The sequence below is a fragment of the Rhopalosiphum padi genome, chromosome 2 (genome assembly GCF_020882245.1).
Source record: "Rhopalosiphum padi isolate XX-2018 chromosome 2, ASM2088224v1, whole genome shotgun sequence".
NCBI classification, from domain to species: Eukaryota; Metazoa; Arthropoda; class Insecta; order Hemiptera; family Aphididae; genus Rhopalosiphum; species Rhopalosiphum padi.
This window is the reverse complement of record NC_083598.1, coordinates 37,354,933-37,631,210: the sequence shown is the minus strand read 5'-3', so window position 1 is coordinate 37,631,210 and position 276,278 is coordinate 37,354,933. Positions and strand designations below refer to the sequence as shown.

Here is a 276,278-nt window from a genome sequence, read left to right as displayed (position 1 = left end):
GACAAAAATATCACAACTAGGTCCTTTTGGCTGAAATTACAACGATACTATCCAAACAATATTGATTCGTATAGTCTGTTTAATGAACGTGATATTTTTATTTTATCTTAAACGCACTCGAATACGGACTGCTTCGTTCCGTTCAACTGTTACTTTAAGGAGCGGACCAACAACTACTGATAGAATCGTTGAGATGGACATGAAATATATGTATTTATAGATGTCACGAATAAGGTATTCGATGCTTTAAACAGTGATAAATTGTCAACGTATTATAAAGTATTTTAATCGCTGTTAATGGATTGCGTTATGTTGGATATGTCACGTCCATAAAGATAAATACTGTGTTTATCGGTACAGATACTCGCATTTAAATGTCACGTGGTTGGTTTTAATTTTTAAAGGCCTATACAGAGTTATCTGGGAAGCAAAATAAATATTTCTCCAACATTTTCACTTTTGAGTTCCAGCGTGTATGTTTACGCCCATTTATAAATCATGCACAAAACATCCCGATTTCACGCTGTGACTCTCACGGTTGTACATTTGTTACGCGTGTGTTCGTCGTTGAATGATAAGTACATAAATATGGGATTTGATCACTCGTTAGTCGTTATACGGTTAAGAGCAGTTTAATTGAATGATGCGTTACATTACTATTGTATACATTAAATATACATATACAGGTATATGTATTATATTATACTTATACATGATTGGTGTGCTCAGATATTGGTTTGGTGAATTTTGTTTGTTTTTGGAATACGAAATTGGTTTTTTTTTTTTAATTACTCATGTGATATTACTTTTATATAAGTATTTAGCAGAAATACCATAACCGCTTTTTTTAATAGTTTTAGCAACTTTTAAATTGAGATAAAATAATAACTATAATTAAAACAGTTTTCATACTTATAATATAACGTAAGTGAGTTATATTATTTAGTTTGGTTTAGTATAATATTACTAAACAACATTTTATAAATTACCGTGAAAACTAAAATTCACTAGGTCTTAAAACGTTTATAATACCGAGTATGATAGTTGTTATACATGATATTTTAACAAGCAATTCGTCATCTGTACTAATTAAAATTTTTTAACAAAATTAAAAGTAAATACTTAATTCTTTAATCAATTTGGCCTTTTTCAGAGCAATTTTAGGTGATTAATTCGTGAAATCTATTTAAAATTAAATTAAATTAATTAAAAAATCAAAATATTATTAAAGTTACTTTAATTTTAAATACAATAAAATAAATGTAAATTAATAGTATTCACATAATATATAATAAAAAAATATGTACAATTATATTATGTCTTAACAATTGTCATATTTGTAATTACTTAAAAGTATTTTAACGGGATATGAATCATAGTGCTGTATAACATAATACAATAATATTAATGGTTTAAAAAGTAACTGAAATTTGATTTTATTATTATAGTATTTTACATTATTTTAATAATTTATTTTATTTTAAATTATTTTAACATTACATGTTGTTTAGATGACTAAACTAGGGAAACTGTATGTATATATAAAAAAATGTATATAAGTTTCCACTAAATGCAGATAAATCATCAACATTGAAAATATTAAATTTACTAGCACTATAAATATGATAATTTATATACAATATAATTTAGTTATAGGCTTTAAGAATAGAAATGTATAATATACTATAAAAATGGAACTTATATTTTATAATAACTGAAATTAAAATTAAATATAAATTTTAGTTTTGTTAAGAGGCTAAATTATACATTTCAAATACATAATTAATTTTCTTATTTAGGTCGTTGTTATTGTTTATAAAGAAAAAAAAAGAAATAATTTAAATGTTTAGAAGATATAGATACGAGTTTAATTGAATTGTGATGAATAAAATATGGTATTACAAAGCAATAAAAAAAAAAAAAAATTGAGTAACAGAACTGTAGAGTGTTTCTTATAATATCGCATAGTTAATTTTATGTAAATATAATGGTATAATGCGTTGATCATTAATTTTTATCTGATTATATTTTTGTTTAATAATAATTTATATTTTAATTATTTAAAAAAAAAAAAACGTAAATACATTTTTTATATTGCTTTCTAACGTTTTCATGAATATTTAATTTAAACTACAGTATACCTATATAATATTATATTGTATTTAATACAATTACTATAAATTTTATATTTTTGAAGATTGATAATAATTATTGTTTTAATGATATTTCTTCAATTATATTTTCTTTTGAATATTATAAATTTATGTTTTAGGTTAATTGGAAAATATTTAACTACGTACAAAAACAGTACACGTAACGCTGGATCTAGTGTATTAGACTCGGAGGAGAGTACTGTGAAGGCATGGGTGCATAAATCATTGTAAATACTAAATAAATGTTTTAAAATTAAAAATTCTCGTTATTTAATTGCCACAGCTCGTATCTACCAGTTATAGGAAGATCAAAATTGTATGTATCAATCTGTCCAACGAGTATTTGTAAATATATAGTTAATAAAATAATATTAGGATAAATCTGAAAAATATAGTTTTTAACTCACCTTTAGTCAAACTGTTATGAATATTGTATGACAACATTTTATTAATATTTTATAAATGTAGAAATATAATATTTGATTTGATTTATTGTTATATTTTCTACCTATCAAATTACTTGTTTAGAATTGAGGTGACAAGGAAACTGTCATAATTTATTATTATGTATAATTTTAAAAATCATTTTATATGTTAATATATAAGTTATAACTGCCGGCAATTTCCCTACCACTGACGTTCATTTTAATAAAACAAAAGATCAATTTGAATATAGTCCTCTTGCTAAAGAGCGAAATGCATATTGTATTAAGATGACTACACAAAGAACAATAACCGGAAAGCTGACATTTTTGGCACTTTTTAGTTAAATATAATCATGTAGATAAAGCGAATTTACATAATTTAATTTCTAAGTATTATGAAAATATTATTTACGAGTCTATCAACTTCGGAACTTAAAAACTCGATGTTAATGAACTAAATAAATACCTAAATCTTAATTTTGAATACATATAAAATCATAAATTAATATATTTTCACGGCGATATGCCGATATTACATTATATTGTTATTTTATAATACAAAATAATTTGATTGAGTTTATTACATGGATATATTATCTGTTAAATGTTTAGATGTACACAAACAAAATATAAATACAATATAAATATTATATTATTTACCTCACAACTGCATTGTTATACCATTTTAACAATCTCAACAATCTCTTTTACAATCTTTATAACCGAGGTATAACATTTTAGATTTATTATCATTTATCGTTATAGGGTCTATTATTACTTTAAAATTAATAGTACGACTTTTTTTTATCGTGTTTTAAAAATATCATGTTGATTTTAAGTGTGAAAAATGTTATGGTGCTTATTAAAATATATCGGTGGATAAATAATACCGCCCCAGATCAAATCTTTATATAGTTTACGTATTTTAATAATCAGAAAATGTATTATATATTATAAGTGTGTTGTTTATACATAAAAAAAAATGTAAGGGCTGATTTACAAAATAAGTGCAGGAAACATAAACATATTTTTTAAATAATTTCTAAACAGGGGTATTAGTATGTACATTATTCTTAAACTGAATTAATAAAGAATAATTTTATGAGTTTGTTGCTGTATTTAATAAATTACTACCATATGCATTATTAACTTCTCGGAACAATAAAGTTGACCAAAATTTTGTTACTGAACTTTTGAATGTATGTTGGATTATTTGAGAATTCTTCCAACGTTTCAAACGGAATGATGTTGTACTTATAACTTAAATAAATCTCCGCGGGATTTGCTAGACAGTTTACTTACAGTCTCGTGTGTGTGTGTGTGTGTGTGTGTGTGTATGTTTTTTTTTCATCAAAAAATTTAATATTTTACAGCAGCTTTTTTACTTGCAGTTGCTGTCATTCCTGAAGGACATACATTTTAAATTCAAAAAGAAATTAAAAAATAACCTTTCCACTGCACGTTTACACTCATTAATATTCTTAAGTCATAATGGTTAAAGTTTTGTAGAACCTTAAGAAATTTTATCTTGTGAATCTATGTGATATTGGTCTATATTATATAATTTAGCCAGTTACCAGTTTATTATTTCTATAGTAGAAATATACGCCACCTAGAAATAAGTATTGTAGAAACATGTAGTTCTGTATATGAATATCTGTCTATCCCTATAATTAATCTGGGATTAATTAAAATACAGGAAAGAAAAGAAGAATGGTTCGTCTGACGAAATATGAAATTTATACTCAATATTTTTATTTTTATTATTTTTGATATATTTTTAATATCAAATAACTTAAAATTTAAATACAATTCCAAAAAATTAGGAAATTCGCCTCACCATGCAATACGCACTGTTGTGATTTACATTATTTCAATAATAATAAACACGTTATTATATTATTATCATTATTATCGTTTTTTACTGTCGCTGTTTAGTTGTTGATACCAATTAGCAATTATACTATAATTATCCCGTATAGTAGACTAAATAATGCTGGTCGTCGATTAGCGGTAACGATTTTGTGTCGTTAATCCGAACGCGTGACGAGCAAATTCGAGTCTAACAAAAACTCAACGTTTGATTACTTCGATCATCGCGAAAAAATAATTTCGCCCGATGTGTTTTCATCGTTTGGCACTTCGTAGTCTAAGTATCACGTTTTGAAATGATAACTATACTATAATATTATTATATCGTCACACGTACTCGCGTTGACAACCAAAGTACACTCGGCGCACGCTCTTTACGTGACTTTTCCAGTGCTTGGTAATCATTGTGGGTCAATTTTGTGTCATCTCGTAACGTTGTTTACTATACGTTGTTTATTTTTAAATACATTTCAACCGTAAAATATCGAACGATATTGCAATCAAAATACTAAAATATACGCTTCAGGAAACGTCTATGATGGTTTGATTCGATTTATAGTTGTTAAGCATCGTAAATTCAGCCCCTATTAAGTGGTACAGTATAGATATTTTTACAATTCGTTTATAATTGTATCCCTTTGGTATCTTCTAACTGCTGCAGGATTGACGAATATAATATTATAGATAAGTCGTATTGACTATTACAGATTAAATACGTTATTAATGTTTTTATAAATTTATTAGGGATTGAATGCGTACAATAAATTAAATAGTAATCACTGTGGAAAACCATTGTGTAATGAATATCATTAAAACAAGAGTAATTACAATCAGGTACGCATTTAATAATATTATTGACTTTGTTTTTGAACACTCAAAGTGTATCCGTGTGTTGTTAACCATTTTTTTTTCGAGCAGTACCTGCCATACCGTTATTTACTCTGAGCATATACAATAATAATAGCCCACCGGGATACCGAGAGTCTCTCAGCAGGCCTTACTTACATTACCTGCATAACACACAGACTTTTGCCGCTAAGTTTCGTTGGATAATATCAATATAGGCTTTCATTTACTTGCCGTAATAAAAGATATCAATAATAAATGGGATCGTTCCGAAGTAACTATTGTCCAAACTCCACGGGTATCTATACTTTTTATTGAAAAAAAAAAACACTCGACGAAATTTCCACACAATCTGAAATCAATAATTAAGTAATGGACTATTTGCTTATATCGCTTATATCGCTTTATTCACTTTTATCAACGCAATACATGATGGACATCGGATGCATAATATTATAATAAATTTTGATTTTTTTTCATCGATATATTATCGATTGAATTAATATCATCGATATTATTACACAAAAACAATTATACCCCATAGCCACACAGATTCTCCGAATAAATAACGAATGTATACGAATTAATTTGACTGTTGTTTTATTATTTTAATATGTTATTTATTGTTCTTTCGGATTACTCCGGAACTGTAGAGTAACAATAACATATCAATATAGGACCATTAAAAAGTCGACTGTTTAAATAATGCGAGTAGCCATTTTTCTTACGAAAAACATAATTTGGGGACTAATTATTGTCGGATAGTTAAATCCAAGTATTTAAACTCACTAATCAAGTAATAGAATACGATATATAGAATTTGTTTTATTATGACCTGATTGTGACCTATTAGTAAACATATACATAATATAGATAATTATGATTTATAAATAGTATGTGTCTCGTTTTTAAAATATTCGTCTGGTAAGTTCGAACGACTGATTGGATTTTAAAATTATATTAAAAAAATGACTTAATATATGATTTGTTTTAGTTAGGTAATACGCAGTTAAATAATAATAATAATAAATTTAATAATATTACAATTATTGCATAATCTTTAAAAATATTTACATGCGTATATGTTTAATTTTTAAGAAAACATCACATTCGTAACATATGTTGCCTGCGTCTACTAACGTATATAAATATCAAACTAAAAGGTCAAAATATTATCTATAGGGCATTCGTAGACTTTTAAATTTTAAGTTATAAGTCATATAACTGTAAATTATTGCAATTTTTAAATTCTCATAACTAGCATTTAAATTAAAATGTCTAATATTCAAAGTTTAATATTGGCCGTAAATAATAGTCTTACCTTTAAATTTGATACTTGTCTATGTATTATTCACTGTACTCTAGCTAATATTGAAAAATTAAAAATGTTGAATAAATGTTAAATATAAAACAATAGCAAGATTGACGAAAAGTTATAGATGATAAATAATTTATTTACATCACGATTCCTGATGAATAGATTACGATTAACTGTCACATAATAAATTTGATACGATAAATTGACAGGTTAGTTATAACGTGTGATTAATTATTGCGCACTATACATAGTTTATACATTAGCGTTAACTATATTATTAATTATTAATTAATTTATGTTTAAAGTAACATCCACATAGGAAGAGAATAAGATGAAATATACATAGTACATACTATAGAATATTACAAAGAAATATAATTAAAAAACATGTTACAAACTCTATAATTTAAAAATAAATGTATTAATTATTGAAATATTTGAAACGTAAAAATTGTATTAATGTGGACTAGTTAGAATAATATATTACGATTACTTAATATAGTAAACATAAGTGATTTGGTGTTAAGTAGAACATCAAAATCGATATCACTCAAAATCTCAGGAAATTTGATAAATCCATTTAATAATTTATATAAATATAAATATTCGATATGATTGTGCCTTATACTAGAAGGGTATATTATAAAATGGTTCTAAATATCATAAATGGGTAGACCAAACATAATATGTACTAAAAACTATAATTATCAATAAAATAATTAATTATGTATAAATGAGGTTATAATATGTTCGTATTCTTACGACTGTAGGCCAGAAGTGACTAAAAATAAAATTCACATCATATTATTTAATATTGAGTTAAATAAAACACAGTTTGAAAAAAAATGTTTTACTTAGCCAAGATGCCAAAAGACTTAAAAGCTCTTATAAACTGAAATTTCCCTACGGGCTTTGACTAAAAACTTGAAGTAATTGAAAATAACTTTCGCTCACACGATTTAACAATATTGGTGAACTTATGTATTTGAAATAATTTTTATTTGATGTGTTAACGAAAGTCCGTACGTTATACGTGCTATGAGTTTACGATAACGATTAATGATTTATAATTTTATAGCAAATTGACGCTGAAAAATACTAATGACGCCTGCCACTTAAAACACCGATTAAAAAAGTTAGTAATCACTTTTGGATTAACTGCTAAGAATTTGATACTGATTTTTGTGAAAACTGGTATATATAGTAATATAATTATAATATATTATATCTTAAATACAAAATACAATTATTATACTGTATCTAATCTTGTAGTTGTATATTATATAGGTTTCAACCTTCTTCAATGTTTTGGAAAAATGCAATGACATTTTATATACTAAACAATTATTCAACTCTAAGTTTTTAAATTTAAAACTTGACGTGGTATAAAACCAAAATAAATGAATTGGTCAAAAATGTATATATATATATATATATATATATTTTAATTTGCTAAGTTAAAATAATAAAATAACTGATCGACTGAAATTACGCTTAAAATATATTACTATTAAAAACTTTGAAATTGTGAACGACGAAAATTGAGTTGTTTAATTTGCCATAAAGTCTTAGAAACAAATTGAATAATTTGCAAAAGAAAGTTTATACTTGAGTGCGATATCTACATTTTTTTTAACGATATAAAATCTCTTTAACTTCTCGAATATAATATTGTTAATTATGGCATACTTATTAGTTATTATACTCTCAGTGAAAATGAATGTATTCGCTAACCAACCAGTTGTGTGCAGTGTGATTTATTTAAGACTGCATTATAATAGAAAACGGTACGTAGATTAATGTGTACGATGGAAGCTGTAACTGATTTTGTATTGGGATTTAGAAGATTCTAAAAATGCCAATCAATTATTCAGAATGGCTATAAATCTGTTGTGTAATGTAGCCACACGACCACATTTTCCTTGCTGCCATTTTCCTAGGAATACCCAATAGTACATATTATTATGTTTTCATCCTGTTCTGCCAGCCATTACTGTTTCCATAGAGATTGAAAATAGCGTTATAAAATTCAAATTGCTTGATTAACATCGTGAGCACCGGTGATAGAGTGATCTTTTAACCATTCTGTAACCTAAGTTGACCTACGGATTCTACGATGGAAAATATCAATACCGGAAATGCCAACTTCAGATTTGTAAAGTATAGAACATAATCTGACAACGACTACTACCATCATCACGGTGATGGACATATTTATTACAGCACCTGCTCTAACTTTGATATAGAATTAATTAGACGCCATACGTCTAATAATAATACGTCGTATTATATATTATATAATAGTCCATTGGTGCTCGAAGATTGGATAGGAGGTTGATTTGGTATTTATAAGGTAGGCGTTGGCGGTGATGGCGAAGGAATATTTGACGTTTAAGTAATGATATTTTTTTTTTTTATTACGATATTTTATTTTTCAGACATACTATTAACATAATTTTGAAGATACAATCATTATAGTTTATATATTTAATTTATACAATACATTTTACGTAAAATTTTTTTAATCAGCAATTTTCCCTATCATTTGTTACATCTCAGCGCACGTGGAATTCTTTTTTATTCATTTTAATTATGAATATGAATAAAACATAAATGTGTTACAATGATATAAATTACGAATACATAAGTTTTAAAACTATATAGGTGTTATGTGTTAAGATGGAAGATTTTAAAAATTATTACAATATAATTTAGATAAAACAATTAAGCCTTCAATTTTTCCCAATCAGCTCTCGTTGTAAGGTCGTCTTTACTTCGATATATTTATGGTATGAAAAATACTGTAAGTTTTTTCCTTAGTTCATCTAAAAATGAGAATAGAATTTAGTAAATTCTAGTAATAGTAATGTTTATAAAAAATATAAAATAGCTATGTTTGAATTTTATATTAACATTGATTAGTTTTTCATTTGGATAATGTTTAAAATGTTAAAAAATATAATATTAAAAATGCACAAATATTATATAATTATAAGTGTGTCTCCGATCGGTGCAAGTGATTAGTGTTTTTTTTTACGCTAGTAAAGTTTATCAATCGACCATCTCCTACAACTTCGCGAGTCTTGAATACTAAATTTTTTGAGGTCGAATCTAGAATAATTGACCAGTGCATAAGGAAAGTTGATACAGTCAATAGATTTTGGTAATCATTTTCTCATAGAATCCGATAATCTTATAGATCTCCTAGATCAGTGTAAGTGGTTAGCGAAGGAATGTTAAAAAATATTTTCACAATAATCAAGAAAATAAACTAAAATATTTTGTTGTTCAATGTATGCTTACTTAGCTTTTCGTATGTACAATAACTGACAAAGGGTTGTACATATTTGTTAAGCCTGTTAGCGAAGTAACTAAAATATAAAACTGTATGTTGCAATATAGTATATTTGTTTGTAGTATTTTTAATGTTTCACCTTTGTATTATAACAGTATAACACACAGTTCATATATAACCCGGGATGTTTATTGTAGTTGAATGTGTTTTCTCTTTTAATTTAATTATTTATAATTTATTGACCTTATTTATTTTCATAAACCTTTACTAAAAAATTGTCTTGGTTCATTCAGATTTATTTGTACCTAATATCAAGTTTTAGAATATCATATTGGTTTACTTTTTCATCATGATTCATGAATTTAATCTTTAACTTGCTATATTAATAAGTATTGTGTGTTATGGTTACACTAAAAATATTTTAATACATAGATAACTATTTTCCTATTTTGTTCAAATGAACTAAAATTCAATCATTTGAACGATTATCTGTAAGATTACAATCCAAGAATAAAAAAACATAAAATATCATACTTCGGTACCACTGTGTCGTTGGTTACTTATACATTGATGACAATAACATAGTATAATACTATAATACAATAGCATAATAATAATTAGCTATATAATAAATTAGATGTTTTAAATAAACTAAATCACTGTAATAAATAATAATAATATAAATAATTATCAAATATGCTTATAACTAAAGGCTGCTAGTGATTCTCTTCAATGATTAATAATTAAATTCGACTCTAAACCATCATCCTATAATATTCCTTGCTCAAAAACATTACTATAAAACTATAATAAAATCTATTACATTAAATAACATAGATAGGTATCACAAATTCACAATATAATAATTATATCTCCTTCCCCAAACAGTAATTATACCACTGAAACATTTTTCTGTATTGCTATAGTTATTGAATAAATATAAAATAATTATTTATAGATACAAATTTCTATTTTTTGTATATTATTTATTAATCATAATATTACTTTTAATGGATAATTTTTTAGTTGGTGTAGAAATTAAAATAATATTAATTTAGGGATTAAACTATTTTAATTAAAAATTATTTTCAAATCAAAATTGAAATGTTGTGACAATCGGATAAAAAAATATGATGATGTCTATACACTAAACGTGTATTTCGGTTGCTACTAAAAAAAAATATTCATTTTAAAATGTTTTGTTATTAAATAATATTTGTAAATATTTGAAGAGGAAAAGTCTCTCATGATTTTTGTGTCATATATTTATACATATTACTAAAAATACAATATTTTACCCTTCGTCTTACTCATCACCGTAAAAAATAAAAATGAAAAGGTACATGGTTATATAATTTAGGAGAGGGAAACACAGTTTGCAAAACTAAAAAAACACAAAAGTATGTATTAACAATATACTGTTGAATGTGGAGTAATGAGTTCAGATTTTATACAAATGTATTTATAGATGCATCATATTATGATTTATACACATTTTTTACATGTCACGTAAACATATGTGATCTATAAAACTTTATTGTTCTATATTATAATCAAAATATTGAATTGTTTTAAACACACACACACACATACTAGTACTCGGCGTAGTACTACGGTGGTGAATAATATAGTAGAGTTTTAAACGGTCTTAACTGCTGCCGATTATTTAAAATAGCATACGCTACATTGAAGATGCCGTAGGTACAACACCCATTATCATATTAAGCTAGAAATAATACATGATTATATAACAATATTGTAATATAAAATATGAATAATATAATGAGTCAAAAGTTCCAATAATGATATATTTTGTATAAATTAATTGATACTCAATTATCAAGTCTATTATTGTATCGTAAATAGTATTGCATGATGATTACCAATTATTGTAATCATTACATCTCTAAACAATATATAATAATAATAATAATACATCTTGGCCAAAACAATATTTTCCCTAAATTGTACGATGTATTGAACATATTTAGACATTCGGATACACACGTATTATAAGCCGTTTATTTTGCATCGACTTTACTATGTATCAGATATTTATTGGAAACTATAGAAAGCACGTAAGACCGTACTTATATATACCAAGTTTATGATGGTTATTGGTCAATCTCTGTTCGATTGGTTCTAGAAATAAAAAAAATAACAATATATTAACTTTTGGGAAATTTTCATAAAATAAGTGCTTATGATTCTAATTATTACTATGTCCGGTGAACATTCTATTATTCATCCATCACATTAATTATTCATCGTTCCGCAAAGGCGCAAACTAAAAACTCATTGTCAGGATATTGTGTAGTGATTTACGAAGATGGAACGGACGTGTGTAGAATAATGAATGTCGGTTAATTTCATTTAATTATTTATACTCATTAACACACTTTTATTTTGTAGATAGACATTTAAATCGAATACATAATAATATGTATATTAATATTTTATATATTAATATTTACATTATATATATTATAAATACTAGAAATTTAATTGTATGCTTCTTATTTGATTGCAATTTTATTGATTTATCGAACTGGCAGTTAAATTTTTATTGAACTTTAATATTATACCAAAACAGCGTATTTTAGAATAAACTATACTAAAAAAAAAACATACTCACGCATATATTATATAGGTATATACACCCAGGTAAGTGGAATTGCTATTGCGACCGTACTCGAATCGCAAATTTATTTTTATCGGTTCGTACATGATTGGCTATACATTATTATGCCTCTCATCTATCGCACAAATGAGGTATATTATATATTATTGGTGTGTAATAATATAATATATAGGTATATATTGTATTGACTTATATATTTTATACATAGAGGTTTTTTTATACAATATCAAAAAGCTAATATGGCGTAAAATTCCTATTCAAAACTAGTACTTATGTAGAAGTATGAGGTTTGCTGGTTAATTTAAAACTATATGGTTGTTGTTTTTTATTATTATTATTATTATTATAAGGAAATCAAAAAGTTTGATGGATTTTTTTTTTCAATCGAATCAATATTATTTATTTTATTGTTCTTTGTTCGTTGTTAGGGTGCCTTAAAGAAATTCTGAATAGCCGTTTGATATTATTATATCCATGTATAATATAGCACATATATTTTATATCATGGCTTCGTGCCAGTGGTTTATGGCTCAAACTGACACCTATTACCTATTACCTATTGGCTTGGCGGTTCCCTACCATGTCCCCAGAGCATCCACTATCTATGTTATATGTAGGTATACTATAATTATTGATTTTTAAATGTATATATGTACGGTGTTATTACATAAATATTGATTATATTAAAATTTGAATATTTTAAATGTTTAAATAGGTATTTTAGCTAATAAAGGTTACACAATATTTTCCTCGCTGTATAATATTATATAAATTATAAATAGTTATATTTTTAAGATAGCACCCAAAGATTTTTCTAATTTTTAATAAAAATTTATTTGTTTGTTTCTAATATTTTATGTGGTAATTCCAAGTTTTTTAAAATTGGAAATTATCTAATCAACAATACTTATTTATTTAAAGAGAAGAGCCAGATAAGTGTCTTTTGAACATATGCTCAACACCATGTGTCTGGTTTCGATACATTCTTATAGATTATATAATATTTTTTTAACTCTGGGTATTGCAAAAAATATCGATTTTCGCCCATTAAAATGAATGGTCGTTGTAAATTTCTCATCAAATGAATATTGTAGCTATAACACTACAGTAACGTTCTTGTAATAGTATATATTCCATTAAGGTGTTTCTAAGAGAATTCTCGGTAATCTTCTGAGTTCGTGTACAGCAGTACATATACATTTCAAAACGTATTGAAGTTTTTACTTATAAATAATAAACTAGCAATTCAAAAACATATCCACGATTACACAAAGATTGTGTAAGTGTCTGTGGCGATGCACATTTTATAAATCTAAAATTATTATCATTAAATTGAAAACGTGACAATTATGCGCATCGATATCTAATCAAAATTTTTTTAATTGATGTGAATAACAAACTGTATTTACTATTTAATTATCGGTAATAATATAAATTTTCATTAAACTCATAATTTTGCGTATTTTTTAAAGCTAAAAAAATTCTGAACGCGTAGAGCTCTTGAAACTGTGTTCTGACCAGAGTTCCGTCGTCTTCTTTAAGTCTTTTTGATCATTGTTACACTCGGGAAGATAAAAATGTCGTAATTAAGAGTTAGGAGTAGTCAATATTCACACCATTGTTACATTAAATTCAGGATGGAATGTTTCCAAGAATTATTAAATAATTTTACTAAATATTCCAAACAATATAATATATAACTTTCTGTGTATAACTACTATCCTATTATAAACTCAGACATTTTTTTATTAATCCAATTTACTGAATCAGCTAATATGTCTTATAAGTTATAATATTATTATTATAATTATCTGATAATACATTTTAGTTGTTAATAGTTTATTTATACATATAATATAAATCAGGAATTGTTTAGAAATAATATTAATGAAATATATATCTTAGTAAATATTATTCTTAATTGTAATGATATTCAACAAATATATTTTTGAGCATATATTGTTATATGTAAATGGATTCATATCTATAATATTTATAGTTAACTTTTGATTTCAGATTTGGCCATAGTTTTTATAATTTAAATTTATATGATTTGTAGCAAAAGCGCAGATAAAAATAAAATATGAATATTATTAAAATTTATCTATTAAAATTCTATTGAAATTGAACTTAATGAAATAATATTTAAATAAAAGCTTTACGTTTTAACGATTTTAGTACTTTTCTTGTTTAATTGATGTCCCTCGATAATTGATTAAAATGTATTATCATTATTCGTATTTTTGTTAAATTATAATAGAAAAAAATCATAAAATATAATATTTAAAACGGTTTCAAAATTTAATTTTACAATCAATTTAAAACTTATTGAAAAAAATAAAATACTGTAATAATGTGAATTTATTATCAGACTTATATTATTCATCGTTTTGGGTATTTGATGAAAATATGTATTTAGCAGTTTTCATTATTTTTGATAAAATATATTTGGTCATAATAAATTAGATTTAATATATGAATACCACAACATTAATATTGAATTTGAATAATTAAGAAAAGACGTTATTTTAGATGAATATTTTTCAAATTATATTTAATTATTGACGACAAAATACATGTGAATCAAAAATAGCACATTTATAACGTTTTTTTGATATTTAAACACAAAACTTAAGGGCTGATATAATTTTAAAGAAATTAAATTGATTTTTAATAGAGTAGTTTTTAGAGTACTAAATTTAATTAAAATATGTATTCGATTTAAGATCATGTTATTTATATATTTTTTATTAATATTTAATTTTGAATCAGTTGTAGATTTAAACAAGCGAAATTAAACAGTTTTTCTTGTTTAATTATTGTAAAAGATAAAGAAACTACCCATACGAACTCCTTATTAAATCATCAAAAGTAATATATACTTGATGTGTTGCATAGGTAGGCAAATTTATTCAAAATACATTATTTTATACATTTACTGTATTAATTATATTAATATATTTATTTATTTTATGGGTAAGGTCCAAAAATATATTACACATGAACCATGTATATATTACTCGAGTAATGTAAACCTTATCCATATCAATTAAGGTAATGTGTACAAGCCACTGTACAATATCCACTTTAAATATGTACTTTATACTATATGTATCCAGGTAATTTATATGTTAACCGATGTACTGCTGTAGATAGAGTATTCCGTCTTATTAATTTAGACACTTAGATACTCTGTCAAACGTGAAGATACTAAGGTACTGTAATTGAAAATTGTTTATGTTTATACATTGATCAACATGCCAAACACTTCAACTGGTTCAATTATACAGTCATTCAGAATATTTGTTCGTTGGAATTTTTACAATATTTCAATTTGCAAGTTATAAACTTATAAATATGTAAATTATTTACTACAATATAAAAATGCTCAAACTTTAATATTCAAATTTCATATAGAAAGCTTGAACTACAGATACAGATAATGTTCTTAACTTTAAGTTTGGTAATATAATATATCAAATCACTCTAATATTAAAGCTAGATCACAATAAAAGGCTGATACTGTTGAACGCAAATTCGCTTTGTTTCTCGTGGGTCGGAGAAAAAACAAAAAGTGCACTGATACCCTCATATTCCTCAGCTTTCCAATATCGAATTGTTCAACAGAAAGGTTTTTTCGGTTTTAAAAAGAAGTATAATCCAAAAAAACTAAAGAATGTTTTATTATTTTAGTGGAAAAAACCAAATCCTACTTTGTAAATAAAAAGCCATTTTTATTAAATTATAAGGTAATATTAAAGTTATTCATTAGGAGATTATTTAATTATCAATCTTTGTTTCACCTATTTAAAAATTAAAAAAAAATAGTTTATCCAATGGATATTATGGATAGTGTTTTAGGAAGAGATGACTTATACAAATTTAATTTGAACATAAAAAATTCACACGATATTTTGACATGGTCAAAAACTTGGAAATGACAAAACAAACAGATATCGCAGAAATTAACTACGACTTCGCTGAGTACTCCTTATAAGAAAACATTTATTTGAAGGTTAAGACATGGGTTATAAATTTAGATTTTTTGGTTACAACTTATTATAAATTGGTTAATAATTTTCAATAAAACATACCTCTTTAATTGAGCGAATAGTTATATACCTTCTAGGCGTGTACCACCAACAATTGATTTTAGTTGAATAATTAAAAATATAGGTTTATAGATAAATACATTTATATATTATATTATACATTTTTATAATATTAATTATATAATACAAATAATTAATAACAATCACATACAATATTATGTATATAACTATAGTAATTTACTTTAAAATTATATTGGTTATAATATAGTAATATTTTAATATATTAATAATGATAATGTGATTAAAAATTAAAATTAAATTGCATACATATCAATGTCCATATCGCTCACGCAGGTAAAAATAATTATTTTATTCACCTAAATGATATACACTTTAATCATTCAAACAACTACCGCCCCTTTATTTATTATACTTTAATTTTAATATATTATGTCATACTTTAGCAAATTGTCATATTTGACTATTACAACACAATATCATTACACCATTTTAATGGACATCGACCAATTTCTATTGGTTTTAGAATTTTAGACTTAAGCATTTATTTTTATGATTTTGGGTTTTGTAGTAATTGTTTTAAATTGTGTGTATAATGGTTGGGCTATGCAAATTAAGTTATAATAATTTAATGGTAAAATGCATTTGCCGTATTATAATGTTATACTCAGGCTTAATAAGAACATTAAGATAAACGCATTGACTTAACTTTTGACAAAAATGTAATGTGCCTACTTACAAATGCTAAGGACCTATACATATTCATTATTCATTATAATACATATTTAGTACGTATATTATGTAAAATACAGCTATAACTTAACTTGGCATATTTTTAGATTAGAATGTGGTGCACTTAAATTCAATTTATAAAATACACATACAACAAATAAAATATCATTGTGAAAATTGAAATATTTGCATCTTTTGTACATATATACCTTCATAAAGAAATAATATAATACATTCGTTAAAATGTGTAAATACATTTTCATAACAATCCGTATGTTTAAGTTATTCGAAATCCTCAATTACAAATTTAAATACTATTTAGACATTTTTGTAATCAATTTTAACTAAATTTAATTGAATTCAACCAAATGATTATAAACTATAATACGATAATATATTTATTAGTATAACAAATAAATCTTCAAAAATAAAATCATAATTTACAAGCTAGACGTTTCTAAATGGTTAGACGTACTATACGTATATACATTAATTAATACAACAATTGTGTCATTTTATTGTACTATACCAGTATACCTACCGCATTACCGCCATTGTTTTAGTAAGTGCCTGCTGTGTGATTATAATACTTCTAAGTGAAATACTGTCAACAGTTTTTTAGTTTTATGGATTCATATTTGCTTTGAGTTGAAGTATTTCTGTATTCTCTGTTAACTTAGTTCTTTCACATAATTCTTGGTTCGTTTCATTTTATTCTTGCGACTAATGTGGATACTTGACACTTACATAAATATTCTGAGATACTGTTAATTATTTTATCTGACCAACCTGTGAACTTAGATAATTTATCTTTATCGTCTAGGGACAGACACCAGATTCCTAACAATAAGTCACTGCAATAATTATCTGGGACAATGAGACAATTATAATAGACACGTACCGTATTTATTATACATTTTGAAAATGTTTATATTATAACGACTCTAAACAATGTTTTAATTAACTAAATAAGTAAAACAATAATTATTAATTATTAGTTGTTTCTTAAAATTATAAAGTTTTACCTATCACTTTCAATACGCACATCAATGGGTACATCACACTATGAATAAACTCCAAAAGCAAAATGTTTTATTCCACGTACAGTCAAGTTTGGAAATGTTATATTTCATAATATAAATATCGATGATATTTAATTGGGAACTAAATAATTGTGAAAATCACCAACGGTTATATTTACTCAAAACAGTTATGGCAATATAAATATTATCTTACTTATGATTAGATTATTTCAATAAATATATAAAAGATTTATATCATTACCATCGTGTGCATAGCTTTTTAAATCTAATTATATTGTTATAATATTTAAATGTTTAGTGATCAGGACTTTTAATCACGACCTCAGATAGATATGATATATACATAGTTAAATAGCCAAGTATTCCATAAGTATATTATAAGTAAGACCATATAATACTCAGATCTTAATCTGTGTAGATGTTTATTCATTAGACATATATATATATATATATATATATATATATATATATGATTATATATGTTACCTACCTATTTTTTTTTATTTATTTAAATAATACACGTGTAAAGAAAATAGTCATATATGTTTCATTTATGGTCAATACAACAAGTATTGATTATATGCAATAACAAGTTTTTAGATGATCATTGATTACATAAAGCTATAATATACTATAGATAAATATACATTCCCACTGAATAGAATTTGCGATGTAAGTGATTAATGCGTTTTGATTCATTTTGCGATTTTGCGATTAATCACAGAAAAATAATATATTTTGATTATATTTGTGATAAAGATGATTTATAAATGCAAAATGGTGTGCTCTACAGGATCACCTCATATTTATTTGTCCATAATATAGTTTTGATAAAATCGTGAAATCGAAAAACGCTATCAGAAAATAAAAAATCACAAATCAATTCACGCTATAGTTTTTTGATTTAATTTTAAATTTTAAAATTAAAATGTATTTTTTGCTTGTTTTTTTTACTATACGAAGATGAGTAGAGTAAGTTGTCATTTTTTTTATGACAGACCTAACTTATGGGAACTATTTTTATAGTTATTACTAATTACATGATAATAATACAATTAATAATAGTATTCACATTTAATAATTGTTTTATATAAGATAATATTATATGTTGTTTCTTAAATTATAATACGCGAAATAAATATATTGTTGTCATATTATAATTTAATGTTTGTGTAAAATAAAAAATCTGTCGATACTATATTATCATTGGTACAAAAATAACATTTGTCCCGTTTCATGACACGAAGTACATTAAATTGTAGTGGGTGTAAGAAATCTAATCTTATTTCACATTTATATATACTGACGATGATATTCGATATTCCGTACGTTTTGTATGAACTACAACAACAAAGATATATCGTGAGACCCAATATTTTACAATACGATATATTTCTATCAAAAGGACGTACGTGAGTTGCCATTTTTTTGATAGTTATAATAAAGATGTCTGATATTGTGGAAAACTTTTTAAATATTCTTATACTAACGCATATGATAATAACTGACACACACGCGCAAAAACAAATTAGTAATATTTTATTATAAAATTAATTAAAGAACCTTCTATTTAAATTTTTGAATATATATTAATTAACTTTAGACAAAAATCCAAACTTTTAATTTATAAGATGTTTTTAAAATGGTTATTAATATGATGGACATAAAACTATAAAAGATGCAACTATGGGAGTCGACTAAAAACTTGAACTTATAAAATCTAAGTATTATAAAACATCATACTTCAGAACATAACAAAAGCTTTATCTTACACAATTACTTTGGTATTAAATCCATTAAAATGAAGCTGCATTTTTTTATTAAACAGTTTTTACCTAGAACAGAGAACAATCACAATGCATTTATGAATGACCTACATACCATTTAACTTCCTGAAAATCCTTATCACAGACTTAAAAAGAAAGTGGTGTCGTGGCCTTTCGACTTATTTTATTTTTAACCTTTTAATCCGAAGCTAAAAAGCTAGTGTTACTAATGGGTGGACTCCCATAATAATTCCCATTTATATTTTTCTTTACGCTTATCACAATATATATATATATTATACTATGCTTATTATGTATAAACTAAATAAACTCGTAAGTATATATATATGTATATAAATTTATAATAAATTTAAATATATAATTATGGTTTAGGCGTTATTTGATACGTTTTATGAATAAAGACATAATCTAACTTCAATATATATTAAAAAAAGTAATTTCACAAATTTTTATGCATAAATATTAAATATATACAATTGATAATTGTAGTTGAATTCTCCTAAAATAATTTTTGAAAACCAATTAGTTTTAATAGAAAGAGGTACCGAATCAAATACTTCTCAAATTAAATAATAATTATAAACAATACAAATATGTCCCCGTAGTTTTATAAATGTTATAAAAGTTGTAAAATTGTACTTAATTTATATAAAACATGATATGAATATTTGATTAAATTTATTTATTTGATAATAACGATAGTATTTTGTTGCCATGCGGAAGTAAGTTCATATTCGAGTGCTTCCGTTTGAATCATCTGTGAAAAACATTCATACAAATGAACAAATTCTTAGATAAGTTTCAAGAAAAAAAAAATTTCAAGAGAATAAACCTACATTTTGAAAACTCATGTGAAAACATCAATTTCCGCATGCGGATGCCGTTCGTACGATTTCTAGAAAACTCCCGTCTCTGTTATGTACTGTGGAAAAATAGCATACTTTATATAGGTAACTGGCACTTTTGACTGGACCAATGTAATAGACCACCGAGACTTAATGGTGGTGGGAAGTCTTTTGATCTATAGTCAGTATTTGACGTACACATATGCATAGCATAAAAACATTTACTATATATAAATATAGGGTTTCTACTCAACTATTATTTTTTCGTAGTACACAAAAGGTTACGTTAAATGTTTTTCTTCGACGAATTACCGTCTACGATATTTTAAGTTTTATAGTTTATTTAACTACGTATTATAAATATTAAATTGAACTACCTTTATAGCTACGTTTATATGGATTAACATATTATTAAGACATCCATGAAAATTATCACAGAGCCCTTTGACTTATTTACATAGTCGTATTTATTTTTTTCATACTTATGAACCGATGACAAAGCAACTAAACTAAATAATATTGTATATTAGGTAATTAAGATTGTATTAAATTATAGTTGATTGTTTTTGTTGAGGGGACGAGAATTTAATTTAAAGTTTCTGGAATTCAGATGTGTATGTTTTAATTTGGTATATACTGTCGGTATTTAAGATAAGTATGCGTAAGATGGGTGTATCTTAGTTCAGGTCATGTGGATCTTCTTTAGTCATCATAAGCGGTAAAGCACGATTGAGCATAAAACGATTAGGCATATACCTTTTATAGCAACATGATTGATTGAGCACGGGACGGAATTCGGTACCAGCCGCTCAATCGTGTTGCAAAAAAGGTGTTTTATGCTCAATCGTATTTCAACCATCATATTAAGGTAGGTATCCGCATGTAATGCAAGTGTGGCATATTCTAAGAAAGTTCTATGGCGTTATATCGTATTTAGGTAGTTAGGTTTATTACCTATGTATACATGACATAAATTATGCATGATACAATTAATATAAAATTTGAAGTGCTCTACGTATATATATTTATACCTATGTATAAATAATAATAATAATATCAATTGGATTTTTAACTAAAAAATAGTTTTAAGTATGTATAATGACATCCATAGAATTTTACAAATACTTTAAAGTTAAAATAAACCACTAAATTTAAATCAAAAAAATGTTCCTATATTATAATAGATACAATTTAGTACATCCTTTTAAAAATATTTACTATATTTTCAAGTTAAAACCTACTATGTTTTTTAACTATTCAAATGATAGGTAGTTTTTTTAATTTCTACACAATGTTAAATAATAGTTTATATTGGTTTTAAACACATTTTTAATTTGTCAAATTAAGAATATTTTAAGCATGTTGTATATACTAATAATATGTTACTTATAAATTTAATGGTAATTATATATTTTCATATCGTCAATAGAAAATTAAATTTTATTTTATCATCTTTGCACCATAATTTTGTGCTTATCTTAAAATTTTACAAAATTAGATTATTTTCAATATAAATAATACAATTGTTACTGAATATATTTATTTTCATAAGATTTTAACAATTATTTTGATTCAACAGCACATAGTACTAAGGTATATACTTATTACAAACATAAAGGACGAATGACGAACCAGTTAGTGTTATGATTAAATCAATAGTTAAAGTCAATACATAATAATGTATTGTTTTCTTAATTTTTATACATATTTTTAAAGCAATTAATTTTTCCTCGAAATACAATGTTTATTATTATAAAAAATTATTTTCTTATGCCAATTGATATCAATTACGTTCGTTTCGATCTTAAATATTGATGAAAACACTTTTATTTCATTAATTCTAGATTAGATTAGGACAGACTAGAAAATAACACCCGTTTCCCGTTGGTCTTATGTATTTTATCAGGGCGTGTCAGTACGACTATGGTACAATCTATAATTACGTGAACTTTAAACAGTTTGATTTCAGACGAATCGATGACCGATGGGTCCACAAGGGCACGAGCATTGATTTAAACGGTCAAGTCACATAGTTCATTATAATGATATTACAATACACAATACATTTTATAATAGTATAACAATAGTTGTATATTGTTGTACCTATAATACTTGTATTCAATTTAGATTGATTCAAACGATTTGTCATTCGTTTAAATATTTAAATGAATACAGCTAAATGTTATTACATTTCTTATTTATTTGTTATTTACACAAGTTCATACTAATCACAATAACGGTTTATTAAACATTAATTATTTTGTAAATAATTTTTTTTTGATTCATAGTTAAAAATTATACTAGCAATTAATAAATGTGATTTTATAACAATACGGTATAAAGAAGCTGTTAAATTTTACAATTGTTTGCGTGTTCAAAATAAAAGGATTACGCAGCACGAAGTTAGTAGACTGATTTTATAGTCTGTTGAAGACTTATTAATCTCTTTTCGTATTTACAGGCTGTAAATAAATATGAGTTCCTATAATTTTAAATGCCAACTGACCTTGGATATAACCATTTAATGAGAAATAGTAGTAATATACCTATATCTTCTAATATACAGGGACACGTACAAAAGTTTTAAGGGAGATACGTGTCTGAAACTTTTCACGCACAATATCGACCTAAGGATTATCATGAGATAATCTCTCTGATTCCAAAGAGCAAATGATATAATTCGGCTTAAATATTATAATATGCTTTTAAATTTTTATGGTTTTAACTTGTTTGTTTCGTGAATACACTTGTTATTAAGAAACTAGTAAGATAATATTAATTTAAACTTCATATAATTTATGGGGTGGACTATAATACATAATTTATTTTAGTTTTAATTTGAGGTCCAATGAAATTAAAATAAATATTTCATCTAAATTTAGTTTGTAACAATTTTTAAATGAATATTGTATTTACGCGTAATATTGATTATTGTGTAATACGAAAATCTATATTTTTATTTTACTAACAGGATCACATTTAATGATGTTATGTATTATTTTTGAGAAAGGCTTAACGTTGCTAGGTTGGTATCAATCTTTAAATTATCACAAAACTTTTCCGACTAATAATAAATAGTTTTACTCCCAGAATATTTTATCTCATTCTCATAGGTACCCCTATAAAAGAGACTAGTCGGTTGTCGGATTACTATTTACGGTTGAGATTTGCCAATCAACATCCGGATATCTTTGAGATTGTTCAGGAAGTTTTTCGGTTCATAGATTCTCCATATAAAATTTATTAGGTACAATCTAGTTTGAACTCATCTAGTTGGATATATATATATATTTAAATCTTTTTGGGGCTTGTAAATGTTATAAAAAAATGTATACTTGGAAAAAAATGTTTAAAATCGGAAATGAAAATGTGTATTATTTATTTATTATAAACGAAATATAACGTTAAAAGAAATATTAAAAACAACATTAAATGAAACATAACTTCAACTTAAAAATATGTTCAAATGTTTATTATGAACCATACAAATTCGTTATATTTTATTAAAGTATGTATATTATTTAATATTATTGTTTCCGGAAAAGGTGATATTCTTCATCGCACAATATCGAGCTCTCTCTATATGCTAAATATTCGGAGCTCACTAAAACCTAATAGTTTGATATTTCACCGCAAGATGGCTCAGATGTTATTATTTAAAATGTTGGATTTTTTCTAAGCTTCTAGGATAATAATTAAATACTATGGCATATAATTTTATTTTTTCACGTAATTTATTAAATACCTACTATTTTATAGTTAATAAATAGTTTCAATCAATGAATAAAATATGCACCTTACTTAGACTTTCAATACTTTTGGTAATACAATATATTATAACATATATGGTAGGTACCTTTTTTAATGTTTTACCTACAGTATGTTACGTTTTATTTTAAATAATATATATTGTCTTAGATGTAACCTATTTTACAAGTCGATGAAAGTTAACAATATAGTTACATTAATTCCTGAATAATATGTTTTAGTATAAAGTTTCATTTTGTTAGAAAGTTGTGTCGTAAAAATCTACGAAAATTTTTTTTTAAAAATATTTTATACTATCATAATTTTTGTGAAATAATTTGTGAACCACTTATACAATACAAATCATTCTAACTTAACATAACCTTATAATAAGTCATGTAAATAATATTTTTATGTTTACTGTCTTATTGTATTGTGTACCTACCTAGTGACTACCAAGTCGATTGTGTCAGTAACCATGGTAAACTATGTACCGTAAAATTGACTGTTTCATTGATATAATATTCTTAAAGAGATTAATACACATTACTTATTTTATTGTGGTTTAAAAGTTTGTTTATATCGCACAATCATTATTATCATAAGAAGATTAAAATGGCGTACCGGACAAAAATTTGCAATCAAGGTGGAATCTTTAATGCATCTAGACCATCCGAATACAGCTCGGAAACTCGGAAATTTTTGAACGGTATGATATCATAAATTATTAGTAAATAGTATATTAAACTTAATAAATGGTGATCAATAGCCTAAAATTGAGTATAATGCGATAAAAAAGCTACCTTTTTGCTATAACTGTATAGATAATTGTATTAATTTCATAAAATGTCGATTTTGTTTATTATTATAAAAGTATTGAATCATAATATATTATATAAAAATGGCTATATTCCTTTTGTAAAATTGAAAGAACTTTTTACTTAAACATAGTTACGTGTATTGTATTTTTGTTTCACATACTTAGTGAATAGGTAATAATATTATATAGTTGCTTCTGGTATATCGTAATTTTAAATTTTAACCTGGCAAATTCAATTTATTATTGTAACAATTATATAGTGAATTAAGAATAGAAAAAAAATCATACTATTAAAAATGCTTTTACAGTTACAAATAGAAACATTTTATTAAAAATATAATTTATATAATATTATAATTTATTTCAGGTGAGAAATTTTAAATACAATTTCATAATTTTTTTTTTTATAAACAACTTATAAACGAATAAAACATTTAACATTTGGAAAAATTCTAAAGAATTGTTTAGGGTTGACTTTTTGAATGAATCTAACGTGCAATTTAAAATTAACGGGCAACGTTTTCTTATTGTAAAAAATCTGTTTGGTCTTCAAGAGGAAACAATATACAAGGTCGTATAAAATCAACATCTAACGTAAAATAATTATTTTACTTTCGATATATTTGTTTAGTTGTTTTTCTTGTAGGTATACCAAGCTACTGTGTATATCTAACGAATAAAGGTTCAATAGACCAGAAAGGGTCGTTCCTACAAAAATAAAAATGTGTAGGTTACTTCCTATACTATTGCGGAAATTATCGTCTAATCAGATTTTCTGTGTTACACTATTTGTATATAATAAATAAAAATGTATAGATTATAATATTATAGATTTGTACATAATAATAATTATAATTTATCTAGTACATTTATTTTAATAATAAAAAAAAATATATTATAATAAGTAGTGTGGACTGAAATTCACAAAATTTTATATTCAAAAATAACATATTTATTAATATTGAACAAAATATTTATAATATAGATGGTATACTTTTATGAAACGTTTGCAAGGTTCTAATTTTATACTACTCGTATATCATTACTCATTACTTTATAAATACCTTTAATATACCCTTATAATTACCTTTTACCTTTATAAATCTAAAAGTTAAATAAATAAGGCAGATAGGTACTAACTGTACTTATATGCAGAATGCCCTATTTTCTTTCTTTAGGAAAATAAACTTTGTTAGCTTACAATACTATTAATCAATATTCAATATTGTTTATATTAAACAAAGGATTTTAAAAAGAATAGTGCAAAAACGTGATTAGGATTCTTATTACGTAGAAAAATTTAGTTCAAACAAATATTACAAAATAATATATACATTTTATGTGTGATATATACACTTAAATAACATTTACATTTGTATATTATACGTTTTTTACCTGTTTATCTAGGTATATAAAATAATAAAACATGGGATAAAAAGTGCGTAATTATAAAATTTGTAACATATATTAAAATATAAAATTCGTCCAAGTGAGTAACAGCTATTATGATATATAGTTGTAGACGTTGAATATACCTTGTCATTTAGTAGGTCACTATAATAGGTGAGTTAATTTTAATTTCAATGATAAATTATTTTATGCGATTAAAACAATTCTGAACGAAAACAGTTTAACTTTTTGTATCTTGTATGAAATTTAATATTTATGACTATTTTGATAAGTACATGGTATTTTTATACTCTCAACCATTCCCTCCAAAAGTATTAACTAGATCCAAATTGATACCAGAAACCACCCTTAAAATCAAAGCATTTTTTATACTATAAAAAAAGTTTTTTGCACGTAAGAGACATATCTTTTGAACATTTTACTATACATTCTATATCGAAAGCAAATAATTATAAGTGTGCTTTTACACCTATAGGTACGTATTGAACCGTCAGTGACTTCAACATTATATCTTCTTCAATATAAAATTTTTATAACATAATCTAAGTCCATAATATACATTTTTATTGTTTAAATAGTTGACTACCTAGTACCAGATAATTTGTATACATATTATTTATAAATTTATAATAAAACTACATAAATTATATTACAGTATATGAAAAATGTATTACTTTAATAATTGCTGAACTCCCAAATTAGGCTTTGATTTTTTGAAATTCTGGATTGCCATAATAATAATTTTTCAAAGCACATTATTTTTTTGGACCAAGATCATCAGATTTGACCTATTTTATAAAACCACATAGCATTTTATTAAACACTTCACAGTAACAATAGTAATAATATATAATTAAAATTATTCCGTTTAACGCTGTTTGCAGAGTTGATAAAGGAGAGCCGCTTAACGACATTACAAAGAAAATCTTTACAGGGTTGGCTAAGATCCGGCGGTGATTCGCCGTCAACGATATCTAACCGTCCAGTGTCCGCAGTGTCTGCAAATCCCATCAAGCGGTATCGGTCGACCAGACCGCGAACGTTGAAGAATATCATCGAGTCAGGAGCGTATGAACCAGAAGCCTACAAACCGAGCTCAAAACAAAGTAAACGCAAAATATCTATACAAAAATAGTACGCCATATATGGTTGTACTACTAAATTGTAATCAAATTACAAGTTTTAGGTATTATAAATAATTAAGTATAAACATTATTGCTAGAAAATTACAACGGAGAAAAAGAAAAACTGCAGAGTATTATGGCTTACGGCAAAGTGACTAAATTGGATCCGGTAGCTGTAGTTAAAGTTCCCAATACCCCGAAAACTACTAATGAATGTACCGATGAAGAACTTATTAACTCAGGTAAAATAGTTTAATAATTTAAGGTTTATTAAAATAAATACATATAGTATTAAGTTAAAATTCAATAATAAGGTGCCTATAAAAATTATATCCATAGAATTGAATTTATAATATAATATATCAAATTAATTTTCCTTTTTCTTTGTACTCTATGCCAGATGATAATAGATACTTATATTTAACTTGATTATTGTTGTCATAGTCAATTGTACAGATCAAACATTTATATGGTTTCAGTAACATTCAGATTTTTAATATTTATATACAATATATAATACCTTTAATATTTAAACCCCGTGCACTTCGTTGCCTGTACAAAATTCAACTGTATTAAATTTAGTTGCCTAATGCTAACATTTAGTGTAAGGATAAATAATATTTTTGGTGTTTGAATGATATTTCCGACATATCGTCTTTATATAACTTTCCCGCCCAGCGTTGCATTTTTCAATCGATTAACCGCGATTATTTATCATTCGTTAAAAATAATCAAACAGCGCTAAACATAATAAAAAGGTAGAAATATGAGGTTATTAATCGGACAAAAATTATCCTATCTTATGATGGAGACCAAATCACACGCATTGATCATAATTTACTCGAAATCGGTTAAGTAGTTTCGGAGTGCATTGTGGACATACCTACCGTACACGAAGTTTTTATTATTTCAAATAGTATATTATATCAGTTTTTATTTAATTGTTTTAATTTTTAACCATCGTAAATTCACACTTTCATTTTACAAAAAATCATAAATATTAACTAATTTATAAGAAGTACATTGAATGTTAAATAAATTGGTAGAACATTCACCATCAAGTCGTACTTGCTTTTCCACAAAAAAAAAAAAAGTACTGAAAACAACACACGTAAAATAAAAATTGTATTTATGGTTCCATTAAAACTAAACCTCCTTAGCAGTACAATTGAGTATGATTACTATATCGAAATATACATAACTAAAAAGACGGTATTTGAATTAGTGTATAAGTGAGTTTGCATGTTTACTTACTCGAAAAATATGAAAACCATCTATTGTTCTTCAATGTTACAAAGTTTTTATTTTGATTAATATTTATTGTTTTAATACCTAAAAAAACAAAGTTTGAGTTAAAGATAAATAATAACTATCACAACAGATGTATTAGAAGGTTTCGTTATTGAGATTAAGGGTTTTAAAAATTCCGTGTTTAAAATCTGTTATTTTTAAATTTGTCCATTGATAGTATAATACTAAAATACTTAAATGCATCATATAAATAAATAAATATACATATTTTTTTATGCATAATAAATTAGTGTACCTATGCCAGATTTGGGTTAAATAAAACACAAAATATATTTTATTATACATATGGTGTTCTAAAAAGATATTCTTGTTTCGTCAATATACTTATGATCGAAAATGTACTATTTTCAAAGAAAATTAAAAAATAATTATAAATAACAGATATTTATTATTAATACGTGTAATAATTAGAGTAATATAAATTAAATAAATTAGATTTTTTATTGTTCAAGAGACCCATTGTTAATTTCATTAATAGAAATTATAATTTTTAAAACCACTTTGACAGTAATTGCATTAATTCCTTATTTTATACATTAACTATACAGTAACCCAGTAACCTGTGTCAAACAAACACGCAAGACACAAGACGTTAAAATAATTTTTATCGAAGAGATTTCCGCAAAATATTGCGGAATAATAATTACGAAATAATAAATGCGGATATAATTTTAGATTATATACAATTGTATTGTACAACATATTGTATATGATCTAAGATTATAATATATTTTTCTGATCGTTTCAATATTCTATTTTAAGTATTAAGATAATACGTATGAAGACAAAAAAAAAATTGTACGTAAAGTAATGATATTAACTTTTGAGCTCTACTGCACTTTATGCAGTAAGCTTTTTGTTTCTCGAGAACCAACGATTAGGTACCTATTCATGTATTTGTTTTACTTCACATCAATACATTGTAATGACTTATATGATATATATAAACGGGAAATTAACGAACTCAACAAATATTAATTAATTTAAATACAATTAATATAAAAAAAAAAGAAAATCCTAGAAGATAATAAGAATCATCTACCTCTTCTAGTGCGTAATGCTAAATAATTAAATATAAAGATAGTATACAAAGTCTGAAAATTAGGATTTCGTTTACATATTACATGTTTATTGCCTGAAAAATTTAGAATGAGTAGAAGTATACAATTTACTGTAACTAAAAAGAGTCAATGCTTTATTTAAAACTTCCTTTCTTATTACTTGACATTTAACCTCAGTTGTCAGTGATGTAATTGTGCATTTGTTTCCTTGAGGCTAGATTAAGTTTTATTTTTTTTAGATAAAATATGCTAACAGTAGAAAAATTCAAACCTTATAAAATAAAAATAAAACAATACATTTAACATAAATTAATAACTTAATAAGATTTGAAGATTGAATAATACGTTGACGTATTGTGTTACAAGTATAAATAACATTTTTAAATTTTACTATATGAACTATTTTATGATCACTGAATATTATTATCACATTAATTTTCTGAGACAAGTTATGGCACCTTATTTTTAATGCACCTTCAGTTATATAATATTATTTAACGATATGAGAAACTACGATTTGTTTCTAGGCTTTAAAATGAGTTTGAAGACTTGTGAAAAAGTAACAAATTAGGTTATGGATTCAATTTTTTTGAAAATATTCGTAAATTATTTTGTTTTCTCTTATTTTGTATCCAGTCATGCCACTAACCGGCCAATTTTACAAACACAAAACATATAAATATTTTCAATAGTATATTGTTTACATTATCGCCTTTTCGCGAGTATGTTTCGAAGATTATCGCCAATGAGCCAAATAAATGATTGAAACATAAAAGAAAAATATGTTTTTCAAATTTTAATTTTATGAAATAGTTATGGGATAGGATTTCACACAAATACAAATTATTAATTTAATCATAATTTTTAATTTATTGGTACCAACGAATTGTATAATATGTTTTTGCAAATGTTCTGTGAATAAAATATTATAATTTTAAGTTTATAATATGTCGTGTAAAAAAATTTCTTAGAAATTAGAGTGATTGTAAACAGTGTTTGGGATTAAAGAGTTCTACTTTAGTTTTAATGTGTAAAAATAAACAAATAATACATATTTTAAGATACATTATGTTTTCATTATAATATAGAATACATAATATAGTTTTTATTATATTTTACTGAATACCGAATTTTGTATTCATGAAAAGAAAATTATACATCATATGTTTGTATAGGTACAAAAATAAATCGTAAGGTGCAAAATGTGAATACACACGTGGTTGCATCTCATAAAGTATTTGAGTGGAAACAAACCTTAAATAAATATGACAACTATGTCAGTATGAAAATATATATTTTTTCTTTGATTTTCAGATTAAAATTAAATGTTTAGAAACTAGTTTTAGTTAGAACTTAGTTCTAGTTTATAAAAGAATGAATATATTATAAATCTGGCTATATATAATATATATTATATATTAAGTAAAACTATCGATTATAAAATTAATATGTCTAATGCTTTATACCATTGTCAGTTACTATTAATGAACAATAGTAACTGACGATAGACCTACAGTTTGTTCAATAAATCATAAGAATTTCATTTCAAATCCAAGTTAAAATGTAAACAGTGTTTATTTTTAAAATTAACTTTACATGTTCAAAGGCAACTAATTTATACGTTGGCAATTATTTTACCGTGCGATCACCTTTAGATGTACGTATTGCACCTAATAAATTTACACAATTCGTGTGTATATGTCAACGAAAACATATCGAAATACGTGAATTTATTTTATTTTTTATTTAGAAAAGTGTATACATTTTAAATAGTTTTTGTTTTTTTAATCACATTCAGATAGAAGGTAATCTAGGTGCTATTATAAAAATAAATTTAAAACTTAAGTTTATAATTGAGAAATAAAAAAAAGCGATTAAAACAATTAAGTATTAATTAGTAGCATTTTTAATATAACTCAATTTAATTATAAGTTAATTAATGGCTTTTGGAATTTAGCAGTTTAAAGTTCGTTATCCCAAAATATTGAAATATATTTTCAAGTTTTATACGTAACAATAGTAAATTGTAAATAGTAATAATAAATTTAAAATTTTAATTTTAATTTTAAGATGTATTATAGTAATATTGTGTTTTTATGAGTGTTCAAATTTGAACTATTATTAAAATCAATAAAATTTAATTGTAAGATTTTTTGAACGCAAATAATGAGATTAATTTTTGTTTATCATATTATATTTATGACTATATCGCGTATTTCAGAAAAATTTCATACCAGTTGGCTAAAATATTGAGCATTTAATCTTTTAACTTAAATTATTTATACACTAATATATATATATCTATATATATATTGATGATCCAATACATTTTTAATTTATATTCTACTATCTTATGGTGATAATATTTGCAAATATTATTAGACGAGAGTTTTTATTTTTATAACAATTATAATAGATTCTCAATTACTTATATAATAAACATAAATATAAATATATATTTATTTAATATTATTATACTATTCTCATCGATTTTATTTATTTTGTCAACACCATATAAGACGTGTCAATCAATGTATTTGAAAAGGTAATTCACATAAAAGTATTTGCCTACCTTTTGGTACAGAAATATCGTATATAATAATAATAAAAATTTTCTTTTATTATTTTTTATATACGAATATACTTAGAATAAATCATTTCAGGTACATTCAGTAGTGGGTGAGACCTTTATTGACAAAAAATTTACCCTTCCCTTTTCGGCCAAAACATAAAGTTTAATAGTAATAATATTATATAATTTATATTACTTTAAGTTTTTATGTTATACATACAGAAAATTATTAAAAATTTGAGTTGTCTAAAATGTTGTAAAATAACTACAACTATATTATAAGTAAATTATTTAAAATATAATTAATTATAATAGGTTAAGTATATATTACAATTTTTATTTGGGCCGAAAAGGGAAGAGTATCTACGATTTTAGTCGAAAACGGCCATGCCCTAAGACCTAAGTAGTATCGTTTGTTAATGTCTGTGATAGGATCTATAAAATAACACAATAATATTAAAATACTACTTTATTAAAGGTCAAAGTCCGTTTGAATTATACTTACTATAAATTATAATACATTTATAATAACTAATCATCAACAGTAATCCGCTTACCATATAGTGAACGAATATCGTTTATAAAATATTGCGTTTGTTTTTAATAAAATACAATAGTAGGTATATTCTATTCAAAAAACTCATGTTGTACACCCTTAATCGGTTTATTTTTATCGTATTTGAACTCAAAAACGCATTAATTTCTATCTGCTTAGACATATGAGTACAATACGAGTATACTCTTATTCTCATAATTTCGTGATATAGTATGTGGATCATGCATGACGTAATATGTCAATCAATCGGGAATAGTAAAATAAAATAAAAAACGACGTTAAATGGAAAATCAATGTATTGTGTTTTTATTGTCCATATTTAATTCAAAATCTCAAATAGTTGATAAATAGTCACATTCGAAAAGTCCGTAGTTTTGGTTTAAATAGTGTTGATTTTTAAACGTTTGTTTTTTTATAACGTAGTTTTTACTCTCATCATAAAATAATGTAAACCTTTTAAAATGACTTATTGGCTATTCAAAAGTACCAAATAGATTACATTTAAATCGATAGTATTAAGTCTACTTGAAACTTTTTGAGTACTATTCCTATTCAAAAACGCAGTATTCAAAGAAAAATATTTAAAAAAAAAGAATCTCTGCATGTATGAGTAAGACCAATACAAATATAAAATATATTATAGATATAATAAACTTTTCCCGTTGTCTACGGATTTTGTTGAAAGGTTACGTTGGATTATCGACTGAATACTAAAGAATAACCTACGCAAAGTGATTTTTTTAGATTTTTCATTTTTATTGTTAACTCATAACTGAGTGGGGTGATATAATATATGTTATTAACTTCATATTATTCCATTGCGCAATATTAGTGTAAATGATAATATTTTGTACACATAAATAAATAGGTACTGAATTCAGCTTATAATTTATAGTCATTTTAAGTTTATGCATTAATAGCGGAGTGAAGTGGCAAAGGATATTATCCTCCAAAATATTTGTTTCCCATCACTAAATATTATCTATTAATTTTAATTGCGGATGAATAATATTTACCTATCCATAATAACATTCAATATATTTTAAACATCAATATTTTCAATTAAAGCATTTTACGTTACATAATTAAAAGTATATTTTATTATTTTTATACTGATGTATAATGTTATTAAGTTTTTAAAAAATACACAAAATCGACGCCTATGATAAAAGTCAATAGAAAATTTCAAAACTGAGTAAAAATTAAAAGATAAAAGTATGATTCATATTCTATATAATAAAGTCCGAAATACTTAAACTTCAAATTTGAACATAATATTTAAACTCTTCGCACACTTAATGAACTACGGCTAATTTTATGATCCAATAATTTTGGAACCAAACTTTGGCTTACATTTTTTTTCTTTCATTGATTTAACACGATGGGGATGATATCAATTTATCGTTGACGACAATCTGTACCGTGATCATTGCCATACTGATTAATGTCTTTTTGAAAATTTTGATTTTAAAAATTCGTTTAACTATATATTATAATATGTAAGGACTATATTTTTAGTTGTTTAGATTTTTATACTGTTCAATAAATGTCAAACGACGATACAAACTCCTTTTATTTAAATTAAAATTATTTTCTTTTTACTGTGAAACTAATGAATTTTTAGAAAATATTTATGTATCAAAATCAAACTTAAAAATTATTATTGTTTTTATATTATTTAACTACATGCTAAAATTATAATAGAATTATAATAGGTTCAAGATAATAAATGGTTAAAATTTGAAGGATACGAGGCAATGTTGATTTGAATATTTTAGTAGTTTTATATCAATCTATCTTTATTTTATAATTTGTAAAAATTTCCCAAGTATAAAATTATATATTCTTGGTTTTTATTTAAATATATTCTTGTCAAAACCATTTATAATTCGGAATCTACTCATTCGAATTTTGATTTAGATATATCAATATTTTTTAAAAATAATTATATGATTAATAATTTACAGTCAATAAGGTTGGTTCTCATTTGAAAAATAGAAGTTTGTATCGTTATAAAACATAAAAATCTACATAATTCAAAATTTGACTTAATTCATTATCAAAGTAAAAAAATAGGAGTAAGCATATTCAATGTTTTGATATAATACAGAGTAAAAAGCGATGAATGTATTGATTTTACTATGATGTGTGTTTTTTTTTTGTCTGTATTCATTACATTTTAGGACAATAAAAAGCTTCAATTTTTAACTTTGGGGATAGTTTTTGGTAGTACATTTGATTAGTATAGTTTATACTTTTGAAGAGGAGGTGTATACAAATAAAGGAAACATAAATCGAAAAAAAAATAAGAAAAAACGTAAATTTTCACTCTAAACTAGTATTTTGTTAAAATTGATTTTTTTATTTTGTCAAAATTAAAAAATGAATAACAGTAAAAACTTGAAATTTTCATCAAATTTTAAATTTTATAATTTTTAAAATATTTTAACTCTTTTTGGTCTATTTATAAACAATTGCAATTTTAGATTTATTTTTTTTTAATTTAAACATTTTCATTCGGGCAAAAAGCTTAAAAATGTATACAACTGGGTTCTTTTTAAATCGTTATTAATAATAAAAAAAAAGTCGAGAGTAAAGTCAGAATATTTTTATGATAATAACCAGCTTACAATGCATAGGCTTACAATATAATTGTCATACAATTATTTTTGTAGATTTGTATGTTATTATTTATAGTTTAAAATATTATTAAGACAGTGAGTAAAGTAAAATGACAGAATTGTTGAAGTTTAAAAATATATTGTTATCGCTAAGCCATTTATCAATGTGTTACAAGTCATCCTCAGTATTACTAACTATTTAATTCAAAGAACGACCAATAAATATTAAGACAGTATCATCAGCGTAACGTATTATATGGATTTTTAGGTCAAGTAATTTAATATCGTTTTATTTTATAATGAAAAATATTAGAGATAGCGTTGTACCTTGTAGAACACTGTAATTAGTTATTTGTTCACAAGAAATTATATCATTTGTTTTGATCATTTGTTTCTTTATTTTATAAATAAGAAGATTCGAAAAGAAACAAAGCTGACCCAGATATTTCTATTGTATATGTGACTATGTACTACATTTTATAAACAATAATGTATCTTGACCATTGTACATTGTGTATATTGTCGAAAGCCTTAGTCATATCTAAATATATTGCTGTACACTTTTTTCCTTTGTTTAAAGCAGTGTAGGTAGATAAGTTGTATTGCGTTAATAGTAAACATAAGTTATACTGACTTGGTTAGTAGTTTTATTCGGTCTAAATTCAAAATATTTTTTAAAAAGTAAATTGTTTGATTATACAAAAATAATAATAAAACAAACGAAATTGATAAAATTATGCCGACGAAAGCTACTATACAGTTTTATGATAATAATTAATAAGTAATATATATATATCGGGAACCAATTGGAAATTTGTATACTTTATTTTAAACAGGAAACAATTCCGTATCAACCAAAATATAATCAGAACATTGTTAAAATAATATGATAAAGTGCTATTGTGGTATCGTTCGAATGGAATAGTATCGGTAATGATGGCGTATATAATATTATATATAGACGCGAATGTTGGTGAGAGATTAATGAGACGATTTACCCTAAATTTTATTTAGTAGATAACGAGTAACTAGTTACTAAATATATCGTGGTCTTTTGTATAATACAACGATTCAGGTTAGAGTAGATTTAAATAATCTTGTCGTAAAACATACGCTCTTCGCGGAAGGCTTAAATCAAATTTATTTTGTTCTTCTGTCGTACTTAAGCAATTGTTAGTCAATGTTAGAATATATAATTTATCAAATATACCTACAATATATATTATAATGGCATATACGTGTGACATTGTTTTCTGAAAATAAAATAAATCTTAAGCTTTTAAAAAATACAACTTGCGAATAACATGTCGAAAACACTGTAATACAAACGCGTACAAAATCGGTTTGTACAAAATATATTATGTCTGTTATATAATGTAATAGTGTATAGTATTGTACTTTGAGCGTACCTATCACAATACTTGCGAACGCAAAGTGTTGCTTATTATTAGGTGTGGGTCGTGGGTAAATAGTATACTATTACAGCATATAATGTATAGGTAACCGTTGCTCCAAAATAATATAATACACGCCTGATTCGGTTGTCGTTTTTGCCTGCAGACGTGGTGTATCGTTCGTTTTCGATTTAAAATTATTGTTGGATTTTCAATTTTTCTCACTTTAAAACTAGGTGTATAATATCACATACGTATATATATTATATACGCGTATGTTGTACATACGCACGTTCACACGTTCAGTGTGTATAGGTCATTAGTAAAATAAATGTATTATTCCGTATTCGATTCCAGTATAGTAATGAATTTCAAACGATTTTGGACGTGTTCCAATCACGGTTTTCCTTCTAATATCAAGTAGTTAATTAAATAAATGCATCGGATACTTTTAAGAGAATTTGTTCTTCTAACGTATTATAATTTTATCCGTCTGTTTAACCAATAATTAAGTAAAAATAAAAAAAAACCATAAACGACTAATTATTATAGTACTTGTGACCAATAGATCAATGAGGTTCATCATTGAGATGTGTACATTAATAAAAAAGTAGAGCAAAAAAATGTATATACCTCTTATGATCTAACCGTCGGCTATAAAATAATAATAATAATGTGAACTTATCAGTAAATTTATACAAAATTTGATAAAAAATATTATTTTGGTTTAATATGCATTTATTGTTATTTTTGTAAAATAAATTACAACATTTTATCATAGCCAGTTTTTAAAAATATATTTTGTACGCTATGTACATTGTACGTACTCATATAAATAGTTTGGGAAATCGTAAGTTCCTATATACAAGAATAATAGGTAAAAAATTACATACCTTAATTTCTACATACATCACGTGTAAGTTCCTACACAGTAAAAAAAGGTACTTATGTTAGTTCCTACTCGGCAAGGCAGGTACGTATTGTGAAAAGAATAAACTTTATTTTATATAATATAAGTAAGTTATCAAACTGATGATACTATCGTAAAAAAATAAAAATATAATACACTTCATTTACATTTTTCAAGTAAAGATACATAAAAATAAGAATTACAAATACCAAGTCACACAAAAACAAAAATAAGCCAAATATATGTCAAAAAAGAAAATTTTATAAATGAAAAACATTGTAAAGTACTTAACAAAAAAATTAACCAATACGATTATATTAAATATTTATAAGTTTCCAAAATAAACCACATACGATATAATTTTATTTTTATTTTTTTATCATATTAAAATGTATGACAATATCATCAGATTGATAACTTATAAATTATAGTATTTATACAATTATTGAATAATTATAAATCATAATATATATATTGTAAGAACTGACATAATATATACCTTATTTTATCGTGTAGGAACTAACATATGTATTTTTTTTTACCTGCTAGGTCACACAATGAGTTTCCTTATTTTTAATACTTTTCCAGTTTCCTTAAATGTTTTTCGTAAGAGACCTTTTAATCAACTGAAAATTATGGAAACTTTTAAATGTATGTAATAATAAATACTTCTATCTAAATATAAAACTACTTATGTATAAATCACTATTAAAATCTATCTGGCTAACTCTGGGAAAATTCAAAAACGCAAATTTAATTAAAATCCAAACCTTTCAAAATGAATGTAATTTCTTTAAAGAAACAAATGTCTACCATAATTATAAAATTATACACTTCATAAAGATCTAAATCTAAAAAGCATAAAATGAAGAAGCTGAGCATTGTTATAAAAGATTTCATGATAGGCTAACTTCTCGTAAAAACTTTATTAAAAATTTAGCTAATACTGTTCACCCAGTAATCTTTCAAGGCGACTAAAGTGTAGGTAGTGTTAAAATCTTTTGTGTAATTAACATGCGTATTTAAGTAAGTTGAAAGTGTCACTATGGATGGTTTCTTTCATAAAAATTCATGTTTTTCTACTCTTAATATAGTTTATATTGTTATTGTTTAAATTGATATTATTATGCATTTAAAATCACTTTTAAAAAAGAAGAATTTTCATACATTTATAAATGTGTGTTAGTCGTACAGTATAAATATAGAGATAGTACCAAATTATCATTTATTGTATGGTAATAGAAATATTTAGAATTAGGATTTCAATAGTTTTAAAACGTTTTTTTGTTAATAAATAAACATCTGTGTAAATAAACGTGAACTATTCAAACTAATAGCATTCAGATGTATATTATATGATTTAAAAATCTGAAATCTAATAATTGCATCCGTAACACTTCATAGAATCCAGTTTCTGATACATATTATTTGAACAGATAAAGATAAATCGTTTTGAAATGTAATAAAATTTAATTTTGGAAAACGTTGTGATGCACTATACTATTTTTATGATGAAGAAATAAATACGACATAAAGCGTGTATTGGTATATAGTTTTTTTGTCATTTACTAAAGACATTTCAAGACATTTTACTTACTATTATGTATTTTGTTAAAATATTAAAATCATTTTTAATCGGTAAAACCCGTTGATCATATAATACTATTTTAGCAACAAGATTAAGTATGAAATATTTTATGTGATGTTGCTAAATTCAAACCGAAAATTTGAATAGAAATGTTGACTTGTCGACTAATTAAATTAAGCATAATTTTATAAAATTACAAACTATTAAAAAAGTTTAAAATATATAATTAAGTATAATTTTTTTTCAATCAATATTAAAATTGCTAATATACTGCATCTTTACAATTGTATTGAAGATAAATTGGAAACAGGATACTAGGTTCAAGGCATAACCGTTTTAGTGCATATTACCATTACATTGAATTATTTTTTAATCTTATTCTATGCACTTTGTATTATTTTAATTATTTAAATTAATGTTTATTACATAAAATAATTCAGAATTCTTTAACATGGAAAATGACAACATCATAATATAATGTTTTATACTCATAAGTGAGAAAGTTTTCTTTTTAATTCTTGTATATAAATTATGTAATGTGCCAATAAATTTGGTAATCGTATTGTAAACAACAAGGAGTTTTATGCTAAATTGTATTATATCCTATATAATGCTGGAACGGCAAATATTTCACATGAAAATGATGCACTGCTATAGTGCTATAATGCATGCTTGATAATTTCATAAAATGTTGATATTATATTATTATATTATTTTTTTTTACTGTTTTCTGATATTTATTTAATTTATAATAATAATATTATACAAATGTATATAGTTATATATAAAATTTAATAAAATTTGAAAAATTATGATTTTGCAGTGATATTAGAAATTGAAGATCGTGAAAAGTTTCTATCAGACATGGAGGATTTGGGACAAGGGTCCAAGTACAATGCCTCTATAATTCATGAGATTTGTGACCGAATCAAAAAACTGGAAGTGTTTGTCAGTAAAAATGCCTGTAGTTATAGGCAAGCAGACGTGCAGGGCATTGCGAATAAATATCGAATACCATTGGGATTACCAAAAACACTACCGGGATCGTTATCTATCATTTAAATTATGTATGAATTTAATTCTCTATTTCTAAACAAAAAAAGTTTTAATAAAATTATATCATTTAATTCAATAAATTTTCCAGCATCGAGCTAGAAACTAACAATAATATGACATTGTCCGTATAGTATACGTCTGTAAAAATTTTAAATTTAAATATAAATTGAAAGAGTGCACAAAAATGTAAATCTATTTCGTTGCGTTCATTTTAACATGTATGTAAATTTTGACCTGAAATAAACATATACTTTTACACACACACACACACACACACACACACACACACACAAACACACACACACACACACACACACACACACACACACACACACACACACACACACACATATAAATATATATATATATATATATATATACAAACACATAGGTCTTTATAACTACCGCACTAAATAGAATATTGCATATTATTATGATATCTCCACGACAAATTAATTACTTTTAATATAATTTTTGAGGTAGCAATTAATGGTAAAATAATGTATTTTAATTATCTATCGATCTGAATTTAATCATTATGTTTTCTAGTATTCTCGGTGAAACTTCATAAATCACGTATTTCTTATTGCACACCTAATTATATCACTAAATACGTAGTATAATTACTTTAGATGCAAATAATATTAAGTAAATAATACATGTTTACAACAATTTTAATATTGTTTTATATTCTCAAAGCACCTAGGTTTTATAAAGTATTTTATTTATTTGAATTTTAATTCCTATGAATTATAAAGATTACCCCTGTTAAACAGTACACAACTCAATGTAGATAATACATACATTTTTTGAATTTGCAGAATAATAAATTACCTAAATAACTAGGTACTGTAAATTACATGACAATACATATTTTTAAGTTTCAAAGTGTACTTTTAATGTAAACAATGACATTAAATATACAATAATTCTTTTTTCAAAGAAAAATCATAGGTAATATTGTTATAACAACGCCATTTTATTTACTTTTATTTTTTACTTCATAACAAAATATTATTAAATTTAAATATATTGTAACAATAGAAATGTATTAATAATTAAGTACTTAATTTATGCATTTAATAAATGTTGTATAGGTACTTACATACAATTGTAATACCATGGTGTTTTATATAGAACTAGAATTTTATCGTCCACTTTGTTTTTAAATTAAATAGATTAAAAATTAATTTAACATGAATGTAATTTATGATTATACCTATAGTTTCTTAGTTATATCATATTCTGTTTATAGTACTTAATACTACTTATACACACAGTCATATTTTTATTATTACTATTATGCTTTATTTATTATAATATATGTAATCCGTCACTAATTGATCAGATTAGGTACCCTATTGATGTACCTATAAATCATATTATGTGGTTTTAATTCTTAGTTTTAAGTGAATTAAAAAAATATATATATACATACGTACATATTAATATAAAATCAAATTAAAGTAAGGTATTTATATTTATATTTAAAAATAGATTGTATGTAAATTAAAAAAATATTTATATTATGTATTATTCTAAAAAAAAAAACAAATTAAAATTGTTTTATGGAGATTTTATAAGATATGACACAAGTACTTAAAACACTCACTTTTTTATATTATAGTTATAAACTGTATTAAAGTCACTAATATTAATTAGATATTAAAAAACTTGCACAAAACTGAGTGGTCTTATTCTATATATTTATGAATGTATAAATACGACAATATTGTTTATTGGAATAATAACTGATACTTTTATGTACCTATACTTGTTTTTAATAATTTAATTATACATTAATTAAACATTGAACCTAAGTATAGTCTGCAATTTTAATGTAATTATAATACACCTTTTATAATGGAATTGTGTAAATATTATTATATATTAATAACAAGTAATAAAAATTTTATCTTTAGTTATATAACAATACACGTCTCAAGATAATGTAATGATAAATATTTAAAAAAATATCCTAAGAAATTTTATTACTAACAAGCACAGTGCCTTTTTTAAATTATCAGAAAACCTAGTATAACCTTAATTTATGTTTAAAAAATAAAATAAATATATTGTATACATTTTACCATTTTATAGCTTTTAATAATTACTCCACTTAAAATACGAATAACTTTTTTATGTACCTATTTTCATAAACTATTTTAAAACTATAACAGAAAAAAGTATCAAGCTTATGCCAAGTATGCTATGTTAAAAATAATATTGAAACAATTGAATTATAACAATTCTTCTTAGACATTCAGACAATATGTTGTATGATATTTATTGTAATAAATGTTAATGATATGTATAATATAATAAATCGTGTTATTATACATAATTATGAAAAAAAAATATTCGTATAAAGTTATTGTATACACGCTAACATAGTTAACCGATGATTGAAGTATGCATATTACAGTATTTTATTAATTTTTAATGTCGTCTGTTATATAATCCTGTACACTATATAGCTAGGTGATTATAATCATGGATTTTACTATAGAATCGTCCGACTCATATTTTTTTCTTATGATATTAAAAAGACAAACACGGTGAAACTACGTTATTGTTTTTTAATAAAAAAATGCAATTTCACTTTACGTAAATAATTTTCTATGTAACATCGTTTTTATTCATATAATCATATCCACGGTGATGATTATAGGTAGAAGTACTATATTTTTCGCAACAGTCTAATCACTTCTTCTATACCCCCTCTCCCACCCAGCCATTAAACAGTAGCGGATATATAATTTTTTTTCTACCTTTTCCGTTCCTCATAACCGCTGGATAATACCATCTCGAGTCTTAACGGTCACAATAATAACTAGACAGCAGCAATATAATAATACTTGAATAACTTTAATAACGACGACGATGATGATAATACAATAGCAATAATAATAATAATAATAACTTTTATAATAAATATTATACCGTTGATTAATGCGTGTGTCTTACATCTGGCGGGAGCATATTTTATATATATAAACAGTGGTGGCGTATCAACAAAAGGGTTTGCGGCTGCGGCGTGGTGGCGGCGGTCACGCCCAAGCCCGTTCATTCATAATCGCGGTCGGGTCGTCGGATAGGTGTGCGGCTGTGATCCAATTCCCGTCGCCCCCACCAGGAGCCAAGATGAGCGGCGGAAAAGGATTATACTACCGTTGTGAATACAGACGTTATATATAAGCACAAAAGGACGATAATATATATAAGTAGTATATATATATATATATATACGACAGCAGTGGTGATGTTAATGACAAGGACGAACCTGCAGTGACGCGACGTAATTATTGCGAGCGCGCGCGGTTTAATTGGTCAGCGAGCCAGTAGCCGTATAGGTCAGGTAGGTGCTTACATACATAATGTTAAGCGAGTATATAGGATAGGTCTCGTTTAATGGTCTATCATGTAATATAAAGTGTAGCTGGGTAGGTGGGAGTTGCAGCCGGACAAGCAATACGGTCCATACTATGCAGGTACAGGGTGTCCCGTAAAGAATAGCCTGATTTAAAAACGATAAATGTAATAAAATTCATAATACACTTAATCAATAATCAGAACAGGTGCCAATCGTCAGAATTAAAGATCACCGAATCGTCGAGTATTATCTCCCTTTACGCCCGAACGGCGGTTTCATAACGATCACAACCATAATAGCCATAATAATATACTCGTCCCAAACCCTGAATAACGTGCGCCTACAGCTGTTACTAAATTGTAGGCCTTTTTCGATTCTTTCTCTCGGCATTTCCAATAATTGTTGTCTACAGAGGTGGAAAAACTATAGAGACTCACTTGCAGATTCGTTTCACGACTGATAAACCACGACCAAGACCAAGACCTGCGAAGTGGTGATTTTTAGAAACCAAGGCTTATTAATCCATGGTTTTATAGAACACCCTGTATACAATATACGGTGCGATATATTTCTAGTGACAGGAACGGGGACGAACGGCGAAAGTGACCGCACCGCGCCCTTGACGAAAAACCGCACCTACGCCGTTACGCGCGATAATTCGAGCGGACGCATTAAACGGGAGACCGTTTGTCAAAACTGCCGTACACGTGCGCCAGCTAATTTGCAACGTCGTATACTACACTGTGTAAATCCCTCGGAAATCCTTTCGGGGCAAAAACGTCGACCCGAGGCCAACGCTCGATGCATATTATATATTTTAATATAATATAGGAATAGCTATAATAAGACATAGATGGGCTTCATTTCTGATTCGGCCGTTTTTCTTAGGGTCACTGCAAGACATTTCCATCCCGGCGGTGGTGGGATGATTCGATCCTTCCCAGACGTAAATCCATCTAGTGCCGTAAAGGAGTAGAATTCATAAGTACGTCAATACAAATACACCGAGAAAGCGTAGGCATATAATACGATAATACTATTAAGTAGTTATCTATATAATTATCAACGACATGTTCATCCGTTATTGTAATATAATATTATCAGTATTTATTTTAAACCAATTAATTTAAAAAAAATCAAAATAATAATTAGGTACTGGATTAGTTGATTATGATAATATGATATGGATGGTAGCTTACCTATACGTCAAAAGCATTCTGACGGTATCGTATCAAAATATGACACAAGTTAATGATTTTGGATTGATACATTTATAATATTATAGGTACCTACATAATGCCATGTCTGTCATGATGTTGACATTTAATTATCTAGTGCTATTACAGCTATTATAATAACTTATAAACATTTTTTTATATATATATATATATAATTATATTTTAGATTAAATTAATTTTCGAGAAATAATTAATCTCTATTTAATAAAATAATTCTTGTCACGTCTATATTGTAATATTATGTTTATATTACATCGTTTATACAACATTACTCAAATTTAGAACTGAAAAATGAAACTGAAACTACGGTTGGTTAAATCTCGTTTGGTTACCGTTTATGACAACACAAGTTCTTTCCCACTTCATACATACTTAGGAATGTATCAAAAGGGGTGTGAATAAGTATTAGGTATGAGACAATTTATATTCTCTACAGCGAACGCATGTTTAAAGTAAAAAAATAAAAACGTTCGAGTAGATCAAAATGTCCCGGAGGATCAATATATATTCGTCTCTGAGTGACATTTTGATCCACCCACGACATTTTGATACTTTGGTGAAAATGTAATACCCAGATCAAAATGTATTGAATTGTACCTACATGTGTAATAAATACGTGTTTATGACAGTATAATAATATTATAAGCAACTCCTACTATAGCAGAGCGTAGGATTCTTAAAATGTAAATGTATACAAGTGATCGTTAAAATAATCTTTTTTACATCATAAGTCGTTCGTTATTGTTTGATTTTGATTACCACCTAAAATAGTGGAAATATAATATATCAAAGGCGTTTGAGGTAGGAACATTGCGTCATCTAAGAGCATTTTATTATACACCAGTCAATTATATTATGAAAGAATGACACTCGACCGTAAAATCCAAATGTATTCACTTGAATATTATTTTTATTTTTTAAAATTTAATTTGGCAGGTTTAATAAATTGAATAAGAAAAATGTATATATAAATATAGATAATTTTTATGACGTTATCGTAAGATAAAAATAAAATAATGATTGTAATAATCAATTCTCTGTACTTATACTTAAGGGTTTTGTAGATCGGTTTCAGTATTTTATTTTATTCGTTTTCACAATAACTGTAGTAATTATTTGATAATTTTGTAATTGACTTCGAATGTCATATTTTCTTTGTAAAGTGGTCGTAGTTATTGTAAAAAGATAATGTAGATACTATTATACACCTAATAAATTTCTTCGTGCTTATCGGTCTAAAGTAAAATTTATAATGTGTCAAATTTTAACTATTGAGAGGTCTTTTCGTGCTGTAAAAGTTTTCGAATCATGATGAATTTTAAATAGGTAGATATATGATCGTGATATTATAACAAAACTTCGATTCACTTTATTATGATTTAGGGTTTATAATAAAGCGTAATTAATTATCCTAAGTTTTCAGCTTTATTATTTTATTTTGACGAATTCTCGGTTGCTAAGTAAAATTGTTAACTACTTTAAATATACAATTTTGTGATTTTACTATGTTCAAATAAATAAAATAAGGATTTTAAGATGACACGTCATCGTCAGCGCAATGAAATGAAATTAAATAAGGACAATCATTTAGACCTCAGAATTAATTTGTGTACTTGGTTATAATATTATATCATACATGTAAATAAGTATTTTTATTTTTATTCAATTACAGATCAATTTTAAATATATTTTTTATAATTTCTTGTGTGTTACCAAATGGATTTTGTTTTTGTATTTTAGATTCTGAGCGGAGCGATGAAGTGTTAGGTATTGTTTTTACTATCATTAGTTATTTTTTTTCTTTATTTGTGAACACCTTTTTGATTACTACAAATAAAAATAAATATATTTTTAACTTAGAGCATAATTTATAGTGACCTTTGATGATACCCTTTGAAGGTAATTATATTTTTCTAGTACTTACAAATCTAATTATAGAAAAAACCAAAAATTATAATGATATAAAGTTATAATAATAAAAATTATTAAACATGCACTTTATGGTTATAAATACTTGTAAAAAGTACTGCAATAATTTAAAATATTACGTGTAACGAGCTGAAGACGAAATATAAAGTAGGTAGTTTACAAGATTCTATTCACATTATTAAAGTATTTAATTTTAATTATAGGTTATGAAATTGAAAATGTGAAATAATTATGTAAAATATAATTAAATTGTGCACTAAAGCGCGTACATATATTATTAAAACACTAAAAGAGAGGAAAAGTAGTTTGTAAATATTTTGAAAGTACAAGTCGATATCAATAATGGTATACCTAATATTGAGTATTACGTACGATTATATTTTCATGTCAAATGATCTGTTTTTTTTTTATTTTAGTTATTCTATTTGTATTTACAACAATTATAAAACAAAATGCATCATAATAGTCAATAAAATCTACAGCAGATTATATATTGAAGGAGAAATCAAATTTTAGATTAGGTAATCTCTAGGAGATACTCTACCGGGCGTCATCAGAACTCATAGATTTTTTTAAGATAAAAAAAAAACAATATTATTTACCTACGTATTTTTGTAATATACCATAAATATATTCATTTGTATAAAAAATAAAAAATACATTATAGTAGTTGATAGTTAGTCAAACGTAGTATCCATTTATTGCACAGCCAGCTTACATAATGTCTATAGTATAGACTCTATGCTTTTATAAATTGACTGTTCACTATCGTATTAATGAAATATTATAAAAGTTTCTGAATCTCATTTGAACATTAGTTGTTAATAAAACAGTTTTAGAAATATCTACTGAATATTGGAACTATTGCAACACTATTATATTATACATAGGTTATCACTTTTCCATTTACATAATATGTAACAAAACTTTGCAGTTGCGATTTTGTTGTAGCGATTTAATGAAAACTGTTGATGCTTGATAGCAGTCTGTCTGTTCAAACTTTAAAATTTACTTATTTAAAATACTTTTAACATCAGCCGTGATCTGTTGACTGTTGTGATTTTTATTTCATACAATTTACTTATTATTTAGAAATTATTTTTATGTTATTTAATATAAATTCACGATTTATATTACATAAATTAACTGGTACATATAGAAGAAAATTTAAATTAACGTATAAACGTGAAATAAATAGAAATTAAACAAATAATAATTAATTTTGAAGAAATAATAATAAATATATTTTCTATAGCAGACTTATAATAGATAAAAGGGTCACTAGTTTGTTTGACTTAACCTAATCTTCTTATACCTACTTATTGTATTTTTTGTTTGTTTTGTTTATTTAATAAATGTTTTTTTGCATATTTAACTACCTAAAGTTTAGTTAATCTGATTAATGATTTAAAATAATAGGTAAGGGGAGGCATAAAACATTTTAAATTGTATTAATATTTTTTTATTGTCATACAAATTACAAATGATGCAATAATTATTAATATTATAATTATTTTCAATAGTATCATTGTGTATATGGGTAAAAACTATTGTTGAATAATGAAAATAAAAATGTGCTCCTTTGAATTATACCATCATTAAAATCTAAAGGAAACAACACAGTTTATTTTTATCTGATTAAATATTTTTCCCAATTTTCCGCGTATGTAAGCACATGTTTCAAATTTTAAATAACATTTTTATATAGGCTAATTCAATCATTATATATTTATAACAAGAATAAATTTCTACATAATTGATTAAAATTTTAAAATTTTATAAAATGCATTTAAATATAGAATACTTTTTACCAATACAGTAATAATAAAAATAAAAAAGGTAATTCACTAAAAGCTTAATATCTTAGATTTAAACAAAATGTCACATACAAAGAATAATACATATTATGTGTTTTATTTATGTCAAAAAATAATTCTAAATGTTATACTTCTTATAAATTATATTATAATAGTTTTTAATATTATAAAAATATTTATTTAAAACTATATTTTTAAACTAATAATTGTTTAACATTTCTTGTTTTAAATTTAGTAAAATTTATTTTTGATTCATTATAATATTATATAGTACGTATTTAAATACAATACATAATAAATAGTGATCATTTAAATAAGTTATTTGTAATAACAAACAATAAACAATATCTTACGAGTTTCTAACACATACATTTTTATAAACTGTATAAATAAATATTGAAATAATGTTTTTATAATTAAAATAATGGAAAAAAATCTACTAAAAAAAATGTTACTTTTCATATTAATAAACTTAAATTTGAAAACTAAATTGTATAAAATACATAGTCCTTAAATGCTTTAATTTGGTACGGATTTGTGAAATTAACTGAATTAATTTTTAATATAATAATGCCAAAATTAATTTCAAAATGTTAACAAAGTTCGATAACTTTTATGAATATTTTGTTGCTTAAAAATAAAAAATGGTAGGCTATAAGAATTTGAATATAAGCCGTCTGCTTTTTTTTATTATAAAAATTAAACTTCATAGGAATTGTTTATTTTCTTTTATACGTTTTAGCCACAGGTATAATTAATATAACCGATTGTAATATTAATATATCAAGTTAATCTAAGAAATAATATCACCAAAACAGAAATTTGTATTATTGAACTCTTAATAATTATTAATAAAAATAAATACAAAACTATATTAACGTCTTGTAGAAAACAAATCACAAGAACCAACGTTTTGAATTAGGTACCTATATTGTTTTCAAAATTGTCAAAGAAAATATAAATTAAATATTTTCATTCATGGGTGGTGAGTTTCACCTTCGTATATGTTTTTCCGGAATTGTCAAACTACTTAGAAACAATCCAGGTTTGCCGTTAGCTTTGCACGTTATTAGGTCTGCAAAATAACTTTTAAATTGAATAATACACTCGCAGTATTCGCAAAAGAGTCAGAATGAAATTGCAATAATGTTAAATCTTTTTGTGTTTTAGCGGGCTTACACCCTTATTATTATTATCGTCGTCGTCGTCTGCGTGGTGGCAGACGTTTGATGTAGTGGGTGGCCCTCGACTACCACTTCAAAACTGACAACCAGTTTAAAAAGAAACAAAAGAAACATAAAAATATCGATACATATTATTTGTATTTTGTTATATACCAATTTAATTGTGTTTGAAAATTTGCTATAAATTAAAAAAAATAAATCTTCAACACTCAAAGAACATAATATAACTACACGTCAAAACCGTCTTACCAGGGTTAGAGTGTTCCGCACTCGAGTATTATATTTTATTATAATCATCTTTTCGTTGAGTGGTTTTACTCGACGTATTGGAATCGACTGTGTGAATGAGAGAGACGTTTTTACGGAAGATACGGCAGGTACGTGAATTGATGCTCCAAATCTCAAATAATATGTTTTTCAGTTTTATATGTAGGTAGTGATGTATACTATTAGTTGTTTTATTATTTATTTGTTTTTGTTTTTTTTTTTTATATATATTTTATTAAAACGAAGAAAATCTATACTTATACACTGTACGAAATTAAATTATAAAACATGTAACATTTAATATTTATAATGGTAGACGATGAGACTGAAAAAAACTTTAATTCTTTTCGCGAAAAATTATTATTGCAATATTATAATATTATATTCGTATTAGATTTACTATTTTACACTATATATGAATATGTTAAGTCTGAACAATTTCACAAACATAGTAATATAACTAAAACGTCATTAATCGTCGACAAATGCAGAAGTACTAGGTAATAACTAATTAATATTTTTTATAATAATAGTTGTATAAAATGTCAATATGATTAAATCAAATTAGAGCTAATAAAGTAATACATCTTGTAATTTCTTATGTAAATAGATATATTTAAAATAATACTTTTATGAATTATGTTGTGCATCATCTAGAGTATATAGGTACTTATTTGATATGAATATATTAATTGCAGTGATTACAGTAGTGAATTTACTTTTATATTTTAAATATCTTAAATAAGTATTTAATTTATATTTTATAAATAACATAAATATCAGATTTTGTAAAACTCATTATTTTAACATAATATATTACATTTTGCGGGGTTCAATAATAAATTATTCACATAACTTCTATAACTTATTACAACCTTAGTATGTGTAGGTTTTCTATGGACATTTGTTTTATTCATAATTTATAACATAGATACCTAGTGTAGTATAGTTCTCATATATTTGTATTTTTTTTATTTCATAGCCTCGCAGAAACTGTTATCTGTTACAATACTTTCGTACTAATCGTACTATATGTATACTGGATGATCAATTTAACTATTAACGGTTTTTAAATAGGATAAGCGACTATATAGTGTTAAATATGACAATTTATTATTCATCACGGTGTTCAATTAGTATCTAAAAACAGTAGTTGATTAATTACATATTATCCGCACCGGAATCAAGTTGCCGTTGTTATTTTAGGTAATTCGTTGATTTAGTTTCTGACTCGTAGATAAATAGTTGACTGTACTTGAACTTTGTAGTGAAGTCCCTTAAAGTTATGGGTCAGTTAATTAGTTTTAGCAACAAAAAAAATCGACCTTTAGTTCAATCGTGCAACTGCAGTTTATTTCACACACACTGTTCTCAGAATAATAATAAGCATAATTATTATTATTTAGGGTTTACCTAATACTAGAAATAAAATAATTTCATCGTTTATCGGATTACATTAATCACTCAGTAGAGTAATGACCGTTATATATTTATATTATATAGTATTGCGTTGTAAAAATTGTTACCTTAGAAAAATCTATCTGTTTGTCATCAAAAGATCAGAAGAAGTTTATGGCACAGTGTTAATAATATTCTATTATATCGCAAATATATTGTTTCGTAGTCATCGTTAGTAGAATTTTTGTAGTGTCGTATCCGAAACGAACTTTTATTTTTACACACAGCCGTTAAATTGTGAACTCAATGTAAAATGTATGACTTTGTCGAGCCTGTGGTGTTAAACAACATCGATATTTCGTAATCATCAACGTTACAAAACAATACATAATACATTTATATCTAGTATATTATTATTACGGACAAACGTTAAATGAATACGTAACGTGACCATTTCACAGCAGGCATATAGCACACAGATAATAAAATATAATAAATCATGTGTAAAATGGGTTAAATACGCGCGTTCGATAAATTAAACTGGAAATCCGTTTTGTTATATTCTATTGAACTGTAGTGGAATATTCTCGGCTTATCGGACGTAATATTGTAACGTGATCCAAAAGCGCGAAACGAAATCTTATGTTATCGTATTATACTGTGTACATTATATGGATAGAATAATATAATAAAGACAGGTATAATAATGTTTGCAGAGAAAGGGCTGAAGGCCCGTAATAGAAAACAATAATGATAGACACGTATATTATGCATTAGGGATTAGGGATCGAAAATGACGATCGGATTGGGTATGCACAATTCGTGTTGTAACGCACATAGCTAGTCACAATAAATTAAATCTATAACTTAGTGGACATTTTGTTTTATGTTTACACGTATACGTCGTACCATGTTCATAGTTGACATGTATATCACATATAGACTTTTTAGAATTCATCTCAAACATCGTGTGCAACGTCATTCGACCTAATAAATCACATTCTCTCATTCGATTTCCAACGAAAGTCATCTTTCAGCCGCAATACTGGAGCACTTCAATAAAATATTTCAATTTTTCTACCTATATTTGTTTATTATATTCTATCGTGGGCGGGTCTAGATAGACGAATGTTACTAAAAATGTAAATACGAATTTTTTTTTTCAATCGAGTATGCTTTCAGAACAACGAATCTCGTTCGACATTTTTTTCAATCTAAAACAGTAAATTGAAATGCATAATAATTAATTACACATGACTGGTTTTAAATCTATAAAACGCGTTTGTATAATATGTACCTACTACACTAATACTAATACATATTATATTATATGAGTAGAAGTGGTAAATTGAAAATAGTGATAATCGTTTTAAGATCGAATTAGCATTTTATCCAAAATAATCTCGTACTAAAATTAATTCATTTATACACACACGCAGGTTGTAATTATATATTATTATTATTATTATGTTTTAGTTTTTTTTTTTTTTTTTTTTTTTTTAATTCGATAGTTTTCTTTTTTAAGACACACTACATCCGTCGTAGAGTCGTGTAGGTTCAAATAATTTGTAATAAAATAAAAAAAGTATCTATACACATACAATATATGATTTCCCAATGGATAACTATTTCATTAATTTTATATGTATTAATATATTATAAGTTTAATATAATATTTGAAGGACACGATTAAATAATATTTTTCTTGAATCGAGTTAAAATAGAGGTGAATAGAAATTTTCATATAAAAAATAAAAACACTCTACATTAAATGCAAATATTATAAAATTAATACTTTCGATTTTGTTATTAATATACTCGTAATATATACATCTATTTTTACACTTCGTAATATTATATGAAAAAATACGTAAAAACGATTTTAAAGAATTGTTATTTTATAAAAATGATTTTTTAATATCCAAAATTTTCTTTAATATGCATGCATCTTTACAACTAGTCAAAACAAGGTTTTAGACAAAGGTGTATTGAAATGTTTGTTAAACATCGCACATCATCGATTAAAGTTCAGCATTGAAATATTATTATTATTAACTAAATACAGTAAATTATATTAACATAAACAATATTAACGGTTATGACTTATGAACATTTTATATTCGAAACCGGTATGCATGTTCTAGAAAATAATGCCATTGCAATATTGAATGTTATTTTGCTATAAAAAAAAATTATTAATCCAGTTAAAAAGCCAAATATAATATATATATAGTGTATATTATTTTATAAAAATTACAATAATATATAGTACGGCCTCTAATAAAAAATTCCAAGCATGTTAATTACTATTGGCAAAGGTCGATGTTGAAAAAAAATTCGGCAACACTGTTACAAGTTCAGCGCTAATAAAGTTTTATATTGGAATTCTCAACTAAACAATTTATTAAAAAACGAATACATTTTATTTTATGATATAATTAAATTAAGTACCGATGTCGTTCGATTACCAATGATAATTAAAGATTAATGATTATGTCTCATTGGTACTGTTTCATAATTTATAATTTATAATTTTATACATTATAAGTTTTTAACTGTGTAATACACATAATTGTAAATAAATTACACCGTAATAATTTTATTGAAAAAATTAATAAATTTGACTTTAATTTAATCAAGATAAAATCATATCGACACAATGCAAACCGATGTAAACAATAAAAAATATTTTTTACAAAAATACATTTTTATGGAATTTCATATTTTATTATTCAAATTAGTAATAATTATAGATATTAATTGTTAATATTATAGTTCTGTATTTAAAAAGATGTTTAAAGTTTTAATATATCTTTAAGAACAATTATTAATATGATACGATGGCTGATGATTTAACAAATATTTAAAAACTGTAGATTTAAAATTAACAAAAATCGAAATAATCAATTCTTATGTTTAAATTTTGGAATTTTTTTCGTTAAGATAAATAATTAAATAAGATATTGGAGTTATTTTAACAATTTTTTGAATAATTTTGTTTCTAGCTAGGCAATTGTTTTAATAATATTACTGTATTAGTAAGTATACAGTAATACAATTAACTAGCCATCGATAAAATCTTTATTTTAATAGAAAAAAAGTATAGACTAGGTTAGTATAAGACTAAATCCAATTATTAATTTCTTAAACTATTTTTACTATTCATTTATGAAATTTTATAGTACAAACTTATTGTTACAATCGCATATCAATAAAATTTGTTCAAAGACATTGAAATTACCATATACATACGAGATAAACCAATAGGTATATTGGTCCAGTAAAATAAGTTTGGAATATATTGGCTCTTTAATGATACTAAACTTGAATAACCGATATTAATCTATCAACGTTTTACAATTTCTTAGAATGTCCGACCATAATAAATATACGATCCAATATTTTATCTGTTTAATATATTTGAAACCATTTTTCAGGACTACTATATCCTTAGTACCTATATACAAACTATTAACTCAGAAACTACTCGTTCAAATTTCGATATAGATACATAAAAGTTTACAAAAAAGTCATCTGCTTAATAATTTACCGTAAAAAGGATTGGATGTCACTTGAAAAAAAGAAGTTTTTTATTGACACTGGAGTACATAATTAAATGAACAAAAAAGTGTAAATAATTGGAAATATGATTCTTAGTAAGTATACTTAAATATTCCAAAAATCGGAACTTTAATAAATATGTTATTAAAAAAAAAAAATAGAGATGAGTATCCTTGTAATCACTCGGTACATTCAATAAATATACAAATCCTATGAGTAAATATAATTTATATTTGTTATACATATCTTTAAAAAGAAGCACTTACAATTTGTAAAACTTAAAACACCGTGGTTAACCGATGTAACTACGAGTGAGTTTTTGAATTAGATTATTAATTATCATTCGTATGATTATAATATATTTTTAATTTTCGTTGTAAAATGTGCCTTACATAATTGTACTTAAAACCACTGAAACGTACAGCATTTTAATTTACAAACGTTTTTGCAAACATTGTTATGAGGCTAATACTTGTTTGAGAAACGACCCATTTCTTAAATTACGGTCCTAATCTATATTATTAGATATATTGTGTATTGAGTATTGGAAGTATAAAATATAAATACAGCAAAATAAAATCATTATTTTTAACAGAATAAGCAAAGCAACTATAGAATGACATGAGACCATTTCGGATGATGTACGGATATAGACGATGGATTTTAATGGACTAAAAATAGACTGATGGATATTGATGTTAGGGAACGCATATTATAATAATATCGGGTTGGCGTTTTGCGGTTATTATTATACAGTATACACATCGTATATAGTATGCTTTAAATCTTGTAACTATTTGTTCACACTATACGTTTACTTACGATTGAAAATTGAAACCCAATAAAATTGGGGTTCTTAAATGTTTTGTTTAACTTTACATTTATAATTTAAAAGATATATATATATATATATTTTTTTAAAGATAATAATGTTTGAATTATTTTTAAATATTAATTATTATCCTCGATGCAAACTTGAAAAAAAAAGGTGAGCAAGTGGATACGCTGATATACAGTGAGGGTCGAATAGGTTACTGTGAGTGATGTGTTAAATTTGAATTCAATGATATATCACTGTTTAGGAAAAACTATTCTGAACGAAGAAGTTCTATTAGCCTATACATCAATAAGAACATATCAAGTTATATTTTTTATATTACTATTAAAGTTATTTATTTTACTTATAGTAATACAGTAGGTTGAATTAATTGTTTATGAAAACATTGCATTTGAAAAATTCATTGCGTGTATAAAATATTTATTTAACGCACGAGCGCAATAAAGTGTACAGGATTTCTTATAAGTTAATTAACTTAAAGTTTATAATATAATTTAACAATATTAATAAAGGTAAAGATTTTAATAAAATGAGACAAGTATTTATTGAATGAGATAATAAATATAAAGAATAGAATTAAATACGAATAATACGATTAATTATATTTAAAAAATCAATCATGGTTGCCGAAGTTAAGATTCATAATCATGATTGAAGTCATAGGTTATTACAAAAACAATGCATACGGATTACAATTTCATTAACACTGTATGATTGAGCATGTAATGGTTCATAAAAAGTGGCTCTTGGCTCGATGTATACAGTTGATATGAGCCAGCCTATTTCTTCAAGTACTTCAGAAAAGTGTATATTACACTTTTTAAATTTTAAAAATAAAGGGAAGATCATTAAATTTACGTTTAGAAGGTAGTGTGTGTAAGACTAATTTCATAAATTTTAATTTTAATTTTTTTTTTTTTTTAATCAAAATTATAGATTTATATAATATTAGATTCAAACCTCCCAGAGAATAATTAATGTTTTTAGGCATTGTATCTTTTTAAAATCATAGCAATGAAATCTAATCAAACTTTCTATGAGAATCGCTTTGTTGTAAATAAATGAAATATATTCCGAGAAAGAGAAACTCAGCAGACAGAATAATAATACCTAAATCTTTAAAGGAAGACACTGACTTAATGGGTATTGGTTATTAATAGAATACTTGTCCATAATAGGAATTTTACGTTTAGTGAATGATACATGAAACGTTTAGACGTGATTTCTTCCTAATTTGAATTAAAAAAAAATTTAAAAATGTCTATTAAAAATAACTTATTATGTGAGATCTTCTATATAATTTTTAAAAATTTTTCCAAGGGAAATATTATAACATTTAGAGACATAAAATTAAAAAAAAAATTAAAAAGTTTAGAAAAATATATAATAAATTGTATCATATATAATTATTATTACGTATTTTGTAATAAATAAATAATAACTTAAAAACAGTCAAAATATTTTGAAAATTATCTCTTTTACAGAAAGTTATTAGGTAAACATTTTACGAAAATATCATGTATCTATCTATCATTATATGTTTTTAAGTTACAACAACATATTAATAAACGTTTTGAAAAGAAAAAAATATTTTACGTTTTATGGACTCATAATAAATTAATGAGACTTAAACTAAACTTTATTTTTATAATGTGTAGAAAAACATATACGGAATCTTATACTAAATTTTCAAAACTTGGATATAAAAGGAAAACTTTTTATGAATTTGTAACTAGAAACTAATTTTCGAATTTCTCGACTTTCGTTAAACTAAAATATATAAATGCGTATGAAAAATATTATAACTATCTATTTTTGAAATTTTGAAATTATTAATTCAAAATATGTATGAAACCTCTTGTTACATTTTTAACTTTTCATGGGGCATTCAATTGTTTATCAACATTTATAAAAAAAAAAATATATTTTTTTTAATGTTTATTAATTGCATAAAACGAGTCAAAATAATAAATATTTTGAAAATTTTAAATTGTAGAAAATACTAACCTAATAATTTGATAAAAATTTAAAATAGTTACGGTTATACGTTTTTTACTAAAAAGTTATTTTTACATAAAGAATTCCATTTTTCTTAAAGTTTTGATTGTTTTTCCCAGTTATATTGAAAAATATTGGGAATTTTATTTTTGACTTTTAAGAATAAACTAGATTTAATTAAATATTACATAGAATTCATTTTCAAAGTAGAAGAATTTTTTTAAACTATTTATCGTTTTTATTAAACACAAAAAAATAATTTTAAAATCTATACATCCATCACTCTACCCAGAATCTAAAATATAAATTTATTAATATATATTTACAGATTAATATTAAATTTTATTTTATTAAAAATATCTCAGTACTTGTAATATTTGTTCGTATAATTAAAATATAATGCTTCAGATTGGCGCCACAATAGAAGTTTATCGGAAACCATTGGGTGTTTCTGTTTTCGATATGCAATACAATTTATTACAAGAAAATAACGACTATAATTAATTTTGAGGATTTGGGTTGGTCTGTGAAGTCAAAATTTGCTGCCAAAAACGTGTACGAACGGAAATACAATTTTGGTATAATTTTGGAGTCAATTACTTAAAAGCAGTGGGAGGAGGTCTGATGCAACATTAAATTAGTGGTAACTATTAGAATAATTTAATTTAATCGATCCGAGGTGGTGAATACAAATGTATAGTTTATTACTATAAACGTGGACAAATAGTAAGACAATTATTTGTATAGTTTATTTCGAGAATCTCAAATTGGAGAACCTTTGTGGCTGACCTTATAGTGCAAACATACAATTGAACGTACTTTGTTATCTCAATCTAATTAAAAATGCTGCAACATAGTTTTTACTAAATACCGTAACTAAACTTAATTTTTAAATTTATTTTTTAAATTTTGAGTGAAACGATAAATGTATTGATTTTACAATAATATAATATGTGTGTGCCTTTTCTATTTGCCATCAACTTTCGTGGTAGTAAAAATGCTTCAATTTTCAACTTATGAGATGGTTTCTAGTGGTAAATTGAATCTAGTTGGTACTTTAGAGTTTAGGGAGTCAAAATTAATTTTTTTTTATAATAGAGATAAACAAACAAAAAAAACCAAGGAAAAATAGGAATTTTTACACTTCACAGGTTTTTGACAAAATTGACTTCTTTATTTTGTTATAATTTAAAAAATAACCGTAGAAACTTTATTGTCTATTTTTGAATTATTTATAGATTATTTAAATTTTAAAATTTTTTTTTTTTTAATGTTGATAAAAATATTCAATTGATCAAAATTCTTGAAAATGTATTACAAGAATTCAAATGTGTTAATTTATATAATTATTCAAAATACATAGGTGCAACTTTTCTTTACATTTAAAGTTCAATTTTTTAAAAAATAACAACAATAACTTACAAATCACAAGTATTTTGTAGAAAAAAAAATGTAGAAAATCTTTAAATTGTATAGATACGTGTGGTCATAATGAAAGTTTTACGCATATAATACATTTTACTATATAGAATGAAATTTCTAAAATATTTAGATTAATTTTTAAGATATTATCTATTTTTATTATGGGCCTATTCACTGTTTTGTGGTATCTATAACATGGTATTATTAACTTATAAGTTAATAAAAATAATGCAATATTATTAAAATATAATTAAATGATAATAATAAAATAAATGCGATGTTTACAGTAAAAATTAAATCAACTTAGTAATTATAGTGTAAAGTAAATTAATTTAATAGCTTTATCAAAAACACATCATAAATATACTTAGTGATATAGGGGATAGGCATAGGTACCACTGTCTCTGTTCAGTATTGTTTTTTGTATACAATGATACCTATTACATTTAATTCAAATTTAACACGTCCATTACTGTGACCTACTGAACACCTAATGTACAGTAAATCAGTATCCAATTAAATACTTTATTATTTTTAATATGTATTTTAATATTAGTAAAAGAAATATTGTATTTTTAAATATTTATTTTACAGCAATTTGTCGTTATAACAATATTCTACGTATTACTTAATTTAGTGTGTAATTGAAAATTAAAATTATTCCTGTTATAAAACATTATAATATAAGTAATATAACATAGTGCATTATATTATTGAGCATATACTTACGTCAAGTAACAGGAAACTGTAGTGGAAGTTATTTTGAAGTAGCTATTTCTTTTCAATCAAATTTTGTTTTATCAACATATAAACATATATAATGCTATAATAACAAACAAGTCACTTACCATTAAGGACATTTTATTTATATGGCATAATATGCAATATAATACTTCAATACTAAATACTTCAGACAACAATTAGGTGTACAACGGAAAAATATATCTTTGCCAAAAATATGCCTTCAAAACGCTCGGTGCTGTGTTGTCTTATTGTTATACCTTAATGCTTAAATTCTAAATTGTATATTTTATTAATTCAGCATTTCATTAGGATATATGTGTTATTGTGCATTTTCAATAAAAAAATATTGATGTAATATATAAACTAATCGTTTATTAACATGTTACAATAATGTAATAATTACAATTTTCAGTCTTAAATAAATGTAATTTACAAAATATTGAAAATATTTTATGTAAAAGGAAAAAAAAAACAATTACCACATTATTTAATTTACTCAAAATAATCTTAACAAAACGAAAAAAAAATCAACGCTTATTTATATAATAACTTATAATATTTTACAAACGAATTTTGTTTTTTTTTCGCAAAAAAATAATTAATAAATCTATTGTTATATAATTTGAAATTAAATATTGCATCACATTTTTTTATAATTTTCAAATTTCAAAAACAAGTAGTGGTTAAAGAATCATAAAACGATAAAACTCATAGTGTATGAACTACGTTCAATACTGCAGTATATTAGTTTTGTAAGAATTTATGTTCCGGGCGACCCGAGGAAAATCCCTAACAATATAGTAGGTATAAAATGCATCGTAACTTGCAAGTTTTGTTGTCCGAATTATTAATATATACTATTACAATATAGATTAAATTTATTTATTTTTTTTTTGCAGCACATTGATATCCATACGACGGTCCATTCCCGTTTTGTATAAACAATATAAAATAAAATATAAAACGAGTGTGATCGTTTTGGTAAAATATGATAATGTAGCAAAAACTCTAAAAACTGTACAGGTATAATGCGACTACATTCACACATATAAAATATTTTATTAAATCAGAGTTTCATAAAGTAATGTGACATTTTTTAAACGGGTCGGCCAGGGATTTAAAAAAGTACCTACATCATGATTTTTTTTTTTTAATATAAGTAAAGATTATATTAATATAATACGACGAGAACAAGTAATAAGCGGTCATCAATGATGAATCTTATCGGCGAACAGTCGACAAAAAACGGGTTCTCGTCGTAATTAACTTTTGGGGTAAAACAGATATTGCATATTATTGTTCATACATACGTAAATAATTGAAATGTACAACACGGCGGAGTGTAAACGCGTCAAAAAGTATTAAACACGAGGAAAAAAATAAATAATGACATCCCGGTGCGTTTTGCTCAACAAATAATTAAGCATACTAAAATGATTATGAAAAAGTATGTTGGCCGTAAAATTACAACATTAATTATAAGGTGTAATACATTCGTGAAAAATCGACGACCATAACCCGCATGGGCGCAATTTCGAGGGGCTTCTGTGCGATAATCGCCCACAGTTTTGAAAATAGCACCCTCATAATTTACGAAATTTTTAGTCTGACTTTTTAGTCCTGTCCAAAAAAAAAAAAAAAAATGATACAAGCAGCTTTGACACCTCCAGTTTTTAAGTTGAAATTGCGCCAATAACGGTGGCCCGTAACGTACTACCACCGTCGTCTACTGCTGTTCCGGTGGCCACAGCAGCGGCACGCCACAATCAGCGTAATACGTGGGCACGACCGCCGTGGACGGCTTCGTCGCTGGAGGTTTCGTAGTGTTCGGACTGCCGCTGGCCACCGATGGCGTTCCGCCGAGCTGTTCGTGCAAGGCCACGATGTACGTCAGCGCCATCTGAAGCGTTTCGTATTTGGACAGCTTGCGCTCGTCGTCGGCGGCGGGTACGACGCCCCGGAGCCGGTCGAACGCTTTGTTCAAGCCGTTCATGCGGCGCCTCTCGCGCGCGTTTGCCGCTAACCGCCGGCGCTTTCTGCTACCCGCCGCGTCAGCGTTTGCACCGCCGCCGCCGTCGCCGAAACTCCTATCGCTACCGCCGCTGGCCGACGCCGTCGACCGACGATCGGCCGAATGTTCCTCCGCGGCGACGTAACCGTAACCACTGTCGTCGTACCACTGCAGACTCGCGGTGGTTCCGCCGAAAGGGTCGTCGAACGCGTCGCAATAGTGTTGCAACTGATGCGCCGTGTCTACGGTCCTCAACATGACGTCCAAACGAATCGCACTGTTTTCACGCCGTCGCGACGATTACGAGCAACAACAACAATAATAATAACAATATGATACTGACGATGATATCGCGATGCGCACGCCGCGACCTACTCGAACCGTATACCCTTAAATCGTTGCACCGTCCCCGTTATATATGTGGGTAACCACGCGTTTATAGCGATAATCGTCGACCGCCCTGTCGGAGGAGGGAGAGAGGGCGGATCTCGCGATGGCTCGATAGGAGCAACCGGATCGCGCGGCTACAACGGATATTGCTATATTATTATATAGTTACAATAATAATAATAATATACAGGGTGAATTGCCGAACATGGTCATTCATTTGCCTATATTTGATATGACAATAAAATCGGTCAAATTCTGATTTTTCGATTAGGTATTATGCTTAAAGACTTGCATTGTTTCAAATTCTTAATATTTGTGATTAGAGGGCTGACTTGAGCTGATACAAGCAAATTTATGTTTTACCATATAAAAAAAATACACAAAAATGGTTTGATAAAAACATAAAATAGTTATTAAGTCAGATTTAGTATTTTCATTATACTTGGACCATTTTTATAAAAAATAAATATCGATATAGATCAGGGGTGGCCAACGAGAAGAGACTCGTGAGCCACCACAAATATATTAATAAATATAGAAGAGCCAAAATGTAAAAAAAAAAAAAAAATGTCATACATAAATTCATATTAAAATTTTTTTTGTAAGAATGTTACGATAAGATGCGACTTGGCCACCCCTGAATTATAGATTAATATTACTAAAATGTTCAAATAATCATACAAAATCTAGTAAAGCCCAATGATTGACCCATTACCTTCAATATACAAAATTAAATAACTCAAAAACTGCTCTTTCGAATTTCGATTTTGATTATTTGGTATAATATGTATATTATATTACAAGAGAGATTTATCATTTAAAAAATCAGACACTCCTTAAGCAGTACAAAAAAAAACTCAAATATTTGAAAATATGCTCTCTAATAAGTATATTTAAAAACTCCAAAATCAGATTTTGTATTATCGAAGAAAAAAAATAATGAACACGGTTGTTGAATCATTCTGTATAACAGGTGCGTGTTGAGCGCGCGCGCGTCCGATAGCTATAGCAGTTGTCTTTACACGAGGGATGGTGATCCGCGGGGTAGTGGTGGGAGGTGCCGTTTTAGGTAAAGGTAGTGGCGGTGAAGGCAATATTTGCAGCGGCGCCCAACGTATTCTCGCCATAAACTTGTTGTACCCATACTGCCTACCTGTACATTATTATGATATATATCAATCTATGTGTATACGCCCGACTCTGCCCCTCGATATACATAATAGCAATTATAATTATATATATATATATATATATATAATATATTATTATTTAACACTTGTAAGTGTGAGATGAACATATTTTAATCGTTTCATTTTCATTCGTTTCACCCGGCCAATTTGCGTCTTCTTTATTACACCCGCCTTACCTATACCTATTTCGTTTCATATTTTTTTTCGCTCTATTCTTGCTGTATTCAATAAAATATCAGGTAATTTACGTCCGCGGACCATCATAAAGTACAATAAACGGTTTTCATAGGTGCATAACATTATATTATAATAAATAGCGACGTCGAATTCGGCGAAACATCCTACTGCAGGCTAGTAGCATTGATCGATTGACTACTATTATATATGCGTTCATTTTACATCAACTTTTACGATTTTCATTTTTGGTTTAATCCGTGTAAATGGACATACATTTTCGACCATTATTGTCACTGCAGACGCGTAATACTTGAAATCGGAAATGGTTATCATATCACATATTTTCGACGGTTATTATGATAATAAAATAGAATAGAACGATTTTAGTGAATTTTATGATCATGTTGTTTTAACGGTAACAACAATTTAGATATATGATTATTTGTTGATGAAAATCGTATATATTCACGACTTGGACAGACATATATTGTTATTAAGTATGTACATTTTGAAAAAAAGTTTATATCTGTTATAGCATATTTTTTAGTCCATATATGCAGTACGCAGTCGATTTAAACTTTAATGATATTCTTACGATAAACATTTATAAGGATTTTTGTGTATCGCAAGTTTGTCCGCCACGCAGACTCAAACTTCACCAAATAACCACATCACATACCATGTTCAAAAGATATCCGAAATTAATAAGAAAAAAAAATTGTATTTATTATATGTGTTATTAAAATTGTGCCCGTGTGTAAGAAGTGTTCGGAAAGTTGACATGAAAATTGAATTAGTTCACGTTTACGTCGTTAACCTTCTTAAAAAAATTAACACGCTCATCTGGTCGTCCATTTATATTGTTTATCTATACATGTTTAAATTAAACATTGAGAAGGTAGATATAATTTTTTAAAATGTTATTTTACATTTTGAGCGGATCGATGATTGTATTCATTTTATATGGTTTATTTTTATTTTTGCACATGCATAATATTCATTACGAGTACATGATAAAATCTTTAAATTCTTTGATTTTCCACTTTGAGCATAGTTTTATGGTTTCGGATAGAAAATTGGATCTAGTTTATACTTTAAATAGGTAAAAATAAATTTGTTTATAATCGAGAAACACAAATAAAAAATTAAGAAAAAAAGGAAATTTTTATGTTAAGCCAGTTTTTGTACTTTTTTCAGTGGTACTTTTTTACAATTAGATGATATATTCTAATAAATAAATTATAAAATAAAATTATTTTACTTATATATCCATTATCCAATATGATTACAGAAATGGTAGTGGAATAAAACATTCATTGAAATCAAAGTCAACTCGTACATTTCTAAACAGTAATAGCTCATATATTATTTAAACTTTTGTTTTCACAAGTTCAATTATGACGAGGGAAATATTGTGTAATATTATTTTGTCTAAACGGGTCCCCAAAATTGATCCAAATAGATTGCTAAATGTATTTTATAAATGCTGTAATGGCAACATACAAGTATTAAATAATAACTTATAATATGATGTGAAAGTTATAATTTAGAAATAATTTACGTATTTACGTAGTCGATGATTAAGTTTACCAATTTTGAATTGTAATTTAACTACCAAGAATATAAAGAAAAATGTAAATAATTAAGCAAATTCCAACGAAAATAATAAAAAAAATGTCTTACGTAGTATAGGTAGGTATTAGATAATATATTTTGAATGTGGCATATTTTTTATTTTATTTCATTCTTGACATATTTTTAAGTGTTATTGTAATTTTACAGACATTTTTGTTACATATATATATCTTTATATCCCCAGGGATTTTAGTATCATTTTTGGTTCTCCGAAGGCAACATTTAACAGTGTATTATTAGTTATTAATACTGACACAAAGGGTCGACAATGACCCACTGACCTCGAAACCCAATGATCTATCCTAAAGTTTAGTCATTTGCTTATCAAATGCACCTGATCATTATTCTCTAAGGAAATTTAAATAAATATAAAAAATATTTAGTCAAATTATACATTTTTAATAGTTAAATATTTAATAATACTATATGTCTTATAATGTAACAGATCAATATTAAATTGTATCTTAAATATTATATAATATTCACTTAAAAAGTAAAATTTGTCAAAAAATAAAAAAAATATTAAATAGACACAAAGTAAACCTATTTTACATATTACAAACTTCAAACATTATGTATAATGTTATTCTATGAACAATTTATTCTAAGTTCTAACTATTTTAGAATTTTAAAACGTTAAGCCATTTGGCCTTCTATACACTTATTTTTAAATTTTTAATTATTTAGTTTAGTATCAGGTCATAGTATTAACAACCAACTTTAAAGTTGATGTGCCGGTTTCATCTTTATTAAATATTTAAGGAATGGTATCCTTTGCTAACCTCAGTCTGACTGGTTTAGGAAAAACTATCATCTTCTGCATACGCTTGTGTAAAGTCTTTAGCGAGAAAATGTTTTTACATACAAACTTAATTTTCGTTACTCATCCATTAAGTTTATCTATAATATTTTACTATGATTTTAAAGACTTTTTGAAAACAACAAAAGAAAAAACATCCAACCAATCAAAACTTTTACAGTTTTTTTTATAATAATATACTTTTTAGACATTAAAAAAAAAAAATAATAATAAATAAATAGATAAATGTTGCAATGTGAAACAATTAAGAAAAGTGATACACATACAAAGAACGAAATCACAATGTATAATAAATAAGTATATTAATATGTTTATTTTGAAAGTATCTACATTAATATGGTAACATTGTTATAATAGTTTTAAACCCACAAATATTTGTATTTTTATTGATTAATAAAATAACTCTTAACTTAAAAATATTAGAGTATTATTACAATTGGCGCATACAATTTTTTTAAAGTTAAAACCAAATAAGATAATTGCTAAAATATTATTTATATATTTTTATAACTTAAATATTATTTAGTAAATAAAGGGTTGTAGTATCTGAAATATTCATCGATACGATTGTAGGTTCTCAACTTAAATAATAGGCATTTGCAAGTAATATTTATTTTATACTTAATTCATTTTAATTGGGATGAAGACCTTTAATTAGAACGTTTAATATTTTACTCAGGATCAAAAGGCATTATGTAGGTTGACGTCATAGAAATTTGCTTAGATCCCTTTGCATATATGTAGATAATTATATAGAATTTTCGTAGTTAAAACAATTGACATGGATTACCTGCCATATTATGTATATTATTATACTATTTGAGTATACTCGATGGGATTGATCAACGATATTTTTTGTACCCTGCACAAATCCTATATGTCTCTCACACGTAGAACATAGTTAAAACTACTCGTTTTGTGCCCAGCACGATTGATTTTAGCAATACAATACATATTATAAACATGGATTTAAATTTAGCTTTAAGTTTGTATGAAATTTATTGTACCATATTTTTCAATTTAATTTAAGGTATTTTTTAAAAAATAAACACAATTTATTGGGAAACACAAAAATGTAGCCTGATCTGTACGATAGAATGAAGTGCACATTTATACTGAATTTAAATCGGTTTGAATAATATTTATCGCTTCACTGTATCGATCATTCTGATAGACTCAAAATGGCTAGTTTTTTTACTATATTTCACTTTTAAAAGACAGATACATCCAATATGGATACCCAAATCCCTTAAAAGAATTCTGATTAATGAATACTGTAATATGATTCATCTGCCGTTGAATACTACATATACTTATATACCTAACATTATAAAATATACTAATAAAATTTAAACGACTTTTAGCTTTGATTATTATGAACATTCATTGTCAGTGTAAAAGATTTTTTTACTAAATCAATATATTATTCGAAATTTAGAATGATCTATTTTATAATGAATGTAAAAAACCTATACAAAGAAGCGTATGATGACCATACAAATCTTCTGATACTCATTTTTTTTATTAAATATAATTTAAATTACAATATTTGAAAATACAATTAGTAGAAGGATTGTGGACTTTAATACATTTTTGCATATATTATATTATAAATTATTAAGTAAATTTAGTTCTATAAGCTGTAAGGTATAAATGTTCAAAAATAATCAAAATATTTTAATATGAACACAAGATTAAGGCAAAGGTTCCCAACAAAGATGCTACAAACTTAAATTGAAAGTGCCATGAAATCAAGCAATTACAATTTAAACAAAAACTTTGATGTGTTCTTAATGATTTGAATTTGATGTTCTTAATAGTCTGTGAAAGGACTATTTTTAAACAATTTTAATTTTTAAACTAGTTTATTCGTTATTGTCTCGACACGGGCTATTATAAAATTATTACACCACCATTCATTTTTTAATAAAATCAACTAAGTACCTGAGACTTTATCTTATTTTCAGTTTTATAAAACATGCACCTATCACAGTTCTACAAAATAAAAATAATCTTTAACTTCACTGCATTGTATAATATTAGTCTGGTTTGCCACTACGATCTATGTTATTTGACGCAGTCTTCACTTGTTTATTTAATTTTAATTTTAATAATTGATAAATTTATTGCCATAAAACGAAAGTTAGAAGAAGAAGATTCTGGAGAATAAAATAAAACTTAACCGAAATACAAAAAGTTAAAATACGTTTGTATAATATCAGTTACTTAGGTATGAGATTTATTTGGTATGGAAATGAAAATTGTCCCCAACTAGAACGTATTGTATATAGAATGAAATCGTCCAATGAGGATATGGTTCCAAATAAGTTGGAAGGAATATTATGGAGGAATATTATTGGATTAAAGAAAACCGAAATCATTAAATACAAATATACAATATATACCTTTGGCTATGGTAACTATGGTACCTTTAGCTTTTTAGAAAATATCTTAGAGTAACGAGTGTCAAAAAAGGTTGAAAACCTCTGGGTTAAGGTTATCTCATTAAATCAGTTACTAAGAACATTAATTCTCAGATGAAATATTTAAATATCTAATCAAAGAAAAAGTGTCAACATATTCAACGATTCGCTGAAAAAAATATGGGACGCATGAGTCCTATCTGTAAGTGTATTGCGAATACATAACTTCCGGCACACATGCAAATTAAATATAGAACATTAAATTGCACACATTTTATGTAGTTTAATCTAAAAAACAATGTTTAGATATATTTTTAAATCTAATTATTAGTAAAATAAATGTGAGAGTATTTTTTTTTTTTACTAAACATAGTTAACCACGTTTAATTATGCAGTCACAGTATTCATTATAATTTGTACCTATATTAAGAAAAAAACATTTAAACGTTATAGTATTTTAATATTCCTCTATTGTTAATGTTAATTAATATTATTTTAGATATTTTTTTTTTCGTGTTAAATTAGCGTGAATAATTCCAAACAGTTTTTGTAACATTTGTTACATATCAAAATTATATTTTTAATGAAAACCGGTAAAGTGTTAGTTTCTTAAATAATGATACGATCGATAAATGATTTGCATGCAAATTGAAAACCTCATGGCTTTTGAAATACGTTTAAAAACTTTAAAATAGTCTAAACAAAACTTAAAGTAGATGTCATCTATTATTGTTTTAACAGTTTGTTTTAGATTTATTTTTCAAATACATGTGAACGTGTTTTATTATGTTTTCTTGTACACACACACACACACACACACACACACACACACACATATATATATATATATATATATATATATATATTAGGTATTAGCGTTTACTGACATAATATTATATATATTTTGTTGTGTATATTATTACCCAAAATTCGTTCCATATAGGGAAATAACAAAGAGTTGAGGCTAATGTTTAATAACAAGTATTGTTTGTATACCTACATATAAAATCGCTTTTTCTCTGAAGTGTTTGACGTATCTGGAGAGTATTATACTCCAATTTATATTTTATAGACGATGTACACTGAGCCGTCTTAAAATGGTTTGCTACGTTTGATATAGTATTTTCGGAGATCCGTAATAACACAAATTGAATTTTTGTTATTATGTAAACAGCAATTTTCACGCTTCCCTTGCCTACCTGTGTGAAATATTACAACGGTTTGTATAAAACCTATCAACATCTGAGCTTCAAACCATTAACCGCTAATCGTCTCGCATCGTTGTCTAAAACAAATATCAATATTTAATATATTATTATGTACTGCTAATAACGTAAAATAAAATATTAATTATTTTATGGTATATTACATGTATTTAAGTATACACAGGGTTAGAAATGTTATAAAATGAGATAATCATACTATTACAACAGATCGATAGACGATAATACATAGACAAGAAGAAACTGTCAATTTGGTAACTTAATTTGATAGTTTGATCTTGAGTTGAATTTAAATTATTTAAATTTATTACAAACGGTTTTAAGATGATAAAGATATATTTTAATAATACAATTAATGATAATTTTGAATATGATATTATTATATTAATAGATAATACTGTTATAATTTAGAATTAGTTCGTATTTTAATAATACATTTTTGTTTGAATAAAATTAAGTACCTATATAAGATTATTAGTGTGGTTCATAATAATATCTAAAATCCGACCTCGAAGCTCGTGTCTCTATATTATCAATAATAAACGAAAACTATTAAAAATGTTTTGATTTTTTGGGTAATTATTATCGTCCGTCGCATCCCTCTTTTCAAAAACTATTATAAACGTGAATAACGACGCGAAACAGTCCAGAAAAAGGCAAACCGCTAATGGATTTTTGTCTTTCGATATTTTACCGTTTTTTTTTTTTTTAATATTCTCGTTATTTTTTCCTTTTCTCCCGCTCGCAATGTTTAAATAAATGGATATATTTATGTACCCGCAATTTAGGTGTGTGTGTGTGTGTATAATACGTCTGCATCGAGGAATTTATGACTTTGTCGGGTCCATAAACCACCGGAGCACAAGTGGTCACCACCTATTCGCGCACACCCCACGGACGACTGCACCGGTGGCGGTCGTCCCTTAAACGGTTATACTGTTATACTGTATATATATATATTATAATAATATTTATAGCCACATATATATATATATAATATATATATGATATAAAAACAAAACAACTGCAATCATCGATCTGTACACGTCGAACGAGGCCTTTAATTATTATCGACAGACCGCGCGCGCACGAGCGAGCCGGTATGCAGGCACCGGGGCACCTCTAATATAATAATAATCGGTGGCACACGATCGAGAGTATATACACCGATCGCCGGGATCTCTCATACACCACTTCGCCAACACCCGAGACGTCACTATAAATAATGCCTTCGTTCGGCCCTTTACTCACACTCACTCTAATGGACCCTCTGCTGATGTGATGTATATATATGATACAACGTTATATTAGTAATAATAATAATAATAATAATAATAACATAATACGATGACGGTCGATGACTGCGACGGCGGTCTGGCCAAAAATTGGCTCGTGTTTACGACCACCCCTGCCGACACGAACCCGGGCGATCGGTTGACGGGAGGCGGACGTGCGCGGTGCGTCGTAAAAAACACTCGGTTTAGGAAAACACACCAAAACGCCATTATAGTAATATTATTATCATTATTGCGTCGGTCCCTGCGAGTCACCTGCAGGATCGAATTTATAACTGTCCGCGTGACCTTCAGTAATATACATAATAATATATAATACATAATACGAATAAAATATCATTATTTTTATGTTACGGTTATAATATTACAATCGCACCAAATTCCGTGGCATAACTTCAAATTTTCATCAGATATGAAATGTTCAGCGGGTGTCTTACATTATACTTTATAGGTTGCGTCGGTCTGTAAGTTTTTTTTGAATTTTGTACTGCTTTTACTACACGTATTTTAGTTATTTAAATAATAACAAATTGGTATCCTTTTTTTATTTTTACACTAAGATTGTACTTTTCACTTCTCCGTCGATGCACTTTTCTACTAACAATATATCTACTAAAGTACAATAACTACAATATACTAACTAAAATATGGGATATCCTGAAATATTTTAACTAGAAATAACTAAGAATGTATGAATAATTTTACAAACACCAGCGTACGCTTTGCAGATATTTTTCAAAATTAAGCCTAGAAGCCTAGAACAATATTAAAACAATGATTTAAAAAGAATAATAATAATAAATATGAAAAGAAATCAATGGCATAGCTTTTTTTTTAATGATCTATACAATATAAAAAGGCGTGTTAATTGTCTATAGTAGAAAAAATAATGTAAATGTATAAGTGCCTACTCTTGTTTAGCGTTCAGGTGTATAACTAGTTCATAATAATTTTGACGAGTGATGATTTTGTGACACAAACCAACAGATTGTATAAAAAAACTTAACTGTTAGTTGTTCGTGATCTTATATTACTGAGTTCTACTTCTATTAACTATGAACTTAAAACTTTGAAATTTGAACGTTGTAATAAAACATAGTTAAGTCTACAATAATTATAAAGGGTGAACTTCTAGGAAGGTAATTTAAAAAATAACAAAACATTCTGGGTACCGTCAAATAAATAAACTAAGTATAATATATTCAGTATTCAAGACATTTTTTATTAAATGACTTATTTATAAATTAACTAATTTAAAAGTCACGCAAACTAAGCAATATGGCTATAAGCAGTTAATATTAATATTCTTGGTTTATAATTCACTGTTCATATGGACATAAAGTTGATTTGTTATATTTTTGGTGTTCCTAGTGTAATACTATAATATATTATAATAAATAGTAAAACACGACAAAAAAGTATGAAATAAAAATATTGTATCTGTATATTAATGTATATTATTAAAATTATGGTCGAAGAAAGAATAAAAGTTGTATAATATTTTAATATTTAAATTTTAAATTAAAAATAAATACTTAATAAATATATTTATTTTTCCACTATTATTTTTCAATTTAGGTATCTTAGGTTAGGTTAAAATAATATATATCTAAAATCTTAAATTAAATAAAAAATATAATATATCGTTGTTTATTATGAAGTATCACTATATTAATTGTGATGTAATAATGGGTAAAGTAACACAATAAGTAGTGATATTTAATGTCATCAAAAATCAGTTAGAATTAGAAAATTAAAATGTCTATACCCAGTCCAAAAACGTATATGTATACATTTAAAAAAATCAAATTGTACAATTAATAAGGTATTATAGTATAACTATTTTTATCATAAATTTTAAAAATCAATAACTTGGACATTTTAATTTAAATAAATGCATATTAACATTATCATGTAAACGATTTTAATTTTTCAATGCATATTAAGATTTCCGTGTAAACATCATAATATTGCATTATTATAAGAAAGTAATACAAATAACAGACGGTACTAATGGGCAAAACCATACATCTGGGTTTTCAAGCATCAAAAAATAATACTATATCATTTACTTTACAGCGAAAAAAAAAATAAAACATATGAATTTAGTGACCATAGAAAATTGTTATTTTCAGTCATTTTTTACATTAATTTGCAATTTATAGTTTAATTATAAAATCTAAATTATATATTAAATTTGTAATAGGTATGTATAAATATATAAATTATTTTTTTGAGTAAATAACACTGTTAATTAATATCTATTTTACCCTAAGGTATTCAATATAGAATACCTGTTATTATGCTTTGGGACATAACTAGACTAAAAAATGGTTTTTGGGATCCAACTAGTTGAAGTTTTAAGCGCCGGATGAGACGCTTCACTAGTTTTATGAGGATTATAATGCGGGTGGGCTGTTAAGATAAAACGTATCACATCAGTCACCTATTATATAATTTACTGGTACCTTGGTCCTTGAGGGATAGATCACAGTCCCATCTAATACGCCTCTATAGCCGTAATTCAGAATATATTGTATCTACTAATTACATAATTTTGTTATGTATTAATATAAAGTAATTTTTATTATGTATACAATATAATACCATAAATATTAAATATGATGTATTCCTGTATAAATTTGTAAAATCTAAATAAATAAGATTTAGGAGATTGGTTAAAAAACGTTTTGATAATAATTTGTGTTATATTAATGGTAGGTAGAGTGTCTACATCATTTAATATTGTTTAATATATTTTGTTATAAAGTGGTCTATTTAGTCACTGTCATTAATTATATACACTACAATTTTAATTATTTTAATTGCTTTCTTCTATATCGGATAAAACTTGTTTTTCAATAGAGAAAGTAGTATATTATGCAATTTTAATTTCATTATTTATTGAAATTACAATATTTTGATTTTAATGATACATATAATATCCAATATTCTAGAATACACAATGAACGGCAGGTGTATAATATGCCTAACCATACATTAAATCAATAAATTCACTCCCGTTAGTTCTTTTACAATGGTTCTGTGTACTGTGAAGGCGATTTTATCGTGTGAACTGTTATATAGACACATCTAATTTTGAGTTTCATACATCATAAACTGTAAATACCTTATAATTTTATTTTTTAAATTAAAATAATTTTATCCACCGTGGGTTATTTTTTTGTGATCATGAAAAAAAATTCACTAATTCATATACTATTTACTACGTAAATAAGATAAAAAAAAAATACAAAATAACATTAACCTTTTGTAAATCGTAGCACAATGACTATCCCAGAGGATTCGTTCTAAGGTGAAGTACATTGTAATATTAATCTAAATATTCTGTTTCAAAGCAATCAACAAGGAAAACATCCTTTTTACATCAACAGTACAATATAAATATTAAACATGTTTTAATATACCAACAATTAAATTACTTTTATATACGATTAATAATAATTGAATGTACATACATATATTATGTAACTATAATATCCGCTACAATACAGCTATTACGTATATACGTATTACGAATATGTCATATTTTTATTTTTTATTTTTAGTACGAAGTATCCACTATTATAATACGAATGTGGAGTTTACCAAAAGTTTTTTTATTGAATCGATATAGGTACTACAACTAAAATCAAACGGTATAATCATTAATATTTAAGGGTATTATTTAATATTCATTGTAACTTGTCAGTAACTATAACTATGTATATATAAACTCTGTAATACAATTATAATATAATTGTTTAAAGTCTTTTTGATCTTTACGGTTTTCACAAAGAAACATCTTATGAGTTTTATATATATATGTCATAACTACTTTTATAAAAAATTAAAAAACACAAATAAATGTGTGAAATTTAATAAAAGTTACTTTTAAATGTTCGAGCGGTTAGAAATATCGTTTGTTACATGGTCTGAAATATTACACTACAATTGACTGAAAAAATTAGCATTATATAAAATATTATAGATATTTTTATGTAAATTATAAAGTCGAAGTAGGTAAGTTAGGTAAAAAAAAAATATTGAACACTAATAATTTAAATAATAGATACCTATACTCATTATTTATAACTTATAATTTCCAGAATATCTCATTTTTATTAATAAAAACTAGAGCTATGGTCTTTAAAATATTAAATTGAAAAATACATTTTTATCAAAGATCATTAATTATACTCTTTATAGTAATAAACATTAAATTAAGAAAAATAATGGTTTTTGTAAAATGTATTTATTTTCTTGACTATAATACATTAAAAAGACACAACACGCTTTATATAAATTGCATTTGTATACTATCAATCTAATACTTAAAATATATTTTACATTTTGGTTTATATAAATTTAATTTAATTTTTACAGTTGGTAGTTTTTATATTTTTAATAGAAGGATTATTAAATAGTCCATGAAAAGTAGTCATATTCCAAAAGGTTTATTGAATTCAATAAAAAATATTTAAAAAAAATATCTGGAAATCGAAGGTCAGATATCAAAAAAGCAAAATGTTTGTTTTATATTATATGTATTATATGTATTATATGTATTTCTATACTGAATGATTTGATAGTCGAGAAAGATATTTATTGAAATTACGAACGTGACTACTTACGTTTTATAATACTATACCTATATAAAATAAATAAAACAGAATACTAACCTAACAATATATTATTTTAGTGCTGTAGAGTGTGAAATTGAATAATGTAATTCGATTATCTATAACTATGTATTTTAGTGAGTACTATTAAAATATAATCAATGATATTTTAAATATCAGAGTGGTTATAGGATAGAGTGAGTGGTCCAAATTCAAAGCACTTAACAAAATATTATATTGTATATAAATATACCTAACGTATAATATATTTTGTTTTTATATGCGTTTTCAGAATCATTATGATAAGTATATAAATTTATTTGAACTACTTATGTACTCCAATGAAGATTTCAAATTATATTATATTTTAATTAATAATGTTGAAGAAAATTATTTTAATGTGTAATAATAATTTTGGTTCTCTTTAATAGCGATTAATAGATTGTGATAATTAAAATATAAGCACTGTTATCTGATATTTACATTTCTAATACAACTGCAACTAAAACAATAATGTAAAGAAAAGATAAAATAATTTTAAATGCGTACATTTTTTCAAAGGGCCTCTATTTCTTTTATACTAAAAATGTACCAAGCAAAGACTAAGTGAAGAAAAACGCTTCTATAAATGGATTTATAATTTATTCTGTTTTGTTTTTCTAACCATATTTTTTGTTAAACGATAGAATACATTTATTTAATTATTTATGAATCATGTACGGTTTCTTAATTTTAACAATATCAAGTTTAAAAAATATACGAGTAAATTGTATCATGAACTACAAAGTATTTACCTGTTATTTTATGGATGGTCTAAAGCTAATAGTTGTGAGTTTTTGAGATGGGTAAATGGTATGAGGAAAATATTTTTTAGAGTTATTAAAATCAAGTGACTCCTTCATTTTAAATGTTTATCTTAGCGTAATACATTTTATTTAGGTAGTAATGCACTATTTAGTTCCTACAACTATGATACAAAATGTATTATTTACACATTTTATTTAAGTTTTCTTATAAATTATTTTAGAAATAGATAAATAGTACAAATTAATAAAAGAATATTCATATTATAATATGATTATAAACACATTTAATTTTTTAGTTAAGAATTTTGAAAATGAAAGATATTATTATATTCAAATTATTTAAAAATTTGGAATATATTACATCTTTACAATTTTCAATCTACAAATTATTACTAAAAAAATTTCATCATAACTATAATAGTTTGCATACACGTTGGTGTTGACTTATAAATGAATAACATCAAACAATAGTTTATGAAATAATGTTATAATTTATATTACATATTATTGCGATTTATTTTTGAAAAAAATTGCTATAGGTTCAGCTAATCGTTTTTCTAATAGAAAAATAAATTTAACATCTTTCATATATAAAATCTTTAGAAATATACGCTAGCAAATAGTTTCCACTCAAAATCATTGACAAGGGTACCTAAATCATTCGATTAAAATATTTAACAGATCTATTAATCTATACCTACTGAGTACTGAGTATTACACTCGGGATGTATAATACTGTATAGCAGAGAAACTACTCCGTTTTTTATATTTGTATTTAATAACCATTGAAGTTAAACATTCTTTGCAATGATTGTTCGTTATGTATAGTCATTGGTTATACATTTAATACAATTATATACTATAATGAAATTGTGAATACAATCCATTAGCGTATTCGAATTACCTACCTATCCACGAAGGCTTAATGAATACAATACATTTAAGTACTTAAACTAATACTTTTCTATACAAGCAGTGTATTTGTTTAGAAATAAATTAAAGTACATTGTATTTGTTATAAACTATTTGTGTAGAATTAAGCGAGTTGCCACTAAAATGACTCAGTTAAATTTACTTATAATTTGTTTATTTAAGAAAAATTATTTTTGAATAGAATGATATTGTTTTAATTAATTTTTTAAAATTTTGAATTAATATACACTAATTAAACATATAGTTATTATAGTATAATAAATAACTTGTAATTATTTTTTAGGTAATAACATAACAGAATTACAGAATCAATAAAATCCAATGAAATATATATATATAGATATATGTATATATTTAATAGTATTATATATAAAGTAACTATTTTTTTTCTTTTTATTTATTTAATTATTTAAAATACAATTATTGTGTATTATTCATTTTTGTAATATGCATTTAAATGTTTCCTCATTTGTACTTCAAAAAAATTAAAGAAATTATTAAAATTGTTGTTTGTAATGCACGTAGGTTGGGTACTAACAAGAACGATAATAATAATATAAACATGATATTATGCGAAATCTACAGCTTCACATGAGTACACACCTACATGTCTAAAGCATAATATAATTGTTATGAAAATCGTTTATACAGCTGAATTCTACACTATGAGCATCGTATTATTCATTTTGTGTACTGCATAATATAATACATGTTCTAGGTATGTACCAATCTCTTCTATTTCTGCTATTTCTGTGCTCTGTGTTATATCAACTTAACCTAGCCTGGATGAATGTCCTAAATAATTTAAATTTCAAGATGATACATGATCATATGATTTACTGAGTACCTACATCAACTTAGTATTAAATTATATGTGTCCTACATAGATGGATGGTCATAGTAAATTATGCGTTCATTCAAATTTAAAGTTAAGTTGACAAATGCATTAAGGCCAATCTCAATTTTAATTAACTTATCACATAATTATATATACTAAGTATATTAAAAGTCAACCATTTTAGTAGACTTATACTATTATAAATAGTTTACGGCAATGTTTCTCTAGAATTTATGAAAATTATGGTTATGTTAATATTACTGTACATATTTAGTGGGGTTCATCTACGGCTGCTTTACTTTGCATCAAACCATATTACCTTAGTCTAATTAATATTATATGTGCCCTTTTTAGTTTTTTCGTAGTTTCTGTTAAAATCTTGAAATTGGAGAGACATCGCAGATTAAATCTAGTAATATATTATTTAATATTACTTTTTTTTTATCGCTTTTTTTTCATTTTGTATTTTCGATTTAATATTTCCCACTGGTATTTAAAATGTACAAGAAATGTATGTTTTATTGAATCAACCGGTTAATAGAATCAAAATGATCTGACCCAATGTGATCACATTAAGTGGAACTCACTGTAATATGATTCAAATGCCGTGGTCAATTCTCTTCAAAATTAATTCAAAATATTTAAAATATAATATATAATTTTCATAAATATATGTGATTTATATATTATATTAATTCAGGTATAATCAAAAAAATTAATTATAACTTAAACCAAGGTTTATTAGTAAGGAGCAATTATTTTTCTAACCTAACCTATTTATACCATTCTACGATACTCCAATATCGATATTAATGCTACCTCCTACCTAATACCTATAATATGGAAAACATTCATGAATAATAAATTAAGATAAAATAAAAAATGTATTATATTTGTCAAAAATTAATAAATGTAATACTGCGTGAAAACTCGATTACGATTGATTAAACGTCAAACTTTGTCATGATTAGTGATTATTAGATAAGGCGGTAGGTAGTTAGAAATCCAAAAAAATTATTATTGTCATTCGAGTCCGTCGAGTCTTGACGTCGACGAGGGTACCGACAAAATAATCGAATACATAAATATTCATTTTGGTGAAAATTATAAACACTTTTTTCAGCAACCTGTGGTGGAAAAAATAACAAATCCTTATTTTGGTGCAAATTACAAACTTTCTATCTAAATATATCAAATAGGTTAATACTGTATACTCTTAAAAAATAGACAAAAGTTTCTACTTTCATTTTATTTTAAATGCAATATCTACAGAAATCATCATTCCTATTCACACCACTAGATCGATTTCCTTTAATCTTGAAACTCAAGTAACAAATGGAATGAGTTGATTTATATACTTTTTGAAGTAGAAACTTTTAGCCAGTGTTGCACATTGCACTGATTTCTTGAGTTGACTCTTCTAAAACTTCAACTCTTCCGTAAATTATTGTATACAAGATCAAATAATTTATCTTATCTACTCGTACAAATTACAATTATTACGTATTATTACAGAAACAACTTTATCAGTATATGAACAAAGTTTTTAAATGAAATCTTCTAGTTTATCTCACCTAACTGTTGTTATTTTTAAAACATACCATATTTTATTATAACTATAATTCATGCATATGAATGTAATAAAACCTAAATTCAATAATAAATTGCTGTGTCCATTTAAGACGAATTTGCTAGTGAGTTAGTTATTGTGAATATTTACTAATTACGTTTTCCGGCGTCAAACCTACATTTTATGAATTTCGAGACCTCACACTTTTATTAATGTCTCATTGAAATTGATTTTTTTTAACGATTGTGTACATTTATTGACGACGAGCGCCTGAGTGGACATTTGTTGTTTTAGTGAACGAGTGGATTATGGAAATGAATGATGTTATCTTTTATTACTAGATGGAAAAAAATGTGTCGAGTGTTCAATAGAACCGTCAATGATTTTTACGACGGCCACACGATATGGCATGATCATATTATTGATAAACCCTATTAATTATCAATAGTCTTTTGGGTCTACAGGCGTGTGTGTGTGTGTGTGTGACACGTATATAAGATTATATATATTTAATAACGGGAAGAGGAGGTGTTGATCTAACCTAACCCGGTTATAAATTACACAATAAACCTGTTAACATGCATTTGTTTGTTTTGTTGTATCGTATAAAAAAAGGATTCATTGATTCTTGCTCATCGTTGCCGGCAGCGGCTGCAACGGTGACGGTACCATACCCCCGGAGCGCAGATAATCGATAAAAGTGCTTAATCATGCGGTTCAACGAAGCCGCTACCAAGCGCCATGCAACCCATTGAATAGACCTATATTAATATCGACCGGTAATCAATTTCATTACGATTAAAGGTTAACCATAATCAATTGTAAGTGCGCACTTGTTCACATAGTTAGAATTAAATTACTCATTGTACTCGATAGAAATAATATAATAACTTGGTTTAGGTAAACACTAATAAACCCACACACATACTTACATGCACCTATTTATTGATTTTTGTTAGAAAAAAATATAAAATATTAGTGTGTACCCACTTCGTATATTTCAGACATTCAGTGGTTTATTTTATACAGTCTTACATTAATATCAGCGGTTTCCATGAACATATTATAATGTAGGTATTCAAAAAAGATTTCTCAAAGAATCTGAATAATGTGTTTCAGCTATCGCGGAGAAAATGCCAATAGAATTCTGTGGATGAGTATTTATATGTATATATATATAAACATATATTAGAAATATTCTTCTTGAAAATTAAAGAAATAATGCGTAAAAAATAAATGTATTGAAAAGTCCGAAAGGAAATCAAAACAATACACATACCAGTTGTCTAGGAATTTGCCAATAAGTTTCTTTGTAAACTAATGTTTTATTCATCTGGCTGAATAAAACTTTATAAACACTTTTTAATACTCTAAATATATTAGTAGGTGTTCAAAAATCCACTGTAAAGTCTTTGAGTCCAGAAAATGTGCAATGTACAAAGTATGTAATACTGGCTAAAATGTTCAATTTATTTTTCGTTTGTTTCTATCAAGCAATTATCTAAATTATGCAATAATAATAGATATGGTGTTAAAAAAATGTATTATTGCATAGAGAACGTTGCCATTTATTACACTGTTTTAACTTATGTGTTTTAATAATAAACTAATTAAAATTAAAAAATGGAATGAGAAGTTAAAAAAAAAATATGTTAATATTAATACAATCTTTTACTATTCTTTTTATTATAGAAAACAAATTTAATAATTTATATGATTTAAATTAACAGTAAAAGATTAAATAGATAATGTCCATAATAACAAATATATTTTAACAAACAATAAACAATATAATTATATAAACAATTGTCCATATTTTTAAACCATTATTAAATTCTACGTTATTTTTTTAATAAGAATTAATTTTAAAAATTTATAAAAATATAACATTTTCCTTTTTTAATAAATTCTAGAATTCATTGATCTGTATTAGTTACGTTAGTTATGATTATAATATTAAATTGAATGGCAGTAAATAAAAATAAATTGGTATGAACCAACATTCATAATCATATAATATTATTGTTTAATTTTTTTTTAGCAACGCTTTACATATAAATTTATTTAAAAGAGGATTTTAAATAAAGATTTGCTATTACTCCTATAGGAATATCGATTTTAAAATTAATTAGATTGTATTACTCCTTCATGGAATCTTTATAAAATATTCAAAATTAAATAGTTTCACGAACTATTAAAATGATTTCTTGGTTATTATCAAAGTGGTTTCTTTTAAAATTGTCAATTACTGTTTTTCGTAATTCATGAACAAAATATACGTATTATGCATTTCTGTACATAAAATATATGTCTATCTATTTCTTTATACAAATATCATATACCTACGTACATATTATCTATATTAATATATCATTATATACTTTATAATTTAAATAGTTTAGTTATGAAATATTTCCTTGATTATAATAATATATTTTTACTTTATAATAATTTCTTGTGATTAAAAATAGCGACTCTCAACTCATATATTATAATTTTAATACAATATTAATTTATCTTTATGAACCAGTTAATAAAAAAATAAGCAGTTTGTTAAGTGTATTGTAAATATTATAAACTTTATATTATATAGTTTAATCATGATTTAAAATAGTATCTTAAATCGTGATAAATACATATACTTAAATTAATTTAATTATTAGATTATGGATAAACCTAAAATTAGTTGAAAATATAATACAATAATAATACATCATGATAATGATAATATAATACATTATAATTCTATAATTCTTTGCAGTTTGATAAACTAATTAAAAACATTTTCTCAATTGTTTAAAAAAATGATAGTATTAAATTAGTTTAATGACAGTTAATAATCTAAATTATTTGTTTATAAAATATAATACAATATTAAAAGGCAGGTAAATAAGTACCGCTCTACTGTACATTAAGTATCGTGTGGGTCACTATTATAAGTTTATTAAATTTGAATTCAATGATAATATATCATTGTATACGAAAAATGATTCTAAGCAAAAAACGTCTATCAGCCTATATCATCAAGTGATAATATTTTTTGATATAGCTACTAAAGTTATTTATTTAACTTTTAGTATTATAGTAAGTTAATACATTTTTTTCTAAAAATATTTCGTTTATTATTTAATTAAAATTGTGTTATTATACTTATATATACTTATACCATATTACGTTTCTATAAACGTAGAACAATTCAAATAGATACATAGTACTTATAAACAGACAATATTTTAAAATAAATCAAAAATTTTATCGTGTATAATACAAATAAAATAACATATAAAATACATAAAAATGTAAGTTCCCAAAAATACAATTTTTAAATTATAACAAAATAATTAACAAATAGTAATTTATCTATTGTTCAAAAAGGTAATTTTTCCTTGTATATATTTTTTAGATTTTATGGTAACCTAACCTATGGTTTTAATCAAATGTTATTATTTATCATTCCGGCCAATTTTGTGGCGAACCTAAAAAACGCGTGCCGAAGGTGGCACATTGGTAAAATTTAAATAGCACGTGAATAAATTAAAATTATTAAAAATTATGCTATTTATAAAATTTTGGTTATAAGAAATTTAAAGAAACCATTTATGTGTATACATTTAAAAAAATCCTAAAAATATTTTAAACCACTATTATATTATACAATCCATCAACTATATTATTATGTACATTTTGTTGATGATGGAACCAATCTTCTGCTTTTCGGTGCAATTGTACTTATCTATTGGTTCAAGTTATTTTTCTACGACCTATTCCACTCTCCGCGGTCCAAATACCAGATCGATATTTCCACGGCATTACATTTAGTTTACATTTAGCCTTAGTGTAATTCAAGAATCAGAAATCGGAATTCTCTATCACTGTTCAATGTTCATAAAATGCCGTAGTCACTTAAGGATGACGATATTTCTACAGAAATAGAGAATTGGTAGAGGAATTAGGAAAATCAAAAAATAAATTTCACCGTGATTTGTTCATATTAAAAAAAAACAATGTACCTATACGTACTAATATGCATAGGTATTATTGTTTTGGAACCAGGAAACGATATAAATAAGATACAATATTTTATATAAAGAGTAATAACATATACATTTAATTATAAAATTAGTTACTATAATGCATACTTAAGTTATTACTTTATAAGTACAAAAATTATCCAGCTCAAACTATAATATTATGAATATTTTTAGATTGCAATTATAAATAGAGATTCTAAATAATAAAAGCTGATCAAAAATATAAAGAATATAATATATTGATTTTATTTATAATAGTAAAAATTGTTGTTATTCAAAACAAAATATTTGAATAGTCACTAAGTTGGTTAATAAAACTATGGAAGTATACAACAATATCGTCTAAATTTTTAGACGATAATTTTTTATTTGATATAGTAAAAATATTAAACGAATTCATGGAAAATAAACATAATGGTAACACACAAAACCAATAATATAATAATATGATAAATAAATAAATAATGTGACTGTATTTAATAATACGACTAAGATTTTCCATGAAATCATAAAAATAAACAAATACAAATATAAATCACTAAAATTCTATTGGCACTAGAAAATTGCAATGAAAATTATTAAAATAATACTTAAAATTAAAATCTTATTGCTAGAGATCCAGTGATTTTTTTCTTGGAAATTTGCTTGGTACAACATCAATACTATTAAGTAACTAATTTATAATATTATTATTTTTGAAGCACCACTATAAATCTACGGATCGGATTAATATTTATTATTTATGAACCAAATATTTGCAAACCTTGGATGGAAATAACCCAAATGAACTAATCAATGCGGTTTTCTCTAAAATGTATGATATTAAATATCAATTAGTTAATTCAACACTTATGAAAATCAAATCAAAATTATTTGAATTTGTTTAAAATCGGTAAATATTTTATTGAAATGTACTTATTTATATAACAGATTGAAGCACAAGATATACAAGAATACACTTATCAATACACAACTTTAAGTATCAAAGAGCTTAATCTCAAAGACAGAAATATTTAAATAAACCTAGAGGGGTGTTCATTGCAGTAGGACGCATCATACGATGGATTGAATGGTTACGGGCGGTTATGGAATTGCAAATTGAGCGTTTTTCAGTGATTTAGATTCATTTTAAATGTATATTTTATACTCTGTAAAATACTATTTTTGAACACTTTGTCTAGAATAACCCTCGAGTTATATTATATAATAAAATATTTTTATGATTTATTTTAAGTTTTAAGTAGGAACTTTTATTTTATATTCTAATGGATTGAATAAAAGAGAAATATTAGTAACAATAACAGATATTTTTCCTATATCCAGTATTTCTGTATATTATGTACTAAATATTTCTAAAAAACCCTCTTTAAAGTACCATATTATTATATATATGTGTCTTTAGTTCTTATACATATATAAGCTACATGAAACCTTGGATTCTAGTGCCTAAAAAAGTGTTTTACGAAGAAAAAAAATACAATATATCAATGTAGTAAAACCAATAATACAGCCCCCAGTCCAGCGACCAGCCCATCGTTCAAAATCTAAAAGCAAAAATGTCATTAAATAACGTTATATGAACTGCTGGTTAAAAAAAAAACTGTGGATATTAAAAAGGAATTTCAGTCATTGTCTGATAGTGTTTGGCAAAACACATTTTAAAGTAAATTAATATTTGTTTATCCTTTAAAAGTTACAATAACACATCGTAACTATGGAATATTAAATATATATACACACATATATATATATATATATATATTATATTCAACTTCATTATTCATTAAAATGTTATTTATAATAATTTGAAATTATATATATATATAATATATATATCATATTATTATTGTTAATCGTATATTTTACTAAATTATATAATTAATATCCTTTAATTTTCAATGTGTTATGGACATTACAAAAAGTAGGTCTATGCAGTTAATATTTAATCGATTATTTGACGATTGGTGGATTTGACGTTGAATATATTTGAAATTATTGAAACTAAAAATTTAGTTTAACAAAATATACAATACAAAATTATTATTATTACCCTTAAAACTAAAAAAAAAATATCATATTATTATAATCTAGTTTACAAATATTCTACCATATAGTTATGATATATTATATGCTTTTAGATATATTTCAAATATTTTTACAAACAAAATAGTTTTATTTTGTACTAATTATAGTAAAGTTGTAATAAATCATTATTGTCGATTTGACAAAATAGTTTTCCACTGTCAAAACTTTATTTTCCCTCCATATTTAGGGTTTTTTCATTGTAATTAGTTTATTTACTAATTTACTCAACAACAAATGCATATATATATATTATTAGTCACGTGTTTATTACATTTATACCTACTAGATAGATAATTTGTGTACTTAAATGTTAAAACCATTGTTTAACAAAAAAGTTTTATGGCAAAAACACTAGTTTCCCTATGTACAACTCTAATAATATATTTATAAAATTATATCAAATATATATTCTATTGGCCCCATACTATGTCACATATATTTGATAAATCTCAAGTCTGAAATGATCCACTAAACCATTTTTATAATACCGTTACGTTATCACCACAAAATGGCCCTATAAAATACTACAACCAAACTCCATTTCGCTTTTATGGTAATCTATTCAAAGTTTAAACAAGTTAAACTGAAGTTGATTATAGTGTACAGATATACATGTATTGTAAATCAAACCATTTTAAATATCAAAATGTTTTTAGTAATGAAATAAATAATAAAAAATTATAAAACCAATTTTTTTTATTATTAATATTCAGGATAAGCCTTGGAACCATAAATCCAAATTTTAAGTTCAAAATTCTGAATATAACTAAAAAGTACATAATAATAATATAATCATTTAAAAATTTGTTCTTTAATATATTACTAAATTTAAACTTTAAATTTTAAAAAGTAATATATGTATAGTATATATTGTATACTCAAAAACCGTAGGAACCCCTTTTCATGAATATTTTGTTTTTCAACTTTACTCATATATCATGTAATAGAATAGAATATCTACGTGTTATCCATTCACATCATTAGCATTATATAAATAATAATTATATTGTATAGATGACACAACTGATAAACATATAAATGTAGGTACTAGGTACATATACTTATCTAACTTGATCGTTATTTTATACAAAATAAAATTTATGAAATAATACCACAGTTTTTACATATTTTTAACATATATTGATCATTGGTTTTTTTTAGTTTTGAAAAACTTTGACCCAAATCGATGTTATCTACATTTTATTTGTGATACCTTTCATAATATCACGAATAAAAACTTGTAGCAACAACTTGTAATCACAACTAATTTATTTTCACTGAAAAAAAAAATATATATATTTTACACTTTATAATAATTTTTCAAAAATATTAGGTAAATTTGATAAAATTGAATCTACTGTCAAGTACTTGATTATAATTGCAGCATATCCACGTAAGTATAAACAATTTAATCGAACTTATTATATTATTTTACTTAAACGATACGAGTTTCTAAACAATGACGCGTGTATATTTATCACGCATTAACTATTATTTATAGTATCCACCATTCTATATTATCAATAGAATCTGTGTTAATCAGAATTCCTTTTGGTTGTTGCTTGTCATCCCAGGTAGGTATAGATTTAGTGTTTCTAAACTTTCCATACCATATAGTCTGTAGTACATTACCTATTGTAGTAATAAGTGATAACGGCGACATCTTTTATTATTACTATTATTATTATTCTTTTGTTATTAGTATTAACCGACGCTCCGTCGCGTACGCGTCTACGCGTCACAACGCCGTTCTCGGAATATATTTATATTTTACGTTTTGTTATATATTATATATTATTTGTTATTGAATTATATTAATAAAGTGTATGTATGCATCGTAATTATACTGTAGTTGTATAGAACGCCCTACACTATTGACATGCTTCAGAATATATTTTTTAATAAAACCTCAAATACCATAACAAGGTAGTACTATTTCAAAGTATTTTATTGATCTTTGATTTCAGAAAACTGTAAAATCCAATATTTCTGTGGAGAAAAATTAGTATTAACAATCCGTATGTTTCCATAGATACCGTACTATTTCAACATCGAAAATTTTATTAACGCATAAGTGATGATAAGTGGCATTTCTTAAAAAAAAAAAGTGTCTACATTTTGTTGTTAAATATAAGCTACCTGACATAGATTGCCGCCCATGCTGTAAAGACTTAGGAGGATATTTTGTTTTCTTTTTGAAATTGTGTATTTTCCCATTTACTGAACGCAAGCTGCCATTACATTTCATCAAAAAAATCGTCATTCCCAAGATTGTTTGAAACAAAACGTAACTAAAATTATGCTCCATCATATTCACGACGATGAATGTATTTCTATCACACCACATAATGATATCAGTAAACAATGAAGATCATTATAGTGATATAATATACCAATATTATATATATATATAATTTAACATTTTAACAGATGTACAATATTTCACAAACAATAAATTATCATTAATAGGCACGAAAAATATATTCAAACGATGATCAACCTCATAATGCACTACATAGTACACACATTTGCAGTGATCGAAATAACCATCGAAATTCGTTAAAAATGAATAATCACAATGATTTAAGATTCCATCACTATCTACATTTAATAGCATAATGCCTAATACTACGAAATTATTATTGTCATTACTATAGATATCCTTTTTCAATCTAACCTTCAACTATACGTTCTGTGATCATAATTTATATTGTGAATGAAAACTTTGGAACATCGGTTTACGATGAAAATACTGTTGAGACCTCAATAATTAATAATATTAAATCCTTGTCACGTTTCTTGAAACCGAAATTTATACATTTATACATAAGTACTGATAACGATGGATTTTTATTTTCTTCAGTGTTTTATAATAACACTTAATATTTTAAATATTTTTTGTCTAATGCATCACTTTAGTATTTTTTATACTTCATATCACTATAATTCATGTACATAATATATATATATATATAAATTATCGATTATTTTATAAGCTATATAACAAAAAAATATTTGTACTTGTATATTTTTTTTACCCTGAATGAAATACTACTTGAATTGTTTGGAATATTTAATGCAATTTAATTGGTGAATCAAAATTATAAGTAAACAAATAATAACAATAATAATAATATATTATATAATACTAGTAAAATAATAATATTTATCAATATTATAAATATTTTATATATTTAATTAAAAATAATGGTATTAACGTTAAATGTAAGTACTTAGACAGGTATAAAAAGTAAGAACCATACTGAAAACTGGATTATATCATAAAAATATACTCAATAAAAGTAAATTCATAGTAATAGTTTAATAAACAAATGTAAAACAAATACCACTACCGTTCAATAATAATAATAACAGTCTGTTTATGGAAAAATAGTAACTTGGTAAAATAGTTACTCAATTAGAATAAATAAACTCTGAATACCTACATCACCTATTTATTTTTAAAAAGAAATTCATAATTTACCTTCAAAAAAATTCACAATTTTTATGAAAGAAAGTATTATAATATAATATAAGAAATTTTTAAAGCATAATTTTACGGTCGACTTATTTATTGTTAAATATAACTATCTTAAATATAAACCACGAAGCCTCGGGACCTACGTACGATATTATATTTTTAAGCAAACAAGAACTAGTGATGAGTCGTTCAACGAATAGTGATGAAGGTCTACATTTTACTAACATACATTAATATTGTCTTGAATATTATTGACGACACTTCATTCAGTCTTAGTTGAATTTAGTCTGTTTTTGACGGAAGTGCTTTAATAATTTGAGGTGGGTATGTTTTGGAATTTTAAACAGGTAGTAAACATTTAATTTTTTAGGGCAGTAAAGTTCAATCAATTAATATGTATTTAAAATATTAAAAACTAAGTATCAAAAAAATAAAATAAACTTGTTATTAACATGAAGTATATTATAATATTGCATGACATAATTTGATTTAAACAAACTTTATGTACACCTAGTTACGTCATTGAAACTAATGTCTTGAAACATATAACCTTAGGGTTAGAGTATTAAGCTTCACGAGCATGTATGAAACAATTTATTATGATATCCTACGAATTTATAACGAAGTAATAAATCTATCAATCAATGGAATCAGTTAAAAACGAATTTCTATTACACTAAAATTCGTTTAATCGTAATGCCTAACTTTTTTTTATTACGAAGTGTCGTTAAAAATATTATAAAATCTTAAAAATTGACTTACAATAAAATTAGCTTAAATATAATGTATCCAAGCTTAAATTTATTTTTGTAAAATTTGCATTTATATTAAGCGTTCAAACATGAATAATTTTATTTTAAATTTTTAATCATTAAAAAATACTTCCTATCGTATGTGAATTGAATTTACCACAAAAATGTCATGCATTGTCGGTTTTACGACGTTGTTTATGAAAAAAGTTTTATAAATTATATTGTTATTAGTTAAAAACTTATAAGCAATTACTAAACTTATGTTTATAGGAAAACCGATTTCAGTAGATAATTGCTAAATTAATATAAACCATAGAATTGTCAATTTTAATATTAATATTAGGTATACTAGGTATAATTACTTTTAGAAAGTGTATTTCTTAAGGTTAGGTATTAAGTACTTCAAAAAAGACCCTTCATAGGTTATAGACTTTAGATATAAAATAGGATCCTATGTGTTACTTTTCAAAAAAGGTGTTCATAAAAAATATAAAGAAAACTTCATTGTAAAATCAATACATTTGTCTCCTTACTCAGAAAATATAAAAATAGTTTTATAAGACAATGTGGTATTTTCCTCGCAAATGTAGACTAATATTTCAAATATTTACAATTACTAAAAAACAGTATAACAGCCAAAATGTATAATATAATATTTATATTATATTTTCTAAGAAGTGGATTTATAACATTATTAATTGTTAGTCGTACAGTGATGACGAAAATAGCTATTTTGTAAACCGATCGCTTCATGTAAAAGTGTTGGTAGGTATTTTGATGATTCCCAGTATCATTTATAATTTAATGATTTATATACTTTTATTATGAATCGGGGTTGTGTCAGTTTAGCCTTCCATATTAACATGAAAACAATTAGTGAGTGGGTTCTATTTTAAGTTGTTGACTCATTAAAAAAAAAAATTCACACTGCCATTGGCCATATAAGTGGTATAACTGGAAAATCGTATACACATTATCAGCGATTTAAAATTGTTGAAAAATGTATATTATAATTATTAATTATATCAAACAAAAATCAAATAAATAATTTTATTGATATAGTTTTGATAATGGTCTAGAATTTTTACGTGCTCAGTCATTTAATATAAAACACAATACGTTATTTGTGAACATTGTATGAGGTGTACTCGGTAATAGTTTTAACGGTAAACCCCCATTACCTCAAAAATATATTAACCTTATAAAATATTTTTTTTATAAATAATTTGAAATAATTACAAAACATCATAAAATATATATATTTCATATTATTTTCTAGTTAAATTTTTATTACTTTTTACTTTTTTGAATGACAGAATACATTTTTAATTTAATGTTTAAAGTTTTGATGAACTAACGTTTGTAGTGGACTAACGTTTTGCGGGTTTCTCCATTACCACTTCACTTCGCTTTTCCAAACTTTAAATACTTATAATTTTACTACTTGAACAAAATCCTAATTGTATACATCAAAATTCTTTGTAAAATATATTACTTTCATTTAAATATTTAATATTAAATATTGCAAGAATTAAAAAAAAAAAACTTAAATAACGATAATTGTAAAAATAGGGAAAAGTAAATATTTGTTTTTATAATGACATTAAGTTATGTCAAAAAATACTTTCAATGATGTTTATCTGTTAAATCTTTTCAACTTTTTACTGTTAGAAGAATCACTCTGTATAATATATGCATCAAGTTTATTAAATTGGGTGTGTACAGAAACGTTAAATATTAAACTTTAAAGTGGTCACAAATCGACAAAAGACACAAATTTATGTGTTCTAACTTTTGAGGTATAATAAGCTACCAATTATTATAAATTATTTTAGAAACACGAATATAAAAACAAGATAATTGTATAGCACATGCAACTCCTTTACTTTACGAAATTGAAATTCCCATTATTCCGATGGTTTACACATTAACGTAAAAGCGTGAAGCATGTGTACACAATTTATTAATTATTATATTAATATATATATATATATATATATATATGAAATTCTCTAATTTAATTGCTGGAGTAGAAGGGAACTTTAAAGCCTTCAGCTAAGTCCAATGTTACTTGTTTGCCCAAGATTAATTTTTCATATATATATATATATATATATATATAAGGAAGAAAATTATGTTTAGTTTTCTACCAAAACTTACATTGTATTATTGATATTTAATTTCCACATAATATAAACAATTATAACATTAAAAAAAATATCTAGATAAGTAATTAGTTACTTTGAAATAATATTGTAAACTATCCAACTGAAACTTAAAAAATATTTAATTTCATAAAAATCGGTAAGTATTACATACATTTGAATGTAAATAAATGTTAATTAAATTATATTTATATATATGATCTATTTAATATATATATATATTAGATAATTTGACATAAAGTATATTAAAAATCATAAATTTATTTATGTATCATAATAATTTAATATCACCTTTTTTTTTAAAGTATCCTGATAGTTTAGTATTATGTATCAATAACTCAAGTTTAAATAAATTTAATAATTTTAACTTCAAATAAATAACTTAAAAATGTATTCAATCACATTTTATTATTTATATAAATAAAAATATATTTTCGATTGATGTCAAAAGAAAAACATTTTAAAAGTATTTAAAAAACAAATTGATAATGATGTACTACAACAACTATAGACGACCATAAAAATCAAATTAAAAAAAAAAAAATGTCTAAGTGTCCTAAACAGTCGTCTGGCTTCATTTTCTTCGTCGTACAGGTCCATTGTATTATTTTAGAAGTTTGAAAGCATTAATAATAAATCATCGCATTTGAAATATGATTCCATCTCAAGACAAAATTGTCACTTCGAGAAGGCTACGCTGACATGTCCTAGACTTAAGACCTTAATAAATAAGAACCTATCAAGTAATCTTAGTGGATCAAGTATAGCCATTTATTCTAAATTGAAAAATCAATACCTATGCAACTAGGATTCAAGTCAGCCAAAGTCATTATTTTTTTTATATTTCCTGTTATAAATTATTTATGTTAAATACATATTCTAAATAAAGATTATTGTTATTTGTTATTGTTACTTTATACTTGTATTATTTGAAGTCAGTATTTATAAATAATTTTAAATCAAATAACCGGTATGCATTCTTCCACAAAAATTGAAATATTGTTAGAAACAATAAAATTATTCTTCAATATTAATAGCTTGATAGGTATCTATATTTTAGTTAAAACTGTGACGCGTCATCATAGATTATTCAGACACTGGAATGATATTATAGTACCTATATTATATATTATTAACAACAATAGTATAATTATCAATTCAAACCACAATTTGCGGTAAAATTTACTCATCGTATTATTATATAATAGCTTTCAAGCTAAAATTAGCTAAAACTCCTCATATTACAATTCGTTACTTATTTGTCTAAATATTGAATCCCCGGAGCAACATTGATTCAGGCCTGATTTATAAATTATGAAATGGCTATATGGTTGTTCTAACTTCTTAAACTTTCTAATATCTCAAGCTATTTAAATTAGCGCCCGATCGACGAACGAATTTTATTTAAAATATTAAATTTCTAATAAGTATGCTAATAACATCCGTTAGAACTATAAACATTGCGTATCATAAATGTTTATAAAACTTATCAGTTCTGATCAATTTTTTTCATTCATTTAAAAATCATGATTCTATACTAATCTAGTTTCACTTTTTTATATACCTATAATATCATATATTTTTGTTTGTAAATTAATTATTTATAATATTATTAAACATATTTTATGAATTCTACGTATATAAATATATTGAAGTATGTAATTAGGTCCACTATAATATTTCAACAAATAAATAATATTGATTTATTATTAATACAATTTTAAATGTTATTTTCAAAATTCTTATTCGTTCTTATCAATACTTTTACTTCGCTAACTATAGTTTTTCTATTTTATCGTAAAGAATCTCTGCTGAAGATGGTTTTGTCTTCGTTGTACAAACAAACATTGCATCATGCCGTGATCTTCCAATACCTACTATAAACAAAATATTTTAAATTAATGACAATTTTTTTATTTTTTATTAAAAAATACAATTTTTATTAGTTAATAAACAATAGTCTACCTGATTTTTTCAAATTGTAATGCTATTGGCCAGTTATATTTAATTTATTATCAGCTATTCAAGAAACCAATATTTCTTCAACGTCTATATTTGCCCGTTCAATGATCGTTGGGTCTGACAGTGACAAGGCTTGCCATGCACAATTTTAATGTCATCCCACATTTTATTTAAATTTGTAACTGTAGAATATACTGTCAAATGTACCACCGGGTAAATAACTTTAAAAAATTAGTCTACTGTGACGTAATATCAAACTTCAAGTAATTTTCAACTATAAATTTAATTCATTTTTCTTTTCTACTTAATACTTATTATTGCAATATCATATTTTATGAATAATAAACCTATTATTCGTTACTGTTTTTTTGTATGTTCCAATTTTAAACGTCTTTACTTCTTGAATTTTATTATTAAATTTTCAGAACTAAAATAAAAATTTACTGTCACGTCTCTTTGTATTGCTTATAATTTTTTCAATTGCTGTTTAAAATTGTTTTTGGTTCTTCATACTTAAATACTATGATTAAATAATGCTACAATGTAATAATTTAATTAAGCTTTTATTTAAATAATTCACGAATAACACGAGTACACGACTAACAACAAATGATTATAAGATATGTGCTCGTTACACACACAACTAGCCTAAATATAAGCAAATATAGGTACTATAACTAATAAACTTAAAAATCATTTCATATTATTACTTGCAGGATTATCATTAACCGCGTTAACCGTGATATTTTTAACAAACGAAGTATTGTCGCCTATTCACTTATAATTGGACGTTTTTTGATTGTACTTCATACCGACATAAATTAATTAAACATCATTCTCCAACTAAACTGGTAAATAACGGGGAATATTTACATTTACAACATTTACCAATTTTTAGGAAAATGACAAAATTTAACGCGGTTATATCATTCACCGAAAAATATGTATACATATTATTATGTTAGTTTAAAGATACTAAAGTCCCATTTATTATTAATAAATAGTATTGTACTGAAAAAAAGTCTGCGTGTTTACAATCTAATCTATTTGTTAAAATATAAAAGAAAAAATTAATATAATAGTTCAGTAAAATATATAGAAATCACATTTAGAAACATAGATACCTATTTATATCATACTACGTATTTTTTTTTATATACATATGTATGTAATACATATTTTATATATTATATATATATATATTAAACATAGATTCTAAAAATATTTATATTTACTTCATTAAATTTTTATCATTATTTTTATTCTTTCGGGCTGAAAGTTACTTAGATCGTATTTAAGGAGAGATGCTGGCAGAAAATCAAATCATAACTTAAATTAAACCATTTGGAGTATTCGGAGTATTCGGACCTTTACTTTTTAAGTTCAGATCCATTTATCTAAAATAAAGTTATTTCCTGGAACCATTTGGATAACTATAATGATTATTATTATATTGAATGCGACTTGCTATAACCACTTTGGGACATTAGTTTTAAAGTAATAAAAAATTATTGTTTAAATAGATATAAATAAAGATTATATACCAACATAATATACAGACTTTAACGATGTTAACGATAAAGTATTATTTAAACTCATGAATAAAGGTTCGATAAATATTTGCATTGTTGTAATGGAAACGGTGATGAAAAGTATAGTGTAGTAAAGTATAAGTACGATTTCAATACATCCAAACTAAAAAGAGTCAAGCGAGGGTAAAGAAAAAGTAACCCAACATATTCAAACATCTTACATTCTTGCCTACACATGTATTTGATGATTAGAAAAGTTGTGGTAGCATTACCAGTACTTTGTTATGTACCGGAACTTATGAAGGTATAGGTAAGTATGCATATTATACATTTTTATATATTTATTTATTTATCAATAAACTCTTTATTTGTTGTATTACTTGTATTTCATATTTAATGATATAATGCATAGGCAATAGATACGCAGAAAATTATGTTGACATATTTCTTATACTTAGAGTGATTTTCAAAATATATTAAACGTAAATTATATACCTACGTAATTGTAATCTTTAACAAACTATAAACAATAATAATATTTAAAAAAACATGTCAAAATTATTATAATACAGTTAATATATTCCATTTTTTTGAGTAGGTCTTTAGAAATAAAAATTGTTATCATAACCTCTTCTGCCCTATTTTTTTATATTGATTTATAATCATTCTGTGTATAATAGCACATTTTACGTAAAACAAATATGTCAATATATATTAGGAATATAAGATTTACTCAAATTTGAACCTATTGTTGTTTAATAGTCAGGGCTTTAAAGTTACCTAGTACAAACTAAAAAAAAAAAAATTAAAAAAAAAATATTAAAGGAAATACAAACGATTGGTTATAAATATATTATTATGTATAAAATTTAGATTTTAGATAGCGGAAATATATCTAGCAATTGAATACAGATAATTCTTAAAGTATTTTCTATGTTAAAAAATGGTGTTTCTTATGATGATACTATTAAAGTTTTATGGAATGCAATAAATGGTTTATTATTTTCAACAGAAATATTTGCCATTATACTTTTAAATTGTATTAATTCTTCTCTCGTGTCACTTTCTAGATCTATATTATAAAATTCAACTAGGTTGTTACTTTCTGTTCGAGTGTTATCTAATTATTCGTTTTCAATTTAATAAAAATTCAAATTTAACGATATTTAGTTTAGTGTAACTATATATTCTCCTATTTAATTCAAAAATTGATTTTTAAATAATTACTAAAAATGATTCATTTTTCAACTGTGATTATCACCACTACAATCATGGTTATACTATACGTTAGTCCATCTTAATAATGTTATAGATACATTATTCAGTGCTATGGCTTAAACTTTTATATTTTAAAATATAATATTACTCGATTTAACATTGAAAAAACATGTGCAAAATATTTAATATTTGTATTACAAAAGTTATATGCCACCCCCAAAAATTTTCCACCCTAGAGCAAAAACTCCTTTTGCACCTATGTTAATCCGGATCTGATCAAAAGGCTTTTTAAAGTTTAAACTATATAATATGATTTAATGAATTTATGTTCAACATTTCATTTCACTTTTTTTTTGTTATAATATTTTACTCAGAGCGAAACTCCTTTGAAATGTATAGCCTCGCTAAATTTATAACTTGAGATCCATTTTTCCACCAGAAATTAATTTTTAAACTAAATTTAATATTACAGGTTTTAAAACCCTGTAGATATGCCAAACCATTCAGCACTTGTAAAATTTAAGTTTTCTAGTCAATTAACTTCAAAAGGTAAACTGAATACATCTGAAATTACAGTTTATTATTTTCCATGCAATTTCAAACAGTTGAAAATCTTAACATTTAAACAATCAAAACAATTAATTTATTTAGTACCTTATTATTCTTGACTATGCTTCGGTTTTGTATCTACTAATACACACTCTTTGATATGGATTTTATCGAACAGTCGTATTTTAATTATTCAAATTAAATAAATATAAAATACGAATTGGCGTAGGTATTAAATAATAATATTCTGCGAATAATATGTATTGTTATGTCGTAAAATATCATCATGAAAGTAGGTAACAGATTTTTTTAATTAAATAAAATATAATGTAATAATTAACCTTTTTAATTACTGCCAGGGTTAATTTTAACGACAATTCACAAAAAACGTAGAAATTCTTCTGTATTAAATAATATACATTTTCCTTTAGCGACATTAATCGAAATTTATGTTTCACAAAGAAATATGTTCAGAGTAAATGAGTCACTCCTCGATTAAATAATATATTTTTTTCTATTTGGAAAACACATCGCATCAATATACTTCATAGTTAATCAATACGTTTTTATTTTTTATATGCGTTTGATTTTTGCTATTACAATATTATGTTTACAAATTGATTATTCTGACAACCAAAATTTAACAATAAACAATTGACGATAATTATTAGCAACAATAATTTTACTGATTAGGGTAAGGTATCTTACACTTAATTTCATTTTTATATCATTTTTTTGAATATTTTTTTCTTCAACCTAATTTAATAAATTATACGTAAATAAGTTATATTTATAAAAAAAGTCACAGAATAATGATCACAGAAGAAAGCATATTAAAATTCATAGTTATGAAAACGCAAGAAGAATTAAAATATTATAACAGTCAACTTTGTGTTCAGTTAACAATATAAGAATAAATATTCGAATGTGAAACGATCCTATTTGGTGCACCGAAAATTTCATACTACAGTTGCGCACTGAAGGATGTAGACTCCAGGTTCACACTCCATCGACTCTCGTACTTAGTAATAATTAATATTATTATATATAAATGAACGTAAAAAACAATAAAAGCAACATAATGAAAAGAAATTTAGTAATTTACACAGGCATACACACAAATGCACACAAACAAACAAAAAAAATTCATTGTAGGTAGTTTATTTGTCAGTTCATATTATTCAGAAATCCACTTCTCGAAACTTTACAAGTTAAAAGATTATAATAATCTATAACTTTACTGAATGTCTGAATGACGTTAATTTGTCACAAGGTGACAACAAAAAGCTATCGATACTAGTTTTCACGTGCATCACAAAATGAAACTTTACCACCATTTCGGATTTTAAATATATACAAGCATAATATTATGATCGGTTAATAATAATTAAGGTTAATTTTAATTACCATGATATTATTATTAAAAACAAATACACAGGAAAGAAAAACGACATTAATTGAAAAATGTTTAAATGAGTAATGGGTCTAGTCATTATGGCAGAACATAAAAACTTATATTATGGGGTCCGAAATCTTTCAGACAACGTACAGTGAATTTAAAACTTACAAGAACATCATATACGTCGTACACGCGTATACATATGGTGAAACGAACAAAGTTTCGGGAAGATTAAATAGCCCCCAGGCGATCCCCGTATAATTGCAACACCATTTCGATTTATGGTCATTATATAATGATATAATACATATAAAACTCTTCGGAAAACCGAATCTTCGTAACCCGTGCTAAACGATACGGACGTAGGTAAAAGTTGGAGCATGATGTCTACACTGTATATGTATATATATCTTACCTATCTACCTACCACAGGGTATAGTGGCGAATAACACGAGTATAAAAAGTAATATAACTTCAACAAACGTATTATTATTATTATCCGTAATGGTAACCACCGTACTTGCGCTGGCAACGTTAAATCTTGAATGTTTGTAATCGTCGAGGAAATACAAAATCGGGCAATATAAATATATATATAGTTACGAACGAATGACGATCGGAGGCATCCTTTTGGTTTTAAAATAGACGTGCGATGGATACGAGATTATCGATAAGATATATTATATAGTAAATTATTATTAATAACGTAAGTACATTGAATCGTTGATATATGGAATAGTGAATGTTTAAATTACCACTCTCGTAAATCATGTCACTAATAACGCTGTTAACGGAAGTGTTACATTTTAATAATACTCTCACTTGTTCGATAAACATAGGCTTTACCATGGCCGGGGTGTAAGAGTGCAGTATGTGCGGTTGTGCACCCTACGTCTATATTGAATCTATATTAATAGCTACTGTGGTTATTAAGGTTACTACTATCCTCAAGGTGTACAATTAATAGTCAGCTATTAAACTTCTAATCTGTGATTGGTCGATGGTTAACTAGTAAGTTATATTAAAAAATTGTTTCATTAAAGAAATTACTTGTTTTCGTTTTTTTTTTTTTTTTTACGTATATAAAGAGGAAGATTTAATCTCTTAAAATCTTTTGCACCACCTGGACAGTAGGGTTATTGGTACCATCTATGTCGGTAAATATAATTAATTAACGAGACGGCAAGGTAATTAAACTTTTATTGAAATGTTTAAATACGTATAAGTAGTTCAAAGACACTCTTTATAAAACAACTCTATCGGCCATCATAGTATACCCTACATGCAACGCACAGTCCAGGAGCGTGAATGCACGATAAGGTTATCGAGCATCGGTACGACGGTTAAACATGGATTGGTTTCATCAAACGCATACCCCATGGAAATATTTATATTTATATTCTACGTCACGTGTCAATTTACTACTTTTCGTGTTAAATTGGCTTAAGGGGGTAATAGGTAATAGGTGAGACGGGCAATCGTCCGCGGCAGCTGTTACCTCCGTTTGTATAGTATGTGTGTGTGTGTGTGTGTGTGTGTGTATAGAATAAAATTGAAACAAAATATTATGTAAGTTACCGGCATCACGAGAAAAATTTATCGTTTGGGTCTGTAATCGGTGTGCGCTACAACGCTCGGGCAGCGGACCTTTGCACAAGTTGCGTTGACGGTGGCGGCGGCGTTTTTTGCGCAAGTATTCGAATTCTAGTGCATAACGGCGGCGCGGCGGGTAATACTAACACGAGCGTGGAGAGAGACGAAAACCGTTTAAATGTCGGTCGGCCCTCTTAGGCGTCAGTCGTCAGTCGTCGAACATAATATCGCAACTTTTGCCGGTCCGTTTGGCTAGATAGGTCCACGTGAATAATATCTTTATAATAATATTATAACGTAACCCTGGTCGGTGTCCGCAGCGATCGTGTGTGGCGATATTGTACATTTTCTTCGAGGATTTCTATAATGGTGAGTTACCACGATATGTTACGATATTATATTATTATTCCGATAACGGATCCGTAAGACAGGACTGAAAGTATTCCCCCCTCCTCCTTTCATATTATACCAATTATAATCGTTTTCGTACTAATAAGCGACACAAATTAATTGAAAAACTTCGGGAAAGCCATGAACATTTTGCAAATGTGAATTTTTTCTTTTTTATTTCCAAATATTGTTTTAATTTATTAGTATCTTATCTACTTATATGCTTTTCGACTTCTACTCGTCTTATTAAACTGAATAAACTATTATTATTAATATTCTTACTATTCGCGAACATGGACTGAAAAATATTTTGTACTTAAAACAATATACTTGGAGTTCAATTGTATGCGGTACTATATAATTTAAAGAAAAAATAAAACCATGGACGGCTGTCAAATTCTGAACGATATTTTTACGATCTCAAATACGGTTCGTGTTTTGATTATGTAATGCCTTTTTATCGGAAGCGCCGGTGATAATTGATCAAATATGTCGAAACAACTGTTTTATTAGTCATCATTAAAATATTACGTCAATTTAAACGCAAATATTTTTAGTAGGATTCAATCGGATTATTTACTTTTTTTATACAACATAAAAACAATATTTTATCAATTGTGCTTGAATAAAATACACATTTTTCTTTAGATAAATAAATACAAATTACATACATTATATTATTATAATACACTTTGAATACAAATTTATTAAAATATAAATTAAAATGCAGGGTTTTTTTTATTGATATAGGTATACTATGAACTGAGTTGTTATTTTGAACGAACGTAGTTAAAAAAAAAAAAAATATTCGTATTTAAGTAGATATTATATAGAACAATTATTTTTAGGTACAAAATAAAAATCCATTATATACGTTTCACATAATCATATTATAATATACAACACTAAATGAAATGTTAACAATTCTAAAATTAATTTTAGCATATAAACAGAAAAATGTAATTTTTGTTTTTTTAATACGTACCTAGTTTTAAAAGTCGCATGAAAAAAATATGTGAATACAAATATAGCTTTTAATTAAAGACTTACCATTGTGTACTGAAAGTTTTGTTAATGTTTTTAAGAGAAAAAATGTTGCATAATTATTAATTATAATATACATATAGGTATAAATGTATAATTTATTTTAATTTTTAATATTTATTAATTCTATTTTGGTAAGATGAAAATAAATATAAATATATTCACAGAAACATAACTAAACGAAAACCTTTTTTATCGATATATCAAAAATAGAATAATGTATTTTAATCCCGCTTACTTATGCCATAATTATTTTGTTAGGACTCAACTTTCCTTTTCAATCGTCATATCATTTCAAATCTCAATAATTACACGATATTGAGTTCACGACTGAAATCCCATTTTCAAATTGTTTTTTAATTTTAAACAATACTAGTCTCAACAACAATACTTCGTTATTAATACTTATAATGCGCAACTACCTGCGTATTTAAATAAGTAATATTTTGTTCTTGTTTTTATTATACGCCGTTAAAGGGCTGTTTAACATATTAACGTTGAAAGTTTCTAAGCTTTAATGTACTTAATGTAAACAAATCAATTAATTTGTCTAAAATATATGTATGTACATAAATAAAATGTATAATTATGATAATCTTAACGTTAGCAATTTCTAAATAGTTGTTTTTTACAAAAATACCATATCTTTAAATTGTTCTTTACGCGATGTACGCGATGATATTCTTCTTTCCAGATAGATAATTATTATTTTTAACAAAAGAAGAAAATAAACACAAATTCATATTTTAAAATATAATTCATTTTAACTGAGTTAAAACTTGACTGTCTTCCTTTGTCGCTTGCTTTTCTTACATGATGAATACAAGAGATTCAAACTAAGTGGTCACACAAAAATGATGTTTTTTAACGAGAAGTTCATACCAAAGTCTTTGCAGAGTCTTTTGTAAGAGAATACTTAGTTATAAGACTAAACTTTAAGTCACAAATAATTAAGTTTTGAAAATAGATGATATTTAATTTTTAATTTTTAATGTATATCAGATTGTATATGAATAATAAATAATAATAACTATTATAATTTTTGTATTTATAACGAGACATATTTATAATAATTTATATTCAACCAGATTTCTAAGTTTTTATTTTAAAATATGTACCTACTTAAAAATGTTTTCATTAAATGTGTTTCGACAACAATTGGCAGTCAGAAATTAAAATCACGATACATTGTTAAATAGCAATGCATTTAAACAATTGTAATTAATGTATTTCAAAATTGTAAAATACATAGGTAATAATAATAATCATAATATAATAATAGTAATAATTTAATTTAAATAAAATATGTTACATAATGGACATGTTTCCGAGGTTAACTTCTACAATAATAATAATAATTTAATGATTGTCCCGTATTATTGTTGAATTTAGGTTATTACAGTATTTTTATTTTTTTCAACAATTCTACGATTTTGATTTAATGACGTTTGAATCAATTACTAGTCTGTTAGACATTAAAGTTGTTGTGCGTAACTTCTAATTGACTTGACATTATAACAAAAGCCACTTTTTTATAAATCCGAGTATGTAAGTAAGTAGTTTAGATTATAGTAATAGTCCAGTATCATAACACTGTTTTTCCAATTAGCAATTTGTATGCAAAATATATATTTAATATTAACATACATGGATAGGCCTACCGGGAAACCGGGCATTTCCCGGCCCCCCCTTCGTATTACGGTAATGGGGCCCTTTTTAGACTTTTTTTTTCATGTGGGGGCCCCTTTTTAAAATTTCCCGGTAGGCCAAAAATGGCCATGTTAACATATTATGTTTTGAATATCTATACAAATATGGTTATTATGGTTCTATTACATAGTTGACAATATAATTATAAATAAATATTACTAGAACGATTAGTGTTTAATGTTTATGAACCCTCCAAAATACCGTTACTACGCTTATTACTACTAATAGCAATATTCAATAAATTTTTACTGGACACAGCGATTGTAAAATTCAGAAAACTATTAACATGCACGGAGATAAAACAATTTTCTTACTTCACGGTATCATTTAGTGACATTTTACCTACAATTTTTAAATGGTTTGAATTATTTGGTTGGTAAATTATATTTATTCCATACATTGAATATTCGGATGTTGACGTCTTCAGGCTATCAGAGTCAGAATAAGTAATGATAAAAGGAGAGCCAAATGTGGATTTTTGAATGTATAAAGTATTTATCCATTCAACTTATAAAAATCAAATTAAGTATATTATACAGAAATAATTAATGACTGCGCAATCTGAATTGTTGTTCAAAATTTTAAACATCACTAAGTAGGTATGAGAAACTAATGAAATATTTGAGTAGAATGGAAACTATAAATTAATCAATATGAAATGTATACGTTTTTTGGTATTATTATATTATTATTTATTAATCGTTTAAAATTGTAATAAATAACATAACTGATCGCTGTTCGATTCTATAAGTGAAGGATGGTTTTTTGTCTTATAATTTTTTTAATTATATTTTAAGGCGGAGAGATTGTTCCATGTATTTTATTCACCTATTATCACTATACAGTTTATATGGCGTGAAATCAAATTTAAACAATTATTTTTTTTTAATTCAGAAAATAACCATACGGGTAGAACTGTTACACATAATTTATTATTGAATTGCAGGTTCATGACAATTGTAGGGATAGTAACTTTTAGCAATATCTGATAAAGTACCTAACCTGCATATTATATTATAAAGCTATAAAGGTCTAAAATAAAGTTACACAAATAATACATTGACCACGATTAAAATATAAATCTATGTATATTTTTTAATATTTTAACAATGGGCTATAAGTTCACTAGTTGAAATAATAAAACATATGATAATAATAATAAATATCAATAGTGTATATAATGTATTCTTTTATTATTTATCGAACAATAGATAATATTTTTAGTAAGCATAATATGGGATTATAAAAATGTATTAACACATGGTTTGTATTTTTTAATTGTTTTAAAATGATAAAACCTTAGTTATAATTAATATTCATAATTTATTATAATAAAAAAAATACGTTATATTTTAAACTTTTGTGACCATTCATTTACAACACACTGCTACGTCATTTATTATTTTACACAAGGGTTTTCATTTTATGGACTACTTAATTCTAAAACAATATTATGCATATTTTATAAACATCATATAATAAAGTATCCTTTATCGTTAAAAAATATTTGTAAAAAAAAATGTCAACTACCTTATGTACCCACCCTATGTACCCTATGGTACGTACATTTATTTTTAATGTTTAGAACTATTTCATGTTGTGTTTTGTTTTTTTTTTTGGTTTCATAAATATGTTAATTTTATTTTTATCCGGTAATGTATTTGTCAATACTTTATCATTTTTAAATAAATGTTTGAAAAAAAAAATAATCAATATGAAGGTATTCACTGTTCAAATATAATATGAAGTGTAAATTGGTACACAATAAATTATATTTTCTTTATAATATAAACAGCCGTTCATGAACAACAGATGTATGCACATTATACATATCAATACTACTATATTCATTATAACTAATGCATGTCGTCGAAATACAATAATTAATATTAATACTTACATAATATTAATTATTTTATTTATAAAAAATATATTTAGACGTATTTTATACTTCAATGTTATAAACTAACAACTATAATAATATAAGATGTAGACTTACAAAAACATTTATTCATTAAATATCATTTGCATAAATTTATTATTTCAAGGAATTAATTAAATTAAAATAATTATGCTAACACTGCATAATAAGGCGATGTGTCCTAAATTTTCCAAAGTTAAAATTTTGAAAATAGTTAATAATATTTAGTTTCCGCTAATCATATAATGAAAAAAATATGTCATACGAAATACACATATTTTATTGCTCTTCGTTTAAATTAAGTGGACCTTCATTATTGTGCAGTTGGCTAAAACCTTTGGTCACTGTCCAACATTCAATAGGCACCCAACCGAAAAATGTAAGTTTAGAGGTAGAATTAAACAACAGAATATGAATTATGCCTTATGTATGAAGGGCCCTTATGGCGTTGCGTATTTTTTTTTAATTTATATTTATTACAGCATTAATTTATTGCAAATAGTTAATAAGGGTATTTTTAAATATATAACTTGAAGAACAAGTCTTTGTTAAAATAAAGCTGTTTATAAAGAAACTTGAAACGTCTCTATTTAGACATTTAGACTAGAACTAATTATAATTAATTATCTAATAAGTACAATACATAGTTTTCTTCATCGTTGATAATCGGCAAATCGTCGTCGGTGTACCAATAAGGATAACTCTTCTGAATCATAAATAATATTATTATATTTAAAAACAATGTAGTTATCTATAGTAGTTGTACACTTGTATTTTGTACAGCGTATTATTTTAAGTGAATAATGTTTTGCGTATATAATTACTTTCCATTGATGAATATATTTTTTTTAATACCTCCGAAGAATATACATTTAAAATGATCGTCTGAAAAACACTAGAAGTTTGATTTTAAACTAATTATTTGTAAATAATTTACATAATATAGTCTGTTAAAATTATTTATCGTCGACTGGAACTAAATGAAAAATACTTGTCAGGTATAGAGAATTTGAGATAAATGGAATTTTGGTATGTTAAATTAAATTTATTTATTTTTTTTTTTTTTAATGTATATTATAGCTGACGTTTTTAACAAATTAAAAAAAATCGTTGTTCAATTTGATTAAAGAGTGCATAAATTATAGAAGAACTTAAAATTGGATCCAAGACTACTTAAATTATTACAACTACAGAGACCTGTCACCCGTATAACTAAGTTTGACAGGTTATTAGTTAATGGTTAGAATATGACAAATGTATGATAGTTTAACTAATAAAATAAATTGTAAACTCATATGCATGTTGTACACACACAGCGTAGATATAATATAGATCAGGGGCATCAAATGGATCAAACATTTGTAAACAAAAAAAAGCAATCTCAAAAATGGTAGCTTCATTTAAACTCCAAAATAAATAGAAATCTCTGCTTAGTATATTTTTATAAGACTACAAAAACCATTTAGTGTTTATTGGTGGCCACCACCTGTCGTATTAAAGCAATAAATAATAAACAATACGAATAAAAAAAATACAATAATTTTAAAAAAAAAAATCACTTATATAAGTAATTTGTTATACGGTCTTTCAAATTTCATATAATTTGAGTAACATAATAAAAAATAACATATTAATTTCTATTGTGCAATATTCTGCTATATTGTATGTGACATGCCAAAAAATAAAATAATCAAATGATTAAGACTTGAAGGATACTGTCTTATTAATAAATGGATCAATAAGTACGCGTTTTAGATTATTAGTTTCAAAACATATATTTTGATAGAATTGAAAACGGTTTATTCATGTATACGATTCAAGATTCAAGGATTGTCATAAGACTTATTTGGGTTAAGAAATATATATCTAGATGTTATAGATAATTTCTATTGTATTAATCTGAACTTTTCGTAAAATATGTGTGAGATATGGATGGTAATTGTATTTGGATGAGGAAGTTTGTAAGTTACTTAAGCGGTAATTATAGATCGTAACCCAGAGATTCACCAAATGGGAAATTACAGATGAGAGACTTAGCTTAGTGCCTTTCAGGAGAGAATTTTGTAGGGTTTTGTCAATTTTGTCACCTATCGTCCTACTGAAGAAATATTCAAATATATAATAAGAATAATATTATATTGTGATTGAAATGCTCGTGATAATAGTTGACCGGGACGCATAAACTTCATCATCGCCATAAAATAGCCCATCTGCTATTCAGATTTATTTAATAGTCATATCTACCAGTCGTTTTGTATGAACATAAGGTTATAGGTTAATAAGAAAATAAGTACTTTATGTATAGTTGTTATTTTTCAAATGAATAATGATTTTTAATATCCATAATAATTTATAATTATAATTTAATGTTAGTACTTACCACTTGTATTCAATTTTCGTTTAATTCTAATGGACAAAAGGTAAACATAAATAAGAAATAGTTTACAATTGTATAATTTTTTATTTATTATTATTTATTTATATATTTAAATCCTGTAAATTTTATTAAATTTACGAATCACGACGATATAATTGATTATTATTGTTTCTATTTTTTAATATAATATTATTATATGTGTCATATTCAATTTGTTATTTTTTTAGAATTTTAAATTATGATAAACGATCTGTTTTATTATACCTACCATAATTTTTTTTAAATTTGCCGTGGCTTTTGTTTATTTATTTAAAATTTGAATTTACTTTTGTGCTTTCCAGGAAAAATGGTTTGAAAAAAATATTTACTTAAATATTTAATAGAATATTACTAATATTATTAAGTATTTAAATACTAGTGAAATTATATTTTACCAATATAAATTAACTCTAATATACCTATTACCTACTCAACATTTGCAACTGACAACCAAGAAGGCGTCTGATATTGTTTATGAACGTGACAGATTTGGCATAGTGACTTTAATTATGCAACAGAAGTTGAACTGACTGTTTCTATTGACTTAATAATATTGGATCATGAAACACGATTAGTGAAAATGTTAATGTTAAATAGAACTAAAATAAGATAATACAGTAAACTATGTTATGCTATTTGAATATAGCTAGTGAAATAATGATAATTTGTTTTACTTAAATATTACACAAATGTAAATAGGTAATATAATAATTAATAACGATCAAATAATCCCTGGCCAGAGTATTATTATAGTGAATATATTTTAATATATACGGGTCAAGTGTTATTATATTTTACATTTATAATATTATATATTAATAGACGACTGGTATAAATATTTCATTAATCTTAAAATATTGTAAAAATACAATACTTAATACGAAAAAAAAATTGGAAAAACATTCTACTTTAATATTCTATAATTTTTCACATTACCAAATGTTTACTCGCTTTGAGATTCTGAGCGAAATGAGGAACCCATTGGTGTTACAACAATATGCGTCTTATATTTATTTATTTATTTATTTAGGTCAGAATAGTGTTGCCTTTTTACAGCTAAGAATAGTGAATCATCACATTAAAAAATGTTTTTATCTGAAAATCATTTATTGATATATATATATACTAAAATACAAAAAAATATATCTAATAAAAACCATGTATGAAAAAAAAATTGTCACAATTTTAAAAATTTGTTATAATATAATAAATTATAATTATTGTGGCTTCGAGATAATTTTAAATTTAGAATCCTGTACTCACCTACTATAAATTTTAAAATTACATTGTTGTTTAAAAATTAGTCTAATTATATACATTTTAATTTATTTAATTAACTGCGTCTGATGTTAAATAATTATAGGTAATTTTAAATACTACTACTGTAGGTACTATATTGTAGTTATTATTATAATAAAATACAACAAATAAGTTAAAAAGTAAAAAGTAAACAGCAATATAATTTTTATAAAGCAATTAAAAAAGCAAAACTTTAAAACATTTTTTTTTTGTTCCATATTTTTTTATTATTGATATGACTTTTGGTTAACTAATCAAATTATTAATTTATTTCTAGACTAAAGTTTTTATACTATAAAATTGTTTAGCCATCTTCTAATTACTAGAGAGTAGAATAAAAAATTTAATTAGTGAAAAAAAATTATTTTATACATTAAAATATTATATAAAATTAAATCATCAAACCGTAGAGAATTTCCATTAAAAACAGATTTTCATTTAATTTGACTAAATTAAAATATAATATCTCATGAAAAAAAAAATATTTTTTAATTTAAAAACACATAGGTAGTATAAATTATAATTGTTGGTAAAATGTTTTTTATTTTAGTTTAAAAAAAAAGAAACAATTAATAGTTTAAGTTGATTTCTAAAATTTGAAATGTGTATAATTAAATTTACCAACGACAACGACTAGAAAACAAAATTAGATTTGAATTTTGATGTGTAAATATAATTGGTTAGTAAATACAGCTGTTGTAAATCAAATTTAAACTAGTAATAGAAGTGTTACGGGTGACCAGTGTGCAGCTATGTGCTATATCTACATAAATTACACATCACTTAAATAATAATAAATTCCCATAGTAAATATATAGCTAATTTTTTAAACATGAAAGAAATGTGTATTTAAAAATTTTCCTTACTAAATGTTTTCTATGCTAATGATGTTTATAATGGTAAAATTATTTAAAAACAATTACAAATAAAACATTGAGTTAACATTCATTTTTTTTAAATCAACATATTAATTGATTTCTCAGTAAACAATTACAATTAACTTATAACAATGTTTAATATAATATATAATAATAGTCACTGCACATCTGTCTGTACGTTAAACCATATACAAACTTTCAACAACAGAGTGTACACAGTGAATTATCCCAATTTTTCAAATTCGCTTTAAAAATACAATCAAAAATTGATTTTGGTAATTAAGGTATATTTATTGCAATCAATATATGGGCAATTTGATTGAGACATTGGGCACTTTGGCCCATGAAATATCACAGGGCGTGCCTGGGCACACCCTGCGCGTCCTGCGCGCATGCTTATGGGTATTTACTATTTTTAGTTTGGAAGCTTTAATTGGGAACAACAAAAAATGTGAAAATATATTAAGCATTTATTGTGCAAAAATTAAAATTGAATATTTATTAATATATATTTATATTTTTTTAATGTGGAATTGTCGTTTTAATTATTATTATAATGATACGGTTTAAATACTTAATTGAGAATGTTTTTATTGTTATAAATTAACAATAGAAAGTTTAGAGACGTCAATATTTGACATCATATTATTGATAAATTCAATTTCAAATCATCTAACTGATCATCATACGCATGTTTATTGACTTAATAAATAGTATATTGAAATGTTAATATTAATTCTAATTTTTTTTCATCAAACCGAGATTTGTTCACTTATCACCTATATGCTTAATCGAAAACTACTGAGTCCACCACATAAAATACTGTATTTGAAGTCCAAAAAATATTTTTATTTTTAATATTTATGTGTATTTTAAAAATATTGAACATTTATTTATTTATAAACGTACAAAGTTTTTTTTAAAGTGAGACATATAGAAGTTATATAAACGAGTATATTTCAAAAGAAAATAAAATATTTATTTCCATTTTCTATATATGTATCACAATACCAATATATAGTATAAACTTTTAATGAGTATAAAGCCTGAACTACAAACGTATAAAATATGTTTGATATTGGATATTCACATAGTATAAACTAATATCTAAATGTGGTTTGAAAACCATATAGAAAATAATTTCAGTAGTAAATTACATAAAAAAGTGGATATAATATGTCAAATATATATCTTGTTTAGTGTACTTACTCGTACATTTTTTATTCAAATATTTTATTTTTAAACTGTGACTTTCGTGTTTATCAAAATATTGTATTAAAATGAATTAAATAAATATTTACTAACTATGAAAATGTATTTAGAACCTAAGATAAACGTAAATTTTCAAACGTTTTTGTCATTATTAGATCAAAATATTTTAATAGTAAAATATTTTGATATGCCACAAAATTTTGCGTATACCTAAATTTATTTTGTATATATATATATATAAATACAGGAACTAATAAATTCGTATTTACAAGACATTTAAGACCGTGTTTATAATTTGAAATTAGAACGACGTTGTTTACTGTGAAAAATTAAAACTTAAAATTAGCATTTTGGATAATCTCAGATATCATAGAGTATCCAAAATTCAAAAAATATTACTTTATCAAGGCTATTATTGTGTGTTTTTAGTTAAAATTCATCTTTGATAAAAATAAAAAACTTTTCAGTAAGACGAATTACACAGAGTTAATAATTGTTTGTTGTACAGAGGGTTACTAACTTTCAAAATCCGTAGCGACGAAACACTTTTTTGTTCTTCCTGAAAAGTTTGGAAAACTAAAATTGGCCAAGAACGGTTGTTAAGTGACAATATATAATATCTATACATTATACGGATATATCATACAATTCCATTTATATTTTTATCAAACACCAATAACAGTAGAAAATAATACGCGTACGTAATGCAACTTAGTCAAGTTTGAGTAGAATCTGACAACCATTAGTTTCATGTTCGATAACCATTAGGCGTCTTTTCGATTATCGCATATAGTTGATATTCACAGTACTATATTGAGGTATGTGCCTATATATAGGTATAATAGGAAAAATATACTTCGTGTTTATTTAAATGTCAACTACATTCAGACACAAAAAGGCCAATTTTTTTTTTTTTTTTTAGGTGTTGAGCAAGAGGAATACAGATACAAAATATTATTTACATAATATTTACATTCAATCTCTATTTTGTTACTATACATAGTACATATTAAGAAACTGAGTAAAATTCACAGCTGACAAATACACATAATATATATCAAATAAAATATTACACGGCCTTCTAGTCACATTATTCTCCTACCATATTTTCTATGGAAATTACAATTTCTTATGTCTATACCTAGCATAAATATTGTACCACGAAAACAAAATTATAAATAATTGCTTTTTTCAATTATAAATATAATTAGGTTTAAAATAAAAATCGAACAAAAAAAAAATGTTATTTTCTTGGTAAGGACATTATTTTAGGTTAGGGACTAAGCACCCTTCCTATTTATTTCAATGACTGTATACATACAGTTCATTTTATGAATAATTAAATACGTAGGTAATTATATTATTATATTACACAATATACATAAGCAAAATATAGAACTATAAAACAATAATTTTAAAAACAACCATATTATTTGTCATAAGTCAAAGCTAATCAGTTTTTATTTCATTATATCGTTCTAAAAACCAAAATCCAAAATAATAAATTCATTCAACCAAAATTATAATTTATACCAGGTGTTCCAAAACCAAAGCTAATACCAATAAGTTATTGGTGATGATGAAACTTTTTTAATCTGCTTTTTTTTAAATTTATTGCATGCCTAAATGTCACATTTTTATTAAAAATTAAATCTGTTCGGTAAACCAAACAAAAAAAAAAGAATAATAACTATATTTATGCTATGGTCCTATGGGAAAACGTTATTTTTGATTTGATAAAAAGTATGAACAATATTCGAATTATAAATAGGTAAAATAATAATTGGGTACAAAAAATAATCTGCATAAAATGTTTTGGAAATTATAGCTAAAATACCTACGTTTATCATAATTCAATAAATATTTAAGTACTAATAAATTGTATTTTTATTTAAGAAGCAACCTTTAATTTTCTTTATTGTAAACTAAACGTGTATTAGTTGATAAGCATTGTATTTTGGTTTGTACATATTATATCTTATAACATCATAAAACCATTGCAAGTTTTATAGCTAAACTAGTGAAGTTAAAAATCATCGAAATAACTGTTTGACTTCACAGTCACGCTGTACCAAGCCACCAATTCTTAATAAATCATTTATTAATTATTTTTTGACTTAAGTTTAGAAACCATTAGATTGCCTTTGCCTAAATGAAATAGATTACATTATTTTTATAGATTAATTATTTATTTACTTATATAAATAAATAAATATTTTTAACTATCGCTCTAATATAATTAAGAGACACTTTTACACACCACACATATACCTACACTCATATTTTGTGTGGCAATACTAAATACATCAAATTATATAAAACTGTGTACTATAAAAAATATTTTTTATATTATGAAACAAACCAAGTTTTAGGAATAAAAATAAAAAAAGCAATAATTATAATGAAAATAATTTATAAAAAAATGTTATAATAAAACTTTATACAAAAATAAATTAAAATGATAAATTAGACGAGAAATATTCTTATTATTCACTCAGCTCATTCAGATTTAGCAATATAATATAATATTAATTAGTTATATACCTTAATATATTATAAAAAAAATATATAATATGTTTTTTTTAAATGTACATTTTAATTACAAACGCCAGAAATTTACCAATAACATTGTTTATAGAAATAAAAGCTCCACTTATAGTATGATAATTATTATGTTCGATTAAAATCATTAAATACGTATCACTTATTAGTATATTATGTTGATGATATAAATGGTAAACAATAAATCCATTTGATTTCTGAATGTATAATATTTAATGAACTTTTTATTCTTTTACATACAATAATATAATATATTAATCGTATTTGTATTCATTCAATGGTTATTAACAAAACTAATTATTTAATGTTGATTTAATTACTGTTTAAATTATAACAGTGAATTTCATTTGTTGACAAAATAAGTCTTTAGGGCACTATATAATTATTATCAAACTTTCATAATATTAACAAGAATATTATTAACATGAGCTATGAATAAAACAACAAATATGTAAATTATGAATCGACCATATAATTATTTTAAAACGTAAATTATAATATATTATATAAAATTATACTAAAGATGTTACATAGACTTAATTTTAAATAATACACAAAATACTAATTTACGAAATTAGTTTCTCTGATTTAAAACGAAGTTATAATGAAAAAAATATAAAAGAATATCTTGATTTTTCATATAACTGAAAATGTCAAAAATGTACTTAAATGCATATTTTATTACCAAACAAATAAAAAATTGTCTAAGTTTCAATAAAATCAAAAATTTAAGAAAAAATAATTATAGTTTAAACTTAATTCGATTTTATTGGAAATATGTATACATTGAGTTACTGCATTATCCATGGCGCATGCCTAAATAATATAGTATATTCAATCTTCAATGAATGTTCTGTATGAATTTTTGTGTTTATTTTGTATTAATAGTTTGTTTTACCTTAAAATTGAATCCTGGTCAAATGCAGGGAACTTGTCTTTAAGATACTTTACGACTCCACTTATTTGTTTTAAAACAAATATATAATAATAATGACAGAATAGGTAAAAATGGGTTTTTTTGGTTTTTCAGAAGTTTGTGATTCTATGATGGTTAGAAATTAAAATAAAAAAAATCATAGGATTTGCAATATTTCTTCTAGATTGTTTTTTTTTCTTTTTTAAGGAAGATAAACTTATTAAATGTAAATCATGAGAAAATGAGCACTATTTAAATTGTTGTAACGACATCTGTCCAAAAACTTTCAGTATGGTGTCATGAATATTGACAACTGAAAGTTTTTTGTATTGTTATTAATCTGAATGGCTGATTTTATTTTTGGCAGTTTTGTCTTTTACGAAAATAAAATATAATCGTTTCGAACTTCAGTCGTTTAGAATATATTATAATGAAAAAACCATAACTGTGACGCACCAATCGCCGTTATTTTAAAAAATAGCACCGTAACTGCATGTAAGACATTTTTTTGACACATTAATACCGCAAGATATTTATTTTTATTTTGTAGGTACGTTATCTTTGATCTATTTTTTAAAACAACTAAAAATACTAAATAAGTTAATATAATATAACAATAAAATAAATAATATAAACATTTTTAAAAATCCGTCTTTAATAATATTAAGTACACGTCTGCATTACTAGTAAATATTCCGCAACAATTAAAGACTACATATAAAATCTCAAGGTTAATTTCTTTAGCCAACTTAAAAATGCAAAAAGCGCGAAATATTTTAAACTCGGTGATAAGCCTACCCTCCGACGACTCAAGCATAGACGTTCTCACGATGTCCTGTCCCAACACCAGTAATACACCTCCTATATAATTTATTTTTATTTTTATGTTTCTATACAATTTTTTTATATATCATATTATAATATAGGCACTTATATAGTCATATGTTATAAATAATTTGTATAATTATGCATTATCAATTGTTAAACTGCTAAAATGTAAAATAATATTACCAATAAGATGATGACTCTGTCAGGTACACTTAAAAATAAAAAAAAACTAGTAAATCTTAACATGGTGCACTGCACTCTTACGCGGTCACTACCACGACCGTTTTCTTGTCATTGCGCGCGCATTACGCCGACGACAATGTATACCTCCAACCAACATGCTGCGATCGAATAGGCGTGGGGCGATGTTGTATGAGACGACCGGCTATCAGCGGCCTGTCACACTGTCTCATTTCTACCGCGCAATCGTTCGGCCCACTCGCTCCATCTGCTGTCACGTTTCCCGTCCCATCTTAAAAAAAACGTTCGACGATCACATATACCATAAGGTTGTTGCCACACGCATCCGAACGGATTATGGTGTATATAACGCGGCTCAGCGCCATATTGTATTTTTATTTCATTATACAAGCTAACTTTATGTCACCTTAATACACCATACTTTTAGTGTGTTCATACCAACAAGCGTATTTTTCTTTTGTACTGAGCCAACCAGTAAGACAGATAAACTATTATTTTAAAAATTATGAATATTAAAATTAGGCTTTTTAAAAATATTTTATTTCTTCTTAATTTAATGTTATATAATATTTACAAAGTGTCAGTTATGGAATATAAATTATATTAATTTTACTATTATTTACCGTTATCGATCTTTCAAGTTTTTTTATTTTTGAATAACAATAACATTCATTTTTATTTTTTATTCCGAAGTAGATCATTTTACAGTATTTAGATATTGAATTTCAAACAATTGTATTTAATTATTTATAATCTTACAATATTATAAATATTTAAAGATAAAATGACAATACATTCAATTTAATTTTATAATTTAAAAACCTACATAATATATCTCAAAAATCTAATAAACATGAATAATATGCAATATAAAATTACAGATTTGGATTTATTTTCAATAACATGAAATACATTTTTTTTCTAGTTAATAGAACTGAGTTATACTCTTGTATTTTTTACAATTGCGCCAGACAAATATGCAAATGCTTGAAATCTTTTTCCTAATTATTACCTATAGTTATTTCTATTAAAATGTAACATAAAAAAAATACAATATGTAATAGTAATAGAATCTCGGTTTGGAGTGGTTTAATGATATCACTGTTCATAAATTTAAAATAATTATAATGAAATTGATCTGTACAAATTGTTCTAAAATACTCAACTACTAATACATATTATTATTACTACCTAAATAAATCTGAGAATAGTTATTCGGAAAATAATTTTGACTTGACAGATATTGTTATTTTGATGTGAAGTTTATCTATTAAATACATTTATTCACCGATAAATAAACTCGATATTTTAAAACTGAGAAAAAGTATAAGAAAATAGATCGTCTGCGTTAAGATTAATTTTGTTGTGTTTGATACTATAATCATAGAAATTCAATTTAATGTATTCATTACTACTCATCCCTCATGGTTATAAAAAAATATAATGTAGTTCTGGAAACAACTTCTAACTTTTAAGACTGAAGCATGAATACTGCTCCAAAAGGTAAAAGTTAAGGAAGAGCACACATTGTTGTAAAGCCAATATTATCGGATCAGAATATAAAATTGAACACACGAAACAACGTTTTATATTTATTATTTATTACATTTATCATACCTATAGTAAAATATCATCATTTGCCGTCACATACACATGTGAGTAAGATTAAGATATGTCCTATAACTTTTTTTTCGTTTTTAAACCGTTGGCGCCGCGGGAATTCTTTTGCGATACTTCTTTCGCAAAATACTTCCTATAACTAACTTATATTATTAATCTGGCAAGACTTCCGGTTATCGATCAAATATAGTTTACAGTAATATAAGCATCTAATATAAGATTTCATCATACATCGAACCACGTCGTGACATTTTTCGACAAGCTTACAAAACATCGGCTTCTGATGCGGAGCTTGTTCATCTTCAGGTATCATGACTTTACGTCCATATTGTATGCAACCACCAGTAATACGTGTAGGTGAAACTACGATGGTGAAACTCGTATTTACAAATTGCATGCCACGTACATCACGTGGTTTCTCTTCTGTGTACATCTGTGACTCATCAGATTACTATTAATTACGAACAACTTGTCGTACACATCGCACTAATAAATTTTCTCGCCCACATGCGTCCCGTAGTTATCAAATGAGCACTAAATATACTACCACATACAAACGTCGTCGCTTGCATTATTTTATTTTGTTAATATACGCTTGAATATTGGGAGACTAATATCGTATATTATTTTAAATAATATTGATCAATAACGAATCTATTATTTTGATATGTTGTTTTTAGTTTAATGTACCAGATTCAGGTCGGGGTCCGAGTTGCGATCATACTTTAGCAACTACCCATCCAGATTAGGGACCGAGTCTGCTACTAAAAACGCGAATAGTAAAATTATTTTCACGAGTTAGTAATGGAATACGAATTTATTTATTGGTTGCATAATATTGTATAAAATAAATCACATAACATTGTAAGTAGTAACTGCCTAGTTAAATTTAGAATTTAATATTATTGGTTATTAATAGTTCTGGAGTAGCATAACTGCAGAACATGGTTATAGAAACAATTTTTTTTCACATTTTATGAAAGGGTACATTGTTTTTTTTTGGTTAAATAAAAATTTCACAAAATGTTTTGTTCAGTAGGTACTGAATAATGTTGAGATTTTTTTTATAGCATTTTTGGATTAACGCAGTTTATAATGTATTACATTTTATTGCACAGATTGTGTGTAGGTATGTATACGAAAAAACTAAGAAAGTAGCAAACATTTATCGAACGATGCTAGTAAAATAAGTAATTCAAATCTAAGTGGCAAGCACATGCTACTAGTAGGTTATGAGTGCGTTCAATTTGTTCTAAAGGTGTAAAATAAATTATTTGTTTAAAACGTGTGTACAGAAGTTTGATAATATAAAAGGTAAAGACATATTTATCGTTTTAATAAGAAACATTTTAATAAATCATCAGTTCTATAAATGGCTTAACAATTTAATACCTGGAGCAATTTTATTATGAAACAGTGATAATTTGTATTCCGTTTAATAACATAATATAAAGTAAAGTATATATATTTTGTAATTAATAGCTGACAGCTGTAGGTGTGGTGTTTAAAATCACAGCTGTAAAAAAATATTTATTAAACTATTTTTGACGATTTACATTACTTTAGATTTAGAACAAAACGTACCATTCAAATTCTGAATGATCATTAGCATAAAATTTACAGTTGAATTAGCTTACTGAAAGGCGAGTATACTATGTATGTTCTTATATTTATAAGATTAGAGGAATGCGAATTACTTAGATTAACTGTAGTTACGTTCATCCGATGTGATGTGGTATAAGCATTGAATAGCCAATAGCTGAATAAGTCTTTTCGATTACAGATGGAAGAGCTAATAGAAAATAAATTATGTTCCTTAAATTATATAACAAAAATATACTGTAAATAATATGGAAAATCGTATATTGGATAAAATATTCCTTGAGCTCTACAGATAACGAAGACTCGTAACATAATATAATGTGAAATCGACCCGACCCGAGTTAGAGCCACAAAGAAATAGGATGAATCGTTTTGGTTAAAACAGACCATCATGACGTCTGCCTGTAAAGATATCTAACAAACCCATGATGATTTATATTATCACTGATAAATGGTGATAGGATAGGGAAAGGACTCTGATAAAAAATCTCGACTCCCGGGTGTGCTACACGGGCACCCGGAGAATAACGATTGATAGTAGGTAATATTTATCACGAACTTGGGTTATCTGAGAAAATCGCGATCAAATGAACGTGAAATTAGCTTTGCAAACATATTATTATGTTTTCCGTATTGATAGCCAAAGTAAATCGGTCTGGCTACACGAGGAATTATTGAGACACCCAAGTATTATATATATTCTGTATATAAATGTCTGGCACGGTCAGTGGAATTATTCATGACATAATCCCGAGTATCACAGAACCATATGCACATCAATAACATTCTTGTCGTCGATTAAACGTCAAATTTAGCATTTATATATAACGTGTTTTGTTAATTGGTATTATATTTAGTAATTAATATACAGATTGTCCCAAATTTTCCATGAGTCATTTTATGTATAACTGTGGAAAATCAATAACTAAATCTTAATGAAAGTTTCTTGAACAAAAAGCTATAGGAAAATTTTAGTTTAATTGAAATATATTTAAAAACTAAAATAAATTAAATATTAAAAATATTTGTAATTTTTAAAATAACCATTTTTTTTTTTAATTTTAGTTTCCAAAAATTGAAAAATATATCAAAATGTATTAAAAATTCACAAACTAAGTTATTTTCTATGTCTATGAAAATAACAAATAATTTTATGATACCAATCATATTTTATCACTTAAATGTAGAGCTTATTAAATACATAATAACTAACATACAATTAATGTTTAAACGGATGCGATAAATTTTAAATTTTTACCAACAACTATTATTCTAAGTTCTATTAGATATAAAAACTTAACCTGTTCTAATTGTAGTAAAATACAAATAAACTTTAATACATTCAACAGACTTATATTAAACTATTGTAAAGTACCTATTTATATAAATATATATATATCAATCAAAAATGTTGACATTTTTATTATAGCTATAATTTTGTAATTAAAAATCTATAAAATGTTTAATGTTTAGGTATAGCTAAAGTTTAAAAATGTAATGCAAGATTTCTCATAATTAGTTCATACTGTAACCAAAAAAATATATGAACACGGTTTTTATTTATAGATATATTGAGTTAAAATTTAGAAGAAATTAAAAATATAAACGAAGAATAACGATTTTAGTTATTTTGTTTTAATTTGAAAATAGTGTTCGTTGGTACTTAAAACTTTTACGTATATTATATTTTTATACACAATCACATTTTAATGCAATGTTTTCGCCAAAACAATAATTCAACCTACCGTTATTTTTCCGCTCAGAATTATAATAATTAAATTTAAATTTAACAAATACGTTACTTTTTAATAATGAGGTACACTTATCACCTACTATACAGCAGAGCGATTAACTATACTTTACCCAATTTAGGCAATGTTTTTGTGGCTATTATTTAAAATAACATTGCATTTACATACTTCAATACCTAATTATTATAGTCCCTAGTTAAATAATGATGTTATTTATTAATTTATTATAAACGTAAATTTTCCCAAATTGACTGTTTTTAGTTATATTTAAAAAATGTAAAAAAAAAATATGTTTAATATTCACAACATTCGTGATAATTTATTATATATTTACTGGATACAAGAATACATACGAAACCGTTATTAAGTAAAATGTCAATTATGAAAATATAAATAAATCATCAATAATTGAAGTATAATAGCGGCTATTTCAAAATTTAAACATTTTTCATTTTATACATAAAAATATAAATACACACAGTATAATTTATTATATATTATTATTTTATACAAACGATAATATTCTAAAGAAAAAATATAAACGATCTGGAATTGAACAGACAAGACTGACATGTGGTTTAATGATAGTATAATAAGTAACCCTCTTAAATGTCATACTTGTGTTACCGATTTAACAAGCAAACATTTCTTTAACAAACGTAGACAATTTTAAGAACAAAAATTTGAAATTAAAATAATTTAACACCTTTCATAGCACAACTACTAATTAATCCATAAAAATGTAATTTAACGGTTTGCAATGCAGGCGAATGCTTGAATGCACATCGAGAAACATTTTTTTTATTTCTCTTTATTCTCGGAGAATATAGAAAAATTGTAAAAATTAATAGTAATTACCTACTAAGTTTTACCTAAAATATTTTTAAACTAGTTTCTGTGGGAATTAAAATAAAATATTTATCTATTTGTTTGCATATTAATATATTGCATGGTGTATTACAATGGTCTGACACATTGAAATGTAAATTTGAATGTGACATTGTTATATGATACAATATTTTTACTTTCAAAAAATATACAAAACGTAGTTTTTTTTGTAGATATTTTTATTCTACCCTATACATCGTATAATATATATAAGACCTTCTATAAAACGTCTTTCAGTTTATTCAATTAATAGTGAGGATGATATTATTAATTATTATCAATTGTCTGCAGTTTTCTATTATTTAAATTTTGTTATTTTTTTTTTTGTTATCATTTTATATTGTATATAATGATAATAATACGGAGACACATTATTATAGGTGCCTATTGTTTAAGAGGCAGTTAATATTGAAATTCTAACCATATTAGAAGGGCTAGCAGAATATTCCGATTCGTCCCCTGTTCTTGGAAATTGTATACAACCGTCACTGCTGTCACCATCACTATAACTTTATAATGGCGTTGTTAGGACCATCACTCATTTTATCCAGAAATAAACATGTATTGTCTTATATCGCGACACTGTCAACTCCGGGGCATAGATTCAGGGTATATTATAATAATATGTACGCGGTTTACGGCCGAAATAATCAGCAACTACATATTCACGGGGATCCACGTAATGCGTGTTTGCGAAGAACTCCGGAGATTATTATTCACGCAAGCGAAGTGTCGCGCGCGCGTGTTTTATCAACATTTCATAGACGAGATGGCGTTTCCATAAAATACTTTTAATGACATATTATAACGTATTATTTCTACTGTGATCATAAGATTATTCGTTTGTACATATATATATATATATATATATATATATGCTTGCACGGGCTTCACAATAGTCAGAATTCTAAGGTAGAAAAAAAACTTGTCTACAAAAACATTACGATTTGTATACTTTTGAAAGTTAAAAGAAATTGTTGTTCGCTAATATCTGTAATCGTATACTTGACGATTTATATTATTTAATTACATCTAATTCTACACCGTTATAATATTATCAATATTTAAACTATGTACATTTTTAAATTTTTAAATATAAATAAAAACTACGCATTTTGTGTAGGTATAACTGCATGTTACATGTCAAACGTAAATAATTATCAATTGGACTTGAAATATTAAATAAAATACAAAAATAAAACGTCTTATAAAAATCTATAACGATTGTCGCTAATAGGAGAGTATTTACATCTACATTATACATAATATTTCTCTTTGTTTTCAATTAATTTTCTAATGATCCTAGTGGTCGCAGTCCGTCAAAAAAGAGTCTATGTTCACACGTATCTCGTGAACGCCTAGTTTAACATGCTTGCTTGAATACTTATTGCACTCTTGTAAGAAAATAATTCAAGCTGTTAAAAGTTAACGAATAATTTTATCTTATTATTTGTAATTTGGTCGAATATTTCAATTCCATTTAGTTAGTATTATTTTCTAATTTAATATTTTTTTTTGTGGTAGGAAAACGATAGGCAGGTACCCTTGTTATCTCAAAAAAAATATGGTATTCATCTCGATATCCATTATAGTGATTAGTGACGCCTATGTACATGGCATATATATAGATTTTATATATCTTGAGTAAGTATGTACTCATATTATTGTATACCTAATATATTACACATTTTAACTATAAAAACGCGAAGAAATGACGGCCTATGGTATATTTATATTAAAGTAGTATAAACAGTTATAGATATTACGTACTAATAAATTATATAAATCTTTAACTTTAATTTCACAAAATCAGTGATTTAGCTTAGATACCTACACAAAAATAACTTGTTTTCATCTCTTTCAAAATTATGAAATAGGTCTTTATCTTTCACTTAATTTAATAGTTTGGAAATTATTGGGGTAAATTTATTATACATTTGATTAAATTGTTATTGCATGTATAAGCATATTATTCTAAACAGAAATAATTCACGTTTTATTATTTCATATTACATGGATAAATGCTAGATTTAGTTATTGTCAATATATTTCATACTTTCTCCAAACGAAAAAAAATGCATTATACCAACGACACTTTTTATTTAATTTTACAACTCTATTACCGCCACTTGCAACGAATATTATTTACAATACAAATAGGATCGTGTATTTTATTCTGTGCGTGTATATTTGTTATATGATCCGTATTTAGATTATTATATAATTTATATCTGTGATAATTTAATAGCAAAAATATTTTTTTAAATGACAACTATCGACTATGTCCATAATATAAGTTTAGACTTACCTATAGGCTATAACTATTTAGAAGTTATTCGAAAAATATTGTCTGCAATTTTTTTTTTTTTTTTTAATCGATTGACGTTTTATGTGTTGCAGTTATTTCATTTATATTTATCTTTCGATTTTCTATCTACAAATACATTCTGAATTCAACTCGATTTTCAATACCCAACCCCGTCTCTTTTTATGGTGTATTTATACTATCTAACGTATATTCTATTCTTTATACTATAATAAATCGATAAAGACGTATTCTGGACTATGGTTCAATAATATAAGAAACATGCGTTATTCTACTTATTTAGAAACATTTTATAAAATCATTTTTTCAGCTCTGTTTTTTATTTAAGTCACTGTATACAATGTTGAAATAATATTTTAAGTTGAGTAATGTAGATATTTTAAAGTAAATGTCCTGTAACAAATTCTACCGCTTCCAGTGACGTTAATTATAATTACTGTGAGGTATAGATACCTACTATTATTTTTTTCCTCAATATCACCTGCTTTTTTAAACGAAACCTCTACAGTCTTTTAGTTTGTTTTATAAAATGTAATTTTATGGTTATATAATTGATATTGCAAGTATATTTTATCTTAATTAATTTAACTATAACAATACAACTTCATACAACTTTTATTAACCACATCCTTTTTGAGTTATCTAAATTAGGTACCGTATGTTTGGGATGTCATATTTTATTCATATTTATTTAATGAGACTTATGTTACACTTTTTTGAACTATTCTTAACAAATAAACTAAATGGAAATTTAAAATAGTTTTCCAACACTTAATCGAATACAATGAACAAATTGTTATTTTATTATATCTGAGTGAATTTTAAGTCTAATTCAAATATTCAATAACACTGTTATAATATAAAACACGATATCGTATTTATTTATTGAAATATAAACAACACAGTGAAATTTAATTTAATTTTTAATCAAATTCAATTGAAATGCATATATCACAGTATTAATATTTGTTTTTTCGTAAATTATTAAGTCAATTATATAAAGTATAGTCGATTAGCCCAATATTGTTACAACTGTTTACCAATGTAATATTAACAAATATATATATTATTCCATAATTGAATTAGAATAATGTATCTATAACGTATTATTATAAATTTATATAGTATTTATTTAATGACTATAACTCAAACTATAGTTAATATCAAAATTAAAATAAATATATATTACATAAAATTTAAAATATATTAATTTTAATGTTACCTATGCATTTATATTTTAGTTTTTAATGCTTGGATTACACAAATACTGAAATACACTAAATCATATTACAACGAAACTACGAGAGCGTTATTTGTTACATACCTACACTTGTAATCAAAACCTATTTCAGTAATGAGACATATTCAACAGTCATTACACATATTATTAAGATACATTACACCTTAACGTATTACAGCTTACAATTATACATATTATACAATATTTTTAGCGTAGATGATATATAATTTTAAATTATATCGTTTACCACAAGACCTTCTTCTGTCAGACGTCAATGAAGATGAAGATCAAACTTAAAGCTACCACAAACACACCAAATTTGTAATTAATTAAATATGTAAATACACTTGTAATAGCATGTATATTCTAAAACTTTTTAAGATTTAATAAATAAAAAATAAAAAAAATAAATAATATTATTCCAGTAAACATATTTTATAAAAAAGGCTTTTTAATCAGTTCAATAGCTTACTTGAAAATGTGAAACAATATCCAGAATTGTTTAATTGGAAAAGGTTGTTTAGAAAAGTGTTATGACTAAGATAGATTCACATTGCATAATGAATATGTATATAAACACTCATTGTGACGAAACGATTTAATGAATACTTAAAATTAACATTATTTTTCATCTGATTATATTTTTTTTTATTAGTCAAATTGATAAAAACCTTTAGTCTCTATAATCTCAACAATTATTAAATAGTGTCTTGATTGATTAACTATAAATCGTTAAAATATATTTACATTAATCGTTGATGATATTGGTAATATTATATTATCTACTACATTTTATTTCTTCGTTTTGTATTAAATATTTTATCATAATTTCAACCTATAATATAATTGAATTGTATCAGTTATATTATTAATAATAATTTGTTATTACACTGAGTGTATTTCGATTAACATATCCATAGATTCATATACCTATGTAGTATGTATTTTTTCCAATAAGTAGTTTTATTTATTATTCTTATTGAACTTAAGTTCGCCGAAACTATGAGTTGCATTAGTGCATTACCTTGGCTTTGGCTTATAGTCTATGGTTACATTCTATTTTCACAAATATATACCTAATATTACTTTCATTCGTGAATTCAAGTATAAAACTTGTGTACTATCGTGTTATAAGTATTTTATTAAATTATCAACGCGATCAAAGAAATTTCGTTATTAAATGTATAGAATATGCCAAAAACACGATGTGTAAAAAAAAATGAGTTTTTGTGAAACCGCTAAATATTGTAATTCGTATTCGTATAATCTACGATGAATCTGTTATAAATGTACAGTATACAGTGAGTATATAGTATATTGTACCAAAAACATTGACATTTATAAAGATGTTTATCGCAAGGCTTAAATTATAATGATAAATCAAACAATACTACGTTTCAAAATCGCACAGTCGATAATTTATATCATAGCGGTTAACTGTTTAGACGGAATAATGGTTTTATCTAACCCTGATAATATGCTGAAGGACAAACAATAAACGATAATATGCAGAGAAATATTCGCACAAGAAAATATTATAGAACCATAAAGAATTGTTAATGGACCATTTCTGTTTGACGCCCGTTGAAAAACTTGAATCAATCAGCTGTCGGATATTCGAATAACTATGATATAATATATGTACTAGACTTATACTTATAAAAGCTGTTTGTTATGTAGTACTTAGGAACCGGAAATGTATGTATTTGCATATTAATGCTCAACATATGCACCATAGCTTATAAAATGTAGGCATTTCCTATCGAACTGATTTCATAAACCATATTTTGACTTTGCATATTTAAGAGGTTCAAGCGTAATATCTCGTTCTTAAGACATGTAATTTGCATAAGCTGTGTACATCTTTAATACTCCACTAACGTCCTATACTCGGAAACCAATTATAATTATTGTCAAAATATTTAGTTCTAACTAAAATTAGAAATGGTAGATATGGACGTTTGGTGTATGTAATGATTATTAATAACACTACGTAATTATTTATCTTTTATTCCCGATGAGGCATAAAATATTTGGTAATATATTTCAATAACAAACCAATTTCATCTTGGTTATAAAAAAATGTCTTTACATCAGAAAACTTTTAACTAACAATTTCTTTTATTCCTTTTATTGATATTGAAATAATATTTATTACTTTTATGATTTTTAATTTACTTAGATTTCGCTTTATATTTAATCTTATCAAGTCATATAGAAACAAGGTGTTTTTTAGATAATTATTTACCATTTTTTGAGATTAGAAATAAGTGATAAGCCAGTTTGATTTATATTTTTCAAGCATCAACATCTTTTCATATAAAATATATTTATACTCATAAATATTTTTTTAATCTAAAATATTAATTCTTTACTTCGGTATACATAAATTATAATATTTTGTCAGAATATTATTCAAAGTTTAATACATTTTACATTTATTTGAGTTTTATGATGAATTAAGTCTATATATTGTGTTTGCATGAATATTATATGTTTTTGCATAAGTTATGTTAAATAACAGTATATTATAATTTTAATATATTTTGTAAAACATTACTCATAAAAGCATTAGAAATGAAGATTAGGCGGAAAACCTTAATGCCATTTCTTTGTACAGTTAATGTTTTCATGGTAGAATAAAATGAAAATCATGATACTGTTGGATAACATATCTTTATGACTGCATTATAGAAATATGGATGTAGGAAGGAATTACATTTTTAATGATCCGGCACTCGTGTCCTCTTTCGTCCAGCAATATATAATCTTAACATATATGTGTACGCTTTTGTTCAACATATTTACGAACCAATTTTATAACAACAAAATAATTTATAAATTTAATCAGAGAAAATTATAGTGAATTAAATCGTGGGGAATTACTGAAAAACAATTCAGAAGTATCAGGTGCCAAGAAATATCAAAATGTATAATACAAATGTAATCTCCAAAAATTAAAAATAACTCAAAACAATTATGTCAGATTTATTTGCAAGACTAAACTAAAGTTTCTTATAGGAGTGATATAATATTAACGACAAGAATTATTAATTTGCTTCGAAATTAATATTCCAATCGTATTTATTTTTTGTTGTCGAAAAGCCGTCGTTAGAAACGGAGTTATTGTTGCCTCTTTACGTTATTTTATTGTATTTATTTTTCGAGTAGGTATATTCAAAAATATTTTTTAAATATTACATTAATCTGATTTTCTATTATTATTTATTAAATTATGTTATTACTCAGATTATGAATATAGATGAAAAAATGTATCTCTTGAATAGTGTTTGTAGTGTTTACTTTAATATACATAACAAATGAGTCAAATTTGCTAACGCTTCAAATCTCAAATAATAACTGTAATAACATTTATTTTTCCACTACATTATCCCTTTCTTAAATTTACAAATTATTTATATATGTTTAGCTTTAACGTAAACAAAACAATGCATTAAAATTCATTGCGGATAAAACCTCATACCACCACGAAACAAACTAAGACTTTTTTATCGTCCGATTTATAAACAAAAAAAAAATTAAATGTTTAGATGTTGAATATTTATAAGAACTAAAAACCGTTAGCTAGATTCATAAACATCTGTTTTGTATTTTAAAATCGCCATATATTAATATTTTAAAAAACATTTTCGTATCGTTAATATCCTAATTCTCGATTCTTCAATCAATAAGCTGCTTATATGCATACAATACAAGTGAATATGTCCAATTAAAATAATTATTTTATTAACTAGATGTTTAGAAGCGTGAATAAATACCTATAGTAATTAATAAACATAATATTCTTTTATATTAATACTACAGAGACCATTATTTTATTATTTCAACGAACTATCTATAATATAGTTTCTATACTATAAAATTAACTCGATTGTAAGACGTCTTTAGTTTTTTTCTTTTTATCATCTAATAACGATAAGGTAGACACCTTGAATATTCCTTTGTATGATTTTCTCTGTACGTTTATTTTTATAAAAATATTATTATATACAATCTGTTTGCATGACAAAGAAAAAAATCTATAACTCAACAGAACTGTGTTATTGTGTTATTATTGAAATATTTTGTATATTTATTTATTATTATGAACATGTGTATAAGTATAATGAATTATTGAAACCTAAGTTTATAGTTCTAAAAATGTGTTGCAAAATTTATATGATGATATTGGAAAAACACAAATTATTATTATTATTATTCTTTATTAATATCTACATGTTTTTTAATAAAATCATATGTCCACGTCGTATTATATTAGGATATTAGGAATTAGAAAGACAATTTATGAACATGAAATATTTTTACTTAAGTGTTTCATTATTAATTAAGTTCTAAAAGGCTTGTAAGTTGAACGCAATTATGAGAATAACACTCATAGAATGAATAAAAATAATATATTTTATTATTTATGTATAATGTTTATACAGTTTTAAATTAACAATGATACAATTAATGTTTAATTATATAAAAAGTATAATATAATTATAAATAATAATAATAATAGTAGTCATGTCTAATTGAGTAAAAACGTTTCAAATTATTTAATGTACTTGAAACGAAAAATTAAAAAATAGCAACTCCTCTTATATAGTTTCAATGTTTTTATTAATTATATAATTAAAAGTTAAAATTGTATGTGCATACAAATTTGTAGTTGTAAAATTCATGAAAACCCTAAATATATATTATTTATTTAAAAAAAATTCAAATAATTAATAAATGTAGTTTTGTTAAGTATTATTTTGTGTTAAATTAATTGTTAATCATTTGAAACCAAAAATAACCAAAATATTGATATTACTGTATTTTTATTTTTTAATTTATTTAAGGCAATTTTAAAATACATTATTATTATATTAATTATGATTTTAAAAATATTTTAGTAATTTCAAAAAAAAAAAAAACAATATCTAGAAGAAATAAATATTTCAATTAAAAACATATTAAAATAAATATACAACACAAACTAGATATATTATTTTTATAAGCCCCATTGTCTTAAAAGAAAAGAGGCTTTAGGAAAGAATATAGGACATGGTGTAGTTTAAAATATACTCGTAATAACGATAAATCTTGAGGACGATTTTCATACGTAGATGGTTATTATTATTTGAATTATAACAAATATGAACACGAAAATGATTATACCATAAATTTTACGGTTATCTGTAGTGTTTTTATTTATGATATTTTTCATAACGACGTGATGAACGTTGCGATATCGACGAACACTCAAAGTGTAATAATATACTTAAGTATATACAATATACATATTATATAATATAGAAACAACTCTCAGCAATTTCTGACTACTAAATAGCGTGTTTAAGCGTCTAAAAAAACCAAAAGAATAGTACTTCTTGCATAGTTACTAGCTGTATTACCTAACTTATTTCACCCGGTAATAATCTTTTTATCGTTTTCCATTTTGCTACTGCTGAAATATATTATACAAACAAAATTACAATGATTCATTCTATAATTTTCCACTTCTTAATGCTGGAAATATTTGTTATGGTAACACAAAAAACTAAAAACCGATTCAATAAAAACCAGACTTAAATTTAATATCGTTAAGATTAGTATTAGCCTTTCTTTTATGTGTTTACATAAAAAGATATGTCTAAAATTAAGTAAGCAAATCACGATTGTAAATCATATAATCTTAAAAGTTATTATTATAGTTATTTTCATAAGTTTTTATTTTTATTTTTTAAATATATTTGTAAAGAAATGTAAATGTCATTTTTCTACTAATAACAAAAATAATAATAATTAACTAATGGCTAACATTTAAATAAAAATTATTGGATTTTCATGAGCCAAAACTAAATTCATATATGACCTTCCATTTAACAACCTATAGGGGTTAAATCCTTCAAGTCTCAAAGAATTGATTTATATATAATTTTTATTGTAAATAGTATAGTATTAGACTGAGTCAATGTTGGAAAACAAACAAAGAAAAATTAACTTGTAAACGTATAATAGCTAATAAACAGTACGCATTTAAAAAATCGTAAAACCATACATTTTAAAGAATATGCAACAACAAAAATGAACAGACAAATACATACATAATCGTGTTCTCAAAAATATAGTCCTCAAATAGGTATACTTAAAATCAACATTTTAACATATGCGTTGTTAAATTGGGGCGAATGGTGAATTCGTGAAATCGCGCAGTTAAGGTAAAAAACAATATGATCTATAACTACCACTATTGATCTACAGTCCGATTGGAATGCAAACGGTATCCGCGACGACAGCGGTGATCAATATGAGTGCATATCACACGTGTCATCGAACAACGACGCGCAAATCGTCGACCATTTACATCGCCACCGTCAGATATTTTACGCGTCACCCTTCGGTTGACCGCGCCATACTCGCAATGATGAAACCGACTATATACAGATGCCGACTACCCTTTTGTCTAAACGCCACGTGTACAATTCGTTGCCAGTATTATAGTGTATGTAGATAAAGTTATTTTCGACGGTTTCGAAATGTTTAATGCATTGAGACTACCGCCTGATGCTTACTGGCTTGTATGGTTAGGTATACGTAACATTGACACCTATCCAAAATGATTGCCTCTCCGGAAAAAATAATATAAAATGCACCTTTTACAAAAAAATCGTCGACTTAACAATTTTTAGGGGAAAAAAATAATTCTAATTTTGAAAAAATAACTAGTATCGTCTCATAGACCATTCCTTAAATTGTATGCACAAAACGAATTGTTTTAAAATATGATCCTTAAGAGTAAAATACTTCGACGTTGCAACTCGGAATTTAAATAATTTCATCATAAAAGAAAAAATTGAGATAAGAATCCCCTGGATATATGACATGTATAATAATAATATTTAGTTTGATTACATATAATTTCAATATAATTTTATTCTGTTATTAAAATAGAATTATTGAAAGATACATGTATTATTTTATGGTTGATTTTCTAAAATGGTTGATCGTTTGCCGCTGCATATACCTATTATAACTTAACGCGACAATAATTTCACAAATAAATGATATTATATGAAAAAAAAAAAATAATAGCTAAATTGTATATTTTAAAGATGAAATTTCAAAAATATTTATTTGAAAAATAAATGTATTGACGAGGACAAATATTACAGAACACTTTATGTCTATATTAAATTGTAATATGTACTATATATTTTTATTCTCTAAAAAAATATCTTTTTAAAAAGAATATAATAAAAGAATCTGATATTCCTATGTATCATGAAATACTCAAAATACTCAATATGGTTTCTTATTCCAAATTATTATTAACTCGACCGTTGTGATGATATTATTTGATTTCAAAACCTTGAAGATTTCTTATTGTAAGTAAAAATGTTGGGTCAGTCAATAGTGTAATTTAAATTTTTACTTAAGTATAATATATGGACAACCATAAAATGTTATTTCTAAAAATTCAAATATCGATTATCGTTTTAAGTTTATATTGAATCCGATGAATAGCTAACATCCCCTAATTATTATCATTTTCTTCATGGAAATTGTCATGTTTAAGTGACATTCGTATTTCAACTAACCCTATTGTCTAATTAAAAGCGTCAATAATTACGAATTTATTCTAAAGTTCCTTATATACATTACAGTCATTGAGTTTGTATTGTTGCGTTAGAGTAAGTTCTACTAATAAACTAATCCTCAATAGCATACTGTAATTCAAAGAGAACAATACTTAATATAATAAAATTACTTTTGTGCGAAGTTCTCGATAAATATGAAAATTAACTATTATATCAATTATAAGTAGTTCTTTGTTTGTAGGTATTCACGATTATTTAGAAGTATTATTTCCATAGCTATGGATATAAAAATAATTAATAATAATTATATTTAATATCACGTTTTTTAGGTAATAGTTTAATTTTCCGGAAATAAAGACGGGTACGATTACGAATCATACGAAGGAAAATTATTAATACACGTGACATTCCCATGCAGTGGTGATGTCAACGTTATTGTTGAAATACGTATTTTCAGTAAGTAGTTTATATTTAGTTCATGTTTTTGAAGTTTTATTATTTAAAACAATAAAAGATAAATTAAATTATTAATTCTTATTAATTAATATTATGTAGCACGTCGGACGAGTAGGTACTTCTTCTTTTCATAAAATATTTCAGAGTACCTCTTTTTATTTTTTCTAAATGACATTTAATATTGACCAAGTTTCTGGAAACTCGTGTTTTTTTCTTCTGCACAAAATAGTTTATACACATATATATATATATTTGAATAAGATACCTTTGCATTAATTATTTTATATAGATAGGACAGTCTGTTTTAATAATTAAATACCACTAAATACATTTCAATTATTTACATTCATCATTCATTTTGATAAAATATTCTACACATTTTTTAGTTAATAATTTTATGTTTTTAAAATAAAAATTACTTTAAAAAAAATAATATATACTTGTGATTTCACTATAAACTTATAATTTAAATGCATAAGGAGTTATTCAATATTGACTTTATAAATGCAATAAGTTAAAAATAAAAATTTATTATTATTTTAAATATAATATATTTGAACCTAAACTATTGTTATATTATACTGTGCAATAATACTCATTGATTACCTATTTATAAAATAATATGTTCTAATAAAATATCTAGTAAAATGTTAATAAATTTATATTAATAATTCCAATTTTCAAATCATCGTAGCCATTTCCCAAATCTATTGGTCATTAATTTATACGTGTTGTCTTTAGTATAAAATTTAAATTAATCAAAAATGTCCAAAATTACTTTTTAGATTTAATAAATCAACATTTTCAACAAAAAAAGTGTTCTGCGTAATAATTTCACAGGAAAAAGGATAATTTTTATAACATAAAATTAATGAAACTTTAAATTATTTTATATAAAAATAATCAATAAACGAACATGCAATTTGTTTATTTTTTTTATGGCTAAAATAAATAAAATAAATCGACAGTACGTATATTCTACGTACATACGTATACTTTTGTGTAGGTAGTTCTCTAACCAGCCAGAGAACACGCCGATTCTGCGCAGGGTGTCACTTGGAGATGCGTAGAAGAACCTATTTCCGTCGGACCACGGTCTGTCCTCTCACTGGACAAAGTTTAGTAAAATACATTAATTTAAATAAAATGAAACCTAAGATTAAAACTGTTATAAGTAATATAATAAAATTAATTATACATTAAAAGTTTAAAACATTGTTATACTTTGTAAATTGGTATCAAATTACATCTTAAAGACATTACTAAATGCCAGGTTTTGTATAATAAATAATAACATTAAAAATGTTATTGTATCAATTATATCATGTTATTATGTTTTAATACGCACTTTTAGTAATTATATCCTTTCAAACCGCTCGACATTGAGTGACATTTTCTTTCTGACATTTTGAGGTTATAGTATCTCATGCAAGTGTGTATAACAATCAATCATGTATTGGTATACAAAAAAAATGAACAAGCAATGAGCCATAGTACGTATACTGTTTTTGTGACAGATTTTTTTTTTCAAAACTCTTGAAATGGTTAATGGTTTTAATTTTAACTACACTCAAATAAAAAGTAATAGTGTCAGTGTAATATTATATTATTATGAAACATATGCTAAAGTTAAAAATAAAACGTGTAAAAAAAATTATACAAGTAATAAAAAAGTATTTTATGAGTTTATGACAATCAATTGAACCTAATATCAGTTTTTGAAGAAATTTAGAGAATAAAAATATACGATGGTCAGAGAGTAGAAAAATATCAAGAAAATTTAAAACATTATTATAATGAGACATGGGAGGACTGTTAATATTGAATTTAAGGCTCGAAACACATGAACATATTTTCAACAGGAAATTTCTTATCGCACGCTATTTTTAATGTGTGGTAAAGTCACGGTGCACGCAACAATTATCGAAATGTCACACGTTAATATTGCGATGCGACACTCATATGTTGTGCTTTATTCATTTTAACGTATTTTCAACAAAACGTTAAACGACGGTGTGATACAAATGCCCCGTGGTAAAACAACCATCATGTGTTTCAATCCTAAAAGATATAAAACGTAAGAAATTATTTTCAATTGATTCTAGCATAAGATTTTGTTTTAACGTATTATTTACCTGTATGAGAAGGCAACACTTTAGATTGATAAGAGGGCAATAGAGGATTTTTAAGGGAATAGGATCTATGAATGAACCACTAGTGTGTTTAATAAATACCAAGTTACGAGAAGCGTATTCTTGATCGTTTCAGAATGAGAAGAAAAATTTAATTTAGAATCAAAAATTGTATCTAAATCTTTAAGTTGAGGAACAAGCTCGGTATTAAAATCAGAAAAAGAGGATTAAAGGTTAATACAATTTTTGATTAAGTACAATTTCATAAATTTACATTTTTAAATTATTTATATTACACCATATAAGTAGGTTATTAATATCTAACTGTAAATTAATAAGCACTAAATCTTGTTAAAATTTTATAGTTTTTACTGGTTTGGCGTGGTCGGCAAAGAGAAAGATATTAGAAATATTGATAACATTAAGAAGATCATTTATAAATATATTAAAAAGTAGAGTTGACAGGTGTCTCCTTGAAATATATTTGATTGTATATAAAACTATTTAGAGCTAAACTTAAGATTTTTAATCTTGTAACGTCTAGATAGAAATGATTGAAACCAATTTAGTAAAGAATCAAAAACTCCAAACAACTCTTATTTTTTAATAAGAATTATATGATTATAACTTAGTCAAATGACTGAAAATTCAGTATAGAGAATATCGGTTTGTGCATTGGCTTCAAAAACTGAAGGATTATATTTTTTATAATAATTAAATTATTACAGACAGATCGTTTGGGGATAAATCCATATTAGTTATTTGAAGATTGAAAAACAAACGTTTGATAATTTAACACCGAATTGAAGTCAATTTTTATCATCACTGCGTTGTGAATAATTCGCTCTTTGTTATTTCCATTTGGGTACATGACATCTAAAATATAGGTGCCGGAAATTTAAAATAATAAGCAGGTATAACTGCCAGAGGAAATCAAAGCAATAGAGTAATTCATCCTAGGATGTTTATAACGACTCGGTAAAATGATGTAGGAAAAAATGTCTATAAAAAAGAAAAATAACCACTATTGTAGTGGGGGGTAAAAATAAAAATATATAACTACATTTTTCTTGTTGTACAAAATATAATATCATAATATACTGAATTTACCCACAGTTCATCCGAGAGAAAATAAGTTGTATTGAATTCGACTGGTGTATAGGTATCGACTATTCGCACTGTTACAATATTATTTGCTTACTCGTGATATTTTATATTGTTGTTTTTGTTACGTTATAACATGGACAGCAGCGTATTGCGTCTCGTACGATTGTGATTGAGCGTATTGTCCGTGCAGAGCCGTAAAGCTATTTGATGTCGTCTGTGGGCAAAAATGTACAAGAGTCTGTCTCTCCTACACCTCAATATGGATGGAATCATCAGATTAACTCTCTTCGTCCAAATCGGAAAAGGTGACTCTATATCGGAATGCATATTGTACGAAAACATTGCGTATTATAACTATCCGCCCCACACTTGTTGTTCTTACCCCTCCAAAACACTCTTTACGGATTAATATAATATTTTAGCGTCATAGCTCATATAAGACGTAAGCTTAGGGTTTTAAATTTGAAATGTTTCAATTGAAATATTTCAATGAAATATTGAAAAATACTTTTTCTTTTTTTAAATGTATTCGGTTATAGTTGATTAGAAATAATATATTGATTATAAACAGAAAATATTAATAGTAAATATGCAAAAATATGCACTATACATTTTTGATATTTATCACTTGTATTATTAATTGGGTCCTTATTGGTTATTATTATTATTATTATTTATTATACATATTTTCTTTGTTTCACACAATAAACCAACTTTTGAAAATTATCACTTGCAAGTTGACGTGATTATAAACTTTAAGATATAATAATTTATATTTTATTTTTCATTGCAATGAAATATTTCAAGAAAATAAATGTCATGCAATTTTAAAACCCTACGTAAGCTACTTTAATAGCTACTAATTCGTCGATAATATTGAAAAAGAACTGATTGTAGCGCGGTGTCTCAACCATGGTCAGCAAATTTAGGACCATGCGTTGCTTCTATAGCTAAGTACTTATTGCCATAGACTTTTTTCCATAAATATTATGATAATATTGTTCTTATGAAACTATGGGTTGCATTTTACCAAGCCAAGGCGTTTGTATAATTCCTTCTCAACTTGTATGTATTTAACGTTTATATGGCTTTGTTTTGTTTTATGTAAATCTCAATGAATTAAACCGAGCACGATTTACTGGCGTTATGGTTAAAATGTGTTAAATAATGATTTTTTTTCTTTATAATTTTGCGGATTTAATTACAGTCTTTATTCGAGTGTTTTAAGTAAAATTTAAATGCAGTTTAATTTGCCTAAATAAGACTACACTGCAGGAATACCTTTATAGTTTCAGAAATGTTCAATCATGCAATTCTTATTAGTTATTTAATGATCATTTATATAAATGTAAATAGTCTATAGACATATAAATAAAAAAAGCTATAACAATTAAAAATTTCAAGTTATTATAATAGTTCATACTATAAATGATTCATTTTCGTATTTAGCTATAAAAATAAAAAAAAGTAAAGAAAAATTGTTATTTAAAAAATGTATTTTCATAATAGGTACTGTTTTTATTTTATATAACAAGATATATTTACGTGTTTTATAAATTATAATAATATTATGCAATTATTCCACATTAATTTTAAGTCATTTAATGAATAGATACTTATAAATATTTTTCACAAGAAAGGTTAATAATTATTATATATTTAAATTTTTTTAATTGTGAAAATTATGAAAACTGTTATTATTTATAATTATACCGTTTTAATATGAATTTAATAATAATCAATAATATCATTTTTTCGTCATGCCTTTATAGAGCTGTATGCACTGCATATTTTTCATTCTAATTTTTTTTAATTCAAGCTTCGATGACCTTAAATTTTCTGTAAAGTCTTTTTTTTTATTTTATGTTTATTTTAAAAAACTATAATCAATAATATTAAGTTTTCATATTATATATAATAATATAATATTATAATAAACTAAATATTTGTTGTTTTATTAATCAAGATTATTTTAAATGAGAATAACGGATTTAATTCACTATTTCAGCGGTTATGGTTTTTAAAAATTACTATTGAATTTCTGTCTATTTGCTTTTTGAAGGGATGCTCCAATAATAAAAATGTTCATATAATTGTACAAGGTTTGCGGTGAAGTATAATATAATAAATAGCAAGTATTAATTAAAGTATCGACTATTCACATAACCCACGGTTATATAAAATAATCAAAATAAAATAAATTCCTACTTATTATTCAAACACTTGATAAATGTGAAAAGTTTTTACATTATTACTCTAGTTAACATATTTTTTATTTTACACATCACAAAATTTACAATTTTTTATATTTCATTATACTATCTTCAATTTTAATTGTTTTCAAATGTATACTTACATATTTAATGAATAGTGAAAATTTAATGACTTAACGTAATTTATTAATTTCATTATTAATTGATTTATATATAAAAAAAAAAGTATCAACTATTGCTTTGGTTATATTATAAAATATATGTAAGATTAGGTAGTAGGTTCAAATAAGCTAATTATTTTATTCAGTATAATGTTTTTGTGTCACTACTCCTAAGTGTTTTATTGTTATATGCTGTTCTTGCGAAGAAATCCTTGTTGAAATTAATTTAATTAATTGTTACCTATTATTGATCATATTTTAGAAACAGATTTAGATAAAATAAAGGTTCGGTTTTTATAATAGAAACAACAAATATCAATAAATAACGCAATTAAATATTTAAGTTACAAGTTTACAACTCAAATAACAATAAACGTATACGACCTAATGGGAGGGTTACTAATTTTTACGGACGTATGTTGTATATTTGATGTACCTACTTCGTAAAATATAATACATTACTTAATACTGTTTTTGAATGAATAATATACAATTTTAAATAGATAATATAGGCACTTATCGATTCGGTAAATTATAAGGTTGCCTATTTATAGAATTTTGGACATTTTTATAATATTGCGAACAAAACTAATCATACATTACAGATATAAATATTAATGTACCATGAGAGTAGAGTGAGGCTACTGTTAACTTGATATTAGTTGTGTAAATGTTAAGATGTATTTATCTATACATATATATTTTTACAGAGAGAGGATTACCAGTTCGAATAAGGTCTGTCCAAAGGTCATGTGTTCGAATGTAAACTAATCAAATACTCTTATGTTAGAAATGTTTTATGTACTAAAGATCAAAGTGTTTGAACATATCATGAAGTAATATATTTTAAGATATTAATTGCAATGATATTGATGATGTTGAAGGGTATCTCCCATAATAAATCTAATAATCGTTGATTATCATCGAATCTACTCAGACCACAATAATGTTGTTGATAGCATAGTTGTATTTTAGTTTATTCTATATGTTCTAAATGTGTCACTAATTAATTAATTTATCCATATAATTTATTGTATCAAATTAGTTTAATTAAATTTAATATGAGTGGAAAAAATATTCAAATTATACTTATTAGTATTCACGGAGGTATAACTATTATAAGTTTAAACAATTTCGTAAATACGTATAAAAGATAAAAATGTAATTAGAAAAACTGATTCTAAAAATATGTTTTTATTGGACGTGTACATTTAAGTGTGATGCTAAAATTAAAACTATCGAGTCTCGTGAATGTAAACATATTTTTGAAGAAAACTACTCAATACCTGAACATCTGCATGTGTTTGATCTTGTATTTATTTAGGTGAAAAAAAATTAAACAAAAATCAAAAATTGTCACACGTAATTCCAATGAAAAAAAGCTATTAAAATTTACCAACCAATAACCAGAAATTGCTGGCACTTCAAAAACAGTATCTAGTTCAATTAGTAAAAAGTCAGTTAAAAACAAATATTTAAGCGATAAAGAAAACCTATTTTATAATTAAAAAAATTACTGTTTCTTAAAAAATGAATCCCCCTTTATCATTTATGTAATATACTATACAATGATAATTTTTTAGTAAAATAAAACAAAGATAATTTATTGTAATAACGATTGAGAAATTGTAAGATTTTACAAAAATTAAAATGCTAGTTGGCGATGTAACTTTTAAAGTATGTCCAAAACTCTTTTATTAATTTTATGTTTTTAATCCTTTGATTAAAAAAAAGTACAGATGACAATTTACTCATCAGTCATCGCTCTAGCATTTTCCTTGATTACCGAGAAAAATTAAGAACTTTATACGCTATAATGGACTACTAAATTACAATAAATGCTAAGAGCTATTAGGAAATATGTTGTTTCACAATAACTACGAATTCTTGGACTCGACATTACGAATCATGATGTGCAAGAATATAATCCGAATCATTTGTACTAAACTGTAATGTACGAATAACCGGGATGACCTATGCAGCATAATATATATTATAAATTATAATGATAAGACATTAAAATCGGACTGGTCCACATAATTGCACTTACGAAAAAATCTTTCGAAGGGCGCAACAATGAGACCGCGAAAAAATTATAAACTTCGTATCCAGGAGAAGAAGAACGAGGACACCACATATGAGGAAGTCATCAGCACAGCATACTTAAATGTACCAGAGTCCACAGCATCTTTATCCTTCAGGCTTTTAAACATATATGTGTTATACTTACTTGAGTTATTAAAACAAATAAATCAACTATTTTCAATTATAATTGGCTTAACAATCATTTCGATTTGGAGAGATAAAAAGTAGGTACACGACAACATAAATGTTTTCTCTAATAATAATTAAACAGTGTACAGAAAATAATGTAAATGTAGTTTGAATGCGAATTCGAAAATAGTGACCGATATTGAAAAGGTAGCTATTAATTCCATAAATGAAACATTTCTATTTTCAATTATTCAACATGTTATTTTTTTACTTTTCTCAAAACATCTTTCGAAAAATTCAAGAACTTGACCTTTCAACAATATATGCAAACGATTTACTTTCCAGATATTTACCATCTGTTATTTCTTCTCATTAATATGGTATGTATGTAAGTATATTATAGAAATAAAAAAAATATTATAGAAAATAAGACATATATTATTAATTAATTATTAATGATTATTTTATTTTAATCTGTTGGTGAAGTACAATAAAGTTGGATAATTGAAAACACTAATGAAGAACAACATTTGTTAAAATATTTTTAAAAAACATATGTGAAAGGAAAAAGTGAAATCCGATTGAGAGGAAAACCTAGACGATACAATTACAATTACAATTTCTAATTGTTTTTGTTTTTAGTTTTATATAAATTCATATAATAATTACAAAAAGTTCAAAATGGAACTAAAGTGACTATAAAGATGTTAGTTAATGGACGACTAACGAAAGAACCAATTAAGTTATAAATCACGTATTATTTTAAATAAAAATTGCAATGAACTAAAATATTTAAATTTGTGAATACCTAATGTATAATTTTTAAGGTTGACAAAATATTTTATATTTTTATATTTAAATTTGTAAATTTAAATTTGTAAATCACTTTTGTAATATATTTATATTAATTCAAACAATCCAACTTTTGTAATCAAAACATTTCTAACATTCATCTGGCTTACATTTGAACACATGATCTTCAGATAAATTATATTCGAACTGAAAACCTTCACCCTTTTTTATAGACTACAGAATCGTTCATTTTGTAAAACTTTCAGAACTATAATCCAGTTATGTTGATGCCGCGATTATTTTTGACTAATTTAAATTGAAAACTAAACTTGAACATTTTGAGGTAACGTAAAATGATTTTGTACATTCATCTATCTGGTAAAATTTGTTTTATTATACAGATAGCTTTTGTTTGATTTTTAGATAAGTTATTTATAACATTTTAAAATTAATTTAAAAATTTAACCGACGATATAAAGCGAATTCATCGAGTGATTCTTTAAACGTTAGACGTTCACTATACGAAAATTATATTAAAGTTTTTGATGATATTTTTTTTTTTTGCATAAATTAAAAAAACAATGTAATAACATTAAAGATAAAATTAAATCACATAGTAAAGATAAAATGTTGTTTTGTAATTACTATAGTTCATGTACAAAAAGTATTCGTAAACATTAATAGTTATAAAAATAATGAGTGTCGTACGAGTGGTTAAAAGAAGTATATAGTATTATCGGAAAAATTTCAACGTGGTGGCATGGTGAAGGACTGAGAAGCTGTTAACTGTTAAGTACACACACGTTTCAAACACATTATCATCACTAAATCGAAAACGTTCTATTCATCTAATAAATTAAATGCCTCTATACCACACGCTTCACCTGTTTCATTGGACAATTTTAGTAAATACTTATATATAGTGTATTTACCTTATATTATGTTCCTTCTCGTAAAACGGTTTTTTCCAAATGATCGACTGACTTAGTTGACGTTTATTCTAGGAAAATTTTACTATCCCACTATAAAATCTATGTCAAGCAAACATACTATTATTATAGTCTGATTTCTTTTACTATACTTTTCCTTTAACTTCATCTCATTCGACGAATATGGTTTTTATTCAATTCTAAAAGTGTTTAAATCGTCCGTTTCAAATGTAGTTGCAAAAATATACAGAGTATATGTCTTTTTAATGTTATTTCTGAAAATTACATAAAAGCTAGATTATATTTATGATATATTTTTCCAACACCATTGTCATTCAAAAAAATTATAAATTAATTATTGCTTTTTGGTTTTGAAAAAAAAATATATAATTAAAATTGTTATTTTAAAAGAAGTGTAATAATAAAATCATAAAATTAATTTAAGGTAATCTAACTATAATCGAAATAACATTAATTTACACCCACTTACACTTATTTTACAACACTGAATAATTCAATAAATATTTTTTGTTATTTATAAGCGTGCGAAATAAATTTAAAAAATATATTTATCTTTAAACATATCATTAATTGGACATAACATAAAATGTATAATAAAGAGCCATATTCTTTCGGAATTTAGAACTCAAATATTCCTTAAAATATGATGGATTGACTAGAATTTAAAATTATTTTTAACATTTTTACAAAAGGTACTAATTATACTTTTGCCTATGTTCGTTATTATTATAATAACAACGTTACATATTCTTATTTTTAAATTACTATAACGCACATATTTTAATTAAGTATTTTATTAATTCAATTTGGTATTTAACGAAATATTCTTTTGGGAATAAATGTCGTATACATTTTAAATCATCTAATATTCGTAATTTAAGAATAATAGACTAATTTATTGTTTTTAGTCATAAAAAATAATAGATTTTATATGTGAAAAATAACCTACATAATATTATTATTTACTTTATGGAACTTAAAACTAGCTTGAAAAAATGTTTCATTATTTTTTTTTTTTTAATTTTGAAGGCAGTGCGTACTAAATATTTATACCCACCATCGCCAATAAAACAATATAAAAAATTAAAATTTACATTATTCGGTAATATAGTTTCACATGTTGAATAGTTAAGAAAATATAAAGATAGAAAATAAAATAAGATTATCTACAAATAGCTTTGTATACGTCAGATTAAATTAAAAATAATAAGAAGCTTATCTGCATGTTATAGTAAATCTTATAGATTTATATTAAAAGAACATCTTGGCTGTTTATTGTACAAAATATTAACATGTTACTCTATATTGATTATTATTTTATTTTTTATTTTTTATGGAATATAATCCATGTTATCTGTTATATTATTTTATTTAATAAAAAATGTCTATACTCCTTTATTAAAAGATTTAGATACGTTCATTGCTTTAGTAATTTTACGATTACCTATATAGATTCTAAGTAGGTACACATAAAAGTTTACAACTATACTTTTATAAAACCTTATCGGTTTTTTTCATAGTTTAATATTTAAATATGATGATATTATTAATATATTTCAATACACGCGATGATAATTTAAAAAAAAAAACTACAGTAGTTCTATTTATATTAATATTGTAAAAATACAAATATTTAATTTATAAGTATTTTTAAGCAAAAATTAAAAAAATATTAAAAATCATTAATCTTCTAAATAACATACTTTTAAAAAAGCATTCAAATACCACACTGTAGTAGAGTGTCTAAATAACTACATACTTATATTTCAGTACCCTATACTAGACTGTAACTAACACACGATATTTAATTAAATATTACTATTATATAGTCTCGAATACTTACTTGATACATGAATGTGATAAGTAGTCAAGTAGCATATTATGTCTCTAATCTCTATAGTCTATATAATATGTATCAATTTATTATGTACATGTATATCCCTAATAAATTTCATACTTTTTCCACTAATCTAGATTACAATTTAGTATTAGATTCCGAGCGTAGCAATGGACGTATTTTTATTTTAACACAGTAACATTAACTACGGTCTACAAGTCCACAATCGTGCCCATACTTACAAAATAATAAATATTCCTTGTTAATCAATTGTACATAAAATATAGGCAAAAATAATTTTTTTGCGATAAATATAATTGATACAATTATTATCATACCGCTATATTGACACTATAGTGATATGCGTATACTACAATAATAATTTTGAATTAAAGATAAATTGTATGACCATTGTGAAAGAATAAAAATATTCAATCGAATAAAGTATTTTAATATACAGAGTATAATATATCCCCTATAGGCATTATATAAATTCAACCTTATTTTATTGTAAAATATATAATAGCCAGTTATTACATCCTGTTTGAAAACTTTTAGACTTTATATAGATATTCATGTATACATCAACGTAATCCATTGACATAATATTGTCATCACCATTATTATAAGTTATACATTCAGACTAAAATCCGAAAAAAACGCATTACTTCTTATACTACTTTTTTTCACAAATATCCCAAAAGTAATTATGTGGATTAAACTTTAAATGTAAACCTGTATCTTTAATTAAAACTAAGCCAATCCAATGAAGAATAAACGAAATAGACTAGTCCACATCACATACAAAAATTCTAAACAATTCACCTAAGACAATTGTAATTTAACTGTTTTGCGTATTTTTTTTTTACACAATTCAGCTTTTATAGTTGTTAGTTGCGTATTATATTTGTTCGTACGCTCGTGGTGTTTAAACTTAAAACGTCGAATTGTGTTTAAAAAAAAATAGTTTATGGACCTCAAAAATTACCGTTGCAATATACGTTAAAATATTCGTGGTCTTCAAATTTTTATGATCTATATCGAAAATAATATTATCTTCTAGGTTTATTTACAACTTTTTTTTTTATGACACATTACTCAGTTTACGTTTTTCACCTAGAATAATTAGATATTTGAAATTATCCAATGATATTCTAATAGAATTAACTGCCGTGATTCGCGAATTATGCGTTAATACTATCAAGTATAGGTAATAGAACTATACATAAATTCTATTACCTTACCACTTGAAAATTTAGTAGCATAAATCGTAACATTCACACTATATTCACGGCAAAAAGTAATAATGCACCTGACAAACATTCATTTCTAGTCGGAACAACTTTTACGTTGAGAATAAAAATAATTGCCCGTAAAAATTGTACGCTCTACAAAATAATAATTCTACATTAAATTTTTATTATTATTTCAATTTTTCATATTCACTATGTACGAATCAATGCTGAAACAAATACATTGTATAACCACGAATTTTCTAACACTCATAAAAAGTGTTGCTATAAATAATAATTAAGCTAACCTTGAGTCTAATAGAAGCTTTGAAGATTAAATGTCTAATACTTAATAATTTTACGCCTATAAATAGAAATATCTTACATATTTTAATTTTTAATGTAATACAAATATGAAATACGTATGATAATCATTTTTAGACGAAACGATAAACTATATAAATTTATATTGAAAAAATTATTCCACTTTAACTACGTATTTTTTTATTATGTACGTAATAATACATACGTATAATTATTACTTTATATACATATAACTTGGACACTTGGTGTATTTCAATATTGCAACTAAATTTCTGAGGTCTGAGTTAAGTCACTTGCACATGTGACTATGAGATTAACATAAAAATATAAATTTAATTTCAAAAATGTTTTTGTAGAACTTGTCTTTGTAGCTACCACTGCTACCAGTATCGTACACCTAATAAATAAACATTGTTGAAAAAAATATGACCATAGGATTTTGAGATGGCTGCGGGTAAATTTGAATTTATTGTTCGGAAAGTCAAAAGTTTGAAAAAAAATATATCAAAAATAACTTTTATTCTGTGTTTGTATGAACTATGGTTTAAAGTATACTATTTAAATGTAGTAATAGTAATAAGAACAGACTATCACTTAAAATAAGAAAAATCAAAACTACCCCTTTATTCATTATTGTTATTGACACGAACAATATTGTCATATTATATTACAACCAAATTTTCAAGAAGCACAAAAATACCTTTAAATAAAACAAATTTCTAATGAACAACAGAAAAAAATTAAAAATGTTTTTAGCTTAATCAATTATGTATAATACATACTAAATAGTAATGGAAATAATATGTAAGTGCTTATTAATATTATTTAAGGCCTTTGCCAAATTTTCATAGGTTTTTAAACGTCACATGAGAGATTTTTTTTTGAATGGTAAGTAAAATCTTCGGTATGATTTTTTTTCTAACACAACAGTAAACTACTGCTACATTTCAATATCTCCAATGTAATTTCGAATCACATAGATATTTATCGCAAACTATTTACTGTATAGGTAATACACCGGAAGCATTATTTGTTATTTATGTTTCATAATTCTACAATGCAGTTGTCAAAAAAGATATATTATCGTAATATATAGCTTAATATCCTGATTCCAAAGGTACCAAAATCTCAAAATCGTAAATTTGTTAGATTGGAGTTTTTTTCGTGTCAACGGCGTTATTAAAAATAAATTATCATTGTACGGTGTACAATGAACCTACATAATATCATTATATTGTTATTTATTTCCAGTGTTTATTTTTAATCTATTTTTATTATGTCTATCACAAGTAAAAAATGTTATATTGTATGAACAAAACATTACTTGTTCAAAAACAAGACAAATTATAATATAATATAATAATAAGTCTAATACTGTGTACGATGTGAGAAAAAATTAAAGAATATAGATACAATAGCAATCATATAAAACATTATCTTTTTTTATTCAATGAACATGAATAAAAAATTGTCAAATATACAATGTCACGCTTCTGACCCAATAAAAAAATCAGTAAAAATAACATATAAAATAAAATAACATTTGTAGCTCCCGTGATAAAAAAATTCACCAAATGTAATATTTCAATACCAAATAGCGGAGTAAAATCCAATTATAAAGGTAGTTTCTAAAATAACAGAAAACTCTTCCAGACAATAATTAAAAGACAAAGACAGCTATTGAACCCAAATCGTACATTTTTTCCTCTTTTTTTTTTACAAGTAATAAACAATCTGTATCAATAGCTAGACACAGTAAGAATATGTGATAAAAGTAACAATTTGGTCACGAGAATTTTGTTGAAAGAAGCCATCTATTGAAGACACTTTCTGTTAGTTTGTTTAGTTTGTTATTAAATTTAATTTAATAGATCACGACACCACTTACGTTTCAGACATCTCGGAGGATTGCCAGGTATTGTAGGAGTAGCTAACTTTTTTATTAGTTTATTTAGATGATTGTTTAAACGATTATGGAATATTTTTTTTGCCCCTTCAAATTTACAAAAAAATATTTTCCAGACAACCATTTAAAAAAAATGATTGATTATAGTGATACATAAAATTATTTTATTTATAAATGAACCTACTACAAATTGTATGTATTTAGTTGAATTTTAAGGTAGACCTGATATACATCGTACACTGATAAACAAAATTATACGTTTCGTGATTCTTATACTTTTTTTTTAAATTGTTCATCGTCAAGATTTATTTTTAATAAATTTGAAATAATAATAAAAATAAAAACTCACACAACACTCAATTATTCATTCAAGAAAATATAGCATAACAACTTACCTGTTTGTCTAAATATTATATTAGTATTATAACTATAATTTATTTTATATGTTTATTTTCAAACTTAATTAATGTAATTATTTTCAAACGGTCGACTTTTTAAATAAACAATTTAAACTCAATATTAATTGAAATATATTAATATCTATTTTAAATTATTATACTTTTGTATTTCATTCCTATTTTTCAATATAAATATATTTTTAGGCTGTTATTTTGCTAAGAATTTTTGTGTATAAGTATTAATATTGGATCAATGATCAAAATAAGTAGTATACCTATGTTATATATATATATCTTAAGTATCTTCAGTATGTTGCTACCATTTAATAGATCTGTTCATATTAAAAGCGAATTATTTTACTAAAACAATTTTATAAATAATGTATTTGATTATTTACCTCACAAATACTTGTATATACATTATACATATAGGTAGGTCGTATAAGTAACATCGATATTAAAATTTAAATAATACCGTTATACTCCTGAGGTTGTATGATTAACTCTTCATCACAGATTTGGTATTTTCTATGAATTACGTTATAAATATTTATACATTACTCATATTACTCGAGCACAGTGTTCAATAATAATCATGTCACCTAACCACATTTACATAAATACACTCAGATCATAAATGTAAATTATAAACATTAAAAACTAATCTCAGATGTTAAAATCAGTGATATTTTCTTGAATATTTCATTCGTGTAAACCCTAAGAGAATTGTAAAGCACATTATTTTATTACATTTTTTTCTTTCTAAGTTCCATTTAAAAAATAAATTTAATAGAAAGTAAAATGAAATTAAGAATAAACGATTATGTTAAGTGTTTAAAATAATTAATTTCACTTCATAAAAGATAATAAAAAATAATATTTATGTTAATACCTTTAAATTTAAATTAATTGTTTCAACTGATCTTATATAATGTAATATAAAATGAAATTGTATAATACTATAATCCCAATATCTAATAAACACATAAATAAGTATAATAATAATTTTAAATCCAACTTTTTTGTAAAATTATCTTAATTAAATAATGTACCTACCACAGATGTTCAGATAGTTATGCTTCTATCATTGTATTTAACCTAAAATGCTTTAATGTATACATAACAATATAAACTTGTACTATACTTATACTGTGGTAATTATAACAATTATACATGAATGCATTTAAAATACTTTATATAGAATTTAAATATTATAATGTTCCTATTATAGCTATAATTTTATAATGAAAATTTATTTCTATGATTAATAAATATATTTGTTTCGGCGAATTTTTAGCGATTTTAATCATTTCGTACTATTTATAATTAATATTTATATTTAAATTTTAAACACATTGTGGTCAAATAATTATAATTTTTTAATATAAAATATTTTGAAAAATAAAAATAATATATGAAGTATACCAGAGAAAAATTGCAGCTCTCAAAAGGGTGCCCAGGAATACAATTTAAAACTAATAAAGTGAATAAATAAATAATATTTTTCAAAAAAACAGAAACATTTATTTAAAATTTCAAAAAAGTTGTATAATATAGATAAATATAGTAACTAAAAGTAAATAGTAAATCACAGTAAAGACATTTTTTAGTGGTACTTATTTTTAATTAAGTCAAGTATTTTTTCATACAAATACGAACAAAACATATTTACAAGCAATTTTTATAAAATTAAATATGATTACAGACGGAAAAAAGACACATCATTGTACAATTAATGCATTCATTGCTCTACTCAGAATATATTCCTCTTTTTTTTTATTTATTATTTTAAATCTTAGTCAAATTAAATATTGATGGTCTAGGAAAATAAAACTACAGTAAATCAAACAATACTCATAAGTAGGTTTGTAGTCTTTATAAAATGTAAACATCTTTGGTAATAAACATATTTTTAGTAATCAAGTTAATACATTTAACGTAATAAAGTTTAATTTAATATTACTTTTCAGAATAATAAAAAAAAAATATTTGAGTACAAAAAAATAAATATGCTATTCTATATTATTCGATAATGATATTAAATTAATTTATGCATAACTAAATAACTTAGCTCATAATTATTATGATAAAACGATAATTGCATGTATATCTTTGTATCTAAATACACTTACAAGTGTATCTTTCAAGACATCTTTAGCTTTCGGGATAGTCAAATTGCACTTGGGTTGAAAAAAAATGTAATGGTCGATTAGCACACCGGTAAAAAGAAGATAATGGTTGAACTGCACTCGGGTAAACAAATAGGTATAATGATCAAACTGCAATCGGGTTAAAAGCAAATTTACAAAAAATAAACTTTGTAAAACACTAGTTTCCCTTCCGCTTAATAAATTACAATCATTGGCATACTAATTATTATTTTTATACTTTTTAATTTTGTATAATATATTGCATATATTATTTAATGAAATCATTTTTTATATAAATTATAAAAAAGAGTTTATGACATAATATTACAAATAGAAATCCACTGATTTTTGAACCCAAGTGCAGTTCAAACATTACCAACTTTTAACCCGAATGCAGATCGATCTTTACTTATTTTTTACCCGAATGAAGTTCGATCATTACCTTTTTTAACCCAAGTGCAATTAAATTAAAATGAGTGCAATTCAACTTCATACTTGTCTATCTACCTTACTATCTTTTTAGATAATTTGTTTAATATTTCAACTTTTTTTAAATTATATTCCGATATAAATATTGTTATTTTAAAAGTAAATATTTATTATTTTATGGTTTTGAATGAGAAATTAATATTAAATAATATACCAAGATTTTATTTATCAAATAAATACTTCAGCATGCTTTCTAAAAATTTCTAAAAAAACTACATTTTTACCAACTATTTATTATTCAATAACTCAATATAAAAATGATTAAAATATCTTTCACACAATAAGCTTTTATGTGTTGAGTTATTTATAACACCATTAAAAATAAATATATACACTTCTTTAATGATGTTTTAATGCTGTTCATCTTTCTATCATATAAGATATTATACAAATAATGGGTCATAAATATTGGTAGTAGGTATCTATTATACTTATGTACTACTGTACTAGTATGAAATATGTTCTTAATAATGTGTCATGATTTACATTTTTTGAGAAAGTTATCTCTATGTCAAATCTATACACAACAAAATGTTTTTTTTTTTTTTTTTTTTTTTTTTTTTTTTAATCATGATTAAAAATAAATATAAGAAATTGACGATTATGTGTGTTTTGAATACAATTATAATATGATTTATATTTTATATTAGTATATTTCTGTTTAATATTGTAACACAAATAATAATAAAGACAAATATATATATAATAATATGATTTTAAGACAATATCCCGAACTACAAATGTGTTAAACAGTAAATATAATATAATTTACCACCTTCATATTACATTTTTACAAATATTTCTAAAGACAAAATTTTAAAAGTAAAAGCATTATCACTGAAATTGAAAGTTTAAACGGTTCATATCTAGGTTAAACATGAATATCACGTCTATAAAAAACAGAAACACAATTAGTGAACATTTTAAAACTCTAAGACTATTAAAAAGTTGTATAATATAAGAAATATAAGAATATAGAAAGTTTTGCTCGATGACAAGAATCGAAAACCAGGTTTCCTGCTGTGTATTTCTCAGAAGGTTAAGGTTGTTCGCTATTCTCGGTAAAACTATTAGAAAATATTATAAAAATTAAAGTAACATCTGTGTCCAATTCCAATTTATATTACAGTGGTTATATAATATTATATAAAACTTTTGAATTACTTTTTCTATACAAAAAATGATGATATAATATTGTATAAACAACAAATAAAACGAATTACTATGAAACCAAAAACTCTTATTTAAAAAATATCTTTTCTTTTATTAGTAGTTAAAAGTAATTTTATTATCCATTATTTTAGCGCGCGGCTATTAACAAAAAAATCTACGAATGAGATGGATAAATAAATCATATATATAATCTGTTCCGAGTAATCTATATAATATATAATATTATATAAATTATATATTAAAATTTAAAATACATACCTATAAATATATTAAGCATGTAATATAATTAGTGTGTATAAAAATAAATGTCGTCTTTATAATAATTTTCGGGTAAAAAAAAAAAGCTGAATCTAAATAATAATAATGACAGTATTGATATTGAAATAATATTGTATAATGTTTTTCATAGTGACTCGGATCAGCTGATGCGTTCCATGCTACCGAGTTAGAGAACGCCTGCGGTATACATACGTAAGGCAGTCTTCAAATAATGGTACTATGTTACGACCAGTAATAAATAGACTTATCGAACATTTGTCTTTCAAACAAAATAATTCGCAATGTCCGTGTTAAAATCGTATTTTCATTGTACATAAAACACTGACACTGACGCAATCAATTGCCGTATTCACTTGGACGAATAATATGTAAACGAATCAATGAATAATGGAAGGGACCGAAAGAGGTCTTATCCGCCAGAATACGCTGCCGAATAAACCCATACGCACTGACCCGTAAGAACGTTTTTAACGCGAACATTAATACTTTATTAAGATAATAACTTCGTGCTTTGGGCAATATTTTGGCTTGAAATACGACCGGGGATATGGACAGGGTTTTGTCATCCCCGTGGCTCTAATTTTTCAACCGTCCCGTTACGTCGGAGATCGTGCTTGTCATCAATCCAACCAAACCGTTTTCATACCTAATCGTACCACACGCGCGATGTATTCATGGTACACGATTTTTTTTATTCGTTTCGAGATATGTAGATGATACTTACGCTGCGGAAAAAATATTTTTTTTTTTTTACCAATGTGTACGATTAAATCGGGTGAAAATCGCTCATCAAACATTGTACTACCATCTGGCACATCTATTAAATTAGTTATCATTAAAAATAAAATAAAATTAATTATAAATATAGAGTAATATTGTTATACATTTGTGCGAAATGATTTACTTTAAACTATATATTGGTGATTACTGATTAAATAATTAATATAACAAAATTATAATTTTCTTACGCAACAAATTTAAAGACAATATCTCCTTTTTTCAATGTATTTCCTTAAGATGACGTTGATGTTTTGTCTGACTTACTAATGTAGATCATAGCAAATTTGCGTTCAGCAGAACACATTTTGTGATGTTAGCTTTAATATTAGAGTAAATTTACCTATTATACAATTTAAATGTAAGAATATTATCTAGAAAATATCATATGCTTTTATTGATATTATTATCATTTTAAAGTGAGTTATGAATATTTTAAAGTCGTAATATTTTACATAGCTAACATCACAAAATGTGTTTTGCTGAACGAAAATTTTCTATGATCTACGTTAGTCAGACAGGCACAACACATGCGGGTATAACGTCCTCTTAAAATGATTTCACTGCCTTCAAAGCACAAATTACCATAATAGAGACCAGAAACTCCCCTGGATGATGGAGTTTTTTTACTATAAAAAGTTTCTGAAAATAATTACACATAATTATAAAGCCAATACATTCAGGATTCAGCACTCCGATTAGAATCCAATACTCGTATATATTATACATAATATTTAATTATTCTCCGGTTTAAAATTAAAATATATAAAAATATATTATTAGGTATATTTAAGGTAATATTAATGAATGTTTTGATCTCGATTCACAGGCATGAGGTTCATGGCGCTAGTTCTAGACTACGTAAGGCTAAGCATTACTACAATTTACGTCTATCTGTGAAACAACTACCTAAAACAAAATTATCGAAATAAATAAGCCACTTGACCGAATTAATCAGTATTCATCAGACAGGAAATCAATACGGCAGCTACTGATATTCATTAGAAAGGTGCAAGAGAACATGTTAATATGAAAATTATAACGATAAATATTGGATACGATTTATCTTCCATTGGTCGGATAAATCAAGACCGGTCTTACTATTAAACAAAGCTTAATGCTAAGTAATTCAATTATTCATTCACAGTGAATTTATCGTTAGGTCTGTGTGTTCGGAGATTTTCCAGTGCCTACTAACATATTATTATACTTTGGACATACTCGAATATGCCTCACTTATACAATGGACCATAAGCCTACGATAATAAATAAAATAAATTGTAATAAATATTAATTATGTACTATAATTTTCAAATTATCATAACCCTCATACCTAATAAACTTATTATCACAAATTATTATTTTTATATAATTTTTAATTAAAAAACTCATAGTTTTGATTTATACTCAACATTGAAAAAATTATCTCCTTAACAATTTGCATGTACTTAAAACGAAAACAGCACACAGTCCTGATTTGGAAAATAGAATTGATATCGCCATAGCACGCACTCTGAATACCTAGTATATGTAAATAAAAAAAGTCTAAGTATTTGAAATATTGATTTAAGAATGCATACTTTAAAATTCGTAAAACCAGAATTTGAATAAATTCAGTATTAGAGAAAAATGGTGATGAACATGCTTGCTGAATCAGTTATATACTTATATTGTATATATACGTATAAAACCGTACACATAAATGCTCATTTCGTATGTCTCTAATATTATCACTATATTATCCTTTATAGAATTATTGTTATAGTAGTGTATTCGTATTGTTAAAACCCCGAAGAAAAAGACAGCGTCGTGCGAAACGATTTCGGTGTAGAGTAGCGTATAATCGCCATAGTGAATGTTTGAAGTTTATAACCTCGTATAATTGGTTTTTAAAAATCCACAAGGACGAGTAAAGGGGCAGCGTCGTGAATTCCCCAACAGGTGTCTCTTGCCATTCGATTCGTATGTGTGTATATATATTTATATATAAGTAGGTATTTTCCGAGATAAAATTATACACTCCACTGGTAATCATCTGGACATAGCTTAGCCAGTGTTTGCCATCCTTTTTGACATGGTACCTCACTGTTAGACTCTCTTCAACCGGATTATCCATGAAACAATTATAGTTGTATTATATTAAATAGTTTCTAGTATAATTATTTTATTTAATATTGAAATTTATAATAATATACTTGTGAGTTGTGACCCGTCAAAACAAATTGCGACCCGATAGGTCAGGTTAGTCTCAGCCTTAAGTTGAGAAACACTGGTTTAAACCATCCAAATTTATTTCACATGGACAGAAATCACAATAAAAAAGATATTTTCGACGGACAAAAAATTGACCACATTAACTCGCTCCCATCCTAATTCATCAAAAATATAAATGCACACGCAAGACCAATGCGCAGCTGCTCTCAAAATGATTACCGACCAGCTAATATTGTCGTCATGAAACGTCTATTTGATTAATCCTATTATTTAATATGATTCCTATGTATGAGTGTTAGTATATTCATGTGTAATGTGTGTACATCGTACGATGTAATCATAATATATACATAATATACTCGTATAATAATAAATTTAATGTAATATTTATATAATTTGTAAACCTATGACATTTTATAAAAATAACCATCACCTAAAATGTCATGTAGGTATTATACTTGAAAAATTATGATAGCCATTACTCCAACTTATTATGAAGAATTTACTGACTATATAATATAATATATAACTATATTTTCGTAAGTTCTAAATTTTTTCTTCTTGTATGGTATGAATGTTCGAATAATTTGCAAAAAACTATAAATGCTTGAGAAACTATTTACTCAAATGTATTTCTAGTCATATCTTAATCAATAGCATTCCATAAAAAAGATTAAATAAAATAACATAGTTAAAAATATAATACTTAGAAAAACAAATTAAAAAAAGAAATTTTATAAAAAAAAAAAAACATTTCTTTTAAATTCCAACCAGTATAAAATGTTAAATATATAAATACCTACTCAAACTATACTTAATATTATTAACATAACTAAACGTACGTACTTATTATGTACATTATTATTATCAGTATGTTTTTATAAACACTGATGTATTTTTTTTTTATTAATATTTTGAATATTTCATGATATTTATTTATCTTAACATAAGTAAAAAAAAAAATAACTGAATATACAAACATTAAATACTTTACAAAATAACATTTTTTTTTTTGTTTCGAATTATCTGTGCATTTTCTATATTTTTTTTTATATAACTATAACACACATAATATATACGATCAAATAAACAATTATTTTAGTATCGATTTTCGGAAAGCATCTATAGGCTACAAAAAAAGGTGTGCTGTGACGCAAATAGACTATGACCTGTTTTTACTTATTTTACCCGGACACTACTTACTTATAAAATAAAATCTGCAACGCAAGTAGTATGCATCGGTAAAAATCATACAATTTTATTAAATATAATCCAAGTATTACATAGGTTTTATAATTTTTTTAAAACTGTTTTTAAGTCTATCATTATCTTTTGATTATATATACTAATTGCTCGAAAATATTCATCAAATTTTGATTTAGATCAGTGTATACCTTGGGGGCATGTAAACATTGCTGGGGAGGCGCAAGCAGTCATTAAGAAATAAAATTGTATTTATTAAATTATTTTTATTTTACAATGTAAAGAAAAAATGAAAAATAAATAAAAAAAAAAGACGTGATCATTTTTTCCAATTTATAGGAGAAGGGCACGAGATTTTTGAATACCTACAAAGGGGACGTGGGATAGAAGAGGTTGGAAACCACTAAATCAATTTTTTCAAAATATTTATTTGTATATAGCAATAAACAATAAAAAAGAATCGTTTTCATCGAAAAAAGAAGACTGCATCATCACCAAACACCAATGGTGTAAAATTTGAAAAATTGATCGTAATGTATAGGCGTATGAAATTTAAAAAATCAGAAATTAAATAAATATATAACTAAAAGAAAACACGAAGGTGAAGATTATTTTAGGCAACTAGAGATTCATACGGTATATATAACTATATATACGCGTTGATAGACAACTATAATTGTGTAATGAAAAACATTTTATTCGTTTGATGATATAATCAAACATTGACTCAAATTGTCCACTTTCAAGCAAAAAAGCATTACTTACATACATATTTTCAAAAAAAACTTAATTATATTTTTTATAAATGTCGTATGTAAGATGCATAATATACATAATACGAGTACATGATGTTACATTTTCATTATACGCAAGACACATAATACTACTTTTACTACTTCATTTTATAAAATATGAACTAGAAAAATGTATCCAAATATACAATTCTATATTTAAGAAACTGTTGAGAAAAATATTAAAGATTGATTTCAAATTTAAATTAAATAATTAATTATTGCGTGTACTTAACTTATTTATTAGACCAATGGAAATACTGAGGGAAATTATTACAGTATTCTTGGGAAATGTATTCAATAGTTGTAATATAATTACTAGGATGTTCTAATTAAATTTTTTATTACATTTCTCATAACGTATATTTGCTTACCGTGCATCATATTATTATGTTATCAAAAATACAACAACTTTAACAGCTAACGAAGCATAGCTATACGCTATTAAGAACGTTATTAAATATAACTAATAGAAGGATACCTAACTGTATAAATATTTATTATTACCCATCAAATATTATGCTTCAGTAAGGTAAACTAAATAATGAATAACTGCAATTGTATTATAATATCGGTGTTCATTTGAAATTCTACACATTTAATATCCACAACCCTTCATAACTATTATATCCACCGAATATAAATGAATTATTCGATCCAAAAAAAAATATATCGGTATATTAAATCTTTTACATAGCACACAAAGTTCAATTTTTGTAAAACATTTTATTTGTTTGTTGAAAAATAATTTAAAAATATTCTCCTTGAAGGATATATACTTTTATCATTATTATTTATTTCAAAGGCACACATATACGATAATATCTTGTGACGTTAAACAATTTATTATAAACATAAACAATTTATGCATTTATTTAGCAGCACTAAACTGTTTTATTTATAATAGACGGAAACTACCCTTTTTGTATTATAATAGTCACATTAAATATCTCGTTTGTATTTGTCAAATGTCTGATAGCTATATTGTGTACAGTTAATCCTAAAACAAATTGCGTGCAAAAATTAAAATTAAAAAACACGACATTCAAAATATAAACAGCGAGCAATGTGTTAAATAAGTAAATAAATTTAAAATTTAAACTCAATTTAATCATTTATATCAATAATAGATTAATATTTCAATGTCCACATTTATATATTCTAAATAACAAGTACATTTCATGATATTTAAAAATACTATAAAAGAAATACGAATAATTTATTTTTATTTAATAAGATACTATAATTTTTTTAGGTTCAAAATTAAATTACATTTACTACTTAGTGTTTTAGTTCACTTTTTCTATGTACGCTTATTTTTCTTAATATTATCATAATATATCACTTCGATTACATCATTTTAACACATAAGGTCCAACACCATGTTTTTCAGAAATATGAATAATTCATCACTATTTTTTTATATTGTTGCATCAATAACATTATTTAGCACTACTTAAATTAAATTAAAAAAATAAGTTACCTGATTATTAATTTAAATATTTATACTATTTATAATTATTAAATATATTATTTAGTTAATATTTTTTTATTATATTTTCCAGTTACCCACCAACCTACCCTATTTAGTACACGACATAATGTTGAATTGAAAAGTCTTATTTTACACAAGCACGTAGTACTTACCTACAATTTCAAATACTCCCATCACATTTTCCTGTTAAGTTAACTATTATTATGTATTAATACATATAAATGTATAGTTTTTTTTTTAAAAAATGTTTACACCTTTATATAATACAATTTATTAATAATAAACCTATATAAAAAATATGTATATTAATGTTGATAGTTTGTCAAAAAAGTAATATGACATGAAATGTAAGATTTTTTTATCACGACATTTCTTATTAAATATTTATAGGTATTCCTAATAAACTATGCGTATAATGTGAAACCTTGTGTTATTTAAATTGTGAAATATATTTGTTTTAAACAGTTATATACTTTTAAGTTGAGTAAAAATTATTATTTTTATAATAATTTAATCTCCAAACAATTATTCACTAATAGATATAATCACAATTATAGTTGTACCCAAATATATTATTTTTATGTACAGTGTTTAGTTAATCTAATTAAAGTTATAATTGTTATTCAGAATATGCGGTTTGCCACAAATACAAACACTCAATTAGTCAAAAAGGGGAGGTATAACAACCTACTTCTTGACACATAACAGCTCACATTAGTAAACAGACTTTCTTGAATATTGTACGTTGTGGACATTCATTAAAATGATTAAACCGGCTAAAATTTTAGATTCGCGTACTATCACATCCTACCAGGAAAATGTAAACTTTCTCAAAATGATTACTACTCGCGAAATTGCATTACTAATTTACGACCAAGCCCAACTATTAAATACTATTTCTACCTTAGAACCCAAATAGTTCTTATTATTCTTAATATAATATATACATCATATTTAATTATTTCGTATGACAATACAGAAAGTGATTCTTTTATAATGGAACACTTATTATTTCAAAAAGTATTCATGTTTTTGAAAACATTTTTTACATAGTTTCAAGTTGTTAAAAAACAACTTTTTATTAAAAAATTATATTTTTAAATATTTTCTATCCTTATATTTTTTTTAAGTTTTTTACTTTTTTGAATGACAACATAGAGTTTTAATTTCATATTCCAAAGCAGAATATTTTTCTGAGTATTTTGATACATAAAAATCGGATTTAGGGTGAGTAGTTTATGAGTTATACGTATTTAAAGTTTAAGCAAGCGGAGTAGTAAACAAACATTTTACGGGGTAACCCTGTACCACTCCACTCCACGGATCAAAACTTTAAATATTTCTAACTCATAAACTACTCGCCCTACATTTTTATGTGTCAAAATACTCAGAAAAATATTCTGCTTTGGAATATGAAATTAAACCAATAAGACAATATGCTGTCATCCAAAACAGTAAAAACTTAATTTAAAATTTAAATATAAGGATAAAAAATATTTAAAAATATAATTTTTTAATAAAAATGTTGTCTTTTTAACGACTTGAAACTATGTAAAAAAATGTTTTCAAAAACATGAATACTTTTTGAAATAATGAGTGTTTCATGATAAAAGAATACATGTATACATGTAATACACGTTAAAACTAGTATGAAGTATCAAGAATCGATCAAAAATAATACGGTTATTAAAGTGTATTAAAAATACAATAAAAATGTTTACAAAATATTAAATATTTCTTATATTTGAATGTGATTTAATAAATAACAGTACGTAAAAATATATTTAATAAGTACAAATTACAATGACAATAAATACATTGGTAAACAAAAGAACAAGGATGAACATGATATAAGGTTTGGTATGTACATATAATTTATTTATATACATAATATTTATATTCTTATTTAATCTATATATAAATAAATAAATAAATACTAATATAAAGGTGATCTAGCGGTAGTACCACCCTATTATACATTAGATATCGAGTGTATCACTGTAATACTGTAAAACAGTGTTCATAAGTTCATGATATGAATAAGTTAAATCATAAAATTAATCTACAATTTTTAAAATGTCATTGCACTTAGTAAAATACGTCATAACTCATAATATACAAAAAAGTTGTAAGCACCTACGAATAATGTTTTTAAATTTTTAAATTATAACAAAATATTGAACATCGTCGTTTAAATATTATATTATTTTGTCCACATTTAAATTTCAAATAAACATAAAAAAAAATATGTTCCTTTATTTTAAATATTTATACACATCTGTAATAAAAACGTATGCAGGATCTTGTATTACATTTTCAAGCTTTTCAACCGAGCAAAAATATTTTTATTGGCATTTAAAAAAAACTAAAGAATTCAAAATTGTTTGTGTCTATAAATAGCTCAAAAAGAGTTAAAATATTTTAAAAGTTTTAGTGTTTATAGAAAATGATAATAATTTAGTTTTTAAGATTATTCATTTTTGAATTATCACAACAACAAAAAAATCAATTTTGTCAAAAACTGGTTTATCATAAAAATTCCAGCTTTTCCTTAATTTTTTTTTTCCAATTATTAAGAAAAGTACTAAGAATTTTTTTATTTTTGACTCCCTGGAGTACCAATTAAAATTTATTTTCTACAAGAAATCATCACACACAAATTTGAAAATCCAAGTTTTTTAATTCCCCAAAAGGTAATGACATACACAAAAAACACACACTATTATAAAATTAATACTTTCATTGTTTCTCTCAGAAGTCTATCAGTTGATAAACAAATCTATTAGATTAAATGATAAATTCGGTTTTTTTAGATTGAATAACATAATTTTATATACTTATGAAAGCAATTCAAATTAGTTCACAATATTTTCAAACATAGAATATCTACGCATAAAATTATATTCTTAACAATTATTAACTAATGTACAATCCACATGCTCATATCGTATATCTTTTCGTTTTTAATTTAACAGATATTACTGGATAAATATATATATAGTTTTGGCCTTAGAATTTTATCATTAAATTATTCGCATATTAATATTGTATTCATTAATGAAATTCTTGGTTAAACTCTACTTGATTTGCAGCATATAAAATGTCATATCTAGCGACATTTTTACAATAAATTATAAATTTATAACAGTTTTATAATATAAGAAAAAAGTGATTTTAATATTTATGTAATATCTGTTTATCTACCTCTAAGAAATTATATCGATTTTTTCAAAGTTATTAAAAATGTTAAATTTAAAAGCAGATAAAACTGTTATCGTTATTTTTAATCCATTTTCAAAAGAAATTTATTTTTAATAATACAAAACATATTTTTGAAACTTATTCAAACATTCAAAATATCATGATATAATGTGTCTAATTATCATCAATATATATATATGTATATAATAAAAGTGCGTAAATAGCGAAGTGCAGTATTATAATAAAAACAAAAGTATTTTTACAATATTATTGAAAACCTATATAATATTATATTTTATATCTTTGTTATTTTCCACTATAACGACAAACTTAAGTCTGTTTTTACTTAAAAATATATATTTTACAATCAATACTTTTGCAGTGACAACTGTAGTAATCGAATGGTAAAAAATTACCTGTAATATTATTGATTGCATATAGTCGGTAGATTTAAACCGAATGGTGATATACGGATTCGGAAATAGCCAGATATATTAATCTACGCTTGTCCGAACGTTTTCGACATATTCTTATACGTAATCCAAACGTATGTAATCCAACTCGGATGTACGGCGTTTTCGTCAAGTCACCAGGGACGTTTTTGTTCTAAATTGATTTATTATTATCCCCATTGAATATTATCGTGGTAACTATACATATTAGGTGCAACGCCTACTCGTAAAATGTAATTTTTACTTGTATAAAAAACGCGTATACATATTATAATATTACCTATTATTATTATAATTACAGAAACCAAATTGATTAAATGAAAAAAAAAAATCATTACAATTAATAATATGAAATAATAGGTATATGTAGTACTACACGTTATCATAAATATTTTAGCTAGGCCAGGCCGAAAAATGGCTAGAGACGGCCAAAAAATGACTATAATATTAATATTCTATGGAAACTGACAGCGTCAGAGTGGCGGCCCGCGTACGCATCCTGTTCGGTGCTGGCGGGTGGTGTTATGGATCTGCTGCAGGTGGTGACGGTGAACTGCAGAATGGATGATCACAGTTAGTACACGTAAATAATTTCCGAGCTAGCTAACGCGTGTGCAATGAATTGGAAGAAGAGGACAAGTATTTTTTTGTCACAATATGATAAATGTGTTTTTTTAATAACCGTATACTGGCGCCACCGCTGCGTCGATCCGACGTTCAAATAACGGTCGCAACGCTGCCTATGAAATCTATTATAGACATCGTATCACGACCGTTTCAGTCCTACTCACACCAAGTAATTTCAGTCCTCTATAGTCCCGAAGTGAGTCGGAGTATTATATGCAGTTGTACCTTACGACTCGTTTGTTTAACTCGCTACAGCTATAACAATTCAGACGATCCGTTTAGTCAAATAGATATTGCCCATTTGGTCGACAGCGGTCTGACGTACACTAACAGTCACACCATTTTGCCCACAGATGCTTTTGAAGTCTAGCACTCGCGAATTTATTTCGGTCATCTAGTCCGAAATTTTATCCGAACAGTGACATATCTGAGTACAAATTAAGGTATACAAATATTTTATTCACCAAAATCGAAACAATATAATAGTTGTTCGTGTTTACACAGCAGGGAAATATATAGGTATTTGTTAAGCGTACAGTACCATTCGAAATATTTTCATTTTTCCCTCTCGTACGTATCATCATGATAGCGGGGGTTGTCAATTAATATATTATGCAAATATGATTTCACTTCTGATGTGATTATTTTCTCCATGAAATCTCATCTATCGATAATGATTTGTGTTTTACCCCCTAATAAAATTCCTTCATAACGAACACTAAAGGCATTTTTAAATGTTCCTAAAACATCTGAAAAACGTGTAACCTCCTTACTCTCTCCTCCTTAGTTACACCATTAGTAAATATTTATCAAATGAAAATATAAATTATAGAAAATTATTTGGACACAAACTAGCGCGTTATTGCACCTAATATCCACTTAACCAAATAAATCAATTTTTAAACAAAAACGTTAGTCGAAATTATAAATACCATTATAGAACTGAAAGTACCCATATTTTAAAACTAAATGTCAAAGATACCATCGATTAAAATTAAAATTATTATTTTGTACTAATGTGATGAATGCTACTACCCACGTGAGTTAGTATTTAATATTTATTATGATGAATGCTACTACTTACGTGAGTTAGTATTTGTAATAATGAATGCTACTTCTTACGTGAGCAATAATTCAAATAATTTTATATTTTTTCAAACATAGAATATTGAAGTAAATATTCTGAATATCTTCATTGCTTACATTATTCGCATTACAATTATTTACTAATCTACAATCCATATACTCATGACATAATAAGCTTTAGATGTTTAATTTAATAAGAGTTACTGACCAAACATTTATAAATTTGGCATGCATTTTATCATTGAATCATTATTTGATAATATCTACTTGATACCCACTCATTTAGTGAATTTTTTTAAATAATTGTTTTATATCGATGTTATATAAGAAAAAAAAAAGGAATTTTATAATTTAGTACATAATATTATCTCCAAGATTCTGAGCCAATATTTTAAAGTTATTAGAAATATTAAATTAATTTAATTTTAAAAGTAGATAAAACTATTATTATTTTTAATCCATTTACAAGAGAAGTTTGTTTTGGATAATAATATGAAATTTTTTTTTGAAACTTTTTCACAAACCCGAAATAAAATAATATGACGTACCCGATTATTATCAGTATATGACAGAATCGGTTTCCCGGGGAGACAAAAAATACGGCCTCATATTATATTCGCTGTAACTACATATATTAGTATATATAATCTGCAATATAAAATATTTCATTTCTTATCGCACACGCACAGTTCGGTATCGACGTTTTTGCTTCTTCTCCTTGTATTCGTACGAACGTTTTAAATGGGAAAAACAGTTATTTCATATGACAATATTTGTGTCTGTAGAAGTATAACCTGCAAGTATTCGAGAACATTGCCTTTTGATGTACACTTGAATAACAAACAATAATTAACTATTGTTTCCAATCATTATAGAAATTGGTTAGGTTTTTGATTTTTATACATTTACCCGACTTAGATCGGAATATATTTTTTTTAATTTTACTTGCTTTAACGTCATAATGTGCACATTGTGTTTTTGTATAAATCGAAATGTCTCTCCCGTTATGGGCGGAGGTAAACTCTACCGATTTTTAAAACAATGATAAACTCTCCCGAGTCAATATTATGTTTTCAATACGAATTAACTATAATTGTACTATAAATTCAAAATTATAAGTTTAAAGTCACAGTCCACTGAAGCAGCATAGTTTATATGATTTACTTTTTTTAAATTTGTATATTTATACCATTTTACATTTATGTATATATAATCGTAACGGTACGACGATTATGGTGTACAAACAAAGTTATTACAGACTCGAGTGAGCTTACATCATAATATATCCAACAGGTACCCTCAAAGTAAGTCCGGCAGAGTTTGTAGGTCGTTAAAAATCGATAGAGTTAACAATCGCCTTCAATGATTCATCTATTTCTTCCCCGCTAAGTACGTATATAATATATACAGGTCGAAACGCGTTGGTACGGCAAAATAAGACGTGCTCATCATAATAATATCAGTAAAATATATAATAATGTATAATTATAACGGCTGATGTATAATAAACTGGACGCGCGTCTCCGTGTTGTTGCAGGTGTCCGGCGACGAGTTCCACGGCGGCGGAGCCATGTCCGACAACGACGACGAGTCGGCAACCACACCGTGGAACGCCACCGCCACCGCGGCCGCCGCGCAATGGAACGCCACCGGTTCCGCGGACGGGCTGTACTGTCACGCCGACGGCTCGGCCGCGTTCCAGACGCTCGTCTACCTCACGTACACCGCCGTGTTCGTCGTATCGCTGGTCGGCAACGGTCTGGTGTGCTACGTGGTCGTGTTCTCTGCGCAGATGCACTCGGTCACCAACTTGTTCATCATGAACATGGCCGTCGGCGACCTGCTCATGACGCTCTTCTGCGTCCCGTTCTCGTTCGTCGCCACGCTGCTGTTACAGTACTGGCCGTTCGGCAGCGACCTGTGCCACACCGTCAGCTTCGCTCAGGCTGTCGCCGTGCTGGTGAGTAGGAAACCGTGGTTGATGGGCGTGGGATGTGGGCATTTGGTGGTGGTGGTGGTGGTGGTGGTGGTGGTGGTGCCGGTTTCGGTGCCCCGGTGGTGGTGGTGGTAATGGCGGTGGTTATGGTATGGTAGCGGTAGGTGCAGAGGGTTGTGGTTTGTTTGGCGATATGCTCTATTCTCTTGCCAAAACCTTGTCAACGTTATATTATTGCGTTTAGTAATTAATTGGAATGTGAATAGAGAGCCCCAATTCAAAATGTGATGCTGTTTTTTTAAGTAATATACCTATATGATTGACTGGTGTATAATTGGTCACTCTTTTACAATGATTTACAAAAAACAATACCCAAAATAGTTTGAAAAATGTTTTGATTAATTTTGAATACACATTGTATAGATTTGCTTATTAATAAAATTAAAAAAAAAATACAATTATTAATTTTGATGAATGAAAATAATTCATGATCTCAAAAATACAGCAAATTGCACAATTTCTACACTTTATAATAAGTAGCTAATCATCATTGGATTTTTTATTACACGATCACACTATAGTCGTTGATGTTTTATGTTTGTTTTTATGACTATTTAAAATGACCACTATTATACTCAAGTTAGTTTTAAGTGCATATAAACTGCAACGCAGTTTAAATAATACGATGTTTTTATAGAAAAAGCATTTAAATTTTGTCATATATTTATATAATTTATTTATTCATTATTTTTATTATAACGAGCATGTAAATATTTAAAAGTAAATAAATAATAATACTAATAAAAATACTGAGTGTACCCTGGTAAAGTTATAGATTGGTAATTATCAATATTTAATACTTTTACCCTTAAAATTTTTTAAATTCTATAGTTGCATAATTCAAGTATATAAATGTATTAAAATAACTAGATTCAACATAAGTTTTGGTTTTAATTTTGTTTCAATAAATCAATTTAATAAAATATGATTAGATAACAAAATCTACTGTTTCAGAACAGTACATAGAAACATTATTAAAAATGTACGATATTACAAAAATATCAACGATTTAGTATTAGTTTATGTAGTTATGCATATTATATCAACTAAAAGATATGGAAATTTCCGACCAAACAGGTGGCCAAGCTAAAAGTTTCACGACTATAGTATGCACATAATCATTGTGACGTGCAAAAACACATGTGTACATATATGGCGTTGTACTGTAATCGATTTTATTTCGTTATACTAAGTTGATTAAAGTTTTTCCCCCATTCCTGCGTCTCTCAAAAACGAACCTGTAGTCCCATTTTTTACCATTATTGGTATCGTCATACCTTTATTTATTGTATTGTTATTAACACCGCGTATTGAAGGCGGCTTTCGCGTCGACTTAAATGGATTTGTGGAAAACTTGTAGCAGGAATATCTCGAACAAAATAACGTCTCATCTAGACAAACGATTTCGTGACAAACCACACTAATGATTTCGATCGATGGCGATTTGACGAGTTTGTTGTTTATAAGGGAAAGATCTGAATCGTTCCTGGTAAAAGGGAAGAATATTGTAGGTACCTACAACACGTAACAAGCTCCGAATAATTATATTTATTTACTTTTGAATTATTTTCGACCCAACAAACAGCTAACAGAACTAACAAAATATATTAATAAGCTTAGCATTAAACTTGAATATAATCCAAACACGTTTTTCTTCCTTTTTTTTTTTTTTTTTGTTAATTGTATAATGAATTACTCGTAGTTTTACATTTCTATATGTATATATATATATATATATATATATATAAATATGTATATAATTACTACAACAAGACACAATGCGATATATCAATAAAAAGTGAAAAAAATCACGTGTTTGTGCTTTAATATCAATATGTTTAAATAGTACATTTATTTATTAATAACCCACACTCGTGATAATGACATGAGATATGAAAGGAAAATTATGCTATTAATAAATATTATTTTGTATATACACTGTAGATTATTAATTATTATATCCAAGAGTTTTATAGTTTAAACGATTCTGTTACCTTTGCAATATTGAAATACAATTGAATATAATTTATGAATATCTGTTTTGACAAGGTATACGTAAGTACCTATGTGTGTAACTAATAATAAATTAAAATATCAAACACAATATATATATATTATACATATTAATTAATTGAAAAACATAATATTTGTGTGGTTTGTTTAAGCCAACAATAATTAATTAATAATTCATCAGTAAAGAAAACAACATAAATACAAACACATACTAAAATTAATGGCTTACTCGCTCTATTAATAGATATTTGTTTCTGACTATATACAGTTATAATAATTATTATAGAGTATAATACATGAATTAAATATTGTTTTATTTCATTAGCAGTAACGACGTTACAAAGCTCTCCGATTCAAACAACATGTATCGATATTATTTTAGTTGTCTCTGTCCTTTACATGTGCAACATAAAAACAACACCCATATTGTGTCTATCAGTACCACGTAGTTACGATAGTGAAACGAAAATACTATAATAAAAACAGCGAGAATATATACATGATAATTAATCAGACTGATTTTTATATTTTAAAATTTTGTTTTAGTTATTTTCTAATTATGAATAATAAATTATATTTTCAAAAATGTTCAAACCTTCAATTTAAATTTTTAGAAATCAGGAAGTAAAATTCAAAAAGTGGCCTAGTCTGGCCACCTTTTTTAGGTCCATGTATACTTCTCATTGAATTAAAATCTGTTTTGTCACTTTACTACGTCGATCAACAATCAAACTTTTACGATGAACGCAAAAGTGGGTAGTTTGTACTATGTTACACATATAAAAGACAACAAATATCAGTGCCCAATCCACTTAAGTTCGCATCGTCTCGTTTGACGTCGTTCAATTATTCGGTCCTATAAAAAGTAAACTAAAACTGACTATACTTTACTCAATGCTGATGTACTTTACTTTATTTGAAATGTACGTAATATTTGTAGATACCCACAATCTCCTTATGTACCACAACTTACTTTCATTACACGTTCCATACAACTCTGAAATAAAGAAAGTTACTACTTGATTTATAGGTACTTTTGAAAATACTTTTAACTGATATTGTTTAGTGTTCTGATTCTCCTTCAACACTTCCGTTTCGTATTTCTTTAGATTCAGTAATTTATTTTATACGCTCGCACACTTTACTCGACATGTTACGGAAAAATAATTCGATTATAGTCAATCTTGAAAAATTCAACAAACTTTTATTATTTCTTAACATAAGCACAATTCAGGTTAAACGTTTCAGGCTGTAAAATTTATGTCAATCAAAATGACCCATTCGTACTTTACTCCCCAACCACCATTGACAAAATATTACTATTATTTATAATAAAATAATCGTTATCAACTTATCAGTAAGTTATCGTACTATAAAGTCTTTCGTCGGTTATTAATAATACATAATTTCTTAATATAACTAAGTATTTATTTGTAATAAAAACGAAAAATTCTTAGAAATAAATATAATTTATTGTCTACAACACCAATTAAAATTGTCTGATACTTTAAACGATTTGGGGGATAGTAAACATCCCCAATCTCTCCCTCCAAATCGAGCTTATGTTTTTTAATACATACGAAAATAATTATCTACATAGGTACATTTTAATAAACAGTTATTGATCTATTTTTGTAAGAATTTATTGCATTCAATTATTATTCATTCAATGTGATTAGTACTTATTAGGTCAATCGTTGTTTACAAATTAAAATAAAATCAATAAATCATAATATTTTATAGCAGGGTGGACTATTACATATTTATTTTGTTCTCAGGACAAGTCATGAAGATTTATAAAATATGGGAACTAGTGTAACTATCGATTGTCAACTTTTTACTATAACTTATATACTAAACAACGGCTAGCGATAAGCACTAGGTTTATATTGTACCTATATCCATTACACCACGCCATCGTTATAGGTAGTACCTGAAAATATACACTTATTTTACATTATTTATGAGTTTCTATGTTATATAGAACACAAAATTGTAAATGTGATGTAAGTAATATGTTTTTACGAAAGAAATTTGTACTTCATATTCTTACCTCGCTTAAATCTTGTGCAGTGTATTTTCCTTGAATTTGAAAAAAGTTTTCTATAATTCTGTTAGATATATTGAATATAGAGCTATAATATTTATACCATAGCTAATTTTTTTTTTTTTTAAACAAGATAATATAAATTCTCGGATTATTTTCAGTAGTTAACCTTAACCAACCAGTAACAACTTATCGGTAAAACCTGCGGGTCGTACGTTTAAAAAATCCTGTACATAGACTATAACTCACAATATTACTTCATACCTAGAAAATCCTTAAATTTAAATACTACACATTATTTGTTATAATATAAGTTGTTTTTGCGATTTGTATATTACATATATATTCTCCAAATAAATTCTTATTTAAGTTTTTTTTTTTTGATTATATAAACTATAGAACTCTATATTTTCTTTACTGCGTTTTATTTTTTATTAATATTTTTACGTTTTTAGGTTTGCGCCCATATTATTTTGAATGGTAAATGCTATTTATTATCTATTTATCTTTATTTGGTGTAATCAAAAAATTAAATTTCAACAACATTTTACAAAAATGTAAACGAAATTTTATGTCAATAAAAAAAATTTAGAATTTAAATAATGTATCTACTTTTAACTTCAGAAAATTTAATATAAATATTTTTGTTTATTTTCTATTTATATAATTTCATATTTTCATATATTTGAACGTATAACATAAAGCGTTCTTCGAAAAAATCAAAGCAAGTGTACAACATGTATTTGACGTTTGAATAGCGATTTAAATAACATTTCAAATAAAAACCATAAAATATAATTACAAAATTATATTAAATATTAATTACAAAATATAATTTTATCATTTGCCTAAGTACATTTTAAATTGCTATAGTTATATTTACTTGTCCTAAAATATAAATATTGCGTAACGGTATACCAACATACCGTTATTTAAAATATATTTTAAAAGAACTTTTAAAGATGGTTCCCAGATGAATAGTGATAAATAGTATGTTTTCTTTCATTTGGCGTATAATACCATTATATATACGTAACTCGAGCGCGAGCGTTAGTCGTCGTCTTTTATTCGTTCGACCAACGGTGTCGGTGCAATGTATTATGGTGACGAACAATAGAGCATGACGCCCAGGGGACATCAGAAAAAAAAACGCGTCGTCGACTCAAGGTGACAAAAAGCTGCGCAATAATTATGTACTTTTTTCACCTAGCCCGGGGAACAATGACAACGGAACGAAAACGGATATAATAATATACTTTTAAAGGAAAGCCACACCCACGCGTGTTGTCTCCGTTATACGGACGTAGATACGACATAGCAAATTTGTATAAGCCAGATACAGTTCTGTACAAATAAAGTGAGAATAAAGAGAAAATAAAGAGAATCGGTCTATTATCAAACTTAAACCTATGCACATTAGTCGCGCTCTCACTTGGTTTATTTACAATAGTTTAATTTTTACGTGAATTATGAGAATTTCACAGACACTCTAATTTGCTTAAAAATTAAAATATCGTAAAACAACCACGTGAAATCACAGATAATGTTCTTACCTTTAAGTAGTTTGATACTAGGTCAATATTTAACTGTATTATAAGACTTGAAACTAAAACAGCTGAACACAAATTTGGTGTGTTGCACGTTCGCAATGCGAAACACATGCGCGTGTGGTGATGCTCTTTTAGTACGACCTCTGTCACGGCTATTATCCGACGAATATCAACCTCGTCAAGTCGAACGGTGTGGAAAATCAAAATCCACGTCCAAAACAAAACACAAACGCGTAATCGCGACTGTGCATAGCTGATAATCATAGTTATTGAACGACAACACAAACCAAACAGTGCGTCGTGCCGGCGACGGACGTTTTCGGTTTATGCTTTTCGAGCGTACACAAACTAAAATGCATAAAGGTCGTAATAATAAGCCGATGGATGAAGTTCCACTTGAGCGGAATACTCGACCGAAATAACAATAGCCGGAAACCGTGGCGGCGGTAAAAGATATTCGCAACGTAAAAGGATATTCACGTTGTAGCTGTAATAATAATAATAATAATATCAATATGCGGCCACAATATTTGTTCTGGTGATTTAGAGTAGAAGCGATGTCAGTGAACGTGTGTCAGCTAGTCCCGTACCCATATTATGTGTATGCGCTGGCGAAAACGACGGATTTTGTGCCGACGTGTAACAAATCCGTCATGGGCTTGTGTATTCTACTGATTATATGTTATCGTCGAATTCCCTTATTTTTACTCTGTTTTGTTTATATTTTTCTCCGCCATCAAATTGGCTATTTTCCAGCGTGCGCGTTGTAATACAAATCGCCTTTCCCGTCGTAGCGAATGAAAAAAAAATGTCTTTTATACAATAACCTATAAATCAGTGTAATGTTCCGCTTTGACCAAATTTGAGTCAACGTTTTATGTGTCATTAAAATATATAATATGATATTAATTAACAGCGTGGACAAGCTACTATATTGAATATCAAAACAGTACTATAGTCTCAACGAACACCACATAATTAATATGAAATAAGTATACATACGAACGAATATATACCTATTTAGGCTTGACGACTCTATTAACTGAGCAAATATATTGTATACGAAATATCAAATTTAGATAAACTACTATCTGTTTCCTCGTTATCGATTTGATTTTATGTTGAGCAACCCTCGTTCTTTGTTTCAAACACAGTTCCTGATAAAGCCACTGGTGTAAAACGATACAACACGTTAATTATCCGACACCGAATATTAATATTATACAACGATGATAGTACAATATATTATCAGTCTTGTAATCTGCAGTATTCAAAATCAAATACTAATTCATTTTAGTTAATATATAATATACTCTATTTCAAATTTAATCAAATTAAATAAATAAAAAATATTACATAAATTAAATAATATGGATTAAAATGCTTCATAGTTTATAAAATTAATGTAAGTCATAAAAACGCTAAAAAAAAGTTGGTTCAATTAATCTACAAGAAAAAAAATTTGAAAGTATTTGTATATATACTTAAATACTTTTTACGTAATATTTAAATATGCATTGCAAATATTTTTCAAAATAAGTATCTGTATTCTATTGAACAGGTACTTTTAAAAGATATGTTTTAAAAAACTGTATATTATCAAATAAGAAAGTTATTCAATTTTGTCGGACAAAATTTTAGTAAGTCACTCAATTTGATAACATCGTTAAATATTTATGATTTAAAATAAAATATCATTTTTATTTTTTAAACTAACTTTAATCAATCTTCCAAGCCATTCAATAGTGTGTGATCATCTACAGTTTTTTCATTTAAAGCCTAGCTGAAACTAAAAATAACTAAAAGACAAATTTTTATATACAACTTTTGATATTCAAAATAGTTGCCCTAACTGATACTCTCCTATACTCCCTACTCGCATTGTGTGAATAAAAATGACGTACAACACAAAATTGTAAAATGATAGTTAAGTTTAAGTAGAACCTTAATTTATTAAAATAAACAATGAGTAAAAACATATAAGATACTTTTTGTTATATACGCCTTGAAAACAAACACATACACTAGGAATTAAGACTATCAAACCACAAATAATTAAAACTATGAATTCTATTTTGTAGATTACAGTTTATAATTTAAATAAACATTTACAGTTTAAAACACATTAACCCTTAATGAATGTTTAAACATTATATCCTTAGTACGTTTGCAGTTATAATACTTTGACATTTAAAACTCTGGGTAAATTAATAACTGAACGTGTCAAAAAACCTCATGAGATTTAGTATAAATATTCAAAAATAAAAATAATATGTACCTACGTTCACAAAATCAGAAAGCAAACAAAGTATCCATAACATGTGTCACATATGTCATATGGTTGATAGTCACTTAATTCACATCACTCACTTTAGCGTAAACCATCAGTTTTATAATCATTTTTAGTTTTAGAAACCATGATATTCAAAAAACGATATGTTACGGAATAATTCAGTAAAACTATAATGATAATTAACAATAAAGCTTTAATTAAATTGTCAGGTACTTATTCAAAATTAAAATTTCAAACAGACAGGAAATAACAATCCATTTATAAAATTAAAAATTATTTAACATACTTAGAAGCTATCATACATTGTAAAAATAAATTAAGGATATTTATACAAAAATAAACTCATCAGTCATCATACAATCAAATATTGCTTATCTCAAATCAAGTGACAAATTTTAATAATTAAATATTACATATGTTAATAAATTATAAATCATAATTTTGTTCTATTTTAATAAAAGATATATATACCTATATATATATAAATAAAAGGTAAATAAGTGGGTACCACTCTACTGTACAATGAGTATTGAGTCGGTCACTATAATAAGTAGGTCAAATTTGAATTCACTGATATATTATTGTATACGAAAAACTATTTTGAGCAGAAACGATCTATCAGCCTATATCACCAAGTGATAATGTTTTTTTTTTTAATATAAAGTTATTTATTATAACTTTAGTATTATAGTAGATTGATAATTTTTTTCCGAAAATATTACATTTATTATATTATTAGTATTTAATTAGTATAATAATATATATTTATACCATATCATGTCACTTACGTAACTCAAAAATACATCTAATAACAGCTTTCTGTAATTACTGCAAAACTTTAAAAATAGGTTCATAGTACCAAGCTATAAATTAATAATATTATAAAATAAATAAAATATATTATTGCGAGTAGTATATAATACTACAAATAATATAAAACACATAAAAGTTTAAGTTCCCATGAATAATGTTTTTAAATTATAGTAAAATATTTAACATATTATTTATCATTTAAATGTCCAAATCGGAATCAGAATTTAATATATCTATAAAAATAATTGTCTTTATATATTTTTTGATTTTATGGTTTCAATATGAACTACTTTTGAAGAATCTTGTATTACATTTTCAAGACTTAAATATAAAAATAAAAGTTTTTATGAACTTTTAACTACAAAATAGTTTGCAATATTTAACGATTTTTACGAATTTCATCAAAATTCTTACTTCAAATGCATATAAAAAAGGAATTGTGTATATGTATTTTTAATGTTCTTGTACAGATATAAAAATATCTTTTGTGCGATCTTGTATTACAATATTTTAAAGTATCCCTACCCAACAAATAATTTTTAATCAACATTTATAAAAAAAAAAAAATAATAATAAAAAATGTCTCATACCGCTAATTAACACAAAAAATTTGAATAAAATATTATCAATTAAAATATAAAAATAAATGCTTAAGTAGAAATAATTATTTTACAGGTGAATATCGAATGACGTAATCATTTGAACTTAAAATGCTCATAAAAAATTAATTTAACTCTCCGACAAATTTTTTTTTCATATATTTAAATCTTAAATTTTTAAAACTTAGGTATAAAAACAAAGATTTTTATAAATTTCTAACTACAAAATAATTTACTAATTTTCACGATTTTTTTGTATTTTATCAAAATTCAATCTTTAAACTTAAACACTTATAAAAAAATATCTTGACTATAGACTAATAATTTTTAATTGCGGAACAAAAACTTATGAGGAGCTTTGAATTCAATTGTCAAGAATTTCTAACCAGCAAATAATTTTTAATTGATAAAATTAAAAATAATATCTCATGCTTATAAATAGTTCCAAAATAGTTTTTATTCTAGTTTTTGAAAATCACTAGAAGCGTTTGCCGGCCGTACGAGCACGCGGGCGACGTATTTGATACAATGATATTACTATCGTATTAAATAATTCGCAGTTTTTTTCAAAACTAGAAAAAATATTAAAAATCATAAGATTAATGAAATTAAATTGTTGAAACGTCAATATTTTTATAAAAATGAATTCTACAAAATGGCTATCTTCAATGTTTTTTAAAATGATTAAATAAAAAAATATATTTTTAACTTTTTTACCAAAACATCAAAATAAATTAAAACATGAAATATTTGTAGTTCTTGTCCATGAGAATTTTAGTAAGAAAAAATCCTCACGGGACACCCTGTATTAAACAACTCATTTTATCATAAATAATATAACTATTGATTATTTCAACATTATAATAACTATTTATAATATGATATTTCACTGCTATGTTTTGTACAGGTGAGTGCATACACATTGGTAGCCATTAGCGTCGATAGGTATATTGCAATTATGTGGCCACTGAAACCAAGAGCCAGCAGACATCAGGCCAAATACATAATAGCATTAGTTTGGACTGTGGCCGTGATCACAGCGTTTCCTATACTTCTAGTTACGACATTGGAACAGCCATCAAGTTGGCATGAGGTACAATATTATAATATTTAAAATAATTTGTTCGGTTGTTTTGGATTTTGGATATTTTTTATCAAATTAATTGTGCAATACTTGAACAGTACTTAAATATATTCAATTAAAAAACAAAACAATTGCTTTTTTTAAGGAAGAAAATGTTTACTAAATTTATTTTTATACTACAGTGAAACCTGTTTGTTTTAGTAAACACTTTTTATGGTCTCATAACTGTCCGTTATAGACAGGTTTCACTTTAAGACGAATCACATTTTATTATACAGATCACTCTTTGAAAATAAAATCTCATAAATTTATATTTATATTTGTATATAGTGTACACATGGAATAACATTTGAAAACACATTTTGATAAGTTAAACAAGCGTAATAACAACTTGGTTGAAAAATGTTGAGGAAAAAACGAAATATTAAAGTGCACTTTTTCCAAAAGTGATTTTATTGCGATTGTAAACTCTATACTATTTGTTGACAAATAACTTTTCACACTTTCCACCTATCTGTTAACCAGTGTATATATATATGACAAAGACAGAATGTAAGTTGCTCTATGTAAGTTTTGTACTAGTGCCGAACAATAACAATAGTGTTTCGTATTAGTTTTTACATCAAACAAAAACTTCATATAGGTACTTTAAACCAGTGTTCCCAACCATTTTCCAATGGTGGTCCACAAATTTACTGTTTGTTGCATGCGCAACCCACACTTTTTTTTTTTTTTTTTTTTTACTTTTATTTGAATTATACAATCTATACAATGTTTAGTATAATAAGCATAATGGAGAACAGAAATAGAAATAAAGTGAACAGAGGGACTTGAGTGGAGAAGCCGCCCACCGACGACACTCCGGCTTTTTTTTTTTTTTTTTTTTTTATTTTTTTATTCGAGGAGTAGGTCGCGACACCATTTCCTCTTGAGTCTTTTTGGGGGGTTTCCAGGCATTGGGTTGGAAAGATTTTTTGCAAGAATGTTCGGATGAACGTGAAGTGATTTGTGGTAGCGTTTGTAGAATTTAGAGGCGATTTCTTGTACAGTTAGCAGTTTTAAGTCAGTGTGTAAGGAGTGGTTCGAGACATAGAAAGGCGCATTTGTAATTAAGCGTAGAGTTTTATTTTGGACAACTTGAATTTTTTTAATATTAGATTTTTTTGCTGAACCCCAGATTTGGACACCGTAAGTCCAAATAGGTTTTATCAGGCTTTTGTATAGTGTTAGTTTGGTACTGATTGAGAGTTTGGATTTAGAGTTTAGAAAGTAGTTAAGGGAACGAAGTCGAGAGTTTAACTTAATTTTGGAGGTATGAATATGGTGATTCCACGTTAATTTTTTGTCAAAGTTGATACCTAGGTATTTTGTGGTGGGTGAAGTAGGAATTTGGATGTTGTTGAATGTGATTTGAGGACACAGGCCTTGTTTTAGTGTGAAAGTTATATGGCAAGATTTGGATTCGTTAATTATTACTTTCCAGTTTTTACACCAGGATTCAATTTGAGTGAGGTGGTATTGAAGCATGTTTGAAGCTATGATAGGATTTTCATGAGTCGAGATAATTGCTTTGTCATCGGCGTATTCTGCGACAAGGGTATTAGTGGAAGTAGGCTGGTCCGCAATAAATATGTTGAATAGCAAAGGGGCTGCAATTGCACCTTGGGGAACTCCAGCTTGAATTTCGGACTGGTCAGATAAAGAGGAGCGGTATCGTACAGCGAACTGGCGCTCGTGAAGGTATGATTTAAAAAACAGGTAAAACGTAGGTGGAAGGATTTTCTTTAATTTGTATAAGAGACCATCGTGCCATACACGGTCGAAGGCCTGTGCGACATCAAGGAAAGCTGCGGTGCAATATTGTTTTTTCTCTAATGCTGATGCAATTGAGTCTGTAATTCTGTTTATTTGATGGATTGTGGAATGCTGATTTCGGAAACCAAATTGTGTATTGGGAATGGTTTTAGACTTATTAATAATTGGATTTATTCTCTTGAGGATTAATTTTTCGAGAACTTTCGAAAAAAATGGTAGGAGACTAATTGGTCTGTATGACGAGGGAGATTCAGGAGGTTTGCCAGGTTTTGGAATTAATATTATAATAGAGGATTTCCATTGGAGTGGAAAATAGGTAAGGCGTAGAGTTGCGTTGAAGATATAAGTGAGGAGTATTATAGTCTTTTTGGGGAGGTTTTTGGCGATTTTAAATGTTATGAGATCAGATCCGGGAGCTTTTCTTTTTGGAAAAGTGGAGATGAAGTGTTGTACTTCAGCGGGAGAGAACGCTTTCGGAGGTAAGGACATTTGTAGAGGGGACGACAGAAATTCGTCAATTTCGTTATAGAAGGCGGGATTGTTTGTGGTAATGTGTGGCTTGAAGACCTCGGTAAGGTGGGTTTTGAAGGTTTCTGCTTTATCTACATCATCTATGGCCCATGTGTTATCCCGTTTTTTGAGAGGTGAGTATGAGGGTTTGTCTTTTAGGGCTTTTTTGGTAGCTCTCCATAGTGAGCCGTCTTGTGATGTAAGGGAAGATAAATAGTTGGAGAAAGATTCATTTCTAAAGTTTGAGAGTAGTCTTTTTAGATGTGCGGAGAGAGTGTTCATGCGTCTTCTATCCGAAGGATATTTGGAAGTTTGCCATACTGCTCTTGCACGGCGTTTCTCATTGATTAGAGAGCGAATGTGCGCAGGAAGATTTAAAGAGAACGGAGGTATGGGTTTGGTAGGCGGAGTTGAGTTTTTTGCGGCAGATTGTATTGAGTTGGTTAAGTTAGATATGGCGATTTCGATATCGTTTGGGGTCTTAAGTTTTATGCTTAGATTGGTCTCCTTTGTGAGGAGGTTTTGAAACTTATTCCAGTCCGTGTTTTTGTTTGTGAGTGATGATTTGGCCTCTATAATTGGAGGTGAGGAATCAATAGTGAGGAGTACCGCTGAGTGGTCCGAGTACAAAAAGTTGAAGTTTTCAATGTGCTGAAAGAGGTTGTTTGGGACTTTAGATATGAAAATATCAAGGATGTCGGGACGTTTTCTTGGGGATGTAGGCCAATATGTTGGATCGGGTGGAGAGTGAATTAGGCAGTGTTCAGAGTTTATGAAACGAAGGAGAGTATTACCTCGCGGGTTGCTGGTTCGGCAGCCCCAGTGAGGGTGTTTAGCGTTAATGTCTCCGCCAACGATGAATTTGTGGCCCAGATGTTTGAAAAAGAGTTTGAATTGATCTATTGTGATGTTATGTTTTGGTGGACAATACGCGGCGGCTATTGTAAGACGGACATGGTTTAGGGTCAGAGATATTGCACATGCTTGTATATAGTCTTTGTTGTAGTTTGTTAGAGGATAGAATTGAAGGTGTGTACGGATTAGAATTGCGGATCCGGCGTGCGCGGTACCATCGGGGTGGTTCGATGTTATTAATTGGTAGCCGGGGATATTTATCTTAGCTCGGTCTGTAAGGTGGGATTCCGATATGAGAGCTATGTCGATTCTCTTATCGTGTAATGTAGCAGTTAATTCGTTTATATGGTTTAGAATGCCGTTGCAATTCCATAGGAGAAGAATGAGGGAGTTTCTGATAGTATTATTTATCATTATGGTTTTTAAGTAGTTGTGTGATGACGGTTGTAAGAAGGGATAAGAGTGGGTTTATTATTGATTTAAATTCAGCAATAAAGTTATTAAGCGCTGCTGTGATGTCTGGTGGTTGGTCGGGGGTAGGTGTGGCATTTGACTTGGTTCCTGAAGTGATATGAGCGTAGGAGGTTTGGGGTTGGGCATGAGAGGGGAGGGGGGCTGGAGAGGTCGCCAGTGGGTTAGTTTGGTGAGTAGGGATTACATTTTGGGGGGAGAATTTTAAGGTTGGCTTACGTGATTTTTGAAGTTGCTTGTGTACTTGACATCCTCTGTAGTTGGCAGGGTGGCTTCCTTGGCAGAGTGCGCAGGTGGGAGGGACGTCGTTCGGCTTGTCGCAGGAGGAAGATTCGTGATTTTTACCGCATCGAACGCAGCGTGAATTGTAGTTACAATATGTGCGAGTATGGCCGTAGTCTTGACATTTCTGGCATTGTACGAGTTCACGGCGTTTATGTGGTTCTTCAACCTTAATTTTTGTGTGAAGAATGGATGTGATGTCGAAAATTGTTTTGCAGTTTTCGTCCTTAGCCAGGTCTACAAAAAAGAGAGGGAGAGCTATCTTTGTTAGGCGCTGTTTTATGTTAACTACTTGCAAAATTGAAAAGCTGAAGTTTTCCAAGGCGGATTTTATTTCTTCACATGATGTAGATGGATGGAGGTTACGTAGTACTACCCTGAAAGGTTTTTCGTCTTGTGGTTGGTAGGTGTGAAATTGCGCATTTTTTTGGGCAGTCAAAAAGTGAATTATTTGACGATAACCATCAGAGGTGTTGGCTTGAACTTTAGTGTGTTTCTGAGTGGATTTGCAATGAAAACCGTTTTCTCCGACCAGATTAATAAGAGATTTGTATAATAGGTTGTAGTCGAGTTTTTGATTGGCAATGAAGATTGGAGGAATCTGACATTTTTGAGGAGGTGTTTTTGACGTGTCCATGTTTGTGGATTCATTGTGAGTTTGAGTGACTGAAACGGTTTCTTCTGTGGTGTCGGTATTGTTAAAATCAAAAATGTTTGAGTCTTGAAGTGCGGCAAATCGATTTGGAGAAGAAAATTGAGATTGGGTTGGAGTGTTATTTGTGTTGTTTTTGTTTCCCCGGGGTGTTCTGGGAGAGCGGAAACCATCTTCGTCTGTGGAGGCCGGAACTATCGTGTTATTTTTTATTTTTATTTTAGGGACAGTTTTATCTGTTTTGTTAGGCATAGTATAAATTGATTATAAATACAAGGCGTATAAATATGGGTTTACGTAATTTAATTAATGTGGTTAATTAATTGTTTGTATCTCTAGTTCACCGTGAGGGGGACGGAAGATAAGATAGCGATAAGCTCGCGGAGAGCGCCGCGCTGGACGCGGTTTTATGTAACGTTGTAACTGTATTATGTAATGTGAATTATTACCAGTTAATTAAAAATGTCTTGATCATCTGATTTTCTCGGAGGACTGGTCCTCTCGGAGGCTGAGAGTAGTACGCACGGATCGGTGGTACTTAGATGAATATTTTGGTACGCAATTCGAGTTGACAATCAAAATTTGAGCACGGAAAAGAAGAAATATAATATCTCATTACGGAGCACATGCGCGCGTGACGACTCTCCACGGCGGAGTGCAACCCACACTAAAAAAAAAAAAAAATTTTCTCGGTTTTTTTTAAGTACCTATCATTATCAATATAGTTGCCTAATTAGTTTACGAACACCACAAATCGCGACTCATCAACAATATTTTGCAACCCATAAGTTAGAACAATTTGCTCTAAACAGTCTAAACTATAATAAACACGCCACTATATTCAAAATAATATTATTAAAAATATTTTTTCAAATAATTCATTTATTTTATATTTTTTAGAGTAGGTATCAATATCAATATTATAATGAAAGACTAATATTACAATATGTACCTATACCTCGAGATCTTAGTAAACAATTTCTAACGTATTATATGCGTAGATACTTGTACAAATATGTTTTCTTTTACGGTTATCTATATATCGTATATTTTCTTGATTCACTAAATAATTCTGCCCCATGATGTACAAGTATTGTTGATTTACATCTACACCAATCTATTATAGTATACCAACTCTATTGATCAATTTTTATCATCCTTTAGCAATGCGGACTCTATATTTGCAACGAGAACTGGTCAAGTGAGAACGTCCGGCATTACTATAATGTAGCATTGTTGGTGCTTCAGTATTGCATACCATTCGCCGTTCTGCTATTTACATATGTCAACATCGGGGTGGTTGTATGGGGCAAAAGGACTCCGGGCGAAGCACAGAATTCCAGGGATGTTAGAATGGCTAAGTCGAAGAGAAAAGTAACGCTTTCGACCAATTGTGATTTTCACATATGTCACGCATTTTTTTTCGATTTTTACAGATGATTAAAATGATGGTAACTGTGGTAATAGCGTTCACGGTTTGTTGGCTGCCGTATAATATACTTCTGGTGAGTGTCAATTTATATTTTTTATGCATACACGTCATATTTTTTTCTCTAAAATCTAATATAAATAATACTATTAAATTGAAATTTAAACTTGTAAATTATAAAACTTTATTATTTGCTGAAACACGTGTTGCCTTTTTTTCACAAAAGTGTATTTAAGTACAATTTGATTAACATAACATTAATCATCTGATGAATAAAAAATACACTTGACAGTTTTTTTTTTTATAATTTATCGACCAATCAATTAATAAAAATCGTTCAAAACCCTTGATAGTTTAAAAATTGTGACAAGTGCATTGTGATATTCTCATTAATAATTAATTTTATAAAAACCTATTTAAAAATAAGTATTTAAAAATATTTGTATTATTACCCATATTTGGCTGAGGTAAATTCCGAGAATTGTAAATGTGCTACCGTTGATACCCTGTCATATATTATATTATTATACGTTTTCTTCCAAAAACAAAAAAAAATACTATTGTTAACACACATAACAATATTATAAATAATATAAATATTAATTATAGTAGTATGAAATATTTTTACACGAAAGGAGAAACAATGATTTTTCAAATAAAAACAATTTTTGTATTTTACTTACATTATAATTAAGTGGTTTTCGGGTATTGGGTATGCTTAACAACATAAGAAAAATAATTAAACAAAAAAGTTTGTATTGGTAATAAGGTAAACATTTAATATATATATATATATATAAACGTATATACTCTATTATACTGAATAAACTAATAAATTACTGAATATCAAAACAAAAACATTGTTAACAAATAATTATTGTTTAAACAAAAATTCAACTTTTAAACACTACATTTTCTTGAGTTTATTGAATACTTTCTAAATCCACTTCTCATGAACTTATTTCTCATATAAAAATACAATAAAATAATTAACATTTTATTTTAAGTTCTGGGTGTGTATTTGGCTCACCAAGTAGACAATTTCTTTAATAATAATAATTAAAATTATACTAACTCTTGTTTGATATTAGTAGAAAAAATTAGATGCATTTTACACTTAAGTTTAAATTCTAAAAAACTTTCTAGCTTTATAATATATTACATTATATTATAAAAAAAAAAAACAAATTACAAAGGTTTATTAAAATTGATTTATAAAAATGTATTAAACATTTTTCTTTTTAACGATCAAAAAATTATATTTGATATCAATTAAATAGTACAAAAATAATTTACAAAACATTCATTTTAAAAATATTTACAAATATTTTGTGAACCCGTTTTTAATTATTCAAAATACAAACAGCATATTTTAATTTATATGGACATTTAAATTTAAACAATATTAGATATATTATAGAAAATGTTTTTAATAATTTAAAAACAATATGAGCGAGTTAATTGACTCAAATTTTATTTGAAATTGTTCAAGGTATCAAACATACATAATATTTTAACTGTTAAAATAATCAATCGGTAACTATTATGTACAATATAATTTTACAAAAAAAATATCAACAGAACGAATATAGATAAAACGCAAATAATATCAATTACTCGAAAACACTTAAACCATGTTACATATAATGCTGTTTTTATTTTTTGTCCAAATATTATAAATTTATTTTATATAAATGAACATAATTTAAAAATTAAATATTTTTTATGGAAAAATATCATTCAATTACTTTTGAAACTGTATGTTGTGACTTTATTCGGACGTATAACATTAATTAAATTTTAAACTAGGATTTTATGGACTAAAGAGTATTTTATTTAAATGTTCTAAACTAATCTAAACAAGCTCATCCGAAAAGTGATACGTAAATAACATAATATTACATTATTAAAATATTGTAATTACTATATTGTATACAATCATGTAATCATCTGGTCACCATCTAAACAAATGTTACAAAATAACTGAAGCACGTTAAAGTTAATTAACTACTATTTTAAGATTAAACTATAATAACAATAGCGAAAAAATAAACCAACTGCAAATAAAACATATATTTTTTATTATGCCTATAAGTAAAACATAGTACAATACACATGAAACTTTGTTTACGGTAGTGTCGTATAATATTTGTATTGCATTCGAAGAAGTTGAATAAAAAATTAACAAACACATTATAACAATAGAAAGCAGCATAGTTAATATCCAATTAAATATTAGCGAGAATAATAAAACGTATAATGTATAACGACAGTATTTCGCAATGGAAGTACAGCAAGATTAAACTACGAATACACAATAAGTGTGACAGAAAATATTAAATAAGGGTGATGAGTTCAAACATCATACTCTTAAATATAACATAGGAAAAGTAGTTCTGCGGAGAATGTAATAAATAAAGTAAAATGAAAAAATTTAACAAAACACTATAATTACAATATTGCTTACAAAATAAGGATACCTATCAAATATAGTAATTTAAATATTACTCGAATGTTGCGAAACTATAATAGCTGTGTGTTGTGTGATTCAGAATATTTACTAGAAAGTGCTAAAACGAGATTAATGTGGCGGAAAAAAATTTATTGTAGTAAGTAACGTGATTTGTAAGTTATAACGACTTTAGATACAACATAAAAATTCTGTAGTGAGATATGTGGATGACTGTGGCTTCTGTAAATATAAGAAGCAATAAAATCTATTTAAATTAAATTACGGTCAAAGAAAATAAAATATATTTATTTCAAGTTTTTCTATAAAAAAAAAATAAGTTTCAGCAGTTCAAAAACATACTGTAAACGAATAAGGCTGTATTATTATTATTATTTCTATACATTATAATCTTTTGAATTATATTATATTTTGCTTTACCAATTACATTCAATTATACGCTTTGAAGTCGCAATGGTTTCATTGTGAATTTAAATAAATTACTTACCTGCTTTATAACATTATACAATTCGTTATTCAATGTTTCAATTTACAAAGATGAATTTTTTTTTTTATTTAATGAATTTCATAAAAACCGATCATTTAAGAAAATTGTTTATAATATTGACATAGTTAAAAAAAATCAAGTAAATAAATGGTTACAATTTTATTAATAAAATTTTATTTTATTATAAAATTTCAATATAAATTATTGAACTTTGATCTCTAGGTTTTATAAGATATTAATTAGAACAAAAATAAAATATTGTGACAATTATTATCATAAAAATATTAGTAACTCTAATTTAAACATGAAAATTTTAGACAATTAATCATGTTCCTAGACTTGTAACTACACATAATTTATATATCTATAAAAAAAATATTAAACTAAGGACTTCATTAAATTCATCTGGTTATTATTTAATTGTAAAAAATTACTATTTTTGTAATCAACGAAATAGTACAAGTGTTGCTTAATTAAAATTGAGAATGTTATTTGATTATAACCTCTAGTCATATAGGTACATGGCATTTTAAACACAAACACAATCGGATACAATTCATAGATTTTAAATCAAGAAATCAACCTTTCCATAAAATAGAAATAAAAACCCTATCCACCATTATAAACTTGCAATTTAATTATAGATTCCTTAACAGATTCCAACCATATTTCGAAGAAGTATGCTATAATAATGAAACCTCCCATTTAATATTTAATTTCCGGCAATGGCTGCAGAGTTAACGCATTATGTCTAATTGACATGCGAACATCCAATGGACGGACTTAAATCACGTCCCGGATGTGTCTACTTTTTTTATTAATAGGTGACTTTTAAAAATATGGATTGCGTTTGAGTAAATTTAGCTAATGCGTTAGATTGAATGGTTTTACAATATTATTATGTATTTTGACAACCCTTTTTAGTATGCTATAATGCATTTGCACAATATTTTATCAATGTATTATCCTTTAATTTTAACAAGCTAGGGACTTCCCGTGAGTTAATAAATTGTTTTAAGTACATCAATAACAAATAATCCGTTCATCAAATCATAATTTTCTATTGAAGTACATTATTTATTCAGTTATTTTATTATACAATTATAAGAAAGATGTCACTTTTAAGATTCATATTTATCCACGCGCATTACATGAAATAACTATAATAATACTAATATATCAAATATTTCCAATAAATTTTCATACATAATACTAATATCTATTTATTTGCTTATAAAATGTACAACCATAAAATTTGATAAATACATAAATAAACACTAATTAATATTATTGACACGAAATAAAATTTGTTTTTAATAAATAATCATTAATTGAACTGTTAAAGTATTGTCATTCTTCTTTATTGTTTTAGATTTCGAGTTATAAATTATTGAATTTAGAAATGATCAGTGTTTTTTAGTTTTTATTTTTGTGTATAAAAACACTTTTTATAATATAAAATATATATCAAAATTAATCTTCAACTTTAATATATTTTTTGGTAGTAAATTAGATACTCTGAGGGTTAAGACTTAAAAGTAATAATTTCTAGTATTTTTCTCAATAATTAGGAATAACAAAAACAAAAAATCGAAAATTTTACTGCAAAACTAGTTTTCAAAGAAGTAAATTTTGTTATTTTTTTGTAATCCAAATATAAACAACTGTAAGTTCTTAAAATCTTTTAAATAAATATAATTATAATTTATATATATATATATTATAATTTAATATAAATATTAAAGCATTTAGTTATTTATAATTTATAGACATAGGGAATTTTTTCTATAACGATAAAAATGTATACCTATACTCGGTTAAAAAGCTTTACATTTTAGTACAAGGTTTTTCATAAATTTTTAATATAAGAGTAAAACATTGTTGTATGTAATTTTGCTGTGATTTGGAAAATAATAAATCGAAGATTAATTTAAAAACACCATTGCCGCAAGATATCATTGAAAAAACACAAAAACAACATTTAATACAAATATTTTGTTGTAAATACATACCTACATAGATATAACAAATAAATTGTAAATAACAGGGCCGTAATTACGGTAAAACAGTAGGCTAATTATAGTAATTTATGGCACCAAAAAAAGAATATTATATTAATAAGACACAAAAGACATTTTGATTACACTATTGCAGATTATAGATAATTATTTTAATATTTCATAAATAAACTAAAGGAACACAAGGAAAGTGCATTTTTTAATCAAACATTAAACCTTAAAATGTATAGATTTATAAATGAAATAAAACGATGAAGATTAATAGTACCTAGATTATATTTTGTTATTACATCATTTTATTTTACGTATTATAACGTATAATAAATCGAATTTAACAATATTATTACTCGTTTATTATTCCCTAGGAACATGAATGTATATTATGTTCTTCGATGAACGTAAAACGTTTTAGGAATGTAATATCCTTATCGTAACAAACTTAAGAAATAGTAGTTGTTAGAGTCTAAATACTTGGTACAATAAGCTTATCAATTTTACAAGGTATTTCATGACAATAGCCAATAAATTAAGATGTTTTACAACTACATGATAACTTAGAGCTTTGAATAGTTTTGGAGTAAATGAGAGACGTTTACAACAAGATAACTACACTACAGTTGTTAATCGTTCTTTATTTAGTGTTAAAACTTTTGTTTTAATTCATTTCTTTAGATACTATATGGCAAATTAATATGATGTGAATTCTATCACAATAATTTAATTTTGTACAATATCAACTTTGATATTAAATAATGTAAATTTTTTATAAAGGATTTATTTTTTTACATGTACGTATACTAAATATTAATATTGTCGTTTTTTGAAAAAATCTGTTCGTTTTCTTACACCCTCTAGCCTTTTGCGTAAGTATTTCATTTGAAAACTTAATTGATACAATCTCGTTTACACGTAAAACTATTAAAATTTGAGTAGTAAGATAATTATAATAAACTATTTGATCAAACAATTTTAATATGTATGTGATTTTAAATTATTTGCTTATAATGCTTTATAATGTTAATCATCGAATTTAAGTTTGAGTGACCTACCAATATGAATAATTGATATTGAATATGTATTGTGTTTATGTTAGTATTATCTTAAATAGAATACAAATTTCAAATTTCAAAAGGCTCACTAATTATCAAACACCAACAATTTTTTCGTAAAAACTAATAATTAATGCGTCTACAAAACGTAGCATCAGTTGTTTCAGATATAATATAAAATACCTATTACCTTTATGAATTTATTTGAAAAAAGTAAGTTTGGGTTTGTTTAAGGTAATACAAACGTGTAATCAATATAATATGTATTAACTGTATAATCAAATTATCATAATCTCGTGTTTAAAAACCACATTAAATAAACTAAGTCTCAACTAACCGAGTCTATCTGCAAGTTGCTAAACGCGTTTCTTTCGTTTTAAACGTTCATCTCACAGTAGGTATACTAATTTTTCGATAATGGATTTTACAGCATTTTTCTTTTTATTACATCTTGCGCATAATAATCACATATACAATATGTACAACTTTTATGATTCGATTACTTCGCGACTCCTCCAGCATATTATTTCCCATTATATCAATTCGGCATTGTGCTATGCTCGACGCATCTCTTCCGTTATTATCTCGTATTCAAAACCCTGTAAATCTAATTTCTCCACTACAATAACCCTCCCCTACCATTAATCCTCTTTCAATCGTTGTTTGCTCGGCTTTAAGACCACGCGCATAAATATTTCGGTTCCCGAGTTACGATTTCAAACCGGCAACCACGTTTTACCTTACTATATCCGCCGTCGCAGACACTTAACCAGCTGCGCACACGCCCATACGATATTTTTACTATACACTCACCAGACTTACTAAAATATGGGTAATCTCGTGTGCTTTACATAGACGCAGAAAGAGTGAAAGTAGATACGGTGAAGTGAAGTACGGAAACATTTTACGTTTAAATCTGTAAACGAGGCTGAAATATAGAACACTATTGTATATTATAGACGTGTTAACATTTGAGCCAGTGACTCCAGCAGAAGACTTATAATTTTTTTTCTGCGTTAACTGTCTTTCCTACATTTTGGAAGTAATATATTTATAATATATATGTACATCCGTTATATGGAAACAGTCGTATTGAATCTCTTCCTGAAATCCTTTAAACTACTTTCTAGACTGTAAAATAATAATAATCAACTAAACCCAGTACTTAAACAACGATATGAAATCTGGTTTAAAACGTAATGAAACTTATACCGTTTTACAACATTTTATAGTTGATATATCCTTTCCCTTCGCGTTTATAATCAATATAATATTGTATGGTCGTGCAACTAACATCATTTTATTATATTATATTTATCATTGAATTTTATTTATTTAATCGTTAAAGATAAAGTCAGAGAATATATTGAAAATTTAGACTTAAAGTGCCATTTTTGTTACCAATTATAGATCTCGGTTTTTAGTCATAATATATTCATGTAAAATTATACAGATTATTTAAAAACCATTTTCGTTTTTACTGAATTGCGTCCCGAAATAAAAAAAATATATAAGTGGGTAGGTACACGAATTGCGTCCAGCTTTATTTAAACGACTACATGAATTGCGTCAGGCAATTCTTGTGCAACTCAACTTATAACCTCAAAATAAACAATTTACTAACTATCAAATAGCAATTACTATAATATAATAATATTTCCCTGCAAAGACTTAACTATCTGTTACCGATATTCGTGGTATACCAAATAATTACCGGACTTCTAGTAATTTTTTATACCAATAAGCGCACCAAAAATACTAACAGTCCTCCCAAGTGAATTTTTACTTGGAATCAATCTTTTTCTTAATTATCACATTGACAATAATATAGCTATGAAAATTCCCAAGACTACTTTTTATTTTAAAAATTACATTTTAATTATACGATTTTCTATCGTTTAAATTATGTAAGTAACTATAATCATTTACTTTAGAAAAAACCGAGAACTATTATACATAATTGACAATAAGTGGATAACTATTGTAGGTTATGTTAAAACAGTATTTACAAAAAAGTAAACACAAAATATTGGTACAATACTTATTATAATTGTTAATTTATTTTATAACTATAGAGTTATTTATAAGTAGGATGTTATAATACTAGTATTACACTACACCGTCAATCGTCTATCGTCCTGTCGACCATAGCTGTGGATAATAATTATCCTTGTTTGATAGGCGAGACTATAAAAAAGTATTAATGTGTGTAATACACACCTACATTATAATAACCAATAATCATTAATAGGGGGCGCCATTTCAGCTTAAAAATAAGACCACTAAATGTTTAAACAAACCAAATTATTACATTAACAAACCAATGTAATAACGGTGAAGTGTATAATATTGTTCAAAAAGATAGGACGACGTTTCTTTGTACATTCTAGCCTATTTCTAGAAGTCTCACAATCACACCCTACACTCATAAAAAGACTTAAAGATAGTTTTCTTGTCAAAAATCATCAACAGGTAGCCGTGAAACCTATAATAAAATAAAATTGAATTGTTAACGTTTTTATATGCATAATGCATATATTGATTTAGCAACACATTTGTGTAATGTATATTAAGTCTCAAAATTCAAAACTTATTCCTTCGATCTTAATCTAATTCATGTTATGTAATACTAATTAATAATAATAAGAATAAATAAATATTTATTGATTTATAATACTAGTATGATTATTTTATGGAATTATTTACTTCAACTATAAATAACCATTTCTATACAAATAATTCACAAATATCAATTTTTTGACATTTTTAGCATAGGTATGTTTGTTGGATTTATACAACTTATTTTTCTGACTGTAACCGATTTAAGATTTCGCCGAATATATTATTATTTATTGAAATCTGTTATTAACGTATTACAGCGACTGAATACCCGCCCATCATATTAAATCCATCGTAAATAAATATAAATATTCTTGTCAACGATCTAATATTATTAATCTAAAATCCACTCGTTACCAAGAGTTGATATACGGTTTATGGTTTATACCCATAAACACATCTATAATTTCTCAGGTTTTCTTGCAGAAAAAATATTATATCTAGTAGGATCTTACTACTTTTATTTTATTTCTATTTTATCTACCTATTGAAAGCTTCTTAAAGAATCGTAATCCAGTTGTATCAGATAGTTGTCACTTGTCATACTGTTTTAATGCGTTTTTTTTTTGTAAAGGTAAAGGTAAAAACATTTTTTATGAAAAAAATAATATTATAATACGCAATATTATGACGAGACATAGATAATATAACGATAGCAATCATATACGATTACCGTGTGGTAATAAACTGCCGTATACCAACGTGGCTATACGTTGTCGTCGCCAATGAATCCCTTAGCCATAAACGATAATTATATTATAAGTCGATATAGTATGTGATCTAAGCGATAAATTAATCACCATTGCGTGCATGTGGTGTGGTGTGTGTGTGTGTGTGTGTGTATGTAATACAGATTCTGTGGGACCACGAACCCTCGCTGAGCACGTGGAGCAGCCTGCCGTACGTCTGGTTCCTGTTCCACTGGCTGGCCATGTCGCACACGTGCTACAACCCGCTGATCTACTGCTGGATGAACACGCGGTACCGGACCGGGTTCGCGGCCGTGCTGCGCAACGTGCCCGGGTTCGGCCGGTGCTTGGGCGGCTACTTGCGGGCCACACAACACCAGTCGCACCACTACAACAGCCACAACGATCCCAGTCAAGCAGACGGCCTGCACCGGATCAACACAACGTCGTCGTTCGTGTCGGTCAAGTCACGGCTCAAGTCGTTCAACGGGCGACCCGCGGCGTACGGCCGAAGCCGCCAGAACTGGCACGAGGAAAGGCTCTGAACACCGGAACCGTTCCATGCGGCAACGTCGACGACGGTCGGATACCGGAAAAAACGCCGTTGTCGCTGCGCGGTTTCGTCGGTGGGCAGTCGACAAACATAAGCCGCACACTTCATGTATTTTGAATCGTTTCGTTCGACATACACTAGACGACACTTGGCAATCATACAGGTGTATGGAGGGAGGGGTTGTGCAGAAAATAACCACAGTTAGAGATACCCCTCTCCCCCTAAAACAGTGATTTGTTTATCATTTTATACATTTTCAAATCGCTATTTTTCTAGAACACTAACTATAAATGTGTCTGCAAAAGTGTAAAATAAATGCTCATTAATTCCCAGTTTATAATGATAAAACCATAGAAATAAAACAATTTTAGCTAATTTTATCTTAAACGAGTCCATCCAAAATTAAATTTTAATATAAACATAATTCCTATCATACATTTGATTAAATAAAATTACAAAAAGATAAATTTAACTGTTTTTTATAGGAAATTAATGAAAATCTCCTTTTTTTATTATTTTATTATTCAAACGTTTAAAATACAAATTAAATATTTCAAAAATAGTAATACGAATTTAAAATACTGACGTTGACAAAATGGAATCACATTTAAATATAGATGGGTACTCGTGAACCATTCGTTTTTATTTTTCAAAAGTTCAACCTCTTCGAATAATACCGGAAGAGGGCAATCGTACCCCCCTACCACCAAAATTCCGCCTGTAGTTCATTGTACACAGCAATATTCTGCACACTTTTAGTTAAATAAAAACTTAAAATCAATTATACTAGCTTTAACGTGCAGACCATAATATATTAACAGATAACATCACATTATAATAATCGCGTGTGAAATCAGTTGCGATTAGTAATAGATTTGTTGATTGTATTCATGTGTGTACCGATAAATAATATTAAGTACATAAAACTTGTTTCATTCAACATAAAACATGTTTTTCCATATTTTTTAAATGTATCGTTTTATTTTTTTTTTAAGCCAGGCGCAATAACTGTAGTAAATTGATCGTGTTGTTTTTATTTATTTCAATAATCATTTAAATTTTAAATAATACATTTTATATTTTAAAAATATATTAATTTTTCCAAATTATAAATTATAAAGTCTGTGATTTTTTAATACAACAACCTAATTAAAAAAATTGTCAGTGTTAACCTACTAAAAGTGGGCTGGTTTTGTACTGTATTTTATCTAAAGTGTGTGATTTTCGGATTCATTAGTTGTTACCTGTTATTTCTATAATGATCATTATTTTTGTTGTTAATGTGAAACGCATCTTTTCGTTAGACATGCATTTTGTAATGTTATTTTTCTCATACAAATTAAAGAGTATCGGTCATATGTCATCTATATAAGTTGTATTGTACAATGGTCAAATTGGTTCAAAACAACTTGGGAAAGGTTATTTTAAAATTTAACTATACACATCACATTATTTTTTTTTTAAAAAAGAATGTATAATAATATTATATTTATAATGACACATTTTTTGTTTACTACAACAATTATAATGATGGACAAATAGTTTTGTATGTTTTCATGAAAACATAAAATCACTCGTATATTATTTTAATAAGTAGTTAAAAATTACGATTTTATTTAAAGTGATATTTTGACAAATGTATAACATGCGGATTAATGAAAAACCATTTCGACCACTGTACAAAATAAAACTACATTGTAAATTATTTTTTTTTTTTTAGTTAAACCTACACTTTAAAACACCCAAACCCATTTTATCAAAGGATCTTTTACAAAGGATAACAAATAAGGACAATTTGCTAGTCTATATAATTATTGTATAAGCTACGTTAAATTAATTAAGCATATTGTACATAATAATATGCATCGCACATATTCCTCATGTGCGATGCCACGAGAGTTTTATGCTATGTAATTTAATGGAATGTATATACTTTTAAAATTACGTAACATATTGATGAACAATTATGTTTGTATGTATATAATAATGATAATAAATACAGTTGAAATACAATTATTATAAAATTTGACTATTTAAAAAATTGTCTCCAATATTAACATTTTCCCGTATCCCGCACTTTAGTAATTTCGACAGTTTCGTCCACTACTCTGTCGTCTATGGAAGTATAGGAAGTAGGTAGGTAATATGTCTACGGGTACTATGATTTGTGTCAATGACCGCTGCCACTCAAAAATCAATTATTTTTAAACCATAATCATATTATTTAAGTTTTTACTGTTTATTTCAATTTATAATGGAAAATAATTAAATAAAAGGAAACGAATTAAACTTGAATGCCTTAAGTGTGGTGTCGTTTTAAAAGAGACTATCATGATGGACGTCAACAACATTGTGGAAAACAAGTTGTAGTAAAGCATTTTGTAGTGCCGAAAAATCCATTCAACGCTATCAAATCTCTACTCAAAGAATATTCATCAACTGTAAGTATTTATTTATCAAAGTAATATTTCATTTCTTATTATAAATAAATGTACATAAATCCATATTAAGCATTCAAATGTATACACTTATAGATTTTAAAAACTTCATGGAGTTACGTTGAAATTATTAGTTTTATTTTTTACTATAATTTTAACAAATACCATACCTAATTGATAAATATATGATAATACAAATATCTATTATACCTATTAGTTTTTAGAAAAAACAAACAAAATATAAATTTTATTTACAGCAGCAAAAAATTATTTTAGAATTACATTCAACATTATTGCACCAGTTATTAATTATTTTCTAGTCGGTAAATATAGTATTTGGAGTCGGTAATTTTGGTATAACAACCACCCCCTCCCCATCTTACTTTTCTTGTACCGGCCCTAATTCAATCGAAGGCCATTTGATATTAAAAAAATATTCAATAATATTTATTTGTACATCAAACAATTTAGAACATAATAGGTAATACAAAACTAATAAACAACCTATACCTACAACAATTTTACATATTATAGAAACAACATTATTAGGTACTTTTATTTGGATCAAACTGTATTAGCAATTGTGAATTTTTACTACTATACCTATAATAGTTTTTATCCAGATTTGATTTAGACCATCAGTTTATATGACCACGGACAAATTGTATTCTTATTATAGAACATCTTATTTGTTTTTATATTTTTAATATCTGAAATAAAAGTTTTGCATTTCATTAATTATTTAAAAACAGATGAGCAATATATTTTATGATTTATTAAAATGATATCATTTTATGTAATTATATAAGCATGAACAATGAACATTTTTAAAATAATTTAGTGTTGTCTCATTTTTATATGTAAAGCATGTGATATTTATTGATTTTTCAATTATAATCTAAGTATCTACCTATACCGACTGAAATGTATGAATAACTTATTTTAAAAAAACTAACCAAACTTTCTTTTGAAAATTTTCTTTTCTCTATGAATGTAATTTTTGACATCATACAACTGTAGAATGATAAATATCAAAAAAATATTATATCTACGTATGAGTTCGTTTTCAGCGTTGAGTTTGATAGGAATGTGTGTTTAACGGTTATACATGGATAAACGATGACTGTAGCACAGACCAAGTGAATAATTTTATGATTATATTTTTAATCTTAATAAAAGCGTTTCCGTCCAAATATTGTACTAAACTTTTCTTGTAAACGTTGACGTCTTACCAACTGCGCTGGAGTATTAATATTTATGATCGATGAAATCTTGAGACTGAACTGTGCTAGAAAATTATTATCTATAATCGATAAGGTATAAAATACACTGAGATGGAGCGATAAAAATATACCTACAATAATAATACATCACATTAAGTGAAAAGTGTCGTCGAAATTAATTAGATATTATTCATTGACTAGGGGAGTACAAAGGTAAGACGATTGAATAAAGAATTATTATTTTTTTTTTTTTGATGTTGTTATTATTGTTGTTATTGTTGTTGTTGTTGTTGTTGTTACTATAGATTTAACACGTAGCATCGTCCCAAACAGCGCTAAAGTGCATAACTATTTTTTTATTATAGTTTTATTTACAAAGCAAAATACTATGTAGTATAATGTAACTATGCCACTACTATAATATAACACTGAATAATATACCTATTCAGTATTCATTTAATCAGCAGTTTTACTACTTACTGGTATGGTAACCATGGTAGCCTATATATGCTAGTAACATAACAGATTATATTATAATCCCTCGGTACTTATAGATACCAAATATTATAATATGTTGCATATATAGTCCAAAGATTTATTTTGCATTCGCTCGATTCGGTATAATATGGCCTTGGATAGGCAGGGATGTCAAATGACAGCCCTATACTCGAATAGAGAGAGAGTAATAACATTATATGCCTAGCAGGCAAATCAAATCACGCCGTCAAATACCATATCGTTCTATTATATATTGACAAATAAATAATATAATAAAACATAGGCAGCTGCAAATCAAAAGCATGCCGCCAAACAATAATATTTATTGTGTTACATTAAAATATTAAAAATATACTAAATTAACAAAATCTATATATTAAAACAAAATAAAAAAAAAAACAATACTATGAAAGGAATCGTATCAACACTTAGATCGCTTAAAAAAGTACCCGACAGCAATATTGGCACTCGCGTCATACCCATCAGGGTAACTAGGCGTATGCGAATAAACCAATAAAGTGTCGATAATGTGGTTCACGTATTAATTCAATTGTACAGTACAACTCGGCTACATTTAATGATTATATTATATCAATAAAAACTACGGTCTTACAAAGCTGCAGGAGCAGTAGCTCGGGTAAGTCTTAAACACTTTTTTAAACAATTATTTACATCTCGTATTCTATTCATTATACACATAATATTATAGAACAATATAAAAAAAATTAAAAAAAAAAAAAAAACATAGTACAGTACAAGTGGATTTAGTTGTTTTGAGCGTTGGTGCAGATACGAATTTGTATATTATATGCATAAATTATATACGACACACTCATCGTCTTATAATTTACGATGATATCGTTTTCACCGAACGCAGTTTCGCGGTTTTCGGAAAACGTGCGACATCATACGATATTGGCAGGTAGTATAATATTATCTGATGAAAATCAAAGACGCAGACGCGCGCCCGAAACGGTCACACCGAGACGACGGACGGGACTCGCAGCCGTCCGGCCTCGGGAAGCTCGTCGTCGTGCCGCCGCGCCCGCGTGTACCCCAGTCCCGGCACGTTGCGCAGCGCCGACACGAAACCGGCCCGGTATCGGGTGTTCATGCAGAAGTAGATCAACGGGTTGTAACACGTGTGCGATATGGCTAGCCAGTGGAACGCGAACCACACGTACGGCTGGTTGCTCCACGCACGCAGCGACATCCCGTACGCCCTCAGCACCTGCGACATTGTGCGGAGCACGGGGTACCATAATGATAATACGTATAATAGTGTGGTTGCCTGCCGGGAGTTTACGAATCGCTTCCCGTCCTTGTTTAATTTGCTTTTCAATTTAAATCTGAATCTAACAATAATATTGTACAATGAGAACGTCGTATACGTTTAAAAAAAATAATACAGATAGGTGTGGGTGGGTACACGTCCCCTCCGCGAGTGCGGCAGTGAGCGGCTTTACGAGGAAGTGATGGTGTGGTGACTGGGTACTATTGAGAACGAGAGAAGAAAACACAACCATGGGCTAAAAATTTGTTTTGAACACGTTCGTGGCGGGATTCGATCTCTCGCGAGGAAAAGATGCCAAACAACCACACCACATCCAAAAGGAAATAACGTAAATAAAAAAACAACTAAGTGTATACACACTATAGTTTCCCGCCGAGTGGTTTATATTATTCAAGAGCATAAATGGTGCAGGTAAAGAAATTCCACCCGAGTTAATTGTCAAGTTAATTCAACGTTAAGAACGCTATTTAAGCTATAAGTCAATAAACTAATAATTTACAAAAAAATTTCCGGTCCCGTGTTGATTTTTTTTTTATCATTACTCTAATAAATATATATTTTATGTTAACTCGTACATTAATGTACAAGAGATATAAATTTATTAAATTAAATAAACAATGACAAATCTCCACGAACAATCTTAAGCAGTATATTTTATTTTAGATGTTTTGTTTAAATCACTTTAACCATTTATTTCCAACGGAAGGCTAGTACTAGACCTTTTTATTTGCGATAAGATTTTAGGATTTATCAAGAACCAAATAATTTTAATAGTCGGGAGGCAATTCGTAAAAAAATGATTGACCTTTGAGACCATAGTTTAGATATGTAATTAATACGGTGGGTATGGTACTATGATAATTAATATACCAAAAACGTTTACGGTAAAATATCGATCTAACTTTTTTAAACAATCTATTATGATTTATGATGGCTAAAATATAGTCATCGCCAATTGACGAAGTTAATTCGGCGACGAAAATCGCTCGAAAGTATGTATATTAATTATATTTTAACTAAACGCAAATAGTGCATAGTTGAATAGAGAAAATCTATCAAGAAATCAAATAAGCACTTTTATATGTTTATACAGTGTAGGATATAATATAAAAATTTTAAATAGTTAAAAAAAATACAAATACTGTTGTTCAACACTATACGTAAAAAAAATATCCTCCAAATTTTAATCTATTATATCTTAAATATGTTAAAACTTTACATTGATAGTGATAATTTTTCAATTAATTTAAAATTACTTAGTAGATGGTGTTGTCATAATATATTACATCATTTACATGATTTACTGGAGAAAAATTATTTACTTGTCTATATTAATTAATAGTTTTATTTATTTACATTTGACTTTAATTTATTTAAAACATTTGCTTAATTAAATATTTTTTTTTTAATTTATACAAGAGTTACATCATTAATTTGTATTTAATAAAATTGATATAAAAATTTATTAGAGCGTATTACATAAAATATTCCTCGGAGGATTGAAATATGAATAAAACACTACCTATTTGAATTAACTTTTACATAATCACATGTTTGTTAGAAATTAAGTTTCAGAATTAATTGTTTTAATTTTAAAGTTTATGTATGTATAAGTTGTTAAAATGATTTGAGAGCTTGTAAACTTATTGTTTTCAATGAAAGTAATAAAATAATAAGCACTTACCAAAAGGATATCATATGGCAGCCAACAAACGATGAATGCTATTACCACTGTTGCCATCATTTTTATCATCTACAAAAATCGAAAACAAAATGTTGACATATTCGTATTTTTCGATCGTAATATTTGTAAAGTTTTACTTTTCTTATTGACTTGGCCATTTTAATATCTCTGGAGTTTTGTGCCTCGCCGGGAGGTAGTTTACCCCACACGACAATCCCAATATGAATATTAGTAAACAATAAGACAGCAAATGGGATACAGCATTGCAGTACAAATAATGTTGCATTAAAGAATCGCCGAAAATATTCACTCGACCACTTGTCAGTGCAAAAGTAAATGTCAAACTTCTAACAAGTAATAAAACCAACTATAGTAAGGTAAATATTGTCGAAATGTATTAGGTACATAAAAATATAAAATTGGCACTTGTATGCTATCATAACATAATATTAAAGACATGTATTTGAGTTAAAGCTTATGTAAAAACTTGTGTAAAAAATAAACATAAGACATTTTTTTTAAATGTAATTTTAAATAATTATTTCAAAGTTATATTCGTACACAAATAATGTAAGTAGAAAAAGAATATTTTTTTAATTTAATATCGAAAATTATTAATTACTTTTCAGAATTCGCAATATGAATTGGTTTTCTAACAGTCATCATCTCTTAAGACCTTTACGTCATTTATTTTCGATTGAACTGTAAATTTCATAACAGTAAAACGGTTAAATTTACAATTTCAAGAAGAACAATAGTGGCTTGGAATTAAAGTTTTGTACTTGTGCGGTATTGAATATTAACATATTTATATAGTTACAATCATTATAACCTAAGTTTTGTTATAAATAATAAATTATCAAAATACACATTACTTTTAATTTATTAAGTTTATATTCATTACTTTATAGCTACTTAAAACTTATTCAGTGTTTTTAGCTTTAAGTATATTTTTGTTTTTATTTACAGTATAATTTAATTTTTTTAATATTCGTATTTTTGTTGATTTTGATTTCATTATATCAACTATATTTTTTATATTGTACGTTAGAAACCAATTAACAGCATTAAAACATAAAATCAAAACAATTGAGTTCTTATTGTGTTAAAAATGTTTAAAAAAAATTACAGGTATCCTTGAAGATCGAAATATTAAATATTTTTTTCATTATTAATTTGAACAAATTAAAATTGATATTATAGAATAATTGCAATCATATTTGTCTTCTAGAAAAAAGAAAATGTATTGAATAAACAAAAAATAGTTTAAAATATAAATTACCTGATCCAACGAAGTAGCAAGTAAAAAAGGAAGCGATGTAATGACAGACATTGTCCAAACTAATGCTATTATGTACTTAGCCTGGTGTTTTCTAGTTCTTTGTTTCAGTGGCCACATAATCGCTATATACCTGTTGACGCTGATGGCTACCAACGTATATGCACTGACCTGTACGAAACACGATAGTATAATTCATTATGTTCATTATGTTCATTATGTTCATTCAAAATCTTAAAGTATGATTATGATAATAATTTACTAAATTTTAATATACCAATATGCATTATAACATTTTATATTGGTCTATTATTGTATTTCTGTATTTAAACGTTTTCAATATTTTCGTAAACAATCCAATTATTTATATTTTTATTTGTTTACTTGGTTTTGAAAACAACATTTTACACTTACGCAATTGCTTATATATTACAATTATATTATAAAACTATAATTTCAGCGTATTAAAAATGTTGACAATAGCGTACAAATAGAAAAAATAAAATTATTAATATTAAGTGCTAAAAAAAAAAAACAATTCAAACGTTGGTATTCTATTACAGATATTAAATACATGCATTTTAAAATATTTCCCAACACAGTTATGTGCCTATTTTGCTAATACAATTCGCACAAAATTAATATGACAAGAATACACAGTTAGAAATCTCTAGTTGATGCTACACGTGTTAGTTTTACACATTTATAATAATATGACAATTTCGAGCTGAAGGAGACATGGTATAGATTTCATATTAAAATATTAACTTATAGCTGATATAATTAATATTTGTTGCTATAATTAAACTAAGCTCATAATAATTAAATAATCACAGTACTGTTTATGTCCTAACAAATAAAATTATATCAAAATAAACTATAGTGTTCTTCAAACTACTAATATACAACTTAATTTATAAAAACCAAATAAAAATATGAAATAACATATTATTATTTTTTTTACAAAATTACACAATTTTTTCTACTACTTATTAAAATCACCTACTTTTATGTTATATTATTGATATAGTTAATGGATATTTAACTATTATATGTTTATATCATTAAACATTGTATAGTTTGAATGATTCTGTATTTCTTCATAAAAAAAATATAAATATATCCCTGATTAAACGCTTGAAAATATGATACCTATATTTACCTATCCCCATCGCAAATGTGACTTACCATCACGGCAACGATTTTTCCGAAGGTAAAGGTTTGGCACAAATAGTTTTCGAGCGGCCAATACTGCAATAGGAAAGAAGCGACGAACGGAAACGGAACGCAAAACAGTGTCATGACCAGATCACCGATGGCCATATTCACGATAAACATGTTGGTAGCCGATTGCATTTGCGTTGAGGACAAGACTACATAGCATACCAGACCGTTGCCGACCAACGATACGATGAACACAGCAGTATACATGAGGTAGACGACCGTCTGGAACCCGATCAAAATCTATAAAATAACACAAAAACCTATTTAAATTTATTTAATATCGATCAATTTAACCATTTTTAAACATAGTTTAACCAATACTAGTATTTATAATCAATGGTTTAACCCTTTCATGATTACCTACATTATATTTTCGCTAAGTGCATCTAGAGCAGTGTTTCTTAAAATGTGCTCTACAGGACTCCAGGGTTCCGTGAAACTCAAGTGCTATTTTTCAAAATATTCAAAAAAAAATACTTTGAAAAAATCTAACTAAAGATCAGAAGTGGCGTTGGGGCAAAGTCATGTTAAGAATGCACATTTATGAAATATTATATTTTTAATTTTGCCGTTTATCGCCATGCTTTTGTGTACCCTCCTTTTTTTTTAAATTTTTTCACCGCATTAAAAAATATAAATTGGTGTTCCGTAATCTCAAAAAGTTTAAGTAAATATAATCAGCTATGTGTTCAATGTAATGACGGAAATATCTGTCCTTATTTTGTTTCTATCAAAATTGGCCAACAGATAGAAGCACATATTTGGTTATAACCAAGTTCATTGGTAAAACAACTCCGACTAGTATGAACACTAAAATTTGAATAAAATCAATGAGTATAAATTACGTAAATATCTATACATGGGTTGAATCTTAATGTTGAATCTTCCGTTTGTATATATATATACCGTTCGGACAGAAAGTTCAAAAAAGTTTTTTTAAACCATCCTTAGTAAACAAACTATCGTACAAAATATATAGAAGGATATAAATTAGGTTGGTACTCAAACTTCTAGTTACAATAATAACCCAAAACAATTAATTAACTTTATCTGTTTGAGAAATTATGTTTTAAGTAAGTATACTTACGAAATAGTATTATAGTAATAACAATTAAAATTTAATTATTTTAATAGAAACTTTATGTCACCATGATAGATGTAGCATAAATCGAATAATGTTTTAATAATATAATACTGTGAAACACCAGTTGTATAAGTTGTATAACATAACTTTTCCTAGAAAACAATGAACCAAATAGTGGTAGACCCTCACTAATTGTTTATGTTCCAATACTCAACACTACTCATCTAAATTTTTAATGCTTATAAATAATAACTATAAGAGACAGATTTGAATGCGAAATGCATTCGTTTTTGGGAAGTCCCGTTTAATGCTTTTCAAATACAAAATCTGTTCCATACAACAGTTTTGACGTTTTTAAAGCATTTATTGATGCATTTAGATAATTTTGTTAATTTTTAGAATATATTTAAATATATGAATTTTTAGATAAAACCTGATTGGTAATTCAAAATGCAAACTCAAAAAAAATGATCTGACAATTTATATATTTAGTGATCGTTATATTTATGATTATATCATTGTTCAATTCAATACTCACAATTTGACAATTAAAAACTTAATTATACATTTTGGTATAATTAGATTGAATAATTCAGCCTTGATGAATACCTTCGTGATGTTTTACGCAAGTCAACGTTATAAAAACTATCGATGGCGCATTCTTTAAAATGGTCATATTGTTTTGGTTTTTTTTTTAAAATAAAATAAAATTTATACAATAATAAAAAAAAATGTATAAATGATTTGGGATATTATTTAAAAACATTATTGTTGTTAAAATTCATTTTTAAAGCATTTAAATCCAAGCCCTAATAATAAAAATAATTGAAAATACAATATTTCACACGTAACTACAGCATTGTATTTTAATTTAATTTATATTGAACAGCATCTATAATTGTATAACAATAATAATATTATCAATGGTAGTTTTCTACAAAAATCTCATCTGCCACCAACAAATTGCTAATATAATAAATTGTTGTTGCTATAAACTCAATAATACATACACTTATATCATATTTACTTATGCCTTAAATCAAAATAAATTAGAATATCATGAATTTGTATGCATATTTCTCACTGTACGATATGCTTCACATACTATTTCTAAATTTAATTTCAATTTGTATTACTATAATAATATTTTGTATATTTACACTGCAAATTATTTAAATTTAATTGAAATTGAACTTAATATTAAATTGTAATACATAAAACCTTTCAGTGAAAAAAATATATAATATTTTATGATTACTTACCATTCTGAAAATACTATCGTCGTAGAGAAACAACAAACTCACATGTACAATGATACACTCGAACGGCAGACACCGATCAAATTTATTGCGGCTACAAACGGAATGATTTTGTATTAATTATTATGTAATATTTGCGCTAGCGGATCAGTGAATAGTGTGTGTGAACGGATAACGAGAGAGAAAACTATTATTTAAATTTCCACTAATTATTATTAATGATAACAATGTAGCACGTTATTTATTTTGTTATTTATTACTTTATCATAATCTCTTGAAACTTATTGATTGCCCGTAACCGTATAGACTAGTGACATCAATCTCATTCATGTCTACGATATTATACATTATATTCTACTACATAGTCATGACCAATGTGTATTATTTATGCCAAACCGAACGATATCGTACGTTGTCATTCCAAACTCATATTTTATGTTATTATTCTAGATCGAATAAGGCCTTTTTCCGATTGTTCACATTCCGATACAGCGGCAAGACATAGTAGCATTTTTGTATGCAATGTAAGTAATTTTTCTTTTATTTATTGACACGCGGAATTCATTAAAACTATTATTCGTTCACTATTTGCTTTAAAAATTTCCAACTATCCTGTAAGTATTATTTACAATATTAACAGTACATGGTTTTAATAAGTACTATCATACCATTTATTTATTTTTTAAATTTAATAAACATAATCGTATAGTAGCATAGTCTTTCTCTAAATATCCCCACTTTTTACCACTATTATCAATGAGTACAATTTTTTTTTTTTTTAATAGATAGGTCAAATATGCGAATAATAAAAAAAATTAATTTCACAATATAATTATCGCTTATTAAATAAATTAATTTATTCCTATTTTAATGTGCACCAATTATAAAAAAAAGTTAAGATAAAATACTTGAATTAATTACAATAAACCTACGATTTATTTTTATTTGAATCCTTAACACTATTTTGTTAACTACAAATAAAAACAATTATTATAATTGCTGTATTTAATATTATAATAATTATTGTTATTATGTTGGAACCATTACGTATTTGACAACAATGTAATTTCGTCGATAAAACCGGAAATATGTATAGATTATTTTATAACAATTATACATAACGCCGAGTTGATGATTAATTATCAACTGACCTTCTTATTTCTCGAAAATGAACAATAATTGAATAATTAATAAATATATCTGCGTACTGTAAACTGTTTACAATTTAAGATTAACATATTACTCAAGGTGGTTATATTTTTGGTGCCCCTAGAAGTTCTATCATTACAGATGATGGAGACACGTCCAAATAGCTAACCATCATCAGTTTAATAATTATATTCGTGTAATAATTGTTACCAAACACCAGTTATAGATTATACCTATACCTAACCATTACTTATTACTGACTAGAACCTTCATATGATTTCGCAAAATCGTTTATTTTAAAATTTCGTAATTTTGAAATAAAATGTACCAGTTCAAAAATGTTTGTCAACACATTTTAGAGTATAATAATTGAAAAAATCTTCAACTTTATGCGTGGGTTATGGTAAACAATTGGATGTAGTTGGTAATTTGGATAGTTAAAATTATAACATTTTCAGAATAAATTATAAATATAATAGATTATCAAAAAGCTTGTAAATTTACAAGATTTTTTTATAAATAATAGATAAATAATTTTACTACATCAATTATAATAAAAATATTTAAAATACATAATTTATTTATTTATTTATAATCTCTTATAAGATTTCCGGGCGTCTGGGCCTCACTAAGAAGGCTCGTATAGTATAGAGACCTATAATCCATAACAACTATTTTTATAAAAGTTTTAAATTTAAGTTTTGATAAAATTATAAAACTATTTGATTTTAATAATTATTATTTTAGAATGTAATACAAGATTCCTTATACGGGTTTTTTTAGGAATTTAAAAAAAAAATAGTTTAGATTAAAGTCAGAAGAAAAATGTATAAGCGTTTGAAACTAAAATTTTAACATTTAATATTTAAACGTATATAATAATGACTTCTCCGCAATAGATTTTTATTATTTTGTTGTAATTTAGAAAATATTAATCGTACATTTTTGAAAATTTCAATTATACTAAAATTACAAATAAATTACTTATGCCTTCAGATATATTAAGTCCATTCCTAGTATTTATTGATCATTTAAAAAAATTAATATAAATAAAAAAAAATTTTATTTAAAGTTGTCCATCTTTAATATTATCTAAATTCTAAAGCATTTTGTTTACAAAAATTTATTTCCAAGTGACGTGAAAAATAACTCTAATGTATATTGAGTTCCAGCTCATTGTTATACTACATTTTTCCATTCGTCAACGCGCCATACAAATATGCAATGCGCAACTATTATAAAACTATTTTCTTAAAATGATAGCTCGTTTTTAAACGAAGAATATTCGGTTACCAAGGTTAATAGCGAAGTACATACCTAAAGCGTTTTCCATTATCCGTCGGATTTCTTTTTCCGGTTTTAACACCTTTGTTAAAAGCCTTTGGTAAATACACCGGTTTATCCGTCCATACTTGGTCCACAAAATCATTGACGTTCTACAATGTGTTATCCAAATAATACATTAAGCGGTCCTCTTTGCGATATTTATGAATATGATTTAAATAATTGCATCTCTGAACAATCAAATCTTCCATATGGATAATCACACAGCACTTTTTTCGCTTAATAAATACAAAATCTAAATTTTTAATAATATTATCCAAAGTAGTACAATTAATATGTGGAAACGTAGGATTTTTGTTAACCTTAACAAGTATTCTGTTAATTGTCGTTAGTTCATTGTAGTGACCAAATCGAATACACTTTTTGCCGTAATCTATTCGATCAAACCTACAGTTTTGCGCGAAATCGGTGGACTATTTAGTTTTTTGTTCGAAAAAGTATGAGTGTCTATCTCTATGCATCCATACATAGAAATGGTAGAGATGATGGTTGTACGACCTATACCCGTGATTTCAAATATTTCAGATATCATTAGTCTAATAGTCTATATTTCATTTCTGGATATTTTCCTTAAATGTAGTCCTTGTATAATATTATGTTGACAATAATCTCTCTTTGATCACGACTTACAAACTGAAAATGTTTAATAGATATCAGGTATGCATTTATTTATAAACCAACATTGTCAAACAATAAAAATAAAATAGCCAAAAAATCGGACGAATATTAAGCAAGAATTAATTTTCTTTTGGTTTTTGAAAACCTGTCAATAACTTTAGTGTTATCAACATTAATATCATAGTGAATCTGTTTTTGACATAATTCATCTCAAGTCTCGTGTTTTGAGTATTCATAATATGGAACGTTCACATATTGTACATATTGCATAATATTATAAATAAAAACAATAGTAAAACTCAATTATATAATTTTTATTATTTTTTTAATAATAATAATAATATATATTTTGTCTATAAAATAAACAATATAATATTTGACTATTTGACACCCCCCCCCCCCCGAAAACCAAAGCTTGTGTTAAGTTCAAAAACAGTTAGTTAGAATAAAAAGAAAGAAAAAAAAATATACATGTATATTATAATACTTAAAAAGAATTGGATTTAAAAATTAAAGATAAGCAGTTCGTTTTATAAAAACAAGGAATCTTAAGTTTTTAAACATAATATGAATAAAGATATAAAAATAATATAATAGATAATATTATATAATATAGATTAAACGTTAAAATTATTAGGATCTAAAGTATACAAATATTTAATTAACATAGATTTTGTTTTATATATTTTAGTTATATCAATATTTAATTTTCTACATAAATCAATTCCTACAATAAGAGTATTAAATTTACCAAAATGTTTATATACTTTTATACAATTTAAATTACTTAACATTTTTAATCTAATATTATAGGAATGATGTGGTTTAAACATATTTACATCTGTTTTAAGTAAGTTTAGCGTGTAAAAAAACATTCTTAAAGTAAAATGCATTTATATTCAATACTTAAAATTAATCATACAAGTTTACAGTATGATATAACCTTGGTTTGTGTAAAATTATCTTAATTAAACTATTAATAGTAATCTGTAGATTCTGGAGATGTGTATTGTTCCACCCCAAATCTCTATACCGTAACTAGATATAGATTGTGGAAGAGAAAAGTATACTGTTCTTAATAACAAAGACTAAGTATTTGTTTTAAATTTTTAAAAACATAAAATAGTTTTCGAATTAATACAGTTATATGTTGTATGTGATAGGACCATTTAAATTAAATTTAGCAATACAGTTAATTGTACCGCAATATAATAAAACAATTTTTTCCTCGTTACTCAAAATTGTTTTTAGGGGGTTGAACCCCAACCCTCCTGTATACGTGCCTGACTGATTGCCCCGTATTTCTCCACCCATATTACTATAACGAATTAAAACAGTTTGTTTATATTATTAATTATTAGATAATATTATATTTTGCTAGGGGAACAATATACTCTTAAACCAAAATGAATGTTTACTTTAATATAAATATAAATACATAATTTGTTTGTATTTAATTGAGAGTTTTTAAATTAAAATAATATAAATTATCGTTTTACATATCAATATTTTGTAGCATGAAGAAGCAAGTGATATAAAATAAATAATAATTTATTTTCACCATAAAAATTATTGAAACCAAGAAGAATCTCAGACATTAAAAATTACCTAAATTTTAATTAAAACTATTAGAATTTTTAGTCATCTAAGACGATTGTAATTCACTATAGATTATTGTAAATTATAAATAATTATTATACAATGCCCTACTCAATGACAAGGTGCACTTGAAATCTAATATTGTCCGCTTTTTTCACTTGATAAAAATTGTTATGCTTGATAGGCTGACTGTTTGAACATTTAATACAAGGCTCATCATAAATTTTACTTAAGTAATTTAAAAATATCGAAAATAAATAAGTACAATGTTTGTTGAAGACGTTTGAAATTAAAATAATGTCATAAGGTAAGGTAATCTATAATTTTGGACTGATCACAGGTGAATTTTGTCATTCAAGTATAGAATGTCACTCTAAAAATAGCTCAAAAAAAAAATGTTTCCAAGCAAGATATAAGAGACGCACATTCTAAATATTTAATATTAATAATATACTTCGCGCAAACATTAAATGTTACACGGCGTATAGTGTATGCAAAATAGGTACATTACGGTAGCGTTTTATGTTGTCGATAAATTATACGTATACATTTTAGGCTTTAGCTCATTACAATTCCGTTTACCGAAAGAATTTGGGTATCTAGCACAAAACCAAAACTTGTTAGACTTATTTGTAATTAAGTTAAATACATCCAAGTGTGCATGGTTTTAAAACAAAATTTTAATTAACCAAGGAATTTGTTATGATTTATTATAATATAGTGGTTGTCGAAGTCGAGTGTCCTACCTCATTGAGTTGGTACAATACAACTGTAATAGATGCGTTAAATTAGAATTCAATAATAAATAATTAAGTGCTATGAAAAACAATTCTGAGAATAGGCCGTCGTACAGTCTATACTTATAGGATAGTTTATTATACATACAGTCATATTGCTGCTAATAACATTTTATGTAGGTATATACTGTTATTTGATTACAAAAAAAAATTGAATTAATAAATTAGAGCTAACAGTGTTTCAGTGTTCATAATTCGTTATTTTCTATCTTACTACCTATAGGTACTTATTACTTTTTGTCAACAGTCTTTTAATTACAGACTTGGTAGATAAGTAACCCTTGTACTACAAAGTGCAGACATACTACTATGCTTGTGTGTGTTATATAATATGCTTTGTATCTACAGACATCTAATGAAATTGTATTTTTATATTATGTTGATCTCCAAGGATGTGCTAAGACCAAAGCTCGGAATTCAAGAACCTTAGACTTGGGTTCGACCGCTGTTTGCTTTTCTGTTATCTGCTTATTTGATGAAATTTTATTATTAATTCTCAGACCCATCGTAAAGTATTATTTTAGAAACAAAATTTAAAATAGTTAAAATACGAAAATATTTATTATTGGAATTTATACAACGAAAAAATGAGACAAAAGTATTTAGTATTACACAATAAAAATACGATTAAAAGTATGTTTCTCATAAAATATTTAGAATACATTTTTCAAGTTATAATATATTTTAAAAGTAAAATATCAAAAAAATAATTCATAACAAATATTCGAATACTACTGGTTGAAAAGTAAAAAAAATAATAATAACACAGATAGGAAAATTATGATTTTCTTCAATATTACGCGTCTTGTGGGATATGAGTGACAAGGGAGTTTACTAGAATATTCAAAAATATTTTATGCACAGAAAAATAAAATTTAACTCAATATTTTCCAAAATTCAAAAAATATGACTTTACTTGATATTTTTCCCAAATCCGAATTATTAATTTAAAATTGATTAGTGTAAATATGTATGCTTTTGCTAACTCTGTCACGTACTCACGACTTAATATGTACTACCTCGGGGTCCCATGCGGCCCTATATATATCTTAGCCACAGTTTTTGGAAAGAATCTCTAATAGTCAAACGAAGCAAGTCATCGTGTTCTCATGGTACGTACGAAGATCACATTTCTCGTCGGATGCTATATTTCCATTTTCCACGCTCGAAGCACAATAAATTATTGAATTATGTATGAACCTATACATGTAGCTATGTTATCGTGTTAATTTTATTGAGCCGTTATTCACGTTTATAATAATGAATTATTACATTATTCTATATATTTTTTAATAAACAATCACGGACCAATGAGTACCTTTATTGTTGTCGATCAATGAATATTAGTTTACCTATAACTCTACAGCGTATATACTATTTAGTGATGGACTATCTCTGACTCCTTCCACAAATATTATATTATACTTTATTTTAAATCTGTGTTGTAGTTATGTTATTTATATTGTATGGAATATCATGACTCATTAACGCATAGCAATGTCAATAGATATATTATAACATTAATGCTAGAAATATTATACTCATTAGGTAAATTTAAAGTATAAAAATAAACCTTTAAATTTTAATTAGTTTTCTGAGATCAGTTAAATTATATTTAATCAAAAAAAAAAAATCTTTAAAAAGACGGACAAGTGAGTATCGCTCTACTGTACGGTAGATGTCAAGTGGGTAATGGATGTGTAAAATTTGAATATAATGATATATTATTGTACACGAAAAACGATTCTGGGCGGAGACAGTTTATCAGCCTGTATCACTAAGTACCTACCTACATTTTCATGATATATTTTTTTTAAATTGCTATTACCTAATGTAATTTATCTTACTATAAGTAATACTAATGATTGAATTAATTTTTGAAAGCGTATTGAATTTTAAAATATAATTTTGTCCCCACGAATAATATTTTTGAACTATAACAAAATAATATATATTGTAATTCATAGTTTAAATATTAAAATTTTTTTTCGATTAATTATCAAAAAAAACCACATAATTATAAAATCAAAACATTCATCGTTCTGCACAGAACGTAAATATAAAATTTTCAGATTACTATAAATAACACAAAAACCATAATAATAATAATAATAATAATTGCAATAATAACAACAATAATTGTCATTTTTTTTTTTTTTTATCAAGATTATTTAAAATATGTTCAATAAATAATTCTGTGCAACAATATTATCACTTAATTTTTAATTAGTTAATTAAAATTATTAGAAAATAATAAACAAAAAATAATATTTCCTAACGAATGAACAATTTTTTTTTTCATCAAATTTAATAATTTATATTATAACTCATAGTTAGAATTTGAGTAATAACAAAATAACTGGAGATTATTTTATTATTTTTTAAGAATAAATAATAAGAGGAAGTGCTGTCGAAACATCTACAAAGTATGAGCAAAGAATGATATTTTCTTTTTCATCACTCTGCAATTATATAAAAATAAAAAAATACTTGGCCCTAATACTTTTCCAGATTTATAACATAATTTAAATCAGTCTCATCGCGATTAAGAACTCTTCAACTATTTTTCAATATCATTAAAATAAATGTGTTCTGTCAAATAGGATAAAACATCAATAAATCAATACCTACTTGACTACTTAATATAATTTTCGGTAACTGCAGCTTTATATTTGAAATTATTTCTGTGATTCGTTTTTCAATGTTTTGATACCTTAAAGCTTAAGAAATAAATTAAACCACTATTAATACTCGGCAATCATTAATGGAGGGATTAGGCTGAATTGAATCTTAAAGTTTCGGGATTTATTGGAAATCCTACTCTATATTTTACCAAAATCCATTTCATATACTATCTCTATACTATCCATTCAAATAGAGAAGCGACCAGTTTTTGTCGTTGGCCACGGGTCACTCACAAACCTGTTTTCCCTAATAAATCAACCACCAGAAGTATAAACACTAATATACAAATAATAACTACAATAATACACCGGGAATAGGTACCTTATTCTAATAATATTATGAAATACATATACATAATATCAAGTATATCAAAGATTACCACCTGTTATAAGTACCTATACAATTTCAATGAATCAATGAGCAATATACGTAATAATTAGAATAATTAGAATTTTATAACAATTGACATAAATAATAATAATAAAAAATAATTATAAAAAAATACTCATGATGGCATATGTATATAGTATATTATAAATAATAATTATTATTTATTCACTATTTTTTTTCTAATCATTGTCAACATAGTTTAAATATATTTACTATACTTACTATTTAGTATACCTACTTAACCTATGTCGTCAGTGGGTAATGAACATATAGAGTTCGAGCACCTACTCGATTTATTTCCCCTCGTTCGGTTTTCACTCTTGCCACTCCGTCGTTGCCCGCTTGTAATCGAATAGTTAACTCTTCTAAAGCGCCACTGAAATATACCTCCGATATCGTCCTCCTTGAGAATTACCAATACTCTTTCCTTGAGTTCTATGTTCTATCCTTTTCAAATTTAACCATTTTTGACAGCCTAGTAAGTACTCTCGTGCGCCATTTTAAGTTTAAAGAGCTTCCGATAAGGAAATTACCAGGAGTAAATGCCTTGAAGTCAGTAAGACCGGAAGAAAAAGGAATGATTGCCGATAGGACGTCAATTTAAACATGCCTCAATACGTACTGAACACAAACTACACAATTAGCATTGCGTTTTCTCATATCTTACGTAAATGTCCATTTACTGATTGCATGTCTGCTTCATATTCTTTTAATATCAGCACTTTAGCAGCGGTAGTCATTCATCCCAATTAACTCCATTTTGCATAATTATTTTAGCCGTTTTAACTATTGGACCAATTAATCCGAGAGGATCGAATATCGTCGCGAATATTCGCGATGCTTGATAGTAGGTATATTTCGTTTTGTTATTGGCACTATTTACGTAAATTGTTGCAACAGGTCATACGTGTCATTATGCGGATTCCAAAATAGTCCGAGCAATTTTATAGGACTGTTATCCAGATTTAATACTCTCAGTGGGTCTTTATCGACGTTAGCAATGTCAAATTATACCTGCGGTTTATTTGATACCCATTTCCTTAATTGCAGTCCCGCTCTATCTAATATCGTTATTAAAATGTCGCGCAATTTAATTACTTCCGCTAATGTTCTAATGAACTCGCGTGACTAAATAAATAAATCGTCCATATAAAAATCGGAGGCTATTCGCTTGCTACTGAATATTGTGTTTCATATTCATCAGACAGTTGTTTTAAACAACCCGTTTGCTGTATGGTTTCGTACCGTCAACATTTTAACCGATAGTCTTGAATCTTGATTGTTATCGTCGGGTTTGAATCGCCATAATATTTTTTTGTAAGTTTTTAACGTTTTGAATACCCATATTTGTCTGTATATTTGTTTTATGTCAGCTAACAGACGACAGTACATATTTATGTGTTCTGAATCTGGACAAAATGCAAATCAAATCATTTTGAATGGCAGGTTCTTTCAGTAACACACTAACAAGTCATTTAAACTTAAGCCCGAATCAGTTTCACACGTCGCGTCGAATACGACATGTATTTTTGTCGTAAGGCTGTAAATTTTAATCTCGACATTCAGGAAAACAACGTGATGCGGCATGAAATACAATTGCGTGCCCACATTACCCGACGTAATTTCCATGTGTCCCAGTTGTAAATATTCATTTATGAATCTTTATAATTTTCATACAATTTATTGTCTCTGTGCAAACGATTCTCCAACGCGAAAAATCGTTATTAAGTGATTGTCCAGGAGTCGCCTACATGCTCTATATTGTTCACCTTTTTTAACTCTCTTCTTTAACACCTCTCTTGATGCTATCCATCAAATGTTTAATACACCTTGTTTTCCCCGATCATAATGGTTTATTGTACTGACCTCAAGATTCCAAAACTTTGTCAACTGGTTTTATAATGTATCGAAGTTTTCATTTTTCGTTATTTACGCGTAATACGAGCTTTCGTTGTTTTTTGGTCGTAGATCGGTCCGGCTACGACCCATCATAAATCGGTTTCCTGAAATACTGAGCCATTTTCATACGGTTTATAGGTACTTACCAGACCAAAACATTTCAAAAAAAACGTTCCGTCAAAATATTAATTTTACTGGTTCTTTGTACGACGGCAAGCTCGATAAAACCCCGGTATGTCCGAGTTTGCTAATTTCATTATTATTATTATTATTATTATTTTGTAAGTAGATTTAGCGTTATTTTTGGTAACATTAAAAATTCAAGCGATTGGTTAAACGTCGTCGATCACAATATTGTACTACTTTTTAACGGAAAATAATGAGCGATTCCACTAAATAGTGGACAATATTTTTGTTACTATAAGTGGTCGGTATCTTTATATTTAATTTTAATTTAAATTAATTTCCAACCAAACAGTAAAATTAAACTTTTCAACAATATATTTCTTATGAGTTTATGTTTATTAAAAAATGTACAATACTTCAAACACGAAAAGGATTTTAGAAAAATATGTACATTGATATATTACAATAATACATGTTTTTTACAATTTTAGCATTCTCAACAGGCGAAACTAGCAACGAACTTTAACGGCGGAAGATGCCAACTCTACAATACCTATCTTGTTCCGCGAACCAGCGATATTGATAAAACAAAAATAACAGCACTACCGTGACAGCATTAAATTATGCAATCTGATACGTCTTGAGTCATGACAAATAAATCCATAGTTAAATATATTTTTAATTTTGCTCTAACTGTACCATATATATTATATACCATACTACAGGTACCTACCATCAAGATCAATATCAATGTTATACCTTTACAATGTTTTTTTTGTCTATATACTTTGTCACAATATGTAATTATAACATAGTTTCATTAATTTTTAACATTCCTGTTATAACTTCTCCAAATAATAATCAGTATGTTAATCTTTGGTAAATTTTAGAACATTATATAGATTCTTGTTCTATTATTTCAATTAAAAAGCGATTTTCAATAATTTGTTGGCAGTATGAAAAAATATATTTAATTTTTAAATACATATTACTTTTTAGCATGAATTCAAAAATAACTATTTTTACATTTTATAATATGGTATACAAATTTAAAAAAAAAACACAATAATCCATTCCATATGGCATATAAAAACAGTACTTGGTACAGGTATTTTTTTTAAATTTCAATAAAGAAATCATACCTGCTTTCAGATCAGTTAGTGCTCTTATGGAATAGAATAAAGGTACTAATAATTTAAATAATAAGAGGATATTGAATTTTTCTAATAAAAAAAAACTTTATATAATTATAATACAATTTTTGATTAGCTATACACACAATAATGAAATATCTAATTTTAAGTCATACAAAACAAAACAAATCATAATATTTAAAATCTATCAACATTAAGGTATTTTTAGAAAACTGGTAACTCAAAAAATATACTTAACAAAATATATTTTATGTTATATACATACTGTGGTAAATTAATAAGTACCAGTAAATGTTATTATAATGCAATTTTAAAATACTAAAAAAAAAAAATCTAATATACATAAATGGACTAGCAAATAATATGGACTACATTGTTTTATACAAATCAATAATTTAATAATATGGATAAAAAAAAAATAATAATTGCTCCCAATTGGATTTTTAAAATAGTGAATACTAAAAATAAAAATAAATTTCATAAGATATGTTAAACCGGTAATTAAATTTAAATATGCACTGGTATTAAAAACAAAATTATCTTATGATAAATATTATTTATCTAGTATTTTTTTTACTGGAGAAAATAATTAAATTATTTTAAATTATAAAAGTAAATCTACTTTTTATTTATTCTTTAGCATTATATGTTTGAAAATCCAATAATCATGGTGAAAAATGTATTTAAAAGTATTTTTAAATAGTAAAATTATTTTAAATCCTTGTATTTTTTTTTTTGTAATAATACATTTTTACAATATTAACTTTTACATAAATTTGTATAAAATTAATGACTATTCAAAATATTTTAAAATCACATTAATACATATAATAAAACCCTGATTACAATTTAATTTTTATTAATAACAGATTTAAAATATTACTTGCAATAAAGTAAATTTTAAATTTTAATAAAAAAAATACATAAAACAATTAAGTTATTGAATACAAGTGTTTCTTTTGTAAATAAGAAAAATAAAGTACAAAATAAATATTATATTTTAAATTCAGTAATAACATGCCTAGCAATTAATATTAATAGGTACCATACAATATGCATGAGCATCTTATTTTTGTTTAGAAAAAATATTTTATATACTTTCATAGGCTGATGCCATTGTTGATGTGCCACATAGTTTATCCTAGAAAAATATACTTTAATTAATAAAAAATTATTAAAAAAATAAATCAAAACAACACAATGACAAACCTTAATTTTATCGTACAGCGAAGACCAAAATGTATGGTGAGGAATCATATTAATACCAATCTCATTAAATAAACAGGCATTTACTACAGAACCACCAACAAAGTAAACAAATGCCACAACCAAGACAAATGAAAAAAAATAGGTCCAAGATCCTGACTCCGTGCTATTATCATACGCGTCACTTAAATTTAATCCACATACTTGACTGGTTTTAAGTTCAATTGTCTATAAATATAATCCAATAATTTATTTTGATAATTAAACAAGCAAATACTAAATGTTGTTAGCCTTACACATTGGTTATCTGTGACATTCTGGAAATTTATTAGAGATTCATTTCCACTGACTGCCAATGGATCACATACCAAAATTACATCAAACTCACTATAAAATAAATTATATAATAATTAATAACTATATTAGATCAACATTTAAATAGTCTTACTGGTCATTATTTGTATAGACAAACGTTACCATATTGCTTAGCTTAACGGTAACAATATTAAAATTAGCAAGTTGTGTTGTAGAATTGGACGTCTCATTTACTGATTCAATCTAAACATAATTGTTTTTATTTTTATATGTACAATAATAAAATTTAAGTTCTTTAAAATACCATTTTTATTTTTTTATTTAATTATTACCCATTAAATTCAATAATAAATAATAAAAAAAAAATAGTAATATTAGACAAATATCAAAACTTCTATACAGGATACAATTACTTAGTTATTAAAGAAATCAAACACCTATTTGTTAATAACTCATAAATTGGGTTCAAAACTTCTAGCATCAAAAATGATCACAATATGCAGTTGAAATATAAAAACATGCTTAACGATATGCAGCTAAAACTTTTTAGTAGTAAAATGTATAAAAGTATTTTTTTTTAATTACATAAATGTAAATACTAAAGTCATATGTCGATAACAAAACTTATAATCATAACATTTTACATCAAGATAAACTATTTAAAAAAAATCTTTTGAACGTTAGTGTTATAAAATACAAAATTATAATCATATAATGTTAAGTATATGAAAAATGCACTAACATGCTATAAAATGTTCAAATTTGCTTTACAAAAAATACATACAAATGTAAGAAATACTGAACCGTACCCAAGTAATCAAGATTCTAAATAAATTCCTAAATTATAATATAGTTTTGTATATTATATAATATATAGACATGTTATATTTTAGAACAGTTGAGTTTATCAGTGGGGATACAATAACAAAAACATATTTGCAGATAGCACATTTTTTGTTAAATTAAGTATGTAGCAGATACCTTACAAAAATATTTGCTATAAATAGCAAACACAAAAATGTAGGCAAATCACTGTTTTCGCATAGTTTAGATTTAAATTTCTAAATGGTTTATAGCTACAGGCCTTCAAATTATATTTTCTACGGATATTACACACATTGTGCTCTCAGGGCCGGGTTTAAAACTAAGTTATTAAGGCTATAGTAACCTTTTATATATTGTTAATAAATTAATAAATTTGTAAATGTTTATTTATTTATTTTATTTTATTTACATATAAATGAGCTTGAGCTCAGGTTAAAATGGTACATAATATAATAAAAATATACTATTACTAATTACAGCTAAAACTTATAAACTAAGGAAGTAAGGGTCCTCATTTGCTAATTTCAACAAGTGGTTAATTGGTCCATTGGACATATTATAATTGGTTGAGCAGAGGTACAAGAAACAGAATGTTATTGCGAGTAAAACTCTAAAGCTACTTTAAAGTTAATAAGCGAGAGAAGAGTTGGAGTGTCAATTTCTAAAGAGATAAGTTTTATGAGAAAGGAGATGTTATGAGAGTATCAACGGTCAGCTAATGTGGATAGGTTGAGTTTAGATAAGACGGGGGGAATAGTCATGAGGAGGGCAACAAATTTTCAAAGTAACTGGCGTAAATTAAGAATTAACTTAAGACGCCTTCAAATTGATGACACAAATCACCACAATGATGTCATATTTTAAAAGAACATTTTTATATTATTTCAATTTTAAATAATATTCTTTGGCGCTTTTATGTTACATTACTACAGAAAAGGAGGAACTGCAGCAGAATTTTTTTAATTCTACATTAAAATATTTTAAATTAAATCATACATTTTTATAAAGATGTAAAATGTATAAAATGAGGATAAAATTATCCAACCTTTTAAATAAATGGAGAGGGGTGGGTTTATTCTTCCATCCATGCTCTTAGGGCGTTTATTCTTTATTAGTCTAGGGGTACAGTATAAGAAGATCCAGCTACGTGTGCTCTAATTCTCTGGAAATTGTGTTGCTTTAAAGAATATTCAAGAAACTATTTAATACTACAAATATAAACATATTAAATAACATAATAAGAAGTACTGTTGAAAAAACAATAACATGATAAAAAAATTTGCTCAACTCTTCAATACAATGTTTGAGACCTAAAAAAGTGCTGTAGTATCCATATTTGTTCATACAACTATACAGAGTAAAATTAAAACCATCTACCTTTAGATAATATATTCAAATAAATTTATCATCTAACCGGATACTTACAATAATTCCACTACCATTATTGAGACAAGGTTGATAATTCAACGTCTGGTCATTCGTGATATTCAGTGTCAAATTTATTCCATCTAAATTTATATTTCTGTCGTCGTTGATCGTAATACATGTACATGGAGGAGACAACTGACAATAGAACCCATCTTTCTTCAGACAGACTACTGCTGTGGCGCAAATGACGAAAAACAAAACGTGGGTCAATAACTGTTGTGAATGCATTTTCTATTCAAATTAAATTCGAGAAAAAAACAAAAACTCGTAAACCGATCTCTAAGTACTAAAATTCCGACAGATAAGTAGTAATTACTAATGATGAGATATTTCGGTGTGATTAGTGCGATACCTGTTACGTAAATCACGTAACATGGGAAATCGGAATGTTTAAAAAAAAAAAATACGACTCACGTCGACGAATTACTATCGCAGAGGGCCTAAAGCCAAAGATAATTACTAATTAGATTATTAGAGATAATAATTTAACGTAATAACCACAGGCAGCAGCGGCTGATTATTCACTGATTGATAAATAAGGATAAAAAGAATAGGAGTAGAATAAATTATTATATACAATAACAAACCTTATCTCAATTTTTTCTCCGGTGATATCACTATCTAAAAATATTCAAATGATACCAAAACGCTAGAATAGCAATGTACAATAATATTGTAATTATTTCAGATTTACAATGAGTAGACACTAGACGGTATATTAAGATAATAATTAATAATCATAATAAATTCATACTAATAATAAATAATAATATATAAATATTGTATTTAAATGTTGGATGATACAATAAAATTATATTTAAACAGAACGGGACAAGAGTATTTTTGTCTTAGCTAAGCTATCATTTACGAATAAAATTATACAAAATCATAAATGTATTTTCCCTTTAAGATACCGGACTCCAGCCTTTCTTAGCCTTGGTTTTGAATAATAATTCTGTAAAGCTATGGTATTTAGGATCATAACCATCTGCGTGTGTATTTCCTTCAGCCTGTAAATAATATTTAAATTCAGTTATTATAAGTTATAATTATGAATGACATAATATGGTCATGTAGAACAAGTAATTTAAAAATATTTATAAGAGACTTATAAGCTAATGATCAATTTTTAAATTTTATAATGATAACTAAATAGTAATTATTGCTATAAATTATTGAAATTATAATTTTAAATATTTTAAAATTTTATAAAATAAAACTTAAGATTTTAATAAAAAAATTGTATTTATATTTTAAAATGGCAATGGAAAATTAATGTATTGAAAATAATAGGTTTTTTGTTTCAGGTTAAAACAATACAAATTAAAATATAACAGTTGTTTAGTATTTGTACACATGGTGATATATTAATATATTATTGATAAAAACCAAATTTAACTTTTTTTTTTTTAATTTCTCACACTTCTAATTTATTGAAACTAAAAAAATCTTAAATAAAAGTAATGTTCAGAAGTAAAAAATGTAAGTAAATTATTTAAGTTTCAATTAGATTAATTTTATATTTGATTTTTTAACAAAACAAATTAAATAATAAACAGGCACTATTAATTATTATGTTTCATAAAGATACAATCAAAGCTGGGTTGACCTAGCAACATAATGGGAGCCTTCCCGATAGGCTGTTAACCATAAGGGCTGCTATATAGTTTTTAGTTTTTTTTTTTTTTTTTTTTATTTTTAATCTAGAATTTATACAATCTATACTACAAAAAGTACAATAAGCATAATGTATGTTTAATTAAGTGCAATAGCTTGAATGTCTTGAGAGAAGAAACCGTCCAGTGAAGATACTTCGACAATCAATAATGAAGTCATAGTTTTTAGTTAATCAAAAATTTAACCTAATATTTTAGAAATTAAGATGAACAATAAATAAAATGATTTTACAATGTTTTTTATTAAAAAATTGTTGTCACGACATTGTAAAAGAAAATTACAACAATCTTCAACTTTAAAGAGAAGTTTTACGTAACAAATATGAACTAGTTTATAATTGAGGGTAGAGCAGTACATTTCAAAATAATGTGAAAGAAAAAATATTTCAATAAAATTAGAATATTAATGCAAAAATAATTTAGAACATAATTAATCTTGTTATTATCATTTATATACTTGAAATTTGCTTAGTTCTTTAGTTTCAATCAAGTGTTTTAACATATTTCAATTTTTTTTCTATTTCTTTCAATAACATTTTTGTTAAGGTAATAAATAAGAACTTTAAAATTTAATGCATTGTTTCTTATAAGTTTTTCTTATAACAATTAAAAAATATCAAAAATTTTAATTTAATATTAAAAATTTAATTCTAAAAAACAGCTAATCATAATATTGTATTAAAAAAAAACTAAAGAACCACAGTCTAATCAAATTTCCTAGGCTAAAAAATTCTGCAAATCCATTCCCTGGTATATGTACAATAGAAAATAGAAATAGCTTAATTTGACATTAAAGAAACCACACAATTTCGTTTGATTAATTGAAAAAATTTTGTGAAATGATATAAATAAAAATAGAATATACAACTAAGATTTTTAATTGTATGTATTTATAGTAATCAATATGAATTGTTAGTCGATGATATACTAAATATTTCAACTATATATTACATATTACTTATTATCGGGACATTCAAATGTAAGCATGTACTTAGAATATTGATTAAAAAAAAAAATCCATTATATTATAAAGAAAAATATTATTCTTACTTTGAACCAAGCATGTGTAAAAACTTCAGCTTCTTCGCCAGGTATGAGAAGTTCTGGAGCATCAACAAGAGGGACGTTAAAATTAGAAATTAAATCTTCTTTACAATTGGTATATCTATAAACATAATTATGATATAAATAATTAATTATTGTAGAATTAAACACCTATGCACTACAGAAATAAATTAAATATTCTTATCTACATAATCTACTAAATGTATCTATTCCTTATTTCATCACCTAATTGCTTTTTCTTCTGATCCCACCTCCCACTTCAAGACAGTATACTCTACTTCACTCAAAAACTCATGCTCTTTTATAGCTTCTTTGTGTCTACATGATTTTTCTTTTTAAGACTCAATCCTTGAAGCCTAAATCATAAGCAATTTCTATAGGACTGGGTATTCTACAGCCCAATTTTGCCCTCTCCTTTATACCACCATTGTTTAACCTTCATGAATTTTTTTGTTGTAATAGAATAAAATATAAAAAAAATAATTTGTAACAAATAATTAATAACAACAAATTTCTCTTTCTTATTTAGTATAATCAATTTTCACTGAATATCCTAAATGATTTTTTTAAGTACCTATTGCTTATTCTTTATAAAAAACATATTTTCAATAATCCCTGGAGTTATTAAGTTTTATTTGTCCTTATTATATTGTTTATTGCTTAATTGGATATATACAACTTACTTCATTCGTACATCAGCCCAATATTGTTCTCTTGAATAAGTCCAGTCTTCTATCTTTGGATCATTCTCATCATAATTATCGATATCTAAGCGTTCTAAATCTTCCACGATTATTTCTGCATCTCCACCTTCTGACCAATCATAAACTAATACTTCAGATTTTTTGCTAAAAAAAAAATTTGTATTAATGGATTTAGTCAGAAATGTACTTGGTTTAATATATATTATTATTATTTCTCTATAGTTAATATTATACCTGATATCTCTCAAGAATTTGTATTTCAATTCGCTATCCATAGTTTCTAAAAACTTAGTATTCATTGCCTTTGAATTAACTTCATGAGGTAGTTTTCTTTCTTTTACAAGATCTAACAATCTTGGTACTGGTGCATCCAAATAGATAACCAAATGAGGATGCAACAAATCAGGCATAACATGCTTGTACAGTGTATAGTACATTTCACGTGCTGCTTTGCTGACATACTTGCATTTATGCATTGCTTCTATAAACGCAAAATCACTGTATGGACTGCGTTCAATAATTACACCTTCCCCAGTGTTTAACAAGTGTGCAATGGCGTCAATGTAATGAGCATAACGCAACTTGTATTTGATTATTTGAAACGATGCAGCATTAAAGTGCTCCGGGTTTTCAAGAAAATTCTTCTCATCAAAACTACGACAATTGACCGGCAATTGAGGGTCTAGTTTTCGCATATCGTAACCATAGTCATTTATGTAATACGTGTCCATTGAAACATCTGGCATAAAATGCATATCCAATAAATCGGCAAGCTGATGTCCAACAGCCGTCTTTCCTAAAAAAAAATTAAGTAAAAGATTGAAGTACAAAATAAATATTCTAACTATTCACACGGATAGAATATCCCAAGTTTTTTTTATTGTTATATTGTCTATAACATAACGGTATAATATTGTGGTATTATATAAGAAAATAAAATGAAGCGAGAAAACGCTTGCTTACCAATTCCGACAGGTCCTTCGAGAACGATCAACTTGCTGTTCTCATCGAAACGCGACGTTGTCTTGTCGAATAAACTCCTGAGCATCGTATAGTCCTTCTCTTTGTACGGGAACGGCGCAGGTTTCTGCGGTTTTGGTCCAATGGACGCTTGCAGAGCCTTGCCTATGATGTGCCGAGTAGACGGTGGCGCGCGAAAGAGAATCCTTTTAACGTTAGTCAAAGCCATTTTGATCGACTGCCCGGTGGGCTGAACTAATCTTAATCCACTGTGTCGATTTGTTTCAAAAAAGAAGACTCTGTGACGGATATCAAAATAAATATGTAATAGTTATACGTAAATTATTGAACTTATCTCAAGTCTCTACTTACCACAGAATATTATATTTATTACTTGCGGACGACTTTCGTATTCGTATCCGCAGACATATGATTTTCAGTTATCAGTCATCACCGTATCATTCGGAAGGTCGTCACCATAACCATAGAGAGTGACAGATACAGTGCGGGCTCACCGACTACGACACACCGTCGGGTTGGCAACGTGGACCGTGAAAATAATTCCACAACTTTGTACTTTGAATGATAAATGATTCAAAGCAGCTGCTTGCAGTGGCCTACCAATAATTGTCAAACAATTTGACTCAACAGCAGCTGTAAACTGATACTATCCATGAAATCTAATGTTCATGATAACAATCATAAAAACATTAGAACTATTACAATAGCAATGGGCTCAACGTCGTCCTTGAGTCCTTCAACGTAGTGAAGCTACCGCTACCTGTCGGCGCTCTGCGTTATCACAGCCCACCGCCGCGGTTTTTTCCATACGAGACACCCGAGACCCGACCCGACCCGATCCATCGTCGGTGGCGCGTGCGATTCTCGATGTTTATTATTATAAAGTAAAGCGCACCGCGCCGCGCGAGACAGTAATCAGTATAGCGTCCGCTGCCCGACCCGATAGCTGGCATGATGTGCATGGTTTCTCACAGCCGCCAACGACTATTCACGAACGCGACATCCGCCAAACGCACCGCCGTCAAAGCAAAACGTCAACCGCCGCACGACGAAGATCGCTCCACTGCCGGACGACTACTCCGCCGCCGCCGACTTTCGCTTAAAAAGTTTCGTTGTTCAACCGCGGCCGTGTACACGCGGATACGACCACCATGCCCCGTGGAAAGCGCAGGCCCAATCAACACCACAAGTCGACAACGGGTAAGAAACAGTCGAAACAGATCTGAAAGATCTGAAGTTTTTCATTGCCTCAAACGTTTTCATTGTCGTACTTTCGCATTGACGTCACCGATTGCGCGCGGTGTGGCAACGACACGCTTATTGCGTATTTTCGCGATTTGGTGCGGTGGCGGTGGTGGAGGGGTAAGTCGCCATGTGCCCACCGCGCGCCGTTGTTGTGGCGCCACGCCGCGTTTTTCCCGCATGGCCTCGGAAAATACGCCACTGCCGGTATTTTCGTCTTCGTGTCCGTCGTCGTCTCCCCCCCTCCCACCTTAGTCGTCGATCGTTGCGATTTCGATGAATATTTTTATAATTTTTTTTCTGCGTTTACTCGGACGACCCTGAACGTATACGAAAATCAAGGCTCGCTGCCGATCGCTTGAATATTTTAATGAACGGTATACCGTTGATTTTTTTTCAATTACCTTCCTGCTGTGCAGTGTACACTAAAATTTGCTAGTTGTTTTTGATTTTTCCTATTGAAAAGTTGCTAGCGAACATTTACTTATTCCACGTACATTGTAATCGACATTCGCTACCGAGCAAAGCTCCCCACTGAGCACAAATCTGGAATACGAACAATAATATACCTATAACCTATATATCGATTTTAGCAGATACTTGGGTACTTACTAATCCTAAAGTTTATTAAAATTTAACTGTGTTTATTGTTAGTGAATTAAAATGATTTATTTTAAATAATGACAAACAAACTCTTAAATTTAACTAGTACCTTATTTAACGACAGAACAAGGTACAACTCAGTGGATGATCAGAATATCTATCATTAAATGTAACAACAGATAGTCAAGGTATCGGCCTACTGAGTTTTAGGATTTCTGACGTTTTATTACAGCTACAGATATTGTATGATCTAATGATACAATAATCAATTATATTATACTTTCTATTTATGTTTGTACTAATTTATTATTATCATAGAAACATAAAATCATGAGCAAACAACTTTGAGCAGCCCACCAAAATTTTCAGATTTTCTCAGTAACTCATAGGCCCAATCTAGACCTTATTAAATTAGATTAATGATATTATAACTAAATATTTGTCTGCTCATAATTAGGAATTATATATTTATGTAATTTGGTTTGAAAAGTTCCTGATTTGGCCACTAATTTCTAAACCATTATTAATATATCTTATTTTTCAATTTTGGTAGTTAAAGTAGCTTAAAGAATTGGTATGTAATTTGTCCAAATTACAATTATTTAATACACAATTCAAGTAAATAAATGGTATATTTTCAAAGTGTTAAGCATAATAAGTAGTAACCTAACCTAATTAATCTATAAGATTTTATAATATATTATACAATATAAGGTCATATTATTTATTTACTGGCTATTATTTTTTATAGTGAGTACCTACAGATAAATATTTTATCAGCCTTTTATTTAAAAGTATATATATTATCATTAATGTGTTCTACATAACTAAATACCTATTAATAAATGTAATATTTAATTATAATGTGGATGTTGACAATTTTACTTATCATTCAATAACAATAATTTTTTGTTTTTATAATATTATTTAAACTATTAGGTAATTGTTATTTAGTTACTAATGTAGTAATGTAGGTACTATACATATATTTGTTATATTAGCTTATAATTTATAGTATATTCAATGCCGCCACTAAATTAACAATTAATTTTAAAATAATTAGGTAGTTCAAATAAACTTAAATGTTCTTAATGTAAATTAAAATATTAATAGTTATAGACATATAGTTCTTCTAAATTCTTCAAAATGTTGTATTACACACTTAGGTATTAATGTTTATTATTTTTAAATGTAATTAACATCCATAAAATGTACAACATTTTCAGATTCTATACATTGCTAAAAGTTGTTTCAAGTATTTACCTATAGATGTAGTAGATATAGTTCACTAGTGAAAGTCATGTTGAATCTGAAAATTAGATCAGTGATGTAATAATAATTATATAATAATATATATCTAATAAAATTCAAGCCTTCAAATATCTTTGAATTAATATTGATATATTTATGATTATGTTTTAAAATCTATCATTCTTTGATTATGTTGCTTAATTCAACTAATACCTATATTTATAAATATTAAAAAATTTGTTAACAAATTCATTTAAAAATCTTTTCACTAACCTTATTACTTAAAAAATGTTATTAAACTATACATCTTTAAAGAAAACCTTCATTCATTTAAATTAATTATATTTTTTAGATGTACTAGCTGGAAAAGGACGTGATTTAGACATGTCTGATGATGAGTCATATAATGATAATGCGAGTGTAATCAGTAATATATCTTGTAGCACATCAAATGAAGAACGTTCATGTAAGTATTCTATTAACTGTATTACAAACATAATTACACCCTTAAATTTTAATATTAATATATAGGTATTGCTACTGATGAAACTGATGATGCTCAGAATGATGCATTTGAAGAGAAACTAAGTGACGCAATTGATGGCTTATCGCAGAAGTCTGCGCAAGGACGTACATTAAGTTTTGAAGCTGTTTGTAATATATTTTGCAAGAAATATATACCCGATTATATTTTAAATAGGTATGTGATATGCTATGAAATTAAATCCACCTACAGGATTTTTGTTGAAAAATAAAATAAATTGTAATGTTAATTTGTTTTTCCAGGCGTATGACAATAACTGATTCCATTGAGCGTGCTCTTAAAAAAGGTGGTGATAATGAAAAAGCTGCAGCAGCTAATTTAGCAAGTTTGTTATGTATACAATTAGGTGCAATGGACATGGCAGAACATTCTTGTCAAGAACTGTTACCTGTACTAATGTTTGTTGTTAATGATGAATCTGTTCCTTTATTGGCCCGAGAAAAGGTAATTAATTGTTTCTGCCCATATCTAAATTATACTACTATTTCTATATATTAGGTTAATTTAAAATTTTTATTTTAAATATTTTATTTCAGTGCTGTTTGGCCATAGCTTTACTGACTTTTATTAGTTGTAATGAAGAAATTGAAGCAGCTATGCAATTAATGCGGAACTTATGGAGCCGTTTATTACACTCAACAATTATTTCTCCACCGATAGCAGCTCTATATTCCGCAGCATTATCGTCTTGGTCTCTGCTGCTGTCTACTGTATCAATTAGAAATTCTACTATTATTCCGTAAGTTTTCTACAGGGTTCTATACTATTGTAAATTAAAATTAACACTAATTCATACATTTCTTTCAATTTTAGTACTTTAGCAGAATTGAGTACTCTCTTAGACTCGCCACATCTTGAAGTGAGAATGGCTACTGGTGAATTAATAACAGTTTTATTAGAAATGGCTCGTGAATGTGAAGATATGGATGAATATGAGCCAGATGAAGAATTTATTAATAAATTACGTGAACTAGCAACAGACTCGCAAAAGTATAGAGCTAAAAAAGATAGGAAAACACAAAGATCAAACTTCAGACAAATCCTTCATTATGTAGAAGTAAGTTACAGAAAGACTATAGAAAATAACATAATGTTTAAAATATTAATTTATCATATGTTTTGTATAGTTGGATGAACCTCCAAATATTCAAATACGTTTTGGCCAAGAAATATTAACAATGAATTCGTGGATCATTAAAAAGCAATATGATGTTCTGTGTCAAGCATTGGGATCTGGAATGAACATGCATATGACAGAAAACGATCTAGTTCGTGATATATTGAGCCTTGGTCCTAAATTATGTCAAACAAAACTTTTAAATAATAAACAGTCAAAGCTGGAAAGGGTAACTTGAAAAATTATAAATTCAACTAAAAAAATATATATTGTATTACATTTATTTATCTGTATGTTTCTCTTTCTAACAGCAACAAATTAATGCTGCCAACTTCAAGGTACGCACAAAAACTAGAGGAAAAGTACGAGATAAAAGAATAGCTTTTATTGATTAATGAATCATAAACTATTTTAGTAAATTATTATATTATATTATAATTTAAAACCACTTGAGCATGTGATAAATACTGTTGTTAATGTTTTGTTTTTATTTAATCATTACAGTTTTTCCATGTGTATTGTGAAATATTGTATGTTTTTTTAAAACAATTGGGGTTTATCTTAATTACTAATTATTTAGAATGTTTTAAATAATTTAGAGGGACATTCAAGTTTACTAATCTATTTTAATGTATTTAAAGTTGCATACTTCTTATCTCTTTTTATCAAATAATGCTGTTTTAATAACAAACGCGGTGCCTGTTGTACTACTAAATACAATTTGTAACTTATTACTGCCATTTTTGTTACATTGAGACTGAAAAATGTATAAGTAATTGTATCATAAAAAAAAAAAATGTCATCTGTGTCAAGAATGATTTTTTTAAATTTTTATGTGTTAGCAAGACTTATTTTAATTTCCAGTTTATCAATTGCAATAGATATCAATTCACAGAGTTTTTGTTGCTTTAATAAATTATTAATTAAAATATCAGTAGTTACAGGCATCTATAAATATTGTTTAGTTTAGTTAACTATATTCATCTATTAATTATAAGTGTATAAAGTAGCATGTACTTCTATTATTATATCTTTCTTTAAATAAATCTTTAAAGAATAAACAATTATGTGTTTTTATTTAAAAGGCTAACCTTTTCTCTAATTAGGTCACATTCATTTTACAATTTTTAGAAAGTAATAGATTATTGTTTATAATAAATTGTAAGAACATGTAAGTTAAACATTATGTAACATAGGTAATTTATTAATGATTTGCATTAAACACATTTAGTTTTGGATTATCTTGATTATTTTATCTTAATTAATATTCTATATAAAACCATATAAATTCAATCATTAATCTCCCACTCAAAAATCAAATCACAAAAACTCGGAATTTCCGAACACTTAGTTCATTTACACAAGTGCTTATCAAACATTCTTGTTAATATGCATGCAGATTATCTGCTGTAGACTTTCATCAGAAAATAAAACAATACTGTTTATGTAAATGTTCTTAGCCCGAAGAACATTTCAGTAAACTAATTTGAAAATTCTGTTGTGAGTGTTGTGACCAATTTCAAATGTTACCCCTAAACATTATGAATGTGTACTCGACGAAAACACAAAATCGTGATTTTAAAATCAATACGTTATGGTCAAACACCAATTTCAATAACGCGTGAGTACTTTACATTATAAATTATAATATATAATATAATTGGTTGTTAGCTGTACATTACGAATTATAATTTATAATAATAGGCATGTAACCTGTACATCTGGGGTGGTAATTTTCAAACGACATGAAAATCGTGTTCTATGGTAGTTATTATTACTCCGTTGTTAAACAACCGTCGACTAAACGAATATTATATGATATGATCCACTAACCTTATAAACACGATTTTTGAGCTACTGCCAATGATTATTTTTACTTTATAGTGTCTATTCTAAACCTTTAACAAAAAATACATGCGAAAATTTTGTTTTTAACATGCTCCGCAAAATCACGGCGATGACGCTCGGCATCGGTCATATCCTGCATTGGAACGACAGGAATCTCCTCGAGTTTCCTGAAGACTTGAAACAGAACAGGGACCGGGTGTATCAACTCTACATAAAAAACAACTTCATCGAAGTACTAGTAAGTCAAAGCTGTACTATAATATAGGGCATATGCACTTTATATCTATCTATATTATATACATACAGGGATGGCATTTCAGCCTCTCTCATAAGGGGCTGCTAACATTTTATAATGAAAATTATTATTGCTAAACAAATCCCATAATTGTATTAAAGCATTTTTTTTCTCAAAATTAAATATAACTATGTATAACATAGTAAAAATGAAATGATAATACACTTATGCATGTAAACTATAAATAAATATAATATCTATTAATATTGTAATCAGGAAGAAAAATAGTCCGACTCAAGCAAAGCTGGTTAATAAAGCTAGTAAATATATCTACATTGATTCACAATATTACACACATGCAATAAAATGTAATATGTATGGTATTATTTATAATACAAATTGAATATTTAAACTTGAATGCCATAACCAAAGTATTATCGATTAACATCTAGGCCAGCTATGGATAAAAATTTCAAAGGGTTGCGAGTTCCCCCACCACCCACCATCGAATTGCACTCCTGATTATATAATATTCAATTCATGCCCGTCAATACCTAGTACATTTTCCATTCCTTATCTTCATATTATTTATTAGTGATATGTATCGTAAGAAATAAACAACACGTTTTATTTTGCTCACGAGTGTTTGATATATAAGTACTAACCTCATAGCCTAAGGTAAAAAGAGGAGGTTCCACGAAACAGAAACTATTTCTCAAGGGTTCCGTGGTCGTAAAAGTTTGGAAACTGTTGCACGTTGCCCTAGACGATATTAACAATAAAAACGGCAAATTAAAATATAATATAAATTTTAATTTTGTACTACCTATTGGCCATTATTTATAAATAACAACGTTAAAAATGTCCACTTGCAATTTTTGTCGCACGGCTATATTAAACAGTCACCTTTAAAATTGTTGAAACTGACGATCTGTTGCTGTCTACATAGGTACCTTTTATTTTTATTTTTTAACATAATATATGTGCAGCCAGGATGGATTAACAGCTTGGCTAAATTGACTCACATCTACGTGGACAACAACAAACTGTCGACATTTCCCGCGGAACTTTGTGAATTGAAGGGGTTGGAAGTGCTGTGCGCGCCGCACAACTCTATAACGGAGATACCTTCCACGCTCACTGCGCTCAAGCGACTGACGCAGCTGAACTTGTCCCGCAACCGAATAAGAAACGTTCCCGGCGGTAAGTCACTATACATGTTACAAAACTTAAAAAACGAATTCAAATAGTTTCAAAATTTAAATTCATAAATGTGGAAATATTACTATTTATAAAATATAAACCTTGTCGCCTTATATCAAATTATTCGGATGTATAGGTGCACACTTTTATTTTAATAATTTTATACGCATATAGTTAATAACATGTTCAACTTATTATCTTAGTATACTGGCTACTTTATAAGATGATGATATTCAACTTCCATCGCTCTGTTGAGTATTTTCATGTAAATTGTGTGGTATTCGTAATGATTAACATACATATATGTACGTCATGGGCGTAGGTAAGGGGGGAGGGTTGGGTGTTCAAACATCCCCCGAAATTAAATAAAACAATTGTATTATTTAATACATACAAATAAATTATTCATAATTTTATAATATTAATATAGATTTAGACAAAAAACTCTCCGAAAATATTTCCTACCTACGCCCATGATGTACGTTACCATAAGTAATGGCATAATGGTCATAACGTATAGGTACCAAACTACCAAATAACCAAATATAGAAAATCAATAATAATAAGATAAAGTTAGCATATACACGAATACACGATATCCTCTTATTTCTTAATATATAATTAATAATTATTAATTAAAACGTTATCACAGATTAAATAAAACTTTATTTAATCAATTTCACTAATAACTATTTAATCTATGATGGCTGATGTCATTGTTATTGTCGTGTTACTAAACGTAATTTGTCACCTCGCTCTTGCTATAAAGACTATCTTGTGCTAACGTACACAATTAGATATATAGTCTAAAAATTAATACTACATATTCACCTCTTAACAGTCTTAACAACAAATACTAATCATTATTTATTATAAACATAATTTATTTTAAACGAAAGACAAATATATTTATTGTATTATTAAGTAGCTCTATCAGATTGGTATATTATGTATAATTCAAACCAAACACTAAAACAGCGCACAATTGTGGTCAACGGCACAATTAAAACAATATACCTACTAAACGTAGAAAACTATCGATTTACTATTTTATAGACGATACACATAATACGTAAAGGTAAATTAAATATTAATTGACGAAAGCATAATTTTACGCAATACTCATATATTATAGCCGTACGCGAAGGTACTCAACTAAAATTCATATGTTACTTATCGAAATTCTTACATCTATATTATGCTGCTATTTGTTTTCTGTTTTCTTTTTCATTGTAATGTACCTACATTTTATTGTTTATTTATAATTTGTGTGCACTAAACTAGATTCCTGAAAACTATATTTAAGATTATAAACATATTTTATTCAAAGATACATAAATACGTTACCATTAATTTTCTATATAATACAAGAGGTCCAATGAACAGTTGAAAATTTCATGTTAAGACGCTGCAGTTCTATTAAAATAGTATTAATAGTCAAATAGATGCCTAATACAAATTACAATTAAATGATAACTTAATAATAGGTACAAAGCGATAATTAATAAATAGCTTATTTATAATTCATTTGATTTTTATCTCACGGATAGACATAGTTTGGTTGATCATATTTTAAAAACGTATATAGTTATAATTTAAATTATATTTAAAAAGAATAACCTAATCATATGTTTTTCCATTTTAAACATTTCTTTTTTTTAACTTTTTGAGTATATTTTGTTAATTTTTAATGTATATAATTACACAGTTTTTTAATTGTAATGCAATGTCTTGAGTATTATATATTATGATCAGGGCTCGGATTTTATAGCATTTGCTAATTATTATAGAATACAGATAAAAATAGCAGAGTGAGCTATAAATTTGTTTTATGCACTAGGGACTCCAAATCTGAAATTTTATAATGCTATGTTTTGCATATTTGAAGTATTTTAGGTTTTTTCGAAAATTATAAAAATGTTGTCATTTATTTTAATTTTTTTTTTTTTTTTTAATACATATGAAAAATACCCACATTTTTATTAATATTAAAGTCTATTTTTAAATAGTCTGGCGTATTGGCCTATCGAACAGTAATTAAAAATGTAAACAAACAGTAGTTTTTAATTAATTATAAATGTACGTATTATAATTCATAAGTAATCTATAGTTAATAAATATAAGTTTTTTTTTAATTATGAACAGAATACATTTTTATTTTTGCTATTTTTCATGTTTTTAGGGCATATTATAGCGCATATTTAATTTATTTTTAGTACTATAAAATCCGAGCCCTGATTATGATTGTATTTAAATTTCTATGGTAGCGTATTTATTTACACGCTTACAATTCACCTGTATGATCTCTCTCTTTATATCTATATATATATATATATATACGTATAGACGTTTTAAACATGCCATCTCTGTGGCTATTGGACTTGTCTCACAACGAAATCCAAACTCTGCCGGAAGTCTATCCAGATGGATTGTATTACGGGGAAATATTGTTGAACGGAAATAAACTGATCTCTGTGCCGGACAATCTCAGTCGTCTGAAGAACATCGAATACCTATCGCTGGCCCACAACAAGCTCCTGTACGCTCCAGCGGTGGCTTTCAGGTCGGAAGCCAATATCAACATAGACCACAATCCTTTCTTGAATTACGTGCCAGCCACTATTAAGTATATATTAATAGTAAATTTATTTATTTATTTAAATTAATAATGCCTAATAAGTAATAAGACTACAGTACAGATAGTATTGATAGTAATATAGTATATAATAATTATATGCCTTCCTAATTTAAAATCTAAAATAACACTATAGTCTATAACGTTTATAACAGTATAGTTATAAATTATAATGCATCATATAAAAATAATTTATATAATCGTCCAGGTTTATTATTTTTTAGTATCAGATAAAACGAATACATTTTTATTCAAGGTTTTTTAATCAATTAACAGAAAATAGATTCCATTTTCGATGACCGAATTCTTAAAAAGCTATAAGCTGTAAGGAACATCGTCACATCGATAAAACATTTGGCAAATAAAAACCCAATGCTTTGATGGTTTTAAAAATATAAGTTCGATATGAATGAAAAATTAAAGATATTCGATTAAGATTTAATATCGAGGTCACATATATTATCTGACTCAATTAAATAAGGTCCACCAATTGAGTATAGATAATCAAACAAAATTTTGTTTTTAGTTCTATTATAAATAAAACTTTTAATTTTGATCATTTATACGATAGGTATAGATACACAATTTTAACTCCGGTTCAGATCATCTTATAATACAATATGGCAGTCATCTACATTCAACGTGATAAATAATAAAATACTGTAGCTTAAATAATAAGATCATCAACAATTTTAAACTTGCAATTAACCTCTATTATACCGGTGGTGTATTCAAGAATTGAATAGGGACGAGACAAAAGGAGTTTTTTCCCTCCTCTCTAATAAACCATGAACCAAACGTCATTGATATCGTTACATAGTTTCGTTCTAATCAATCGAAGTCGAGACATCAATTATTTCTCCCATATTAAATATTTTAAATGTAATTTTATTGTTGTTATGCATAGTAAATATAATATGTTGATAAATGTATGTATAAGAATTTCATAAAGAACTACACTTCACCATCGGCGTAACTATAGGGTAGGCTTAGTCCCCCTGTATTTGTATTTGGCCCCCTATAAGGCTTTAATTTTTAGCCTCAATTAGCCTTCAAATTATTTTTAACTTTGGTTTTCTAGGACTCTAGCCTACTAAATCCTACTAATCCTAGTTACGCCCATGCACTTCACTTCTATATGATATATCATAATTCACTATGTTATAAATTATAATAATAAATGGAAACAAAACTTTCATAATTCACTTTTAAGTTTTAACTGATAAATGATAAAGATAAGCCTTACATAACACATATAAAAAAAAGTTGTCACCGATAATAAAGTCTATAGTTAAAAGGACTTTTGAAAATTGTTCTCCCTCCAAATTAAACTTTGGCTCCACCACTGCCTTATGTATGTATAATTGCATAATTATAACATTAAATATACACTATCAAATGTACCTATAGACATATTACATAGTATTTATTTTTAATTTTTCGCAAAAGTATTTTTTAATACCCATTTAAATATGTATATTACTGTTATCAGAGCTGAAAATTGTGGTACTCAACAATTTCTGGAAGCACACATGTTGCCGAACATAACATTGACGTGCAACTGTCGCGATCTGATTATATCACCTAAAATCAAAGAAGTGTTCAGTGTCCGAGGAAATGCACACTGTCCCACATTGAAAGAATTTGCCCTCAGGGCGCTCTACGTTTGGAAGACGCCATTTTCCAAGGATTGTGTCCCCAGACATTTGTGCGAACAATTGTCGTCTGGCCCAGCTGCTTCCTGTATGCAATGTTTGAGACCCATGTTCACATACAGCTATGTGTGCTTATTACAATATGAGTAAGATATTTTACATATTGTCATTTTATAGGTATAAATAATTAAGAAGTATTTAAATATGTAGGTAGCTATAATAGTACTATGAAGTATGATATAATAATTCATAAATACCTATTATGTGTTTTTATGGCCACAGTAAATATACCTAATGATATGATTAATGATTTTCTGATTCTTAAGTTTTTTTTTCAGATCACACACTCATTTCAATGCCCAATATTTTTGTTCTAAATCATGTCATGGAGCATTTAAACAATTAATAACAAATCGTTACCAAATGGTTTTACAAGAATTGAATTTTAAAATTAAACCTTATGATTTTTTTCAAAGTTGATTGTTATTTATTATTTATAATTAATATCTATTATTATTGTCATTATTTTTATTTACATTCTTGATGTTCCTAATTTTACTATTTTATTTATTTATTGAATTCCAAATATAATGATTATTTATTTTATAATATATGTACTGTACTGCATCTAATGGCATATTATTACCTATAGGTACATATATAGTGTACCTCGCGATATCTGCAAACTATTATGACTACTTTGTACGTTCTTGTACCTTTGTAAATTATTTGATTCTATAAGCTGAGCGATGATGAATGTATTATTTTACAATGATGTGTGTTTTATTATTTTTTTTTTTTTTGTGTACACGATAAAGTAGTTGATAAAATGCTTCCAGTCTTAACTTTGAAAGTGGTTTTGAATATCAAATTGGATTTAATTTGTACTTTGAAGAGGTCAAAATTAAATAATTTTTTTTAATCAGAGAAAACAAACAAAAATTAGACAAAAACAAGAATTTTTTCACTAAACCAGTTATTGAATAAATTGATTTATTTATTTTGTTATAATTTAAATTTTCAAAAATCTAAACATTATGCAAATATTTATTTTTATAGACATTTGTAGTTCAAATTTTGTTTAAATTATGTAATTTAACGACGAATAACAAAGTTTATTATTTTGTCAAAATAAAATTCAAAAACATTATCCATGAGGATTGAGAATGTAGAAAATTTACATATATTATAAATTTTACTATACGTAATGCAGTTTTCAAAATACGTTGATTAATTTTAAGAGATTTTCTTTTTATAATACGAACTTATTTATACAGTTTTACGGTATTAACAGTAAGGTGTTATTTAACTCAACATTTAATAACAATAATATTATGATATGGTAATAAACTATAAATATACATGTATTGCTATAAAAATTAAATACTAATAATAAAATAAATTACAAAGACTACTACTCTAGTTTGATAAAATAAAAAATGATTCGAATTCAAGTTTAACACATCCATTAAAGTGATTTCTCTTGACATGGTAGATACCAAACTTACTGTACAGTAGAATAATAGATGATGGATTTCCAGGTTTTTTGTTGGGTTTTAACCTTTAAAACTCGAATAAAATATGTAGGTACTTGCGATTCGAATAATTATTAATAATTGAATAAAAAACCAGGTCTTTTACGTGTACACAAATATGTATAATTTATATGTTTTATAACATAATTTAACCAAAGCAATTTTCACAACAATAACGCCAATTACCAAATAGATATTAATTAATCAAGTACAATAACAAAAATACTTAAAAACTGCTGTGACAAGATAAATGGACAAAAAAAGAGAGAGAACCGACGACGTTCGTGTGAAACGAACTAGGACATAGGGTTAAGAACACGGGACGACTGATAACGACGCGAATGCGACATGCAGACCACGAGAAAAATCAGTACGATGTTGTGCACTTGGATAGCGGCGGCGGCGGCGAGAATTGACAGAAACTCAGGTGAGTGCAAGATGCATTTAAAATAGAGTGCAACGTCTAGAACCGAAGCTATAGACCGGATAGCAGCCGACCGCTCGTGCTCGACCCATGGGATACCAGGGTGAAAATTCGATGGAAAACTGGTTCATGTCCGAATATAGTCCGATACGTCGCTTCGGCGCCCGGCCGGCCGGTCGATTTTCATAACCAACCCCCATGACGCTGTGGCGTCCGTCTCCTCATTTTGGCATACATAATAATCTATCGGGTTTTTATTTTTTATTTTGGGGTGTTTGCCAAAACTTTTTCCATAATGGTTTCTTTCGACGTTAGGAATGGATAACTATTTTGACAGTCTGTCAATTTCAGAGTATGAAAAGCAAAATTATGAATTAAAAATTATCTCCATGCTCCACGATATACCTACTATACGGATATCGGGATTTCGGCTTGACAACGATTAAGTAAACGATAAGTAATTACATATATTATCGAGATACTATAAACAGCCAATATGCGGAATATATATATAATTGAAATAAAATATTACCCTTTTTTTAAATTTAATTATTCATTGTTTTGGCAAATTTTATTAGAAAAACATTTGTAATTTTGAATTATAAAATGATGAATATCACATTATCACCTATTTACTCGTAAAATAACTATTTCTTCCCAAATGTATTGTTTTTTTTATTTGAATTCAAGATACTTGAAATTTTCACCAAATGTCATCAGTCATCACTCATCATTAATTTTTACTCTTTTTAAACTATTTATAGGCATGACAAATATTCAATTTTTTTTAGTTTTTTTCTAAAATTATCGATAAAAAATTATTAAAAATATAATACAATATCCTACATAAGTTATTCTTATTTCTGTATACAAATATTAAAAATAATAGGGACAATTTTTTTTATATGTATAATATATTAAGTGAAGTTAGAATGTTGACAAATTCGTCAAAATAGCAAACGATTGCATTTTGTGGATAACAATTTAATATGAAGCGTTTATATTTTTATAACATAATATTATTATGTGCAATTATAACTGCTCACAATAAAATATTAGGGATGGAAAAAAACTACCCCCCGTAATCTGACGACAACAGCTGCATCCGCAATTGTCATACAGTGTTGTGGTGGGGGTACTGGAGTACCAAAAAACTCAAAACCTATTGGCTAGGTATTACAGCATGTCGGCATTACTTGTAAAAGTAACCGTCGTAAGTCTATTCTATGGTCATACTATTGATGAGTTTTGAGTGATATAATATAATATACTTTATTTCTTTTGCAACGTACTGAACATCCGCACGATTTATTAAATTTGGCGCCCAATAAAGAACATATTATTACTATACAGAGGTCAGAGACTCAGAGATACAAGATAGGTTTGTCTTAAACGTCCTATATCGCTTATTTAAGTATCTATGTGAGACCGAAACGAATCAATTTATTTAAAGGTGGGTTTTTTGACAGTTGATCTCAAAAATTTCAATTTAATGGCATTAATAGCATACGTTTTCTTATAGATTACTGTTGGAAAAATTAAAAATCATAGATACTTACTTATAGAGATAAGTAAATTAATAATGATCAGCCACGGAAATCGGTAGAGTAATACAAGCATTTAGGACAATTTGTATAGTATATTTATTAAATAAGTGTGTAAGTAATAAAAATTCAAAAATTAATAATTAATAACAGTTAATAGTTAAGTACCTTTTAAAATTTACCAAATCGTAGTTCTAACTTTCTAAGACTTAACCGCTCCCAGAAACCGTTTTTCATCGGACAATATTAGTCTGAGTACCGTGAGAATGGTAACACTGGCTGGAGTGTTTGTTTCATTATTATTGTATATATATGTACATGAAACGTTTGGAAATCGGTATTCCACCTATCTTTCAATGTTTTTCTTTTCAGCTTGTTGCAGTGTCTTGTTATCGCATTTGAAAACGGCATTAAATATGTTAAAAATATTATAAGTAGGTAATACATCTTTTTTAGGTTTTTTTCTCGCTCCTAACGGTTTTAGAGACTACGGAAATGACCATCGTCGCTCAGAACACCAACCGTCCTGTCATCGGAACACATTCCGATTAAATTTCGTCGATCTGCCGCGACATGATGTCGATCCCAACCAACAATCTCAAGCTGGCTGTGGAAATGGCAACCCGAGTAGAATCAGCTCTAGCAAAACGGGTCGGCGATCAACCGGAGGTATGTGTAGTAGTTTTCGTGCCAGCTTAGACCAATAGTCAAAAAACCAAGAAACACTATTTACAAAATATGTCGTCGCGTCTTGAACAGGCCCAATGTGCGCCCCCTCAACAGGCTACGTCGCAGCTCAAAACCCAGTTCGAAATCAATGACTTAGCAGACACTGATCGTATACTACTCACCAGCAAGTCCATTCAAAATGACATTGAAGAATTTTCGGGTGAATTTTTTTTTTTAGAATTATTTGTTTACCAAAATCTCACCTCAATACCGCAAGCCAGTTTACGAGTGCTTGATATTTATTGACTATTATTTTTGTTAATAGTTTTGATATTATAAATTATATATTGTAAGGCTATTCTTACAAATATCTTAAATTATTCAATTGTTATTGTGTAGGTACGGTGATTGTTACTAGAGGACGATACTTGACTCCTAAAGAAAAAAATCAAGCGTCATCAGAGCGATCATTACATTTACTTATCAAAGGGCCAAAAAAACAAAATTTAGATCGTGAGCATATGTCTTATTAATTATTATAAATTTATATTTTATTTTATTCACTCAAAAATACATTTTTATTTTGACTAGTTGCTATTCAAAAAATTCAATCACTTATTCAACGAGACAAAGATATGTCAAAACATCCAAATTTGACATCTGGTCCTTTAATTAATGGGGCAGGAATTGTAAGTAAAATGGTTTGCTTAATTAAATTCTATTTAAGTATAACTAAAATTATAATATTAATTACTAGGAAAAAGTCTTAATTGGCTTAGACCACGCACCTCCAGCTTTTGACCTCAGAAATAAAATACTAGGCTTAAACGGAGCTAATCTTCATTATATAATGAATGAAACAGGGGCCGTAGTAACCATGCGAGGACGGGGTTCTGGATTCATTGAGGCTAATGGACAAGAATCAGTTGAACCTTTACATCTATGTGTCGAGTAATTTAAATTTAAATTTTAATTGATTATTTATAAACTTGTGTTGCAATTCAATTTGACTCTTAATGTTCCAATGTTATCTGTTACTATTATAGACATGCGAAAAATGAAGTATTACAAAATGGTAGACAATTAGCTTTCAATTTAATTGAAACTATTCAAAATGAATATAGTGCTACTTATGCATCTAATCATGTTGCACCACCACCCAATATTGCTCACCAACCATCCAATGTACACATCCAGCAACCACAAGTAATTCATCAACAAACTATTCAAACCAATAATGGTCAAATACCACAAATGAATCCAAGTAAATATCTAATTTTATATTTTAATGATCTGTTTAAAAACCAATCATCTAATTTTTGCATATGTTTGCAGCTCAATATCAGACTGTTCAAGTAGCTGCACAAACTGGAATGATGACATTACAGGATGGTTCACAAGTGGTACAGACATCTGTTGCTAATGTTCAAATGCCATTATTTACCCAACAAGCCGGTAAGAGTTATATAAATGATTTTTTTTTATTTAAATGAATATTAAATTTTATATTGAGTAATAAGCTTATTGTTTATTTTAAAACTTATTGTAATTAATAATAAATATGATTATTTATGTTCAACAAAATTAAAAATTATATTTTTAAATGGTTGTTATTTTATAATTCAGTACCTCAATTAATGGCTGTTCCCCCACCAGTAATGGGAAGTCATCAACAACAACAATCAGCACAAAACGCACAGGGGCCAACTCATATAGCTTCTTTGGGTCAGCATCAAGCATCGATTATGCCTCAAATTCAAACACAAGTAGTCAATCAGCAACAACACCAACTTCCATTGTCTGTTACCCCAGTCAGCTATTCAGCAATTCAATCACAGCAACAGCAGCTAATTCAACAGCAAGCAATACAAACTGTATGTTCCATATTAAATAGCTTTTATTATTATTTTATTTATATACTTATATTTATTTTCTTATATTTTAGAAAAGTTTAGAAAACGTTCAACATACCCCATCTGTAACTCATACTACTCCTACAACACTAGCTAATGGTGTTATTCCTCATACGCAGGCATTTATGACTCAAGCTGCACTTCCTATTCAAGTAAATGCAAAGTTATTTTGAAAAGTTTCAAAATCAACTAACAAAATTATTTTTTCAGTATATTCAAACATCGAATGGCCAAATTATTGCATACCAACCACAAGTGCAATCAAATACATTCCAAATGGCTCAATCTCCCAATGTAGGACAAGTAACTCAATTAAGCCAACAGTCCAACTCTGGATTGATTGGTACCACTTACATACTTGGTAATCAAATGGCACAATATCAGCAACCATCTGGCCAACCAGGTCAAGTCATGATTGTGCAATACCAACAACCACCGCCGGCTGAAATTCAGCAGCCCGCTGTACAGACTATTCATTTACAACAAACACAATCTGGTCAATTGATCCCAGCAAACATTCCTAATGGCCAATTAATTGTACAACAGACACCAGGGCAACCTGCTCAAATACAAATGATGATGCCTCAACTAAATCAGTTCCAAAATCTTCAACCACAAATTATACAAAACTTGCCAGGCCTTTTACAGTCGCAAGTTAGTCAGGCATCTACACAACAGTTGTTACTCCAACAGCAAGGCAAAACATTTACACAACAAACAGCTTCGCCTGGTGGCAATCAATTAATGTCACTGCCAATATCTCATCAGATTTTACAATCACAAGGTAATGGCATAGTTACAATGACACTTCCACAACAGCAGCAACAACAATCACATAAACCTCAACATCAGTTGATTCAGACACAAATGTCAGATAAACAACAAGTCATTTACAAACAAGATGACAGCCATCAACCCATCATGATACAACAAGGACAGCAGCAGTCAATTCAGTATTTTCAACAAAGTAACCAATTTCAATATCAGCCTTTAAAACGGTCGTATGAAATGGTTAGAAAGTTAAATTTTAGTAGAAACAAAAAAATTCAATAATCTATACATAAAGTGTTTTCAGGTTGTATCAGAAGGTGGAGGAATTACTGGAGCCAAAATAATACGAACTGGACCATCTTCAGTTACTGGGCAAGTACATACACATATGCAATACATTTATTTAATTATTTTACAGCAAATAACCTATTAACAGTTTTTATTTTAGGAGTTTCTTTAATCATGTTATTTTTCAGAAGGAGAGGAGATTAATTTTAACATAACTTTTTTTATTTTACTAATTTTTATTGCAATTTGTATACATTTATTCAACAGTAACGATGGTAATGATGACAACCAAATTCGCCAACTGACAATTAATGGTATGGTAGCTACATCAAATACAGGGAGACGTACTCCGCAGACTAATTTTCAGCATCAATTAGCAACAGGTGCCTCAAACATTACAGGTTAACAATTGTAATGATAAATAATACTACTTACATTGAAAAATTTTTATTTTCCAGCGTAGCTGCATTTATTCTAATTACATATTATTTTTCAGATTTCATAAGGAAAACTAATAATATTAACATTATTTTTTTACAGGATTTTAAAAATTCTCTTTTTAAGTATTAATATTTGTTTGAAAACATTAATAACTAATGAGTTAACACTAATTTCAGGTGATTCACGTTCCAAGGAATGTTCAAACATGAATTCCAAAGGTAAATATTTTAAAATAATTTACAAATGATTCAGTTAGTAATCATAAATTAATTTTCAGAAGACTTAAATAAACAAGTTGACAGAAATAAACAGCAGCGATATCAATTTTATCCAGGTAAATATAATTAATTAATCTATACCAGCTAGTGATATCAAAAATCCAAATTTTCACTTATAAATAAGATTAAACTTACATTGCAAAAATGTATTAAAGTCGAATATGTTTGAGGTAATAAAATATCTCAATAATGGAAAAATGCCTATGTCACACCTATTTATAAGGCAGGTAATAATAAGTTGGTAACAAATTATAGGCTTATAACAAAACAGTCTGCTTTGCCCAAACTTTTGGAAAAATTAATGATCCCCGCGTTAACTTTCACTTTTAATATCATATTAGATAATAATCAACATGGTTTTAGGAAAGGATGCTCTGTTGAAACTAATCTACTATGTTTTGTTAATACTCTTATACGTACGATGGAGTCAAATGGACAAACAGATGTTATTTATACGGACGGTCCTTAGCAAAGCCTTAGACTGTAAATCACTCTGCCCTCATTGCCAAATTACGCTTGTTTGGTATACATAATCCGTTATTATCTTGGTTTAGCTCTTATTTAGTTGATAGATCTCAACAAGTAAAAATCAATGGATTTTTATCTGATTCATTTTCAGTCACTTCAGGTGTTCCCCAGCGAGGCCACCCATCTCCATTGCTGTTTGTCATCTTTGTAATGGATTTGAGTAATTGCTTTAAATTTTGTAATTACCTACTGTTTTTTGCCGATCTAAAAAAAATTGCCAATATTTTCTCATTTGATGACTATAGTTTAATTCAAAATGATCTAAACAGAGTTAGTGGTTGGTGCCGTTCTAAATTTCTAATGGTCTTAAGTTAAATACTGCCAAATGTGATAAAATGTCATTTTTTCTTACTAATTCTAAAGTAAATTTTGACTATTATATTAATGGTGACAAACTTGTTGAAATTGTCATCTGTAGGTGGTATTCCAATTATTCTCTTCTGAATATTTATGCTTAAAAGCACTTAGAAGTCTTGGTTTTATAATTCGTAACACGGAAGAATTCAATAATGAAATTTGTCTTAAGACCTCATTAGTTAAAAGTTTTATTAAAATGATAAATGAAACTATGGTATAGCGCATTGTTGTTAACTATTTTTTTTTTAAACTATATGGACATAAATATATATTCATGTTTGAATACAGGACGTGGATATGAACCTGATCAACGATCAGGTACTCCAGTATCGGAATCTAATCGAACACAATCTGTGACGTTCACAGTATTGCCTGATCCGATGAGAAATCAGACTTTTACTCCAGCTCAAGCTGCTGATCTACAACAACAGCACCAACAACAACAGCAGCAGCAACAACAACAGCAACAGCAGCAGCAGCAACAACAACAACAACAACAGCAACAGCAGCAGCAGCAACAACAACAACAGCAGCAGCAGCAACAACCGCAGGCCACCATTACATACCAAACCCAGCAACAAATGCCGTCATATTGGATTCAGCAAGGTAGCTCCCCCCAAGAAGGTACTATCACTGGCACATCCCCTCCAAAAGAAGGAACACTCCATTATGTAGATTAATTAACGAATTGTTTAAATTGCATATGTTCAATAAATTGATTAGTTTCATATTTTTTTTTTTTATACTTATAATTTTAGTTGAATTAATAATTATTTTTAAGTCTATTTTTTGAAAAAAAAAATAAATTTTTTAAAAAGCACGCTTTTATTTATTTTATAACAATCATCAATAACAATACCAATAAGTGTTCTAGCTTAAAAAAGATTACGGCATATAGGACATGTAGATTTGTTGCTTGTAACAAACCATTTATACTGAAAAACAAACCAATCAGAAATATTAAATTATTTAAATTATAAGTAGGAAATCAAAAAGTGCAGTTTATAATTTATATGGTCGATTATATACATAATATGTTAAATATTAGCCAAATACTTACTAAACACGAGCTGTGAAATTTTTTGTGACAAGTACGGCAGGCAGACTTGGGCAATTGATAATTAGAGTTATGAAGTATAGAATAACATATGTAACACTCTTCAACGCCATCAAACTTCTTTGTGATATTCAATTTCCATAGATAAATACCGTCAATGATCGAGCCGTTCTGATGTGAAAAAAACAGTGCCAACTGTTTCAACCACCCTTTCCACTGAGACATGTTAATCATGCTCTTGTCGCTGCTGACTCTGATCAATCCTAAAGGATGGTTATTGGCCATCTGTATGGTGATGTCCACGGCTGTTTCTTCTATCATGTATGAAACAATGAGTATACCACGGTTTTCATACAAGTTCACCTGAACAAATACCACGGGATAAAAATCAATAGTCAATAAACCGTGTTCACATTGGGAAATGTTACAAATTAATACATACCACTATATTGTCGATTTTTTCTGCTTGTTTGATATCTTGGAACTCTTGAACAATCAAACTCTGCGATACATATTTGGTTGTTAGTTTGTCCACTAACGTTGACACTTTATGTTCACTGTCCACCCACCATTTACGTACAACGGCCGGCAATGTGTGTAACAGATTATAATATGTCCAGCACACCATATGCCAGAGTTTTTTATTATTCCAATAGTCTGTCGGTGAACAACTGGGCTTCAAGTTGAACAGCTCTTTGATAATTGGATTGACGTCATTATTAGCATATGTCTTAATGATAGATTGTGGCATCAGCTTCAACAAATTCTCCATTAAAATAGAAATTGAGTTATTATTGCTAAAAAAAAATATATGATAAGTGTCTTAAGTATCAGTTTGTTGTTATTAATTACTTATTGTATGTGCATAACATGACTTACTTCAAATGAGAAATGTACTTGTATCGTTCTTGAGAATCGAGTTTTGAACATAATTTAAATATAACATTCCATAACAACAAATAAACTCTAGTATTTTTTAAATCCTCGGAAAAAGTTTTAGGTTCAAATGTATTTCCAATCCTGAGAATACATTAAAATTTAAAACTATTTAAAACACAACTAAAAATTAACAAAAAAATAAAAATAAATACTTGATATCAGTTAACATTGTACAGATCAATTCTTGAAGTTTTTGCAAAGGTAGTGTGGAAAGTTCAAACGGTACTTGTTCGGATTCAAAGTCAGTGTCCACATCAACTTTGCGCACCTCGCACAATCTGTCGGATTTTAAAATAATATGAATACAGAAATGACACAAATAGTATTTACAAAATACTATTTCGCAGTTTTTTTTTTTTTTTAACATACCTGTCCAAAATATTGTACGCAGTGATTTCAATTGGGTAGCAGTCTGAATTAATCAAGTCTGAACAAAGGCTAAACCAATGTTTTTGATCTATTTCCTCAAATTCTAAATAATTCATAGCATTGCTTAGAGCTTCTAACACAAGTTCATGAACACAACTGTTACAATTTGTTGACAATTCAACCCAAATCTTCACCAAACAATCGCGTACAATCTTTGTGTCTGATCTAAATACTATCAGGTTTTCGTTGCTCTGCGGTACATGCTTATAAATTTCTTCATGATAAAATTTCATCAGTTTTACAAATAAGGAACCGACCAAGGCAGTAGCAACCCCAATGGGTAAATATGTTTTGCAGTCAAAATTTCCTACATTGGTTAGGGTTAACATTATAGATTCTAAACGACTGAATATTGTTTTGCTATATTTTAATATGATTGACGCATCGTCTGTGTAGAGAAAGATCAAGTTTAAAAACTCAATGTTACGGATGGTTTCTACCATTGTCTTTTCGTCCTTCAAACACCTAAAAAGTACAAACATATGATCATCATTCGTCATTAATTACTAGAAATAACTGGAATGAAAAACTTACTCAGCATCGCTAGTGAGCAATTTTTCTTCAGAATCCAATACTTTCTGTATCTGAGAAATAGTATCACTGTTGGTCGTCTTTCTAAAGTGCACATTCCAAACACATCGTGTATCTGCCAATGAAAGATGATCATACTCCAAGTTGCTCATGCCGCAAAAATTTACAAAAACCTACATAAGTCAAACAAAGAATGTTAAAAAATCATATTCAGATATTGCATATTTATTATATTAATACATAAAAAATTATTTAATTTCCTAGTTTCTGTATGATATTAACAATAAGTTAGTTATTAGCTTATCACCCATCATACAAATACTAGAATGTTAAATAATAGATTATAAATAACAAAATAAGTAAAAACACATATTAGTGCAAAATATTAAATTTGTCATTTTACAAAATTTCCAAATACATTTTTTATCATTACTTCAGGTAATTTGAAATTAAGGAGGAAACAAAATTTGAGTTATTAAAATTCAAAAACTAAGTTTTATGAATGAAAAATAATTTTTATTTTTAAGATATTAAGGTTCAGGTTACTAAAAGTTAATTATATTATTTTTGAAGTGGATACATCCAAATTATTAGAAAAAGTATATGTTTATAGCTATGTAATAAGTATATTACTATATATATTACCTATATACTATAAGTAGATAAGCAGTATAAGGATAATGTTAAAATTACAGATTAACTAACATTAAATAATAAATCTATTGAATGATTCAAGTTTAAAAAAAGAATAAAAATTAATGTCACCTGAATAATGTGTATACAATTTGGATTATCACTATGTTTTGACATTGCAAAATTATACAAATTAATCAATTCTTCATTTGACAATGACAACATATCCAACACAAATTCTAATGATTTACACCAATATGGACCATCATCAATTGTTCTATAGTTAAAGTATAAAAATGAATGTAAAAATGGTACATAATTAATCATAAGAACATCATCTACATACTTTTCCATAATTTTGTTTATGATAGCATTAGCCACATTTTTTGATTGTGATTGAATGAGTACAGCAACACTAGTTTTAGTATCCTCAAGAACAGCACTCTTGATTTTACAACAATATTTTCTCTGAATTAAAAAAATGTATTTTAGACAACGATTAATAATACATAATATGGTTGACAAATTCATTTTTTTTATATATATAATATAATCTTACATTTGAAAAATATTTTAGTAGGTGCGCAACCACATTTACATTGCATATTATATCAGCCATAATATTGACAAATTCTTCATCTACATTTTCCAATTGATTGGGTAGTTCATGTTCATTGAAACATTTTAAAATCTGTTTTGTGAATACATACATATGAGAATATAATGCATACACAGTGTCAAAGCATTCATTGCTTGTATCAATATCATTTTCAATATTTCCGGTGTAAAATAGTGATCCATCAATATAAGATGCTAATTCACAACATTTAATTGCTTTTGAGTGATTAACACTGTTCGCACACTTTATCAACTCATATAAAAATTTAATTGGCAAGGTATTTTGTTTGGTACATAATGAGAAATCTTCAATAAATTGATCTACTGCACTTTCTACATGTTCTATATCAACTCCTGTAATTTGTAGGTAATTTGTGACAACCAAACTACATCTTTTCATTACTTCATTGTCATGTGAATCTATCATATAATTCAACACAAGTTTCCAAGTTTGACTGAGCTCTTCTAGGTCTCTACATTCACCATCTTGTGATTTTTCCAAATATGTACAGATTAAGCACTCCAATGTGTTGAATATTAGATCAAGATAGGAATTGACAAATGATTGATCACTCAATTTTTTTTCAAATATTTGTCTTAACATAATAACCAGCGAAGAGGTAGGATTTGTATGTACAGTTTCCAAAAGTACTTTTGTCCATTTCTCACACACAGTATTTTCTAAAAATACAACTATCATATAATTTATGTTCAAGAATTTGTTCAAAATTAAAAATAATCACCTTTAAGTATTAAACAATTTGTGAGAAGATTTGATTTATTTAAATCTACATTAAAAGATATGAATTTTTTAAATTCATCTTGCATAGGAATAGCCTCTAACCAATTGCAAATCACCATGGGTAAAGTATTTCCCTCACTAATATACTTCATTATTTCTTTAAGTACAACATCTAATCCAAACTGAAAAAATTAAAAATTAAAAATGTAAAATATACTTTATTACAAAATATTTAAATAAATAATAAATACCAAATTTAAGTCATCAATCATAGTAATTCGTTCATTATCATTATCAATGGTTTCCAATAATCCAACAATTACCGATATTGAATTATAAGTCAAAACTTTTTCATCATTAATCCATGTTTTAATATATCTGTCATATAGCCTGAACAATGATGATGTATTATCATTAGTGCCAGGTAATGTTTGAGATAATTTTTGATCGACACCATAATTTTTAAACGCCAATATCACTTGACACACGTGGTTGGCATACATATGCCCTACTTCTGGGTAGGAGGTTCTATCTAAATAGAACTGTAAAACTATATTAACAAAACTTGCCAAATCATTTTGATAGTCATCACTTAATAACTGTTTTGATGGTAGAAACACTTCTCCAGATTCTTCAAATGTAACTCTCAAATTTTTTTTTTTCTTTACTATAGGATTTCTCAAATGATTCAATACAATTAAATGTACTTGTAACTGGCCTAGGATGTTATCAAAAACAATTTCTTCATTAAGACCACTCCCAATTAAAAGTGTATTTAAATTATCCCATATTGTAGTTTTTAAACTATGTAATTTATTAATAGTCAAAAATTCAAGGAAAACTGCTAAATGAGATATAACTGGTGGTGTCATAGTTTTTGCTAATTTTCCTGCAAGACTGAACTTTATCAAAGTTAAAACCTGTTGAAAATATATTATATTGGTAAAAAAATTACTTAAATATTATTTAAAATTAAATACATACTTCAGAAACTACTGTACTACAAAACAATTCATCTTCACTATTATTTCTCAAAATGTATGTAACAAAATCAAAAAGAGTTTCAATACCAGAAACAAAATTGGTACGATCAAAGCGATTAGACATTTTTTCTAACCTAAAACACAAATCAATGTAATGATTCAATAATAAAACTAATTGTTGTTTAAAACATTATACCCTTGTATAATTGAAGTAATACACTTCAAATAAAATTCAGTAGTTTCTATAGTATTCATAACTGGACAATTTTTACATAGTTCTAATAAATTTTCATATGCAGATGAAATGCATCCTTTTGAACAAGACAGAAGTTTCCATAATTTAGGAAGGAAAATTTTTTCAGCATTTGATTGTGACCAAAAGTAGTTTAACTATATAAAAAATAATATTAATAATTATTCAGGTTATAAGATTTACCTAAAATTTATAATATAGATTTTACTTCGGGCTTTGATAAAACAATTAAAATATTTTTCCAAATAACATTGGACACAGTGACATTATCTTCATCAATATTATCAAACACAGCAAAAGCAACCTTTTTACATTCACTTTCTAAAAAGTGTTGCAATTTAAATAGTATAGAATGCAATAGAGTATACCAAGCTTGTCGAACCTGTAGATAAACAATGAAAAACAATTTATAAGCAAATAAAATTATTCAAGAAAAAATTGTAAAACATACACTTGGTGTTGGATGTTTATTCAACTTCCAATAGGTAGAATTAGTAAGTAACATTGATTTCAAATCACTTTCAATATTTTCAATATGTTCAGTAGGAAGTGAGATTAAAAATGTTGCTGTTGCATACAAACAACTAGTGGCAGTTCTAATTTGCATTTCCTTAATTTCATCTGAATCGACTCTTTAAATTAATTTTAAAAACATAAATATATAGATTTTTAATGCATACATTAGCTTATAAAAACTTACTTAGTATTTAATAATGCTGAATTGGTAATGTTCTCAATTAAATAATTAAATATTTCTTTTTGACAAAATACAATTACTTCAGTTCTTTTATTTGGAGGGAAAGTATTCTAAATTATACAGTTTAACATAAAATCAAATTTAAATCTACATGATTATAAATGTACAAACCTCGAACGTAGATGATGCAACAGATGCAGTTGGTGGATGAGTGTCATACTGAGCCACAAACCAATGGGCAAAAAATCTTTTAAGATATGGTGCTACATTTCGTTGTACACGGTTTAAGTAGGACCTTAAAGCTTTCTGGGTACCTTCGCGTATACGTGGTTCATTATCCTTGCACAAATTTACATATTGAGCAATCCATGGAGCTGAAACTTCTCTAACAGTATCTTCATCTTTAGAATCACATAGCGTAGCAAATTCTTTTAAGGCCTATAGAACATATTATAAATGAAATCAAGTTTTATTGGCCCATATAAGTTATTAACTATACAGTAAAACCTCTCTATAACGAAATCAATTACTTGAGACCAACAATTTATTCTATTATAAGTCAATTACACTACTGTATTTAAACCGGATATATTCTGTTTTAAGGAGCATTATGTTTTACAGAGGGCCTGTTATAAAGAGGTTTGACTGTACATCATTACTTACTTTGAGTTTAGTAGTAGAATCTTTTTTGTTCATTTTTTTCAAAACCACTTGAAAATCCGGACTAACATTGCAATCCAAAATGTCAGCAAAGGGGAATTTAAGCTTATCTGGAATCACTGCATATGTATCAGTAGTACTTAACAATAACTGAGCTCTTGAACTACTCGATGGCTATATATAGAATATATAAATTAAGTTTCAATACCAATATTTTACTATTCCGCCACATTAACAACAAATTAACTTACTTTATAATTATTTTTGACCCTTTGAGCAACCTGTTTTTTCCCCATTGTAATATTAAAATTTAAGTAACTGTTAAATAAAAAATAGGTATCAAAACAATAACATTGACGAATAAACTATCAAATACACATGCATTTATTATATGCAAACAATAAATACTTGTCTGATTCAGCTCTAAACGTATGTTTATTTTAATTAAAAATCTAATGTGAGTGATAAGTTCACTAATATTATAAATTTGTTTATAATCGACATACGTACGTCCTATTAACATAATACGAAAGACGAATCACTGTTTTTCTTTTACAAAAAACAAAATCTTATCAAATGTTATGGCATAATATTTGTTAATGATAACACTACACGGTACCACAAACATAATAATAGTGTTTTGCTTGGTAGTTGGTATTCATCATCCAATATTCCAATGAATTGAACCATTTGAACATTAGTTCATAACAGTTCAAAATAAACAGGTCACAGGTGCGGATAATTTCATAAAATACTTTTAGATTCTGAACGAAGTGATGAATGTATTAATTTTACAATAATATATCTTTAAAAGTTATTGGTCTTACGTTAATGTATTGCCGAAGTTCTTGTGTAACTATGTAAGGTATATAATAGATTAAATAATAAATTGCAAATTTTAAATTTACAAACGATGGCTTCTAAACACATGCAATATTATTCTAAGAACTGGTCTTTACTACAGTTCAGGGGCGGACCCAGGGGAGGGTTTGAGAGGTCAGCTGACCCACAGTTTTTTCTCAGTAAAATGTAGCCCCTCAAAATTACAAACTACATAAATATGTATACAATACTACAATAATCAAAAATGAAATAATATTAAATAATAATACACAGACTCAAGAACATTTCTATAAAAATGTAATTATAAATGTAAAAATAAAATATGATGTATAGAAAGACGTGAATACTGGGTATTGAACATATAAGTATATAATATATCGTGTATGAAATTGTGCGGCTGGCGCACAGAGACGTCCCTAAACAGTTTTCAAGGGGGAGGCGAACCTATTTTTTAAATCAATGACTACCCAATACGTAATTTTCAAAAATGTAGATGAACTATTAATTCAATTTTACTTACTTAATTTTAGATTCTGGACGGAGTGATGAATGTATTGATTTTACAATGATGTGTGTGGTTTTTTTATTTTTGTGTCTGTCGTCACGTTTTGGAGTAATAATAGTGCTTTGATTTTTGACTTCAGCCCCTCTTTGAAAATTAAATTGAATGTAGTTTATACTTGGAGAGGGGAGGGTAAAAAGTTAAAAAAATTCCAGTAGTTTTCAAAAGCGACAAGAAAAACCCTGAAAAAGTAACGGAAAAACGGGAATTTTTAAACAACCACTTTTCGATAAAATCGATTTTTTGATTTTGCTTTAACTCAAAAACGAATCATTTTAAATACTTGAAATTTTCACCAAATGTATATATTAGCGTTATCTATTTACGATTAATTTTTCAAAATATTTAGAATTTTTTTAAACTATTATTTTTAGACCATTAAAATTTTCGATTTTTCTAAATTGTTTTTCTTGAAATGCCGATAAAAAAAATTTAGTTTTCCAAAAAATCTTTAAAATTTAGTATAAGGTTTATTATAAGTTGTTCTTATTGTAGTAAAAAAAAAAAAAAACAAAAGTCGTTAGTCACAATTTTTGTTTATAAGCATCAAAAGTTCAAATGTTTACAAAATATGTCAAAATCGTGAACATTTGCAAGGAATTTTGAAGTTTAAAATTCATAAAATGTTTGTAATTTATATCTAAGGTTAAAAAATTCAACACAAGGTTCTCCATAACTTTTTCTGCAAATAACTGTAAAAAAATGAGCGTATGGAATTTAATTTTTTACGAAATTGTGTATAAAATAACGATATATTACAATTATTTAAATATAGATATCTAATTATATAATATATCCTACTATACTATACTATACTAATACTATATACCTAGACTGACAAATCATCTCCGTTCAGAATCGTTTTTTGTATTCGTATACAATGATACCTATCGACTGTCATTGCATTCAAATTTAACACATCCATTAGGTATAGTGACCTACTTTCCCTTTCTACTATTCAGTAGAGCGATATCCACTTGCCCACTTTTTTATTCGGTGGTAGTTGGTACTCATCCGTCATCAACCAATGAATTGAACCATTTGAACCATAGACATATAATAGAATTATTATATGTCTACGATTTGAACCACTTAGTTCATAGCAGTTTAAAATAAACAGGAGCGGATAATTTTATAAAATACTTTTTTCTTTACTATTAATCAATATCGTTCTTAATCATTTATCACTTTTCAAAATTATAAAATCTAGGACATTAATCTGACGTCATTAAGTGTTAAAACAAACTCAGTCTTGAGGCTCCATCAGTGCATTGTATTTCCCTTTAAATCCGGCACTACGTATAGGCAATATACACATTAAATCAATGGTAGCAGTTATCTCGGCATCTCTCATACAAATATTTAAAAACGTTAGGTCAAAACACGCTGCAAGCTGCAACACATCCATAAGTCAGAAAGCCACTGTCAATCACCATGATGTAAGACTATACAAGTGATAGGACTTTAAGTTAATGCATAATACAAGAGTTATAATTTAAAAAATAAAAATAGCTAATTAGTATTTATTAAGTGTTAAAAGTTTTAATCGACATTCGACAGAACTTATTAAAAATATACTTTAACCTAATTCAAATTTCAAACTTTCTATCAAGGAAACTAAGTATAATTAATTTCAGAACAGAGAATATTTTAACATATAAAGTAGGTGGCATGCGTGAAAATTAGTACCACCACGTAGTTAATGAATGTGCCTTGTACACCATTCCCCAAGTCCTGGGGCACATAATTTATTATTATTATTTCCTTATTGCTTATAGTGTTAGTGCTACCTAGTAAAAATTCTTAAAATATACTCTGTGTCAGAAACAACGAGTATCCTAATCTAAAAATAACGAAAACTCAAACCAATTGTAGATTTAAATTTAGAGTTTATTATCTACAGCCTGTGTACATTTCAGAGACTTGAGCTATAAATGTATTAATTTTAATATGATATATTTTATATTATGTGTGTGTGTTATCATCGCTTTTTAAGGAAATAAAAATGTCTCAATTTTCAAATTTGGGTGGTGGTTTTTGGAAGTTTTTTTTTATTATTTAATATAATATACGAGTATAGTTGGTATTTTTTAGGTAAAAATGTTCTAGCACTTTAAATAATTAGGAAAAACAAAAAAAAAATTTGGTAACGAAAAACTGAAATTAATTTTTTAATTTTGTTATAATTCTAAAACTAAAACGAATAATCGAAACTTGAAATTTTTACTGAATGGTTATATTAACCATTTTTATACGACAATAGGTACGTAATATAATAACTAAAATATTTTAAGACTTTTTGAACTATGTATAAACAATTTAAATTTTCTATTTATTTTTTTATAAAAACCAATAAAAAATGTATAAATGGTTAAAAATGCTTGAATATTTTTTATGCTACGTTCCTAATAAATTGTTTACTTACTTATTCGATAGTGTCAATTGGTGGATTCTTCATTTAAATTGTGTATGTTTTCTTTTTTTTTTACATAAGTCATACATAAGTCATACTCTTATTGTACCTACTGGCTACTGGTACAAATTGTGTATAAATTATAACAAATAAAACTTACCACTTACATTTTTTTTTAAAAAATCAATGAAGTTATAATAGTGAATTGAGTATCTACCTTAAAATTAAAAGTGGAAAACTATTTTGAAATTAATGTATAATTACTTTTAATTATAAACGATAATAAAATAACATTTTATATTTTTGGGATACAAAAAAAGATTAGAAAAGTACAACTTTTGGGAATTACTACAACTACTGAATATTAAGGAGACAACAGTCATTAAAAACTAAAAAGTGATACTTAGACTTATTCACCTGACTAATCTATAAAAAAAAAAAATTAAATAGGTTCTTATTTTATAAATAATTTAAATTCATCAAAGAGTTTACTAAGTTTAATAAAATTATTTTTCATTTAGTTTTTATTTTTCAACTGAAAAAAAATTGTTTTTTTTATATTTTAATTGTTTAGTTATGAACTACGTAGATTCGTAGAAACATATTTTTTCAAAATTAGAGATGCCTATTAAGTGGGTAATAAATGACAGAAACCATATATTATACAGTAAAGTATATCAACAAAATAATTTTTTTTCACTTATTAGTTTATGTTTGATAATACATAAAACATTAAAATTCATTGCGATATCTCTTACCAAATAGTGTTTAATCATATTTGTAAATTATCATTGGTTAGTGTTAAGTATTAGTTTGAATTATTTATTAATTTTTAATTTTTAACGACTTAATTTCAATCAATTGGCCAAAACACTATAACAGTCAGTAAAATAAAAATATAAAATAATATGATAATAAAATAGATGAGCATGGATATGGATCACTGCATCATACGCATAATTCCATTTTTTTCAATAACCATAGGTACTTGGATAAAGACTAAAATCATAATTAGTATATAATGGAATACACCAATATTTAAATCAACATATACTGTTTGTTTGAATTGAGAAATGCGTACTCAAATAGTTTCTCATCTTACTTTCCATTGCTTATCTGTTTTCTGAAGCTCATGATACTTTTTTCCTTAGCTTAAGGTGTAGATTGACCAATTACTTTTCTTCTGGTAGGTTAATTTGAGCATTGTTTATTATATATAGTTTATATTATTATACACATTAGACATAACACATAATACACAGTGTCACAGTCAGAGGCGCCATGTACATAGGTGCCCGGGGGCTCAGGCACCCATTGTAATTATTATGTAGTATTGGACACCCATTAGAATATTGGATTTGACTATGGGCTAAGCCTCATCCCCCAAATTGTGCATTTATGCCTATGATACCAAGGCACCCATTAAGTTTTTTATAACCTGGCACCTATGGACTATGGACATAGTACATTGATGAATGACTGATGGAAGTCAACTACATCTCAGAAAAAATATTGAAACACGGTTAGGTTAGGTTGTTAGACAATTAAATACACATATATATTTTATTTTATTTCCATCCCAAACTATTGGTTACTTTTACTGGTAAAATAATGGATTTCAATAGCTTTAAACTTCTACCTGAACAACACAGATCATTTTACAAAAAAAAAAACAAAACATTAATTGGTAAAAAGATTTTTAGTCTATAGCGGAAAAAAAGAAATATTAATTTTTATAAAAATAGATAATATAAACATTTCAAACTCAATCATAATAATTAATAACTACTTACTTTTATACTTTAAATAAAATAAAATAATTAATACAATATTTAATAAAGTTTGTTGCACTATATTATATTATATAAAACTATAAATTGCGCTCTTCAGGCTTTTTGTAAGGATAATCTAAATAATCAAAAATATCTTCTTCACTGTTTATCTCCACAGGTTCACCTGGTATACCTGATTCAATGACAGAACACATAAATACAATTGTTAATTGATATAATAGTTTATATTTAGTGGTAACTACTAATTATTAATAAGTAATTGCAAACGTTTTACCTGTAGAACCCATTGGTCGCAAAGTATATTCATTGAGTGTAAAACCTTGGTGTAAAGCATGATCTCTCATTTGCTTATTAAACAAATCACTCCCAGTAAAATAAAGAACAGCACAATAAAACTGATCATATGGATTTAGGCGAATGTCTAATCTTCTTGATATACGATTCACTTTGCATACACCCTAGTTTATATTAAAAAATTTTATTAGATATAATAATAAAATACACACTTTAAATAAATTTTATATTAATTTTAATATTTTTTAGTTAAAAATGTGGTTCTAAACAATTTGTTGCTATAAATTTAAGTATGTTAAATTTAAATTTAATGTCTAACCTATGCGATTAAATGTCTAAACAATTAATTTTTAGCATATTATTTGTATCTACTTATTATTTTTTTATGCAATTACTACCTCAATACTTACTGAAATAAGTGACGACTAATCTATTACTCAGTAATGTATAATAAAAGTCCACCAATACAGGATCTTTTTAACAAAAAATAAATTCTATTTTTATTTATTACTCAAATATGTTTTCTATTGTATCTATAGTTAAAAACTAATTTTATGCTATTAATAAAATATAAACTCAGCATTAAGATTATTCAAAAACTAATAATAGGCAAATAGTAATAAAATAATTACCATAAACTTGGCATCCCCCAACGATATAGTTTCAGTGATGAGATTATTTTTTTTCAAAATATCTACAACCACTTGCAATTTATTACATTTTTTCTTATTATCATGAGACATAAATGATGGATGAGAAATTAAAGTATCAATATCTCCACTAAATTCTTTACCTCGTCTAAAATTTAAAAAAAAAATCAGAAATAGTTTTGTTTTTATAGAAAAAATAATAAAATGTATCATTATGATTTATTTCATACATATAGTCTAGTCCATCATCATAGTTTTTGTAATTTTATTAATTTTAATAACCAACCTATAACTACCACAAATAGTAACTTTGTATTTAGGATCCAAATTAAATAATGTTTTTTTGATGATTTGTTCTACTTCAATAACTTCACTTCTTGGTATTTTTTCCTCAAAATCATTTAAATATCTAAAAATATTTATAAATTATTATAATTATATTAAAAGCAAATAATTAATACAATTAATATACTTCAATCCTAAAGTTTGATGATGATTTAATTTATCTTGATGTTTTAACAGGACGTCAATATTTGTAATACCTAAATCATACAATTCTTTTGCTTTAGCTGGCCCAATACCACTAACTCTTGTTAATTCTTTTATAGAAACTGAAGTTTCATCACTTCTTATCTACAATTTAAAATGTAAAATAATAATTAAATGTTAATATATGTTAATATATTAATACACTAAATAATTTATAAATTATACATTATCCAGTTTTTTCAATTTTCCTGTTCCTAAAAACTCATCAATTTTCTTGGATATTTTATCACCAATTCCATCAAGTTTTTGTGCTTCCTCACCAGACTTAATACGTTTACCGTGCTTTGCTAATGCACTTGCTGCTTTTCGATAAGCATTGCACTTATATATATTACGTGTAACATTTTTTTCATAATCAGCCAATTCTAAACATATAGGATAATGAAAATAACCTTATGTAATGAATTTAAATAAGACAAAATTAGGTTGATCTCTAGCTTTTAAAAACAAGAAGTTTTTATACTCCATATCCAAAGCCAGAATTAAACCCAAAATAATTGTTGTAATTGTGAAAATCATTTTAAGTACTAACCAGTTAAAAATTCACAAAAATCATGATTTGGATTTGTAGAATCACTTGGAGCTTTCCTTTTGCTCATGTTGTTCCAAATCTTATGACTTATATAATAATTCAAATACAATTTACAAAATCATAATCTTAACATACAAACAAAAAAGTAAATATGGTAAATCTATTACTTAACTAAGCAGTAAAAAGTAAAATTGTAAGAAGTAACTACTTAATCAATATTGAGTATTGATAAAAAAGAAACATACATTTAGTTCTTCAACAATCTAATCATCCGAGCATTCTAAGTATCTAAATGCACAAAGATATTGTTTGATATTTGATAATTTAAATTTAAATCAATTTTCGATCTTTTTTATGACATGTATAGGTACAAGCATCACGCAATATTATTGCACTACACATTATTAAAAATTAAGTATTTACTTTTTAATATGGCCTATTCTAAATAATATCATGATAAAATTGATAGGTGATAAGAATATAAACAAACCACGGATATAGATACATGGACAATATAAATGCATTAAATTTAAATATCTAAGAATATAATATTATATTATTACAAACCATAAAAATAAAACTGTCAAACAGATATAGGTACTATATCTATAATATGTCTTACCTACTATGTAATTATTATTATTTTAAGTTATTTAAATATTATATTTTAGACTTTAACCATGGTAATAAGCACGAACTAAGATATACATTTTTTATGTTTTTGGTATAATACCAAAGGTACCTATTAAATATACTGATGATTTTTTTGTTTTAAATGTCGAACAATTAACATGATATAAATAAGAACCTAATTAATATTTATATAATTATATGTGTAGGTATACGATAGGTACACATATAGGTAAGTGTTACAATTATTATAAATAGGTAGGTACTAGTATATTTTATAATCAATGGTGGTACTTATTAAACACTCGAAAAATAGGTTATCGGATTTATTATAAAAATATATTTTATGTCAGTGAATAGCATTTACCTAACCAGTATAACTGTATATTATGAGTAATTTTATATTGCTTCATTCAATTATTGAGTAATGTGTGCGGCGTGCGCTAAATAATAGACATAATATTATGAGCAATTGTTGAGTTTGACTTATACTTGACAGCAATATTAAGACACTAAAAATTACACAAAAATAATATGTAGTATCATTTAGAAAAGTGCTATAATAGCATAACTAAATAACAAGTTACATGTAACTTATAATATCACCTAAAGGCTAAAACCCATTATTAACTTTTGATTTTTAAATAGCAATATATTATATTTTAATTTATAATTATTAATTACTAATATGAATTTTCAGTGTAAATACCTCATACCAATCATAATACCTATTCCTTTAAATATTGAGCGAATAAATTTTTAACAATAAACATATTTTGTAGATTGTACGAGCAACAAATATTGCGTAATAAGTATCGAAAAACGAAATATGATCACCTAAATATAAAAATATTAATTTACTCATATTTATTTATTTTTAATATTTGAAATAAAAATGTATCTGTAATCTGTATTATTATAAATTATAATTACATATTAACATGTCATTCGGGTGTGTTTGTGTACGACTAGTACCTGATTGTTATGAGGTATATATAATATAATATATTATATTAGTTTATGTCAAATAAGGAAGTATGTCAATTTATTTACATTTTTACAAACAATACCTACATAGAACTATTGGAATTTCATTAGATCATCGTTTTTTTTAAATATTCAAGTAGGAAGTAAATATGTAGTGCACTAGTGCATATAATATGATTGTATACATAATAATTACATAATATGTATTAATTGTTAAGAGTTAAAAACATTTATTTATTGAGGAGGTACTAGCGAGTTATAATTTTGTAATATAAAGTTTATATTTGTATCAAATTCAAATTATTTAATTATAAGTCATATGCTGCCTATATTTTTTACTACCAGTGTAACACACTTATTATTTTTAATATATTAAAACAACGAAAACAACTTGTAACAAAATAAATAATAAATTATTCGTTTTAAAATATGTTAACCCTAATTTATAAAAGTTATTTGTGTAATTTTAGAAATAATTGGTATGCAGACTTAAAATATCTTTAATCTCAATTCGTGTTGTTGACATTCGTTATTTTTAAACAATCATTCTCCACTGTCTCTATGATATGTAAATATAATTGTAAACAAAATTGGTAACTTCCTAACTCGAATAAAGTATTATAACTTATAAGTATAAGTAGTAGGTACTAGGTATAATCATTATTTGTTTAAAAATAATCATAAATTACATTTTCCTATTTGGATGGATCGAAATCAAAATTTCAAATCTGCTGTTTCTTAATGAGCTGTAAGTATAATAATAATTTACTGTACCTACCTATAAATTAAATTAAATTTTGTATTTAAATGTTTTATTTAAGATAAACTTATACACTTTTTTTCATTTTATATTCTAATTAAAATATTACTAATATTAGGTATATGGTATACTGATAACTATATAAGTTACAAATATTTGAAATATTCATAGTAAATTTAACACTTATTCCATTATAGCTTCATAGCCAATTAGCCAAATTATCATCTTGAAAATTAAAATAGATTGTAGACAGTACTTATACATATTATACCAAGCCCGTATACAAAGGGGTTTAGGGGTTCAAACACGCCCCGAAATTTTTAAAATAGAAACAAAAACTTACTACAAGCTTTATGTGTAATTGTATAACTAAGGTTTATGTATTAAAAATATTTAATTATTAAATTAAATATAAAGTCCTCCCCCCGTAAAATTGATCTTGAATACGTGCTTATACAATATATGTCAGTATGTCACTACTACAATAGATACCTACATTATTGTTTTGAAAATACTTATAGTACACTAATTATATAGTATATCAAAAAAATAAAATGTAAACTATTTAATGGAGATTTTATCATAGAATGCAATGCATTTTTGAATATACGAATTATTATTTTTTTTTTTTAATTTAACTTGATAAATGATAATATAGACGTCATACACTACCTACGTAAGTGAACTAAACGTGTATAATACTTTATGGACAAATTCTCTTACTGATAATGTTCGAAATTAACGAAACAAAATGTATTAGTATTAGTATAAAATGAGACACAATTACCCAGACACAACAGGCATAGCTCAAAGCTCAAAATACCAAAAAATGTTCTTTTCTAATAACAGATAAGCATATTGTAATAAATACCGGGTTAGTCTTCATTGATCCTATATTATAAATAAACCTAACTAGGGTGAAAAATAGCTTAAAAAATCATTTTAACTGTATAGTTTTTCTTTCTCAAAATGTATTATAATATGGCTATTGACTATATTACCTACTATAATAATATATAAAATATATACTATATAATATCTTTATATACATAAAGATTATTATTATGCTTTATGAGCAGGAACTAGACAGACGACAGTCATTATTGTTTCCAAACTTGGTTATTCCTGCTAAAACAATCTTACTTCATTGTTATAGCGTAAATTTTCCGTTTTGTTGACATAGTGTAATAAATGTTTATAAAATCCACAAACGTATTTGTTCTGTTTTATTCACACGTACATTGTCTGTAGTCATTTAATTTATTACTGGACACGCATCCTTTTTCCTATTGACCGAATATCTAACGCTCTATATTGTGAACTCTAGTCTTCCGGTTTAAATTTTATTTAAACTACTTGTTCCATGTGCGCTTAAAATTAAACATTTACTTAATTATTAAATTTATAGTCATTATATTATTAGGTATATATTAAAATATCATTATATAATATTATATAGCTATTATTTTGTAGACAAGGGCGCTCGCAGAAATATAAGCCAGGGGGGGGGGCAAAGTCAAAAGTATAAATACTTAAGCCATGTAAGTAGGTAATAAAACAATTAATATTTAATAAAATAGCGGAGGGCATGCCCCACCCCGTGGGTGTCCTTGCTTGTAGATACTATAGTATCCAGTATTCTATTACAGTATACTGTAATTTTCAGGAAAAATGTTCCAGGAACAGTATCGAATAAAATATAGATTTGATTAGATATACGCTGATTTCATTTCCACCGCTGAACCAAAAACTGTTATTTTTAATTAATTTTACTCATAAACAATTATAATTCATAATATATATATTATGCACAAAAAACTTATAACAGTAAAAATAAAAAAAAATAGTTTTGTTTGAACGGTTTAAAAGGGTTCTTGTCGTTCCCGAGAAGTGTTAAGCTATACCTATACTGGTCATTTGATGTTATTTATGATTACAGATGATTATGTGATTGTAATTCGAATGAAGTTTTACATAAAAAAGTTTATATGAAAGAATAATAAAGTATAGTTTAATTGAACGGATTTTTAGATCTGGCTATATTCTTTTGAAACAAAAAATCGTAATAATTAAACGAAGGCAGGTTTTCAGTAGACAGTAAGGCTTGAATATATAGTTTTTTTATACTTATTAAGTACGTCAGACAAAAATACCATACGTACATGATGGTTTTAATTTGTTGGAAAGTTTTATATTAAATAATTTTAAGGGACTAAGTAAAATTGGTAAATTTAAATGCAGGAGAACTAGAACTGCAATTCAGCTTTTTACGATTATTAGAGATGACAAACGGTTAAGGAGAAATAATATTTTAACATACACAATTATTATTGTAAATAATTAAATAATAAGACTATTTTTTAAAACGCACAAAAATATTTTTTCTGCAGTATTATCTATCCATTATAGAACAATAGAATCATTTTTTTAAATATCCAGTTCGCCATAAATCACATTTCAGTAAATTCATGATAGAGATTCATTAGCATGTTACAGTTACTATATTATTATAGTGCATAATAAATAGTATGCAATATCATACACCAATACCTCTATGGTTTATGTAGTATATTGTACATTCAATAGATACTCACAGTTCACAACTATAATATAATAGTATAAACTATGTAATGACAAATATGGAATGATACATATAAGATAAGTGCTTTAATATAATGGTTATGTTTTATTTTTCCGCACTCTCAGACCTCAGTTATATATTAGTAGGTAATAATTATTGTGAAAATGTAAATAAAAAAATAGTAAATTAACCACTGTCGGACAAAAAGCACCTATATGTATCACAATACAATATAATTTACACATTATACAGCTGTTTAATGTACATTGCACATGTATTATGTAGATATGAATAATGTTAAATGTACATAATAAGTATGGCCGATTAGGTAAAGACCTGCAGCTTACATTATATCTCACGATGTCAGTCAGATGTTTCATCCTATAGTATTTGGGTACTTTAGAATTTTAATGTTTGTAATTTAATAATCAATGCAAATATGTAAAAATTGGTAATATATAATAAATATTGCAGCCACGCAGGTCAAAAATGTTGTTACCTAGATAATCCTAAATCGTTGTCATATACCTATCGTTATTCATTAATTTATTATATAGATTATAGATTATAGAAGTAGAATAGAATAAATACCATTCATACAATTACAACAAAATAAACAAATTTTTACTTTTTTCCCGAATTAACTAGGAGTTTGATATTATTGGGTTAGTATTAATTTTTGTAGTATCTATCTATATGTATACTATAGTATATTTATCTATCTATAATAGAATAAAACACAACATATTTTAAAGCCGAGTGATATGAATTATGTCGTTTTGTAAACTATATTGGGTGTTAAAATTTATTGTTCTTAATACATTATTGATGCCTTCAAGAAATTATTACAATAATAAAATGTTTCCAAATGTGAATAGTGAATACTGGTATATCAGGACGGTCAGGACGAATGGTTATTAATTTATTATACTTATTCCTAATTTGAACAGAAGTTTGGGTTTATATTATTATTAATATACATTATACCTATATGTTTTAGTTTTATTAATTTTATAAATAAGCCAATAGTATAAAAAATAATAATAGTAAAAACGCCAGACACCAAAAATGTTGAGTATCTAAATTACGTTTTAAATAGTAAATTGTATTGCCGTTGGCGCTATTTCGTTACGATTAAAATCAACACATCAATATTTCATGACATCTGTGTTAGTATCCATTAGATAGGTTGATAGGTATATAGTAATATTTTAAAAAAAAATAAGTCATCAAAATAAATGATTTTATTTAAAAAATTTACTTATCGATCATTTTAAAATGGTATTTAGTACATTTTGATGGCTTGTATAACTAATAAAAATATACAAAGTCACATAAATGTACAATTAAATTATAGGTTTTATAAAATAAAATAATCAAAAGAAATTTAAAAAACGGTTTAATTATATACGTATATTACCATTGTAATTTGTTGCTGTATATTATTGTATAATATAGTCTTCGCAATTAGTATAAATTTCAATGCACTATTACATGTATCATTTAGAGCATACAATAAATTTCCTAAAAATTAAAAAGTACTTTTTTTTTTGATAAAAACGTCAAACAGATATCACCTGATAGTTGATACTATGTGTTCAATATTGTATCCATCTAATTTAAACGTAATATCAAACGTAAAACATAGCAATGGAATTATCCAAAACAATAAATTGTATTATTAACTTTAATATAAAAACGAATTGACCTAATATAATAAAAAATAAAGTCAAGCAATTTATCTGTATGTGTACGTGGGGTCTATAACCTAGTTTCAATTTTTAAACAAATTATATTTATATGACTCATAAGTCACGAGTTATAGTTATGAGTGTTATAATTTAATGAGTATGTAAAATATAACGATATAAAAATGATCATAACATTCATAACTCACTTAAAAATTGAAATAACGTAAAAAAATTAACATAGAAACAAACACAGATAATGTTCTTACCTTTAAATTTGATTATAGGTCAATCCACTCCGATATTAAAGCTTGCAACATAACTGGTTTGGCTAAACTCAAATTTTCTATATTGTACACAGAACGACAGAACTCTACTTGGCGGGGAAGGGAGGCTAGGAGGGCTGTAGCCCTGGCTCCGTGGATCCGACATAATTATGGCCCTTCCATATGTTAATTTGGTTTTTTAAATAATTGTTTTTAAATTTGTTAGAGTACAAAATATTTTTACTTGTGACAGAATTCTAAATTGCTATCTATAATCAGTTATCGATAAAATTATCTATTAAGATAAATTTTTAAAATCATACATAATCGTCAATAAAAATTATAAACCAATAATAATATGTTTGAAGTATACGTATTGAATGTGTTTTGTGAAATGTGTGTATAAGATTGTTAGTCAGTTCGGTATTCGTGATGCGTGAATACTCTCGTAATATTATGATAAATTTCGTTTATTGTTTTACGTATGTTTTAGTATTAAAAGAAAAAAAAATACCTAATGGTAGTTGGTACAGAAAAATGCAAATTAAAAAAGAGGGTAAAAGCGCAATAAGCAAGTTTCCAAAATTAAGTGATTTCTGCAATGTGTAATGTGTATAACAGTTAAAGTTGACAAAGTAGTAAGTAATTTTAGTACTTCAAATATTAGTATACGCCTGGTGTTGAACATTTTAATGTTACTGACTACTGCTACTTGCTAGTAGTATATCTAATATATTAGACATTTTAAATGCTGATTACTCTGATAATTATATTGAATCTATTTCTACACATGAAAATTGTAATATTATTACTACTAATAGTACTTCGGATAATCTTCATAATTATTAATTTGAAATAATTGATATTGAATCATATAAATTATAAATGACCTGTAATGTGCGGCCTATGGGTTTATTTAAATGAGGTTTTTAAATAAGTATGCTGCTTAAAAACAGCTCTCTTAATAGCTGCTCTAAACGCAAGTGCCGAAAAATTTCATATTTGTGACAAAAAAAATTAAAAATCATAATCTTTTACTAAATATGCCATTGTTTGTATTAAACTTGTCTAATGGTGAAATACAATCACGTAGATGGTGATATGTTTTCTGAACACACTGAAAAATTATATTGTTTAGTTTGCAAACTTTTTAATTCGAATAATTCTCTTTCAAATGTATTAATCCAGACTTTAACAACTGGAAAAAGTCTAACAAAAAAGTTAAAGAACACAAATAAAGAACAAATTATCATCAATCAATGTTGTGTTAGTTAGAAAAAGTCAACATTAAAATGTTGTATAGATAAACTATGTCTGAAATAATGAATATAAATATTGGACTAAAGTGTTACGCCGTATGATAGCTGTTGTACAATGTTTAGCTATCCAGGAGTTATAACTTATAGCATTTGAAGGCAATGATTCGATATGTAGGTAATACCAGATGGAAGTATCACACTGAATTTTGTGTGTGAATTGTGATTGATATTTATTATTAAGAATTGTAATAGTATAGCCATATACCTATGTTTTATTTTTATCATATTAACATTAAATAATTACTCATAGACTTATGGTATAATTTATTTATAATCTTAAAAAATTAATTGAATAAAAAAAGCGAAGTAGCAAAAACTAAACTTATAATTTGAATTAAGGGCCCCGTCAAATTATCCCCAGGTCTCAAAATTCTTAAGTAGGCATAGGCCTTTGATTTTACATCTCAATATATTAATAGAAGCTATTTATGCGAAAAACGTCGATACGATATTTTTATTTACCAGATCTAATAAAATTAACTGTTGTTCGATTAATCGACTTTCTTTTTAAGTTTCTTGTAAAATTAATTTCCATTTAAAATTGTAAACCTTGTTACTATTATATAATATACTCTCAAAAATTATGTTTACGCTATTTTGCCTCTATCTCCGTTTAGAGTGATGCGTGATAAACGTTCAACAATTAAATAGAGTAAATAGATACAAATAATTAATAGTCACTAGCAATAATTCCTATGTAGGTGAAATTAAAAATACAAAAAACTAAAAAAAAAAACAAATTAAAAATATTTGGGAAATAAAAAATAAAAATTAACTAGGCTGCACCTGTACAATATATTGATATATAGATATATTATATATGACAACACAATAATAATAAACATATAGGTATTAAATTTAACATTTTTACATTATATAATATATCAAATATGAAACATTTAGTTTGCGAAATACTATAAAAACATAAATATCCTCAAAAATGAGTACACAAATACGATTATATATTTATATTAAATATCTAAAATATCTGATATCAAGGAAAGACAATAATTTTTCAAGGAATAGGAACATGATTTAAAAAATTTGTATTATAATATTATTCTAATAACTTACTTATTTACTCATCACTGCCTCCGTTTTCGGAACCTAATCGGATTAAGCTGTAGATTGTTAAATTGTGCAAAAATCAATATTATAGCCAATATAGTCATTAGTCGCATAAGTGACTCTCGACAATAAGCAGCAAATTATCATATTATTATACACCAATGATTGCAATAATGAGAAATATAAAAATATAATATGGCATATGCCATAAATATTATAGTTGAACCACGTGAGCTCGGTAGTGAATACTACCGCGCGCTGTTGGGTTGTGATTTTAGTTCAGAACACATTACACAGACGATGTGCGTAAATCAAAAATCAATTTCACCGGAGCCATATGTGTATGTATAATGTATATATATATATATATATATATATACAATATATATTATATTGTTATCATACGCAAAGACTCCATAAATGAAAGAAACAATGTCTGCGACTCATGTAGGTAGGTAGGGCCAGGTTACGGCGTATACATATTAGTTATGGTGTGTTAATAATTTTTTTCGATCGAATTATTATCGTAGTCCGACAACGCGACTAGCATTATATGAAATATAAATCACAATAAAATGGCACGCTCGTGTACGTACCTATAACCTACCTATATTGTTTATACCTACTTTATCCGCAGTCGTCCACGGCGGCGGGCTCATTATTTTTTTTTTCTAGTTCGTGAACTCCGCCGCGTGTATTATAATTTATAATAGTGAAATAGTAGGTACCTTAGGTTTATAATGTTCATATAATATAGGTATACTACATATTACATACCCGGTATATTGTGTGCGAACCACGTGACGTGCCTTATTTATAATTATACTTACATAGGTAACGGTATGAAGGTATTGAAGGGGACTCGATGATTACCGTTGTAGTGTTGTAGTGGTTGTACGCTTATTATATTATGTATATATTTATATATGGTTGTAGGTAAACTGCAATTAATGAGAAATTATGTTTTGTTAACCATAATGCTATGGGTACGTATTCAGTCTATATATATTGTGAACCGCTAGGGCGCCAGTTTAGTTACTGTACTCTTGTATTATGTACACGGGTAGGTATATACTATATTATACTATATTATGTCTATATACCATAAGAATTTACCATAAGGTGTACATGAAGAATTTGAAAATTTCACATTGAAATTACAGATGATGTTATATATCATTATTATTCTGGTTTCTAATATTATCAGATACATTATTGCCGTGCTAACTATCAGTGACGTCCTGACTTCTGCGCCCTGATGGGAAATTATATTTACAAATAATAAATGTTGACATGTGTAGGGTGATTAAGATTTACATACTAATATACCTAGTACCTACTTTTAAACTAATATACCATCAAAAACCGCTTGCTATTTGCACGAATAACTCTTTTATCGTTACACCGTGGCAATGTTACTGCAGTATAAATTATTTACTTATATAATTAAATATTTCATAGGCCAATGCCTATAATTACAAGGAATAAAATAAGGTAAAACAATAGTAGAGTATTCATTATTAATTATTATAAACAATGTTAGGTATACTAAAAAATCCAATCGATCCAGAACGACGCCAAAATCGCAAAATTATTATAATAATATTTTATTAATAAAAATAAATAATCTATCTATTTGGTTAAATAGATTATATAAAAAATTAACTAAACATTTTTTTCTTGCTTGTATTGAAATATGGTACTTACAAATTTATATTTTTATTTTATGTTAATTTTGAATGTAATATAATAATGGCATATAATAAGAATCTAGAAAACAAAAAAATAATAAATCAATTTTAATTAGTTGAACAATTTTTGAAGTTTTGTCCAATATTTCTATAAAATGTACGCTTAAATGTTCAAAATAATAATTGATAGCAAGACAAATTTAATTTATTTAATTTTATTAGTACCTAGTTGATTTTCCTGTAGCAATCTTAATTTCTTTGTTTGGATTCAATTGATTTGAATTCAACCTACACTTTTAAATTACATAAAATCCAATATGTCCAATTCTAATTTGCGTTCAGTCGTTTTTAAAAGTTTGAAAATTTATCTAACTCTTTGCCATGGGATATTTAAAATGGATATATAATATATTTTTAAACAAATTGAAAACAAAAAAAAAGTATAAAATATCTTTAATTTGGCGTCCCTATATCTTCGACGCCCTATATACTCTAAAGTGCACTTGGTCTCTTTGATCCTCCGCCCTTAAGCATCAATACATGCATAAAAGTACATTGCATATAACACATTATTCATAAGTTATAATACGTCAAGGTCTCGATAAAAACGGTGTGATTGCTTAGAATATTATATTATTATTTTCATTCCATCTAAACTGGCTTTTTACATGTTTAGAACTATAGAATACACAGCTGCAGTTGTTATTCGCCAATGCGTTAATGTATCATACAAATTACAATATAGGCACCAACTGGCAGTGTTTACGTGTTATGGTTATATACTTATATACTTATATATAATAATAAACGATAATATGGTTTCCATAATATGCAGTTTGTAGGCCATTTTAAGCACACGTGCTCGTTATTATTATTATTATTATTATTTATAAAATACAAACCTATACCTATTATGATGTGTGTGTGTAAATGCGCGAATATGTTGTGTTTAAGTTTACGCTATTTAGGCACTACCTCCACGCTATACACATACGAGTACGACATACATATATATTACATTCGCCGAACAAAGAATTGACCGTTATTCCGGTGTGCCGTCCACCATGCACCACCACATATAATATAGTATTAGGTGTGTTCTGCGGTGTGTTATAGGAACCTGTATAATATTATTCATTGGTATGAACCGGTGTGGGTATACCTACGCGTGTAGTAAAATACTATTAATACTCATATGTAAGTAGTGCGATAAAATATAAAATATACTTTTTAGTTTGAGAGAGGCCTATCGCCCATGCACCATTTTTTAAATGACTACCTAAATAATTATGTATAATAAATTATGTACCTTACCTATAATACATAATGATGTTTCAAATAAAAACTATCCCACATCGTATTGTGCCGCCACATCATTATTTTCCCAATATATATTTGTTAAGAAAAAAACTGTGGGTCATGGGACTTTCACACACACCCTCCTACCTGGATTTACTGGTAACACGCACTTACACTGCAAAAGCAATTAATGCGTTGATAATAAAATTGACGATACAGCTAACTTGAGACTTACTGCGTCAGCGTTCCAGTTTGCAATTACCTACCTGGGTCTCCGTCGATTCTCAGGTTTTGATAAGTGTACTAGTTGTACAGTTGTATCACCACGTTATATTTTTTTTGTGTTCTATGTTCTATGGTTTAATAGATAAGTACAAGTAATAGATATATATATATTAGATGCCACCGAAGGGGCTAGTATGAGTAACCTTACCAATTGTAAATCTTGGCAATGTTAAATGGCAGTGGCCTACATCCAGTGGGGTGTAACCGTGTAGGTATATACGTGACTAGGCCTCTAAGTTCTCTCCTCCCTGTCCGAAGTTCTACAGTTAGCAAAATAAACTATGATGTGGGAACGGAGTAACTCTCACATAGTTAAAAACGTTACATACGTAAACGTAATATTATTAATCATTTATTTTGTTGTATATATTAATAATGGAACATGGTAAACATTTTGAAAATTATATAGCAAAAATAAAGTTAACAATAATAGAATTGTATGTAGGTTATATCTAATAAGGTAAAAATAATAATAATAAGGTACATTTGCCCAAAATAATCAGTGTGGAATTCAGCCACTTCCACTTCACAAATTACGGCCGGCTAAGTAGATATAATATGTATGTATGGATATTATAGTGTATTACTGTATAAACGCGGAGGAGGGGATATAGGAGTTGGAATCCCCCCCCTAAGACATTTTATCGGGTATTGTGAAAATGGTCAATGGTCAAATAGTGCTCTTCGACTGCACCAAAATGTTTGTATTGCACTTGGGAGTTGAGATAAAAACTATAGTAATATTCGAATTGCACCTAACCTCACTTCAATGACGTTCTATAACATGAAGTAGGTAGGAAAATGATTTAGACGCGTGAATAGGTAGGTTAGGTATAAATGTATAATAAATGTTATTATCATTAATTTGAAAAAAGAACTCATTTTTATGTTACCTATTGTTTGTTAATTTTGATAAAACACAGAATTATAGTATTATTTTTAAATTTTAGATTGTTATAATATTTATTATTATTATAAAAACAATATACAATACCTTAAAATTATCTTGTACTATTACAATGAAATTCGACAAAAATAAGAACGATTCGATTTTACCCATTTTATCAAACATTCGTAGCTTTCTCAGTTTATATTAACTCGAGTTTACTAAATATGTAGGTAATATACCTAGGTACCTATAATAGTATAATTTCTAACAATACCTACCTCTAAACTTTTATCATGTTTATAGTTAAACACGTTTTAAAATGGTGAGTGTTTAATTTATATGACTAGGTATTATAAAAATGGTACCTATATGTATATATAGCTACTTTGTATCTGGACCATCTTTTTATTCATTCCTAAATCCGTCCATCAGACAAAATACCTGTAAGAGCGTAAAAACTACAAAGGTTGTAGACTCTACCTATACCTACACATATAGGAATATGGAACGGCTATGATAATAATATGTCATTATTGCGGTCGTCCGGTTAGATTAGAATATGGCCGATGTGGTGTATTGTGCGTGTAACATAAAATA

The 276,278-nt window shown here is 26.3% G+C and overlaps 11 protein-coding genes and 2 long non-coding RNA genes across 20 annotated transcripts; 6 read left to right on the top strand and 7 right to left on the bottom strand.

Annotated features, from left to right (window-relative positions):
* The first annotated feature begins 25,324 nt into the window (after window positions 1-25,324).
* LOC132921314 (UPF0193 protein EVG1 homolog) lies at window positions 25,325-42,165 on the top strand. Its single transcript, XM_060984274.1, has 4 exons — window positions 25,325-25,483; window positions 27,889-28,110; window positions 28,227-28,370; window positions 40,965-42,165. The coding sequence occupies exons 1-4, from the start codon at window positions 25,390-25,392 to the stop codon at window positions 41,201-41,203; spliced, it is 699 nt and encodes a 232-aa protein (XP_060840257.1). The 5' UTR covers window positions 25,325-25,389; the 3' UTR covers window positions 41,204-42,165.
* Window positions 42,166-61,450: 19,285 nt separating this feature from the next.
* Window positions 61,451-63,342, bottom strand: LOC132921210 (musculin-like). The gene has a single exon (XM_060984086.1). The coding sequence runs from the start codon at window positions 63,233-63,235 to the stop codon at window positions 62,693-62,695; it is 543 nt and encodes a 180-aa protein (XP_060840069.1). The 5' UTR covers window positions 63,236-63,342; the 3' UTR covers window positions 61,451-62,692.
* Window positions 63,343-101,834: 38,492 nt separating this feature from the next.
* Window positions 101,835-196,039, top strand: LOC132922415 (RYamide receptor). Of its 2 annotated transcripts, XM_060985922.1 has the most exons (7): window positions 101,835-102,035; window positions 134,392-134,518; window positions 167,259-167,681; window positions 177,940-178,125; window positions 183,866-184,075; window positions 184,138-184,206; window positions 193,627-196,039. In XM_060985922.1, exons 2-7 carry the CDS (start codon window positions 134,486-134,488, stop codon window positions 194,005-194,007), a joined length of 1,302 nt encoding a protein of 433 aa, XP_060841905.1. In that variant the 5' UTR covers window positions 101,835-102,035; window positions 134,392-134,485; the 3' UTR covers window positions 194,008-196,039. The 2 variants fall into 2 exon arrangements, with proteins under 2 accessions (XP_060841905.1, XP_060841906.1); XM_060985923.1 differs by lacking the exon at window positions 134,392-134,518.
* A 2,366-nt stretch (window positions 196,040-198,405) lies between these two features.
* On the bottom strand, window positions 198,406-206,337 carry LOC132923011 (RYamide receptor-like). Of its 2 annotated transcripts, none has more exons than XM_060986790.1 (6): window positions 206,002-206,337; window positions 203,620-203,915; window positions 202,435-202,602; window positions 201,290-201,499; window positions 201,153-201,221; window positions 198,406-199,405 (listed from the first exon to the last, which is right to left on the bottom strand). In XM_060986790.1, the coding sequence occupies exons 2-6, from the start codon at window positions 203,860-203,862 to the stop codon at window positions 199,151-199,153; spliced, it is 945 nt and encodes a 314-aa protein (XP_060842773.1). In that variant the 5' UTR covers window positions 203,863-203,915; window positions 206,002-206,337; the 3' UTR covers window positions 198,406-199,150. The 2 variants fall into 2 exon arrangements, with proteins under 2 accessions (XP_060842773.1, XP_060842772.1); XM_060986789.1 differs by having other exon boundaries at window positions 203,620-203,895.
* Window positions 206,308-217,436, top strand: LOC132923012 (uncharacterized). Its single transcript, XR_009661082.1, has 2 exons — window positions 206,308-206,522; window positions 217,097-217,436. It is a non-coding gene; the product is annotated as an uncharacterized LOC132923012 (long non-coding RNA).
* A 113-nt stretch (window positions 217,437-217,549) lies between these two features.
* LOC132923496 (uncharacterized) lies at window positions 217,550-222,084 on the bottom strand. The gene is made up of 5 exons (XM_060987532.1): window positions 221,531-222,084; window positions 219,414-219,523; window positions 219,262-219,352; window positions 218,969-219,193; window positions 217,550-218,900 (listed from the first exon to the last, which is right to left on the bottom strand). The coding sequence occupies exons 1-5, from the start codon at window positions 221,759-221,761 to the stop codon at window positions 218,850-218,852; spliced, it is 708 nt and encodes a 235-aa protein (XP_060843515.1). The 5' UTR covers window positions 221,762-222,084; the 3' UTR covers window positions 217,550-218,849.
* Window positions 222,085-222,297: 213 nt separating this feature from the next.
* Window positions 222,298-226,577, bottom strand: LOC132923494 (NADH dehydrogenase [ubiquinone] 1 alpha subcomplex subunit 10, mitochondrial). The gene is made up of 6 exons (XM_060987530.1): window positions 226,311-226,577; window positions 225,942-226,237; window positions 225,213-225,774; window positions 224,958-225,122; window positions 224,260-224,374; window positions 222,298-222,543 (listed from the first exon to the last, which is right to left on the bottom strand). The coding sequence occupies exons 2-6, from the start codon at window positions 226,165-226,167 to the stop codon at window positions 222,439-222,441; spliced, it is 1,173 nt and encodes a 390-aa protein (XP_060843513.1). The 5' UTR covers window positions 226,168-226,237; window positions 226,311-226,577; the 3' UTR covers window positions 222,298-222,438.
* A 215-nt stretch (window positions 226,578-226,792) lies between these two features.
* LOC132923493 (interferon-related developmental regulator 2) lies at window positions 226,793-231,780 on the top strand. The gene is made up of 8 exons (XM_060987529.1): window positions 226,793-227,159; window positions 229,408-229,521; window positions 229,587-229,755; window positions 229,842-230,043; window positions 230,136-230,338; window positions 230,413-230,656; window positions 230,727-230,945; window positions 231,028-231,780. The coding sequence occupies exons 1-8, from the start codon at window positions 227,111-227,113 to the stop codon at window positions 231,109-231,111; spliced, it is 1,284 nt and encodes a 427-aa protein (XP_060843512.1). The 5' UTR covers window positions 226,793-227,110; the 3' UTR covers window positions 231,112-231,780.
* Window positions 228,837-233,831, bottom strand: LOC132923497 (uncharacterized). Its single transcript, XR_009661181.1, has 3 exons — window positions 233,706-233,831; window positions 233,465-233,561; window positions 228,837-229,113 (listed from the first exon to the last, which is right to left on the bottom strand). It is a non-coding gene; the product is annotated as an uncharacterized LOC132923497 (long non-coding RNA).
* On the top strand, window positions 232,084-238,919 carry LOC132923495 (leucine-rich repeat and death domain-containing protein 1-like). Its single transcript, XM_060987531.1, has 5 exons — window positions 232,084-232,802; window positions 233,789-234,002; window positions 236,349-236,628; window positions 238,130-238,438; window positions 238,631-238,919. The coding sequence occupies exons 1-5, from the start codon at window positions 232,653-232,655 to the stop codon at window positions 238,770-238,772; spliced, it is 1,095 nt and encodes a 364-aa protein (XP_060843514.1). The 5' UTR covers window positions 232,084-232,652; the 3' UTR covers window positions 238,773-238,919.
* A 3,223-nt stretch (window positions 238,920-242,142) lies between these two features.
* LOC132923196 (putative uncharacterized protein DDB_G0271606) lies at window positions 242,143-247,860 on the top strand. Of its 4 annotated transcripts, XM_060987047.1 has the most exons (16): window positions 242,143-242,464; window positions 242,555-242,684; window positions 242,864-242,977; window positions 243,056-243,153; window positions 243,222-243,415; window positions 243,511-243,728; window positions 243,800-243,919; window positions 244,091-244,338; window positions 244,410-244,529; window positions 244,588-245,388; window positions 245,444-245,520; window positions 245,704-245,837; window positions 246,054-246,095; window positions 246,155-246,211; window positions 247,329-247,485; window positions 247,534-247,860. In XM_060987047.1, exons 1-16 carry the CDS (start codon window positions 242,369-242,371, stop codon window positions 247,718-247,720), a joined length of 2,793 nt encoding a protein of 930 aa, XP_060843030.1. In that variant the 5' UTR covers window positions 242,143-242,368; the 3' UTR covers window positions 247,721-247,860. The 4 variants fall into 4 exon arrangements, with proteins under 4 accessions (XP_060843030.1, XP_060843029.1, XP_060843027.1 ...); XM_060987046.1 differs by having other exon boundaries at window positions 242,144-242,464; window positions 245,704-245,819; window positions 247,329-247,860; XM_060987044.1 differs by having other exon boundaries at window positions 242,144-242,464; window positions 247,329-247,860.
* LOC132923195 (E3 ubiquitin-protein ligase listerin) lies at window positions 247,847-255,120 on the bottom strand. 2 transcript variants are annotated; one of them, XM_060987042.1, is made up of 21 exons: window positions 254,991-255,120; window positions 254,834-254,900; window positions 254,586-254,756; window positions 254,094-254,360; window positions 253,926-254,032; window positions 253,677-253,857; window positions 253,434-253,607; window positions 253,169-253,362; window positions 252,974-253,106; window positions 252,241-252,909; window positions 251,991-252,171; window positions 251,189-251,928; window positions 250,976-251,097; window positions 250,762-250,906; window positions 250,000-250,169; window positions 249,406-249,930; window positions 249,189-249,314; window positions 248,977-249,117; window positions 248,540-248,894; window positions 248,101-248,460; window positions 247,847-247,975 (listed from the first exon to the last, which is right to left on the bottom strand). In XM_060987042.1, exons 2-21 carry the CDS (start codon window positions 254,876-254,878, stop codon window positions 247,916-247,918), a joined length of 4,866 nt encoding a protein of 1,621 aa, XP_060843025.1. In that variant the 5' UTR covers window positions 254,879-254,900; window positions 254,991-255,120; the 3' UTR covers window positions 247,847-247,915. The 2 variants fall into 2 exon arrangements, with proteins under 2 accessions (XP_060843025.1, XP_060843024.1); XM_060987041.1 differs by having other exon boundaries at window positions 254,834-255,084.
* A 4,829-nt stretch (window positions 255,121-259,949) lies between these two features.
* LOC132922663 (DNA polymerase beta-like) lies at window positions 259,950-262,654 on the bottom strand. Of its 2 annotated transcripts, XM_060986293.1 has the most exons (8): window positions 262,464-262,654; window positions 262,219-262,343; window positions 261,852-262,051; window positions 261,610-261,770; window positions 261,424-261,546; window positions 261,120-261,285; window positions 260,468-260,651; window positions 259,950-260,365 (listed from the first exon to the last, which is right to left on the bottom strand). In XM_060986293.1, the coding sequence occupies exons 2-8, from the start codon at window positions 262,283-262,285 to the stop codon at window positions 260,271-260,273; spliced, it is 996 nt and encodes a 331-aa protein (XP_060842276.1). In that variant the 5' UTR covers window positions 262,286-262,343; window positions 262,464-262,654; the 3' UTR covers window positions 259,950-260,270. The 2 variants fall into 2 exon arrangements, with proteins under 2 accessions (XP_060842276.1, XP_060842274.1); XM_060986291.1 differs by having other exon boundaries at window positions 262,219-262,654.
* Between the last annotated feature and the right edge of the window lie 13,624 nt (window positions 262,655-276,278).

What these genes read in the sequence shown, in the direction of transcription:
- LOC132921314 (XM_060984274.1), top strand. Translation starts at nt 25,390, where the DNA reads ATGGCGTACCGGACAAAAATTTGCAATCAAGGTGGAATCTTTAATGCA. An exon ending in CAAACCGAGCTCAAAACAAA is followed by an intron (nt 28,111 to 28,226) that starts GTAAACGCAAAA and finishes CATTATTGCTAG; the next exon opens with AAAATTACAACGGAGAAAAA. An exon ending in TGAAGAACTTATTAACTCAG is followed by an intron (nt 28,371 to 40,964) that starts GTAAAATAGTTT and finishes ATGATTTTGCAG; the next exon opens with TGATATTAGAAATTGAAGAT.
- LOC132921210 (XM_060984086.1), bottom strand. Translation starts at nt 63,235, where the DNA reads ATGTTGAGGACCGTAGACACGGCGCATCAGTTGCAACACTATTGCGAC.
- LOC132922415 (XM_060985922.1), top strand. Translation starts at nt 134,486, where the DNA reads ATGTCAACGTTATTGTTGAAATACGTATTTTCA. An exon ending in AGCCATCAAGTTGGCATGAG is followed by an intron (nt 178,126 to 183,865) that starts GTACAATATTAT and finishes ATCATCCTTTAG; the next exon opens with CAATGCGGACTCTATATTTG. An exon ending in TGGCTAAGTCGAAGAGAAAA is followed by an intron (nt 184,076 to 184,137) that starts GTAACGCTTTCG and finishes CGATTTTTACAG; the next exon opens with ATGATTAAAATGATGGTAAC.
- LOC132923011 (XM_060986789.1), bottom strand. An exon ending in GAAAAATCGTTGCCGTGATG is followed by an intron (nt 202,603 to 203,619) that starts GTAAGTCACATT and finishes TGTTTCGTACAG; the next exon opens with GTCAGTGCATATACGTTGGT. An exon ending in TGCCATATGATATCCTTTTG is followed by an intron (nt 199,406 to 201,152) that starts GTAAGTGCTTAT and finishes ACAATGTCGCAG; the next exon opens with GTGCTGAGGGCGTACGGGAT.
- LOC132923496 (XM_060987532.1), bottom strand. Translation starts at nt 221,761, where the DNA reads ATGCATTCACAACAGTTATTGACCCACGTTTTGTTTTTCGTCATTTGC. An exon ending in ATGTCACAGATAACCAATGT is followed by an intron (nt 219,194 to 219,261) that starts GTAAGGCTAACA and finishes TTATATTTATAG; the next exon opens with ACAATTGAACTTAAAACCAG. An exon ending in CGCTGTACGATAAAATTAAG is followed by an intron (nt 218,901 to 218,968) that starts GTTTGTCATTGT and finishes ATATTTTTCTAG; the next exon opens with GATAAACTATGTGGCACATC.
- LOC132923494 (XM_060987530.1), bottom strand. Translation starts at nt 226,167, where the DNA reads ATGGCTTTGACTAACGTTAAAAGGATTCTCTTTCGCGCGCCACCGTCT. An exon ending in AAATTCTTGAGAGATATCAG is followed by an intron (nt 225,123 to 225,212) that starts GTATAATATTAA and finishes TTTTTTTTTTAG; the next exon opens with CAAAAAATCTGAAGTATTAG. An exon ending in TTACACATGCTTGGTTCAAA is followed by an intron (nt 222,544 to 224,259) that starts GTAAGAATAATA and finishes TATTATTTACAG; the next exon opens with GCTGAAGGAAATACACACGC.
- LOC132923493 (XM_060987529.1), top strand. Translation starts at nt 227,111, where the DNA reads ATGCCCCGTGGAAAGCGCAGGCCCAATCAACACCACAAGTCGACAACG. An exon ending in ATCAAATGAAGAACGTTCAT is followed by an intron (nt 229,522 to 229,586) that starts GTAAGTATTCTA and finishes ATTAATATATAG; the next exon opens with GTATTGCTACTGATGAAACT. An exon ending in AGAAATTCTACTATTATTCC is followed by an intron (nt 230,339 to 230,412) that starts GTAAGTTTTCTA and finishes TTTCAATTTTAG; the next exon opens with TACTTTAGCAGAATTGAGTA.
- LOC132923495 (XM_060987531.1), top strand. Translation starts at nt 232,653, where the DNA reads ATGCTCCGCAAAATCACGGCGATGACGCTCGGCATCGGTCATATCCTG. An exon ending in ACAACTTCATCGAAGTACTA is followed by an intron (nt 232,803 to 233,788) that starts GTAAGTCAAAGC and finishes ATATATGTGCAG; the next exon opens with CCAGGATGGATTAACAGCTT. An exon ending in TACGTGCCAGCCACTATTAA is followed by an intron (nt 236,629 to 238,129) that starts GTATATATTAAT and finishes TACTGTTATCAG; the next exon opens with AGCTGAAAATTGTGGTACTC.
- LOC132923196 (XM_060987044.1), top strand. Translation starts at nt 242,369, where the DNA reads ATGATGTCGATCCCAACCAACAATCTCAAGCTGGCTGTGGAAATGGCA. An exon ending in TGACATTGAAGAATTTTCGG is followed by an intron (nt 242,685 to 242,863) that starts GTGAATTTTTTT and finishes GTTATTGTGTAG; the next exon opens with GTACGGTGATTGTTACTAGA. An exon ending in AAAAAAACAAAATTTAGATC is followed by an intron (nt 242,978 to 243,055) that starts GTGAGCATATGT and finishes TATTTTGACTAG; the next exon opens with TTGCTATTCAAAAAATTCAA.
- LOC132923195 (XM_060987042.1), bottom strand. Translation starts at nt 254,878, where the DNA reads ATGGGGAAAAAACAGGTTGCTCAAAGGGTCAAAAATAATTATAAA. An exon ending in AAATTGTTTAATACTTAAAG is followed by an intron (nt 251,929 to 251,990) that starts GTGATTATTTTT and finishes TTGTATTTTTAG; the next exon opens with AAAATACTGTGTGTGAGAAA. An exon ending in GCGTACAATATTTTGGACAG is followed by an intron (nt 249,315 to 249,405) that starts GTATGTTAAAAA and finishes AAAATCCGACAG; the next exon opens with ATTGTGCGAGGTGCGCAAAG.
- LOC132922663 (XM_060986291.1), bottom strand. Translation starts at nt 262,285, where the DNA reads ATGAGCAAAAGGAAAGCTCCAAGTGATTCTACAAATCCAAATCATGAT. An exon ending in CATCAAACTTTAGGATTGAA is followed by an intron (nt 261,547 to 261,609) that starts GTATATTAATTG and finishes AAATATTTTTAG; the next exon opens with ATATTTAAATGATTTTGAGG. An exon ending in GCGACCAATGGGTTCTACAG is followed by an intron (nt 260,366 to 260,467) that starts GTAAAACGTTTG and finishes TCATTGAATCAG; the next exon opens with GTATACCAGGTGAACCTGTG.